Raw genomic sequence first — 288358 nt, forward strand, 5'->3', positions numbered from 1 at the left:
TCCCGCCTCTAAAGTTAAATTTTTATATTTATACATTGGCAATATTTGGTTGGCACCTGGATGCGCAGACGACTTAGCAGTCTTGCGATTGAAGCGCCACCAGTCGTCTCTCTCTCCAAGTATATTAAAAAAGTAATTCTCAAAAAGTAGTTCTTTGCAAGTTCTTCTCCGCAAAAGTATACATTGTTTTTAAGAAAATTTAATCTAAGTGAATGCTTTGAAACAAGCAGAATCCAGTCAAGTTCTCCAGAGGAAATCAGGGATCCCTGCGACACTCACATCCAGAAATTCCATAGGTAAGGTGCCATTCATCATTTTTATTGCCAAAGTATACCCTTTTCGCGTCGAATCTCAACAAAAAATTTGTCTTTTAATAGGAACCACCTTTTCGCGACAACTTGGAAAATGGAAAAATGACAATGTAATATCGGAAATATCGGAAACACCTAAAATGAAATATATGGTGTTATATATTTTTGAAAAGAAAGAGAAAAAATTTTTTTGGAACATCAACTTTATGAAACAACCTGTATAAAAATATTTATCATTAAATAGTACTTTGAGAAAGTGTTTACAAAAGTCAATTATCTTTAATAGCAAAAAAGTTATGGCTAATTACCAAAATTGACCAAATTCAAGAAACGCCCCCTAGCGGCCAAACAGTTTGACGTAGTAAAATTTTGATAACTTTCAATTTTTTTTTACTAAATTTGAGCTCATGACATATAAGTCAATTTTTTTCTATCTTTTCGGAAAATACGAGTTTCCTGTTAAAACAGTCGAAATCGCACCACCCTCTACGTATATTCTATAGTTTAATAAATATACCTTGACGATATACGGTTGATAAATATACCATTAATTTTAATTTAAAAACTCTTGTCTAGAACCAAAAGAAAACCGCGGTTATTTCACATTTTACTCATATAGGTTACTTTTAGGTTAACCTACCCTTAGCCCCCCACCCACCCCACACATTTTTTACCTAGTAAGAAATTCTTCTGAAAAATCACTGTTTTTCGTCCATATTATTTAATCTAATAAGGCTGTTTTTATTCTAAATATTTATATATAAAATTATATCAAGATTAAATAAACAAAGTTAATAAATGAAATAATGAATATATATTTTCTGCAAAAACCTTGTTTTTCATTAACTCTACCCTTACCCCCCCACCCACCCCACACAACTTACCAGTAAGAAATTGTTTGTCAAAAAATGTGTTTCGTCATTTATATGCAATCTAATAACACAATTTGTTTATTTAAATTTGATACAATTATACATATGTACATTCATAAATATTTAATACAAAAACAGTGCTATTAGATGGGATATTATGGAAAACAGTGATTTTTCATAAGAATTTCTTACTGCGCAAATGTTTGGGGTGGGTGGGGGGTTTATTTGATAAAATACAATGTTTTTGCAGAAAATATATATTCAATATTTAATTTAATAACACTATTTATTCAAATTTAATATAATTTTATATATAAATATTTAGTATCAAAACAGCGTTATTGGGTTAGATAATACGACCAAAAAACGGTGATTTTTCAAAGGAATTTCATCAAATATTAAAGGTGTAATCCAAACTAGATAATCCAGTGTCAATTTTTTAAAATGCTGAAATTTTCTCCCCTTTGTAAACGGAATCGTATATTATATACGTATAATCCACAGTTTAATAAATACACCTTGACCATAATACGGTTGATAAATATACCAAAACCAAAAATTTACTAAAAAATTGTTCAACTTCCTTAAACTTGGACATACACTAGTCAAGAGATTATTGAGTGACTATTGTTTGATCCTAAATATCCCTGAAAAACATACAAAATAATTCTAGTAACATTTGAAATGACTTAAAGGACATTTGAAATAAAAAACAACATTCCGTGTCTTTGTATGTATATTATTTACCTCAATTACTTTCATATTTATTTCAATTTATTTATTTTTTTTTAGTATCTCGAAGGACCACTTTTCTGTTCCAGACGTCAGGATCCAGCTCATATTGGACCCAGCTGTCTATTTTTGTATTTTGTATAAATTATTTTGTATGATATGTAAACATGTTATTTATATGTAAATAATGTAATTTATTAAACGAAATGTTTGCCTTTACCACAGAATTTATTTATACCTTATTATGCATGCACACAAACCATAAAATATGATGACTTATCCCTCAAAAGTACATATTGCGAAGTAACAAAACTAAACTATTCTTATCTTTTTGTTTGGTAAACAATGACTTCCGACACTCGCCCAGTAGGCATCAAAATGCAATTTTTTATCCTCTTAGTTCTACTTACTGTCATTATAAAACCCGTTAAACGTAAGTAAAAATTAGTAGTTCCCAAACAACGGAGCATCTTTTCAATTCTACTTTTGCAGCTTCAGCTATCACTTGCTATAGCTGCGATGGTTCCGAAGCTGACGGCTGTGTCTCCCCGAACTTTATCTGGTACACTTACTTTTTAGGCCTCACGAAGAGCTGTGACACCAAGTGTTTTTCTTATCGTAAAAAAGGTAAATATCTTTATTATTAAGATGAAATATGGATAAATAAGGTCAGTGGGTCAACTATCCAAAAGCCTGGAACATATTAAAAAAAACTACCTGAAAGAAACCAGAAGGTTTGCGTATTTAGAAGAAATAAATGATGATTCTTTCGATTACGTTTCAGGCAACGAAAGTTGTTACTCCAGGCATTCTTTTCGTATTTTTAAATCATGTATATCTGGTTAACTCAATCCTACTAAATGGGATAGTCTTTTCCAGAGTAATTTAATTTCACTTGGACTAATTCCATTAGTCTATTATTCTTCTAAGTTATAAGACAATAAAATTAATTAAAATTTAATAAAATTAATAATTTCTTATTTAACCGATAGGCAGCAATATGTTGAAGTCAGGGGTGCAAAGTCTAATATCTATACTAGTACCTCTGGGGTTCCCCAAGGGATGATCCTCTGGGATCCAATTTGGGGCCTTATGTTTTGCTGATGACTTTAAAATGTATATAGAAATTAGTACACTAGAGGATTGTCATGTTTTGCAAAGAAATTTACAAAGTGTTGTTCTATGTCTCTAACTCTTAATAAAAATGTGTTTAAATATGAGTATAGCATTAATATTAGACCAGTAAACTTAAGGGTATTATTGTCGACTTTAATTTGACTTTTACAGACAACATTGTTGAGTTTGTAAATAAAGCACATTGAACAATGGGATTTATCGTCAGGTCTACCAAGGGTTTTAGTGTTGAGTGTTGTCTAAAAAGTGTTTGACAGTCTGGTGTTGCCTGCTGTCACTTATACACTAATTTTTTATTATTTTAGATAAGGTGATACGAGGCTGTACCAAAACAACCGCCGAACCGTCGGTGATGAGTTTTGCCTTTAGATTATCAAACGATAAACTGGTGCACGAATGTGGTGATCTTGAATATGAGAAAGTTTGTCAGATGTGCGACGAGGACTATTGTAACCATTCTGAGTCACTTTTCTTTAATAATAAGAGTTGGTGTTTGATTTTGTTAGTTTGTTTTGGATATTTTGTGTAATTTATTTTATAATTGTTCTTTTTTTTAAAATAAAAATAGCTGTTTTGTATTATATTTTTTTGTTTAAAATTAGCCAGTATTTCTCTTTAATCTGGTTGGTTCCTATACTTTATAATAGAAGACTAACATTTTAATAAACCAAATTTTAAGGACATAATTTATTTTATTCTAATATTTAGGGAATCCTGTTGAAGCACCCAATTCCAATTAAAAATGTATAATCATGCTAATATCGATCAGTACTCTCTATTATCACTAGATTAAGGATTTTTATTTCATATTTATTGTCATGAATGAGTAAATAGAAGTAATTGTCAACAATAACAAAAGAATATCACAAGCTCATAATAAAAATAAATTATCCCATTATGACCAAATCACGTGAACAAATACATTAAATAAAATGATCATTATACCCGCATAAACTCCCAGACGAGGGTTATATATATACCCTCATTGTTAAGCAATTGACAAAAAAACTTCTAATAAAAAGCCGATTATTGATTTTTAAAATTATTTATTGTTTTCTTATTAAGTTAGATTACCTTGAGGCGAAAAAAATTACATTTTTAGTGGTTCATTGCCAAAAGCACAGTTCACGCATGATCACGCACAACAGCAATAAATAACGAGAAAATATTATGTACAGTAGCATTGTGCGTTCATATAAGAATATCTCTGCTATATACAAAGTGATGTCGGGAATTATAAATATTTATTAATGCATCTTTGGTCACCCAATTTGGACCGCAACTTTATACAATATTATTTACATTTCTTAGTACAGTTATATAATTCTGGAAGCCGTTTTCAGTCATTAAGTAAACAGTAGAATCACTTCCGAAGAATCAATAGTAAGAAAGTGGGCATGAGGGCCCCGAGTAGTGCTCCGGTGGCAGTTGGAGCGGAGTTGCAGCCGTCATGTTCGCAACTCCCGCAGAATTCCATGTTCCTTGCAGGGGAGTTGAGCAACTCGTCAGGACACGCTCCCACTTTCATTTGCTGATGCACCATGCGACATTCTCTGATTACTTCGTTTGGTCCATGTGGAACTAAGGAAAAAAGAACCTAAGTTGAGATTACTCTTATTTTTACTAGTTGCAATGTTGTTTTCAGTGCAAAATTTAGTTGGTTTTGTAACGAGGTTTATTTTCGACCAAACTACACCTGTATCGCAACTGTTGTAAAACTGTACTATTTTTACAATGTATTTTTTTACTATAGATGGTAGCAGTAGTAATTTACCCTTAAAACAACGACGTGTAGACGTGTACAATTTTTCAAATCAAAAACGCAGTAACAAGAACAACGTTAGCGAAAGGGTATTACGTTGCCTGATCGTCTGTTTTAACCATTTTTCGCAGTAAAGGGAGCTTTTTGACATGTGAAGAGTTTTAGGAAGAAGATGAAAAACAAAGGTAGAGACAATAAGAGGAAGAATAAATATTCAATTTAACATAACCTACTTAATGTATTTTTTTATTTTTATAATTCATTTTTTGCTTGGAATTATTGGGATTTATTATTTAAAAAAAAATGAAGAAATATAAAGACTTCTGCAACTTACTACAGACGCAAAAAAATACTTGCAATGTAAGCAAAAATACCTACAACTAGTTCACCTGAAGTTGATATGGATTGTGTAGAATCAATAGAAGTGGCGGAATATAGCAGTGAAAAGGTTTGTATTAAAATTTACATATTTAAAGTTACTTTTTGTAAATGGTTTCCTTCATGGTTCCTATATCCTACTTTATAGCCTTTCTGTACACAAGTGATTAACCAGTTTGAAAACAATGGTATAATATTTGCATTATTTTCGATTGTTTTGATAAAATACTGATTAAAATCAAATATATTGACTGCTATTTAGTAAATCAACAAATATACGTACAAAAAATGTAACGTCGCTGTACAGAGTGGTCGGCTTTTAATTTTGTGCAGTATTTTGGACGTCGGGACTGTATTTGGTTCAAGTTTTTACTTTTTACCCAAACATTTTATTGTTGTTATTTTTTCGTCTTTTTTTTTAAAGTGGTATGCAACCACTGACGGATAAAGATCTTGAAGAGATTCTAAATGACAGTGACTTCTTCTTGAGCGATGATGATGAGGAAATCACCGCCGAAAACAGTGAATCAATTGAGGCAAATGATAATGAAGACGACGAGCCGTCGCCGGCAGACGCAGATTCGGTTTCTGATACCATTGAAGAGGAGTCTGATGACGATAATGTTCCCTTATCTAGAATAAGAGAGCAGGTTCTCCAGGAGCAAACAAAAAATAAAACCGCAGAAGTAAAATGGAAAAGAAATGTTTTTGAAAGTCGAGAAGATGTCTACCTTGATCCGGAATGGCAGTTACAAGATGATAATGAGTATTGGACACGCCTGAACTATTTTTATGAATACTTTCCAGATTATTTTTGGAAAAATTTATCAGAACAAAGTAATATTCGTGCCATGCAAGCAAATGAAAACAAATCACTTAAGTTAACAGACAAAGAATATCGAATATTGACTGGAATACATATTTTAATGGGCATTTTTGGACTTCCACGGCTGCGGTTGTATTTTATGAAGGGAATTGAAATATCTTGCATTACTCAGCTACCTAGAGACCGTATTTTTAAATTAAGAAATTTTCTACAAGAATCTTAGTGTTTCAAATGAGGTAAATCAGTCAAATCGGCTATGGAAAGTTCAACCTATCATCGATGCGATTCGTAAAAAGTGTATTACTTTACCAAGGAGTAAAGAATTGAGCATCGACACAGGCACTACTGCTCTCCGACAGTACGTTTAAAACAAGCCAAATCCAGTAGGACTCAAAAATTTTGTTTTAGCTACACCTTCCGGACTGGTTTTAGATTTTATGATTTATCAAGGTGCGAAAACTTGGCCAGATGGTTCTCCCGATCAAAATTTGGGAATAGGTGGATCGGTTGTAAAGAAGCTTTCAGAAGATTTGTCGCCAGGGCACATAATTTATTTTGATCGTTACTTTATTTCAGTCAAGTTACTGGATCATTTACTAACAAAAGGAATTTTGGGAACAGGGACAATTATGAACTCCGCGAGATCTTAGGAGCAAAATAAAAAATGATAAAGAGCTCCTCTCGAATGGTCGTGGTTCCTTTGATGAGTTTGTGCGAGAAGACAAAAAAATGACCATTCTGAAATAGATGGACAATAGATCAGTAACAATGGCATCAACATCTTCAAGCTCTGCGCCAGTAACAGAAGTACGCCGATGGGACAAGAAAAATAATAAGTACCTTCAACTCAAACTCTGTCACTAGTTACAACCATTCTATGGGAGGAGTGGACATGTGTGAAAATTAACTATAATTTATATTATTTTATATTATCCTTTATTTCTAATCACTTATACACAGCATGGAAAGTTTTGTACAGTTTTTATTAGATCAATCTTTTTAAATGGTATTTTTTTGAATTTCCTTACTATAAATCACAAAGTTTTTTCTCTAAGTCAATTATTTTTTGCAAAAAAAACGTTTTTTAATAATCCTACCCTTACCCACACAACTTATCAGTAAGAAATTGTTTTAAAAAATCATCGTTTTCCAAAATAATACTCATGAATAATAGCTGGTTTCGTCATTAATATCTAATCTAATAACACAATTTGTTCATTTAAATTTAATATTATTATATATATGTATATTAATAAATATTTAATACAAAAACTGTTATTTGATTGGATAATATGGACGAAAAAAAGTGATTTTACAAAAGAATTTCTTACTAGGAAAATGTTTGGGGTGGGTGGGGGGTAAGGGTTGCGTTGATAAATAACAATGTATTTGCAGAAAATATATATTCAATATTTAATTTAATAACACGGTTTATTTAAATTTAATATAATTTTATATACAAATATTTAGTTTCAAAACAGCGTTATTAGATTGAATAATTTGGACCAAAAACAGTGATTTTTCAGTAGAATTTAATCAAATATTTGAGGTGTAGCAATCAAGTTTAAAAACTGGATTTGTAAATTATAATTTCACAGTTTAGTAATTTAAATTCTAATAACCAAGAAAAAAATTTAATAATATATGATGTGTTACTTGGAAATAAAAGACAAATTATTTTGTTTCTTACAGGCACTCCTGGACTAAGAATTTCATTATCTTGACCTTTTATGAATGGATTTTAGTGATTTTTTCAAGAAAAACTTTAAACGGGTCTAGTTTTATTTTCATTAATAATATACAGGGATCAAAATGTTTCTATAGACTTATTTTAAGGAGGTTATCTACCTATTAAAATTTAAAACGTTCAGTCAAATTTACATTAAAATTTATTGTATGAAACAAATATACTGTATAACATAAAACAAGAACTTCTCTGGTCCATGTGTATCATGTTAAAAAACAGGGTTTTTGCAGATGAATTTTTTACTGGTAAGTTGTTTGGGGTGGGTGGGGGGTGTACGGGTAGTGTTGATGAAAAACGTTGTTATTGCATAAAATTATTGCCTTAAAAGAAAAAAATTAATTTAATAAATAATTTAGTGTCTCAGGTTACAGAAAATTAACTATAATTTATATTATTCTACAAGGTGGTCCAGTTTAAGCGTCATTATTATAATTTTTTTTTCAGAAATGTTTAATAACAATGATACAGGGTATTAAAGTTAAGAATAATTATTTGTTTATTTTTCGTAACTTTTAAACTATCAACTCAATTTTAATTAAATTTTGCATGCGGGTTATTGTAGTAAATTGTCAATTACTGATGAAGCCAATTTTTAAAAAAATTGCCAGTGACGTAACATACGGAGGGACTTGGTCCTTCTTTGTCTCAAATTCGTGATACGATAAAATATTTTTTTATAAGAAGTCAAGCAAATAATTATTCTTAACTTTAACACCCTGTATCTTTGTTATTAAACATTTCTGAGAAAAATGTTATAATGAAAGTCTATTTCTTTTTAAATTCTCTACCACATATTAGAATTAATGACATTTAAACCGGACCACCCTGTATATTATTCTTTATTTCTAATCGCTTATACACAGCATGGAAGGCATTGAATAGTTTTTATTAAATCAATCTTTCTAAATGGTATTTTTTTGAATTTCCTTAGTAAATTACAAAGTTTTTTCTTTAAGGCAATAATTATTTGTTGCAAAAAACACGTTTTTCATTAATCCTACCCTTACCCCCCTCACCCACCCCACACAACTTACCAGTAAGAAATTGATTTCAAAAATCAATGTTTTCCAAAACAATACGCATGCTGGTTTCGTCGTTAATATCTAATCTAATAACACAATTTGTTTATTTAAATTTCATATATGTATATTAATGAATATTTAAGACTAATATCTTAATATCGCATTTGTATGCGAACAAAAAAATGGCGGGGTAAAAGTTTTCTGGCATTGTGTGGACTTGGCAATTACAAATTCGTGGGTTGAATACCGCCAAGACTGCTTCGCTCGTGGAGATAGAAAAAACTCTATTATGGATTTACTTGAATTTAAACTGTATATCGGAAAATCTATTGCCCTTGGAGCACAAGCAAAAGGTTTTCAAGATCCAACTTCTTTATTAGATGAAGAAACAAGTCAACCTGCTAAAAAATGCAAGAAGTCGGAGATGCCACTGGTAATGAACATCTACCAATATGCAGTGTTAATAACAAAAATTCCTATATGCGCTGCCGTAATCAAGGCTGTACAAAGAAAACAAGATTTTTTTGTGTGAAATGTAAGCTTTATTTATGCATTTCTCCAGGGAGGCAATGTTTTTTTGAGTTATATATAATTAGAGACTTAAGTCCAATTGTCCAAAATACTGGACATGTCATATTTTTTTCTGTAGTAATTTTTTTTTTGTAAATTTTTTGTTTTTTTTACTTTTTTTAAATCCTAATAAACCTATTTTATTAAAAGTTTCACAAAAAAAAGTAAAACAATTCCTTGGGACTGAAGAGGATAAAGTTTTATTTTTTAAGATTTATATAGCAGCAACAGCAGTAATGAGAACTCAGAATGTAATGTTAACGTTGTATTCTGAGTTTATATTTTTCGAAGAGCTTATGATTTTTTTTTGTAAAAGTTAAAGTTTGTAAAAAAACGTGCTGCATACGGGCAACAAACTGCAAACACTCATTGAAATATTAAAATTTTAGGTTAGGCCATCCGTTCTTCCTCTTGCTTCAGGCCAAGCAGGGACAACGGCAGCGGATTTCTTATGTAACCAATAAAAAAAATTACTTATTATTTTTTTTTTCGAAATCCGCTATAAGTTTAAGGCGCGCATGTTATTTAGGGCTAAAATAACATCTTTTCCCAGTAAACTATGATCCGTTTATAAATTAAGTGCTTGGAATACGGGAATTTTACCCGTATAATTCACTACAGGGTGTTCGAAAAATAGACAGAAATATTTCAATGGGTAAGAAAATATGAGAAAAAGTTCCTATAAACATGGGACCGGAAATGCACAGTTTTCAAGATACAGGATGATACATTTTTTTTTTTATTATTATTAAAAAAAATATTTACTCGATTATTAGACTTAAATTATAAGATCCAGTGGCGTCCCGGGGGACATCTTAGCAAATATGATTGGCAAAAAAATGTACGCCACTGCCATTTTTTTAACTTTTATATTTGTTGTTTGATTAAGCATTTTTTGCCTCCTGTATGTTTTTTGTATCTCACTTCGTTTTCGCCGAAAAAAAATACTGTTTTATTACATGCCACTGGACATAACTGGTTTATTAATTTTTAGTAAAAAAATCACCGGTGTCTTGGAAAACAAAAAATCATTTCTGCATGGAGGTTTGACATTGACAAGTGTCAGTTCTCCTAAAAAAATAATTATTATTAATAAACAATTAATATTTTTTTAAAAATGTATCACCCTGAATCTTGAAAACTGTGCCTTTCCGGACCGTAGGGGGGGGCTTTATAGAAACTTTTTCTCATATTGTTTTACAAGGAATTGCCCATTCCGTCCATTTTTGCGAACACCCTGTATATTAAACTACATAGGGTAGAGTGCTCTAAGAGTGCGCGGTCAATAAGAGTACGCACTCGTCGATTTTTGGAGCACGTCGTCGACAACAAGGTGTTAGCGATAATAACGTTATTAGGTAAGTTTAAGGATTTTTTTCTGTTTTGTTATTATATTTTGACATTTTGGATATTGTACACAACTGTAGTTTTCAAGAATTTCGCGGTCATGTTTACAATACACCTTGAAGAATCGTATAAATCATACCGTTGTTTACAATTTCGAACCAAGATGGAGACAGCACTGGCGCTTTTTAAAACATGCTCATTTTGTAAGAGTGCGCAATCATTAATATTGTAAGAGTACGCGCGCACTCTTCCAAACCAGGTTTTTTGTTTTAAAGGATTAAACGTATTTTTTCTTGTGTTTCAGCATGTTTGGCAGAAAACGAAGTTCTCAACGTGGTTATGGAGGCGGCAAGACAGAGGATTGAAAATGGAGAAAGTAAAAGAAGCGTGGCAAAATCCTTGGAATGGCGGAAAGCACGTTAAGAAACAGGCTAAGAAGGACAACTGTAGCTACAAAACTGGGAAGACTCGACATTACCTTAACGGCAGAAATGGAAGAAGAGTTGTGTAATTATAATAAAACAATAGACAACATGTTTTACGGGTTAACTTCTAAAGCTCTAAGAAGTCTAACATTTGAGTTCGCTGAAAAAAACACATTAAAACATCGTTTTAATATAACTTCAAAAATGGCAGGCAAGGGCTGGCTGCGTGGATTTTTAAAACGGCACAAAGATGTTACATTAAGGCAACCCACCGCTACAAGTGTCGTCAGGGCTGGGATCGGCATCGGGATTTTCAACTGTCCCAAACATGCCCCCTAAAGTTTTCTCTACAAAAGGAAAAAGGTATGTCAATAAAATATTAAGCGCAGAACGGGGAACCAATGCTACTGTTGTATGTGCAATGAGTGCTAGTGGACAATTTATTCCTCCCGCATTTATATATCCACGTAAAAGAATGAAGACAGAACTTTTGGACGGAGCTCCGCCATCTTCAATTGGAATGGTATCTGATAGTAGTTTCATCAATCAGGATTTGTGTGTTGATAATGCCACACATTTTCGAGATCATGCTAAGCCAACAAAGGAACAACCAGTACTAATGATAATGGATAACCACACTTCCCATTGTTCTATTGCAGCAATTGATTTTTTTCGACAATATAACATTATCGCATTAACACTTCCTCCTCATAGTAGCCACCGTATGCAGCCACTTGACCGATGTTTTTTTAGCCCGTTAAAAAAGTTTTAATCCAACGAGTATGAAAAATGGTCGAGGAACCATCCAAGGCGGGTAATTACGGTCTACCAAATTGCTTCAATATTTGCACCTGCATATTTTAAAGCTGATAATTTAATGAATGCGATTGAAGGTTTTAAAGTGACAGGGATATGTCCCTTTAATGATGATATATTTACTGAAGCTGACTTCATGGCCACTTTAGTCACAGAACGAGAAAATTCTGCAGTTAGAAGTCGCTGATAACTCAACATCTAAAATCAATATTCAACCTCATCAAATCTCTGAATTAGCCTCTGAAAATGCTTCCAAAGTTCTTGACAGTCCAACTGTTGTTCTTGAGAGTTCCACTACTAAGAAAAATTCACCTCAGCCTACAGAGCTGGTTTCCAACACATCTGCAATCATTTCAACTTTGGAACAAATAGTTGCTGTAGCGCCAAAACATTTGATTTATCGAACACTCCTGGAACATCTTCAACTTATATTAAATTAACAACAATTTCTCCATTACCCAAATCAATTACGATCAGGTCAACAAGTCACATAAGCAAAGCCAGCTCCCCATATAAGGACCAACTAATTGAAGAAAAAGAGAAAAAAAACCGAAACCCATAGTCAAACTAGATATGGGCAATAACCTACCACCACCACAAGAGCTTTCGGAAGAGAGTTTGAAAAAAATACGCGCTGTGAACCTCAGACACCGAAAAATGGAAAAGCTGTTTTGAAGAAGCCAAAATCACCGCCTTATAAGAAAATGTGGAGCTGTTCAGGGTGCAACGAAACATTTAAAGAACCTGTTACAGAAGACTGGACTGAGTGCATATTGTGTGCTGAATGGTGGCATGAAAAATGCAGTGCCTACGAGGATTCTGGATCTTATATATGTGACCTATGTTCATAAAATTGCGCGCGTACTCTTAAAAAGCGGGTTTATAAGAGTGCGCAAAATCACTTTTTTTTAAGTTTAATTTTTTCTGTTGAAACACTGATGTTTAGTTTGCGAATTATACCTTATTTTGTTGTTTAAGTATCAACTGTCATAAATTAAAAAAAATATATTTTCAACGCAATTCGTTTGGATTTTTTACCTGATTAAACCTTAAGTGCGCACTCTTGAAGCACTCTACCCTACAAAACAAAATATTAATAAGGGCTGTTCAAAAGATGGATTAAAAAAGGTTGTATTTGTTGAGTAGCTGCTTGATCTATTAGCTTATTGTTAAAAAAGTAATTAATTTTTCTGTCGTTATGGCGTCCATCCGTCCGAAAATCAGTAACTCTAAAAACGTTGCAAAAGCGTTTAGAAAGTTAACGGATAGTCACTGCGTAACGTTGAGACAACCAAAAAAAATCTCTTTCAAATGGGTGTGAAACGGGATCGTCTCTACGGTTAAGACAACGTAACAATGCAACGTTGCGTTGCAATTTGAAAAATTGCTAATTGGGTGCTTACGTCGAATACGTATTTTTATTTCATTTGATTTTCCCGATAGTCAATTACAGCGTACAACCTTAGAACAATGTTCTAAGAGCAAATACAGTATCATTCTTCCCAGAAAATCATTTTCTATCGAATTACGTAATAATAGGTATACCAAGTGTCCCAATTACAATAAGAAAGTTAGTGCCACTTCTGGTTAAGCTGAAAGTGACGAAAAACGTCTGAATATGCCAAAAAATGTTCTCATAACTATTCTAACAATATACCAAATTTCATTTGTTTATCTTGAAAATTACAAAAGTTATTAAGTGTTTCCCTTTTTCCTGTGTCTCCTGGTAGATTAATTATATTAGCATCAAAATCATTGGAAATCATCCATAAGGTTCTGTAAGACGTTACCAGGCTTAGATTGCGGCTTCAATCAGCTTTATGTACAAGTTTCAACAATCTTTTAAAAATGTTCAGAGAATCATACATTAAATCACTGTTTGGCAAAATTGCTCCAAACGTCGACGATCATGGGAATTGGAACTGGGCATTTTGTGGAAATGTTCAAGTTGCCACGGCAGCGGTGATCCTGTAAGTCAAAGTCCAATCGATGCCCCAACTGGGATGGGTCATTCTACTGCTGATATTGGATTTAAGGCTGAAATGATCGATTTTATGAGAGATATTAAGGCTCAAATTCGCGATTTTCGCACTGAGCAAGATGAACTTTTACAGTCTGTGGATTTTTGTTCTCATAAGGCGTCGGAGTTTGAGGAATCTCTAAAGAAGTTAAGTGAAGGTAATTCAAATATTAGAAACGGAAAACGAGACCTTAAAAAAGACTTAGACTTAAAGAGCTTTCCGGGAGGGTCAACGATATTGACCAGATGTCTAGAAATACCAATATAGAAATACAAGGACTCCCTGAAGGGAGAAATGAGGTTCTTATTAACATAGTCAAAAAAATTCGCACCTTGAACGGAGTTGAAGTTGAAGAAGATGCTATAGAGCATGCGCACAGGGCTCAATCTCTAAATTACGTTCACGTAATTTGGACGTGAGATCTGGGACCAAAACTCTTTTAGACCTATTGGTTCCTAATATCCAAACATTTGGTTCCTATAGGATATATTTTAAACCGTACCTGTCAAAACCCTCTTGAGACACACGTTCTTCATTTGTCCCATGGTCGAAGTGTGCATGCCCTCGCACTCTGTTACGTGAGGATCCGTCCTGGCCGGCTGTAGATTTCCAAAAGTGTAAGGGTCCATCTGCCGATTGTTCAGCAGAATCCTGCTGGTGTTGAAGTAATCGCGACAGGTGGCATCGTACTGGGACGAACACTTCCAACATCTCAACGTCAAACCTGTATAGCAATTAATAATCAGTTACTAGGTAATAACATTGTTTATATCGCGTGAACAGTGAAATTACTCATTCATTAATTTGTCGGTGACTTATTGTTAATGTGGGCGGGTCACGTCGTCAATTTACGGTAATTAACTTCGTTCGGGGACCTGAAGATGCCTTAATTGACGTAACGAGGGGCAAATAGGAAAATTAGTCGGGTTCAATAGGTACCTATACGTCTGGCACATTATTATGTTGAATGGATTAGTAATTATTTATTTAAGTCTAAGAGAGTAAAAAAAAAATGTTTTGTTAGATAAATTTAGACTCTTTAAAATAAGGTTAATTGAACATCCTCCTATGCGAAAATGTAGCATTTATGAAGTATAGGAGCGAATATATTTATGATACAGGATGATTTTATTTTAAATGGTTTCTTTGATATAACATTTAAATTAAAGCAAGGGTAATTAACGGGTAGTCCTCTCCCTAATCAATTCATAAAAGGTTTATTTATATTACATATTATTTTCTTACAAATTCGACTTTTTTAAATTAAAATAGACCAATTAACTAGTGACCGTCTCTATGCAATTCATCAATAACAAACTTATTCAAAAAACATATTGTTATATAAGACCGGCCACTTAACTGGTAGTCAACCTTTCTAACAAAATTTATAAAAAATAAATAATATTTTACTGTAAATTTCACTTGACTAAATGTTTTGAAAATGTCCTTTTAAATTGTCAAACTGAAAATGTCCAATTAGCAGACGGCCTTCTCCATTAAAACGGTTGCCTTCTATATCCGAATTATCTTAATGTAAATTCAACTTGATTTTTTCGTATGAATTCTCAAATTTAAATGAAACTATTGAAAATTAATGGTCGTCTTAAGTACTACAAAATATGATTTTTTTTAATTATAAATCCGACTTGATTAATTTTTTTTCTAAGTTCTTAAAATGGTTGTTCTCGCCATTAAAAAGTTGGTCTTTATTACAAATTATTTTGATGTAAATTCAACTTCATTTTTAAATTTAAACTCTCTCTCAAATAAGAATGAATGAAATGTTCTTCTCTAGTGGTAAATCATCAAAAGTGGTAATAGTCGAACCCACTAATCCAAATATGACTCTAGGGATACAAAATCGATACAGATATAGATTTCGAGAAATTGCTAACACCAACGAGAAATATACGGTAATCGATCAAGTTACAAAACTTAAGACTGATCAAGGACAAGACACAACTAGGCAAAAAATAATTAAACTATCCCAAATTTCGAGCGAAGAAGATCTATGGAACTCGCTAAAAACTGTTGGAGAAGAAACATCAAACGACGGGCAGATTGCACTCCACCATGTTAACAGTATGACCCTGGACAAGTTTAGAAAACTGGTAGAGTGTTTATTTTTTGAATCGGGAACGGAAGTGTTTATCTACACGACTAGGAGAAAACAAGAAATGGAAAATATCCAAGAAATAACCACCAAACGTGAGCCAACACCATACGCCCTAATCATCAGCAAACCAAATAATGGCTACCTGGAAGCGGTGAAAACCATAAAGGACCTAGTTCAAAATACAAAAGATGTCGAAAGTATTAGACATATTAGAGAAACCAAGGACGGAAAGGTCCTTATAACTATGGATAAGAATCAAGAAGCGATGAAATCTGTAAAAGCAGCCGTAGAGTCAACAAAAATGAAAGTAACTACAAGAGGCACCCACGGGGCTAAAAAAAAGCATACCATATTCGGGGGATAGATGCAACAGTGACGGTACAGGACGTGGCTGAGGCAATAGACCGAAGGATCGGTTGGCAGGATAGAGAAAATTGTATTATTGGAAATCTTAGGCCAAATTCTGGACATACCCTGACTGTCACTATTTCAATACCAGAAGACAAGGTTCACGTATTCACCCAAAATCCATATATTCGTATAGGCTTATCAAATTGTAAAATGGAACCAAGAGTGATCGATGTAAAAGGTGCTGGTTATATGATCACCAGATCGAAGAGCGTAAGGGGCCAGATCGCAGAAGTTGTTATTTTAATTGCGGAAAAGAAGGTCATCAGTCCAAAGAATGCAAAGAAGAACCATTCTGTCCAGTATGCAGGGAAACGCACAAATCTAATACCGGAATGTGCACAACACTCAGAATTTAATGACTTGAATTTTGAGTGGTCTTTCAAACTTAATAAATAATAATGTGTAAGAAACAATCACATCTCTTAAGAGGACTGACCAATTAACCGGTGGTCCTCTTTATTCTTTAAATTTTCAAGCGTTAACTTAAATTGTTTAAAAAGAAAAAGTAATTTCTCAAATTAAAAATAACCAATTAATTGCTGGTCTTCTTCATATAATATAAACCTAATATATGGTACATACCATACTGTTTTAAAGACAATTCGACTGGATTTAATTTTTTTGTAATTCGACCAATTTTTATTAAGCAATTTATTTTAAAAAAACAACAAAAAAGACAAATTAACTGATGGTAGTAAAATTCAAATTTTGTAGGAATTTTCGTGAGACAAAGTGAAAAAATAAATGACTAACTAAATTAACTATAATAGTAAAATATTATTTTAATGTAAATTTTAACTTGATTTATATTTTTAAATATGAATTTTTATTTTTTTATATAACAAATTCAAACAAATATGACCAATTAATTAATGGTTTTCTTCTAAGAAGTTTCCGTATTTAACGAAAGGTATATTTGTGTGTAAATTCCACTTGAGTTACATTTTGTGTGAATTTTTAAATTTAGCTTCAACCAAAAATACGATTAAATGACTAGTGCCTCGTGTGTAATAAACCGTGCAGTTATATGTTAATTCAACTTGATATAAATTTTATATGAATTTTCAAATTTAAATAAATTTTTTTTTAAACAAATTTCACGAAATTTATTATAGACAATATATATTTTGTATGACTTTAAATTTAAATTATTATTTAAATATTTTGAAGCAAATATCACCAATTAATTATTGGTTTTCTTTTGAGAAAGCTCTTCATAATAAAACGTGCGATTTCATATTAATTCAACTTAATTTAAATTTCTCTCGAGTTTCACAGCAACTATCAAATTTGTTCTCTAATCTCAAAATTAAATTGACCAATTAATTTACTGTAACTTTTTCACCAATTAATATTTAATTGCCTAATTTGTATTTAATTTATAAAAAAAATTATCTAAAATTCACCTATGAATTCGACTTGATTTAAATAATTTAGGCATTTTCTAACTTGACTAAGAAGCGAATTTACCCCAGAAGGTTGAGGCTCTTATAGTAAATGAGTAAACTATGACTTACCTTCTTGTATAACTAGGGCAAAAACCACAAAAACACTCGTCTTAAAAACCATTTTAGAGCCTCTATAAACCGTTCAACTCTAAAACAAGATAATGACTACGGCACGCTCAATATACCCGGTTGTTTTGTTATGTGTACGTCTTTCCCATCTCTCCTCCCACCATTTTATATACATCGAGCGGTTTAATCGAAGATCCTTGAATACTTTTCTGAATAATAACAATTTATAATTAATTTGTGATGTGAGCTTTTTTAGGTGTGAGTTATTTGTTGTTCATTCATTGGACTGAATCATAATTATTTTCAAGAAAAAACGTGTTTTTTGTAGCGAGATGTTGATGGTCAACTTTACAAAAGTGTTTAATTTAAAAAACCAGTTAAAATTTCATAGATAATTAATATACACTCAAGATATTCGTTATTTCACGGTCTTATTTAAAACCGATCGAAATTTGGGAAAAAATTATGCCGTGAACTTTAACATTAGGGTTCATGTTGACAGTTACAAAAAAGTTATAATTTAAGACCATATTAAATGAGATTTCACTCATTATAAGTCGTGTTATTATGGCAGATTTTTCCTAAAAAGAGGGATTGAGGATTTCGTCAAAAATGCATAAAAAAACTGGTTGAAATTGGAAAGAAAATTATGCCAAATATTTATTAAATTCTTAAGCTTTCCGTCCATGTAAATGTTAAAAACAAAAAACCATCTTTTGTGCTTTAAAATATCGTTGAAAAATGGGTAATTTTGACGTTTAATCATCATAATTTGACCATATTGAACTAGGCCGTCTCGCTCTGGCTCATACAAAAAAATCGTTTTTTTTTTCCAAAAATTAACAAGTTTATTAACAAGTCTATCCGCCCTTTCAAATGCCACTGGGAAAAATAGAAACTCAACAAACACACCCTGACCCCATTTTGTTTAACGTGACTCTCCCTCATGAGCAATAAGTCTTTTTTAAGTTTATGGCATTTGAAATAATCTAGGGGTGAATGCACGGTTTCTCATAAGGGTAATTCGTTAATAAAAGGTCCTAAAATGATCATTTTTAGTTTGGGAAATTATTATCTTTTTATATTGTAAAGTAAAAAAATATTATTTTATTGAAACGCACTAGAATTAAAGTGAACTTTAAACGCTGCTTGTACTTTCAGCTTTAATACACAACGAAAACAACGAAATAAACTAGCATCTAGATGAACTAAAAGTGATATAAAAACGACTTTACAAATCGTCTGTTTTTTGTTCGAAAATTCTTACGTGTCAAACGGCTTTAATCACTATTTAAAAATAATTTAAAATAGATAGAATACAAACGGGTAACCTAAACTAATAATCCAATCCATTCATGTCCAATAAATATGCATTCTTTGAACTTGGACATATTCAGATAATAACTGGACTAATTTTGGATGTCCATTGGACAAACGGTGCTCTGGGTAATATTATGTTCTTTAGACTAGAATTTTAAAGGAGAATCTAGCGCTCTTATTATATTTATATTAATACAAAATACAATGCAGTCGTTAAAGGTCCGACGAAGGAATTTTGATTTAATATTTATGTACAAGATTGTAAACAATATCATTGATTCTTCGTCTGTTCTAGAAAAACCCAATTTTAACATCATTCGAAATAGACAAACGTTTGTAGTATCTAGGTATTTTTCCAATTAATTATCGAATTCTCCAATTATTAGATGTACCAATATGTATATTTTTTTTCAGCTTTGATGCCTTTAAATGACACCTAAGACGCCTTCCTGATTAAACTACATGTGTATTATTTTTCTAGATTGTGATGTAATTTTTAGAATTAATTCTCCGTAGTTGTAAATACTATTATGTAGAACTTGTTTACTGTGTTACTTAATTTGTATTTGTGACATAACGTGCCTTCCTATTATTGGGCAGCTACACGTCTGTCTGTAAGAAAGTCTTGACTGCAAATAAATAAATAAATAAATACATATTCTCACTTCTACGTAATTAAATATCTGAATCTCTTGTATATTATTCAATTTATTCAATTTATTTAAGCTTGAAAATATTATTTCCTTTCTGAGAATTTCCCTTACAAGCAAAAAAAAGAAATGGCTCGCGATGGTATAGAAAACTGGCGTCGGGGCGGCGCCCCCTTTTCTTCATTAAAGCGTCGATGTCCTTTTATTGGCATTTAATGGGGTTTACTGAGGGTGGTCTATTTTTATATATGGGGTGAATAAAGACAGTCAATTCCTTAATATCTTCAAAGATTATATAAAACTCCAATCAACAAGCCTTATATAATTCAATAGGTATAAAAACAGAAAAGATTATCCAATTTTTACTTACATTAAAAAGATACATAGTAAATCAATAAAAATGAAATTCGCCTAAAATCAGATCCATAAATAATCACAACTACTTACATACAATATCTACAAAGTCCTAGTTAAAAAAATCATCATTTTAGAATCTCACTGTATAATAAACACAGTTTTATTCAAAAACAAAACTGAAAAAAACAAAAACCATAATCAACGTGTACGAACTGTGTGAGAGATAACCCGAATTACACTCGTCCTTATCGTTACAAGTGCCGCAAAAAACACTTTTTGGATTAGTCAAACTTCCACAGTCAAAGGTGAAATTCGGTGATTGGCCAGGGAGAGATTTGGCGGCGACGCATCCCTTTCTTATCACCTTAACGCCATCTAGTAGCACTATAAAAAGAAAATATAAGTTCAAATTAAATTTTTCCACTTCACACCTATAGAACGTCGTATTGCCTTGTCATGTGTCAACTGTCAAAATTTGATTGACGTTTTTGACACTTGCCGAATTAATGAACATAGGTAGGGTGCAGAATTTGTTTGTTTATTAAATCCGTAAATTTTACGTACAAACTTTTTTGAAGCACACTCCCGTGTCCTCTCCGTAATCTTTCTCACAGTCGGGAATTCGTTTCCATAAACTCGTATTATGGCATGTGGTTTCGTGACACGCGATACATACTAACGCTTGCCCTAAAAATTTCAAATTAAACATACTTGTATTATCAATTATAAATAGTTTGCGGTTAAAATAATAATTGTGAAAAAATTCTGAATTTTAAATGGGAAAATGGGATATTACATTTTTGAAAATTTTGCAGATGACATACTTCCATAAAACGGTTTTCCAGATATAAGCAGTTGAAACTTCTGATTATACCTTGAGAACTATGTAATCAAATCATGGCGTGTGATCCCTCAAATTTCTTAGAATTTCATGTAAAATTAAAAAATGAAAAAATATGTAAAATTTTCCATAAAAAAACATGCTAACTTCCCTATTTTGAATAGAACACGTTTATCGTTTAAACGTCCCACAATCTGTCAACGTTATAAATATTATTAACACAAGTTGGCAACATTGTGAGTGACAGTTTGTTGTCACTCACAAAATATTGAGCCTATTACATTTTTTATAATATTATAGTAGTTTTTGTTTGTTTATACAATCCGTTTTCGAATTTTTTTATTCGTCAGCTGTCAACCGCCATAACTTTCCTCCTAAGCACGGTTAATGGCGGTTAAATCAGTGATGTCATTTGACGTTTCTCGGTAAATACCAAATATTGTATGAAGCACTTGATTGTATTGGCTTGTATGAAGCGGTATTTACTTTCGGTTTTAACCACCCTTCACATGGACCGGTTATATCAGCTAGCAAGTGACAGGTGACATTGACAGCTGTCAGATTTTAAGACAAAACTTTAAGTTTAACGAGATTGATATAATAGTGTTTTTTTTTTTTTTTTTTTTTGGGGTCGGTGGAGAAATTCTTTAACAACACTGGTTACGCGACGCCGCCCCTAGTAGTGTGGGACTCAGTGTCGAGTCTGTTTCGTCCTATACCCACTAAAACTCCACCGCTGGGTGGTGCCTTGTGGCTCCCTACACTGCGGTCTGCTAAGAAGCAGTCCTATTGTGTCCCATATGTTTAGTCCCACAGGTTCAATTCTGTAGCTTCAAGAAAGTCCAGGATTGTGCCCAGTGGTAGATTTCTTATACCCTCTGGTGAGGGTTTCTCTTCCCCCAGGAATGTTGCCCTGGTTTGATTAAATGCTTCACAGAAGCACAGTATGTGAAGAGTTGTTTCGTCCTCCTCATTGCATCCCCTACATAGCGAGATAACTGATTTCCCTAGCGTATGCAGGTGTTTCCTGCTGGGCGCATGGCCTGTAAATAGCCCCGCGACCCTTCGCAGTTGTTGTCTGGAGAGGCCCAGTAGGTTCTCACTCTTCTTGAAGGGTGGGCTGCCTATAAGTTGTTTGGATTGTTCCATCTTTGGCAGCTGTTCCCAGTAGGATTTGTTCTGGTTTGTTAGCCAGTTGCCGATTTCCCTCTTCCAGGTCTTATCGTTGACACAACATGTTGGTTCAGGGCCTACCAGGCTGCTGCTGGCTCCCTGAGTTGCAAGTTGGATAGCCCTTCTTGCAGCCTTATTCTCTGCTAGGATTATCTCTGGCCTATTTTGCGCTTCCTGAGATCCTCCCAGCAGCTTTGCACAGTCCTTGACTTAGTCTCGAACTGTTGTAGTGCAAGTGTTGCAGCCTGGTCTCCTGTGAAAATTGCGAAGGTTTTGCCTCTTGGCAGCCCTTCTCTCATCAGTTGGACACAGGTTTGTATTCCTATTATGCTTGCCTGTAAATTTGTTGTTTCCAAGCCCGGGTTTAGCATGAGTTGTCTGCCCTGTTGTTCGTCCTCCACCATGCCCACAGCTACCCCGATCTTGGATCGTTTGGTTGCCGTGTGCCATACTGAGTAACCTCTTTGCCTGAGCCTGTTCGCTTCTGCGTCCAGTGGTCCCCTTTTCTCTTTGATGACAAAAGGTTTGTCTAGGTATGTGACCTTGGTTCTGTCTGTTCTTAAGGCCAGGCGCCCAAGGTCTTGTATCTTGTCAAATAAGGCATTGTGCCCATCTGCGCCATTTGACAGCAGTCTTTTCGCCCCCGATATAGCTTCAGCCCGTACCACTAAGTGTAGCAAGCTTAGTCCTATCAGGTTCTCTAGGGCAGCAGTCGGCGTTGTTGTCATCGCTCCTGTTATGCCCAGACATGCTATTCGTTGTGTTTTGTTGAGTATCTCTATTACAGTCCTCTTTTCTGCCGCATGCCACCATATAGGTGCTGCGTATGTAATGATGGGTCTAACCATTGTCGTGTACATCCAATGTACCATTTTTGGTGACAGTCCTTATGATCTACCGAACATTCTCTTACAGTACATAAGAGTTTTCGTGGCTTTATTTGTAGCCTGGATTACATGCTTCTTGAAGCTGAGTTTTTTATCCAGGGTTATATTTGACCTCGTCTTCAAGTCGCAGATTTTCTCCATAAAATTTTATGTTTCTGATGGGCTCTAGTTTCCTTCTTTTGGTAAAGGAAACCAGAGTAGTTTTTGTGGGATTTACCCTTAGTTGTTCTTCCTCACACCAGTGCTCGACAGTAGTCAGGGCTCTTTGCATTTTTTCGAAATAATAGTGTTACCTACATATTTGTTTTGTGGTTACCAGTGTAAAGTGTGCGTGAGTGAGTGGAACTCCCATCTTTCGTTACTTAGGGTTATATATAATAAAATAAAAATTCACCAGAAACCGGAATAATAGTGGCAACATTGTGCAACACCTTTTTAGTTCGCCGATAATGCGATGGCGCTATATGGTTGTGTTTTATTTTATATTCGTTTGTGATTTGCCAGAGTGATAAGATTAAATGGAATCAAATTGAAATTACATGGTTCGCTTTAATTAGTAGCATATTAATACCAAGCCAGTAATAATTATTGAAATTAATTAAACTAACCTGCATGAATAAATAGCAGCAAAACGAACAGTCCGGCGAATAATAAACTAGCACTAGCATTTGTACTGCGTACAGCAGTCATTTTCCATGGATAAAACATTAAATAATAATCTAATTCGTAAACGGAAAACACGCGTGTCAATAATGTTAGTGTGGTATAATTTAACCCGATGAAGCCAGGCGTCGCGTCGTTGCCAAATTTAATAAGGATTTATGCACACTAAAGATAAAGTGAATATTAAATTTTCAAGCGAGGGAAAACCGAGTTTCGCGGATACTATTCCCACAAACTATTACCAACAATGTCATAAAAACGAATGGGAAAGTACGAAAACATTGCCGGGTAAACCACGGGAAATTATTCATGCTGGCTCATCTTTATATGAAACTTTTTTAAAGAATTGTCCGGAAAAATCAGGCCTCTTCGGGTACTTATTACAGATCGCAAACTTCGGCCTACCATCATCAAAATTTCAATTTCAGTTAAACGCGCCATACTTTTAAACTTTGCGACTGCACTTGACACTTACTGACATTTACGTAAAGTAATACATAGGGCGCGTTTTTAAATTCAACAGTCGATCCACCGCTTATAAGCAAAAGTTGTTATTTCTAAATTATCTGCTTTCCATCACATCACGTTTCTTTATTATATGATGGGTCCATCAATGATCGGCTGATGGCAATCACTGGTCCATCGCATTTTCGGTTTGGTGGAATGGTGCGATGGAAATGTTGACGTTGACTTTGACATTTTATAATTTTTTTTAATAATTTTTGATTTGACCAAAACAAACAAGATAATTAACTTTTAACTGCACTCATTTAATTTAAGATTTTTCTTACTAAGGGCAAGATGCGAGGGCATAAGGGTAATATTTTTTCGCACTCTGGCACGTTACGTGCTAAGTCCTATTAAAACATAACAACAAAGTGGATATCTAAAGACGCGTACAGACTTACACACGCATGCGATGAGCAGTGTGGACGGCGCTTTCGTAGCTTCTCGCCACATGCGTTGCTTCTCGCGAATGACTTGAGCACACATGCCGTCACTGTTACCAGGTCTGGTGAAATTTCACCAGATCTGGTGATTTTATGATGAACCTGGTGATTGGTGAAAAACTTTTTGTAAAATGGCAATTTTTGGTGATTTTAAAAATTTCATCAACTTTGAATATTTTCAACAATTTTTCAGTTACCAGATCTCCAATAATGACTACATTCCCGAACTTATACCACATTTTGCGGTTCGCGTATTTTGGGATCTGAGATTTACGCGCGATTTATATACCAGAAAATTTGTCGTACGCATGTTTTGGTTTCCGTCATTTCATTTTTATTCTATTAAAATTACATATATATACTTCGATTGTGCATTTTGAAATTTGTAAAATAAAAGGAAAGTAATGAATATGATAGATAACAGATTTACTTATGTATGGCTTTTTATGTTTTTTTAGATTACCAATTTTATTAAAATATTTAATATCATGAAACGGTTTTTTAAACCTGTCGAAAAGCAAATAGATTCAAACATAATAAAGCCTGGCAGTAGTTCCTCTGCCGGTTCCATCTACTGCCGCTTTGGACTCATCTGATTCTAATTTATCAGACACCAATGATGCAGAAGAAACTCCATAGAAAAAAAAATGCTATGCTCACAAATATAGTTCAACTTGGGAGCAACATATGATTTTAAGCATTGGATTCAGAGAAGTACTCTAGGTAACACTTATTTTAAATGCAAAGTTTGTAACAAGAATTTTATTGGGGCAGTAAAAAAACACAACGTTTCAAAAAAACAAAAAAAACCTTCTTAGTTTAAAAAACCAGTCCGATTTGCATAAGAACTTGCGTTTCAAACTAATGAAAAAATTGTTAAATAAAATGAAATAAGAATAGCGGGCTTTATTACAGAACACAATATTCCTATCAATGTAGCGGATCATTTGTCTGATATATGTAATTCTGGAATGAACTCTTCCCAAGTATCAAGACTATCATGTAGCAGAACCAAGTGTACTGCAATAATTAATAATGTAATAGGTAAAGTAAGCTTTGAAACTTTAGTAGACACACTGAAAAAAGAAAAATTCTCGTTGCTTGTTGATGAATCTACTGATAATTCCGCGGTAAAAAATTTAGCAATGGTGGTACGCTTTAATAGTAAAGATGCATTTTTTGCGTTAATTCCCGTGACCGATGCAAGTGTCGAAGGTCCATATAACACTATTATATATTTTTTTAATAATTACGAAATACCTCTAAAGTTTTAAAATACATGCTTCTATTCAATAAAATTACTGATAACTCGAAAAATTGGAAATCTTCAACAAAAATAGTCGATTTATAAATTAAAAAAAAAATTCCAGGCAGCTAAAGTATTTTTTTTCTAATTCCAACTGCCTGGACAAAATAAAACATCACTAGAATATTAAAAAATCAAATATCGACAAAAAAAACTAAATAAAAAATGTGTGTATCGTATTTATTTAAGATATGCCAACTTTCTGGAAAATTTTGTTTTTTGTAATAGTCTTGATATTTATTATAGTAGTCTTAATAGTTTTTGAATATTTTCTTCAGGTAGTTGAAAGATGTTTTTCTGATTCTGGAAGAAATAAAAATTTAACTGTCTATAAAAAAATAAAAAATGGTGAAAAATAAAACACGGTGCTAATACCATGATGAGGCGAAAAAATTCTCTGAAAACTCATTTATCGAAAGACATTCCCCATTTATTCATTATGAAATGTATTTGCCATTCATTAGCACCATGGTCTATGTGCTTCTTATGCGTGTGAGAAGTTAACCAATTCAGTAGAAAAGTTTGTTAGAAATACTTACTCTTATTTTCAGCATAGTTTTAAGACAGTCAGAATTTAAAAAATTTCAAACCTTTCTAAACATAAAGCCCCATAAACTTTTACACCCGGCACAGACGAGATGATTGTCCTTAAATGCAGCAATATTGAGAGTACAATACTTTTCAGAAATATTCATCACATTGGAAAATGAAAATTTGTTTTGTTAAAAATTTTGTTTTCTCAAACAATTTAATAATTACTAAGTTGTACACAGACATTTGAGCATGCATTTTCTTTGTTTAAATCTAGTAATACAGCTTTAAAAATTAATTTTTAAAATTTTTGGTGATTTTTTTTAAATCTGGTGATTTTTTCATGTTTTTTCTGGTGAATTTTATTTTTTTGACCTGGCAACACTGCATGCCGTGAGCCAGAGTGGTGTCGGTTTTTTGGCGCGCATCAAAGAAACATACGTGTGCGTTCGCGCTCAGTTTAGACGGATAGCGTTGGGTTTTGCTGCACTCGCGAGACAAGTTCAGATTTATTGAGTTTTATTGATTTATGTGAAAAATGAGTGGTCAAATGAGCAGTGTTTGCAATTAATAGATTTGTATGAAGAAAACCCTATATTACGGGATCCAAAAAATACGTTTTACTATTCAAAAACAAAAACAGATGCATGGGAGTTGATTTCAAAAAATCTTAATATGGAAGACTGTGTCTTTTTTCTTTATTGCTATATAATTTAGAAGGCGTTCAAAGTCTTCTACTAACATATGTGTAAAATTTTGAAATTGTCCAGTATTGGGTTCTAATGCCAAATCTACTAATGAATCGGACTTCAATTGTAGGGTTCTTCTTTTACATAAATGCGTCGTCCACCATCGCCTATTTTTTCCTTGTTTTTTCTTTTTTAATGAACTAATAACCACAAACGCGGCACTAACCATAAGCAGCTCCTCAAACATTTTTTCACGTATGGATGGAGCGCCTTGAGCACGCATGCATATGCGGTGAATTTTATTTTCAACGAATGCTTCGAGCGCGAATGGTTTGAGTACGCACGTATATGCGTGGCTTCTCACCGCATGCGTGTGCTAGTGTGTACGCGCCTTAAGGGGGAAAAATAAATTTTGAAATCAACTTCGTCAAAACAAAACACACAACAATACAAAAAACGTTTCGTTTTTCATCCGTAAAGGGCCCCATAGACTTTAATTCGCGCGAATCGGGCCGTACGGGCATGCACGAACGTACCAAGTAGGCAGTGTGTGGAAAGAAAAACGGCGCGGTTTAATGTTCGTGTAAAATCTGTTTCAGTTGATTTTCTGTACGTACCGACAAGAGTGTAAGTTCCTCAAACACAGTGTGTGGGCTGCTCCGTCCTCCTTTCAGGCACGCAGTTCATAGTACATAGCCGCACTAAATAGATAGCAACTATTGCGATGACTTCCAAGGAATTTTTAAGTGATTTTATTAATATGTATAGGGACTTTCCATGCCTGTGGAAAATTAAATCCAAAGATTACCACAACCGTCAATTGAAAAATAAAGCATATGAAGAGTTAGTAAATAAATTAAAAGAAGTGGACGAAAATGCGTCAAGAGAAACTGTTATAAAAAAAATAGACTCTCTGCGAGGCAATTTCCGTAGGGAGCTAAAAAAGATGAAATTATCTCAAAGAAGCGGCGCGGGTGCAGAAGAGGTTTACAAACCCCATCTATGGTATTTTAATATGATGCTATTTTTAATGGACCAAGAAATGCCTCGAGACAGCATATGGAACATGGATGATAGTTGTAGCGAGAACGGCAAGGTAAGAAAATAAACCTTCAACACCTATAACGACCGGATTTATATGTAGTATAAAACTGCAAAATATAATATATTATGTTTTTTGTTTTTCACGCTGCAAAATAGGCGCAATATGGATTTTATATGCATGTATTTCCTTACAAGATCTAAGTGCTGTAGAATCACAAGATACTTTCGGCAGTCGGCACGGTGATTAAACCCGAGCAAGGACTATACTTGACGTGCCGAAAAGATTCACTAATCAAGTAAATTAAAAATGCTATAAATACATAAAAATAATCTACTATTATTTTTTTTAGACAAGCAGATTTAGCCCGAGCCTTTCCATCTTCATAATTATTATAAGTGATAAACGTACAAATTGTATTTACCTATACGGTTTGGGCTTTGGGGAATTACCGATATGCTTTGTAATTTTTATAATTTGTCAACCGTTGTCAAATTTCCATAAAAATAATAAAATAAATGTGGTAATCAAAATTAAAGAGAGACCATTTTTTTATGTTTGAAAGTATATACATACCTGTATATGGATTATAATGTAGGAAAACCTATATAGTAGGTATATGTTATAGAAAACACTTAAATTATGTTATATGTATTTTGTAAATACATATAAATCCGGTTTTTACCCCTAATTATTAATAATATAAGGAGATAAAATCTGTTTAAATATAAACAGAAAAAATATCTATAATAATTATTAGAACATAATATATTTTAAACATACATTATAAATGGCATATTTTTTTAAATTACTTAAGTGTTTAGTAAACATTATTTTTAAATCTAAATAAATTTATTTTGCCATTGTATAGCCCCTTCATTATTAAAGTAACGCATGAAAGACTCTCGTACATCTTTTGCATTTTCCGATGCATGACGCGAAAAACTTTTTTGAAGGTCTGTTAAGGTATTTGGCCCTGGTCTTAGGCCTAACTGGGTTGTACCATTCTCAATATCATCTACATCTAGGCTACTTGCTGGCGTATAATGATCGCCTATTTTCCGTCTTAAAAAGTTGTGTAAAATACAACATGCCATTACAATCTTCTCTATGTTTTCCAATTTAAGATTAATTGCTTTGTGAAAAATTTGAAAACGTGCAGCCATAATACCGAAGACATTTTCGATTATTCTTCGAGACCTGGATAATCTATAATTAAACACTCTGCGATGTGGCGTTAATTCTCGTTGAGCATAGGGTTTCATAAAATCTGGTCTCAAGGTAAAGGCTTCATCTGCAACAAACACAAAAGGTAGTTTCATTTCAGAATTTGTGGGGCTCGAAGGCGGTGGAATTTTCAAGGTGTTTTCAATTAGCTTTTGATAAAAAACTGTGTTCTCAATAACTCCGCCGTCAGAAAGTCTTCCATTGGTGCCAAAATCAACAAAAATAAACTCGTAATTCGCATTAGCAATTGCTAACAGCACCAGGCTATGGAAACCCTTATAATTATAAAAATACGATCCGCTGTCTTGTGGTGCCGTGATCTGCACATGCTTTCCATCGACAGCTCCTAAGCAGTTCGGAAAATTCCATCTAGTCTCAAATTGCCTTGCTATTGATGTCCATTCTCTTTCATTTGACGAAAACTGAAAAAAAAAAATTGGTATCATATTTTCATCATATAATAAAATGTTTGTAATATTTAAAAAAAATATATTCAGTGTTTATTTATTTATTTATTTATTATTACAGGATCATGGTAGCGATGAGTCCCCACTTCTATCGCCTGTATCATTAGAGACACAAGCCACCGATGATTCGCTTGATGAAAGCAGAGATAGTTCATCTAAAGCATATACCCCTAATACAAAGACAAAGAAATCTTTGCGATAGCGTTTTGCTTCGAGTGCAGCAGAAGTTGGACTCAAAGAAAGAAAAAGATGAATACGATATTGTTGGGAAAAATGTCGCAAACAAGCTTAGAGGCTTGCCTAAAGAAGTTAGCCTAGTAGCAGAAAAATTAATTACCGACATTCTGTTTGAGGCACAACTTGGTAATATAAATCGCAATACTCGTCTAAATTTGAATAATGCATCTTCTGTAGATCCATCAACATCTACAAACGTTCCTACGAGTAACTATTTCGAAATGTTGCCAGTTACGTTATTCAATTCTCAACAACAATCACAGCTACAAAATACTAGCGCCAGCACGTATTATAGTCAGTTCAACGAATTCTAATGTGTTTTTATTATACCTATTATGTTTGATAAAAAATGTTATATTTTATTTTATTGAAGAATTATTACTTTTGTTGTAGTTATTTTGTGATTTAATAAAAAATATTACTTACCCTGAAATAGTCCTTTTTTAGTACTGAATATATTGCTGCACAAGTCTCCGGAATAATTTGTCCCAGTGATTGAGGCGAAATTATAACTGAGAACTTTAGACCTTCATAACTTCTACCAGTAGCGATAAATCGCAAAGTAGCTGTAAGCCTTTCGTGAGGACTTATTGCTTATGTGTATTTTGTTTGGCTATTAAAGGCGTTACAAGTTGCAACAGTTCCAAATAGGTTGCCTCGTCCATACGCAAATAGTTATGCCAATCTCCAGGTTCTAATAATAACTCGTTTAATAGATTGTTATGAGAAAAGGTCTTCCTTTTTAAAAGCCAATTCTTGCACCACTTTGTACGATTTTTCTTCTTTTTTTTTACTGCCAGTACTGCCGCCACTGCTAGGACACACTTTCGAGATATCATTATTCGCGCGTTTTAATTCCACTGACTGAACCGTGCTGATTGTTCGTAGTGTGTGTGAGCTTTAAACTGTTCCACCCTAGTTTGCGCGATTTTGTAGGTACGCGCCGATTCGCGCGAATTGAACGAAGTCTATGGGGCCCTTTAATCTTCCATCACAAATCAGCTGTTTTACGTCATCCCCATCAGTCAAGCAGCTGTCAATCTGTCAACCATTTGATGGAATTCATCAAAATATCCTGCTGAATTTAAAAACGCCCCCTCACAGGTATATATTTGTTATTTGCCTTAATATTTGACAGATGGAAACGGAGAGTCGAATTAGCTCTATTAGTTGCAGGGTTTAAGAAAGCTTCTTGATAAACAACATATGAAAACGATAAACAATCGATGAAACAAATATGTGTAAAAAAGGATGCTGCGTATTAAATAAGGAAGTAGATATATCGTCTGGTGCATACGATATACCCAAGCGTGTCGTCGACAAATCTAGGCAATCCGCAAGATATTCACGATTGAAAATTTTATTTAGAATCAGTCATATCGAGTAATCTTAGAATATTGAAAGGCCTTTCAATGTTCTAAGCGAGTAATCGTGTCGAATCGTAATTTTAGAATCTCAGTACTGTTTCCATGCGATTAAATGGTGACAAGTATACAAATATGACAAGTAATCAAATATACCTGTTAAAAAAACTATAAAAAACATGTTTGAATATTGTTAAAAAACATGTTCTCAAATGACCCAAACAGTTGCAAATTTATCAATAATGTTAGTATTAGGTATAAGACATGGTACACAAAATATACTTAAAATTCTATGCAGAGTTGATGGTCGTTGCTTTTTTCTTGGTTCACCCTGTATACATGAATTTATCATCAAAAAAATCGCATGAATTTGTGCCAACCTGCGCGTCCTCACTGTCTGTAAACTACTAAATCGTGGGGGGTAATGAATTTTTCCAGAGCATTCGCCATGATTTTTTTTTTAAGCATTAATTATCGAACGAGGCTTAACCTATGAAAAAGAATCAAAGTCAAATTTTCAAACAAAAAAAAATGCATGAAGAAGAAAAACCCGGTCTGGAAAAAGTGCCGTCGGAAAATGCGAAGAAGAAACCGAAAGCGAAAAAGAAAAAAAATCCAAAATGGACCACAGCGACGATGGCGGCGGGTATCGGGAGGCGACAGTTACTCGCCGCCACATTTAAAGAAATCATTTTCCATTTGATGTCGTTGGTGTTTTTGAGCGTTTACATCTTCGGGCAGGCGAACGATAACGAATTTTACTTAACGGAGGCGATGAATAACGTCTTCGAAACCGACAAGATATTCCCGAACATCGATGCCGCCGACAAATTCTGGGCTTATATGGAAAACGAGATCATGGACGCGTTTTATGGGTCAGATCCCACTGGGGATGGTCGGTTAACCATTTCGAATGAAAATGTTCTTTTGGGTGTTCCGAGGCTCAGGCAAGTGAACTTCTTCACGTTTTACCTTAAGGTGTTTTCGTGTACCTTCTTATTGTGGTAAAGTCACAATAAGCATGTTATTGGGATATACATTAAGGATATTAAAAAAAACATCAAATCAAAATCATTTATGGGTCCGGTAAAGTTGAAGCGACGTCTAAAAACCGATTTTTTTTTTAACATTTTTACATAGAATGCTGAGTTTAAACATTTTATTGATAAAAAAGTGAGGATGAAGTAAAAAAATTCAAAATTTTAAAAATTATAAAGGATTTTCTACTTACGTATAATTCACAATTACACCTGGCTTAATTACACTCTATTTGCGACTAGCCATCACGTTGATCATAATATATGCTATTAATCTAAATTTAAAGCCAAATTCTGTAAATTAGAAGGATTTATATCACTTCTTTAAGTCATAAAACACAAATTTCCACACGCAAATCAAATATGTAAATACGTCATAAATAAAAAAGACTGCAAAGGTCAGTTACGTCAACAATTATTATTTTATTATTTATTGGGAGTGGCTTCTGTACTAGTACGATTATCGTAATCTTCTGTCGTGTCTCATTAAAGGTAGTATTAAAGGTAGTAAAGGAAGTATTTGTTTATTTATATAATCATTATATACGCACACGGGCGGCACCATGGAGTTGGGATTCCAAAAAGGGATTGGAACCTTGGGTTGGCGCTAAATAGTGGGTTAGGTAGTCGTCTCGCAAACACCAGAAAATTCTACTGGCGACATACTGAAGTATTTCATAATACACTTCCATTTCTGTCAATAAGGTTGTTTTATTTTTCGTGTGTGTAAATTAGAAAATAGTGGTAATTATAGGGCTACAAAGCGATAAAAAAGCCCCGATAAATTAGCCCCCAAAAAGTTCCAAAATCGCCCCAATGCACATATTTTTTAATTATAGCAAAATCAAGAGCTAAAAAATCTTGTGCAAGCCGGTAATAATTATGTATTTAACATATGTAGAAAAATCTTCATTTGTATTTTTTCGAATCATGCTCACTTTTTTTCAATATTTTGATCACACTCGACATTCTACGTAAAAATTTTCAAAAAAAAAATCGGTTTTTAGACGTCCCTTTAATTTTACCGGATCCTCATTTATTATCAAAAAAATAAAAATACATAAAATGTGTAAGATTAGTGAATAATACGGCTACAATTTAAAAACGAACAGCATTTAATATTTCCTCGACCAAAGATAGTATGAAATTTAAAGGCGAAACGCGTCAATTTACATATCAAGGGGGAAAATTTTTAAATATATGCCTGCTATCAAATGATAAGTGAAATCAGTGAAAAAATCTGTGAAAGTTAATTTAATAAACAATTTCAATAGTTTTCAATTATTAGTGTCGTTTCTTAAAATGGTTTACACTATTGCTGAACGCGTAGAAATGATTTTCATTTATGGAGCTTTGCAAGAACTGCGGCCATATTCAACGAAAGACACCATGAAAGAAATGTTAAACACAAGTACAAGGCGTTCGAAAAATAGACGGAATGGGTGATTCCTTAATATGAGAATAAGTTTTTATAAACATGGGTCCGGAAATGCACAGTTTTCAAGATACAGGGTGATACATTTTTAAAAAAATATTAACTGTTTTGTTTTATATATATTATATGTTTATTATGTAGAAATCCTTACCTGAAAAACAGTTTGTGTGAGATGATGTTTTTTTATTCCATAAATAAATCTTAGGCATGACTTTTGAATTTTTTAAATCCTAGCCTCATCACTTTGGATCAGACACGGGCCATATACTACATCACAGTAATTGAAGAAGCTAAGAACCAAAATGTCTGTTAACAGTGTTAACTCAATTTTTTGTTTCACTGTTAGTATGTGTCGGTGTAGATAGAGAAGTTTTAATGAAAAATAAGCTCTCTTAATGGAAAGATCAACGTGCTTGCTAAATCTTAGTTCCTTATCGAGCGTTACATTCATTTTCTTAATAAGCTCCGACTAAATACCGAGGACATAAATTTTCTAAAAAAAAATATAAATCTTTAATTTCTGGCTAAACTATTCTTAAAAAAGTTATCCTAATTTCTCCGAAGGAACCTAAACATATACAGTGTGTTTTATTTAAAATTCTGGTATTAAAGTCGCGGACGCACTTTGAACTGTATTCTGATAAAAAGTATAAGTTCTTAATAAAATGGCCACCCTGTACGTAGTTTAACAAAGTACAATTTACAAAACTATTTTTTAGGCCAAGAAGAAGATCCAAACCCTCCTCTGGATTCGTCGCTGTTTTTGTTTGTCCTTTGTACAGGGTGTCCCAAATTCGAGCCTCACCATTGGGATCTCGTAAGCTACAAGAGATACGAGGTCAGTTAAATTGAGGCAAAGTTGCGCAATTTGGTGCTCAGTAAAACGCCCTTTTGAAATTTCAAAAATTCCGAATACTCTCGAAGATATTTGAAAATCATTTTTATTTTTTTACGACTCTATTTCAATAGATATAACAAAATAAATTACTCATTCTCATTGCTACTTTCTCTATTTTACAAAATGGCGTCGTCAGATTTTCAAACCGACGTTTCGTATTTGAGCTGTCATCATCAAGTTTATTTTTTTTAATGCGGCCCTGGATTTTTTATTACAGATTTTAATTATAAAAAAAAGGTGTTTGTTTTTAATCTTATTAAAAATATAGTTTTTGTTTTTTTCTCCAACACCAGTCCTTATGGAAATATCCATTAATATATAATTTTTGAATAAGTGCGATACATCGTTGGTTTAGGAACATAGGGGGCTCTTTCCAGGGCTGTATTTAAAAAAACAAATTTGATGATGACAGCTCAAATACGAAACGTCCATTTGAAAATTTGACGACACCCAACTAGAGAGAGTACCAATGAGAATGAGTAATTTATTTTGTTATATTTATTCAAATAGAGTCGTAAAAAAATAAAAATTAAATGGCCCGAATGTTCGGTTTTTTCCAAATATCTATGGAAGTACTCGTAATATTTGAAATTTTAAAAGGGCGTTTTAATGAGCACTAAATTGCACAACTTTGCTTCAATTTAACCGACCTCGTATCTCTTCTATTAGGCTCGAATTTGGGACACCCTGTAATCTGAGATAAGTCTTGTTTATTGGCTAGATGTAGACTTCTTTAGAAAACTTAACTTTCTTATGCCCGCTTTAGTTAATGAAATTCCTCAGGTAGGTACTAAATAACAAAGTAATGAAATCATGAGGCGAAATGGATCTTGTTTGATGAATTTTGTGTAATTCTTAAAGAAATTTGAAAATTGGATTAAAGTAAAATTCTCAATGCTGATAACCGACCCAGCGATAAGAAAATAGAACTTTCATTTAATAAAATTATTGCTACATATCTTTAAAAAAATTCCAAGTTTCTTCAATTTTTCAGCCCTATAATAGATTAAGGAGCAATACTGGTCAAAGATACAGCTCATTTTATATATAGGAGAAGTCTTGTAAAGATTTGTTCTAGGCAATTTTGGATAAAACATTCTTGGAGCTCTAGAACTGCTTCTAGTTATCGTAAAAGGAAACTGGCAGAGAATATCAGGACAGTCTATATCACCCTTGAGTAACTTAAAAATAGTGCAGAGAAGTACTTTTTTCAAGTGATAGTCTATGGAAAACACCTAACAAATAGTTATGATTGTACTACCCATTGTATGTTGTGGGTAAACACCAATTTTCTGAAATAGAGACACTTCAAGAATTTTCTTTGCACTCTTTCGATCGCAGAAATCCAAATGTCGTACTGAGAAGACCAGATGACTGATGCATATTCCAATATTGGCACCACCAAACTGTCAAAGAGATGCAGAGTCAATTTTGTGTCACGATATAAAAAAACCCGATTTTCCTTTCGTGACTGGGTTCGAATAATAAAACACAGTTTATTATTAAGACGACGGTAATTTTATTAAACTTTTTAAAAATACACCCGACAAAATAAAACCAATGTGTCCTCGACTAAATATGCTCTAAAACTAAAAAACTGTTTACATTAAGAAAACCGGTGAATCCCACTTAGCCAGGCTAGAATTTTGAGAAAACCTTAAAGTTTAAAAATAGCACAGTTTCTTGTGACCTCGCAGGTAAAAAACAACCTAAGTAGACTATTAATATTACTATATATTATTTAGTCAATTCAACAGATTCGACTCATTGGCGTTCATTTATTTAAGTGCATTCCCAACAGTCAGTCTCTTGTATTTCTTGCGACAAAACCTGCAATCCTTCAATTTTAGCTAGAATGTGACTGTCAAAGGATAGATTCTTATAAAAAATCACACTCAAATCCCTTTGTTCCTCAACCCTCTTTATTTTGTTGTTGTTTTATAAGTGTAGTCATATTGAAATGGTTCTTATTCAGAATGAAAGACATACAGGTACATTTGCTTAAATTTAAATTAAAAGAATTTGCCTCACACCAGGTCGATACGTTACAAAAATTATTCTAAAGGGTCTTGGCAGTCTTCCGTTGGATCCGCTGATTGAACCGAAAATTTGCTAATTTTGCAATTACATTTAATTGAATAATTCAAGATTCGCTTATTAAAATTTTTTGAAACATTGCACGAGGGTTTGCCAGATTGATCTCTCCAAAAAGTTATCTTACATTGTTTCTGTAAAATGCACAGGGAAGCCAATAATTGACCCCCTTAAAATTTACATGGGTTTTCCTATGTTCCGCTCGGCGACGCACCACCCGGTATATTTAGAACATCGAAAGGCTTTTCAATATTCTAAGATCATATACCTCTCCTCTTAATAAACATTCTTTTTGCAAATGTTATTTTATTTTCTTCAGTCTATTTTGTTAGTTTTGTCATTACTGAGTCAAATAAACTATTTAAAACAACTTCCGAATTGTGTGACAAAAATTCAATTCTCATAATTTTTTTCTAGACAAGTGAAAGTGTCCAACACCTCCTGCGAGATCCACGGTTACTTCAGAAGAATGTTCATTGAGTGCTACGACGCCTTCGGATATTGGGCTGAAGATAAAGAATCGTTCGGTCTAAGGAAACCGACTGCCTGGACGTTTAGCGATATCTCGAAGACGAACAGCGTTAGACATTGGGGCATCCTCACCTCTTACTCGGGAGGTGGATTTTACGTGGATATGGCACCGGACCAGAACAAAACCGCCGAGATTTTCAAAGAACTAAAAGACAACTTCTGGATTACGCGTGGTACTCGGGCAATTTTCCTCGATTTCAGCGTATATAACGCCAACTTGAACCTGTTTTGCATTTGTAAGTTAACTTTCGAGTTTTTACCGCCAGGAGGCATAACTACGAGCTCTCGATTCACCACTGCCACGTTGACTCCGTTTACCCACGGGTGGTATTGGACCCTCAGGATTCTACTTTACCTATTTTGCGTCTACGCGTTATATTGTTCACTAGAGGAGCTTCGCGAGATGTGTTACTTTAAAGGAATGTACTTTTTACAGTTTTGGAATTACGTCGATAACATCGTAATATTGCTGACGTGTTTCTTAGTGGCGAGCACCGAATACCTAAGGGTCAAAGCGAAGACGTACATAGAAGAAGCGAACGAGCATCCCAGCCAATATGGGAACCTGGAAGAGATCCGACTCATTTATCAAGCGGTCCAGATAAGCGGGGCGGTTCTCTTATTCTTCGTGTATTTGCGTACTTTTAAGTTTTTAAACTTCAACAGGCGAATGGCCCAACTGAATAACACGATCAAGAGATGCGCCATGGACATATTGGGGTTCTGCGTGATGTTCTTCGTCGCATATTTCGCCTACGCGGAACTCGGCTATTTGGTGTTCGGTAGTGAAGTCGACGACTTCCGTAGTTTCGGGGAGGCGATGTTCACCTTACTCCGGACCATTTTAGGGGATTTCGACTACGGAGCTATCCGGCAATCCAACTGGATCATTGCCCCCATATATTTCCTCTCGTTTATCATTTTGGTGTTTTTTGTCTTGTTGAACATGTTCCTGGCGATCATCAATGACACTTATGTGGACGTGAAAACGGACATAGCGATCGCCCCCAAGGAAATCGAGATGAGCGACTACATTTCCTCGAGTTTTCGATCCTGTTTACGGCGAATCGGATGTAAAATCAAACAGGCCGAAGAAGAGAGATTGATCGATACTTCTTTGAGTGAAATCCGCGACGCTTTGAAGCGATGCGGTTTCGAAGATAGAGAAATCGAAATGTATTTCGAGAAGTACGACATCGATCCGCTGAAGGACTTGAAAAAGCAGGATATCGAGAAGTTTTATGAACTGTTCGCGGCGGAAGATGTGGCACGGCAAAAGGGCGAAGAGAACGTGGTTACGTGGAAGGATTTCAAGAAGCAGGACGATAAACTGATCGAGTTGGAAAATAGTATCGTTTTATTAGCGCAAGGGGTTCAGGATTTACTGCATACCATCGAGAGTCTGCAAGGGAATCAACTTAGACCTATGCAAATTTAGTTATGTGTTAAAATCAATTTAATTTTTTGACTATTAAAAAAATTAGTTAAAAATGATGAGTATTATTTCAATATTTGCACTGAATGAATATTGGAATATAAGGATAGTTCTAAAAAAAAATTTCCCAGGTGACCAAATGTTTGTAACTAAACGTTGTATGTATGCCACTAACTTGACACAAAAATTCGTCCTTATCAAGTCAAATAAGTGTATCTCAAAATACTTAGTTCTCAGGGAAGTGAGTTTTAAAAAAAATAATAAGTTTTAAAATTATGGTAAAAGTTAAAGATGCGTATTAGTTTATTTTATTAGCCATTGCCGAACGGGAAGCGTATTTACATACTATACTACAGCACAGAGCACTATAGAACTCAGCGGCTCTGCACCGCAGTATAATATCGACGCCGTCACGACAAAAAGGCGTAAGTGCCAACCAGCAAATTTTACAGGAGATCCGAAAAATTAATACTGCTTGTCCTAAATGCTTGGATAAGTTTTATTGTTTACAAACTGATAAAGTGGTGTTTAAAATGAAGAATTTTATTTAAAAAAATGTAAAAAACATTTTAGTTTTCTATTATAATTGTTGTTTTGTCGTTTACGCCTTTTCTAATAAAATCTTTTCTATCATTACGGTCTTTACGCCTTTCTAATTGGACTTACGCCTTCTCTAAAAAATGTGTATAGTTTAAAAATGGTAGTTAGACTGTAGATACGCCCTTGCCCATTTTATTAAAAAAAGTTTTTGGCGCTTAGATGAAAATTTAAAAAAATAAAAAACAATAAATAATCGTTTTTATTAAAAATATTTAAAAAAAATTACAAATAAGTAACATAAACATTTATAAAACAAAAATAAAATCAAATTCTTTCTAAAAGGAAGTAAAATATCTAAATAGAAAATAGCAAAACATTAAAAAATTATTATTTTTTCTTAAAAAAATATTTTATAAAAAAAAAACAAAACATTCTTTGGAAACTAAACTTAAAAAAAGCGAAATAGAAAAAGTATGTAAATCTGAATAAGCTATTAATCTTTGCTGTTATCTTCCATATCGGTTTCAGGTAGCACATCAGGTACTGTTATTATCTACAAGTAAGGGAAAAGTATTTGGAATGATAATGCTTTTTAATAGACAATTTTTTAAATAAATTTGTCAGATCTTGATATTTTGATTTATTATTTGGTAATTCATTTGTATACGCACGGCAAGGTAATTTTCGACAACTCCAATCAACTTTATAAAATTGTGATTCTAAATCATAATTTGTGGAAATCTCAATGCAAGTTAAATCTAATTTGGAAAGCTTTGCCTTTTTTATATCTGTTATTTTAATTTCGGTTGCCTTAATCTTTTTTAAAGAAGTTACTGCTTTCCAATCCAAAAATTCATTTGAACTACCTCATATGGCTTAGGCCGCTTTCTAGCATTCCTAATGACAGTAGGCCATTCTGAGGGTGCTTGAATGTTCATGGATGCAGTATATTTTTCAATAACGGCGTGAACACTATCTACTGGCATATAGGTATGCCCCGCTACTAAATAAGTTATTGAAATATCGGTTACATGCAGTGAATTTTGTAAAAAGTATGACAACATATTTAGCATGAATTTGTTTTTGTGTTGCCCTGGGCAATTATCGCAAAATAAGGACAGTGATTGAAACTTACCACCTCAATCAACTTGAAGTAAGTAGGTGTATAAATTAGTGCAAATCTCATTAACACCACGCTTTCCGTTCCTTTTCGCCCCATAGGTAACATATTCCGTCTTTTGATTTACTTTCATAAACTGTAAAATTGTAAACAGCATACTTCCTTGAAAAATCGAAAATCATACTTGGGCCATGTGGTGTAGAAAGAACTTTTTGTAGGTCAAACGACACGACAAGAAACCCGATATTATACCGATTCGTACATTCTAAACAGATTTTGTACATTTCTAATTTCGCTTGAAAGATACAACCTATTACTTGAGGCACGGCAATAATGTGAGGGTACTCTCGGCAGACTTTTTATAAAATTGTCGAACTCATTTATTTGATCTTCATTCATTTTGTGCTTGGGCGTATGTTTTCCTCTATGGTCCCTATTTTCTTTTAGTTTTCCTTGAATGGAGTTTCTAATTATTTTTTGTGTAATGTTTAAAGTGTTAATTACAAACTCTTGACAAACTCGAACTTGCATCCCTTCCTTCATGAAATAATATTGGATTTAATATTCCTCCTTGACGATTCCTTTTTAGTCCTATTGGTACTACATTAACACATCCATTCAAAAAACTTTTTTTTTCCACTGAACTCTCCATACTCCAATAAAGAGAGAAAAGTTCTAATCTCACCTCCTCCGTTTACACATAGTTGTTTACACATTTTTTATTCAAACAGGGATTTGGAAAAAATAGGACTGCTGTTTTCGGTTGATGGTCCTGCTGCATCCTTTTTTTTTTCTTGATTATTTTCATCTTCCGGTATTTTGTCACTAAATTGCTCTGGATACAACGCATCCTCATCGTTTGAGTCTGAATAGTCTACCAAACGTGATCTTACACTACTACAAGTTTTAGTCACAGTTTCGTCAGTTTCAAGTAAAACATGTCTCACATTTTTCAGTCTTATCGGAAATACATTGTAACGAAGTAAAAGAAATATCTTGGTCACCTAAGATATAGTTAACAACATTTACAGGACCTTCTCCTTGTTCCCCAAAGAGAATGTCATGTTGCAAAGCTTCATTAAATATGATAATATTGGTTCTTGTATCATCTAAAGCCTTATTTGGTGATTCTGGTGCAATTACTACTTGTTCTTGCGCCATTTTAACCATTTTTCGACTTCGAGACATCTGAAAAAAAAAAAACTTATTATTATAACATAGGGGGGTTATTATTATTATTTTTTTTTTGTTAAATTACACAAAAAACTATACTGTATAAAACTCTTTTAAAAAATCTTTTATGACACAAGTGTAATTAAATAAAAATTATTTATTTTTTATAGCTACTTTGTTTTTAAAACAATCATAACAGTTTATTATTTAAATTAGGTATATTTTTTTAATACTTTAAAATATAACTAATAATAATTATTATACACAATAGTAGATACTATTATTAATTTTTTATTACTAAATTTAATGATTTTACATTTTGGTTTCTTAAGGCGTAAGCGACACATCTTCACTTAATTTTAAAGTTAAATTATGTACCTATTTTTGCACGCATTATGTAATTACTAAAATTAATATTGCATTAATTAAAATAAGCAATAATTTACAACGAAAGTTTAACTTTTGTAGCAGATAGACTAATCTAAACTTTGTGTTACTTGCTTATGGGAGAATGGCGGTTAAGCCTTTTAAAAATTGTAGTTTCAAAAGGCGTAACCGCCAAAAACACAATTAAGGGCTTTTTTACCTATATTAAAAACAAATGTTCATTTCAATATGACAATTCACCTTATAAAGTTAAATCCAGTCAAAATAACCCATAAATACTAATTATTTATACTTACCATGGTAAAAAATTTGCACCGGGCGTAAGAGCACCTTTCACCGTGGGAGTTAAACCATCACTAATGGAAAATCGGCATAAAGTGGCGCTTACAAATCTTTAGGGTCAAATTAGAGCAAATATAATTTTTTGTCACTTGCGTTCAATACACCAAAAGATGAGTCGTTTAAAAAGGAATTCGTTTCAATTAAAATCTCAATTTTGATTTTTTGGCACTTACGCCTTTTTGTCGTGACGGCGTCGATATGTAGTTGAGAAATGCGCTTATTTATCACTATATACTATACTACGCTTCAGAGCATTAGAAAGAAAAATGTTTTTATGTGATTTTTTGGTGCTGTAGTAACAGTGAATAAATGTGTAATTATTTACGTTATTATTATTATTGGTTTTTGTTGCATTTTTGTTGGTGATTCTAATTTAGAAGATGAGGCGTATTCAAATATTTAATGAATATATTAATGCTACTTTAAAATTTAAAAACAATGTTGTGAAGGTGTATTGTATTTTGGGTTTTAGAATTTCGATCGTGCTTTATTTCTAAATTAGGTTTTTTATTTTTATGTATATGAATACAAAGTATGTATCTAAATGAGTTCATATAAATTGTTAGATTCTAATAAGGTGCTACCTATTTAGTTTAGATTTGAAATTTAAAAGGCCTAATGAATAAAAAGAAAGAAATTACTTTTGCTTAAAATATGAAAGCAAAACCTGAAGACTTTACGGATTAGAAATGGTAGAATTAGAAGCATATTCTTGTGTGTTAATGAAACAGAATGTATAGGAATATACAGGTTATTATTTATTTTACTCATCTACCTAATATTGTCTACCATATATTGGACATATTACCTATTTATAGACAATATTACTAAGCTTAAAGAGTTTATAATAATAGCGAATACCACTGTTAATCAGTAAGAAATCATTCAATATTTTATTAGATCTATTTTATAAAAAAAATAAAAGAGATAATATCTAGAATTCATAATAAGAAGATTCAATTCAATAGTGCCTATCTCAAAAAAAAATTAAATATTTAGTGATATATTGCGTTTTGACAATTGTAGGGCACAAGTTAATTTAGTGACTTTGGAGCCTTAACGGATGGATATTTCTAACATAGAAGTGATATTAGAAATATCCATCACACACAAATGAAAATAAAAGTTGCGGTAGAACAATTAAGTCAAAATTTTTCAAATCTCGTACATATGGTTAAAAGAGACTCGACTCTTGAAGCAACAAATATGTGAAACTGAACAACACATTAGAAAAAATAAAAACTTCATCGAAGCTGTTAAATCTATTTAGTAGAATGAAGAATATTCGTCATGGAAAAATAATTAAAGTACAGCCTACGTCCACAAGTAGAAGATCGCAAAGACCTGGAATGACATCTGGATCAAAAAGAATTCAGGCAGTAAGGCCAGCAAAAAATGAAAAAATCATCCGAAGACGTAAGGTTCTAAGGTCACTTAACCAAGCTGTGGACTGCAATCGCCAAAACACAAAATTTCATTAAAAAGTTTCTTTTAGGCTAACTAACTATAATAAAATTACTAATTTAGATACTAATACAACTAATTAGATAATAAGATTAACATAAAGTTTGGTAGACTGATAAATCTGTCTTATTTTTCTATTAAAATTAATCTAATAAAATAATCTCTTACAGTCGTATCCTTACTTGTTACACCTAATTCTAAAGAGCTTGCAAACTATTCTAAAATTCCAAAAACATTAAAAGCAAACTTTAGAACAATACTTAACGTAGTCAAGCTTAACCACTGAAGGAGTCTTTAATTTAGTTCTTAATTCATATGAATTGCAGAATAATATAAATCAACTTTTGCGCTATTACTATTTTGTGGTTCAACGTGTGGCTACGTTGAACATTTTTACCAACATAAGGGCATTTTTTCGCTATTTCAGAAAAGTTTATTCCCTTGTATTATCCATGCAAGCAGATTCTGAAGCAAAAGCTATATTTTAAAACTAAACCAAATTTAGGAATGGACTAAAAAAATTACGTTTTACGCGTACGTATTTACGTACCTTTAAAAGCCCAGAAGCCACTATTAAAATTCTTAAAATACAACACACTCTCATAACATTAGGTATTTATTTTCAAATTTTCCAGTCGCATCATATTCATTAAATATTTAAACATATTTTATCTTGTATATCGAAATCGCCAGCAAAAAAAACAAAATTCAATAATAATAACAACATAAATAATTACACAATAATTAAATGTGTTACTACCAATTTTACAGCACCAAAGACATCACAAAAACATTTTTCTTTCTAATGCTCTGGAGCGTAGTATAGTATGTAGTGATAAATAAGCGCATTTCTCAACTACATATTATACTGCAGTGCAGAGCCGCCGAGTTCTATGGTGCTCTGTGCTGTAGTATAGTATGTAATTACGCGAACGGGAAGAACATGGTGAGGAGAAGCGCCATATTGCTGGAAATATATTTTAGACGAGTTTCCAGATAAATGGATAGGGCGAAGAGGGCCTATACAATGGCCTGCTAGTTCTCCTGATATAACGCCGTTAGACTTTTTTCTATGGGGTCATTTGAAATCTATTGTGTTTACTCCCCAACCTGAAAGTTTTGATGAACTTCGTCAACGCATCATCGACAGCTGCAATGATATCCTACAACATGTTTTTGAAAATTTTTAATGGGATGACTCTGGTGGGCAGAGGCTGAAAGGGGGTGAAGTAATTTTAGGTTAGAAAGTTATCCCCTTTGACAAACCTTTTGACGTATTTCGACGTTTTTTTTATACAGTCGTTTTCGATAAATCCGTGGTGGGAAGTTTTCAAATGAACACCCTGTATATACATTTTGCTAATATTCTGATTCATACTTTCACTGTATAGTATAGTAGTTAAATTAAAATAACTTTAGTTTCATTATCTCCTTAAGTGTGTGACTATTTAAAATAATTTATTTATTTATTTTAAAAACAATGTAAATTGGGTCACAGGTTAGTGATACTCTCATAATTTGAAATTAATAAAACGATTTATTGAAAAACAGTAAATACAAATCAAATTAAATATAAAAACAGAACAACTCTTGAAAAGAACAATAAAACCCTTAATAATTTAACTTAAAAAAAATAATAATCTCTTTATAACTGAATAAATCTACATTCTATATTCACACGAAAGCTTAACATCTACTACCTATAGATAATATTAACCTGCATTAAGAAATCACTATACAGAGACCTGACCTTAATATTCAACACCAAAACCCTCATTTCTTCTCTTACAAGAAATACTTGGGAACAAAATATGCAGCAACAACACCCAAGAAAGTGACGAAACTAACACTGACAGCCGGGGCGGAATTGCACCAATCGGTGTTGCACACTTCGCACACAGACACTTTGCCTTCGGTGTCTTTGCACGCGAAACTGACTTTTCCGTCGGCCATTTTGTCCGCCAATATGCACTTTCTGACGGTCACCTCCTTGTTGGTGAGTTTATCTGGGGGAAAAAAATTGAAATTTTTATGCACAAGAAATAACGTCTCCATGCTCACCCATATATTTGGTTTTTAAGCATGCTCCGGTCTGTTTATCGGGGAAGGCAACCTGACTGCCACAGTTCGCCACTTTGGTCCATTTGGACATTTCGTTTTCGCACGATTTGGGGTCGCAGGTGTAGCATTGCAGAGCAGTAGCTAAAAAAAAAAGGTTTTTTTATTATCATTATTATTTATTTAATTATATTGTATAAACATTTACAAAACATATAACATTAAAGAAGAACCTCATTGAATTCGTTTTGGGAGTCACAGGGATTAAAAAAAAATCAATTTTATGAACCCCTTGAATGTTAGTCAAACAATGCTGAAGTAGGACTAATAATTTCTTCTAATCATCCTGTATGTACATTTTTAAGTATCTTACTGTTCTCGTTTTGGTTTAAGAAAAATCTCTTAATCTCCTTTATATTTATTTATTTATTAACAGGTCAAGCCCAATACAAAATTATAGAAGTAACTTAATACAAGCTTAAGTAACAACAGTCAAAATTAAACAACAAAAAAGAAAAAAAAATCATTAACTTTAAAAAACTTCAAAGGTTGAAAGAAATCAAGCCCATGTACCTCATTGATTAATTTGTGGTATATCTTATCCTGTACAAATTTACATGGAGAGTTTCAATAGAACTTGCATAGAGAGATCGTACATGTGAAGTGAACTAACCTATAGATAATTTTTAATATATTCTGTTTCAAAATCAGGTATTGAGCAGAGAGTCTCATAATGAAATAATTGTTAAACCTGTAGTGAATGTACCTGCAAAGTTTACGCTGAACTCTTTACAGTACGTGAATATGTATTGTTTAAGCTCCAGATAGAGAAAACATCTCCAAGTGAATTCTGATAAATGCAAAGTATGTACAATGTATTATTGGAGGTACTGTGATTAAAATCCTGGTACTTCGACATTTAAATTTTTAACTTAACAAAGGTTATAGAATAATGTTCTACTGTAAATTTTATTTATCTACACCTGGTGGTTGCTGAGAAATTTTAATTTTGAAGACGCCTGAACTTGTAAATCAATTTAATCAAAGGAGAAGTCAATAAATATTAATAATTTCAAATGTTCTCTTAAGATGTCAATAAAGATCAATAGCTTGTGTCTAATAATTTTATTCAAAGAATTAGTGTTCAAATTTTCAAGTCTCTATCACGCTTAATTACTGAGATATAGACAATTGGTTCCTTAAAAATAACTTTTTTTTTTAAATTCATCATTAGAACCCAATTTCTCCATTTAAAATTTTTTTTTGAAAAAAACCCTGAAATAGGTGTCTAATAATTTTATTCAAAGAATTAGTGTTCAAATTTTCAAGTCTCTATCTGGCTTAATTACTGAAATATAGACAATTGGTTCCTTAAAAATAACTTTTTTTTTTAATTCATCATTAGAACCCAATTTCTCCATTTAAAATTTTTTTTGAAAAAAACCCTGAAATAGGTGTCTAATAATTTTATTCAAAGAATTAGTGTTCAAATTTTCAAGTCTCTATCTCGCTTAATTACTGAAATATAGACAATTGGTTCCTTAAAAATAACTTTTTTTTTTAATTCATCATTAGAACCCAATTTCTCCATTTAAAATTTTTTTTGAAAAAAACCCTGAAATAGGTGTCTAATAATTTTATTCAAAGAATTAGTGTTCAAATTTTTAAGTCTCTATCTCGCTTAATTACTGAGATATAGACAATTGGTTCCTTAAAAATAACTTTTTTTTAAATTCATCATTAGAACCCAATTTCTCCTTCTGTTCTAATTAATTAAAGCCCTTAACAAAGTTTGTAAGACAATGTTTTCTTAATACTCTACTGTAGATTTTATTTCATCTATACCTGGTGGTTGCTAAGAAATTTGAATTTTTGAAACGCCTAGGCTTGAAAATCAATTTATTCGAAGTATGGTTCAATAAAGGTCAATAGCTTCATCGCTTTTGTTCTAATTAATTAAAGCCATTAACAAAGTTTATAAAACAAAGTTTTCTTAATATTCTACTATAAATTTCATTCATCTATACCTGGTAGTTGCTAAGAAATTTTAATGTTTAAAACGCCTAGGCTTGAAAATTAATTTATTCGAAGTAGGAATCAATAAAAGTCAATAATTTCAAAGGTTCTCTTCCAAGTACTTGAAACCTTTAATGATGTTTGTAAAACAACTTTTTCTTAATATTCTACTATGGATTTGATTCACCGATACTTGGTAGTTGATGAGAAATTTGAATTTTTGAGACGCCTATGCTTGAAAATCAATTTATTCAAAGTAGGGATCAAGAAAAGTTAATAGCTTCAAGGCTTCTGTTCTAATTAATTAAAGCCATTAACAAAGTTTATAATACAAGGTTTTCTTAACATTCTACTGTAAATTTCATTCATCTATACCTGGTACTTGATGAGAAATTTGACTGTTTGAAACGCCTAGGCTTGAAAATCAATTTATTCGAAGTAGGAGTCAATAAAGGTCAATAATTTCAAAGTTCTCTTCTAATTTCTTAAAACCCTTAAAAAAGTTTTTAAAGCAAGGTTTTCTTAATATTCTATTGTAGATTTTATTCATCTATACCTGGTGGTTGTTGAGAAATTTAAATTTTTAAGACGCCTATAGGCTTGAAAATCAATTTATTCGAAGTAGGGATCAAGAAAGGTCGATAGCTTCAAGGCTTCTTTTTTAATGTCTATTTGATTTCTATTTTTGCGAAGAAAGTACTGTATCGAAAGCTCACTGTTGAGAAAAGTGGACTGTATTTATTGTTTTTTGACAATTAATGGTTGTGAGACGTTACCTGGTTTTCTCTCGATTACAGTTTTTCACTCGCGTTAGCTTTTTCTCAGTACGAAATGAGGTTTATCCCACAAACACGGGATGGTATCGGGTGGTACTAGATGCGTGAGCGATGCGGTTTAGCGAATTTACTACTTCTTCTGATAATGGGTTTCAACGAACTGGTCCAGTATGTTGGACGCGCACCTTTTTATAAGGCCTCAAAACATTCTTTTGGATGCATTTGAATAGAAATACTTTAACTAACCGTTTCTACACAGTGAGCCAAGCGAAATTGAGTTAAAGTTTAAAGTTTAATGAAAATTTGAAATCGAATGAAGAATGAACTATTTGATTCAAAGTGTTGTAAAATTTAAGAAAACTGAACATCTAATTAATTACAGGCTTTAACAATGTTTGTTCCTTAACAATGTAGTTATCACTCATCTAAACCTATTAATTGCTGAGAAAGTTTAATTTTTAAGACGCCTAGGCTTGAAAATCAATTTATTCGGAGTAGGAATTAATAAAGGTCAATAATTTTAAAGGTTCTCTTCCAATCACTTGAAACTCTTAAGAAAGTTTTTAAAACAAAGTTTTCTTAATATTCTACTGTAAATTTCATTCATCTATACCTGGTACTTAATGAAAAGTTTGAATTTTTGAGAAGTGTAGGCTTAAAAATTAATTTATTCGAAGTAGGAGTCAATAAAGATCAATAGCTTCAAGGCTTCTGTTCTAATTAATTAAAGCCCTTAACAAAGTTTGTAAAACAATATTTTCTTAATACTCTACTGTAAATTTTATTCATCTAAACCTGGTGGTTGCTGAGAAATTTTAATTTTTAAGACGCCCGTGCTTAAAAATCAATTTATTCAAAGTAGGGATCAATACAGACAGAGTTCGTCCTCCGTTGAGTGCAGATCACCTGCAGTTAAGGCCGAAGTGTTCTCTGAACCAGTTCCGCTGTACCGAGTGCACCAGTGCGACCGACCCCGCTGTACTTCTACCCGACGACCGAGTCTGCTATGGCTCACAAACTAGACGAAAATTCTTCCTTCCTGTTGGAGGACGACGAGGACTTCTCGGAGTTCTGTAACACGAACGAGGAAGAGGAAACGCCACAAGACGAGGCCGAACTGAAAGCGGATTTGGCCGTTTTACAGACCACCCCGTCAAACCAGGAGGAGTTAACATACTTCTACGAAGTCCTGATGAGAAGCGTGAAGAGAAAACACGAGCAGGAGATGAACGCCCTCCGCCAGATCTTCCACAAGACAACCAAGGCACTCAAGAGCCGGATAAAGGCTCTCGAATCCGCCTTGCCGTCCGCTTCCGCTGCGGTACAGGCCAGTCCCGCAGTCGAAGCACCCCCTAACGCCCGGGAAACACTCCATACACGAGTTCATCGAGATGGCCGAACTCCCAGCACAGGAGCCTAGCTCCTACACTGCGACTCCAGCAGGTCTCCAGGACGAAGACGAGGGGTTCCAACCTGTCGTCAGTAGGAGGAAGAGAAGGAAGACCTCGGACCCGGAGACGGTCCCGAGGAAGACGCCATCCATCGCGCCACCCGACCAAGCTCCCGCTGCCACCACCTCCACCTCTAGGGCTGGGTTCAGGAACACTCCGCCAGAGCCCAAACCCGAGCCAGCTCCAACAAACCGTAGGACCAAGATCCCTCCGATCGTCATAAGGGAGAAGACAAAATTCGAGGAAGTCGCCGCCGTCCTGAAGTCCAAAGGAGTACAACCGGCCATGTTGTAAACACTCGCGACGGAATAAAAATCCACCCTCAGTCCATCACGGACTACAGAGTCACCCAGGAAATCCTCAAAAGTGCCATTCCTTCTCCCTGCCAGAGGAGAGAAGGCTATACATCGTCCTCCGAGCATTGGTCGGCCGAAAGTATGACCTGAGGATGCTAGGCTTCCACCCTCACTCAGCGGCACGGTACTTTAACAGGAACAGGCAGCCCACACCACTGGTCCTGGTGCAACTCCCCAGAGAAGAGAAGGCAAACTTCTCGCTTACGGAGCTACGCGGCGTGAAGATAAGGGTAGAAGCCAAGTCCAGGAGAATACAGTATATACACAGGTGCCAGCTCCATGGACACGCCCAGGACAGGTGCACGGCGGCACACAAGTGCGTGAAGTGTGGCCAACTTCACGCCTCCGCCGAGTGCACCAAACAGCGCGACCAGCCAGCCACATGTGCCAACTGTGGGTGCCCACATACTGCCAACTACCTGGGATGCACCAGGAATCCGAAGCAGATCCTAAAGGCAAAAGCTGACAAACGGGATCGCCCGTTTACCTGGGGCACCCAGGACAACAGCCGCCTTGCCGCACCACACACACCACCGCAAGAAGTCGCAGCTGCCGTCCCCCCTCCGCTAGGTACAGAACCAAACGCAATGCTACAAGCGTTCTTCGCCTCAATGCAGCAGCAGTTCCAAATGCTGCTGCAGAGCATACATCCCGTGGGAGCCTGAGTAAACCCACCACACTCCACGCAAAAGCCACCTGCTCTTTGCATAAAGTAGCCATTAAATTTTAAGAAATACTCAAGTTAGGCAAATAGGCATGAATCTTTTAGATTAACGTGTAACTTATGTTAAACAAAAGTCAGTTTCAAAGTAGGGATCAATAAAAGTCAATAATTTCAAAGGTTCTCTTCCAGTTTCTTAAAACCCTAGGAAAGTTTTTGAAACAAGGCTTTTTTAATATTCTATTGTAGATTTCATTCATCTATACTTTCTAGTTGATGAGAAATTTGAATTTTTGAGACGCGTAGGCTTGAAAATCAATTTATTCGAAGTAGGGATCAATAAAGGTCAATAGGTTTAAGGCTTCTGTTCAATTTAATTAAAGCCCTTAACAATGTTTGTAAAACAATGTTTTCTTAATACTTTACTGTAGATTTTATTTCATCTATACCTGGTGGTTGCTGAGAAATTTGAATTTTTAAGACTCCTGGGCTTGAAAATTAATTTATTCGAAGTAGGGTTCAATAAAGGTCAATAGCTTCAAGGCTTCTGTTCTAATTAATTAAAGTAATTAACAACATTTGTAAAACAATGTTTTCTTAATACTCTACTATATATTTTGTTCATCTATACCTGGTAGTTAATGAAAAATTTGAATTTTTGAAAAGCCTAGGCTTGAAAATCAATTTATTTGAAGTAGGAGTCAATAAAGGTCAATAATTTCAAAGGTTCTCCTCCAATTTCTTGAAAACCTTAACAAAGTTTTTAAAACAACATTTTCTTAATATTCTATTGTAGATTTCATTCATCTAAACCTAGTGGTTGCTGAAAAATTTTAATTGTGCCTGGAATTGAAAATTAATTTATTCAAAATTAGAATCAATTAAGGTCTAAGGTCCTGGCATCTAAGGTTTTAGACACACTGGTAATGATAAGAATGAGGCCCTTGCACTTAACATTATGCCAACCTAAAAAACAAATTGTTGGAGGACTAACAAACATAATAGGCAATTTTTTCCGCTCCTCGTTTATAAACGTTAAAATAAAGAAATGAATTTCTAATGAAATTTTCCAAAGCATTTTCTCAAAAAATGATTAGTTCTAGCGAGGTGCAACTAGAGTACTTTATTTGCTTCAAAAAGTTCGGATTTTGAAATTCTGTTGCTGAAATTATAAAAAATTGACAAACAACAAATTTGCGAGCAATTTTTCCCACACCCACCCTGTGTTACCCATTCCTAAAGACAATTCAATATTACGTTTTAATTCGTTTTAGAGCATAAAAAGTACCAAGTTTTAATTAAAAATCTATACGTGTCTTCATCAAGCGTCTCACTGCCCTGATTCTGAAACTGCAGGAATTTTTATTATAAATAAAACTATCATGCCCTCTGTATATTTACGAAAAAGTACTAAATTAGGCATCTATTCATTTATTTGGATCATTCTGTATAGACATTTTCAATCTCCTGCTTTATAGGTTAAGGGCGTTTAAGGTCAATTATCATTGAAAATTGCATTGGTATTTTCAAAGTTTTCCACGGAATTTCCTTGAATATGCCGCGGTGCGATGCGTTCGAGCTATTTTTTAAATAGCACCTACATGTAAATAATTTTTTTTTTGTTGAAAATTGACGCATTAACCTTGACCATAAACCCACGCCGGTACCACCAGTTTGTTATAACTATTAGTACGTGGTACCGATAATTTTTTTAACATTTTATGACGTATGATACGTATACAAGTAATAGATAAAAATAAAACAGTAGAGTCCACCCTAAAGCACTTCTCTCCTGATGCAGAGCTAGAGAATGCGTTTCCCTATACACATTGGGCTTAATGTCATAAATAGAGTGAATCCGGTCCTGTTAAACTCTAGTTTTGTTCCTTCCTACATATATAAAGAAAAATAGGGCAAACCAATAAATCCTGGACAAAACACTCCCCTAGGCCCCACCCTCCCTCTGGCCTAAATAACAAACAAACAACCCCATAAAACCAACCAGTGGCGTAAAAAGGTCTGAAAAGGGGGGAAGGTTTAATCACTCATATGTTATAAATAACACATTAAAATTTTTATTTTTAACAATGACCTAATCGTATCGGCCTCGCCGTTTACAGGCTGACCTTAACCGAATCTAATTTAGGTATACAATATATCAGAAATAAGTAAATATTGTACGAGTTGTTTTAAAATTATCGTAATATGCCTTAAAAAATTCGCGAATTAAAAACATCAACAGAGTGTAACCCAGTTCGGTTAATTAAGTGTCAATTTAGTCGGTTAATTGGACTCGCGAGATGAATGCATGCAGTCTTTGAACACATTTTTAATTAATTAGGCCTCAAGGTTGCACTTAATGTATAGTAAAGTACAGTGAGTAGAGGAATATTGTCTTGTTAAACTCACTGTTTGATGCGATTCCAAAGTGAGTCTATGTAGTCAGGAAACTTGAGAGTAGCATGACTTTTCTAATAATTTTGTGAATTATTCAATTGATATACGGCTTTACTGGTATTTTGTATAAAGTTTACCATGAGAGTGAAACCTTTTATGAAAGGGTTTCAAGGGGTTATTATAATTGTTCTATAATAGTAAGTGCCTTGGTAAATGGAACTTGGTGAAAGAAATATTTTATCATTACGTACTTTTGAATACAAAATGGTGAAAACCCGAAAAAAGAGTCGACATAGAATCAAAGTTAGAAGCAATATTGTGTCAGATGAGGTTCGAAAATCCAACTAGAAAAATAGATCCATTAATAACAATTTTTAGGGTAAACTACTAGAGTTATATGCCTTTAAAGCGAAAATCAGTATTTTGAACAATGGTAGTACCTACTTGTAGATCTAGTTAGAAATATGACCAATTAACTTGATATCTTCCCTATTTCTTATGTAAGATATTCATGTGCAACACGCACTATTAACATATGAATTCGACTTGATTTATACGGATGCTCGCACTTTTTTGGATAGTAAGTACGTCACTTAAAGTGAAATTTAAAAGTATAATAATTCAAAAACCACCTTATATATCTCCAAGAAATAAAGTGCAAAATATTAAGAAAACAGTTCTATAAGGACCTAAGAAGTTTTTTAGAGTCTCCTATTGAGATATTGATTCGGTTCCCCCTACTCTTTTGGAATATCAATTTGGACCTTCAGACATTTGGGCTCCACTCAAAGTGAAATAATTCAACCCCATTTTACCCCCAAATAAACTATAGAAAAAATTTCTTAAGATTAATTTAAGTGTAAATCCACGGATCGCTGACCATTTGGTCCTCATCACTGTAAAGTGGAACATTTAACGATTTTTTTAGAAAGTAATGAAACCACTTAATACATAAGCGAATGTTTATTTACAAATAAAACCTAGAATTTTCTCGAACCGAACCCATATAGGTACGTAGCTGCGTAATAGGAATTTTAATGAATTAAAAAAAAATTATGATGATGTCATCGCCCATGGGCTTTCTCGTTTGATTATTCACGATAGTTTGTTGAAACTGCGCTAAACAACGTTTAAAAATAACGTTCAATTTATTTTTAGCAGAAGGAGTGAACAGAATTTTTATTAGTACGTTTGTAAGACGTGAAAAACAAACCGGAGAACGTCAACAACAACTTACCCGTCTGCAGGAATGCGACAAAAGCAAACAAACAAACGATTTTAAACATTTTGGAAATTCTTTTAAGAAATATTCGAGCGGTTGGTCGAAGGAACGCGTTCGTAGCACGTCTGTTCTGTTGTTATTTGGTGGCCTCTCCGTTGGATCGTAGCCAGAAAATAAACGGGGAGGAATGGGGGGAATAGAAGTGGGGAAATCACTGAAAGATGATGGATACCTTGTTTGTTTGTTTAATTGTTTTGTATGCAGGACCGTAATACACAAGGAAATCGTGCAAAATGTGTCGCGATATGGAGTCGGTTTATTAATTGATTGATTATTAATTTTAAGTCTACCGTTGCGATTGCTTTTGAACATGTGAATTGCATATTAATTGATTGATTGATTCATCGCTTTATTGTCAAACTATTTTACCTTTTAGTTTGATTTCGAAAAAAATCAATTTTTGATGAATAAATTCGATACGGGGGGGTATACCCGAAAAATGAAAATATCCAAACTTTGAAGATCGATATCTCGGTTTCTATGGGAGCTATCGGAAAAATTCCAACGGTTTTGTCTTAGTTTCGTCGTTCTGAATCCAACGAGACCAACCGCAAGGTCGTAGCTCTTCTAATAGCTGAGATATGGCATTTTTGATGCCCATTTTTGGCCTCAAAAACGGACGTCGAAAACGACTTTTTCAGGATTTTCAAAGTGCTCTCATTCCCTTAGTTCTGCTCGGATCCTGTTATAACCCGGTGTTTTCGTAATCTAGGTGACCCAAATAAGACGCTGGTATACTTAGTTTGATTTCGAAAAAAATCAATTTTTGGTGAAAAAATTCGATACGGGGGGGTATACCCGAAAAATGAAAATATCCAAACTTTGAAGGTCGATATCTCGGCTTCTATGGGAGCTATCGGGAAAATTCCAACGGTTTTGTCTTAGTTTCGTCGTTCTGAATCCAACGAGACCAACCGCAAGGTCGTAGCTCTTCTAATAGCTGAGATATGGCATTTTTGATGCCCATTTTTGGCCTCAAAAACGGACGTCGAAAACGACTTTTTCAGGATTTTCAAAGTGCTCTCATTCCCTTAGTTCTGCTTGGATCCTGTTATAACCCGGTGTTTTCGTAATCTAGGTGACCCAAATAAGACGCTGGTATACTTAGTTTGATTTCGAAAAAAATCAATTTTTGGTGAAAAAATTTGATACGGGGGGGTATACCTGAAAAGTGAAAAAACCCAAACTTTGAAGGTCGATATCTCGGCTTCTATGGGAGCTATCGGGAAAATTCCAACGGTTTTGTCTTAGTTTCGTCGTTCTGAATCCAACGAGACCATCCGCAAGGTCGTAGCTCTTCTAATAGCTGAGATATGGCATTTTTGATGCCCATTTTTGGCCTCAAAAACGGACGTCGAAAACGACTTTTTCAGGATTTTCAAAGTGCTCTCATTCCCTTAGTTCTGCTCGGATCCTGTTATAACCCGGTGTTTTCGTAATCTAGGTGACCCAAATAAGACGCTGGTATACTTAGTTTGATTTCGAAAAAAATCAATTTTTGGTGAAAAAATTTGATACGGGGGGGTATACCTGAAAAGTGAAAAAACCCAAACTTTGAAGGTCGATATCTCGGCTTCTGTGGGAGCTATCGGGAAAATTCCAACGGTTTTGTCTTAGTTTCGTCGTTCTGAATCCAACGAGACCATCCGCAAGGTCGTAGCTCTTCTAATAGCTGAGATATGGCATTTTTGATGCCCATTTTTGGCCTCAAAAACGGACGTCGAAAACGACTTTTTCAGGATTTTCAAAGTGCTCTCATTCCCTTAGTTCTGCTCGGATCCTGTTATAACCCGGTGTTTTCGTAATCTAGGTGACCCAAATAAGACGCTGGTATACTTAGTTTGATTTCGAAAAAAATCAATTTTTGGTGAAAAAATTTGATACGGGGGGGTATACCTGAAAAGTGAAAAAACCCAAACTTTGAAGGTCGATATCTCGGCTTCTATGGGAGCTATCGGGAAAATTCCAACGGTTTTGTCTTAGTTTCGTCGTTCTGAATCCAACGAGACCATCCGCAAGGTCGTAGCTCTTCTAATAGCTGAGATATGGCATTTTTGATGCCCATTTTTGGCCTCAAAAACGGACGTCGAAAACGACTTTTTCAGGATTTTCAAAGTGCTCTCATTCCCTTAGTTCTGCTCGGATCCTGTTATAACCCGGTGTTTTCGTAATCTAGGTGATCAGAATAAGACGCTGGTATACTTAGTTTGATTTCGAAAAAAATCAATTTTTGGTGAAAAAATTCGATACGGGGGGGTATACCCGAAAAATGAAAATATCCAAACTTTGAAGGTCGATATCTCGGCTTCTATGGGAGCTATCGGGAAAATTCCAACGGTTTTGTCTTAGTTTCGTCGTTCTGAATCCAACGAGACCATCCGCAAGATCGTAGCTCTTCTAATAGCTGAGATATGGCATTTTTGATGCCCATTTTTGGCCTCAAAAACGGACGTCGAAAACGACTTTTTCAGGATTTTCAAAGTGCTCTCATTCCCTTAGTTCTGCTCGGATCCTGTTATAACCCGGTGTTTTCGTAATCTAGGTGACCCAAATAAGACGCTGGTATACTTAGTTTGATTTCGAAAAAAATCAATTTTTGGTGAAAAAATTTGATACGGGGGGGTATACCTGAAAAGTGAAAAAACCCAAACTTTGAAGGTCGATATCTCGGCTTCTGTGGGAGCTATCGGGAAAATTCCAACGGTTTTGTCTTAGTTTCGTCGTTCTGAATCCAACGAGACCATCCGCAAGGTCGTAGCTCTTCTAATAGCTGAGATATGGCATTTTTGATGCCCATTTTTGGCCTCAAAAACGGACGTCGAAAACGACTTTTTCAGGATTTTCAAAGTGCTCTCATTCCCTTAGTTCTGCTCGGATCCTGTTATAACCCGGTGTTTTCGTAATCTAGGTGATCAGAATAAGACGCTGGTATACTTAGTTTGATTTCGAAAAAAATCAATTTTTGGTGAAAAAATTCGATACGGGGGGGTATACCCGAAAAATGAAAATATCCAAACTTTGAAGGTCGATATCTCGGCTTCTATGGGAGCTATCGGGAAAATTCCAACGGTTTTGTCTTAGTTTCGTCGTTCTGAATCCAACGAGACCAACCGCAAGGTCGTAGCTCTTCTAATAGCTGAGATATGGCATTTTTGATGCCCATTTTTGGCCTCAAAAACGGACGTCGAAAACGACTTTTTCAGGATTTTCAAAGTGCTCTCATTCCCTTAGTTCTGCTCGGATCCTGTTATAACCCGGTGTTTTCGTAATCTAGGTGACCCAAATAAGACGCTGGTATACTTAGTTTGATTTCGAAAAAAATCAATTTTTGGTGAAAAAATTCGATACGGGGGGGTATACCCGAAAAATGAAAATATCCAAACTTTGAAGGTCGATATCTCGGCTTCTATGGGAGCTATCGGGAAAATTCCAACGGTTTTGTCTTAGTTTCGTCGTTCTGAATCCAACGAGACCAACCGCAAGGTCGTAGCTCTTCTAATAGCTGAGATATGGCATTTTTGATGCCCATTTTTGCCCTCAAAAACGGACGTCGAAAACGACTTTTTCAGGATTTTCAAAGTGCTCTCATTCCCTTAGTTCTGCTCGGATCCTGTTATAACCCGGTGTTTTCGTAATCTAGGTGACCCAAATAAGACGCTGGTATACTTAGTTTGATTTCGAAAAAAATCAATTTTTGGTGAAAAAATTTGATACGGGGGGGTATACCTGAAAAGTGAAAAAACCCAAACTTTGAAGGTCGATATCTCGGCTTCTATGGGAGCTATCGGGAAAATTCCAACGGTTTTGTCTTAGTTTCGTCGTTCTGAATCCAACGAGACCATCCGCAAGGTCGTAGCTCTTCTAATAGCTGAGATATGGCATTTTTGATGCCCATTTTTGGCCTCAAAAACGGACGTCGAAAACGACTTTTTCAGGATTTTCAAAGTGCTCTCATTCCCTTAGTTCTGCTCGGATCCTGTTATAACCCGGTGTTTTCGTAATCTAGGTGATCAGAATAAGACGCTGGTATACTTAGTTTGATTTCGAAAAAAATCAATTTTTGGTGAAAAAATTCGATACGGGGGGGTATACCCGAAAAATGAAAATATCCAAACTTTGAAGGTCGATATCTCGGCTTCTATGGGAGCTATCGGGAAAATTCCAACGGTTTTGTCTTAGTTTCGTCGTTCTGAATCCAACGAGACCATCCGCAAGGTCGTAGCTCTTCTAATAGCTGAGATATGGCATTTTTGATGCCCATTTTTGGCCTCAAAAACGGACGTCGAAAACGACTTTTTCAGGATTTTCAAAGTGCTCTCATTCCCTTAGTTCTGCTCGGATCCTGTTATAACCCGGTGTTTTCGTAATCTAGGTGATCAGAATAAGACGCTGGTATACTTAGTTTGATTTCGAAAAAAATCAATTTTTGGTGAAAAAATTCGATACGGGGGGGTATACCCGAAAAATGAAAATATCCAAACTTTGAAGGTCGATATCTCGGCTTCTATGGGAGCTATCGGGAAAATTCCAACGGTTTTGTCTTAGTTTCGTCGTTCTGAATCCAACGAGACCATCCGCAAGGTCGTAGCTCTTCTAATAGCTGAGATATGGCATTTTTGATGCCCATTTTTGGCCTCAAAAACGGACGTCGAAAACGACTTTTTCAGGATTTTCAAAGTGCTCTCATTCCCTTAGTTCTGCTCGGATCCTGTTATAACCCGGTGTTTTCGTAATCTAGGTGATCAGAATAAGACGCTGGTATACTTAGTTTGATTTCGAAAAAAATCAATTTTTGGTGAAAAAATTCGATACGGGGGGGTATACCCGAAAAATGAAAATATCCAAACTTTGAAGGTCGATATCTCGGCTTCTATGGGAGCTATCGGGAAAATTCCAACGGTTTTGTCTTAGTTTCGTCGTTCTGAATCCAACGAGACCAACCGCAAGGTCGTAGCTCTTCTAATAGCTGAGATATGGCATTTTTGATGCCCATTTTTGGCCTCAAAAACGGACGTCGAAAACGACTTTTTCAGGATTTTCAAAGTGCTCTCATTCCCTTAGTTCTGCTCGGATCCTGTTATAACCCGGTGTTTTCGTAATCTAGGTGACCCAAATAAGACGCTGGTATACTTAGTTTGATTTCGAAAAAAATCAATTTTTGGTGAAAAAATTTGATACGGGGGGGTATACCTGAAAAGTGAAAAAACCCAAACTTTGAAGGTCGATATCTCGGCTTCTATGGGAGCTATCGGGAAAATTCCAACGGTTTTGTCTTAGTTTCGTCGTTCTGAATCCAACGAGACCATCCGCAAGGTCGTAGCTCTTCTAATAGCTGAGATATGGCATTTTTGATGCCCATTTTTGCCCTCAAAAACGGACGTCGAATACGACTTTTTCAGGATTTTCAAAGTGCTCTCATTCCCTTAGTTCTGCTCGGATCCTGTTATAACCCGGTGTTTTCGTAATCTAGGTGACCCAAATAAGACGCTGGTATACTTAGTTTGATTTCGAAAAAAATCAATTTTTGGTGAAAAAATTCGATACGGGGGGGTATACCCGAAAAATGAAAATATCCAAACTTTGAAGGTCGATATCTCGGCTTCTATGGGAGCTATCGGGAAAATTCCAACGGTTTTGTCTTAGTTTCGTCGTTCTGAATCCAACGAGACCAACCGCAAGGTCGTAGCTCTTCTAATAGCTGAGATATGGCATTTTTGATGCCCATTTTTGCCCTCAAAAACGGACGTCGAAAACGACTTTTTCAGGATTTTCAAAGTGCTCTCATTCCCTTAGTTCTGCTCGGATCCTGTTATAACCCGGTGTTTTCGTAATCTAGGTGACCCAAATAAGACGCTGGTATACTTAGTTTGATTTCGAAAAAAATCAATTTTTGGTGAAAAAATTTGATACGGGGGGGTATACCTGAAAAGTGAAAAAACCCAAACTTTGAAGGTCGATATCTCGGCTTCTGTGGGAGCTATCGGGAAAATTCCAACGGTTTTGTATTAGTTTCGTCGTTCTGAATCCAACGAGACCATCCGCAAGGTCGTAGCTCTTCTAATAGCTGGATATGGCATTTTTGATGCCCATTTTTTACACGCAAACTTACACACAAAGGACAAAGAAGGATTTTATAAAATTAAAATGTTTAAAATTGTCATCAAATTTAATGGAAATATGTATTTGTTTCTAAAACGCGATTACTTAAGTATATAAATATGTTATATTAAATTAAAGTTATTAGCATAATTAAAGAAATGCACTTTTCGCCATTTTAGTAAATGAAACATATTAAGTTAATTTTCGACGACCCGGTATAATGCTGAGTAAATCAGCCTATGGAAGGTTGATTAAGATGGTTTTTTAAAGTGATATTTAAAATTTGAGTTTTTAGGGACTCTACCTTGGTTTTTAAGCAAAAACACGCAAAATAATTTTTTTCTTGAAAACCGCTAGAGATACGTATAAGGAGGTATGATTAAAAAAAACTTAAAATGAAGTAGGAACTCAAAATATCTAAAAATATATAGGGTGTTCCATTTAAAAAATCAAAAGTGTTGCCATTTTTCTATATAAGTGCTGACTATATTTTATACAGAAGAGCGTTGTCTGTTACCATGGATTCCAAATTTTCAGAAAAATGCTACGTTCCGTTTTCCATATACAGGTAACGTACCGTCGGTCGTCAATCATCCTGTATAGTGTATAATAAACTCTCATACACACCATTAAGCGCCGGAATGCAATGTTGCCGCATCACACACTCATTAAATATAAGATTATTAAAAACACACTAGAAATACCGTGAAAAATAATTGAATTATTGAAGAATGCGGTTCTATTGGCAACGTTATCGCCGGTTTCTCGGTTTGAAGCAAATAATTCTCGGCAAATCCTTAAACGGGGTTCCGAGCCAATTTGAAATAATTGAAATATTTAAAATATGCCCGGCACTTTCGCCAACTCGTTTACGATTATTTTAAATAGCATCTTAAATGCGGTTTTGTCGTGTTGAAATAATTATACGCCTTCGCCAATCTATTAGCATTATTGTTTCAGAGATAATTTTATGTAGGTTTAAGGTTTTTGCTTGATGATGGTGAGTCACTCGTCTGGAATGAATATGCGATATGTGATTTTATTTAGTTATTTAATGTAAATAGTAACTTTATGGGTGTTTAGTGCGTTTTTGGACGGGTGGTTTTGTTTGTCTTATTCGCGGGGAATTTTGCGTTATAGTAAGATGGGTATGCCCTTCTACAAATGCATGAGGATTTTCATTGCTCCAATATTTACAGTTATGCTTATTAAAAAATCCATTTAGATAAAATGTGCATTAATCGCTGAAGCAGATATTCTTTACATGAATAGTATTATCATTAATCGCTTCAGTTATTTTTTCACAAAACTCAACTCGCTTATCGAAATCGTCTTCGGTTAACTCTTGCAATATTTTCATTTTGAATGGATGAAGTTTGTGTGAACAGAGCCTAATGAAATACCAGTGGCAGCAACAATTTTGCGTAATGAAGGATTAGGATTTATTCCAAAATGACCCATAACTTCAACTTGAGCGGCTTCATCCAAAATTCGCCGATGATCACGTTTTTGATTTGCAACAGATCCAGTTTCAGTAAAAAGTGGAATAGAAAATAAGAGGTCAAACATTTTGTAATATGTATTTATAATAATCAAGTTAAAAATTAAATACTTGAAAAGTGAAATTGATTTTATTAAAGACTAAAGATTGACAATACAAAAACATAATAGAAATAAATAAAATCAGATTTTCTTGCCGGAAACCTGGAATTACTTGCTGCAAATTAATTAAAACATTACTCCCGATATCGAAAGGGTACTTTTTAGAAAAAAAAGTCACGAATTTAAAATAACATCCTTAAAACAAATATAGCAAACTCAACACACGCTTGCATTTCATTGAAATGAAAAACAAACTCAAATGGTTTGACAATGACAAATGATTTTCTATCGGTCAATGTCAACAACTCTCTGTCAGCTCCCTGTCAATTTTGCCAAGCAAGATGGCCGACATACGATTCTGATTTTCACCATACAAGCTTCATACATGTGGCCATGACGTCTATATTAAGCCGACTGAAAGAAGGGCGCATAGAGTAATTAAAAGTATAATTAATATTCATTTCTCTATGGAAGGGCGTTCGTTTTCGCATCTGTCACTTGTCTTAAAACGCTGTCAACAGTGTCATTTCTCCAATGTTGCCAATCACTTATTTGACAGTCAGTGGGGACATCAAAAACACTAGGTGGCTTTTGAATCACTTGTGCTCAATCAAATGTTCATTTTGGAAAAATGTCATATCGATCATGCTGGTGCTAAAAAAAATTTAACGCTTATATTATTTTCCTTGTACTCGTCCAGGCCCGATTCTCTTATTTCCATTAGTTTACAAAAAAAACACATCTATATAACAATACTGAATATTAATTTATAATTAATACACATTATTATTAGCTTCGAGGTATAAAACCGCCATTTCCTTTTCAATTTTACATGAGCCTACATTAATATCAAACTGCGATCTTATAAATACTCGTATAGGTTCCCTAAACAGGCGATTTATTTTCATACATCGCTAAAATGAAAGTGACAATTTTCGTATTCTTGACTATTCTTCATTCAGGTAAGGGAGGCTGTCGTTTTGAAATAAAACCAGTGTGGTACCATTTGACCCTTTTTAGGTTTACCCTTGTCGTGTTATCAATGTGACAAAGAGTTGTGCAAGAACAATGCAACATGGTCGGTGTTGAACGCCTGCGGTACGGCGATTCTACCAAACAAAACCGCAATACTCGATCCAAACCCGGGAACCGCCATTGACTTTCAGCAAGACGTATTAGAGAATTTTAGATTGGGCGTTTGTGTGTCCGCCCAATATACAGGTAAGAGTTTTTTGTTCTAAAATATAAAAAAAATATAAATATAATATAAAAAATTGGAAGATTTTAGGCACAAAATGCTTATATCTCTGAAAGTAATAAAGTTAGAGAGTTGAAAATTGGAACAGCACTTCCTCTAATAAAGTCATTGGACACCTATTTCAGCGATTTTTCCAAAAAAATTGAAGATTTTAGACACAAAATGCTCATATTTCTGAAAGTAATAAAGTTAGAGAGTTGAAAATTGAAACAGCACTTCCTCTAATAAAGTCATTGGACACCTATTTCAGCGATTTTTCCAAAAAAATTTTGCAATGAAGATATTTGCCTTGGAAGTTGGAAAAAAAAATTATTCAAAAAAAATTGAAGATCTTAGGCACAAAATGCTCATATCTCTGAAAGTAATAAAGTTAGAGAGTTGAAAATTGAAACAGCACTTCCTCTAATAAAGTCATTGGACACCTATTTCAGCGTTTTTGCCAAAAAAATTTTGCAATGAAGATATTTGCCTTGGAAGTTGGAAAAAAATTAATTTCCAAAAAAAATGAAGATTTTAGGCACAAAATGCTCATATCTCTGAAAGTAATAAAGTTAGAGAGTTGAAAATTGAAACAGCACTTCCTCTAATAAAGTCATTGGACACCTATTTCAGCGATTTTTCCAAAAAAATTTTGCAATGGAGATATTTGCCTTGGAAGTTGGAAAAAATTTATTTCCAAAAAAATTGAAGATTTTAGGCACAAAATGCTCATATCTTTGAAAGTAATAAAGTTAGAGAGTTGAAAATTGAAACAGCACTTCCTCTAATAAAGTCATTGGACACCTATTTCAGCGTTTTTGCCAAAAAAATTTTGCAATGAAGATATTTGCCTTGGAAGTTGGAAAAAAATTAATTTCCAAAAAAAATGAAGATTTTAGGCACAAAATGCTCATATCTCTGAAAGTAATAAAGTTAGAGAGTTGAAAATTGAAACAGCACTTCCTCTAATAAAGTCATTGGACACCTATTTCAGCGTTTTTTCCAAAAAAATTTTGCAATGAAGATATTTGCCTTGGAAGTTGGAAAAAAAATTATTCCAAAAAAATTGAAGATTTTAGACACAAAATGCTCATATCTTTGAAAGTAATAAAGTTAGAGAGTTGAAAATTGAAACAGCACTTCCTCTAATAAAGTCATTGGACACCTATTTCAGCGTTTTTGCCAAAAAAATTTTGCAATGAAGATATTTGCCTTGGAAGTTGGAAAAAAATTAATTTCCAAAAAAAATGAAGATTTTAGGCACAAAATGCTCATATCTCTGAAAGTAATAAAGTTAGAGAGTTGAAAATTGAAACAGCACTTCCTCTAATAAAGTCATTGGACACCTATTTCAGCGATTTTTCCAAAAAAATTTTGCAATGGAGATATTTGCCTTGGAAGTTGGAAAAAATTTATTTCCAAAAAAATTGAAGATTTTAGGCACAAAATGCTCATATCTCTGAAAGTAATAAAGTTAGAGAGTTGAAAATTGAAACAGCACTTCCTCTAATAAAGTCATTGGACACCTATTTCAGCGTTTTTTCCAAAAAAATTTTGCAATGAAGATATTTGCCTTGGAAGTTGGAAAAAAAATTATTCCAAAAAAATTGAAGATTTTAGACACAAAATGCTCATATCTTTGAAAGTAATAAAGTTAGAGAGTTGAAAATTGAAACAGCACTTCCTCTAATAAAGTCATTGGACACCTATTTCAGCGTTTTTGCCAAAAAAATTTTGCAATGAAGATATTTGCCTTGGAAGTTGGAAAAAAATTAATTTCCAAAAAAAATGAAGATTTTAGGCACAAAATGCTCATATCTCTGAAAGTAATAAAGTTAGAGAGTTGAAAATTGAAACAGCACTTCCTCTAATAAAGTCATTGGACACCTATTTCAGCGATTTTTCCAAAAAAATTTTGCAATGGAGATATTTGCCTTGGAAGTTGGAAAAAATTTATTTCCAAAAAAATTGAAGATTTTAGGCACAAAATGCTCATATCTCTGAAAGTAATAAAGTTAGAGAGTTGAAAATTGAAACAGCACTTCCTCTAATAAAGTCATTGGACACCTATTTCAGCGTTTTTTCCAAAAAAATTTTGCAATGAAGATATTTGCCTTGGAAGTTGGAAAAAAAATTATTCAAAAAAAATTGAAGATTTTAGACACAAAATGCTCATATCTCTAAAAGTAATAAAGTTAGAGAGTTGAAAATTGGAACAGCACTTCCTCTAATAAAGTCATTGGACACCTATTTCAGCGTTTTTTCCAAAAAAATTTTGCAATGGAGATATTTGCCTTGGAAGTTGGAAAAAATTTATTTCCAAAAAAATTGAAGATTTTAGGCACAAAATGCTCATATCTCTGAAAGTAATAAAGTTAGAGAGTTGAAAATTGAAACAGCACTTCCTCTAATAAAGTCATTGGACACCTATTTCAGCGTTTTTTCCAAAAAAATTTTGCAATGAAGATATTTGCCTTGGAAGTTGGAAAAAAAATTATTCAAAAAAAATTGAAGATTTTAGGCACAAAATGCTCATATCTTTGAAAGTAATAAAGTTAGAGAGTTGAAAATTGAAACAGCACTTCCTCTAATAAAGTCATTGGACACCTATTTCAGCGTTTTTGCCAAAAAAATTTTGCAATGAAGATATTTGCCTTGGAAGTTGGAAAAAAATTAATTTCCAAAAAAAATGAAGATTTTAGGCACAAAATGCTCATATCTCTGAAAGTAATAAAGTTAGAGAGTTGAAAATTGAAACAGCACTTCCTCTAATAAAGTCATTGGACACCTATTTCAGCGTTTTTTCCAAAAAAATTTTGCAATGAAGATATTTGCCTTGGAAGTTGGAAAAAAATTAATTTCCAAAAAAAATGAAGATTTTAGGCACAAAATGCTCATATCTCTGAAAGTAATAAAGTTAGAGAGTTGAAAATTGAAACAGCACTTCCTCTAATAAAGTCATTGGACACCTATTTCAGCGATTTTTCCAAAAAAATTTTGCAATGGAGATATTTGCCTTGGAAGTTGGAAAAAATTTATTTCCAAAAAAATTGAAGATTTTAGGCACAAAATGCTCATATCTCTGAAAGTAATAAAGTTAGAGAGTTGAAAATTGAAACAGCACAAAAAAAGGAGAAAATCCCTGTGAGAGTACCGCGCAGTTTCATCTTCAACCGTTGTTCTCCACAGGTTATGGTGCTAAGTTACTTTTCGATTTAACGCTCACCCTTATTTACTTCATAAGTAATGAAAAACTTAATACGCTAAAAAAATCAAATGCTAATTGTTTTACAAAAAAACAAAAACTTACGTCGTGACAGTAATGCGGTACACGCGGCCTACTAATCTAGCTCTTATAGCCCGAGTATAGAGCCGAGTAACTATATTTTTTTTCTCTTCTAGAAATCGATGGAAAGACGTACACGGTGAAATCTTGCATAATCGTCAACACAACCGATCCAAAACCGGAGAACCATTGCGAGACTTACCTGAACCAACCTACCCACGGACAAGTGAAGCCTTTATACCGAAATGTCCGTCACTGTCACATTTGTCGCGATAAGGACATGTGCAACTCGGGAAATTTAAGAGATTTTATGCTTTTCTTGCCCGTAACGTTTTTATTCAATGTCTTCTTATTTATTTAGATAACTAATGATTAATTTCTACTTATGAACTTAACTTGAAATTTTACACTATGTTAGTTCAATAAAAGTTTATAGCTCAGATTGTAGACAAACTGATCATGACCTGGAACGCTCCGGTTCGAATCCTGTTTCCGTCACTCCTTTTTTTTTATTTCAATGAGTTTAATAGTCGTTAAACGCCATCTCTTAGAAAAGACAAATTTTTATTTAAATAATATGAAGAATTCTCTAATAGTAAGAAAAACTTTTTATACAGCACCAGCAAATGGCGGAGTTTTAAATGCTGCTTAGTTAATTGAAGGAACCTGTAATTTTAACAGGGTTCTTTATTAGATGGCGCTAACTATGCTTTGCAATCAATTGAGTTTTAACAAATATTTATGAGAGAAAACTTATGATCTATCAAACATCGGGTTATAACGTGATTCAAGCAGAACTAAGGAAATGAGAGCACTTTAAAAATTCATATTTCGACCTCGATCACAATCTATAGAAAACTAACACAATCGGACATCTGTTAATTAAATGAAGGAATCTGTAATAGAATATTTTCAGTTGAACCGCCAACAATTGACGCAGTTCCATATGGAACTTACCGAAAGAATTTGTAATTATAAGATTCTTTGAATAGAGGCGCTATATTTTTGATCGGGTTGACCATGGGCTGTTGGTGAATAAGTTGGGTAAATTTGGTTTCTCGCTGAAAGCATAGCTAGGTTTATGGTATCTTATCTTACCGGAAGGCCTCAGCAAGTTAAAGTTGGTAAAAAAACTATCAAAAATATATATAGTAACATCTGGGGTGCCTCAGGGCAGTAACCTTGGGCCTCTCTTATTTCTAATTTTTCTGAACGATTTGCCAAACTGTATAAAGCATGCTAGATGTCTCGTGTTTGGTGATTTTGATGCACATAACATCTCTTATTGATTGTCTTGAGCTGCAAATTGATTTGAACTTGGTGGCCCAGTGGTTCAGAGAAAATAAAATGTCATTAAACATAGATAAATGTCAAATTCTAACCTTCACAAGAAAAATGCAATTTATACATTTTGATTACAAAATTGATAATTTATCGTTAACTAGGAAAAGTAAATTTAGGGATCTTGGAGTCTGTTTTCAAACAAATCTCAAATTTAAGCAAACTATTGTAAACAAACAAGCATATAAGCTTCTTGGTTTTGTAATAAGAAATACAAAATATTTTAAAGAAATAAAATCAATAATAATTCTGTACAACTCACTGGTCAGACCGATCTTGGAGTATGCCTCAGTTATCTGGGCACCTAAAGCAATGCGGTGCATATTAATATGATTGAAAGGGTCCAAAAAAGATTTTTAAGATACCTGTACTTAAGAACACATAATGCATATCCTTATATGATCTCCTATAATAGTATGCTAATTGAATTTAAAATGGTACGATTGAGTGTTAGGCGTAATATGAATGATGTCTTATTTACTTACTACATAACTAACAACTTAAAATATAAGAACTGTTCTTTAATTAATCATCTATCATTTGCTGTTCCTAAAATCAATTTGAAAATAAGAAATAACAATCTTTTCCAGTGTTCACCCTAGAGTGTAATAATTATATACAAAAATATGATATACAGGGTGTCATTGAAATGGTGTAAAAAAATTCGGGGGGTGATAGTACTCCTAAAAATTTTAAAAAAAGTTCCTATAACTATAGGGCGGAAAATGCATATTAAGGGAGTAAGGGGCACTGAAAGGGTAAATTTAAAAAACGGTTTTTTGAAATTGTAGGCTTAAAAAACGAGATAAAATTTCGAAAAAAAATCCTCTGCCATAAATTTTGACCCAAAATCAAATGGTGATACTGAAAAATAATTTGGAAAATCGGAAAGGGTAGTTTTTGCAAGGGTAGGGGGTTAATTCGTGAATAACTTTTTTTAGGTTATTTTTTCGCAACGTGGGTTCATTTTTTAAAAACTACATACTTTTTCCTACAAAAAAGGTACTCTTGTTGCACATCGCCCAGAACGATGGTTTTCGAGAAAATTGAAGGCAAAAAGTTTGCTCTGATGGGTTGCTAACTGGTTAAACAACATAAACCTATGAAAGTTATGGGGTTTCAAAAGTAAACACGTAGTTATTAAATAATTAATTGAAAAATCTAAATTTTATGATTTTTAAAACATCTTATTGCTTTAAAAAACGAAATAAACCAATTACCAAAATTCCTTATTAAATGCATACTTATTTGATTCATTAGCCTAGTTTACACCGCGAGTACCAAATATTCAATACGCGATATTCTATTCACGAATTAACCCCCTACCCTTGCAAAAACTACCCTTTCCGATTTTCCAAATTATTTTTCAGTATCACCATTTGATTTTGGGTCAAAATTTATGGCAGAGGATTTTTTTTCGAAATTTTATCTCGTTTTTTAAGCATACAATTTCAAAAAACCGTTTTTTAAATTTACCCTTTCAGTGCCCCTAACTCCCTTAATATGCATTTTCCACCCTATAGTTATAGGAACTTTTTTTTAAATTTTTAGGAGTACTATCACCCCCCGAATTTTTTTACACCATTTCAATGACACCCTGTAGATCTCTTTAATATTAGTATTCGCCAAATTAAGACTGATTTTGTATCCTTATCTGATTAATCATTTACTTGTTAATCTGTTCTTTTTGTTTTTGATTTTTAATTGTAAGTAGGTGTATTTTATTAAATGTTATTAGTTTTAGTGTACGTTTAGTTTCATCATTATTATTGGTTTTCCTTTTTCTTTCTGCAAGCCAGTAAGCACTCCCACATATAATTACATTTCAAATGTGTTTGTAAGAGTATAAATAAATAAATAAATAAATATTCTATAGGGGAGACCGAGGATACATGGGACAAATTTGATTAAATGATCTCTAACTTTTTTTCGAAGAAATCTCTATCCATAAGGTTTTATTAATGTAATAAACAAACTTTTGTCATAATCTATTACTACATAGCATTATCCAAATAAATTTAAAAATATTTTTAATCCGGGATCAAAAATTTTTGGTAATTTGTCCGATGTATCCCCTGCTCTGGGGTAATAATGGACATGATATGGGGATATTTTGGACATTCATTTACTAATAAAGACAAAAAGTCTTAGAGTAAATATTTATTTAGGAAGCAACAAATTTTCAACTTTTATTTAAGTTAAACTAAATTCTGTCAAATCTGCGTTGAAATAAATCGAATCTCTGAAACGAGGACGCCTGTCTTCAATACCTTTTGGAAATACAGCTATTACTTCTCCGAATGTTACAAGAGAAGATTCTTCTTCTGTAATTTTGAAGCGATTTGATGGAATCATTCTTTTAAAAAATCGAACCTGAAATCCGTCGAAAAGTTTTCGTTCTACCCGAGCAACATAATTTCTTCCAGAAAATGGTGTTTTTCCCGGAACTTTGACAACAATGAAACCGCCTTTTTCTACATCGTGGGTATCCTGAACTGTCTCTTCTTCTTCCTCCCACCCTGAGGAGGAATCTTTTGTTAGTTCTTCATTTATCTCTTCATCGCTAGAGTCATTTTCTACTAGAACTTTTCTCTTAACCTCCTTAACCTTTTATGGAGGAGGCTTCTTTCTTGCCAATAATTCTTCTTTTTCTGGAGTGTCAGTAACTATCATACATTTTCCTCGTTTTCTTCCTTTTCTCATAGGTTTTCGGGGTTCCGCCTTTGGATAAGGACTAATTTTGTCTGGTGTAATAAAATTAGATATATTTAAAGGACTTTTAGCAGTCCCAGTAACGCTAGTGCTAGGAATTGAGGTTTCATTGGCAGCGCGATTTCCGTCAGTGGCTAGGTTTTCATCTAGGTTTTCTGTTTCGGCGAAAATACAGCTTCCACCAGATTGATTGGTAATGACATCTGGAGCAGGTCGATCTGAAACTGACGAACACAAAAACTTGTGTTCTTGAAATATGTCCCGATCAAAAGGAAAAATTCCACTTTTACGAAAGCCAGACTTTATATTTTCTGGTGTAGCAGCACGATCCCAGGCCTTTGAGTATAGCTCCGCAAGTGAGTAAATAGAAAGAGTTTCATTTGGATGAGTCATCATCCAAGAATTGGCAGCTTCGGAAAAATATCACTTGAAGGCGAGTGAGGGATTCATGGTTATCCAATATCAGTAACACGGGGTTATTTTTACTACATCTGATATTTCGTTGGAAAAACTGAAGAACTTTAATAAAATTATTTGTTGTCATCCAGCCAGATTTATTCACAAGACCCATAGATCCTTGCATAGCTCCGGACATCATGCGGTGCTCGTCAAAACGTATTCTGGAAAAAATCCATACTGGTGGTAATGCATTTCCATTTGCACAAATTATTCCAACTTGGATTACTAGCTCACCGCGTTCTCTAGATGTTACTTGCCCTATTTACTTTTTTTCCTACAATTTTTTCAACAGACGGTACTGTAGTAACCCCTGTTTCGTCTAAATTAAAATTTTGGCTTGCCTCATAGTTATGCCGGCTGTAAACAGTTTTGAGCTTGCCAAAGAATTCCCCAACAACTGTTTTATTAAACGCTGTCATACGAGCAAGAGATGTTGCTTCCGGCTTTCGAATTGAGACTTCTGGATTTCTCCTCAAAAAACCGGCAAACCACTCCTCGCCAGCCATTGCTTGTGTTGCCCAAGAATCCGGGATTAAAAGCTTATTTCGAGACGCAAATTGAAATGCTAGTTGTCTAGTTTTTTTTGGAGTTAATCCATAGAACATTTGAGTAAATATTCAGCTAATGCTTGTTCCATTTCTGGAGAAAAAATTTGACGATGGTTTTAAAGATATATTTTCTATCCCCTGTTCTCTAGCCCTTTTCACATAAATAGCTAAACGAGACTTAGTAACATTATACCTCTCCGAAACTTTTCGCAAGCTACCAATATTATTTAAGACATCCTCTACAGCTCTTCTTAGATCTCCTTCAGGGAATTCCCTGTCGGTTTTCTTTTTATACTCTCTCACCATCTGAAATAAAAAAATAAAAACATTCTGGGGATACAATGGACAATAGGGGATACTATCGACATCCGTCCATTGTATCCCCCATTGACCCTATAGTAAAATTATTCTTTTTCCTAGAAAACTAAACAAGCAATTTCAATTATTTGTTTCTTATAACCATATTCTATAATGCACATCACCACTAAAATAATTAGATATTAAAAAGTGTTGCATAGAAAATAATAAATGGTTACATTACTTACCGTAAAAGTTACAAACAGACTGGCTGAAACAGGAAAATATCGATAAAAATAACCACACTCAATGCTTGCTACCTTGTGAATGCCAAACGCTTGTTCGGTAGTTATTGCATTAATTTACCATATGAGGGTGCTTAAAATACATATTAAGCGGGAGTTTTAAACATGTCCATTCTATCCTGGTGTCCATTGTATCCTCGGTCTCCCCTATTAAAACTCGACTTGGCAATCCTGCAAAAAAGTACATCATATGATTTTGACATTTATGACACTTCCACTTCATATAAACGTTAAATTACAATTAGGTTATGTAAACTAATGTAGTTAATAAATTTTATTGAATCTCTTAAAATTAAAAAGAAAAAAACTTAAACAGAAAAAAAACGATGGCGTTCCGAAGAATTCTGAACCCTAGGCCGCTGAACCAAATACGTCAATATTGCGTTAAAAAACAGTAAGGTCCCGAAACCATCTATTATTCTCGTTTGCGAATTTATTTGAATTTTAGAGGGGAAAATAAAGCAACAACAGATAACCCGGTAAAAATGGATATTGCTCCGATTTTCAGCAGGGACGGGGATACCGGGACTTCCAAAACCATTATGGGGGAATCACTGCCAAAAGACAGTCCCGTTTTTAATGCCATAGGGGCCACAGAGGAACTGCTAAGTTATTTAGGGTATGTACAGAATAAAACACCTTGCTGTATTATAATGAGTCAATAAAAACTTATTGTCTTATTAGACTGTCTCTGAGCACAATGAATTTGTTTGTTGGGTTTTCAGTTTGGCCAGAGAACACGCCAATGAATCTGAACATGAATACACTGACAAATTGAAAAGAATTCAAACCATTATTATTGATATCAGTACAGCCATTTCACGCAATAATAAAATGGCCATCACACCTGTATATACCAAAGAATTAGAAGATTGGATATCTGATTATGCTAAGCAGTTACCACCTGCAGAACAGTATATTATACCGGTAAGTACAATCTATTAACATTTTTAATAAAAGAAGGAGCTGAAATATCAAAAGAAAAGGTTCAGGACCGGATATACTTTTTCTAAAAGATTGCAGTTTCCTGCAACTATCTTAACCCATCTAGACTTTTCATTATTGACTCTCTTCTTGGTCAACTTAGCTTTGGAAGTGTAATATGGAACCCAAGATATGATGTCTTGGGACTCTGTTCTTGAAAATAACAATTCCAACTCTTGTACGGAAAAATTCATGAATCTGTTGCAGCAGTATGTGGAGATGTGTTCGACTGGTCATGAGATAAATAACAAACAGTTAAGATTGAAACCATGGATCACAGGTGGACTCTTAACATCTATTCGTAGAAGAGACAAACTAAAAAAAATATGTACATTAAATCCAAATAACGCTGAAGCATTAAATACCTACTGACAGTACAGAAATAGTTTATGCAAATTAATTAAAAAAATCTAAGTATAATTATTACAAAACAAAAATGTAAAAGACTCAAAAAAAATCTGGAAAATAATAAAAGAAGCCACAAATGATTTCATTATTATATCTGATATAAAAGCAATTTTCAACGATGATGGCATTGAAATTACTGAAAAGAATTTGATGGCAAATGAATTTAATATATACTTCAACAATGTTGGTAAAAAGTTAGCAGAAAAAATTAATCCTCCATCCTGTGAACCAGGGTTTCAACAAAAAGTAAATAACAGTGAATCGTTTTTTTCTATCTCCAATTGAAGAGCATGAAATTGTAGAGCAAATAAAAAATCTTAAGAATGGTGTCTCTTGTGGAGAAGATGGCATTACATCAGAAGTAATAAAAGATAATCATATTTTTTTACTTAAACCTCTGAAACACATTATTAACATTTTTAGTTCGGGAGTATATCCAACTGTTCTTAAAAAAGCTGAAATTATTCCTCTTTATAAGCAGGGTGATAGAAGGTTAATGAATGATTATAGACCAATTGCAATAATAAGTACTGTTAGTAAAATAATAGAAAAATGTGTTAAACATAAATTAATAATATTCTTGAATAAACATAAATTATTATCCGAAAGTCAGTTTGCTTTTAAAGATAATGTTAATACAGAAAATGCATTGTGCAAAGTGACAGAACAAATTATAAAATCTTTAGGTAGCAAAGAGAAAGTAGTGGCAATATTCCTGGACTTGGCCAAAGCCTTTGACACTGTGGCACATCACATTTTATTAAACAGATTATATGATATGGGGATATGAGGAATAGCAAATAATCTATTACAAAACTCAGAAAGTAAAATTAACAGAGGAGAAAAGTGATCCTGTAAAAGTGGGAGTTAGTGTGCCACAGGGTACAGTGCTGGGGCCAGTCTTGTTTAACATCTATATGAATGGGATTTTTCTGTGTTGAATGTGGGAAGGGTTCTCCGTTTTGCGGATGACAGTGTCATTATAGTAAATGGCAATACATGGCAATCAGCTATTAGAAAAGCAGAATTAGCAATAACATACATAAAGAGACGGTTGGATTTTAGTTTGTTATCACTTAATATTGATAAGACCCATTTTATGATGTTTGCATTGACTCAGGCAACCCTTCCTAAAGTTCAAGAGCTCAAGGTACATGATTATCTTTGCGATATACAATCTTTGCACTGCAAATGTCAATCTACTGTTAAAAGAAAATGTAATATTAAGTATCTAGGTGTATTCATGGATTTAACTTGGAAATCACACATAGAATTTGTAACTGCTAAAATAAGGAAGTTGATTTATAAGTTTTATGAGCTACATAACATCCTACCAATTAAAATTCTTAAAACTATATATTTATCTCTAATTGAATCAATTCTAAACTATGGTATTATTGTCTGGGGAAATGCTCGAAAAACTTTTATGTCAGCTTTAAATGTAGCACAAAAGTATATGTATTTTAAAAACAGAGAATACCCATCTGAATTGCTATTTCATGAATGCAAATTATTGACATTAGAACAACTCTACATAGTGGCAGCACTTAGATTTATGTTAAAAACAAATTGTTATAAACAGGAAATATCTCATCAATTAAATACTAGAAATTCATCTCAGCAAAATGTTAATATACCTTTAGTAAATAGTTCAGCCATACAGAGACATATCTATTTTCTTGGTTCCAAACTGTACAATTTCCTGCCTCTTTCACTAAGAACAGGAAACTATCGTCAAATTAAACATAGATTTAAAAAATGGCTCATTGATAGTGAGGTAGATATTAATAATTTTGGCTAGATTAACTTGTTAATTCCTTCTCACTAGATTTCTTTTTCCACTATGTTCCTCAAATTAATTCAGATTAAATGAAGCTTTTTTTTATTCCAGTTAGGAAATTTTCATTTGTTCATAGAATTCTTTTGCTGAATAACAGAATATCAATGAATTGAAATAAACACTATAAGCACTTTGATATATTTACCATTAGTAGATCTATATAGGTTTATTTAACTTAGTAGTAGATCTGTATAACTTTAGTTCATAAGAAAATTTTGGAATAAGTACTTCATTTAATCTGTAAAATGTTCCAAACATTGAAATAATAATAAATAACCCCTTTAAAAAATTCTTTATAGTAGGTTGTCAGTTTCTGAATTACTTGAAAAAATAGATTTACATGTTCCATCAAGTTTTTTCTGTCAAATTGACCTTACTAATTAAGGCTTCAATGCATTTATGTCTAGAACCACCCGACTGGGTAATCAACATTCTGAAATTGCCTTCTTTGGTCAGCATCCTGACATCAATTTTGTTGCAATTGGTTTATTTTATTAATAATTTAAGTGACAATAAATTTTTTTTCAGGGCGGTGGTGTGGCAAGTGCCTCGCTACATGTAGCAAGAGCGATTTGTCGAAAAACAGAAAGAGTCATATGCCCCCTGGTGAGAGAAAAGAAACTCGACAAGGAGGCTCTTGTATATCTAAATAGACTCTCGGACTTTTTACTAACAGTTTCCAGGATAGCCGCTAAACACGATCAAAGGGTGGAAAGCATCTACATTCCTAAACCCGATGAAAAAGTGCAGGCACAGTAGTTAATTGATTTGTTAATAATTTTGTTAAATTGTGCCAAAAGTTTTGCTTTGCTTCTTCTATGGGTTCAGTTCGCATTTATTTATGTAATAAATTTTACTGTTGCTACTGCAGTTTTGGGATGAGCTAGCTACTAAGCTAACTTTGGCCCAAGTAATTTTTTCGTATTTTTCTTTTAGGGAGTTGCATGTTAGAAGATGGTAGGGATATATGCCATATTTTGTCAATTGTGTATATTATATACAGACTCTGTACACTTTTATACCAGTAAGAGTAGCTCAACTTTTTGGAGAGGATGTTTTTTAATTAACACATATTACATTATTAAATGTTTGTTACAGTTAAATGTGTATTTTTTTTAATCACAACTACTAAGCAAGTACTATTCTTGCATTTCCCCAATTAAAATTAGGAAAATTGGAATATACCTAACCATTTTGATTTTGTCTAATAAACAAAATATTTTTTTTTTGTACCTATAGGTATACTGTTGTTTTCCTTTATTGCTGTCACGACTATGTCAAAGTTATATTAAAATGTATGTATACTTACTTAAGTAGTAAGTGAGCACATCCTAACCTGACTCTTTGGAATACTCAAACTCAAAAATGCTTTATTGTCAATATAAACATAGAAGTTGTGGATAAAGCCAATAGACTGTACATTAAATGAATAAAAAACGAGAAATTAATTTAAAATAAAATAAAATTATATAAAACTTAAACTAGAAAAATACTTAAATGCTAATCAGTACGCTTTACTAGCAAGGAATATTTTCGTCCTTGTACGTAGGCTTTTTTCAGTCTTAAGTTGTCTTATTTCTAGTGGAAGTTTATTAAACAGCTTTTTACCTCTATATATGATAGAGCTACGGACAAGTTCAAAATGAGGAATGGGTAGCCTCAACGAATAATTTTGTCGCGTATTATAGTGGCTTCCTAAGTGGAGTTCCTGTTTATATTTTTTTAAAACTAAGCAAACTGTTTCCAAAATAAAAATACAACACAGGGTTAAAATATTATGACTTACAAAAAGAGGGCGACATGAGTCACGAGGCTTGGCCCCACATAGATATCTAATGGCCCTTTTCTGGAGTACAAACACTGAACTAAAAAGTGAATTTCAACATGAACCCCAAAAGGAAATTCCATATCGAAGGTGCGACTCGATAATCGCGAAGTATGCAGATCTGGCGATGGAGAAATTAAGACTGGTGACAATAACCCTTAGGGCGTAGCAGCCTGATGAGACTTTTCTACATACATTCATAATAGGGTCTTCAAATTTGAGGAACTTGTCTATGGAAAGACCCAAAAACTTACTGGACGGTGGCATGGTGATGGCTTCATTATTTAAACGTATATGATTTGTATTACATTTAAAATTAAGGATATTTGTTTTGGAAACATTAAATGTCAAAAAATTTGCATCACACCAGTTTTTTATTTTTAACAAATCTCCACGTATATTGGCCTCCATTTGGGAAACATCAGAGTCGTGCCAGAGGATGGTGGTATCATCGGCAAACAATGTAAATTTGCCAGTTACCTGCAGTTGAGGCAGATCGTTCACATAAATGAGAAAAAGTAAAGGACCTGAAGTACTGATCCTTGCGGAACACCCACATTTATATTAAGTTCCTTAGAGATACCACCATTAAATTTGACGGCCTGGACACGATTTGATAAGTAGGAACGAAACCACTCAAGGGCAGTTCCTCTGAAACCATAGAGCTCCAGTTTCATCAGCAGCACTCTGTGACTCACGCAGTCAAATGCCTTGGACAAGTCACCGAATACCGCTGCTGCAACTTCACAATGCAAAATCTAAAAGGTTGGTTATTTTTTTTCTTTAAATTAGCGATATATAAATTTAATATGTATTAATTTAAATCAGGCATTATTATTTTAATGTTTAAAATTTACAGGTAATTCATACACTCTAAACATTAACGTTTAAAAAAGAATTGATTAATTTTATATAGGTTTTTAAAATTTGTTTTTTATTATTTCAGATACGATCCTCCAGGGCCACCAGAATATCCTCGTTGCGACCATTTGAACAAGTCTTATAAATGCAAGAGGCTAACAATGAGGGACATCAAAGAATTTCATGCAAATTTTCAAAGGTGAAAGTCATTATTCTCGAGGTAAGTCTGCAAACCGACGATATTTGCCTGGAAATTTTAGTATTAATAAATTATATCGAATGTACAATAATGAACAGCCTGACGAATTATTAAAATTAAAAAAAAAAACATTTTTTCAAAAGATTTTTACCACTGAATATAACATTGGCTTTGGCACGCCGACCACAGATGCCTGCTCTAAATGTATTGAACTTAAAGGTAAAGTTAAAAATAAAACCAATGCCCAAACGAAAAATAAATTCATGACTGACATGGCATTTCATAAAATGCGATATAAAGCTTTTTTTAGAAAACTGCAAGAAAAGAGAGAGGATCTTTTAACACTCAGTTTTTATTGTCAAAAAAATTTAGTTTTACCCAAAGTTCAAGATCAGACGGCATACTATAGTCGACAAATTTACATTTACAATAATTTTTCCATTGTGAAGGGAAGCTCAAAAGACGGTTTGTCTCCTGAAAATGTATTTTGTTATACTTGGATGGAGCACGAGCATAAAAAGGGTGCTAATGAAATTGCTTCCGCGGTATTTCATCAATTGTCGATCCTCGAATTATTGGCATCTGTTTCTACAATAAGGTTGTGTGCTGATGGATGCGGTGGGCAAAATCGTAACTCGATTATAATCGGAATGCTGCACTATTTTTTAGCAAAAGTTGCACCTCCAAACATTAAGGAAATACAAGTTATTTTTCCTATTACTGGACACTCGTTCTTACCTGACCGCGTGTTTGCTTCTATAGAAAAGAAATTGCGTAAGTTACCAGTGATAATTAATCCAAAAGAATATGACACAGTTTTTTCAGAGCATTCTACTATTTTTAGGCCTGGAACTGACTTAAATATTTATGATTGGAAGACTTTTGCAGAAACTTACTTTAAAAAAACTGGATCCTGGCACTTTAAATTTAATGAAGCGAAACGTTTTATCCTTACCAAATCTGCACAGCAAAATGTGTTGCTCCGTGGAGAAACATCTTATAATAGCGATATATCCACTGGAAAATTAATTGTAAAAAAAGGGATAAAAATTAAATCTGCTACATTGCCAGGTCAGATACCTATGGGAGTGGCACTTAAAGCAGTAAAGATTCAAGATGTTAAGAATCTTCTGAAAAAACACTTTGGCGAAACCTGGACCACAATGGAGGAATGCTCTTTCTACCAAAATGTGTTGGAAACCATGACAGCAATTCATGAAGCAGAAGATCTTGAACAAGATGAGTTTTGTGAAGGACATGAAAATGAGCAACTTGCTGATCGAGTGTAAATTTGTCAAAATATTATTATGTTTCTTAATAATTTAGTTTTGTTTTTATTTTTTGACAGAGTTTTGTTTTTAATTTTTGTAAACACCTTTAAATAATAAAAATAAAAGGGGTTTTGGTTATTCATTAAAACTGCATTATTATATCAAAACAGCCTATATCCTTATGTGGCTGTGGCAGTTTCCTATATCCATTTGGTTACAGCAAATGGCCCTATATCCAAATTTTAAAGCTAAATAGCATTCTTTTCATGAATTTTCAGATTATTTTCACTGCTTATTTTAGTATTATGAGTTGCTATGAATTATTTATAATAATGATATATGTTTCGCTACCTATACTTTAGTTGCTACAGTTTTTTGTATCTCCTGAGAAATTAGCAGAAGTGGATATAGCCCCTTTTGCAGTGAGATGCCTCACTTACTTAAGTAGTAAGCAGTAAGTGAGCACATCCTAACCTGACTCTTTGGAATAATCATAGCAAAGTGGACAACACTTCAGTACTATCTAATTTAATAAAAACCTTAGAAATAACATGAAATTTATCATTCTAAAATAACTTATATCACACCTAATCACTGTCACACTCCTCCTCAATTGATGGATTCACTAACTGACCTAAGGACAAATCCATGTCGAGCTCATTCACTGCTAAATCATCCATTTGTTGCAAAGGCTAAAAATTGGTAAAATCCCTTTTCATAGCAAAGTTCCTATAAATAAATATACGCACCTTCAATGAGGTGAAATTTCTCTGTTCTGGTTGTTGATGTTTGCCTTCAGGCTCTTGAGTAGGCTTTTTTTCAAGGGTTTCTTTGGATTGCAAAATAAGACTTTTAAGGTTCAACCACTCTACGTCCGTCTGATTAATGTCCAGGTCCAATTTTTGAATTATTTTATTTAAACTGCGCTCTAAATCTTTGAGTTTTTGCTGTTTTAATACTAAGAGCTGATTTTGCCTTGGAGGGGCCATATTTTGGGGTTATGTGAGGTCTTTAAAATGTAAGGTTATAGTTTCTATAATAGTTGCTATGCATATACTGATTTTGGTCATTTTTACAATATGACAATAGTATGATTTTTTTACCTTTTTTTTATATAATTATTTCACTTTCCTATTGAAATTCGTTAAAAAAAATTTGAAATTCCCAACATCTTCTAAAGTACTACAGGTTGCCTACCTATAAACCTCAAGTTCAATCATAAAATCTTGACCCGAAAATCACGTCTCTTTTTATGCTTCATCGTTCATCTTTTTCACCCGAACTACATTAATTAGAAAAAGAACGAGCTAATGTTCGTACGTCCAGCATCCCTATGGTAACCGCTAATCAACGCAATACTTTTGTATTTGTCCTTCTCACATTCGAATGTACTAAACAAAGATGGACTGACAAACGGTGTGTCGTAACTTACAGCGCATTCCGACCCCAAGCCAAAACAAGAAGATTTTTATTGTTGACATTTTGATGATGATATAAAAGTCTCGTTTGGTGTTTGCTCTCGATTTCGATTATTTTGTAAATAAAATCCATTTAAAAGTGATAAACGGTGTTATCGCGTATTTCGGACTTGGTAATCTTATCTTATCGGTGAACGTGTGCACCAGTTAAGGGCTTCCCGGAGTAATCGAACAGGTGAGTCCCCTCAATTAGGATTTCAGATTTTGGATCCAATAAAGATGATTTTCACTTTGTGTTATTTTATTGTTAGTCATACCTGAAGCAGATGTTAATTTAGTTTGAGGTCATATTATGTGAGTAAGAATTACGGTTTATGGTAGAACATTATTGTGATTTACCTACATACAACCTGGGAGTAGGCATTACCATACTAACCTTACTATAAATTATATATTATTGAAATATACTTACAAGGTCCTACAGACACGCACTTATTGATTAATTTACAACGTTTTGTATGATTGTACTTACAAGTTAAAGGCACTAAAAGACTTAGTGCTTATTGCTAGATAACATTTGAGACATAAAAAAAATAATAAGCACTAAGGAACTTAATGTGTTTCACAGGGATTCGATTTGTACCAAATTCAAATTAGTGTGTTTCGATAATGGGCAATTCTCTTTATAGCCCATTTAGGACTTGTGTGATTTAGCTGTACATAAATAATCAATTTGCTAAGTTCGGTGCAGTAAAAACCAATTTTCTTAAAAAAATGACCTTCCAAAAGTGCCTTTTGCTTGTAAGCCCATGATATGCCCATGTGAGTCTTATCACACTCACTCCACTTAATAATATTTTTCAAAATCAAGAATATAATTTTGTGCTATTAGCAAATCATTGATACATTTGTAAATAGTTGTATACATCCTGAAATTGTGGATTTCTTGCTTAGTCAATATCTGTGAGATATAATAATAAACTTAATAAATTTCATTCATTCCAATAATTATGTTTTTCAAAATTGTATAAATGTAAATTATTATCATTTTAGTTTAATTGATATAATAGATGGAATAAATTCAATGCCATTTAAACTAAGTATTGGGCCAGATGGAATACCATGTTACTTTTTAAAGAAATGCGTTTACACTTTGGCTATTCCTCTAGCAATGATTTTTAACAAATCAATGGAATCAGGAATTTTTCCAGATTTCTGGAAGGTGAGCAATATAAAACCCATATTTAAATCAGGGAATAGATCGGCTGTTGATAATTATAGGGGAGTCTGCATTCAGAGTGAAATACCTAAACTGTTTGACTCCCTTGTTGCTAGAAAACTGTACAGTGATTGTCGTGGTATACTTAATAGTAAGCAACATGGTTTCATAAAAAATAGATCTACCAATACAAATCTTTTAATGTACATAAATTTTATTTTAAGCAATATGGAGCAAGGGTGTCAAGTCGACTCTGTTTATACTGACTTTTCCAAGGCCTTTGATAGAGTGGACCATAATTTCTTGGTTGCAAAGTTAAGGGCCTTGGGAATTAGCTGATTGGTTAAATAGTTTTTTAACTAATAGAATGCAGAGAGTCAATTATGGTAGTTCAGTGTCTAGACCTATAATTGTTTCATCAGGGGTACCTCAAGGGTCACACTGCGGTCCCCTTCTGTTCAATTTGTTCCTATTAGATTTACCTCAAAATATAAAAAATAGCTTGGTACTAATGTTTGCAGATGATGTAAAGATATTTCGGCCTATTAGAACAATGACTGATGTTAAGCTTCTTCAGGAAGATATTGATAATTTTTATGACTGGTGTCAAGCAAATTATATGGACCTTAACGTAAAAAAATGCTATCAAATATCATTTTCAAGAGTAAAAAGTCCTATTTCTTACAATTATTCCATCAACCGATGAAATGAAGGATCTTGGTGTTGTATTGGACAGCAAATTATCATTTGATATTCATATATTGGGTATTATCTCTCGGGCTCATAGAATGTTAGGTTTCATCATACGGTCTAGTAAGGACTTTTCAATTTTTATGATAAAGAAACTATATTGCTCACTAGTTAGAAGTGTTCTGGAGTATTGCTCACCTATCTGGAACCCTTGTTATGTAACTGCAATTGAGCGAGTGCAGAATAAGTTTCTTCATTATATTGGTTACAGATGTGGTTATATCAGAGATGATTATTCTTATAGTGAATTAAGATCGCTACTTAATATTGATACTTTGGAAGGGAGGAGACTAAATCTTGAAATTCGTTTACTTCACAAGATTATTAATGGTGTGATTGATTGTCCTGATCTTTTAAATCTAGTATGTCTGAATGTACCTATAAGAAGGAATCGGCATACTAACGTTTTTTATGTTCCTTACCATTCTACAAATTATGGCAAAAATAACCCTATTACAAGAATGTTAAATAATGCAAACTCTATGCAACAATCTGTAGATTTTTTTGGAACTTCAGAGGCAAGATTTAGAGGATCTTTAAGGCCTATATTGTGATATATACTTTTTTTTTGTATAGCAATGTATATCTATACTGTATTTAGTAATTAGTTCTATTTATTGTAAAATGGCAAGGCCGTAAATAAATAAATAAATAAATAAATAAATTTTCTTGCAGAATTACTGCAATGGCACATCCTACTACAACTATCGAGACTGTTAGTATTAAACGTCCATTAAAGGTAAGTCGTCACATCAATAGTTATTATTGCTGTAATTATGATGAAGATGTTTGGCTGAACATTTATGAGTCAAAAATCATTGAAAACATCCAAAAAAAGAGTAGATTAAGAAAGTTAGGGCGCTTTTAGCACATTATCAACCCCTTTATAAACCTGTCAAAGACGATTACCAGCATTATTTGCTAAACCGTAAAGTTACTAAAAGGGATGATTGATCGTCGTCGTTCGCTTTTCAGGACCTAATAATGTAGAATGGGAGCAGGATGATTTACAGAATATTTTCTGCATAATTTTATTCTGTCCAAGATACTTTATTATTGTGAGGTAAGTGCTGGGTTAACTTCCTTTAAAGATTATGTTAACCAACCAATAAGGAGTAATTGGAGGTGGGGGATAACCTGACTATAAAGAATCATTGTGCCAAAAAAATTTTTTTTCCAACTTATCATCTTTTGCATCTAAATGAAGACATATTTTAGTGTCTTAATTTAAATGCAAAAGTTGTGATAACTGGCGGAATTTCTTGGTATAGTACATAACCCCAACAGTGTAACATTCTATTAATATTTTGATAGAGGCGGTTTTCATGTTAAGATTGTACTAAGAAGAGATTGTTTTAACCTAAAAGAAAACGTTCTTAGTATCTTTCCCTTCTAGGACTTAAATCCTCCCATAAAGGTTTTTTGAAATGATTTTAGCGGAGCAAAAAGAAATCGTTTGTAGGGTATAGAAAAAGGAAACTGCCGCATCAAAGAACGTAATCGCGCCCGGCTTTTATTGGTGCATTTGCTCGCTTTTCTACTTTTCTTGTTTACACGGAACGTTTTTCTAAAAATAAAAGACATCGGGGCCATTATAGTTATTTTTCACAAACAAAAAAAAAAGAAATAGACGGCCGGGCTTTGAATGGACTTTAATGTGGCGATTTTTCCATATGTTTTTGCAGTTCTGCCTGCGTTCGTACCTAATTGTTTATAAATGAAAAATCGTTAGCTGGGATATCGCATTTTTGGCTTTAAAAACGAGGTCGAAAAAATACACGATTTCTTAGTTCTGTTCGAATTACAAATGGGCGGAATAGCAGTACCGAACTTAACAGTTTACGAACAAGTATGCATAAAAATGTAACAATAAACGCTAAAAGTAATCGCGAGAAGTACAAACAATATTTTATAGTCTTTTGACCTGACACTTGTGACTTGTCTAATTTACGGCATGGTGGTTCTCAATTATAAGTTCTTTTATTTGAATTGATAAATTTACACCCCGAGGTATTTTGGTGAACAAATCGTCGTTAATCTTCCAAACTGACGTATCTCATAAAAATGCGAATTTGTGATTTTTACAGCAACTTGCTTCTAAATAAGTAGATTTTCATCTCACAAAGTAGCGTAACCAATTCGCATGGGTTCGTTGGTAAAATGAAAGACATTTTGTGGTATATCAAAATATTTTACATTTTAGTTCTCACAAACAGACGTAAGTCGAGATACGTCAGTTTGTGAGATATTTATTTTTTTAAACAAATCCAACCACTTCAGGCGAAATACAAACGTTGAACGACACGGAGACTTTTTAAAAATAATTTTATTTCTAAAAGTACAAACTGACAGTATAACGTGCAGCAACAGAAACAATGAGATAAAGCGACTTAAAATCTAAGGTTTATATAATGCAAAAAGTACTGATGTAGCCAACCACGCAAGTGGGTAGATTTACACTGGAGAGTCAGCTCTTCTTAGGCATATAACTCCTCCCTCCTTAAGAGGCAAACATAATGGAGTGTGTTTGCTCTTCTGGCTCTTCAGGGTTGGAAGTGGCAGGTCCAGGTTTTGGCTTCTGGCATCTTGGAAGCAGCTTCTTCTGGGCAACCACTAGTAAAGTTATTATTATAATCATGTATTATATATACAATTCGGGAAATATTTTTCTGCAATATACGGTTTTAGTATTGATCTACTACTACCAGTGTCGATCAACAATTTTGTTTTCGGGGAACTAACTACAAGATAGGGTAGCGAGTTATAAGAAGAAATATTTATTTCTACTGTGTTATGGATAGGTCTTGAAAATTTAGATAGTCAGTATCATAGATTTCATTTGAATGTTGGGGATTTTTTTCTTGTTTTTTTAATTCGACATTTTGATCAATTTCATCAAAATAGTCTTGAGCATATTCTGTTTCCCAATTATCAGCATAATTGGTGCAATATGCGCCTTCATAATTATTAGAATATTCTCCAGAGGGTTCATCAGGATATTCCTGGTGATTTAATTCCTGGAATGTGAAGTTGGGTTTTACATTTGGATTTGTTTGGAAATAGTTGCGATTTCCATACTGTATAGGGGTGGTCTGAAACTTCTCATAGAAGGATTTCTAGAAGTGGTGGACATTGGTTCCGGTTTTGGTAAGTCCCGCGGATTTATTTGACCAGGTTTGAAAATATTCTTTGGTTTTCCAAAAACTTGACTGTTTGTGAAGTATTTTTGGGGTGGTAACTGTCTTGGGGGTGGCATGTTAACAGGGCCAGTTGGAAATTGGGAAGTTTGCATTTGTGGTGTGGAAGAGTTATGTTGATTAGCGAACTGTGGTGTTTGATAGTACTGTTGTTGATTGGGTTGTGAATTAAAGGAGTTATTGTAATTTTGCCTATTATATGACTCGGGGGATTACTATTCCTAAAGTTATTATATACATTATTATTAGCATTGTGACTAGATTTTTGAAACTTATTTGTTTCGAAACTGCCATAAAGCCTTTCGAAATTTTCGAACTCTTTAATATAGGCCATTGCGTCTTCAAGGCTGGCGGGTCTTTTTAGATGCATATTATTTTTTTGAATGCCTGTACAGCCTGCAATAAAAGTGTTTAGGGCAGTTTTTTCATAATGTTTAATGTGGCAAAGTTTTTCATTAGTACTATAGCTAGAATCATTACCTATTTTTTGAGCAATATCGCTTCTTAAAAGTTGAAGCCTATTACCAAAACTTAATAAATGTTCATTTTTGTAAGGTCTGGTTCTAATTAACTCTTGAGTTAGACAATCCAGATCTCTACGGTCTGAAAAGCATTGTATTAAAGCATCACGTAAAATAAACCAATCAGTTATTTCGGCGCGGTTACCGACTAAACTTTCAGCTTTATTAATTAATTTTTCTTGGATACATTCGAATATATGTTTATTTAATTCCTCGTCGTTAAGGTTCCTATAACTATCAATAAAGCTTTCGCACCTATTAATAAATTTATTAAGCTTATTGCAATCCCAATCGTAAGGCTTAATATTGCTTAATTTAGATCTGAAAAGATCCCAATTTACTTTGGGGGTAGTGGATGGTGGAGTCATTTCTATAAGTTTTTCTATTAAAGATAAATCACTGAGTGAAGTACTTAGTTCTTCTATATCGTTCATAAAAATGATAGAATATTCTAAAACTAAATGCGATCCATGCGCTTGAGATTAAAATTAAATACGATCAATTCGCTGAAACTATCAACTAAAATTGCATTCAATATGCTGGAAATAAAATCTATATGCGTTTAATTCGCGAAAATTCCTAAATATCCCTATAAATTTCTTAAACAGAGGGTTTATAGAGATGAAATGAAAAGGCACTTACTGCGTGACTTCTTCTTCGCGTGATCTCTTGAATCTGCCTACAGAGGTGTCAGGTGTCGCTGGTTCTTCTGGATTGCACTATTAGTGTTGGAAAACACTCCTAGAAGTCTTTGTTTTTCGGCACGATTTTCGTACGGTACGAAAATTTTGTAGACCGACTTTCCCGACGACTAGGGCACAATCCTACCGACTGCGCCAAATACGAACGTTGAACGACACGGAGACTTTTTAAAAACAATTTTATTTCTAAACAGTATAACGTGCAGCAACAGAAACAATGAGATAAAGCGACTTAAAATCTAAGGTTTATATAATGCAAAGAGTACTGATGTAGCCAACCACGCAAGTGGGTAGATTTACACTGGAGAGTCAGCTCTTCTTAGGCATATAACTGGCGTAACTCAGTTTACAGAGTTCTGACAGGAATAATAATCCAAGTGCGTAATCATTGCAGACTGGATAAAATGCGGTGTTAGTCAGTACTGTTTTTATGATGGATGTGCTTGTGTTGTGGAAAGACGGGACAAAAAATGTCGTCTTTTCTAAAGAACTGTTGTTTAGTGGACAATTAAAAATAGGCACTAAGGTTAAAATGTATTATTCCAATAAGTGGTATATTAGTGAAAAAATAATAGATACTGACGCCGACTTTCCTGTAAAAATTAAAAAATGTTCAGGTAAGACAGTGTGTAATATTTTGGTATTGTGGAACTTCACTTTAAATTTTATTTACAGTAATGCCTGACAGATATAGAATAATTTTTTTTCAGAAACACTACAAGGCAAGTCGGTAGACACCTCGGATACACTGATAAAAACGATTCATAAAATTCAGTATTTAGTTTAGGTAATTTTGTGACCAATCCTTATTCCATATAATTACAAAGCAATTGTGAATATGAAAATATAGAATATTTTAAGTAATCTTCATTAGTAATAGGTAATGTAAATTTACCAATTAAAATTTGTAAATTTTCCGTTCAAATACTGTAAAAATGAATAATAATTTAAAGAAAAAAACGATGTTACCAATTTTATTAGTAAGAATTACAAAATATATATTGTACTATTTATTAATACAATTATTAAAATTTTAAAATATGTTATGAATAATTAATTGTTAGGCAAGTAAATTGTCCATTTAAATATTTTGAAATTAATTTGTTTATTGGTAAAAATTACAAAATATATATTGTATTATTTAATATTTAAATGAATAAAATTTTAAAATCTATAATTAGCTTATTTTTGCACATTTTAATACCCAGCGCCATTAAGTTAAATATTTGAAAAATGCGGTAAATGGAATAAACTTTTTTTGATCTTAATCTTTTGTTAAAAGATCAAAAAATCGACTTTAAAATCACACTGTCTAACAAAAACCTATTATTCTAATAATAATAAAATAAAATATAGGAAATATGTACCTTCTTCTTCAATAAAATTATTGTCGTAGGTACTTATACGTAAACAAAATAAATAACATTACATGGCATGTAAGATGTTAACAAAAAAAATATTTTTCTACATAAAAAAATATACATAGTATGCATAATAATATAACAAAGATATATTATAGGTACTTATTATGTTTTTTTATTTTTTATTGAATTCATCATTAGAGAAAATACCTTCTTTCGGCTATTAGATACCTGCCTGGCTTTACTTCCCTGATCGGGGTGAAGTTTTAGAAAATATCTTTGGAGAAATTACAGGGTAGTTTCTAGTTTTTTTGGGTAAACCAAGTTTAGTGCAAAATACAACGCAAGAAGAACTTTTAGGGCCTCCAGAAAAGTGGTGTAGCCATCTGCCTGTATTATTTGACATTCAACCAAAACATAAAAGCAATTTTTGTTTTCTAAAATAATAAGATAAGTATATGTTATTGTTTGATACTTCTAAGGCATAAATTATTTACCTTGCTTTAAAATTATAGGCGTTAGTGGCAAATTGTCGGGATAAACATCGTTGTCGTTTAAATTTATTTGGACCTGGAATAAAAAAAATATATTTAAAATAAAAAATAATATTACAGTTGTAATTAAGGTTTTAGTTTTTTTTTATTTATAAAAAATGTCGCTTGCCTCTGTTTGAGATATCAACAATTCAATATCTTCCTTGAAGTGCTGTATTAAATTTTTAATTAGTTGCTGTTCTATTGATACATTTTCATTTAAATCAGCGTCTTTGGGGAGTTTAAGGCACTTTGTGATTTTGTCAGGTTTCTCATTTATTTCATTCAGTAGGAATATCAGCACCTGTTAATTCTTGAAAATGCCAAAAGAGAGATGGTGATGTATATAGGAATGGCCATTCTTCTTTAGTTTCCCTGATTGGAGGAATATTATTAGGAAATTTCCTTATCTCGGAATAATCAATTAAGATTTCGGTGTATATACAAATGCTTATTATATTTTTGAATATTAACGAATTTAATCTTAATCGAGCAAATACTACATAAAAACATGATTATAATATTTACTTACCTGTATTATCACGAAACCTCAAACAAGATTCACTTAACCAATGCACTATAATACATCAATAATAATAATAATTATATATAATAATATTTATAATAATAATTAATTATTATCTGCAAAGGAAGCATAGCAATATTTGTTTTAGTCCTATCAAGAATATATGAGAGTTTGACTTCACGTCAGTAAAGACCATGGTGGTTACAACTTCATAACTTTACGTTAATAAGTTTTAATTCACCAAGGCCAAAATTATAAAATAAACTTTATTTGATTAATAATGATCTACTCAAAAAATTTCAATTTAATTTTTCTCGCTCGAAAAACAATGAAAAATGAAGCTGAGAGAGTATAGCAAGAAACTGAAACCGATGCGAGAATTAATGATAAAAAAATTCAAAACCTTCGTACGCTTCAGCCAGTCAGTTGTTATAAATCAAATTCCTTTCGTAATGTATGAAATATAGCGATCGAATAGAATTTCGTCTATATACGCTGATATAGAGAGAAGAGAAAAGAACCCGATTTGAATATCGGCGAATGGTTTAGGAATAGGAATCAATGGCTTATAAAACGCGATTTACATACTATAGGAATTCGTTCGGTTAAATACCGACAAATTGATGCGCCATAAACGGTTTATTTGAGAGAGTTATATAGTGTTGAAGTTTATAATAATTACTTTGTCTTAAACTTATAAACCGAAAACGCCATTTTTAACTTGTACTCACATAACACATAAGAATGTGGGTTAGAGAAATTGGTGAGTTGAGGGAGGATACACGTTAACCAGGAGGAAACTTTTGAGGCGGGAGAATCGATATAGGAAACTACGGGTCTCACAGGATAGTTTTGTTTATGTATTTTAGGTAGACAATAAAGAAGTGGAGTAACCGCATTCATTGGGAGGAGTTTGTAGGGTGAAATAGAAAAATGATCGAAGGTAGCTGTACAGCTTTTAAATAATTGTTTGAGGCGAAGAATAAATCTAGAAGTGGAATTGTAAGGCAGAATCTCAAAATCATCACTGTTACTGACTTTTTTGTAATATCCAGTTCTGGGCATAATTACGAATTATTTATTAATCTCTTTATATTAATCTCATATTGTTCAATTTTATTATAATTTTAACTGTTCACTAGATGCCATGCAATGTACTATTCAAGTATTGTTTGTTATTGTTTAGAATTTGTGTATGTGTTAAGTAACCCAGTAAGTATTTTACAATTTTCATAATTTTATCTGTATTTTTGTGTATGTCACCTGTCAAGGAAAAAGAATGTTCGTATATGTTTTTGAACTGTTCGAAATATATTTTAGAGTCTGATGATGGTAGGAACACTTGCCGAAATGCATCCCTCCTGAAATCAGAGGATTAGCACTTTATTTGGGGAGAAAAGACTTTCCCTTAACTTTTCAATATTATATTGACTCCACTTCAGAATGGACTTCTTCCTCTCTTAATTCTTTGTTCTTAGTTACAACTTAACTGAAAGGAAGTTAATATAGTAACTGGCTGTATAAGGTTTAAATATTTAATAAACCCTTAAGTAACGGGATAGAAAAACGAGCATCGTTAAACGAAACAAAATAAAGTTTAAAAGGGGTAAATTATTGGTGTAACCCTTTTAACACCCCGAAGGCTCTAATTGAATCACGAGTCGGAAATTGAGTCGCCTGGTTCATTGTTCATTAAACGGGATGCGAGGTTGTTACCGGATATAAAATACAATTTTCGTGTCACATGACAGAGGGACAATTGACAAAAAAGTGACCTTCTATATACTATACAATAAAAGTTTATTAATGGTTTGAAAATTCGTATTAGAAAACGCGCTTTCCACGTTATTTTTCCTCCTAATAACAGGACTCGCTTTCCCCCAAAAAACAGATTTGAAGAAAGAAAATGCGTGGGAAAGTACACGTTCGCGTCGTCAAGTTCCCTTATCAATGTCTCCCTCCCATTTTGTTTTGTATATAAACAGGGAAGCGGGGGGATGAATGATGCTTTGAAGAAAAAAAAAGCAATTTTTCATAAGGAACAAAGGAATATAATAAGGGCGAATTCAATCAAAAGACTATTAAGGTGTGTATACCGGGTAGTTCTGAAACAATACTGTTTAATAAATTAGATATAGAACTTGAATAAATAATTATTGATGTGCGTCATTTGGGGAAAAATATACAGAGTGTTCCATTAGGGAAACCTATGGTATAAGTGCAAATATTAACCCCGTATTTCATGTATAAGGTATCTCAGGACCTTTGCCTTATTAGAGCTGACCCTTGAGAGAAGTTTAACTTTTAATAATATTTTGTAATTTTTTAAAAGACATGCTATATATTGAAAGCTCTTAATATTCAAAAAAAAATTATATATACAGGATGTCCAGGAAAAAGAAGCATAAGGGTAAAAGTTATTGAGAAAACGACACCTAAATATTATGCGGTTTTTGGAAGATTACCCACATAGCTTGGAACATTCTGTATATAAATATCTCAAAAATGTTTACATTAATAATAGTAATAATAATAATAATACTATGGCAAATAAGTGTGTGGAAATAAAAAGGGTAAATCGAATATAAATAAGAGAAAAGTGGGCAAAATCCTGTAGGAATATAAAACACGCCGATAAGGATAAAAGCGTCGACGCGCAGCTACGGTTTCCCTGATCGATTTCACAATAGCCCCGAGGCCTACGCTACGTTTAAAGACCGGAAACTCTTATTACGTTAAATAAAATTGCTCTTTGGATTTTTCATTGCTCATTAAGCTTTACAAAGGATTTGTAATTGAGGAGGAAAAGAGTATACAGTGTGTTGGAAAAAAAATTTAAAAAGATTAATTTTTTTTCCACAAAATGCCCATAACTCAAAAACTAGTCCAAATACAAATTTCAAAATTTGCATACATATTCTCTGAATTATTTCATTAGACACCTATTTCAGCGTTTTCTTGAAAATTTACATGAGGGTGAGAAAAAAAATAATATTTAAAAAAAATATTTTTTTTTTCAAAAAATTCCATAAAATGCCCATAACTCAAAAACTAGTCCAAATACAAATTTGAAAATTTGCACACATATTCTTTGAATTATTTCATTAGACACCTATTTGAGCGTTTTCTTGAAAATTTACATGGGGGTGAGAAAAAAAATAATATTTAAAAAAAATATTTTTTTTTTCAAAAAATTCCACAAAATGCCCATAACTCAAAAACTAGTCCAAATACAAATTTGAAAATGTGCACACATATTCTTTGAATTATTTCATTAGACACCTATTTCAGCGTTTTCTTGAAAATTCACATGGGGGTGAGAAAAAAAATAATATTTAAAAAAAATATTTTTTTTTTCAAAAAATTCCACAAAATGCCCATAACTCAAAAACTAGTCCAAATACAAATTTGAAAATTTGCACACATATTCTTTGAATTATTTCATTAGACATCTATTTGAGCGTTTTCTTGAAAATTTACATGGGGGTGAGAAAAAAAATAATATTTAAAAAAAATATTTTTTTTTTCAAAAAATTCCACAAAATGCCCATAACTCAAAAACTAGTCCAAATACAAATTTGAAAATTTGCACACATATTCTTTGAATTATTTCATTAGACATCTATTTGAGCGTTTTCTTGAAAATTTACATGGGGGTGAGAAAAAAAATAATATTTAAAAAAAATATTTTTTTTTTCAAAAAATTCCACAAAATGCCCATAACTCAAAAACTAGTCCAAATACAAATTTGAAAATTTGCATACATATTCTTTGAATTATTTCATTAGACACCTATTTCAGCGTTTTCTTGAAAATTCACATGGGGGTGAGAAAAAAAATAATATTTAAAATAAATAATTTTTTTTTTCAAAAAATTCCACAAAATGCCCATAACTCAAAAACTAGTCCAAATACAAATTTGAAAATTTGCACACATATTCTTTGAATTATTTCATTAGACACCTATTTCAGCGTTTTCTTGAAAATTCACATGGGGGTGAGAAAAAAAATAATATTTAAAATAAATAATTTTTTTTTTCAAAAAATTCCACAAAATGCCCATAACTCAAAAACTAGTCCAAATACAAATTTGAAAATTTGCACACATATTCTTTGAATTATTTCATTAGACATCTATTTGAGCGTTTTCTTGAAAATTTACATGGGGGTGAGAAAAAAAATAATATTTAAAAAAAATATTTTTTTTTTCAAAAAATTCCACAAAATGCCCATAACTCAAAAACTAGTCCAAATACAAATTTGAAAATTTGCACACATATTCTTTGAATTATTTCATTAGACATCTATTTGAGCGTTTTCTTGAAAATTTACATGGGGGTGAGAAAAAAAATAATATTTAAAAAAAATATTTTTTTTTTCAAAAAATTCCACAAAATGCCCATAACTCAAAAACTAGTCCAAATACAAATTTGAAAATGTGCACACATATTCTTTGAATTATTTCATTAGACACCTATTTCAGCGTTTTCTTGAAAATTCACATGGGGGTGAGAAAAAAAATAATATTTAAAATAAATAATTTTTTTTTTCAAAAAATTCCACAAAATGCCCATAACTCAAAAACTAGTCCAAATACAAATTTGAAAATTTGCACACATATTCTTTGAATTATTTCATTAGACACCTATTTCAGCGTTTTCTTGAAAATTCACATGGGGGTGAGAAAAAAAATAATATTTAAAATAAATAATTTTTTTTTTCAAAAAATTCCACAAAATGCCCATAACTCAAAAACTGGTATAAATACAAATTTGAAAATTTGCATACATATTCTTTGAATTATTTCATTAGACACCTATTTGAGCGTTTTCTTGAAAATTCACATGGGGGTGAGAAAAAAAATAATATTTAAAATAAATAATTTTTTTTTTCAAAAAATTCCACAAAATGCCCATAACTCAAAAACTAGTCCAAATACAAATTTGAAAATTTGCACACATATTCTTTGAATTATTTCATTAGACACCTATTTGAGCGTTTTCTTGAAAATTTACATGGGGGTGAGAAAAAAAATAATATTTAAAAAAAATATTTTTTTTTTCAAAAAATTCCACAAAATGCCCATAACTCAAAAACTAGTCCAAATACAAATTTGAAAATTTGCACACATATTCTTTGAATTATTTCATTAGACACCTATTTGAGCGTTTTCTTGAAAATTTACATGGGGGTGAGAAAAAAAATAATATTTAAAAAAAATATTTTTTTTTTCAAAAAATTCCACAAAATGCCCATAACTCAAAAACTAGTCCAAATACAAATTTGAAAATTTGCATACATATTCTTTGAATTATTTCATTAGACACCTATTTCAGCGTTTTCTTGAAAATTCACATGGGGGTGAGAAAAAAAATAATATTTAAAATAAATAATTTTTTTTTTCAAAAAATTCCACAAAATGCCCATAACTCAAAAACTGGTATAAATACAAATTTGAAAATTTGCATACATATTCTTTGAATTATTTCATTAGACACCTATTTCAGCGTTTTCTTGAAAATTCACATGGGGGTGAGAAAAAAAATAATATTTAAAATAAATAATTTTTTTTTTCAAAAAATTCCACAAAATGCCCATAACTCAAAAACTAGTCCAAATACAAATTTGAAAATTTGCACACATATTCTTTGAATTATTTCATTAGACACCTATTTCAGCGTTTTCTTGAAAATTCACATGGGGGTGAGAAAAAAAATAATATTTAAAAAAAATATTTTTTTTTTCAAAAAATTCCACAAAATGCCCATAACTCAAAAACTAGTCCAAATACAAATTTGAAAATTTGCATACATATTCTTTGAATTATTTCATTAGACACCTATTTCAGCGTTTTCTTGAAAATTCACATGGGGGTGAGAAAAAAAATAATATTTAAAATAAATAATTTTTTTTTCAAAAAATTCCACAAAATGCCCATAACTCAAAAACTAGTCCAAATACAAATTTGAAAATTTGCATACATATTCTTTGAATTATTTCATTAGACACCTATTTCAGCGTTTTCTTGAAAATTCACATGGGGGTGAGAAAAAAAATAATATTTAAAAAAAATATTTTTTTTTTCAAAAAATTCCACAAAATGCCCATAACTCAAAAACTAGTCCAAATACAAATTTGAAAATTTGCACACATATTCTTTGAATTATTTCATTAGACACCTATTTGAGCGTTTTCTTGAAAATTTACATGGGGGTGAGAAAAAAAATAATATTTAAAAAAAATATTTTTTTTTTCAAAAAATTCCACAAAATGCCCATAACTCAAAAACTAGTCCAAATACAAATTTGAAAATGTGCACACATATTCTTTGAATTATTTCATTAGACACCTATTTCAGCGTTTTCTTGAAAATTCACATGGGGGTGAGAAAAAAAATAATATTTAAAATAAATAATTTTTTTTTTCAAAAAATTCCACAAAATGCCCATAACTCAAAAACTGGTATAAATACAAATTTGAAAATTTGCATACATATTCTTTGAATTATTTCATTAGACACCTATTTGAGCGTTTTCTTGAAAATTCACATGGGGGTGAGAAAAAAAATAATATTTAAAATAAATAATTTTTTTTTTCAAAAAATTCCACAAAATGCCCATAACTCAAAAACTAGTCCAAATACAAATTTGAAAATGTGCACACATATTCTTTGAATTATTTCATTAGACACCTATTTCAGCGTTTTCTTGAAAATTCACATGGGGGTGAGAAAAAAAATAATATTTAAAAAAAATATTTTTTTTTTCAAAAAATTCCACAAAATGCCCATAACTCAAAAACTAGTCCAAATACAAATTTGAAAATTTGCACACATATTCTTTGAATTATTTCATTAGACACCTATTTGAGCGTTTTCTTGAAAATTTACATGGGGGTGAGAAAAAAAATAATATTTAAAAAAAATATTTTTTTTTTCAAAAAATTCCACAAAATGCCCATAACTCAAAAACTAGTCCAAATACAAATTTGAAAATGTGCACACATATTCTTTGAATTATTTCATTAGACACCTATTTCAGCGTTTTCTTGAAAATTCACATGGGGGTGAGAAAAAAAATAATATTTAAAATAAATAATTTTTTTTTTCAAAAAATTCCACAAAATGCCCATAACTCAAAAACTGGTATAAATACAAATTTGAAAATTTGCATACATATTCTTTGAATTATTTCATTAGACACCTATTTGAGCGTTTTCTTGAAAATTCACATGGGGGTGAGAAAAAAAATAATATTTAAAATAAATAATTTTTTTTTTCAAAAAATTCCACAAAATGCCCATAACTCAAAAACTAGTCCAAATACAAATTTGAAAATGTGCACACATATTCTTTGAATTATTTCATTAGACACCTATTTCAGCGTTTTCTTGAAAATTCACATGGGGGTGAGAAAAAAAATAATATTTAAAATAAATAATTTTTTTTTTCAAAAAATTCCACAAAATGCCCATTACTCAAAAACTAGTCCAAATACAAATTTGAAAATTTGCACACATATTCTCTAAATTATTTCATTAGACACCTATTTCAGCGTTTTTTTGAAAATTTACATGGGGGTGAGAAAAAAAAAATATTTAAAATAAATAATTTTTTTTTTCAAAAAATTCCACAAAATGCCCATAACTCAAAAACTAGTGCAAATACAAATTTGAAAATTTGCATACATATTCTCTAAATTATTTCATTAGACACCTATTTCAGGGTTTTCTTAAAAATTTACATGGGGGTGAGAAAAAAAATTATATTTAAAAAAAAATAATTTTTTTTTCAAAAAATTCCACAAAATGCCCATAACTCAAAAACTAGTCCAAATACAAATTTGAAAATTTGCATACATATTCTCTGAACTATTTCATTAGATACCTATTTGAGCGTTTTCTTGAAAATTTACATGGGGGTGAGAAAAAAAATTATATTGAAAATAAATATTTTTTTTTCAAAAAAATTCCATAAAATGCCCATAACTCAAAAACTAGTCCAAATACAAATTTGAAAATTTGCATACATATTCTATGAATTATTTCATTAGACTCCTATTTCAGCGTTTTCTTGAAAACTTACATGGGGGTGAGAAAAAAATAATATTTAAAAAAAATAATTTTTTTTTCAAAAAATTCCACAAAATGCCCATAACTCAAAAACTAGTCCAAATACAAATTTGAAAATTTGCATACATATTCTCTGAACTATTTCATTAGATACCTATTTGAGCGTTTTCTTGAAAATTTACATGGGGGTGAGAAAAAAAATTATATTGAAAATAAATATTTTTTTTTCAAAAAAATTCCATAAAATGCCCATAACTCAAAAACTAGTCCAAATACAAATTTGAAAATTTGCACACATATTCTCCGAATTATTTCATTAGACACCTATTTCAGCGTTTTCTTAAAAATTCACATGGGGGTGAGAAAAAAAATAATATTTAAAAAAAAAATATTTTTTTTTCAAAAAAATCCACAAAATGCCCATAACTCAAAAACTAGTCCAAATACAAATTTGAAAATTTGCACACATATTCTCTGAATTATTTCATTAGACACCTATTTCAGCGTTTTCTTGAAAATTCACATGGGGGTGAGAAAAAAAATAATATTTAAAAAAAATATTTTTTTTTTCAAAAAAATCCACAAAATGCCCATAACTCAAAAACTAGTCCAAATACAAATTTGAAAATTTGCACACATATTCTCTGAATTATTTCATTAGATACCTATTTGAGCGTTTTCTTGAAAATTTACATGGGGGTGAGAAAAAAAATTATATTGAAAATAAATATTTTTTTTTCAAAAAAATTCCATAAAATGCCCATAACTCAAAAACTAGTCCAAATACAAATTTGAAAATTTGCACACATATTCTCCGAATTATTTCATTAGACACCTATTTCAGCGTTTTCTTAAAAATTCACATGGGGGTGAGAAAAAAAATAATATTTAAAAAAAAAATATTTTTTTTTTCAAAAAAATCCACAAAATGCCCATAACTCAAAAACTAGTCCAAATACAAATTTGAAAATTTGCACACATATTCTCTGAATTATTTCATTAGACACCTATTTCAGCGTTTTCTTGAAAATTCACATGGGGGTGAGAAAAAAAATAATATTTTAAAAAAATATTTTTTTTTTCAAAAAATTCCACAAAATGCCCATAACTCAAAAACTAGTCCAAATACAAATTTGAAAATTTGCATAGATATTCTCTGAATTATTTCATTAGACACCTATTTCAACGTTTTCTTGAAAATTCACATGGGGGTGAGAAAAAAAATAATATTTAAAAAAAATATTTTTTTTTTCAAAAAATTCCACAAAATGCCCATAACTCAAAAACTAGTCCAAATACAAATTTGAAAATTTGCATACATATTCTCTGAATTATTTCATTAGACACCTATTTGAGCGTTTTCTTGAAAATTCACATGGGGGTGAGAAAAAAAATAATATTTAAAATAAATAATTTTTTTTTCAAAAAATTCCACAAAATGCCCATAACTCAGAAACTGGACCAAACATTCTACAAAATATTATAGAGTTTGTTCCATCATGCCAAGTGTGACTTGTCCTTAGATACTACTACTAAAAAAAAATCAACATCTCGATTTTTTGAAATTTTTTTATGTGAACTTGATAACCCATAACAATATTTTTCGGGACTATTCTTCTTAATATAATGGCTTAGTTTTCTTAGGCTAATCTAAACAAGCTAATTCAGATGTTCGCCCCTAAGACACTCTCACGATGTTCCTTTAACGAGTTTTCGTCTTAAGCTAGCATAACATCCTAAGATGATTTAAGGTATTAATGCGTTTAAGGTGAACCGCATTTGATGGAAACTGTTTGCGGATTTCCCGGAGAAATTCGCGGTCGTTGATGTCGTGGGCACCCTTTAGAATAGAATAACTTATTACCGTCCTGCCAGATATGCATATATACATACAGTCGGGATAAACGCTCTCTATTGTATTTAATTAAAATTGCTCAGCATTGTTCCTAAAGGGTCAAGGATTTTACATTTGCATAACATGGAAATTTACTTTTATCGTATAATCCTGAATTTTCACGGCCCACACGTGGTATGGAGTGTCAATGGAACAAGCGGTCTGGGTTCGAATTTCCTCGATGACACACTTTTTTGTTTCAACAATTAGATCGAGATTATTTTAATACATTAGTTTTTGACCAAGTTGTCATGTATTATACTGTAACTGTTACCTTATGTTCACTAACGCTCCATTGACACTTCATTAATTACATTAATAATTGCAGTCAACTTCTTGTATTCATATTTCTTTAAATTCACACAGTCAAAGACACATTACTACTGTAACGCATCACTCTCCTGGTTTAATTATCTTTTTTTTTTTGATTGGCTGATATTGACAGCTCAGGCGACAGGTGGGTCGTGATTGATTGAGTCGGTACCGCGTCCATTTTTCGACGACTTGTTCCCGTATTGCAGGTAGGAGCGCACGTAAAAGGCCAGTTTTTTTATTTCCGAAATTTGTGAAGTGGCCAATATGGTCTGTAATTTATAGTCCTTAATTTTGTTCCTTTAGGGAACCGTTTAATTCATAATTCTGGTGCAGGATGCCCAAGATTTTGACGGATAGATAATGAAACTTAGCAAGGTAAATTCGTATTATTATAATAAATAAAGTATTTGTATTACCAATTTTATTAAGCTAGATACACCCGGTCAATGGCAATATTAGAGTGATGCGATGCCACCCTATAACCGAGTTCGTTGACGAGATGCTTACTTAGCAATAATAAAAAATATATAGAATAATACATATGTAGTATATAGAAGAATCTGTAAACTTTACCATTGAAATATATAGACTTTACTCAAATAATCCAAGCTCAGGTAATGACAATATTTTTTTTTTGTTAATTCCTTATCAGCTCGTAAGGATCAACTTATAAGGAAGTAAACTAGTAAATTTTCTCGACTTATTGAAATTGGCATTATTACCTTAAAAGCCTTCTTGTCCTTCACACGAAGCTCAAACGAGGGTAGCATAGTCCTCGCTCAAAGTGAATTTCCGATTCGCTTTTCGTATTTTTAAGGTGAACCGGGAGAGCGAATAAGAAAGAAACCCCGAGTGAAAATGTCGAGAAATAAAAATCAAAGTTTAGAGACGTGGAAATTCAATCGGCCGCCGGCACCTCCGAGAAGTTGAAAAATTTAAAACGAACGCGAGACTCTCTCCAAGAGCTAAATTTCGGAATTTAATTTGCGAAACGACGATGTTTTCGTGAATTATTATTATGCGGACGGAGCATTTTTTTTTCTCTGTAATTTTGTCGTTTAGAATATTTTATGAATTTTAAAATTAGAGGTGCGAGGTTGATTTGTTCGTTTATTTTTTATTTAAAAAGTCCCATTGATTGTTGAAATTTTTAGTTACTGGAATTAATCTGCGATAACTGTAACCCAGAGGAAAGGGGGAAGAATGCCATATATACTGTAAAAAGAAACCCATCTTCTATTTGAGATAGGGATATATAAATGAGAATTGGATTTTTCCACCTATTTTCTACATCATTGTTTCATTTTCTAAATAGTGTTTGGATCTCTACATATACCTGAAAAACATCATTTTATTCCGATCGAATTCGATTTAAGATTTACTGTTGTTTTTCCATTGTTGATGTTAAAAAGTTACTCAAGATGTATTTGGCTACTTGTTTATTGAGAAATAAAGGTAGAGATCAGCGGTACTCCCCGAACAAATAAAAATAACTATCTGTTAAATATATGCCAGGTATGTGGTTTTTGCCTATACGATATTTGACACAGTAGTGGGATATTCCAGGCATGTTACAATATATTTCGTCAAATGAGATATACCATCCAGGATGTTAGTGAAAGATCACTGTAGAAAGTGACAAAGTGGACTTTTGACCCTTAAATTCGCATTTATGTCAATCTGAGGTTCAGAAGTGATGGACGATCACTATGAAATTATGCCTTTCGTCTGTATTTGGATTAAATACGTTGGAAAAATAACATTTCCAGACGATCCAGGATGTTAGTGGAAGGTGAGATGCGGTAGAAAGTGACAAAGTGGACTTTTGACCCTTAAATTCGCATTTATGTCAATCTGAGGTTCAGAAGTGATGGACGATCACTATGAAATTATGCCTTTCGTCTGTATTTGGATTAAATACGTTGGAAAAATAACATTTCCAGACGATCCAGGATGTTAGTGGAAGGTGAGATGCAGTAGAAAGTGAAAAAGTGGACTTTTGACCCTTAAATTCGCATTTATGTCAATCTGAGGTCCAGACGTCATGGACGATCACTATGAAATTATGCCTTTCGTCTGTATTTGGATTAATTACGTTGGCAAAGTAACATTTCCAGACGATCCAGGATGTTAGTGGAAGGTGAGATGCGGTAGAAAGTGAAAAAGTGGACTTTTGACCCTTAAATTCGCATTTATGTCAATCTGAGGTCCAGACGTCATGGACGATCACTATGAAATTATGTCTCTCGTCTGTAGTTGGATTAAATACGTTGGAAAAGTAACATTTCCAGACGATCCAGGATGTTAGTGGAAGGTGAGATGCGGTAGAAAGTGAAAAAGTGGACTTTTGACCCTTAAATTCGCACTTATGTCAATCTGAGGTCCAGACGTCATGGACGATCACTATGAAATTATGCCTTTCGTCTGTATTTGGATTAATTACGTTGGCAAAGTAACATTTCCAGACGATCCAGGATGTTAGTGGAAGGTGAGATGCGGTAGAAAGTGACAAAGTGGACTTTTGACCCTTAAATTCGCATTTATGTCAATCTGAGGTTCAGAAGTGATGGACGATCACTATGAAATTATGCCTTTCGTCTGTATTTGGATTAAATACGTTGGAAAAATAACATTTCCAGACGATCCAGGATGTTAGTGGAAGGTGAGATGCAGTAGAAAGTGAAAAAGTGGACTTTTGACCCTTAAATTCGCATTTATGTCAATCTGAGGTCCAGAAGTGATGGACGATCACTATGAAATTATGTCTCTCGTCTGTATTTGAATTAAATACGTTGGAAAAGTAACATTTCCAGACGATCCAGGATGTTAGTGGAAGATGAGATGCGGTAGAAAGTGAAAAAGTGGACTTTTGACCCTTAAATCGGCATTTATGTCAATCTGAGGTCCAGAAGTGATGGACGATCACTATGAAATTATGTCTCTCGTCTGTATTTGAATTAAATACGTTGGAAAAGTAACATTTCCAGACGATCCAGGATGTTAGTGGAAGGTGAGATGCGGTAGAAAGTGAAAAAGTGGACTTTTGACCCTTAAATTCGCATTTATGTCAATCTGAGGTCCAGACGTCATGGACGATCACTATGAAATTATGCCTTTCGTCTGTATTTGGATTAATTACGTTGGCAAAGTAACATTTCCAGACGATCCAGGATGTTAGTGGAAGGTGAGATGCGGTAGAAAGTGAAAAAGTGGACTTTTGACCCTTAAATTCGCATTTATGTCAATCTGAGGTCCAGACGTCATGGACGATCACTATGAAATTATGTCTCTCGTCTGTAGTTGGATTAAATACGTTGGAAAAGTAACATTTCCAGACGATCCAGGATGTTAGTGGAAGGTGAGATGCGGTAGAAAGTGAAAAAGTGGACTTTTGACCCTTAAATCGGCATTTATGTCAATCTGAGGTCCAGAAGTAATGGACGATCACTATGAAATTATGTCTCTCGTCTGTATTTGAATTAAATACGTTGGAAAAGTAACATTTCCAGACGATCCAGGATGTTAGTGGAAGGTGAGATGCGGTAGAAAGTGAAAAAGTGGACTTTTGACCCTTAAATTCGCATTTATGTCAATCTGAGGTCCAGACGTCATGGACGATCACTATGAAATTATGTCTCTCGTCTGTAGTTGGATTAAATACGTTGGAAAAGTAACATTTCCAGACGATCCAGGATGTTAGTGGAAGGTGAGATGCGGTAGAAAGTGAAAAAGTGGACTTTTGACCCTTAAATTCGCATTTATGTCAATCTGAGGTCCAGACGTCATGGACGATCACTATGAAATTATGCCTTTCGTCTGTATTTGGATTAATTACGTTGGCAAAGTAACATTTCCAGACGATCCAGGATGTTAGTGGAAGGTGAGATGCGGTAGAAAGTGAAAAAGTGGACTTTTGACCCTTAAATTCGCATTTATGTCAATCTGAGGTCCAGACGTCATGGACGATCACTATGAAATTATGTCTCTCGTCTGTAGTTGGATTAAATACGTTGGAAAAGTAACATTTCCAGACGATCCAGGATGTTAGTGGAAGGTGAGATGCGGTAGAAAGTGAAAAAGTGGACTTTTGACCCTTAAATCGGCATTTATGTCAATCTGAGGTCCAGAAGTAATGGACGATCACTATGAAATTATGTCTCTCGTCTGTATTTGAATTAAATACGTTGGAAAAGTAACATTTCCAGACGATCCAGGATGTTAGTGGAAGGTGAGATGCGGTAGAAAGTGAAAAAGTGGACTTTTGACCCTTAAATTCGCATTTATGTCAATCTGAGGTCCAGACGTCATGGACGATCACTATGAAATTATGCCTTTCGTCTGTATTTGGATTAATTACGTTGGCAAAGTAACATTTCCAGACGATCCAGGATGTTAGTGGAAGGTGAGATGCGGTAGAAAGTGAAAAAGTGGACTTTTGACCCTTAAATTTGCATTTATGTCAATCTGAGGTCCAGACGTCATGGACGATCACTATGAAATTATGCCTTTCGTCTGTATTTGGATTAAATACGTTGGCAAAGTAACATTTCCAGACGATCCAGGATGTTAGTGGAAGGTGAGATGCGGTAGAAAGTGAAAAAGTGGACTTTTGACCCTTAAATTTGCATTTATGTCAATCTGAGGTCCAGACGTCATGGACGATCACTATGAAATTATGCCTTTCGTCTGTATTTGGATTAATTACGTTGGCAAAGTAACATTTCCAGACGATCCAGGATGTTAGTGGAAGGTGAGATGCGGTAGAAAGTGAAAAAGTGGACTTTTGACCCTTAAATTTGCATTTATGTCAATCTGAGGTCCAGACGTCATGGACGATCACTATGAAATTATGCCTTTCGTCTGTATTTGGATTAAATACGTTGGCAAAGTAACATTTCCAGACGATCCAGGATGTTAGTGGAAGGTGAGATGCGGTAGAAAGTGAAAAAGTGGACTTTTGACCCTTAAATTCGCATTTATGTCAATCTGAGGTCCAGACGTCATGGACGATCACTATGAAATTATGCCTTTCGTCTGTATTTGGATTAAATACGTTGGCAAAGTAACATTTCCAGACGATCCAGGATGTTAGTGGAAGGTGAGATGCGGTAGAAAGTGAAAAAGTGGACTTTTGACCCTTAAATTTGCATTTATGTCAATCTGAGGTCCAGACGTCATGGACGATCACTATGAAATTATGCCTTTCGTCTGTATTTGGATTAATTACGTTGGCAAAGTAACATTTCCAGACGATCCAGGATGTTAGTGGAAGGTGAGATGCGGTAGAAAGTGAAAAAGTGGACTTTTGACCCTTAAATTTGCATTTATGTCAATCTGAGGTCCAGACGTCATGGACGATCACTATGAAATTATGCCTTTCGTCTGTATTTGGATTAAATACGTTGGCAAAGTAACATTTCCAGACGATCCAGGATGTTAGTGGAAGGTGAGATGCGGTAGAAAGTGAAAAAGTGGACTTTTGACCCTTAAATTTGCATTTATGTCAATCTGAGGTCCAGACGTCATGGACGATCACTATGAAATTATGCCTTTCGTCTGTATTTGGATTAAATACGTTGGCAAAGTAACATTTCCAGACGATCCAGGATGTTAGTGGAAGGTGAGATGCGGTAGAAAGTGAAAAAGTGGACTTTTGACCCTTAAATTTGCATTTATGTCAATCTGAGGTCCAGACGTCATGGACGATCACTATGAAATTATGCCTTTCGTCTGTATTTGGATTAAATACGTTGGCAAAGTAACATTTCCAGACGATCCAGGATGTTAGTGGAAGGTGAGATGCGGTAGAAAGTGAAAAAGTGGACTTTTGACCCTTAAATTCGCATTTATGTCAATCTGAGGTCCAGACGTCATGGACGATCACTATGAAATTATGCCTTTCGTCTGTATTTGGATTAAATACGTTGGCAAAGTAACATTTCCAGACGATCCAGGATGTTAGTGGAAGGTGAGATGCGGTAGAAAGTGAAAAAGTGGACTTTTGACCCTTAAATTTGCATTTATGTCAATCTGAGGTCCAGACGTCATGGACGATCACTATGAAATTATGCCTTTCGTCTGTATTTGGATTAATTACGTTGGCAAAGTAACATTTCCAGACGATCCAGGATGTTAGTGGAAGGTGAGATGCGGTAGAAAGTGAAAAAGTGGACTTTTGACCCTTAAATTTGCATTTATGTCAATCTGAGGTCCAGACGTCATGGACGATCACTATGAAATTATGCCTTTCGTCTGTATTTGGATTAAATACGTTGGCAAAGTAACATTTCCAGACGATCCAGGATGTTAGTGGAAGGTGAGATGCGGTAGAAAGTGAAAAAGTGGACTTTTGACCCTTAAATTTGCATTTATGTCAATCTGAGGTCCAGACGTCATGGACGATCACTATGAAATTATGCCTTTCGTCTGTATTTGGATTAATTACGTTGGCAAAGTAACATTTCCAGACGATCCAGGATGTTAGTGGAAGGTGAGATGCGGTAGAAAGTGAAAAAGTGGACTTTTGACCCTTAAATTTGCATTTATGTCAATCTGAGGTCCAGACGTCATGGACGATCACTATGAAATTATGCCTTTCGTCTGTATTTGGATTAAATACGTTGGCAAAGTAACATTTCCAGACGATCCAGGATGTTAGTGGAAGGTGAGATGCGGTAGAAAGTGAAAAAGTGGACTTTTGACCCTTAAATTTGCATTTATGTCAATCTGAGGTCCAGACGTCATGGACGATCACTATGAAATTATGCCTTTCGTCTGTATTTGGATTAAATACGTTGGCAAAGTAACATTTCCAGACGATCCAGGATGTTAGTGGAAGGTGAGATGCGGTAGAAAGTGAAAAAGTGGACTTTTGACCCTTAAATTTGCATTTATGTCAATCTGAGGTCCAGACGTCATGGACGATCACTATGAAATTATGCCTTTCGTCTGTATTTGGATTAAATACGTTGGCAAAGTAACATTTCCAGACGATCCAGGATGTTAGTGGAAGGTGAGATGCGGTAGAAAGTGAAAAAGTGGACTTTTGACCCTTAAATTTGCATTTATGTCAATCTGAGGTCCAGACGTCATGGACGATCACTATGAAATTATGCCTTTCGTCTGTATTTGGATTAAATACGTTGGCAAAGTAACATTTCCAGACGATCCAGGATGTTAGTGGAAGGTGAGATGCGGTAGAAAGTGAAAAAGTGGACTTTTGACCCTTAAATTCGCATTTATGTCAATCTGAGGTCCAGACGTCATGGACGATCACTATGAAATTATGCCTTTCGTCTGTATTTGGATTAAATACGTTGGCAAAGTAACATTTCCAGACGATCCAGGATGTTAGTGGAAGGTGAGATGCGGTAGAAAGTGAAAAAGTGGACTTTTGACCCTTAAATTTGCATTTATGTCAATCTGAGGTCCAGACGTCATGGACGATCACTATGAAATTATGCCTTTCGTCTGTATTTGGATTAAATACGTTGGCAAAGTAACATTTCCAGACGATCCAGGATGTTAGTGGAAGGTGAGATGCGGTAGAAAGTGAAAAAGTGGACTTTTGACCCTTAAATTCGCATTTATGTCAATCTGAGGTCCAGACGTCATGGACGATCACTATGAAATTATGCCTTTCGTCTGTATTTGGATTAAATACGTTGGCAAAGTAACATTTCCAGACGATCCAGGATGTTAGTGGAAGGTGAGATGCGGTAGAAAGTGAAAAAGTGGACTTTTGACCCTTAAATTTGCATTTATGTCAATCTGAGGTCCAGACGTCATGGACGATCACTATGAAATTATGCCTTTCGTCTGTATTTGGATTAATTACGTTGGCAAAGTAACATTTCCAGACGATCCAGGATGTTAGTGGAAGGTGAGATGCGGTAGAAAGTGAAAAAGTGGACTTTTGACCCTTAAATTTGCATTTATGTCAATCTGAGGTCCAGACGTCATGGACGATCACTATGAAATTATGCCTTTCGTCTGTATTTGGATTAAATACGTTGGCAAAGTAACATTTCCAGACGATCCAGGATGTTAGTGGAAGGTGAGATGCGGTAGAAAGTGAAAAAGTGGACTTTTGACCCTTAAATTTGCATTTATGTCAATCTGAGGTCCAGACGTCATGGACGATCACTATGAAATTATGCCTTTCGTCTGTATTTGGATTAATTACGTTGGCAAAGTAACATTTCCAGACGATCCAGGATGTTAGTGGAAGGTGAGATGCGGTAGAAAGTGAAAAAGTGGACTTTTGACCCTTAAATTTGCATTTATGTCAATCTGAGGTCCAGACGTCATGGACGATCACTATGAAATTATGCCTTTCGTCTGTATTTGGATTAAATACGTTGGCAAAGTAACATTTCCAGACGATCCAGGATGTTAGTGGAAGGTGAGATGCGGTAGAAAGTGAAAAAGTGGACTTTTGACCCTTAAATTTGCATTTATGTCAATCTGAGGTCCAGACGTCATGGACGATCACTATGAAATTATGCCTTTCGTCTGTATTTGGATTAAATACGTTGGCAAAGTAACATTTCCAGACGATCCAGGATGTTAGTGGAAGGTGAGATGCGGTAGAAAGTGAAAAAGTGGACTTTTGACCCTTAAATTTGCATTTATGTCAATCTGAGGTCCAGACGTCATGGACGATCACTATGAAATTATGCCTTTCGTCTGTATTTGGATTAAATACGTTGGCAAAGTAACATTTCCAGACGATCCAGGATGTTAGTGGAAGGTGAGATGCGGTAGAAAGTGAAAAAGTGGACTTTTGACCCTTAAATTCGCATTTATGTCAATCTGAGGTCCAGACGTCATGGACGATCACTATGAAATTATGCCTTTCGTCTGTATTTGGATTAAATACGTTGGCAAAGTAACATTTCCAGACGATCCAGGATGTTAGTGGAAGGTGAGATGCGGTAGAAAGTGAAAAAGTGGACTTTTGACCCTTAAATTTGCATTTATGTCAATCTGAGGTCCAGACGTCATGGACGATCACTATGAAATTATGCCTTTCGTCTGTATTTGGATTAAATACGTTGGCAAAGTAACATTTCCAGACGATCCAGGATGTTAGTGGAAGGTGAGATGCGGTAGAAAGTGAAAAAGTGGACTTTTGACCCTTAAATTTGCATTTATGTCAATCTGAGGTCCAGACGTCATGGACGATCACTATGAAATTATGCCTTTCGTCTGTATTTGGATTAAATACGTTGGCAAAGTAACATTTCCAGACGATCCAGGATGTTAGTGGAAGGTGAGATGCGGTAGAAAGTGAAAAAGTGGACTTTTGACCCTTAAATTTGCATTTATGTCAATCTGAGGTCCAGACGTCATGGACGATCACTATGAAATTATGCCTTTCGTCTGTATTTGGATTAAATACGTTGGCAAAGTAACATTTCCAGACGATCCAGGATGTTAGTGGAAGGTGAGATGCGGTAGAAAGTGAAAAAGTGGACTTTTGACCCTTAAATTCGCATTTATGTCAATCTGAGGTCCAGACGTCATGGACGATCACTATGAAATTATGCCTTTCGTCTGTATTTGGATTAAATACGTTGGCAAAGTAACATTTCCAGACGATCCAGGATGTTAGTGGAAGGTGAGATGCGGTAGAAAGTGAAAAAGTGGACTTTTGACCCTTAAATTTGCATTTATGTCAATCTGAGGTCCAGACGTCATGGACGATCACTATGAAATTATGCCTTTCGTCTGTATTTGGATTAAATACGTTGGCAAAGTAACATTTCCAGACGATCCAGGATGTTAGTGGAAGGTGAGATGCGGTAGAAAGTGAAAAAGTGGACTTTTGACCCTTAAATTTGCATTTATGTCAATCTGAGGTCCAGACGTCATGGACGATCACTATGAAATTATGCCTTTCGTCTGTATTTGGATTAAATACGTTGGCAAAGTAACATTTCCAGACGATCCAGGATGTTAGTGGAAGGTGAGATGCGGTAGAAAGTGAAAAAGTGGACTTTTGACCCTTAAATTCGCATTTATGTCAATCTGAGGTCCAGACGTCATGGACGATCACTATGAAATTATGCCTTTCGTCTGTATTTGGATTAAATACGTTGGCAAAGTAACATTTCCAGACGATCCAGGATGTTAGTGGAAGGTGAGATGCGGTAGAAAGTGAAAAAGTGGACTTTTGACCCTTAAATTTGCATTTATGTCAATCTGAGGTCCAGACGTCATGGACGATCACTATGAAATTATGCCTTTCGTCTGTATTTGGATTAATTACGTTGGCAAAGTAACATTTCCAGACGATCCAGGATGTTAGTGGAAGGTGAGATGCGGTAGAAAGTGAAAAAGTGGACTTTTGACCCTTAAATTTGCATTTATGTCAATCTGAGGTCCAGACGTCATGGACGATCACTATGAAATTATGCCTTTCGTCTGTATTTGGATTAAATACGTTGGCAAAGTAACATTTCCAGACGATCCAGGATGTTAGTGGAAGGTGAGATGCGGTAGAAAGTGAAAAAGTGGACTTTTGACCCTTAAATTTGCATTTATGTCAATCTGAGGTCCAGACGTCATGGACGATCACTATGAAATTATGCCTTTCGTCTGTATTTGGATTAATTACGTTGGCAAAGTAACATTTCCAGACGATCCAGGATGTTAGTGGAAGGTGAGATGCGGTAGAAAGTGAAAAAGTGGACTTTTGACCCTTAAATTTGCATTTATGTCAATCTGAGGTCCAGACGTCATGGACGATCACTATGAAATTATGCCTTTCGTCTGTATTTGGATTAAATACGTTGGCAAAGTAACATTTCCAGACGATCCAGGATGTTAGTGGAAGGTGAGATGCGGTAGAAAGTGAAAAAGTGGACTTTTGACCCTTAAATTTGCATTTATGTCAATCTGAGGTCCAGACGTCATGGACGATCACTATGAAATTATGCCTTTCGTCTGTATTTGGATTAATTACGTTGGCAAAGTAACATTTCCAGACGATCCAGGATGTTAGTGGAAGGTGAGATGCGGTAGAAAGTGAAAAAGTGGACTTTTGACCCTTAAATTTGCATTTATGTCAATCTGAGGTCCAGACGTCATGGACGATCACTATGAAATTATGCCTTTCGTCTGTATTTGGATTAATTACGTTGGCAAAGTAACATTTCCAGACGATCCAGGATGTTAGTGGAAGGTGAGATGCGGTAGAAAGTGAAAAAGTGGACTTTTGACCCTTAAATTCGCATTTATGTCAATCTGAGGTCCAGACGTCATGGACGATCACTATGAAATTATGTCTCTCGTCTGTAGTTGGATTAAATACGTTGGAAAAGTAACATTTCCAGACGATCCAGGATGTTAGTGGAAGGTGAGATGCGGTAGAAAGTGAAAAAGTGGACTTTTGACCCTTAAATTCGCATTTATGTCAATCTGAGGTCCAGACGTCATGGACGATCACTATGAAATTATGTCTCTCGTCTGTAGTTGGATTAAATACGTTTGAAAAGTAACATTTCCAGACGATCCAGGATGTTAGCGAAAGGTGAGATGCGGTAGAAAGTGAAAAAGTGGACTTTTGACCCTTAAATTCGCATTTATGTCAATCTGAGGTCCAGACGTCATGGACGATCACTATGAAATTATGCCTTTCGTCTGTATTTGGTTTAAATACGTTGGAAAAGTAACATTTCCAGACGATCCAGGATGTTAGTGGAAGGTGAGATGCGGTAGAAAGTGAAAAAGTGGACTTTTGACTCTTAAATTCGCATTTATGTCAATCTGAGGTCCAGACGTCATGGACGATCACTATGAAATTATGCCTTTCGTCTGTATTTGGATTAAATACGTTTGAAAAGTAACATTTCCAGACGATCCAGGATGTTAGCGAAAGGTGAGATGCGGTAGAAAGTGAAAAAGTGGACTTTTGACCCTTAAATTCGCATTTATGTCAATCTGAGGTCCAGAAGTGATGGACGATCACTATGAAATTATGCCTTTCGTCTGTATTTGGATTAAATACGTTGGAAAAGTATTATTTCCAGACGATCGAAGTGTCATAATCCACGAATATTGGGCGCCGTCTGGGTTTTGACCTTATCCTAATCTAAGAAAAAAAAATCAATAAACCCAACCTCTTGGCCCTTACGGCTCCTGACGGCCCTATTCCCAAAAATTGAAACTTTCATCCCTTTTTTTTATATCCAGTCGTCAACCGACGATAAAAAAGCAAATAAGGAAAGTAACGTCGCGACGCTACAACACCGAGAACAGAAGAAACATAAGGACGTCGCGACGGCCTGTAGTTGTCCATCGAATGCCTCCTTTTCCTTCCCTCCGGAGACTCTCCCGTCGCTCAGTCCCGATTTCAGTTGGTGGGGAGGAGGATCACGTAGCGCTACCGCAGCTGCACTCCAGCTACGCTTCGCTTTATAGATAGAAGAAGTTCCCGAGGGTGGCCAGCACGTGTTAAAATGTCGAAAATCGGTCGGTTCGATCGCGTTTCGGGGAGATGCACGTTTCCGGTTTAGGGCGAAACTATTGCCATTTGATTTTTGGGAGATGGGTATGCATGTGCGATGTGATTTTAAAAGTTGACTGACTGACTTAGTGAGAACTATCCTCGTTTTGGTTGAGGTTTTGGTTTAAGGTTGTCGGGGTTAATGGCGGAAAATCAAATATCACAGGTACTTACTAGATATTTATTTGTAAATGTCTGATTGTGAAGTAGGATTTTTGTGTCTAAATGATTATCTGAATATTAACTTTTTAGCAATTTTTTTTTGTAAATTATCCTATGAATTTCTCCGCTAAATAATTGAATGAATTATTTTGTTATTTGATATCAATCTGGATGTTGAATAATTTTTCTAATGTAGTTTTTCCTCCTAATGTATTTCTTTTATAATAATAAGTTAGCGTTCCTATTAGAACCTAATGCATTCACCTCTCCCCCTTTTTTTAATTTTTAGTCCTAGACCGGATGATGCGATAATTGTCGTAATCGCGAAACCGGCGTTACAAAATAAAAATAGGAATTTTCTGGAGAAAGAATACCGTTTTTTACCTTCACTACATAATTATCATTTTATTTCGAATACTTATACTATTTTCTAAAGCCTCTGGGAAAACTTTAATTGTTCAAATAACTGTACTAGACAGATCTTAAAATCACAGTCTAACAGTTGAATATCTATGAACTGTTAGATAATTGATACAACTAATAAAAAAAAAATCATATCACAGTTAAATCACAGTCTAACAGTTGAATATCTATCAACTGTTAGATATTGATACAACAGTTGATAGTTGAAATCTATATACATACTTTGTTAAAATCTTGCTAAACTATAATTTTTACAAGTCGAATTCTGTAGTATTTGTCTTAAAATATTTGTTGGTTTTATAGTATTTTAAAATAAATTATTTATTTATAATTACAAATTAAATAGAAACGTGTCATCCATTTTTCTCCAAGAGACCAAACAAAAACAAAACAAAGGTACGAACACAAAGTCACGGTCTCATCAAATTCATGTATTTTTTTTTTTAAGCTACACGCGTTTCGCTTCTATCGGAGCATCATCAGGTCTAAAAAATACATTAGAATATTTTTCACAAAAAGAACGCTTATAAATTATGATAAAACTCATTAATAAAAAATAGTATATAATATAATTTAGAAAAATATCTTAATGTATTTTTTAGGCCTGATGATGCTCCCATGGGAGCGAAACACGTGTAGCCTTAAAAAAAAAAATTACATGGATTTGATGAGACCGTGACTTTCTGTTCGTACCTTTGTTTTGATTACAAATTAAACTGGCAAAGAATAACGTATATTTATTTTTTTATAACTGATGGCATACGTTGTACAAATATGAAATCGTTATTGTTTTTTTTCTCTATGTAGCACAGTATATTATTCGGAATATTTAAATAAAATCAGGCACACTTATTTTTTTGACGATCACTGTAAGTTTCATCCTTAGTTTAAGTTTTATCCATTTTATTCTTGTTTGCTTGCAACATTTCTGATGCCATGATGCCAAATGCTTATGTAGAAATGGCAAAAAAACACCCTTTATAATATCATAAACATTTTTCAGTTATTTTGACAGGCTCAAAATAGTACTATTTTTCTTTAATAAAATATGAAGCATTTTCGTTTCATAAAATTGTAAGATGTAGTTTTTTTTTTCCTTTAAAAAATATTAAACTAGACTAAACACCTCGTCCCATTTCTTTTAACGCCGCAATAACTATTAAGATTAAGAAAGAATTTATGGACAAGCCATACAAGAGTAATTCGATACTTGAGGTTCGATCTCATAAACATCCAGTCTAAGAGCCCTGAGATCCAAACTTTGCTTAAAAGATCTTTTTAAAACATATGCGACTTTTGAAGTGAAAGTAGCGTGCGTGAATATTATTTGTTTTAAGTGCTTGTGCCTTATTTTGGATTATTTTTATACTGGTGAGTTTTCTCACGGAGCATATCCAATTTCCATTATTTTTTATTTCTTATTTTTATTGTTGTTGCTATTTACATTTTATTTTAAATGTATGTGTTTTTCAAGATAATAATAATATTTTACATAAAACATTTAAGACCTGTTTAAACTACATAAAATATTTACAGATAATTCATTTAATAAAAGCAGAGTGCTAGAGCTGCATATTATCTTTTTCCTTTTACCTAAAATGGCCATATAACTTAGATTTATTTACCAACAAGTTGCTTATTGTGGAGTGATTGAGCCACAGAGCAATCTTTCTGTATTGTGGAGTGTTTGAGCCACTTACAGATTTGAATGATGCAAACTACGTTTTCCTGTACTATTTATAGTATGAAACTCTACCTTTCCAAATATCCTATTTTACTTTCTGTTTAAGCAGTTAATAGCACATTTATATTGCCCTAGTGGGTGACAGACACAATGCGTAATAATATTTCAAATATAATAAATAGCTATTAAATAATAATTTAACTAGTTATAAATGTTTAAATCTTTTAATAATCAAAATATCTAAATACTAAATAAAATAACATAATTAGGAAATTGGTTGCTCAACACATTTATTTTTTCCAGGTACGTACGTTATGTCATCTTACACTTGACTACATGTATCAACATATTTATCAACATAATCAACAAGTAATTTAAGTACCGTGGTTTTTAAATATATAATATAAGTAATTATCACTAAGACTAGTATTTGATTTATTTGAATCATATTGTTTTGATAATAAAAATTGGCAAACGCCCCATATATTAAAATTAAAATATTTATTTACCGCCACCGGATTTGAATTTAACATTTTTGGCATGACAAAATATGATACGATACTCTATAAAGAAGTCAACGTTCAAAGTTAAACGAATGTAGATAACGTCCCTATATTAGAGAAAAAGGCAACAATATTGCAACGCCGCTCGATCGCATTGTTGATTCCACCGACAAAGGTAATCTTCACCAGTGACGGTGTCAAGAAATATTTATTTAAATTATAAATTATAAACAAAGTTACCGTTTATGAACTCTTTGTGCGTTTTTTTTTAACGTACTTCATTAGAGTAAAGGTACTTATCCAATAAAAAGCATTTATTTTTTTTTAATTCTACTGCAGGCAATTTTTTTCTTCAATGCCCACCACGGCAAATAATAATGGAAAAAGTTTTAATTAGATGTCTGACTCGGACTGACGGCCATAAAAAACATTCTAGACGGCAAGAACAGCAACTTTCTGCACGGAAACTTGTTTAACACACGAATCCCATTTAAGCATTTCACTGAAAATGTCGTTTTTATTTAAAAAAAAAATATATATATATATATATTAGAGAAAGTCACACACCCCAGTTATCTTCATTTCATAACTAATAAAAGCACGGAGGGCCTCGTATTATTCCCTGTATGCCAATTAGAGGTGTAGCGAAGCAAGTATGGAGGCTCTTTCGAAAATCTCATTTTACTGGAAAATATCGAATAGGGAAAAGCGAGGAGGGAAAACGCCGAATTGAAACGGTAAAGGGGCGTAATGCAGTGTGTGACGGTGCATCGTTGCACCAAGCTGATGATGATCGCAGTCTGATTGCGAATGTCAATTTCATATTAGGGATCCACCAGTATAGAAAATTGTATTGTTTTAGAGAATTTTTATCGATGCAGTCAAATTGAGAAAAGTTGGGGAATAGTCTCAAAAATGGATTGTAATCAAAGTTCATCTTTTTTATCTCTCTCCCTTCTATGTAAAAATGACAACCTTGTATATTTCCCAATATCGTTTACAGAATAACTGACTTAATAATTTCGACAAATTTCTATTTTCATAAAACACTTGTGCGGCCTCTGAGACCACATCTACAGAGTGTCTCAGGATGAGCGAATTTATACGTAAAAATGATAAAAAATGTTGTAGTTGAAATTTGACTGTTTGGCATCCAGCCCTGCTTGACTAAAAAAAAAATTTAGCATATATTTATTTTTAAAAACTTCAAGGCATGCCTTAATACGAGCATTTTTTAAATTTTATGAGTAGGTAAAATAGGTAGTATTTCTAGGCAAAATATAAAAAGAGTTTTTTTAAGAAAAAGTTGTTTATAATGCAAAATTATGTTTGAATACCAACTTTCATAACCATAGGCCCACTTTGATTTTTACATTTTGTGTACCAATTAATTTTTTTATTCATATTTAATTATCAGAGAAAAAGTAATTTGTTTATCTAATAATTAAATCACTGATCTAAGAGACTGGTATGTTTCCTGTCACCTTAATAACGTTTTAAAAACTTTTATTTTGACAAGCCGCGATACAGTGTACTCTAAGCATGAACGAAGATTACCTTAACTTAATATAGCAAGTGATTATATAGACTAAATAATGCAAATGAAGCATGAAATACAATATAACTAAGTAAGCATATACATAAGCAAAATTTGATATATAGAGTGGCATAATTGTGTATATAACTAGTTACAAAGCAAGTTTTTTTGCTTTGTGTTTAAATTCGGCATTTGTAAATGTGTGTGTTTTTTCTTTAGTTTTTGGTTGAAAAAGGAAAAAATTTGAGTCATTTCAGAGTTTTTGTGAATTGTTTAGTAAAAACTTGTGCCGCACCATGCAAAAAATGTGATTTAAGCCGATCTTTTCACAAGTAAATACCGATATTGCATAACATTTACATTAAGGTACAATCGTTGTTATAAACGTAGAATAATAAAAACTTATTAAGAAATCTATAATAATTATAAAACAGTAGTACGTTAAAAAACGCATAAAAAGTTCATAAACGATAATATTGTTTATAATTTAAAGCATAATCTAGTAATATTAAATATTTATCATGTAAATATTTTTTAGCGCCGTCACTGGTAAAAAGTCATATTTACTGGTTAACCCTTTCGGCCCCAATGGGACAAATAAATCCCAACATACATTTCATAACATCTGCTGGGCGCTATCTGTCCCGTTCTTAATGGAAATTGTCATTAGCGGGTATTTTAAGGTTTTAACAATTTTTCGACAGGCAGCGACACACTTTTTGAAGGTCATTCTGATTGTAAATGCCGAAAAGCGAACACGTTGTTGGTTTTTGACACTGTTTTTTTACAAATTTGATAGTTTTTTTGTGGTTTTTGAAACAATCTGTTTAGGTAAGTTCAGCATATATAATAGCAAAGTATTTTGATGGTTTTTGAATTTTGGGTGTAATATTTGGCTATGGGATATACGTGTTCCAGTGGGTTTTCTGATAGGGTGATTTATATCCCAATGGTATTTTACAGTATGTCAAGAAAGAAGTTAACTAGGGCAGAGCTTCAAGATCTTGCTAACAATTTAGAAGAGTTGTCATCCGGAGAAGAGGTGCAATCCCCATATGAAGACTCTTCCTCAGAAGAAGACCCATTCCCCATAATAGTGAAGAGTCGACGAGTTGTATCAGCCCTCGGATACTTCGGACGAAGATAGTGGAGACATTGAAAGTGATGCAAACGAGAACCTAACCCAACAATCCTGTTACAACTGGTAATATAATTTGGTCATTACTTACAAATACCTATGTCCCAAGACTTAGCATTCCAAATGAAAGTTAATGTATCATACATCCTTCAATTGCTGCAAATGCCTCCCCGCTGGACATATTCACTAAAATGTGTCCTCGAAGTATTTGGTGTTTTTAAAAATAAAAATATGTGGTATGTATGACTTGGCAGAAAATCATGCAAATGGTGGAAAAAAGTATTTTATCGACTTTTGATGATAACTTACGTCGTACCCAAAAAAAGATACCCTTACTGGAATTTTTATTTACGTTATCAGGGGACCTAATCGAAGAAGGACAGCAGCAAACTTCAAAGAAACAGCTGTGGAAGGCCATCAAAGAGATCAAAAGTAATGAAAAATGTGGGTGATCACCTTCCAATAGAAACATCGAAACGGCGAAGATGTGCTCGTTGCGCTCTTCAGAAAAAAGAACGTAGAACCACTTCTATTTGTGCAATGTGCTATGTAGGGTTGTGCAAGCAGTGTTTTGCGCTTTATCATTCGTCCTAAAATACTTACCTTTGAGGGTTGTTTTTTTGTGAATAAAAAAAATAAAAATTTTGAAATACAAAATTGTGTTTGTTTGGCCCCTAGGGATATTTATAACCCATCTAAAAGTCCCGCTGGTATATATTTGTCCCACATTTTTTTGCTCTCCCTGTATATATTTTTTTAATTTTAACTAGTACATATTGTCAAATGATTTCTTAAAATACCATAACTCGCAAAAACATACTTAAAATCAGTAAAATTAAAATTGAGTCCCAAAGGGTTAAAGCCATATTTACCAGGCAATTGAAACCTACTCATAGTCAAAGTACTAGTAATTTCTTTTAATGTACTTTATCTGTCTACAAGTGAGAAATATTGACTTTAAAGGTCCATAAGTGACTTCAACTACTTGGAAAAATTGCTTAACTTTACTAGAGTAATTTTGAATTTCTTCCAGGCAGTTGAAATAATATTCCAAACCTTTTGAAGGCAAATTTTAATGTGTTTTTAGGTCTGAAAGGAAAAGAAAAAACAATTATTTTCTTATAAGGATGATTTGGAAAAAATCACCTTTTAACAACGTCACATTTCCAGACATTTGAACAAGACATATTGGCATTTTTCATTTGAAAACTAATATAAAAGTCCTAAATCCCGTTTACCTGTAAATAAGAACAAACTCCTTAGCCTTATTAGCGGGCATCTTCTTCTTCACACACACAAGCATTTGAAACGGTTCCGATATTTTATTCTCCCATAATACCAACGTACCATTTAGTTGAGCTTCTCTTAATGTATGCGTGGATAAGTACATTAATAATTTAAATAAATATTTTTTAACGCCGTCACTGGTAAAGATTCCTTGTGTCGCGTCGGTGGAATCGACAATGCGATCGAGCGGCGTTGCAATGTTGTTTCCTTTTTCTCTAATATACCTTATCTACATTCTTTTAACTTTGAATGTTGACTTCTTTATAGAGTGTCTTATTATACTTTATGAAAAAAAAATGGTTCATATTTTATTAAAAAGGGATAGTATTATTTTGCGCCTGTCAAAATAAGTGACAAATTTTTATGATGTTATAAATTATGTTCTTATTGGCAATTTCTTGGCATCATTGCATCAGAGATGTTGCAAGCAAACAAACTGCCCATTGTTCCACGGCAATGTTCTAAGAATAAAATAGAAAAAAAAAATCCAATACTGATCTCATATGATAGTATGCTGATCTTTAGCTCAGTGTTCTCTGTTTCTATAAAAAAAAATAATTTCATTTAAATTGACAGATTGTTAATGACGAACCATACAATTTATTACCAATTAACTATTGCTATATTACAATTAATTATCTGGAATAATAAAAATTAAAAATATATTTGCAATTTCTTCTGGTTCACGCTCTAATTTAACAATATTGTCTCCCATACTGTTATTTATTTCCTTGCAAATAGACCACATACATTTTGATTTGTTGTCGGAGTTCTTAATTCGGGTTTCATATTGCTTGGCACGTGCGTTAACTAATAAGCTGTCATATTTAAGTTTTTCGACTCTATACGCTTGTTTAAAAGTATCATTCTGGGTTTTTAACACTAATAAAATTTCTAGTTTACGCTTACATTCTTAAAATATCTTTATCTTTATATATCTCTTTTTTCTTTCGACCACTTAGTTGCTTAAGAGGAAATCTTTTGTTAAATAGGCTCTTGAAATTATTCATAAATGTGTTCCATTGAATATTTACCTCCTGCACATTACAACAGTATACCTGTGCCCAATCCTGCTCCTTTAAACTAGTCAAAAAATCAGCCTTGTTTTCTTTTGAAAAGATACGTTTATATTGTAAAGGGTTTGTATTTAAACAATCTATTTCAAAGCTTATTTTCTGAGCTGTATGATCCGACACAAAATTTTCAAATACCAATGTTTCAATATATTCTGCATTGGAGAAAATATTGTCTATACAACTTGCACATGTTCTTGTTGTTTTGGTATTTTTGTATATGGTTTGAACTAAATTGAATGACTTTAACTATGACAATAAATTCCTTCCATTTTCGTTATCAATTAACAATTCAATGTTAAAATCTCCTAGAATGTAAATTTGTTTATTTTTTTTAAATATTTTTACCAGCAGACTTTCAAGTTGTAGCATAAATACATTTAAATCGCCAAATGGTGGCCTATATATATGTACAAATAATAATTATTTTGTTTTTTGGAAAAATACATTCCACTGCATACATAAATTGTTAATTTTAATTCTAGGCGTACATTTATTTTTTTTTTGCAGAAAATTGCTGTTCCTCCATGTCTTTCCTCTTCCCTGCAAAACAGACACTAAATGAAAATTATTTATCGCTATCCTTTTTAACTGGTCTTCGAATTTCCAATGTTTGCTAAGGCACAGAATTTCACATTCCTTGTGTAACATCAATGTAGCATTTAGGAGGTCAACAGCATTTCCTAGGGATTGAACATTTTGGTGGATTATACTTTTCAGACGTGCGTGCAGAAAAGGTTCTCCACAGATTACTTACACAGGAATTTATTGTTATATCGTCGGATTTAAGTAAATTGCTTGGTAATAAAATTGCAGGAATAAAAACTTGTTGTTGTTGTTGCTTCCGGTAATTCCCCGCGAATCATCTACCAGGGTGCACGGATTTCAACGCTACGCGAGATGTTGCAACGATAATTGCGATAAACGTAGAGAAGAATAATACACTGATAAATTATACTTTTTTAATTAATATTTTATTTTTATTATAAATTTTATGTTAAAACAGAGTACTGAAGTACCACCAATTCTTATTGAATTACAGTAGCACCTACTGCAATTCAATAAGAAAAAAAAAACAGAGTTACAAGTTAACACGAGGGCAGTTTTCCAAAGGATCAAATAGAGGCGTATATACGGTTGTAGACCATAAAATCAATTGTTTCAAAATTCCGATGGTTCAACAAGTGGCACATAAACACTTTTTAAAAACTCCTGTACGTGCACAAAAGCGATAAGAAACGCGATAACAAAACGCTTCGTATGTTCCGGTGAGAATACTCTCGGCTCCCGTTTATACCGTCGTAAATATAAACCGAAAAGGAATTTCGGTAATAGAAGACGTTTTGTCGAGTGGATTTCCTGCCTGCCTCGTGTTGTTCGCTTTGGCCTTTTGTGTTTTGTTCGTTTTCAATAAAACAACAGTTCGGTTTGGACAATGGTAATCATTAATTAATAGAAAAAGTACCGTGCACGTGTTTCAGTACGTTTCCCTCACTTTGTCATTAGAAATATTATTCATAAAGAAAAACATATAATTTCCAGAAAAACTTCCCGCAAGCGGCATTACATTAACCGCGTGCCAGATTCCGCAATAACCTGGAAAAAAAAAAGAGAAAAGTGAACATTATGACGGTTTTCGTTTAAGGGTGGCTTTTCGAATATCCACGTGAAAATCCGCCCTGTGCGGTTATTAATATGCGCCCTCGCCGAATTTATGGGTCACCTTGTCGGTGACATTTATGCCGCGTTAACATGAAAACTGGGGGAACGTAAATATTATTAGAAAAGAATTTTTATTAAAGTGATTAAAACGGTTTTGAGGTGAAAAAAAAAGCTGAAATGACGCAGTTTTTGTAGGTCTAAAACTGAAATTACTGTTATTAGGAGCACTATTGTTTTTGGTATATTTGTTTGAAAATAAAATATAAAAAAAATAAATAAATATCATTTACTTTGGTTATGATATAAAAATTAACAAAATATTCTAATTTTACATAAATAATATCAATAATCTTTAAGGTATTCATTTTATTTTATTTAGGATTGCATTGCTAAAAATCTAGTAAATTTAAGTCATTCACATATTATGAAAATCTATAACACCGAAAACTGTATACAAAATTTATTTTTTTTTTTAAAATGAATCCTGTTTTAAACTTCATATCAGTATATCATATTGGTTTAGGACCTATGAGAAAAAAAAACGATAAATCAAAAAGTACTTTGACACCCTGTATTTCACTTACTAATAAAGTTAGGATAAGGCAAGTTGACCTCAATCACATTATTTTGACGTAAGGAATCTACTGCTGTTCTATCTCCTATTACTTTCGAGACACCCTGTATAATTTGTATCTAAATTGTATCTGCCTTGGTTTTAAGCTAAGGATTTTTTTTAAATAAAAATGACAAACTGTCTCTAACTCAAAAATTAAAACAGATTGAACACTTTTGAAAATTTGTATAGAAATTACACCTATTTCAGTGTTTTTTACTATATGTATGAGAAAAAATAAATTATATGTGGGAAATATTGATTTTCTAAAAAATGATAAATTATACGAATAAATTTATTGGGCACTTATTGTCATGTTTTTTTTTACATATATGCAAGGTGTCGAAAAAATTAAACTATATATAACTTCGAAACTAGAACAGAGTCGTGCTTGAATATTTGTATATAAATTATATAAATAAATTCATTGGACCCCTATTTCAGTATTTTTTGCTACATTCTGAAAATTTGTACACATGATCCATGGACAATTTCGTTGGACACCTATTTCAGCGTTTTTCCAAATTGGTACGAGAATTTGAGAAAAAAAATATTTTTACAAAAAATTTTGATTTTTTTTTTCTATTAATTCGACACAAAGTTCATAACTCAAAAAATTGACCAGATGTCATTCTGAAAATTTGTACACATGATCCATGGACAATTTCGTTGGACACCTATTTCAACGTTTTTCCAAATTCGTATGAAAATTTAAGAAAAAAAATATTTTTAGAAAATATTGATTTTTTTTTCTATTAATTCGACACAAAGTTCATAACTCAAAAAATTGAGCAGATGTCATCCTGAAAATTTGTACACATGATCCATGGACAATTTCGTTGGACACCTATTTCAGCGTTTTTCCAAATTCATACGAGAATTTGATAAAAAAAATTTTTTTAGAAAATATTGATTTTTTTTCTATTAATTCGACACAAATGACAAACTGTCCATAACTCAGAAATTAGAGCAGATGCACTTTTATAAATTTGTATATAAATTAACTTTCATTCTTATAAATAATCGAAAAATAGATCTACAACCAATATTGCATCAGCAAAATACTAGGTTTAAGAAAAACTGTATGGTAGTTCCCTTAACAAAAAAAAAGGAGAAAAATCCAAAAACTATTTGGCGTTATGACTTAAAAGCTTAATTATGCTATGCGTTATGCTCTGTTAAATGAACAGAGCATTGCTTTAATCAGCTTAAATCAGTTTTTCACAAATTGGGACTTGTGTTTAGGGTCGTTGTCTTGCTGAAACAACCATCTCAATGGCATTTCCTCCTCAGCATAAGGCAACATGTTGTTCTCCAATATGTCTTTGTATAGAAAACGATCCATTATTCCATCAGTTACGCTTCCATCACCATGTTTTACCGTAGGTATTTGGTATTTGTGGCTGTACCTTGTACCTTTTGGTCGCCGGACATAACGTCTCCTGTCACTCCCAAATAATTGAAACTTACTTTCGTCACTAAACAATACAGTATTCCAATTTTGGTGAGACCAGGTTAGAAGATCTTGTGCAAATTTTAAGCGTTCCTTTCTATTTTTCCTAGTTTCTTTACAGCAACTCCTCCAAAAAGCCCCACTTCATTTAGCCTTCTTCTCACCGTGCGAGCAGACACAGAAATCCCCATTTCACTCATTTTTTCAGAAATATCTATAGACATTTTCTTTGGGTCGTTCATCGATATTCTTTTCATTACCTTCATAGCCCTTTTGGACAACTTTCTTAGTCTTCCTTGCTTTTGGGCTACCGAAACATTTCCTCTCTCTTCACATTTTTTAATTATTTTTGAAATAGTGCCTTTTAAAATGTTTAAATTTTTACTTATTTCAATTTGTTTATAACCCTTCTGGTATAGTTCAACTATTTTACTTTTTAACTCACTAGATAAGTATTTACACTTAGGCATGATGCCTGTCTTCACTCAAACAAAATCGTACCGTTAAACAGCTTGTAGTAAACAATTATTATGATTTTATTTCAGGTTTCCATACATTTGGCCACCACTGTAGCTTATTTAGGTAATAAAAAAAAATGTTTTGTGTAAAGAAATCGATTAGTGACTTAATTCTGATTGTGTCGTGAACCTGGAATTGACTTTATAACCCTAGACTCTTATAACTGGATACGACTATCAAAACACTAACAAGCGACGTCTATGTTGCCTCAATGTCTTATCTGCTTATTCCATTCCTATTTAATTGTTACTTTGTAATATCTTTAATTTTTTTGAAATAAACTTTTTTATTTAGTTATTTATTTATTAAACCGAAGATGTAAAAAATGGCGTCAAAAGTCAGGAAGAAGTGAATTCAACTGCCTGGAATAAATTTAAAATTACTGGTATTTCTGGACTAAAATCAGAAATTACTAAAAAGCCTGGAATAAAAATTAAAATATTCATTATTTAATTGCCAAAAATGTGTAAAGGATTGTAAATCTATTAAAGACCAGAGAAACTGCTGGAATACTGGAAAGTAATAAATTAATTTTTTCCAGGCAAATGAAGTGTGAAATTAGAGTATATGTTCAATTAAGCTAAACGGAATAAAAAAAAAATTAAATAACTCTTCCAGGCAGTTGAGGCTTGGACTTAAAGATGAAAAAGGGAAAAACTGCCTGAAATTTATTAAAACAATAAATTTATTTTTCCAGGCTGTTGAAGTCTGCGCAATTTTCATTATGGTCGAAAATTTGGAAGATTTGTCTGGAATAACAGGAAAGAATTGCCAATTTTTAAAATATGAGAGAAAACTCCCGGGAATAGTTAAAAATGTTTAAATTACTTACTAAGGCATAAAAAGTTCCCCAACTATGTGGAAATTAAAAAAAAAATAACAAGACACTCATAACATAACAGACTCACCCACTAGTTTGGACTAGTGTGTGACTAGAAGTTAGTTAGTGAGTGAGAAGTCCAGAATTCAATTCTTGGATGATTTCAAGCCACACCAGAAGAATCCTATTAATACTAATATACCAACATTCTAATTGCATTGATCTTTCATTCTCACCTGTCAAATCTGATTAATATGTCAGTTCTTTGACGTAAAATGCTATGGTTCGTTATTAAATATTTCTCAATTTCAGTGAAGTTCGATTTTCTTTGTCAAACAGAGAAGGTACACACATACGGCGAGAAAATGAGGAATGCGTTATTGAAAAAAAAACACAGTATTAATATCTGACAAATTAATGCATGAATATTTTAGAAGATTGGTAAATAAATTATGTAAATAAATTTTTTTTTGATAATAAGTTTGGTTTTTTTAAAAAAAAATACGAACTCGAAATCCGTAACTGTATATATATAAACATCTATTTTAACATTTTTTTCCTAAATATACAGGGCATTGAAAAAAAAATAATTAAATATAAACAATCTATTTAAAGGTTTTTTATCAATACTCTGGACATTCATTCACATAAATCTCAAAAAAACCTTCATTCTCTCAACTATTTTCCCTCAATCTTTAAACATTAATAAACATACAACATTACTCAAAAAAAATAAAAAAAACACTAAAAGCTCCCCCTCGAACTATTTAAATACGCCTGTAAGTTCACACGGAGAAACTTCTGACTCTGGAAGAAACTTCACCGGAACGGTGCATAAAGGAAACTTGAAACACGTCCGAGGGAAACTTTTATAATAATGTTCCCGCAATATGGAAGCACTAGCAGACACTGGCCCTATTAAAGTTCTCAATAAGGACGATGGTTTTCTCTTTATATATATGAAATAAAGTTTTCATTGGTAGTGGTTCCATTATTCCTTATTTACTGTTTCTTGAAAGTCCAGGGAGACAAGAAACTCAAATGTCTGGAACAAATCAAAATTAGTGAAGGAAAATTGTTATCTGCTAGATATATTAGTATTATATATTATTAACAAGTAAGATAGGAATAATCGCTCTCCTTTTATCTAAAGACTATAAAAGAGTCAAACAATAACTGATAAAATGTATTAGTCATTGCAGAGTAAATTCTTTAAAAAAATAGTTGCATGACGTCACGGACCTAAACGAGTCATTTTTCGTGTTTTAAATCAGTGCGCGTTGATCGGTCGTTGGCGCGGTACCGTATCGATGGTACCAGTTTCACGCGCGTAAAAATCGTTTATTTATTTGGGTGTAAAAAAAAAACGAAAACATCGGAATGGGTGATAAATTTTACATAAGGGTAACTGCGCTAAAACAGCGATCTATAAAGGTAGGATGATGAATAAGAAAATTATTTGTTAAGTTCATATTTTGGATTTATTAAGAATTAAAATAAAAAAATTATTTAATTGTTATCTTAGCTCGTATCCAGAGTGGGTCAATGGAAACCATGTCGACCTATACACTGAAAATTTTTTGGTACCTTGAAAGCAACAATATATCACGCTTTCAGTAAAATGACCTAAAATCATTTCCAGATATATTATTCTTTGTCTTACGCATTAGTATTGCCATAAATTCCTCCTTCGTAGTACTAGATCAGATTAGACAATTAGAGTTGATTTTATAATGCTACCGCAGCCTGTAGGTATTTACTGTATTACCTCCGAAGTCTGTTGGAGCTCTAGAATTAATTTCTAGTTTAGATTATTCCAATAAGATCCTTTAAGGTTAAGGGATAGTAGGGATCTCTTTCCTCCTCTCTTTTTTGACTCTAGATCAGAAAGATCATTGACGATATAAGAGAAAGAAATTCCTCTGATTTAAGTTGATTTTTTGCCAAGTACCTTTAACATCCTCCAAATCAATAATTCTTCTTCTAAAACTGCCCTAGTAATTAATCCCTTCACAAGGTAGGTGATCTCGATAGTCTTTCCAATTTCTCTTTTATCGACAATTTCAAAGGTTATTGAAAAAGTGGTAAAATCAAGAATTTTTAAATCAATATGTTTTATCAAAGCGCCACCTTGAGTTTCTATTAAACAAGAATATTACTGGTGCTACATATTCTTTTTTGGAGGACTTCTGCTGCGGTATTTTGTGACTTAACTAAAGCATTCGATTGTGTTAGTCATGAGGTACTGCCGAGGAACCTGGAGTTAATTTGTTAATTTGTCAGAAGCTTCCAATATGAAGAGGTTAGTCTTCAGTACTCTGCTATTTCTCCTGTACATAAATCATATGACCAAACTGAGTATCTGGGTTAAATTCACGATTTTTGGCGAGAATACCACAGTGATATGGCATGCAAGCAATGATTTGAAGCTTTCGAAAGTGGTTTGTGAAGATGTGTTAAGAGTTTTATTGCTCCCTATATAATATTTCACTAGACAGTGATCTGATGAAAGTATACAATTAGTCAGTTGCGTCAACAAAGATTAAGGGCCTTTTTAAAACTTTTTGCCACCCTAACAATTACCTAATGTAAGGTTTATTTTCTTGTTAATTTGCCTGGAATAAATAAAAAAAAATTCTTTTACTTACTGGGCTCCTCCGTCAAAGGTGAAATGTGGTTTTTTATTTGAGGTCACTGAAACTTCCCTAGTTCTGTGAATTCTTAAATTTTCTCTTAATACAAAATTTAAAATTGAAAATGAAAAAAAAAATAGTCATATTTACTGTTAAACATGGCAAATTTTATTTATAAGAATGTTTTTGCAATCACTTCCGCTCGATTTCTTGGTACTTTATTGTTTAGTAATATATTACCTGTTTATTTTTGTACATCATGAGCCAATGTCTTTTCCTAAAAACATGCTCTCATTACTGTTTTATTTATTTTGCGATAACAACAAACAGATTCGTTTTCATTGACACCTCTCGATAGTTCAAGGGTTTGTATATATAAAAATTGTAAGTATCGCAAATTACTAGAAAAACAAAAAAATATGCAATCAAAACAGTTCATGCGGGCTGAATGAACTTCAAGGCTTATTATATGGACAAACTTAAGTAATTTTTACTTAATAAGACATTAATTAAATTAACAGCTAACATTTGATGAATATGAATTCAAATTTCCCGCGGTTAATCGAATTCAAATTTAGTGCCAGATTTGATCACGTTTTTTTCAAATCTGATTGGTTGAACGGTTTCTATAAATGTCGAAATTAGTTCGAATTATGGCACCTTCAGTAGAGGGCTGGAGAATTCCTTCCCGTTAAGAAGACAACCCGCATTTCTTTATATATTTGTGTTTCCACTCATTTTTTTATAATCCATAGAAAAATATTTTTATCACAAAACCTTAAAAAAAATTGACAACTCACCCACCTATAACAGACAAGACAAGAGTCTACAGTATTGCCAGCTAATTAAACATTGGCGCGAAATTAAAAATTTCGTTTTCTTGTTTCAGGTTATCGCCTTCATATGCGGCTTAATCGTCATCATTTTAATGATAATGGGGCTGGTATCGACTGATTGGCTGATGGCCGCTGGATGGCGCCAGGGTCTGTTTATGCACTGCATAGAGGAGCATGCGCCGAAACCGCTTCCGTTCAACATCGAGGGTACCACCGGTTGTTATACTGCCCGGGACGTCGGTAGGTACTGGTTTTAACATTTTTTTTTTCTTGATGACATTATGATTAATGAGGATGAAAATGTGAGATTCTTGGAAAGTATTGCTTATTTGGTTGAGAAATGATGCTAAATGTTGTTTTGAACAATCGTCCTTAGTCATATAAGAATGATAATTGTTTTTCTATTTCACCGTTCTATTTATGTTTCATAGTTTATTTAATTAGGATCAGAAAATAAAATCATATAGAAGGTTTTCCATTTAAAATAACAAAGTTGCTACTACTTTTTGGTTAAACGGCAACGCTGAAATATTTTTAATCGTTAGATCACTAGCTAAAACCGATGATGCCAAATTTTCAAAAAAATTCTATTTTCCGTTCTCCGTAAACGTCTAAGGTACTAACAACCATCAATCACCCTGTATGTATATTTTTTTCTACTATAAGAGTCTACACTGCCCTGCTTAACGTAAAGGGCGTATCTGACATTTTATCGAAAATTGGGTTAAAGGCTTGTTGGATAGCCCATAATATATATCACCTTATTTGTAATGCTAAAAAGCGTCCAACTAACTTAAAAATCCTAATAAAATATTAGCTATCTGCAATACATACACATACTACTATGCCAAATGGTCGTATCCAACAATTTTTACGCTAAAAGGGTATATCTACATGCATTTTGTCACATTCGCCCTTTTAGCGTAGCATTTAGCAACCCTTTTGTAGTTACGAAAATGCAAATACTTTAAATGTGGCATAAATGCTCCGTCTCTGATACTATAAAGTATTAAATGTGTTACTATTAACGGCTGTCAGTAAGGCTCTTGTATACGTCTGTCACAGTCAAATAATTTTGGTGGCGTTAATTGAGTTGGTTCTTCCAAGATATGAATCCATGAAGGAAGTAATATTTACGGGGAGAATCATAGCATTCAATGAATCTTTTGTACCAGTGGGGAGTAAACAACAGAACAGGAAGCCCATAGCAGTTATTTGGCATGAAGGTGTGGCCGGACGCTCAAAGAGTGATATCATTAGCACATTTTATTCATTTTTTTTTACGACATAGGGATGACAAACATAATAATTCTGTGGCTTGATAATTGCTCAGCACAAAATAAAAATTGGGCACTTTTATCATTTTTTGTCAGCATAGTAAATTCAGATGAAATTAGCCTTGAAAAACTGGAAATTAAATATTTTGAGTCCGGCCACACTTTCATGTCGGCGGATTCATTCCACCACCAGGTTGAGATGTCCCTTAAAAAAAAAGGAAAAGTTTATGATTTTCCTGATTTTGAAGACTGTGTACAAAATGCAAACAGTGGTACAGTTTTGGTAAATATAATAAATATGCAACATAATAATTTCTACAATTGGTTAGACCACAGCTCTCAATATAAAATTAAAAATATTAAACCAAGTCGACCATACCTAAATAAAATGGTGCACATCCAGTTTTCACGAGGGGAGTTTACTTTGACTTACAAATATAGCTTTTGTGACGATTTTGTCGAGTTACATTTTCTAAACGCCAAAGTGCAGAAAAAAGGATTTCCAGAGAAATAGGCTTGCGTCTTGGGAAAAGTTATCCGTTCTTTCTGAAGAATCTGAAATGGTAGAAGACGAAAAAGACATATGAGTTTTTTTGTTGAATCATTTGGAATCTTGTAAGATTTTTTTGAATTTGAGGCAATAAAACAGTATTTTAACGAATGTATTTTTATTACTTAATCACTTTTTATAAGTATTATTCTATATGTATTAAATTTCGTAGTTCAGACATCTTTTAATTTAATCAGCAAATGGTAAAACGATACTAAGGAAAATAGGCGTATCTGCCATAACTCAAAATCTAAAAACAAGTTGCAATTTTTATTAATGCCACTGATTTTTTAAGAAAAAATTACTATAAACTCCATATCTTTCATTTTAGTGAAGTTTATCGTAATAGGTGGCACGTTAAAAAATACAAAACCTTCATTATCTCAAAACACTGTTTTTGCAGATACGCCCATTAGCTTATGGAGGGCAGTACAACAGAAATATAGTCAATATACCTGTGCTCCTTGTTCCTACTCTCCTGTTTACTATTTACTAAACTAGGGTAATTTAGATTTTTTTTTCTTTTCAGTTAGTTGTGCATGCCATTTGTACAGTTTATAATACCTACGGTTTGCAATTTTTTTTTTAATTTTAAGTGAAATATCCAAGGTCCTAGCAGCTCTTTCTTCTGAGGGTAGCTGAAACATGACCTTTATTTCCTCTTTACTGTTACATACTGATGGATTTTTTTTTCTTTATATTTATCAGTGAGCATATGTAATATCTTATGCGGAAATATAAACTGTCAATTATTATTATATATTTTTTATTTAGACATATCGATAGAACTTTTTCTCCCGATTTCCTACCCAATAGCTATCACCCATAGTTTAAGAGGTTTTTAAAAAAAAACTTTAGAAAGCAGACACTTTAGATATAGCACTTGGCATAAGACTAAGGCACACATAAATGAGCTCTTTGCCTTCCTCACCTGACGGCATTTCCACCATTGGCGCTGAACGAGCCCCTATTTCTTACTTAATCTAACGAATGTACCGAGGACAATAAAGAAAATTACCATTTAACGAAGGCACCTCCGTAATTTAAAATAGCGCTCTCTAGTTACACAACAATGAACCTTATTAAGAGTCACACTTAAAAGTAGCAAAATCGGGCATTCGCGCGGGGTATAAAGTTCCCCAGGGGTGGCGTTTATGACTCGTTTTAGCCCCTAAATACAATTAAATTTCATTTTCATTGCTGAAAATCTTGTTGGCCTTTGAAACTTTTATCGGGGGTTTTTAATGATTTTCGACGGAGCCCGGGATTTTAATCGAATTAACTCAACGCCCGTTAACTATTTGAATTTACTTTTTCATCCGTTTACTTTGTTAGTAGGCTTTTATGGCCATAATAAACATTAGGCTCCATTAAACTATGAAATAACAATTACTAACCTAAAATTCATTGTTCATGCCTCAAAAGGTGTAAATAATAAACTCTCTTAAGTGGAACTTTGACTCGCACATTAAAACATTCCTAATAATTTATTTATTTTAGCATATATCAAGGCTTCTGCGGCACTGTGTGTGATAACACTATTGACTGACTTAGTAGCAACCGTTTTGACTGGATTAGGACTACGAACGAAGGACCACCACACCAAATTCAAATACTACCGATTCGCTGTTATAGTCATGGGCATTGCATGTAAGTTTTTCATGATGCTTTAATTCATTTTTGACAATTTTTTTTTTTAGTTGCAGCCATATTAATAGCCCTAATAATATATCCAGTATGTTTTGCTGCCGAACTAGATGCCGGCAAGCAAGGTGAGTATAATGGTCACACATTCCCTTCAGACCTATAAAGTTCATTTAAAGCATGTAACCTCTCCATACACCATAATATTGTTGATTTATAGACTAAAAAATACACTTCACAAGGACAATCTATTAAATCCCTACACTTTTGTACAAATCTATACCAAGATCTCATCTTCATGTCTTCAGTCCACTCTATATAGGAGGACAACGCGACCCACTGTACATACTTATATAGAGTATGAGGCATGTCTGGGGTTTAACGAAATGAATATTTAAATTGATCAATTCGGCTTTATTACCAATGATTTTTGTATTTTGGCAAAAAAATTGTACAAGTGTAAATAGAATATCAGAACACCAGCTGTTATTTTTACACTACTTAAAACAGAGTCACCGATTGAAACTCTTTGAAACCTATCTGTTAAATATGATTTAATTATGCCATGTCAGACAACCCAATATACTGCAATACTGCCAACAACATTTCATCGTTTAAAGTGTTAAATGCTCTAGAGTAGTCCAGCATAATAAGAACAGATGCGTTTTTCAAATCTAATGATTTAAATATTGAATCAGTGTAGTTATTTCAACCTGTAGTTCCTCTAAACGTCTTATTATCGTCGCTTTTTTAAAATTTTGTATACAACCACCTTTCGGGCTTGACGTTTGGAAAGTAGCAAAGCCAGGGCCGAATTCAGCCAATTCACAAAAAAAAGCCCTTTAATTCTGAGGTACCTTTTGCATAGAAATTGAGTTTTTTTAAAAACTTTTCGTAAAAACTACATACACTTCAGAAGAAAAATATGCAACTATGTTGAGTGGCACACCAAAAGTTTTGTATAAAAAAACAACAGTGAGTTTGGGTGAATTTGTTGTGTCGTCAGAACGTATGAGGTTTAAAAAATACTTAGAACACTCTTCCAGGCAGTCAAAGTGACATTAGTACGTAACGGGTAAACTGTGTCGATGGACACGAAAGTGGAAAATCGTTCATGTAAAGGGTTCTAGCTTTGCTTTGAATCAACACGTGCCCTTTGGTGAAAAAAACCTTGAGTCTGTAAAATTATAATTAGTTAATTTAGGAATCAGAATTTTATGCAACGGCTTTAATCCAGCCAAAACTTACAAGATAACAATTAGCCGAGTCAAATGCCAAACATCACAACTAAACTGGGGTTCAATAATGAGCATGAAGACACCCAGGAGTTTTCCAGGACAGTAGGGAAATGAGTCTGTAATTCCATGTTTTTTTTCCATATAGAAATAATATTGGGATTTTTTAATGCACTAGAAAAAGAGGCATAAAAGACCGCAAATTAATTCATTAATTGTATTATAAGTCGAATTTACTATCAGTTAAGGATAAACTTCTTATAAATAAAATACAGAAGACCGTCAATGAATTTCAGAGACAGTTTCAGGAGACAATCAAAAAAAAAAAATTTAACTTTAAATCAGGTCGAATTTATTTATTCAACTATTATAGATGCATTTTTTATAAATAAAATATTTTTTATAGGAATTAAGTTTTTTTACTCAAGGAATAGTCCATCTTGTCTCAAAGAGCCCGGCTTACATTAAATAGTAATAAAACAAACTCTAAGTCACAGGTCTCAAATTTATTAAAATAAAAGTCAAAGGATTACCCGTGTTTCGCCCATACTAGACAAAATCAGATCCACTGTAAAAAGAAACAGAAACAATAAGCTTTATAAAAACTTACCAACTAAACCTAATTTACACTAAAATTACAAGCTAGTAACTTCCTACCTTGTTTATTCACTAATAAAAAGAAAGAAAAAAGAAGCAGAGAACAACACTAAATGATACAAGTCAAGGGTAGAAATTAAGTTCAAATTGGTAAAATCGGACTAGTTACTACATATTAAAATAAATTTGACCCCTGTGTCCGAGTTTATTTCATTACTATTTAGTGATTGCTATAGATGATTTTCTTATAAATAGAATACAGAAGGGCGCAAGTTAATTGGTTACAATTTTTTACAGGATGTAACTCCTTGGCGGAACAATGTTTCTGTTTTTTCTAAGATAATATGATAACTCTTTATGATGGATGCAAAGAGTGAAAAATAACTGCCTAGTATAACTGTTATATTACGAGAACCTGCATGAGATAGAATCTCCTTGCCAGAACAATGTTTATGATTCTTCCAGGATAATAAAGACGTTTTTGTTGACTAGAAGTAGAAAGCCTCGTTCTAATTGCCTGAAATAAATTGTAAATTCGATAGACCTGGAAGATCAGAAATCTTCTTGGTAGAAGTATATTTCGTGCTTGTTAGAGAGTAGTGCAATAACCGTTTATGACCCAACGACTAAAGAACAAATTCTTTAAAAAAATGTTATAATTTGAAAACTTGTAAAAGAGAGAACTTCTTTGCCAGAACAATATGTTTGGTGCTTCCAGGAAAATGGAGATTTAGGCAAGAAGTAAAAAACTGGTATATTACGAAAACTTGAAGAAAAAATGAATTTCTTCGGAAAAACAACGTTTTTGGTTCTTCTAGGGTATCAAAGACATTTTTGCTGCGTGGAAGAATTAAAAAACTCTGTTTTAGCTACCTGGAATAAATTCTATATTTCTTAGATAACTTGTCATGATGCTAGGAGTTAAAAAACTGCCTGAAAAGAAAACCTAGATTAAAAAAAACATCTCCTTAGCAGATCGATGTTTCTGACTCTTTCAGGATCATGAAGATGAAAAACTACTTAAGTGCCTGGAATAAATTGAATATTTCCTAGAAAAATAAAAATCTGCTTGGTCGAAGAATATTTCTTGTTTTTTTCTACAGTAATGCATTACGTTTGCACCATCTTTCATGATGCAAAAGGTGAAATACATTTGCTTGAAAGAAACCATTTTATTAACTTTGAAACATTTTCGGAAAAAATGCTAAAATACGTATCCAATAATTTAATTGGAATATTTTGTGTTTCAAATTTTAAGTCTGCAGTTTTTGATTTCACAGTATTTTCTTCCTAGAAATTATAACTATTTTTGAGAGTTTTTGGAAGAAATGCTGAAATACGTGTTCAGTGATTTTAATTGAAGAATTTATGGTCCAAATTTCAAATCTCTAAAGTTTCTTCGTTTTAGAGACATGAGCATTTTGTTTTTTTATGATTTTTTCCAAACTTTCAAGGATAATGCTATTCACTCTTAAAGGTTTTTTTTTAGGAAAAATTGGCAAAATACGCGTCCAATGATTTTATTAGAAGATCTTGTGATCTTGCATTTTCTTCCGAGAATATATTTTGTTAACTAAGTTTTTAAGCTTAATTTTTCAATGTTTTTGGAAAAGTCAATTATTTTATTAGAAGAATTTGTATGTCAATTTTCAAACCTGTAGTTTTTTTGGTTTCAGAGATATGAGCAGTTTATCTTAGAAATTTAAAGTTTTCTACGATTTTTTCTAACTTTTAAGGTTAGTTTTATTCCCTTTTTGTCCAAAACTTTTCAAGTACAAGCAACGAATCTTCTTGGGAGAAGAATAATTTTATCTTTTCGAAAGTAATAAAAAAACCTTTCACCGTGCAAAGAGTAAAAAGCCTGGAAGAAGTGTTGTAGGTCAAAAACGTGGAAAACAAGTAATTTCCTTGTCTGTTTTTTCCAGGATATTAAAGTGCTTCTAGCAAAAGTGCCTGGAAGAAACAGAATAAGTGGATTTAGGATAGATCCTTCCTTTATTTATTTTGTAGCAAGGAAATCACATATTTTACTCAAAAAAAGGTCAATTTGTGGGTAATTTTGACGTCAAACTTTCCCCGGAAATAGGAATAGTCTGATTTCTTCCTCTTTTCAATCCCCAAAAGAAAATTACCAATTGGGGCATTTCTCCTAACCATCCAGTCGTTGGATAAGATTTTTTTTTTGGTTTGAACCATTACAATTAGCCTGGACCAAAGTGAAATTTCCAGATATATACAGTGCTTTCATTTCAATACGATCCACCCTTAATAACTTTCTTAAAAAAAAAAAAAAAAAAAAAACTGCTGAAAATGTATATTATTTTCATTCAATAATATAGCACCATGTTGATCTACTTGATTTTCCATAGATTGGATGATGGAAGGGTATATTGCATTTTCTAAAAGGTTTAAATAAATTTCGCCAGTCAAATTTTCTTCCAAAAAAAAATGGCCCGATTATTTCATTCCCATAAATTCCTGCCCAAACATTAATTTTTTGGGGATATTGGGTATGGCCTTCCCGAAAAACATGCGGACTTTCATTATCCCAGTATCTACAATTATGTCTGTTCACCAGGCCGTTTAAAAAAAAGGTCGATTCGTCACTGAAGCAAATGTTCTTCAATAAATGGGGATCGTCGTCAATTTGCTGGCACATCACTTCACAAAATTGAATTCTCCTATCAAAATCATTCTCCGAGTTCATGAAGAATATGAATTTTATAAGGAAAGAACTTATTTTTTTTTTTTAACTTTATGTACGGAACCAGTGGAAATATTTGTTAGTTTTGCGGCCTTTGGTATAGACACAGTTGGATCCATAGCAAATTGTCCTAGTACTTGCTTGTATTTTTTTTTTTGATGATCTATTATAAAAAATGTAAGAATTTTAAAATGATGTAGGTACCACACTAAAAGTATTCATTTAAAATACCAAAGTTTGGCATAAATAAAATATTCATTATTTCTAGACATTTTCGCTAACTATTTGCTTACACATTTACCGATTTCATTTTTTTTGGTATCGTTGAATAGAGAATTTTACGCTCCTTACTATGATGTATCACACGATGCGGGTTCCCATTTGACATATTAAAGTGAGGTTAGCTGGAGGTGAGGAGGTGATTGACGGAACTTCAGTAAATGCCTAATTAAACGCCCCCCTGTGTATCTAATTTGACGTGTTTTTTTTTTTTAAGAAAGTTATTAAGGGTGGATCGTTTTGAAATGAAAGCACTATATACATAAGTGTTGTCCAGATAATGTGAGAATTAGCAAAACTAAACTGAACGAACTTATTAGACGGTATTTATCAATTTCCCTTTTCCAGGTAATCGGTCAATATGGGAATTCGGTTGGGCGTACGGCGTCGGTTGGGGCGTCGCCATTTTCCTCTTTAGCGGTGTCGTGCTACTGATGTGCGATAAGGAGAGCGAGGAAATTTACTACAAAGAGCGAAAAATCGTGCACGAAAACGACTCGCGGGCCTAGTGGCCGCACAGTCTGCCCGACGTTGTCCTCTGATCATCTGCGGAGTCTCGCCGAGTCTCCGACAGCTGATCACGGTGTCCGTGTGAATGAGCGGTTCCTTTGATCTCTCAATTCGAGACCATAAAACTTGACTTTTACACCTTCGAGAGGAAGGAACCACTGAGTGTGCGTGAGTTGCTTGCCTGTAAAAGTGAACGTTGTTTACCTGGTCAGTTTGATATGGATAACTGTTTCAGTTTCATTCCGGGATTTAATGTACAAAATAGGTTGTATAAGACGTTTATTTATTTATTTTTTTTTTGTTAGTTGTTAGTTATTTTCGGCTTAAAAGTGACATTTTAAGCGGTAACCTCGATACATATATATAATATTATGTAGCTCTCTTATTTAGTTTGAAAAATTGGGGTCAAACTGATTAGATTTTTTGTTTTAATGCTCGTGAGCCGCACGATAATACGAGAAAAATTGAAATATGCTTACTATTATTAAATCATATAAAAAAAAATTAATTCAAATATATAGAGGACATAAATAAATATTTAAATTGCCTGAAATAATATAAAGTTTATACCAAGAAAAAATTTAAATAACTGAATCCTTTATAGGCCTAAAAGAAAATGACTTCCATGTTTGGAATATATAAGAGATTACAAGTGTCCCAATAATCCAGAAGAAATATAAAGAACTTACATTTTCACTTATACTGGCAGTAAATGTCAACTTCCTCAACTGGAATGGTAATTTAGTTTTAACATTTTAAGGTATGTAGAAAATCTAAAACAATTGCACCTGCACAATTTACTAAATATACAAGATTATATACTATATTTTTTTTAATTAGATCTTTAGAAAAAATATAAAAATGAATGAAAACAGAACATATAACATATTAATATGAATACACACTATTTTTTTCAACATTTTTATGAAAATTCACAAAATAAAAAACATTATTCTTCGACGTTACAAGCCCCATCTCCGATGTTTTAAGGACATAATTTACAATCTACAAAAAAAATTTAATAAAATTATTTTTTACATAAAATTGTTCTCAAAAAACCATTTGACTTGATTATAGGAAATAATACATACATACATAAATTTAGTTAAGAATATCACGTTGACTTATACTCTCGGTATAACCGGAAATGCCAAAAGAATCAAAATATTTTGGTTAGACCCTTTTACGTTGCTGAATTTCCAAATTTTAAGCCTAAAAGCAACTACCAGAGATTTAAAAACTTATAAATGTAAGAATCGACACATAAATTTAAACTTTTAATCATTAATAAAAAAAATTACTCTCTGGAGGTACAAAAAAACCTACTTTGCCTTAAAGTTAAATGAGCCTCCTGTATTTCAAACCGTTTAGTAGCATATTTCATTTTTTTTTCACATTTAGAGCAGGCGTGCAAATTTTTTTTAGGAGAAAATGCCTTACAGGCGAAAGTAAACTTAACACTGTGGTTGGGAAGGTCAGCCTGTAATATTGGGACAACAAACAATTTGAGAGCTTAATGTTTGTAGAGGTGGAAAGGTGAAGGGTGGAATACTGTTTACCGGCAATTTGAGGCCAAAATAATTGTTTTAGATTACTAAAAATCGTTTTCTTCAGTCCATTGAATCTCAATATAATTGAAAATCGTCTTCAGTTAAATACTCTTTTGTGCCTATCGCCGATTCAATAATTTTCTCCTGATCTATAATGATAGATATAATCTTTCTTATTTATTGGAAAAAGTCTTTTTTGCAGTACTGATTTTCTGATTTCTTCATCCGATTAATCTGTATCTGAAGTAGCTCTCTTTTGTCCAATGTTTTTCTTTTGAGATATAGGTTTCCAAGCTATATCTAGATCAATAAGTTAATTTTTTTAACCTCAAATTTAAAAAACCGTACCGTAAAACAGGATTACTTTGACGTGGTTTTAGAAAATTTTCTGGTGTAATTTTTAAAATATTTAATAATCAGGCATTTGCTGTATCTGATAGGAACAATTGATCCTTTGGCTACAAATTTACCAAATATTAAATTTTTAAAACATGTAATTATACAAAAAAAAAATTGTAACCCCGCATGTGGGGCTTCTTTGAGATGTCGTTATTTTTCGTTTGAAATAAAAGTAGTCCCCGCGAGGGGTTAATTTGACATCGCAATATGATTTTTTTTAATTTGAATAGTTTGAGGGTTAAAAAAACGAATTATATATGTTTTCAAACATAAATATATTTTGATAAACTTCAAACAAAACCCTCTTTATTTTTGAAAAAACAAAAACAGATTTAAGACATACAGGAAAACAAATTCTTAATGTTTATCTTCACAACATGGGTATTCGTAGCTTCTAAGTTTAGACCCTTTGTTACACAATCCACACACCCAACCTTGACAAGTGACGCATTTACAAATCGTGCACAAATTTTCGTCTCTTATTGTGGAGGCAAGTTTCGCAAGTGGGATATCATCGGATGACTCATTTCTAGTCGTGGAGGTGGTCGCAATATTTTGCAGTGAAATTTCATCATCTTCAAATGTCACATGTTTATTTATATGGTGGACGTTCAGGAGTTTTAAGAATTTCAGACTGAATTAATCCAAAATCTAATAAAACCTGCGTTTCCGCTCTGGATTCCTTTAGAAACTCCCAACAAACTGCATCTAAAACTGTTCCAGAATCATTTAGTTCTGATGGCAGTTTGTTTATAACTACTCACAGTCGCTCTGAACGCACTTTGAAGGTTGGTTTTTATGGTTGGACTAATAGCATCCTATAATCTGGTCAAAAGTAATGGAAATTGCTCTTTAGGGATAACTCCTTTACGCCTTGCGTTTCCTGTCTATATGTCTAACACTTTTCGCCACTTCTTCTTTACTGGACCAAAAACCCCAACATCCAGAGGCTGTAAAAGATGGAAACCCCGCAAAATAAATGTGGCTCTCTTTGGCAACCCTAATGACTTCCGGTGAAAAGTGAGATCCAAGATTATCTCCTAATACCACAACAGCTTCGTGGTCTTCGTTGGCTACTGGCCAAGAGAACTTTAGTAGCCCCGTTTTACGGTATATTATGCATTTTCTTGAATTTATCATGCCATGTCTTTACTTTTACCCGTTACGCTAAAGTTATAGATTTTCTCTAAAACAATTATTATGGCAGTTTTTCAACCCCCATTCTTCACCTGTGTAAGAAAAAATCAGTTTTTCAAGATAGTACGCTTGTAACTAATTATCGTGCGGTACATCATCCACTCAACCGTTTTTTTATTTAATCGTTACCATTTATTCTTAATCACGATGCCCTTAAGGGGTAACTTTTAAATGATTCGTCAATTTTCTTTTGAACCAATATAAAAGGTATGAGTGAGTGAGCGCGTGTGAGAGGCAACCTGGGCAGGCTAGGTGCATGGAGTTAAGAAATAAAGACTAATTTATTTAGTAAGTAGGTTTGACTACCGTATTTGTACATCTAAGCTAAGGGAAACATATATCACAACCTAATAATTTTTTTTTTAAGTTGCTAATATCAAAATTACACCGTAAGGGTTTATGTTATCGAGCATAGTTGCTGGACAATTATTTATCATGTAAACTTTTTTGTGGTAACACAAGTGGTCCAACTATTCATTCATTTTACAAGTAATATTATAAAAGTTGTGATAAAATGATTTGATGATATTCTAACTATGAAATTACATATCTATTCTGGCATGTTTTTTTTAATTAAAAACTATTTTAAGCCACTTTAAGGTTCATAGGACACGGTACTTTATACTAGCCAAGAAAAGTTTTTTTTGTTAACTGGCTTAAAGTAATATTTAAATGGGTAGAAACCACAAAACAGTAAGTTATTTTTATGTTCAGACTTTTACTTGTAATTGACATTGGGTTACACAAGGTGAATTAACCTAAAGTTGGTATCTAAGGTAATCGAACCCTATGCTGGAACAACGTTGTAACCGCCAAATATTGTTTTGTTGGGAAATCGAAAAATAACCGATTGCTTGATCAAATGAATTTACTATATGGCTAATATCAATAACACTAAAGAACTTAACCATAGGAGGCATTGCAGACTTAACCACATACAGAATTCGGATTTACGAGAATATTTTCCTTATTTCAATAAAACAACGTTGTATATCCACGTCGGTTACAACATTGTTTTAGGATTAAAAATAAAGTTAAAGTGAAAAAATAATTTTTATTTTTCATGTCAATCAAAAATAAAACGAAACTACATATTTTTAGGCACCGCTTTTAATATTATGATAGAAATTGATATATTTTAATGGAATATAATCACACATATGTAATAAGTTGGCAAGTTTCTCTTTTTTGATCGGAAGAGGTTCATTATAGGCCTCCCGTAGGTCATTCAGAGATACTTCAACCATCGTTTTCTTGGGTGATTTTAGCGAATACGATATCCATGGTTGAATTGTGTTATGGGATTTTCTTATCCGGATACTGTTCAGGTCATCCGACGTTATTTGAATCCACACTCCCTGTGTTATTTTGCATTTAGGATCCTTCCAAATTGAATTTTCTGCATCAGTAAAATCTTTAAAAAATGTCTGATGCATGTAAATAACTGTGAAGAGATTGTTTACTTTTGATTTGGCAATCACATCTGCCCACTGGAATGGAACATAAACCGAGGAAAGTTTTTTGACCCTTTCAATCTGAGCAAAGTCTCTATCACAGGGTAAAAAGCAATGTCCACTAATCAAAAACTTTTGCTCCACCTGAGTAAAATATGTTTCTTTCAGTAATAGTCGAAGCAATGTTATCATCTTCATCTCATCCAATTGTTATTTTGTCCTACGCATCGGTCCGACCAAACCACAAGTTTTCTTTCCTGCCCTCGACCAAGACGATTGAAATTTTGGGTGACATAAAATAGTAATGCCGATGCAATCTCAGTAGAACCTCGATGTGCCATTACTTCATGCTATAACATCATTGTAGCTCTACTATTTTCCATGTTATGAACACAATAGTTATAGGTAGAAAATTGCCTCTGATAGAAAGCGGATGAATGAGTTAGGTTTGGGCAAAAAAGTACTTGCTGCAAATCTGTGCATAAAACCACATAATTAGGATTTATCTTAGCCATTTCGGTATCTTGTCTTAATGCCTGGTAGCCTGCTTCTGCTCGCATGTGATGGATTTTACTTTCATTTTCGATTTCCCTTATTTCGTGTTCATCGTTCGTTAAGCAAAGTTTCATGAACAGCTTGTCACAGTATGATCTGGGAAGTCCAAAACGTAGGTTAAATTTACTTTTAAGTATATCATGATAAGTCCTTAATGAGACTTTACTTTGTGGGTATTTTTCCAAGAACAGTCTATACATTTTTGAGATACTCAATCAGCTGGGAGGCAGTTCTTTGTGGATGCATTTCTGCTATAATGATTTTCTTGCTGTGAAAATGAATTAATATGTTCACATATTTTCTCTGCATCTGTTAGCTTTAGTTTTTTTGGGCGATTCATATGCTTTCCACGTTGGTCAGTTATATTTGCACCAGATTTTATTTTATCCACAAGGCACTGAAGTCGTCTCTGGGTGATTGAGAATATATAACAAACTGTTGATTTGCATACGGGTATATTATTTATGGCGTATTTCACAGTGGTTTGGCGGCGGGATATTGCCTCCTCAACCCTCCTTCTCTTCGGCTCTTGAATAGAAATAATTTGTGATAGGTATTGTGATTGACTATCATAACTTAGCTGTCTGAAATTTTGGAATAATATTTGGTGCTTTCCCACCAATAATTCAGCAGAGCACCCATTAAGCGACTGAGAACACTTGCATACACGTCTCTAAAAATTAACACTGTTACTGAATTTTAAATGGTAGGTACTTTAAATTAACTTACTTCATCTGGGCGTTTTAAAGCATCTTTAGGAGACATTTATATTAGGACATTTCTAGATGAAGCGTAAGCGTCTCCACTGTCTCTGCGCCGTTTTCTGGCATTCTGCTTCCAATTGTCAATCTGCATCTTTCGCCTTTTTTCCCTATTAATCTGTGTCATCACATCCATTTCGGCTTATAACAATGAACAGCGCACCTAACACACGTATTAATAAAACACGTGTCTGAAACTTTAATACATACAACGTTGTTCCACAGAACGAATGAATTGAAGACTAATTAAAATGGCGCCTAAAAACCACCAGAAAATTGTCCTATGTCCCCACTACTTTGTCGGCGGATTATTTAGGTCGCATACAACGTTGTTCCACGGAAATACCGTATTTACACATATTGGCGGTTACAACGTTGTTCCAGCATAGGGTTCAATTACTAAACAGGACCAAAATCCAACTCCAATTAATTTTTTTTTGTATATGAATCTCCTTTTATATTTCGTACTATGGTGTTTTGTACACGCGACCCTATTAACCAGCTTTCAAAAATAACCGTAGCGATGTGATATGATTAAAATTATGTAAATACGATAATTGTAATTAGGTGTTAACGTTAGTGATAAAATATGCTACTAGATTCCGTAATTAAGTTAAATTCGCGTCGCTTATGTTGTTTATAAGGTATACTAATACTCGCCAGATACCAAAACATGGATATTGTTTATTTATACGAGGCTTTGTGTTTTTAGGCGATTTTTTTGTGAATAAAGTATTGTTTGTATTAAGGTGTTATTATTCATTGCAATAGAAAAAAAAAACACTACTATGTTAATTCTTTTAATATGAAGGGTAGCGGAAACATAAACCCATTAATTAAGACTATCGCTCTATATACATTAATTTGTAACTAAAATAATTACAAACAAAACATAAATGTATCAAAAGCATCATCGTAGGTAGCATTCGGCAAATGATAAAATACGAAATATTTACAAACAATAAAATTACATAATAAAATAAAAATCTTACAATTACTTTTTTTTTACCAATAAATCGAATAATATAGAATACTTATAGTAAAATAACTGTTTGGAGCCTTCTTATATGGTCCTTTTACGACGAATCTGCAAGAAAAAATGGTCGCATTATGAACATTTATTTATAACAAAAATAAGAAAAAAATTTAATGACAAAAATTCCCATTAAGTTACATTGTATTGTAAATAAAAAAATTGTAGTAAGATTGTTTAAATATATGCAAAATTGATTTTTTTAATTTGTAAAAGTTAAATTTGTATTTGTTATCATTTAAATTCACGGGAATGGTAGTCTGATGGACTACCACTACATACAAATTCCAATGTTTCAGAAACTAATGCTGTACCTATAGAATTCTTTGTAAATCATAGTGTAATCATCTTGAAGACTCATTCCTTGGACACCACTACATATGTACATATACGAAATATTTCAAACATTATTAGTTTAGTTACCCTTAAGCATTATTGCTAAAACATACCTGCCATGATATCATACTTTTTTGTTTCATAAGAATACTTCGACTAGTTTTTAAAAATTTTAAGTTTGAAGCAAGTGATCACCTTGAATTAAAAAAAAAACACTAAGAAAGCATTTTTACATAAGGAAGAAGTATTATTTACATTGTGAAATTGTAATAAAATAGAGAAATTTAATTCAATAAGCTGGGTCATTTAATTAAAAAAAAAACCACAAATGGTAAGTTTACAAAATTAAATTAATATATGGTTATTGAATCTTGCTATGAAAGGAATTCGAACCAAGACGCAAAATTATTTTTACACTTACTGTCGACAGCGATTTAAGATGCTGAAAAAGTATTTGATATTGCATATTTAGAAACGCTATATATCACACTTTTACATCATGCAGCAAGAAAAAAGTGGCAATGCAAAAGTGCAAATTATTTTAAAATCGGATAAGAAATAGGCTCAGAAAAAAATAAAATCGATTTCTCAAAACTTCGGATTTTTTCGAATATATTTGGAATTTTTAATTTTTTTAAATTGCATATTATTAAACTCAAAAATTCCCAACTTTGCCGCAATTTAACCATCTTATTTAAAACACCCTATGTATAGTATTAGTTCTGAAATCAAAAAACGGGCTAAAGGATACATTAATATTCAGGTATTCAATGGCGAATGGGTGCTTCTGTTTCGTGCAGTCTTTTTAGTATTTTATAACCACGATTTGAAAAAGTTTTAGCAATGAAATCAGTCATTATTTATTTACAACTGCGTTCCCCTTATCTTAAATTGCCGGACAATATTAATTACTTACACTTTATATGAAATGGAGATAATTGAGGTATCTATGTGACTAAGACCTTCATCACTTTTAAAATGTATGTATCTTACCAGATTGATCAGATATGAATGGGAACGTGGACCAACAACTGTCCCCTATCCGTGAAAACTTCGTCGCACATCTCGCACTTGTACAAATTCGTCGAATTCTTCGCGTGTCGCATCGAAATTTCCGCGAGCTCGTGGAGGGCGCTCGGATCCATGATCTCCTGTTTCACGTTGATCACGCTCCCCACCGATTGGGCCAACTTTTCCGCCTTCAGTCGCTCGAGTAGACCTTCTTTGGCCTCGCCCTCCTCCGCCTCCTCCTCCTCCATTTCCTCCTGCGCCTGCTGCTGTTGATGTTCGATATGTTGCTCTTCGTTAACGTTATGCTCAACGGTTTCTTCGACCTGACCTGGTGAATAAAAACGACATTAATAACGCAACCAACACTGGGGCGAGGGCATATTTGTTGCTCGATTAGTCACAAAAGTTAGATGGATTATGAGAAACAGTGAAGCAGCATGGAAGTGATAAAAAGGGAAATTTACTGAAAAATTATTAAATAAATGGCTACTGCCTTAAATGAACAAAAACAGGCCCTGGTGGTAAATTGTATTTTTTCAGGTAAGTTAAGTCTTTTATTTTGTTTTTACCAAAGGTTTTTTTATTTTGTTCAAAGCCTTATTAAAAATATTCAAACCTCCTACGCATTTGACGTAATCTTTCATGTTTTTCATTAAATGAAAACAATTTTTCTTTTCCAGACTCGTGGTGTAATTTTTTACGTCTTCCAGGCATTAAAAGTGAAAAATTCCAGATATAAGAACTGAAAATTTGAAATTTTGTTTATGGTCATCCTTGTTGGAATATTCTTGTATAATATGGTGTTAAAACACTACGTTTTTTCACGTCAAAGTCAGACTTTGAACACCTGGAATGAATTAGAATTCGTGGAAGTAAACAATGAATTTGACTGCTTGGAAAAGTAAAAGAATTCAATAATTTTTCAGACACTCTAAGAACCGTTTTCGTTTCTTCCAGGCAGTTCAAGCTATTGCGGGATTTCCTTCAGGCATGTGAACTCATATTTTATTTCTCCAAGTTGGTTAGTTGAAGTCATTTTTTTGTTTTTAAATCGGGAAATCGATTTATTTTTCCAAAAAAACTTTAAATATTAAATAAAACTACTTGAGTGACCAACAAAATTACCTCGACTTCCACAAAGTAACAAAAAATGAATTTAACTGTTTGGAAAAAGTAGAGTAAATGGGAAATAAAATTAACTGCCTCGAATAAACAAAAAAACAGTCGATGATATATTGTGTTTTTTCAAAGTATTTCATGTTTTCCACGAATTTAGAATATATTTAAAATTATAAGTGTAAATGTCCCTATCCAGAAATCAAGTTTTAAAAATTATTAGGAAAAAAATCATTAATTCACCAAATTCGTAAATTTACTGTATTGGGTCCATAATCATATTTGACTTTATTCTTTTTCTGTATTTTGTACCATTTAATACAAAATTTAACCCATAACTAGTGTGTATCTTTTAAATAGGTGACACAACAAACCCCGATTGTAATGTCCCTTTTGTTCCATTACTTCTCTTGATACTATGAATTAAATAAACGAAATGTAATGAAAAAGTGTCCCTCGAGCCGCTACTATAAAGCATCAATAACGATCGCAATACGACAAACTACTTACTATGGACATATTCCTCTTTGATAACAATCTCCGAATGTTGCACGTCTGGCAAAATACATTCGGGCTCCTGTTGGCTCTCACTGTTTCTTTTCAGTTTGGAGACAATCATGCCTTCTTTTACTAACCTAACTTTACTACCTAAAACATTCCATCACGAAAGTTAGAACAACAAAACTAATATGTCGCACATCCCCAGTTTATAATTTTTTTTTTATTAGTCCTTTGGATGAAATTAAGCAAAAAAGTTCCTATAAACGTAAGACCGAACCGTTTGATAGATTTTGAGCTACAGGGTGGTAAAGTTTTAACAAAAAAATAATTTCTTTTTTGATAACTCTAATTCTTCTGTATATATTTGTCTAAAAATTGATACGCAGTTTCTATGTAAGTAAGTACTGAAAAGTAAGGCTTTATGAACATTTAAAGCACTACAATATTTTGAGTACTAAAAACAGTTTGGGTTGCTGTCTAACTCAGACGCTATGTTTAAACTATCCAGTCAAATTAAAGGCTTCCTAAAAAACAATAAATACTAAAGATGAAGAATATATTTAGTGACACATTTACTATCGAATTAGGAGTTCCAAAAGTACAGTCTTGGGCCTATTGTTATTTATACTTTACATAAACTCGCTACTAAAAATTACCGAAATAGATGAAGAAATAATTTCACACAGTATGTCTGTTTAGTGAAGACACTTGAAAAGCTGTGAAAAAAAAGCAGAGAGAGGAGTAGCAAAAATCAGAATTTGGCTGAATCAATATAAATTATCTTGAAACACTGATAAAACCACCTTTATTGGTTTTTAGTAAATAATTCAAATAGGCCAGATTTAAATAAATTAAGTATTAAACATAGTATTTGATATAAATCAGGGAGATAAAATAAAGTACTTAGGAGTACAAATTGGCAAGAATCTTAAGTGGCATTAACTCAATAAAGTCCTTAGAATGTTTTAATCCTTTGCAAGATGCCGAGGATTATTTGATTTTTTTTCGTTTATGTCAGACATTGATTTGATGACTTTATTTTATATTTAATAAGATAAATTTTGAGTCAATTCCAGGTATCTATTGATTTTAATTTGATCAACAATTTAATAATTGCAAAGAATATTTAGAGTTATATTAACATATTTTCCACTTGTCAATGATACACAACTTATTATTGTATTGATTATTTAATCAATTCCAGCCTTTATGGATTTATCTCAATTATTTTTGAGTAAAAAAAAATCAAAAATTGTAGGACTATTAGTAAAAAGCTTGGATGCTTTATTCATAAATTTTATGACCTGAGAAAATGTCTAAATAATAAACAACTTACTATGATCTACAAAACATTGGCTGAATCAATAATGAGGTGTATTCTTATTTGGGGTGCTTAACGCACTAAGTGTATTGCAAAATTACATATTAAGGACCATATTTAAGAAGGATAGATTATTTTCTACTAAACCTTAATTTCATGCTACTATTTTGTTTTACTATAAAAATTCTCAGCTTAAAATAGTTTCGAATCATGATTACAACACAAGACAAAGCAGAAATCTGAATGTACCACTTCAATATACGAGAGCAAATCAAAGATTTGCAACTCATATAAGGTCAAAAGTAATAAATATGCTTTCAACTTTAAATAAAAATATCAAAAACGATAAAATGTTTACAATTAAGAGATTAAATAGTTTTTTATGCAAAAATGTATCATATTAGTGTCAATGTTTTAAATACAACTCTCGTATCCTATAATATGGATATAATTAATTATGTTTTTCCTAGAAGTATTATAAAGGTAATTTTTGTTAATAAGTTACTGCTTATACATGCATGTTATATTTATATAGATATATAGAGCAATTTTCACAGACACAACAGGATTTCGTTTTTGTAGGCTTTGTGTACATATGTACATAAATTGATATTGACAGAATTTTGAATAAATAAATAAATTTTCAAGCAAATTTCATTCTTAGTACCGTTTTTGCGTGAAAAAATATATGAAATAAGAAAAAGTTGAAACATGGGTCAAGTAAGTATAGCTACTAGGAGGCTTAGTTAGAAGAAATAAACTGCTAACTAATTATTTCAACAAATTATTTGCCTAGAAAACTACGATTATTGCTACATTAGTTTTAAAATAAACGTAATTTTATTTTACTTCTATAAGACTTTTCTTGGGGATGTGCGATGCGTAGTTTAGTAAACAAAAAAAAAACAACACATCTACACTAAAACAAATCATCCTACCTGGCCCAATAACGTTCTTAGAATTTTTTCCGCTGTTTCTTCGAGTTCTTACGGCAATAATACCCACAGGAACCGGTACTTCCTCGCTGATGGTTTGACTCTCGACTATTTGCTCTGCGGCGACATCCGGCGCCTGATCAATCACCTAAACATTATTATGAATATACTGTCAAATTAAAAAAAAAAAACAGAAAAAACGGTTTTAACCTCTTCGGTGTACAAATGCCCATTGGCGTCCTCTTGCGGGGTGGCTTCTAGTAAAGCGGTCGCGTTCAACAGACTGTTGACCGCCTCCTGAGTCTGTTGGTCAGACGAGGTGGGAAATGTAGCGAGCGGAAATTTTTCCGGATTTAAAATGTGATAATTCACGTTTTTGGTTCTCGGTCTGATTCTTTCGCCTAAAATCGGAGAAAATGTGGCATTGGGTAACTGTGAGTAAGTAATTCACTATTAAAATTTAAGATAAAATTTAAGAGAGTGTCTTTCCCATGTCTTGTTCAGAATATTCATAGTAGAATCGTAGAAAATATTAATGATAAATTCTTGTTATTTACAATTTGCTACCAAGTACAGTAAACAGATAACTCGACTTTTCACTGTTTTTAAATACCTTGGCCAATTTTTCATCACATAAAAGTAGGTAACTAAATAAAATCAATAGTCCTATGGTTAAAATCTTTGGTGTGACACTCAAATTATGAGACAGTTTTACCACAAACCAAAACTTTTCATTTTTACTCTCGACACGTTTTTCGCTAGCGATATTAGCATTTTCGGGAGAAGATTAAAATTAAACTAAAACTACTTACAAATCTCCTTATACCAGGTGGTGCGTCGCCGAGCGGAACATAGGAAATCCCATGTAAATTTTAAGGGGGTCAATTATTGGCTTCCTGTACTGTTTATAGAAAAAATGTAAGATAACTTTTTGAAGAAACCTGTGCAAAGTTTCAAAAAATTTTAATAAGCAAACGGGCACCAGTAAAATGAATATTGTCACTGACGTGAGGAAAAGTGTCAATAAATCACTGACAGTCGATATTTGAAAACAAGTATGAATTATTCAATCGACGAAAAAATAGCCATAATTAAGTGGCATAAATGTTTTCAGTTTATTTCCCCACCAAACCCATTCCTTAAAAAAAAAAACCTTTCTTGTATTCGGCTGTACGTCAGATTTGACAAAGCCTTATAACAAATTGTTTGCTGGTGGCTGGTTTTACCTGAACCGAAAATTTGGAAATTTTGCAATTACATTTAATTGAATAATTCAAGATTCGCTTATTAAAATTTTTTGAAACTTTGCACGAGGGTTTGCCAGATTGGTCTCTTCAAAAAGTTATCTTACATTGTTTCTGTAAAATGTACAGGGAAGCCAATAATTGACCCCCTTAAAATTTATATGGGATTTCTTTCCTATGTTCCGCTATACTATACCCGGTATACTATAATGATGTACCTAATAAGAGTGGAAAAAGTTTTCCAATGCCGTAGCTAACCAAAAGATCATCGTGAGAACTGCTGAATCTCCACAAAGTGGTGGGCTACATCAGCATATATCTATATAAACCCTTAGTTTTAAGATTATAAAAGATTATTGTGAACTATTAAATTATTGTATTGTACTAGATTTATAACCTGTCACTCTGTCGGTTGTACTTTTTAAAAAGTCTAAGTGTCGCATAACGTTCATAATTAGCGTTCTAATTCTTTAATATTCACCAGCGAAATGAAACGCGTCCTTATCAAACCAGGAATTTCTTATTATTAAAATTCTATTGATACTAATTCAGAGTTTCTTTGTATGTCAATGAACTGTTTGTATATTTTTTCAAGCTGCAGTTTTTAATTGAGAACACTCAGGAAATAACTAATTTATTCACTGCACAGATTAGTTCATGACAAAGAAGCACACAACAAAAATCAAAAGGTATGTTAACTTTACACAACTAAAAACCTTAAGAAATTGCATTTAATAATACACTTAACTTAGCCTCTCACAATAATGTTTTGAATTTTTAGAGGTACATGGAATTAAACACAAATGGATTCAATCATATTAGGTTTGTTCTCACAGCAGTAAAAAATAAGTTTTCGACAAATAAACGTGCGCAATAGAGAAATGCGTTCGCACAGAATTTTCTGATCGTCATTTGATTTTGACTTGTTTTCGGATTTATTTCAAGCAAAGTGTCAGAGAATTCGTGCAGCCTATCAACGCCGATCTTCTGAATATTAACATAACCTCTAAATTTTTGTTTATATTTTGTCGTTTTGTATAATCCCTAAAATATTCGTTTTGAAATTGTTGGAATAGTCTAAAAATATACATTAAGAAAATGAGTGATTTTGAATCGTCAAAAGAATGAATTATTAGAGTTTTCAGATTCCGACACAGATTTTTTGAAGATTCAGCTGAAGAACGGGTAAGGCCCAAAAATCAAACTATTTAGATGAAATTGTGTCCTAATTTAATAGGTAGCAAACAATCACATAATTTTAAACTCTATTAATAATATACACCTATTTTAAGATTGTATTTTAAATTCGTTTTTGTTTATGTTTTACTTATTTTTCCGTTGGCATAAAAAAGTGAGGTTATTTCTGTTGTTTTTCTTATAAAATGGACTCCAAGCCGTGTTTGATGTTCGCACAGACGGTTTCAAATTGATCAGAAGTTGTAATATTTTACGCATGCCCATCGAGAATGGTTTGGAAATAGTTTGACACTTGTTCGAAATTTACAGTGAGAACAAACCTATTAACGCCATTTTACACCTACAACAATTAATTAGTTAACAAGATTGACTTACAATCTTCTTCATGAGAAAGACGACAAAAAGTCCTTTAGATCTTTGTCCTTTTTCGGCTCAATTTCAATAAATTTAGCTAATTTTTTTAAGACCTCTAATATCAAAATCGCTTTCAAAACCGCGAATAATTAAAAAAAAACAGTTAGTGAGCGTGATAGACGAGGCAAATGTCTTTTCGAAATCAGGGGTTTACTCTTTGAAATGTGGGGATTGTGACGCTATTGTATATAGTGGCCAATCTGGAAGAAAAATTTCTACACGCGTAAAAGAACATGTAGCGTTGTTTGAGAAATTTAAAAATACAGACGTCCGTGATACAAAGTCAGCGTTTGCGAATCACCTGTTAGCTTCCACACATCACTTTTCTCCAGAGGTCGGAGCTGAAATACTTCATGAATGCCCTAAAGGGAAAAAGCTTGACCTTCTGGAGAGGATGGAAATTACTAAAGCCAAGAAGAGTCCTGTTCTTGTCTGTGTTAACGACGTATTTAATTTTGAACCCAACCTTATTTTTAATAATCTTATTTAATCAATTTTATATTTACATAATTTCTTCCAACTGAAATAAGTTTAATATTGTGTTAAAATGCCTTGGCTTAACGACAAATGTTTTGAACTTCTTCTCAGTGTTCCGGTAGCCCATAGGTTATAGTCTCTGGCTTGTAAGCTTGTTGTCGCGGGTTCGATTCCCAATAGGTGTGATATTTTACAATTTTTTATTTTTTGGTTCTAAATAACTGTATAGTCATCCTAACCTTAAATGTATGTTTATTTACTGTTTTGCCAACGTTAGTGGCTTTTTAAGGTTTTAGTCTTTTTAATGTCCTCTTTTTTCTTTCAATACTAATTATTATTGTTTTAGACCTGATGATGCTCTGAATAGAGCGAAACACGTGTAGATTTAAGTAAATGTTGTGAGACCGTGACTCTGTGTTTTTCATTGTTTTTCGTCTGTTGTATGACGTCGGTCTCTTTGTGAAAAATGGATGAGATTTTCTTATAAGATTTAAGGTGACAAAAAAAAAGAAAAATAAATTTTACCTGTCGAAGACTTAATTTCGGTCGGTTGCGTTCTGGTGACAAAAGTTTTCGTTTTGTGCCTGACCCGGCCGTCGTCAACCGCGACTCGCGTCTTTTGCGTGTGAATCATCTTCGGCCGCGAGGGTACAACGATCGCGGCATTCACGTCACTTTTTCCCTTCTTTTGCAGTTTGATTTTCGTCGTCGTCGTCGTGGGCGATTTGCCCAAATGGGTCAAAGATGAGGACGACGACTCGACGTTACCCTCCATCGTCGTCAGGCCGCTGTACATTTCCGACACTGATTCGCTAAAACTAAAACGATCCGAATGAATCTTAGAGTTAAATCATAATCCACATTAAACTCGACCCATCATCCAGATCATCCAGATGTTTCATTACTTAAGATAAGTGTATGATTGAGTAAAGTTTAGATATACCAGTGGCGAAGCCTCCGTGTAACCATTATGCCGGTTTTACAAAACACAAACTTGTGTCGAAAAAACCAAATTGCAACTGTTCGCAAACTTTTTGAAGACTCGAAGTTTTTGCGACAGTTGCTGTTTTGTTTTTCGGGTCCCATTCGAAAGCGGTAAACTTCAAAGGGTTTCACGTGTTTAAGAACTGGAGTTTGTATAGTGGAAACAGCACCTAGTTGCTTTTCAGCTGTTTGTGTGTAGGGGTGTATTTAATAAAATAGCGTGGTATAAAACAATAAAAATAAACAACAGGTAAGTTGATACGAAACGTTTATCAATAGATATACAATGCAGTATAAATATAGGTATACTACTGTATTAATTCGAAAGGAATCTGCCAAAATAATACACAGGGTTATTCACGTAAAACGCATCTTAATATTATAGCTAAACTATTTAAAGAAAAATTGAAAAAAAAAACAACTGAAATTAGTAGGGACTTTCCAAAGGTTAAAAGGGAAAAAAATAGGTTTTTTTAAATAGAAAAAACCTATTTCTCCTCTGTTTCAGTAACTCTACTTACTTTTGCTTCATAGAACGCAATACAAACCAAGCGCCAACCATGATAAAAAAATCAACTTTATTATTAAACATTTCCATAAATCTTGTAGCACAAAACAAGCAACACACTAGTTCGTTTGGTGGAAAAGCACTAAAAACTAAAACGAAACTCCGACTATCATTTGTCTGCTTAGTGGAAACAGAGTTTCAAATTTGTCAGAGTTTTGTTTTTTGTTTTATGTGTTTCAAAAAACAAGAACAAAATATTATAACAAAATATTTTTCTTTTATTTTCAAATTCCACGCGAGCATTCAGCTAGTACCCAATAAAATAAGTAATAAAATTCTTTAGAGATAAATATTCATTACCTCGTTTTCGGAGACGATACAGACGTCCGAGCAGAAGTACTCCTCATCCGCCTCCTGGTCTCCTTATCCTCCTCGCACATGATCGTTTCCTCATACTCTTGCTCCACCACCTCCTCCTCCTCCTCCTCTTCCTCCTCCTCCTCCTCCCCCTCTTGGTTCATCTGTCCTCCGTAACCCGACTCGTCCATGACCCCCGCGTGATGCGTGATGATCTCCAACTCGTGCGGCTTCAACTTCCTGCGTCTCTTGTACTTCCGCGGCCCCACCTGCGGCTGCCTCTTCATCGCCGTGTTCATGTCGCAGTGATGGATCAGGTGCAGGATGAGATCCTGCGAGGTGGCGAACATGTCGGAACAGACCGCGCAACAATAGGGCGTCATGCTCTGCGAGTATTTCGGGTCCGGACCGGAATGGTGGGACCGGATGTGCTCCCGCAGTACCACTCTTTGGTTGAAGGCGCGGGGACAGACGGCGCACGCGTACGGTTTCTCGCCGGTGTGGATCCGTTCGTGTTTACGTAAGGTGCCGCCGTCCGCGAACGCTTTCCAACAGAAACGACATCCGTACGGTCTTTCACCTAAAACAACAAAAAAAAAAAAAGAAAACTCTTAAGTAACAAAATTTGAAACAACAATTTTTTTTTTTTTAATTAACCGAACGTAATTATAACAAGAGCAGACAAGGGAACTACCATTGTGGCAATAATCAAAGAGTATTTCCTTCTAAAAATGCTAATTCACTATTATTCGATATAAATACTTACATTTACCTTTTTTACTTTTTTTTTAAAATGTTTATTTCAACAAATTTATTGGTACTCAGTTTGTTTACATTCTCTTTGTTTTCTTTATTAGATTAACAGATTTATAAATTATATAAGTCCATATTTCTTTAATATGTATCAAAATATGTACAAAGGTGGTAACTTTGTACATATTTCGGTGAATCATGCCTTATCGCTACGCCGCTTGATGACTAATATTTATTTTACCCTTAGAACCTTAGATGAGATAAAAAGAGAGGACCCGTAAGAGCTGTTAACGGACCAAGCGCAGTCGTGTTACGCAAATCGATAGGACGCCATTATTGTGGTGCCAAAATTGGATCTTGCTCCATCGCCTTTTTACTCAGTTTTTTGTTTTGTTTTAATTTGTTTGTGACATTTACTTGTGACTTTTAATAATCGTGGGTCGTGCTGCACATTATATGTTTTAACACGTTAACGACCAGCCCTAGTATTTGAAACTTTACTCCTGGATCAGGGTATTTTTTTCCTAAATCTTGGTAAAAGACAGTTTCATAATATACTTTTTTGAGAAATAAGTTGATGGAAAGGAGTTTTTTGTAAAAAAAAACATGCGCACTAATTTGGTACACGCGGTCTGAGCAGAAGACAAAATAAGTTAAGTTTACCACAGACCATGTATACCATATTGGGCCACACCCAGAAATGTTTCTTTTGCATTTTATTTTAACAAAATAAACTCACAATTCTCATTATAAACATAACATAATATTCTAATCATACAAAAAATATAATTACTAACCATTATTGCTTTTAATGGAAGCAGTATGGATTTCAAAAAAACATTTTACACACATATATGAAATATTTTCAGAGCATGCAGGGCAAAATGAATGTATTTTTTTCGCATTTTTCATAGCTGATTGGCGCCCTTCTCTTTCTGCAAACTGTTTATAACAAGTTGAACACCTTCCTCGAGTCTGCTTCTCCTCTAAAATATGTTGCACTTGTATGTTATTTTTGGATTCGTTGTCCAACAAAGCACAAACGATATTCTCGCGAAATTCTGTCACACTCATGTTCTTTCCAGTTACTTCCTTGAACACGACCAAGGCATTGACTAGAACAGTGTTTGTCAATAGTTCGACGACAATTTTTCTATATCATTTGACTCCGCGCCGTACTGGAGAACTATAAGCAGCTTTTTGATCTGAAATATCAACAAAGCCTTTTGCTGTATTGTAATCCACTATTGTTGATGGTTTTAAAATATTACCTCTTCTTGTTGGAACCTCAACCATTTCTGGGATAGCTTGCGTTGTCAGAAATAAAACATCGCGCTTGTCTTTCCACTTTCCAACTACGACTTTCGTGTTGCTTTTTTGCATCTTCATTTCAATTTGGCACTTGCAACTGCCTTTGGATTGAGTTTTCGATTTTGACGCAGAGTGCCAACTAAATGTGTCTGGTTTTGATTTAGCTCATGTGCTAGACCAAAACTTGTATAAAAGTTATCGGTAAATAGGGTTCTATCCGTATTCAGAAGAGGTTCCAATAGTTCCATGACAACCCTTGTAGCTAATTGCTTATCAAAAGTTTGCCCTCCACCACCACCGCCATATATTTTAATCGCAAAAGTGTAGCCCCCATCAACACAAAGTTTGAATAGTTTGACGCCGTATTTGTGCCTCTTCCCTGGAATGTACTGCAGGAAGCTTAACCGTACCCTAAATGGAACCATTGTTTCATCAATGCATACTTTTTCCTTCGGACTGCAAATGTTTTGAAATTTTTTATTTAACATTTTTACAAGTGGAGAAATAATCTGTCACCTGGTGGGCAATTTTCATTATCAGAAATATGCAGACAATGTAGCAATGCCTAAAACCGATTTCTACTTATGTGGCTTAACTTTGGAACACCACTTTTATCAAGAATCTTTTTACTGAAATAATCTCTAATCGTAGGTTTTTGGTCAAGTCTCATCAAGATTATACGACCAAAAAAATGCAAAAATTCATTTTCATTTGTGTCATACCACTTAGCCAAAATGGAGTGTTCAGTGATTGACTCTTCACATATACCCTTTATTGTTTGTTCTGTAGCGTATTTGTTTATTTCCGTAACCAGTATTTTTTGAACTTCCTCGTCAAAAAATAATAGGAAAAAATCAATAGGTTTATGGCCTTTAAGGCGATCTATTTCTTCTTGTCGCAATCCTGGTCTTGCAGAAAACATAAATTCGTTTAATTTATCAGATATAAAAACATCACTCCATACGAAATTACTATTACGTGGAGCAAAAACAGGAGAACCAGATTCGTTTTCCGGTTCGTCGTCACTAGAATCTTGGCCAGGTAAATCCGGTCTATTACTGGACCCAGGTGTAGGTCCCACTTTTCTTTTTTTACTTGGCAAAATAACCTCATCACTACATGTATTGGACTCACCATCTGCCTCATATGTGGGATCCGCATCTGAATCGTCAAAGGTGCTTTCGATCTCACTACATTCAAAATCGCTATCTTCCAAGATTTGTTGAAGTTGTTCATCATTTAGATATTTACGAGACATATTTTTTTATATATAAACCCAAATAAATTATTAAAAAATATTAAATATGTATAACCTTAAAATCAAAACAAAAAATTCCGTGGCTGATGATCCGTCGCCGTATTTTTTTAGAACATTTTGTTGCCACGTTTGCAATTTTAAACTTAAAAATGTAGTAATAAACTGTTATATGGTATAATGGTACAAATTTCGCTGATAAAGTTAAAAATTCACAATTTTTTGAATTACTATAAAAAAATTTAAAAAACATTACAAAAATCTCAACCCAATGCAATTTTTTATTTCCCAGGGACCAGACCAACCAAACAATACATATAAAAAGCACGTAGCTGCGTCCCTATTAGACCCACACGACTTGGAACATTACAATCCACTGTGCCCAAATAGGGTCACATGGTCTGTGTAGAAACCAGGGTGTGCACCAATATGGTGCACATGGTCGTTAACGTGTTAATATAATGTGCCTGACTTCATATATTATATAATTATTGCAAATTGCCAGCTTTAAATGAAAGTTTTCAACTTTAAATTGCTAATAAAAAACACAACAATCACTATGTAATAAATCATACTTCCAGTGGCGTCCCATCTTTTTTACATTTTTTTATGAAAATGCAAAAAAAACATTAAGTATATATATATATATATATAAAATGACACAGAATACTAAAAACAATGTTTCTTATACATAAAATTCATGATAAATATAGATAAAGACAACCCAAATTAATGTTGCATTTAGTAGATTTATAATATGTCTTATAAACTGCTCCTAGCATATGGAAACAAGTAGATTGATAGTTAATTATAATATCTCCACTTTTTATCTCAGTCTAATAATTATTGATATACTGTACTTATTATATTGTAAGCACTAGAAATAATTGTTTTTGGTCACCTGTCAAAAAACCTGCTTTGCACCAGTCAAAGAAAGTTCTTCTCTGTCCACTGACCTAACTTTAAACACATAGACTTCTGTAATGTTTTATGTGGCTCAATTTGATATTTTATTTGATTTTAGATTTCCTATTGATGAGGAGAGGAGGAATCTTTGGTTAAAAGAGATGAGAATTGTGGATTGGACTCCTACAAGAAATGAAAGAATATGCTCGAAACATTTTGAGCAACACTTCTTTCACCAATCCGAGAATCGAGCGGTAACCAGTAAAAAATCAAAAGTAATAGAAACCCATAGTACCTTAAATGTATTTGTTAGTGATAGCAAATATTATTATTATCACAAAAGTCAATTTATTTTTGTGTGGTTTTGCTTTGTTTATTTTATTGTTCAGATACACTAGTTAAGTTAGTTTAAGGTTGTACTTATGTCATATTTGGTAATAATTGCTTTACAATGATCAGGGCATGACGTTTCAGATTGTAATGGGACCCCTGGGCTTGAAAAATTATTTTTGAATAGTCTCTAGATTCAATGGAAAAATAGATTTACATATATGTGTAGAAGACTGTTTGAAAACTTTTAATATATCTTATTATATTTACCCCAAGAAAAGTGCATTATTTATCGAAACTTGAAATGCATTAATATCTATATTATTACGGTAAAACAGCGCGTAATACGTTAGCTATGTCTAAAAAAAGGTTCCTTATTAATATTTTTACTTGTTGCTTTTAGTAGTAATTTGTTATTTATTTAAACTCTCCCTATAATTTAAAGCTAAAGCAAATTAAACATAGTTTAATCAAACATCTTAACACTATATCTTTTACTGTGTATGTTTGGAATTGAAATACATGCTTTCTCTCCTTTTTTTTTTTGTAAATTATAATATTTAAAATTTCCTGTTTTACAGTGCTTTTTACTTATTACGTTTTAATTTATTTATTTCTATATTAATTTTAAACTGTATCATGTCATTTCCAGCCCTGAAGATTCTGAGTCTGAATAAAGACCGAAACGTCGGCAATTCTGAAATAAAATCAGTTTTATTTGAATTTCTAAACCTGCAACACATTATTTCCATTTCACACTAAAAACGTTAAACTTTATTAATTGTTTAATAATAATAAGTGGTGCTATCAGCAGGACAATTAATTAGGCATTCATTTGAATCTCTTCACAAATAAGACCTACACGGTTCAAACTAGAAGGAAAGAGCATAGCGACTATATTTGTTACTTGATTGTCTACGCTGTGGTAACTAATTTTTACATAAAATAATCACAAAATATACAAGCTATCCTTTGACTTAGAGAAAATTGAAAAATACAATGTTTATTCGAGGTATGGTTATAGTGCTGCCAAATTTTAAATTGAAACGGCTAGAATGCAGACTAGAAAGCGCGAAACATTATAGAAAACTTATTTTTTATCCAGTTTCGTTCCAGTTAATTTCCCATAAATCGCGATTCAATTCACTACACAGGAAGCATTTTTTACCTGTATGAATTCGAACGTGAATCTGTTGCGAACTCCTCGATCCAAACGTTTTTCCGCACTCCTTACACGGAAACTGTCTGCCGGAGACGCTGCTGTGACTGTGCCTGTGATTCATCAGACTGCGACCGTCTGGAAAATCCTCCCCGCATACGTCGCACTGAACCACCTTATTTCTAAATGAGAACAAACACATCATTATTAAAACAATGTATTAGTAAAGTAAAACACACCTGTGTGACAACATGTGACGTTTCAATCGGGCCTTATTATGAAACGTCTTGGAGCATTTCGTGCAACCAAACGATTTCACTTTCGAGTGGTCCCACGAGTGTTTTAGCAGCGCCCGACTGTCTTTACAGGTGCGGCCGCAGAGGGCGCAGGTGTGCGGCGGTAAACTCTTGTGGACACCTAAATAAACGAGCGTATAAAAGGATTTATTGTTTAATTAGACAAGAATTAATTTAAAGAGAAACTCGTGTACCTTGAACATGATTAGCCAAAGACGTTTCGTCGGGACACTGTTCGCCGCAAATCATGCATCTGTATTCGGTACCGCGAGCGTGAATTTCAGCGTGAGCCAATAGGTCCAAAGCTTCCTAAAATAGTTCATATTTTCTATTATATTATTGATTTTAATGAGAGTGATAAATTCAAAAAACAACATGAAAACTTGAGGTATTCGTAATCAATCAATCAATTTTCTTATTGAATTTGTTAAATTTTCTGAGTATAAGTAATACAGGAGTCTGTTATCTCTTAATGTTAAGCATATACTTTGACAATCTAAACATGGTTATGAACAATCAAATGAAATAAAATATTTAGGAATTTTGTTGGACTGCAATTAAAAATTTTATGAACACGTCGAATATATAACAAGAAAATTTTGAAAAAAAAAATTTCATTAATAGAGTGAGTCAAGTGGCAAGTTAGTCGGCTTTGTGTTAAACATCGTATATCATTGAAAAAAGTATTAACTAGAGATGTTTTTAAAACTACCTGAACATCTTGATAGATTTTAGTTTTTTTTGCGTCAAGTTAAAGTTACCTTTCATAACTCCTTTTGCTACTTGTATTAACTTTTTGAGCTCAAAACGAATTATTTCGGTAATATTTGTACTTGATATTGATTTTTTTACATTCAGAATACATTACAGACTAAATACAAATGTAAAAAAAACGTGAAAAATATGCTGAGAAAATTTAAAGATGTCAAAAGGTATAATTTTTTGAAAATCCTGAAAATAACACAAAATCAATGATATAAAAAAACCCGAGAGACACAAGTTTATAAATATCTTATAAAATATCTTCTATCTGAACCTATCTATATGTCCACCAAGTTTGGCTAACCCTCCGCCAAACACCCTGTATACTAGCCTAGCAGCTCATCTAGAATTCTGTACCACCGTAATGTACAATCTACCTAATTTTAAGATCAAACAATTACAATTAGTTAAAAACGAGCTATTTTAAAATGTAGTAGTTACACGCCCATCGAATTAATGCTTAATACTTTAAATATCGTGTTTATCGTCTTCGTGAAATTCCGGACTACTAATAAAGTAAACCAATGTAGGAACTTAATTCTTTTTAAACCATAAAACAAAAATTAATATCTTGAAGAATATCGCTAATAGCATTCCGGCAGTTGTTGGTATCACTAGTGCATAGCTTGGTGAATTTCAGAAAACAGCCGTCCATGAATGTGTTTACGAGGTGTTTTGTTTTGTTTCTTAAATTGTGTTTTAAAAGAAAAATAAATTTTATAAAGTACATGTACAGTGCAACACTTCATAATGTTTGAATATTTCATCACTGGACACAGGCTGATTTTTTAAACAGAAATAGGTATCTTAATACTATGTTTTACTGTACATATTCGGGATTCAAATACACGCTTTCTCCTCCTTTTCTTTTTTTTTTGTAAATTACATTTTTTAAATTTGGTGTAAACCTAAGTGAAAAAGACTGTCTGTTTTACAATGCTTTTTATTTAATTTATTTATTTAATTGTAAAGTGTAACATATCATTTTCAGCCCAGAAGATTAAGGAAATGTGAAGTCCTAAATTTGCGGCACTTTCTTTCCATGTCACAATAACAGTGATTGAGCAATTTAAGACCCAACGATTTTTTTTTTGGTTGTTTAGGAAGCTTACCTTAAATCCATTAAATTAAAACAAAAAAATGTTTGGATGAGCCATTAAAAAAAAAAAAACGAAAATTTATGTTGTATATGGACCACAATTTTCCTATGCTTCTATTTACTTATGGACACAAATATTAAAAGCATGCTAGAGTATTATCGCAGACTAATCACTTTTATATTGATCTAAAATATTTTTACTTTATTCCTATATTAATAAAAATATATATAACGATTAAAAACACAACACTTTACTTAGGAACGTTGACGTTTATAAATAACGGTCAAATTATTGACATTTGACACACAACCTATTCAGGAGAATCAAAGTAAGCACTACAACGTTGCCGGATTGTGAAATGTGCTATTTTCTTAGCCTGCATTCCTTATATATTATTTTATTACATAAAGGTGTCAGGCCAGTTGGTCTGCTTTGTTTAAAGTTTTATTTCCATGTCGATTTTTTTATACAAGGACTTTATCTAATCTTACATTTTTATACAGGTTGGGTTGTTTTGGTTGAGTTGAGTTAAACACATACCAGCCCTTACACTCTTAAATTTTATATATCAAATATCAAAATATAAAAAATAAACCTTTTTAATTAATATGAACAGATGTTGCATGTTAAAATACAAACATTAAACAATAGGAAATTCAATTGCAACTTTCGTTCGAAATTACTGCTAAAATGAGTCAATATTTTTGAAATTTTTACCTGAAGTGTCTTGAACTTTGAATAGAAAAAAATTTTTTAGAATTTGTAAAGAATATTCTGCTCAATATAATTCTTCCTAGTTCACAAGAATATTGCTACTAGATTTTAAGATATTGACTATTGAAGACCATATTACTGCAAAAAAGAGTGAATATTTTTTTTAAATTTTTACTGACTTAAACCTTAAACTATATTTGTATAGAATATTATTTTGAATATGATGCTATTTATTTCACAAAAATTATCCTGTTAGTTTTTAATATAATGGACTTTGAAGTGAGGGGTCATTTTATAGTTCATATATTATTGTCTTCGAACATTACTGCTAATATGAGTCAATATTTTTGATATTTTTGTTTGCATTGGTTTTAACCTTAAATAATATATCTAAAGAGTATTATACTTTTTAGTGAGTAATCACTTTAAAGTTGAGACATTGCCATTAAATACCACTGCTAAAAATGGCCGATATTTTCTTGAAATTTTTATTTGGACACATTTGACCCCCAAACAATATTTCTTGTGAGTATTATGCTTTTGGTTTCATAAGAATGTTCCTGTTAGTTTTTAAGGTATGGGACTTTGAAGTTGGGTCACACTTTGAAGTTCAGACGACACTGGCATCGGACATTACTGCTAATATGATCTAATATTTTGACATTTTTGCTTATTCCTAGTATTTTTATGATCTACGAAATGAGAACTTGTTTTAATACAGATAATTAAATTAAAAAAAAAAAACAATTTTTTTTGAGAAAAAACTTTATACTTGAAAATGACCAAACTTAGAATGACGATTGTGAGAAAACTAGGGGTTTGTTCTCTATAACTTCAACAGTTCTTCCATATTCTCGTCCTACTAAGTCCAATAAGACTATCTAGAAATTTTAATTATGATTAAAAAAAATAGAAAAAAAAGGCAATTTAAATGTGATGTAATTCTTACAAATTTGTTTGTTCAGGTAAGCTTCCTAAACATACCAAAAAGAAAATCATTGCGTCGTATATCAATCACCATTTTTAAATCGTTTAAGCACCTTTAAAATCAATTCAAACATTTTGTTTCGATGTTGACTCTTAAATAAGTAAATGATTATATACCTGAAACGATTCTCCGCACACGTTACAAATATGTCCGAACTGCTCGTTTACAAATTCCTCTTTGATATGGATCCGCTGGTGTCTGCGTAGGTTGTCCTGTCGGTGAAAGGACAAACCGCAGGTGGGACAATAAAACGTCCCGAATCGGGTGTCACCGGAGTCCGAATAGTCGCCGTCTTCGTCCTCGTCATATTCCGGTTCCGGGCCGTGTTTCGATCTCGTATGTTCCTATCGAGTGTGAACCGTTATTCATTAATGTTTTTTATGAAAAATCGCACTAATTTAGGTTGATCAAACTTAAAAGAAGTATTTTCGAAAGACTCACGTCGTTTGGCTGAATCTGCTCCATTTTCGACAAAATATAACCAAAATCACAGAAATTGGTTAAATTTAAAAAGGGTTAAGTGCACGGATCTTTTTTATCTGATATTGAAGTTTGTTTATTGACGAAATGTCAAAAATAATATGGTAATTGTCATGGGAGTGATAGGTTATTGTCTCTTTAAAGGCCAACTTTGGGAAATTATTATCAATGAAGGTAAAAGTCGGGCCAGGTAAAAATACGGAAAAATTTCCTAAAGATGAGCTGAAAAAATTTAATTAAAATTCACTGAAATTATACGAAGTGTTCATAAAATTTACGGAAACATTTTATAGTTTTTAAGGTACAAGTGTGTTTTTCTCAAGTTTGCCCAATTATAAGTAAAAAACATCATTTAATGGCCGTTTTTTAATTTCTAGACCGAGCGGTTGATATATATATAAAGATTTGCCTTTACCACGCTTTAAGGCAAAAATGATACATGATGTAAATCCAAAAAAAAAATTATGTTAGAAACACAAAGAAGAAAAAGAAGACAGATTGAAGTGTTAACAGCAATGGACAGTTACAGAGGATAATTACAAAAATATGAAAAACAAGTATCCCATCATCAATGAACTGAAGACTGATATTTTAATGAAGCGATGAAATAAACCAAATTAAGCAACAAAAGCAACTTATTAACAATGATGTTAATAAGGCAATCTCTGATTTACCGGGGGCGAGAAAATATTGATGATTAAATCCAAATAGTTAAGTTCTCAGGTTAAGCCATAAAATTCTTATTATTATTATTTTGACCATCACCGAGAATTCGACACAAAGTTCATAACTCAAAAAATTAAGCAGATATCATTCTGAAAATTAGTACACATAATCCATGGACAATTTCGTGGGACACCTATATCAGCGTTTTTTCAAATTCATACAAGAATTTGAGAAAAAAATATTTTTCGAAAATACTGATTTTTTTTCCTATTTATTCGACACAAAGTTCATAACTCAACAAATAGAGCAGATATCATTTTGAATATTTGTACACATAATCCATGGACAATTTCGTTGGACACCTATTTCAGCGTTTTTCCAAATTCGTACAAGAATTTGAGAAAAAAAATATTTTTCGAAAATATTGATTTTTTTTCCTAATTATTCGACACAAAGTTCATAACTCAAAAAACTGAGCAGATATCATTCTGAAAATTTGTACACATAATGCATGGACAATTTCGTTGGACACCTATTTCAGCGTTTTTCCAAATTCGAACAAGAATTTGAGAAAAAAAATATTTTTCGAAAATATTGATTTTTTTTCCTATTTATTCGACACAAAGTTCATAACTCAACAAATTGAGCAGATATCATTTTGAATATTTGTACACATAATCTATAGACAATTTCGTGGGACACCTAAATCAGCGTTTTTCTAAATTCGTACAAGAATTTGAGAAAAAAATATTTTTCGAAAATACTGATTTTTTTTTCCTATTTATTCGACACAAAGTTCAGAACTCAACAAATAGAGCAGATATCATTTTGAATATTTGTACACATAATCCATAGACAATTTCGTGGGACACCTATATCAGCGTTTTTCCAAATTCGTACAAGAATTTGAGAAAAAAATATTTTTCGAAAATACTGATTTTTTTTCCTATTTATTCGACACAAAGTTCATAACTCAACAAACAGAGCAGATATCATTTTGAATATTTGTACACATAATCCATAGACAATTTCGTGGGACACCTATTTCAGCGTTTTTCCAAATTCGAACAAGAATTTGAGAAAAAAAATATTTTTCGAAAATACTGATTTTTTTTTCCTATTTATTCGACACAAAGTTCAGAACTCAACAAATAGAGCAGATATCATTTTGAATATTTGTACACATAATCCATAGACAATTTCGTGGGACACCTATTTCAGCGTTTTTCCAAATTCGAACAAGAATTTGAGAAAAAAAATATTTTTCGAAAATACTGATTTTTTTTTCCTATTTATTCGACACAAAGTTCATAACTCAACAAACAGAGCAGATATCATTTTGAATATTTGTACACATAATCCATAGACAATTTCGTGGGACACCTATTTCAGCGTTTTTCCAAATTCGAACAAGAATTTGAGAAAAAAAATATTTTTCGAAAATACTGATTTTTTTTTCCTATTTATTCGACACAAAGTTCATAACTCAACAAACAGAGCAGATATCATTTTGAATATTTGTACACATAATCCATAGACAATTTCGTGGGACACCTATTTCAGCGTTTTTCCAAATTCGAACAAGAATTTGAGAAAAAAAATATTTTTCGAAAATACTGATTTTTTTTTCCTATTTATTCGACACAAAGTTCAGAACTCAACAAATAGAGCAGATATCATTTTGAATATTTGTACACATAATCCATAGACAATTTCGTGGGACACCTATTTCAGCGTTTTTCCAAATTCGAACAAGAATTTGAGAAAAAAAATATTTTTCGAAAATACTGATTTTTTTTTCCTATTTATTCGACACAAAGTTCATAACTCAACAAACAGAGCAGATATCATTTTGAATATTTGTACACATAATCCATAGACAATTTCGTGGGACACCTATTTCAGCGTTTTTCCAAATTCGAACAAGAATTTGAGAAAAAAAATATTTTTCGAAAATACTGATTTTTTTTTCCTATTTATTCGACACAAAGTTCATAACTCAACAAACAGAGCAGATATCATTTTGAATATTTGTACACATAATCCATAGACAATTTCGTGGGACACCTATTTCAGCGTTTTTCCAAATTCGAACAAGAATTTGAGAAAAAAAATATTTTTCGAAAATACTGATTTTTTTTTCCTATTTATTCGACACAAAGTTCAGAACTCAACAAATAGAGCAGATATCATTTTGAATATTTGTACACATAATCCATAGACAATTTCGTGGGACACCTATATCAGCGTTTTTCCAAATTCGTACAAGAATTTGAGAAAAAAATATTTTTCGAAAATACTGATTTTTTTTTCCTATTTATTCGACACAAAGTTCAGAACTCAACAAATAGAGCAGATATCATTTTGAATATTTGTACACATAATCCATAGACAATTTCGTGGGACACCTATATCAGCGTTTTTCCAAATTCGTACAAGAATTTGAGAAAAAAATATTTTTCGAAAATACTGATTTTTTTTTCCTATTTATTCGACACAAAGTTCAGAACTCAACAAATAGAGCAGATATCATTTTGAATATTTGTACACATAATCCATAGACAATTTCGTGGGACACCTATATCAGCGTTTTTCCAAATTCGTACAAGAATTTGAGAAAAAAATATTTTTCGAAAATACTGATTTTTTTTTCCTATTTATTCGACACAAAGTTCAGAACTCAACAAATAGAGCAGATATCATTTTGAATATTTGTACACATAATCCATAGACAATTTCGTGGGACACCTATATCAGCGTTTTTCCAAATTCGTACAAGAATTTGAGAAAAAAATATTTTTCGAAAATACTGATTTTTTTTTCCTATTTATTCGACACAAAGTTCATAACTCAACAAATAGAGCAGATATCATTTTGAATATTTGTACACATAATCCATAGACAATTTCGTGGGACACCTATATCAGCGTTTTTCCAAATTCGTACAAGAATTTGAGAAAAAAATATTTTTCGAAAATACTGATTTTTTTTTCCTATTTATTCGACACAAAGTTCAGAACTCAACAAATAGAGCAGATATCATTTTGAATATTTGTACACATAATCCATAGACAATTTCGTGGGACACCTAAATCAGCGTTTTTCCAAATTCGTACAAGAATTTAAGAAAAAAATATTTTTCGAAAATACTGATTTTTTTTTCCTATTTATTCGACACAAAGTTCAGAACTCAACAAATAGAGCAGATATCATTTTGAATATTTGTACACATAATCCATAGACAATTTCGTGGGACACCTATATCAGCGTTTTTCCAAATTCGTACAAGAATTTGAGAAAAAAATATTTTTCGAAAATACTGATTTTTTTTTCCTATTTATTCGACACAAAGTTCAGAACTCAACAAATAGAGCAGATATCATTTTGAATATTTGTACACATAATCCATAGACAATTTCGTGGGACACCTAAATCAGCGTTTTTCCAAATTCGTACAAGAATTTAAGAAAAAAATATTTTTCGAAAATACTGATTTTTTTTTCCTATTTATTCGACACAAAGTTCAGAACTCAACAAATAGAGCAGATATCATTTTGAATATTTGTACACATAATCCATAGACAATTTCGTGGGACACCTATATCAGCGTTTTTCCAAATTCGTACAAGAATTTGAGAAAAAAATATTTTTCGAAAATACTGATTTTTTTTCCTATTTATTCGACACAAAGTTCATAACTCAACAAACAGAGCAGATATCATTTTGAATATTTGTACACATAATCCATAGACAATTTCGTGGGACACCTATTTCAGCGTTTTTCCAAATTCGAACAAGAATTTGAGAAAAAAAATATTTTTTCGAAAATACTGATTTTTTTTTCCTATTTATTCGACACAAAGTTCAGAACTCAACAAATAGAGCAGATATCATTTTGAATATTTGTACACATAATCCATAGACAATTTCGTGGGACACCTATTTCAGCGTTTTTCCAAATTCGAACAAGAATTTGAGAAAAAAAATATTTTTCGAAAATACTGATTTTTTTTTCCTATTTATTCGACACAAAGTTCAGAACTCAACAAATAGAGCAGATATCATTTTGAATATTTGTACACATAATCCATAGACAATTTCGTGGGACACCTATATCAGCGTTTTTCCAAATTCGTACAAGAATTTGAGAAAAAAATATTTTTCGAAAATACTGATTTTTTTTTCCTATTTATTCGACACAAAGTTCATAACTCAACAAATAGAGCAGATATCATTTTGAATATTTGTACACATAATCCATAGACAATTTCGTGGGACACCTATATCAGCGTTTTTCCAAATTCGTACAAGAATTTGAGAAAAAAATATTTTTCGAAAATACTGATTTTTTTTTCCTATTTATTCGACACAAAGTTCAGAACTCAACAAATAGAGCAGATATCATTTTGAATATTTGTACACATAATCCATAGACAATTTCGTGGGACACCTATATCAGCGTTTTTCCAAATTCGTACAAGAATTTGAGAAAAAAATATTTTTCGAAAATACTGATTTTTTTTCCTATTTATTCGACACAAAGTTCATAACTCAACAAACAGAGCAGATATCATTTTTGAATATTTGTACACATAATCCATAGACAATTTCGTGGGACACCTATATCAGCGTTTTTCCAAATTCGTACAAGAATTTGAGAAAAAAATATTTTCGAAAATACTGATTTTTTTTCCTATTTATTCGACACAAAGTTCATAACTCAACAAATAGAGCAGATATCATTTTGAATATTTGTACACATAATCCATAGACAATTTCGTGGGACACCTATATCAGCGTTTTTCCAAATTCGTACAAGAATTTGAGAAAAAAATATTTTTCGAAAATACTGATTTTTTTTTCCTATTTATTCGACACAAAGTTCAGAACTCAACAAATAGAGCAGATATCATTTTGAATATTTGTACACATAATCCATAGACAATTTCGTGGGACACCTAAATCAGCGTTTTTCCAAATTCGTACAAGAATTGAGAAAAAAATATTTTTCGAAAATACTGATTTTTTTTTCCTATTTATTCGACACAAAGTTTAGAACTCAACAAATAGAGCAGATATCATTTTGAATATTTGTACACATAATCCATAGACAATTTCGTGGGACACCTATATCAGCGTTTTTCCAAATTCGTACAAGAATTTGAGAAAAAAATATTTTTCGAAAATACTGATTTTTTTTTCCTATTTATTCGACACAAAGTTTAGAACTCAACAAATAGAGCAGATATCATTTTGAATATTTGTACACATAATCCATAGACAATTTCGTGGGACACCTATATCAGCGTTTTTCCAAATTCGTACAAGAATTTGAGAAAAAAATATTTTTCGAAAATACTGATTTTTTTTTCCTATTTATTCGACACAAAGTTCAGAACTCAACAAATAGAGCAGATATCATTTTGAATATTTGTACACATAATCCATAGACAATTTCGTGGGACACCTATATCAGCGTTTTTCCAAATTCGTACAAGAATTTGAGAAAAAAATATTTTTCGAAAATACTGATTTTTTTTCCTATTTATTCGACACAAAGTTCATAACTCAACAAACAGAGCAGATATCATTTTGAATATTTGTACACATAATCCATAGACAATTTCGACTCTCACGAGATGTGTCGTTTTTCCAAATTCGAACAAGAATTTGAGAAAAAAAATATTTTTCGAAAATACTGATTTTTTTTTCCTATTTATTCGACACAAGGTTCATAACTCAAAAAATTGAGCAGATATCATTTTGAAAATTTGTACACATAATCCAGGGACATTTTAAGGATAAATTGTCTTCCTATTAAGAATTTCCTGTTAGACAATGTGCAAATAATGCATTTCCGCACGCTTATTTATAATTTTTTCCATATTTATTCCGTTTTAAACCCACACACATAAATTTCAGTATAGTTTTACCTGCATAAGAGAAATATCCCAAAACATCTCTCCACACTTCTGACACTCGAAGGGACTGTCTCCCCCGTGAATTCTGGAATGCGAGGCGAGCGCCTTTTCCCTCGCGAAACCGACGCCGCAATGCTGACAAACGAACGGCTTCTTAGGGTCGATCACCGGGTATTTTATGTCTTCTTGGGCGGATAAGTACTCCTGGTTATCCAGGTCGTTTTCCATATATTCCTGCGTTTCGTCTTGATAGTCGAAGTTAGCGCTGGTGGTGGCTATTTGGAAAAAAGTTTTGGCAAATTGACATTTTTGACTGAAAACTATACAATTCACCTGTTTCCGATGTGGTAAACATGCTCTCGTACTCCTCCTTAATGGCCGGTTTTTTCTTACGCCCTTTTCCGAAGCCCTTCATTTTCCTTTTCGGTTTTTCAAAGGTGCGCTCCAGCAATAAACTATCATCTAAAAATTGTATTTATTTAACATGACTACTTATTCTCTGGTGCTTAATAAAAACGTCGTAAATCAACAATTTTGTAATGTGGAAACCATTATGAACATTTAGTTAAATGGTTTTGCATTCTACCAAAGTTTTTATTAAAATACCTTTATCAAATCCAAAAATCTCATCCATTATTCTCTAAGAGACCAACATACAAAATTGACGAAAAACAAAGAAAAAGACGAAGTCACGGTCTCACAACATGTAATAAAAGGGCTACACGTGTTTCGCTCTAGTTAGAGCATCATCAGGCCTTTAGAAGCCATCCACACACTTCACAGTACATACTGTACAGTACATATATGCCTACATAACATAAACATTACCTTATTTTTCCAAGACATTTATTGTTCCTAAAAGACTTTAGTTTTGCATTTCTTTTTAATGTGCTCAAAAAGATTTGAAAACTCGTTTTGCTCTATATGCACATATTTTCTCTAAATATAACCTCTTTCTTATCTCTAATAATTTGCGACATATATTTTAGTCATTAATGAGTAGTACCTGCATGCCTTAAATTTAAATCTTCCACCTTATACTCAATTCGAATATTCCGCATTTTTCTTGATATGACTCAGTCGGTTGATTGATGTTTCAAATTTATTTTTCGAATAGTTCCAATGGCTGCGAAGGGAGAGCTGTAGTTGCGTTGTAAACGTTATGCCACCATTCTGGGACACATGTGATTAACTCCTCTTCTTATTTTACGTTTTCAATTATTTAGAATCATTATTTTAGAAAATGTCAGTGATTGTTTGGAAAATTTGGAGTATACTTTGGTTAGTTCCCTACAAACTTGCAGTTATTTTTTTCCCTTTGGTATAATAAGTAGCTCAGATGATATAAACGGAATGACGTCTTTTTAAATTGAGTTAATGAAATTAATACAGAAGGCCCTTATTAAATATAAAAACTGATGCAGCATTTAGGAATTATAAATTTCAGAACATGAGCAATGAGGAATAAAGGAACTTTATTTCTTCAACAAAAATCTTTCTGGAAAACATTAAAAGCACTCCTGATTCTAGTCAAAGTATAAAGAGAGAGCCTTGGAGTTTAATCATTTTTTTTACGGCGGTTATCTTAAAGCTATATTCAAACAATGTTTATTTAGATGTAGAAGTTTAGATGTGATGAGCACACCAATCGCAATTGACGCACAGTAAGGGTACTCCCAAAAGTATCCAAAATTTTTAATAAACTAATTAACGTTCAACTTAATAAATTTTGCTACGAACAACACAGTTAGGGTTTCTTACAAATTACAGTAGCAATGCAGGTACATAAATGCCATAGCTTACAAGACTAAAGTACCTCCAGCAGAGAAACTTAAAGAGCAATTTGGAATATTAAAAGAAAGAAAACATTCCGAGTAAACGTCAGTACTAGTATACGACGCAATTTTTCTTACCATTTAATGGGTCTGCCTCGGATACATAAGCGTGACTCTTAAGATGAATCATTAAATCGGACTTTTTCATATAGCGGAGGCCGCAAAGGTTACAACCGTGGGGCCGGTCGGTCTGGTGGGCCACCATGTGGTTCATGAGGTTCGCTTTTTTTCTAAATCTATAAAAAATATCGTTTTAGCAAAAATTTGACAATTTGAAATCGAATCGAAATTGAACCTCCTACTGCAAAAATCGCATGGATACGGCCTGGCAGCCGTATATTCATCTTGGGCAGTAGGTAACGGAATATCTTCTTCGGCCATACATTGAATACCTCCGTCTGCAACCGCTTCTTCTGATCCTATTATGATTTCTTCCGGACAACTTTCACCTGTTGTAAAAAATTGTAAGGTTATGTGTCTTTGGGAAATGTTATTAGAAAACAAACCCCATTGATCAGTAATAATTTCCTCAGTGACCTCCATAAGTTGTTCTTGAGTGTAGCTTGCCTCGTTGTTTCCATCGTGCATAACCAAAACGTTGCCATCTAAAAGGTAAGAATCTAAATTAAAGAGCAAAAATTGAGATTTAATTTTTGGTACCTTGTAAATACATTACTCCAGGATCATTTTGTTCTGTTAACGAAGTATTTTGACTTGAAGAGGGTTCTTGAATAACCTGGGAAGAAAATGGTGTGTAAAAGGTAATAAAGCCCATTTTAGTGGTTGACTACAATGCTATAGCATACTTTTTCTGTTTACAATTACAACTTTCTTACAATTACATAAAACAGAAAAAGAAAAAAAGGCAAAAGCCATTCTAGAAATGTCCTGAAAGGTGTATTAAATAATTCAATATCCTTACAATGGTCATTCTAGACATGGGTTATGTACATCATAATTTGTTAACTGTGATACTAAACCAAAAACAATTTTGCATCACATTTAAAACCAGAAAATGTCTAATAATTGATGATTATATACAGTGCATTCACGATGAAAGGAACAAACTCATTTAAAATTCAGGTATTTTTTTCTCCTTTTATTTTTCGGACAGGACGATTGTCATTGTCACTTGCACATTTTTTGTAATAAAATATTTCTATACATGACATCAACATGAATTCTAGTGTCGAACGTGCAATAGACAAGATTTTTGAGAATAGCTTGCCACCATACAGCAATTAGTTTTGACCTTTGTTGTGCAGAAAATTCTAATGATATGATATATGAGGAGTATTTTTATGATTTGGTAAGGGAGATTACATAGCATTTAACGACTGTCTTGCTGGGATAGACTGGAATCAATTGTTTTTGGAAGAGACATCTATTATTGATGTCATAGTTTTAATTTTCTATAATGTGATCTACTCCTCAATGGAAAGGTTTATTCCTCTAAAGAGGTACAAAAGTTCTTCTTTTCCATGTTGGTTTTCTTCAGAGCTTCGCAGTTTGATCATAAGAAAGAAACAAATTCACAAAAAGTTTAAAATTAGTGGTCAACAGCAGGATTATGATGAATTTGTATTTTTGAGACATCAATGTGAGTACTTAAGAGAGTTGTGCTATCAACAATATATTTATTAATAAGGTGGAAATGAATCTCGCTGACAATCCGAGGTACTTCTGGTCATATATTCAAAATAAAAAAACTGGTTTTAGCCTTCCCTTCAGAATGACCTAAAATGACAAGATTAGTATGAATATCTCGGATACTGGGGATATGTTTGCAGAATACTTTTCATTCGTCTATTCGGATGATCAAGTCAATGACATACCATCTTTTGATTCTGATAAATCAATTTGTCTGAGCAATTTAACTCTGTCAACGCAGGATGTTTATGAGGTTATTACTTCCTCTAAGAATAAGCTCTGCGCTGGACCAGATGGGATTCTGGCATTCTTCCTAAAGAAATGTGTTGGTGTTCTTACGAAACCAATACTGTTCATTTTTAACAAATCTCTAGGTACTGGTTCTTACCCTACTCTCTGGAAGAGAAGTTTTCTAAAACCCATTTTTAAATCTGGTAGTAGAAATGAAATTTCCAATTATCGGGCTGTGTGTAACCAATCTGAGTTGCCACAGCTGCTTGACTGCCTGGTCAGTCATAGGATTGCCTGGAGTTTTAAATCTTTATTTAATCCTGAGCAATTTGGATTTATAAAAGGCAGATCTACTGATGCTAATTTGGTGCTGTATGTCAACTACCTCTACCGCTGCTTGGAGAAGGGACTTCAGGTTGACTCAATATATACAGATTTTTCCAAGGCTTTTGATTAATTGGTTAGGGTTAACCATGAGGTACTCTTGAAGAAGCTTAGGGCTTTAGGTATTGTGGGGCCTCTTCTTCAGTGGATCTCGGGATTCATCAGAGGTAGAACCCAGATTGTTAATCTTGGAGGTACATGTTCCTCTGAAATTTTGGTGCCATCTGGGGTGCCACAGGGCTGTTTTGTTTTGCTTTTTTTTTTATTGATTTAGTTTGGAAACTTAAAAATTGTCGTGTGCTAATGTTTGCTGATGATGTGAAGCTATTTAGGCCTATCACATCCCTTTCTGATGCTGTGCTCTTGCAAAAAAGACCTTAATTTGTTCTTTGATTGGTGCCACTTGAATAGAATGTCCCTTAATATCAATAAGTGCCATAAGATTACTTTTTCTAAGCAAAGAAACCCTATTGCTTTTCTTTATAAAATAAATGCGATGTAGCAATTGGTGTCAAAACAGAGGTTTCTGACTTAGGAATATTTATTGACTGAGGTTGTCTTTTAAAAGTCACATCAATCAGGTGACTGGTAGAGCAATGAAAATGCTGGGTTTTATCCAACGGTCTACAACTGATTTGTCTTTGTTTACTTTTAGATTACTTTATTGCTCTCTTGTTAGGCCCATCTTGGAGTATGGCTCAATTGTGTGGTCTCCGTCATATAACTGCTACATTGAGCAGCTTGAAAAAACTCAAAATAAATTTTTAAGGGTGGCTGCTTTTAGATGTGGTTACAGGAGACAGGAGTATTACTATCAGTGGGTCAGGGATAACCTGAACTTACCCACATCAGAGTCATGAAGAACATTACTCGACTTATGTTTTATGCATAAGGTTTTAAATGCTACTATAGATTGTCCCGAGGTATTATCTCTTTTTAAACTTAGGGTGCCTTCCAGATTGAATAAACAATCAGAAATATTTTCAGTCCCATTCCACCGTGCTAATGGTCTGTCAGGACAGATAAGCTTTTTTGACTCTAGGATTACATCTTTTAAGGGGCAGTTAAAGAATATTATTTCATAGGGACTTTAATTAATTAACTCACCTACACCTTTCCTTGATTTATAGATGGTTTTGTATCTGAATATATATGTTTGTATGGGTATGCTATGTAACACATTTGAGGTCGGTAAATAGCTTCCAATTGCACATTTTCAATCTTTGCTTTAAATCATCAACACTGTTTGGTCTATGCACATAAACGTTGGACTTCAAATAGCCCCATAAGAAAAAATCTAATGGGGTTGTATCTGGTGGGTTATACCTTGGTGGCCACTCAATTGGCCCTCTTCATGCAATTCCAGATGAATTACGAAAAGTTGCATCAAAAACTATTTGTAAATAATAAGGTCTACTTACATTCTAAGAAATGACATGAATTGGACAACAAATTAAACATAAGTTGCAATAAATATTCATATCTTAAATTCATACATTTCATTAGTCTGTTTCATTAGACTTTAGGCATGTAGTTTGCTAAACAAAAAGTATTCAGAATACGTCATAGAATTGTAACTTTATAATATACAGGGTGTTCTATTTAAAAAAATGAATGCTGACGCCATAGTTTCTACTTGAGGCACCCTATATAGAAATTTGTGTGTCCAAAAAATAAAAGAAGAAAAAAATACCTGAATTTTAAATGAATTTGTTACTTTCACCATGTTTGTAATGTATAATGTGAATATTTCTTTTATTTATTAACAGCCAGTGCCAATTAGGTACAAAGTGTGTAAATTTAACGATCCAATATCTTTAAAATAAATGTATCAAAACAGTACAATTTTAATTACTTATACCTTAAATTCTTATTATCCAGGCTTGACAATATCAAAATCAATGGATGCCGTCAAGTACCTGCCAATCATGATTGTAAAGAGCCAAAAAAACTTAATTTCAGAATGTTGATTATCCAATGAAAGTAGCAGTAACAGTAGAATAAACTATATTGTTGTTCATTAAATTGCATATATTTGTAAGGGTGTAGAAGAGTTAGAGCTATAAAGATAAAATAACTACAATTGTACATATTAGGATTTTCTACTTGGATAAATAAATAAGGCAGACAATAATTTTATTAATTATAACAGCTTACAGTTGAAAAGGGAAAGCTGATGGACAAACCCTTAAAAAAGAGCAATTGCATTATGATATGTTAAAAATGATAACTTTCTTTGCATTCCAACTAGGCACATAGGGATGTGAGCAAATTTTGCTGACACGGTCATATTGAAAATGACGATCACGTCATTTATTTTTATGACACCATCGTCATTTATTTTTTATCAATTAAAATCTTACTGTCGCAAAAATAAACGACCGTCATTAAAAAAAATGACAGTCACAAAAAATAAATTACTGTCACAAAAATATCAGCTGATTTTCAATGTTTACTGCTTAAGACAAGCTGCAACCTGCTTATTACATTGGCTTGGCTGGCTTGCTTGCTTCTTCTCGCGATCAGCGCGTCAATTCAGTTGTTCGGCGGCATTAGTACCTTTACAATAAGAGCTATTTTATATTTTTTCCTGTGCCTATTTATTTTTTGTTGTGTTTTGTTTTTTAAACATCAAGAAAATGGGTAGAACTAAAAGTATTGTATATAAATACTTTAATACTCTAAATAAGCCAGGACAGAAATTGAAATGTTGAATGAATCAGCAGAACAGTAAGCAGAGTTAGAAGAGGTAAGGAATAGTTCATTGGCATCGGGGCCTTCGACATCTAAAGTCCAAAGAATGGGTAGTCGTAGTCAATGTAGCTCAATTAGTACCCTACGCACTCTAAGCAGTTTTATTGACAACATTAAACCCGACGATCAAGATGAAATTTGGTTGATGCTAGCAAAGGCAATTTATGCTACAGGTCTGCCCTTAAATATAACAGAAAATATATATTGGATAGACCTTTTTAAAAAAATCAGACCGTCCTTGACGTTGCCGTCACGTTATTTTTTAATAATACAACATTGTTTTATTTATAAATATTTTTTATTATGAGAACTTAATGTTTTGTTTTATGTTGTAAATGACCATAAATGACAAAAATGACTGTCATTTTACATCCCTATAGGCACACTATACTTACTCTCAAACCAATTGTTAAAATTAATAAAATTATCTTCAAAGCCACTTACCTCCTCTTCTACAACCTCTTCGACTAATTCCCCAGGCTCGACAACCTCCTGGTTGAAGTCCCCGGGTACACCCCCAAGAAATTCTTCAGATTGTGTGGGAATTATTTCATTTTCTATTGCAGAGATAACTTCCTCTTCGGTTTGGACTTCTTCAGTGTCATCCTCCCAGGTAAGGGTAAATGATGACGATGGATCATCATCCATTTTAATTAGATTAATTGGTTATCATAACATACTGAAATATTAATAATATGTTAACGATTTATAAGTGTAGGTAGTTGAAAGTTACATGATGTCGATTTATGTTGTTTCAAGGCAGTTCAAGAAATGTTTTAATTCTTCTAGGCAGTTCAACTCTTAAGGAGTAATAAATATTTTTTAAATACCATCAGATAGTTGCATTAAACTCTGCTCAATACAACAACAAGAGGTAAAAAAAGTGAAATACTCTCCATGCATATGTTCTTACAATAAATATATGAAAAAACACTCATAAGAACCATAATATAGAGAAAAATCATAATTCAAAGCTGCCCTATAAACATAAACCCTTGTACAAATGATATTAGCTGCCTAGGAATACTGGGAGTGTTATCCTTGTATATCTAACTTTGTGTCCTTAGCACTTCTATGAGAGTCATCCAGGACTTTTAACAGTCTTAGATAAGTCTTTTTAAGATTTATTTTTATTTTAAAGAAATTTAGGTTATACTTCTTAGAACTAAGCAATCTATAGATAAACTAAGAAAATACCTTTTTTTTTAGTTTTTATTGATTGAGGTGCAAAATAAAGGTATGAAGGTATAAAAAGAATAAAAGGTTTATTTCTTTAATTAATTTATGAGGGACAGAAAATGTATAATCACTTGCCATCAAGACTTAGACCTGTTAATTCTTTGAAGACTTCATTTATGCTTTTATGTTCTTACTAATGTCATAGGTTAACTTCTTTTGTTAGAATTAATATGTATTAAAGAAAGGGTGTAATTGGCTGTTGATACTAGTAAATAAATAAATACCTATTTACATAAAATAAATAAATAGAATTAAAAAAAAGTTTACATGGTACCTGCTTGTTGACATTAATAAATAGATTCTTGAACCTCTAGAAAGCCTGTAAGAGAATTTCAATTTTTCCCTGGAATTGATACTAGCAACAAAACTGGATAAGTGTTTTTTTCTAGGATTATAAACAGAATGAAACAAAGAGTGAAACTCCTACTTAATGAGATGAAGTATGCTCAGGAGTTCTGAGCAAATTTATTGATTTTATCCCTCTAAAATTCAGATGTTTGAAATAGTGGTAAATAGCAAATAACTTATGGACATCCCACACAATATATGAAAAAATAAACTGGTTTTCCGTATAAAAAAGTTTAAGGTTACTAGCAAGAACAACTTTTGACAGGAAAGGGAGAGGTTATGCAAAAGTTGAGGTTAAAGTCATTAGTTTTCATAAAAACGTAAACAAATAACAATTTAATTCTTGGGTGAACTATGAAGAGCTGTTTCGAGATATATCTCGTTGAGAACGAACCGAGTCGACGTCCATTTTATTAAATGATTAAAGGAATATCGGCGAAAAGAAAAAAGGAAATATTGAATTACATCACACATCCTTACAGACGAATTTAAGTGCATAAATAAATACATTACAAATAACCAAAAAAGATTATACATGAGAAACCAAGTACTTACAAACGAAATAGTTGATAAAATCATCCGAAAAAAAGAAAAAACCCAGAACGCAGCGTCGATCTCCGCTATTGCTCGAGTGTGGGCAAATGGCTGCTCCTCTCCTCCTGTTTGACGTCCTAAATTACGGAATTTGACTTCCGCGACGGCGAAACCGCCTTATGGTAAGTTCCCTTAAGGGCCCCGGCTCGCGACCGCACGGATTTTCCAGCCGATTAAGTGTGTCGGGGCATCCCGGGCCCCAAACGGCCCGAAAATTTAGGTTATAGCGAAAATTAACCTAAAATTCACGAACGACGACGACCGCCAAAACATCGGCCATTTTTACGACTCCGCCTTCTCGTTTCCGGTCATGGCGACGTCGTCGACCGCGAAATTTGAATTTTTCCCTTCGGGTATTTTAACTATGCGCATTATTTTCATGTTTTTTTCCCTTATATTACTTAATTACGGAGTGAGGAATATTGAGAATATTTTTCATAATTGAAATGAAGTTGATGTGCTCGCGATTTTAGTTGGAAGTTGTCGCTTTTAGTTGGGAAAGTTGATTTGACATATATGGTTTTATATATAATGACGTCATTGATATATATCAGGGACGTAGCATGTGAAAATAATTACGCTTTTTTTACTTTTTTCTGTTTTCTGAATATCCATTAGAGGTCTTTTCTGCAAATTTTTTATTGGTTTTTTTATATCGGGAAAAGTCGAATTAAAACAAATGTTGTAATGCGTGTAAAAAAAAGAGTCGTCAACGGAATTTTGTCCTCAATGCGAACCTGTTTGTGTTAACCTATTTGAATTTTACCGCCAAATTTTAAAAAATGTTTTTTTTTTTGTTGGGTGTCCAGTAATTGCAAAGATATTATAACGACTTTGATTACCAATTAACTGATTTTGTAAAATTGGAAAATTATATTAACAGAAGTCAATTAGAAACTATTTTAATATCAATTTTAGGGCATTTGTTAATTCAAATCAAATAATAATAATAATAATAATAATTCCAGAAAATTACTTTTTATAAATTACCAATACAAACTTTTGCTGCAGCTTTTCTCGACGAGGAAATTCTCGAGCCTCCTCTTAAAAATAAACATATTTGGGGCATTTGTTATATTATGGTGCAAGTGATTAAAAATCTTACAAGCATAGTAAATAATATTTTTTTGATAAAATGCTGTTTGGTGAACATATGGCAATAAAAGCAAAGTATATAGATTTCAACTGTCAGACTGTGATAAGAGGTCCCGTTTACGGATAAAACTATTTGCTGGGATATTTGCTTTATTTTTATATACATAGATACTTAAGTATCTATATATATCTATCATTCTTATTTCAAGAATGTAAACTCCAATCAAAGTAAAGATTTTATTCTCTTTAAAGTGAGCCCTGCCTGAGTCTCTAAATTTAAGGTTACTAATGATCCTGACGGCATACCTCTGAATAAGAAATACCCTTGAAGGTCTTTATTTGTATGAACCCTTAGTAGGATTCTAAACCTTAGGTATATAAAGGAAATTACAACAAATGATGTACATAAAATTCTCGACATGTTTCGGACACAATGGTATATAATAATTATATATTAATATATCATAAGATTTTTTTTTTAAATAATAAAATTAAGTCAAAGTCAAAAATAGCTTTATTGTTACAGAACATCATCTGCTGTTAACAAAGCATTATATAAAATCTTAAAGATAGTTGACAACATAATCTTTTACAAAAATATAAAAATTTTAACAATTCTTACATACATAGAATATAGAACACACCCAAAGAAAGGGTAGTAAGAATTCACATTACGCTGTGCAAAATTCTTCACTGTCAAAAGATTGTATTTAACAACTCGTCTACAGAATAAAATGCTTTAGCAAGCAAGAGTTTCTTTATATTTTTCCTAAAACGTTTTTCACAATTTATTAGCCTTATATAAAGGGGTAGGTGGTTAAAAAGCCTTCTGCCCCCATATACAAAAGAGGACTTAATCTGCTCACTTTTTGGGATAGGTAGAGGTAAAGAGAAGGTTGTTCGGAGATTGTAACCCGAGGAGGGGGGGCCAAGTTGATGGCGATATTTTTTGTGGATAAGACAAACAGTCTCTAAAATAAAAAGGCATGGCAATGTCAGGACAGAGTGTTTTAAAAACAATGGCCTACAGGGGCTACGAAAGGGAGCTGCACACATATAGCGTATGGCTCTTTTTTGCAAAATAAATAGAGAACTGAACAAATACTGAGAGCACACACCCCAAAACACAATACCGTATCTCAGATAAGACTCTATAAGAGCATGGTAGGCAATTTTGGCCACATCACGTCCCAGAGAATGTGTTATTACTCTAATAGCATAACAGTTGGATGATAACTTCCCTAATAAAGAGGAGATATGATTTTCAAATTTTAATTGCTTATCAATCGTCAGGCCCAAAAATTTGCATGTTTCAGAAGGACTTATTGTTTCATTTTGCAAAGTGACAGTTCCAAGGTTACATTTAAAAGTTAAAATATTAGTTTTAGAAATATTAAAGGTTAATCTATTAGATTCACACCATGACTTTACAAGAATTAAATCTTCATCAACAATATTCCTTAATCTCTTGGTGTCAGTGTCATGCCAAAGTAATGTTGTATCATCCGCAAAGATAGTAAATTTGCCCCTAATTGGAATTTGAGAGATATCATTGACATATAGCAGGAACAATATTGGTCCAAGAACAGAACCCTGGGGTACACCAGCGTCCATATTCAGACGGGATGACATATCATTGTCAAAGAATACCCTTTGTGTTCTTCCAGATAGGTAAGAACGAAACCAGTCGAGAGCAACTCCTCTGAATCCATAGGTTTCTAGCTTCTGTAGCAGTATTCTGTGACTTACACAGTCAAACGCCTTAGATAAGTCACAGAACACCGCCGCCGCACTCTCCCCAGCGTTCAACCCCATGTACAGACTCTCTAAAAAATTGAAAATAGCATCAGATGTACCCAGTTTCGTCCGGAATCCAAATTGCTGATGGTTAAGAACATTATGCCGTTTCAGAAATTCCATCATCCTAGTTTTTACCAATCTTTCTACAAGCTTGCCAAGCGTGGGAAGCAGGGCTATGGGTCTGAAATTTGATGGGTCATCATAGTTTCCACCCTTAAATAATGGTATAATCAAGGCATCCTTGAGTAAATGTGGAAAGGACCCACTTGAAAGTGAAACATTTAACACCTCAGCCAAAGAATCAAGGGTTGGTAGCGGTAGCGCTGTTAGGACCTTTAGTGACAGCCCATCCCATCCAGAGGAGTTCTTATTTTTCATTGAGGATAGAGCTTCCATTATTTCACTAGAATCTGTTGGTCTAAAGAAAAATGTTTTAGGCACCTTAATGTTGTGTAAGTATGAGCGCGGATCTCCAACAGACTGAGGAAATAATATTGATAGACCTAAAGCAACACCCTGGAAAAAATTATTGAGTGTTTCGGCCGACACCGTGCTATTAGAAACAGAAGGGTTCCCATGTTCGCCACGTAAGTCATTAACAATTTTCCAAGACTCTCTAGACTTATTTCTTGATTGGTTTATTTTACTTGAGTAGTATAAGTTTTTTGCCAATTTCACTGTATCACGGTAAATTTTGCGATATCTATTAAAGTAGGATATGAATTTGGAGTTGTCCAAGGCAAACTTTCTTATGGAGTGCAAACACCGAAGATTTTTACCAGAAACTAATAGACCCCTGCTATACCAGGGTCTTCTCCTTTTTTCCCTAATTGTCACCATGGGAAAAGTTGCCTCAAAAACATCTACTAAAGTTGAATGGAAACTCTCAAAAGGATCACCGTTGTTAAGTATGATACCATTCAAGTCTATTGAATTACAACATTCTTTAAACTTACAGAAATTTTTTCTAGTGAACAACCTTCCGCACTTTTTTTTTCTTGAGGTACACTTTTTTTCACTTAGAAGAAAGGAACATAATACGGCCTCATGATCAGACAACCCGGCATTTACAATTCTACATGCAACCTGCGTTTCACAGAGAGTAGAGCAAACATAATCTAAAAGTGATGCTGAATTAGCAGTGATGCGAGTAGGTTGGTCAACATGCAAACTTAAATTAAAAGATTTCAGCACTCTATGTATCGACAAATGATTGTTAGAGTTTTTGCAGTCTAAAAAATTTACATTAATGTCACCTGTCAATATTAGTGATGCATTTACCGATATTTGGCTTAAAATGTTATATAATTTATCAATAAAACTACTAAAATTACTCGAGGGTGACCTGTAAAGGCCTAAAATGTACAAATTTAATTCTTTAGAATAAACAATGCAAAATTCAAAAGTTTTTTCTTCCAGGAGATACTCAAACTTGGTTATATCAACAAAGTTATATCTTTCTAAAAACTTATTCTCTATTAATATCAAAGTTCCACCATGATTATACTGAGTACGGGAATAGATGGATGATGAATTAAAAAATAATAATAATAAATAGAGGGTTTTTCGACAGGGAATCAAACCTTGGCTTGTAGGTATAGAACTGATTTTAAACCCTGATGATGGACACAGCTTTGACCGACATGTCGGGAATTTAAAAAAACTGAATCATATTTAATAAATAAGCGTGGTGGGAGACTGCAGGATTTTCATTGTACATACATTAAAATAATTGCATTTATAATGTATAATAACCTCCTCCTCTCTCGGTAAAATAAACAAGGTAAATGTGTTTTAAGAACTCTGTTTTAAGAGTTGCTTGATAGTGTGTTACGTAAGACGTAAAATTTTTAGTACTTAAAAAATTATTCAAGAAAAACCGATTTTCACTGGCGTCTTTAAGGGGTCGTATTATATCTTCGTAGGTCGAGGATCTATGGGAATGTTCCATATTAATCTTTCTATCTGAATCCGAGAGGTTTCCCACAATTTCCGGGACACCCTGATGAATAAATATTCAACCAAAACTTTATTAAAATATTCACAGGAATAAAGGACGTTGTCCAAACAGAACTGCTATTATGCATATATAACTATATTTAACTCTTTTTATTTCCATCAAGAATAATGTTTTCACCCTCAATTGATTAAATGAGCTTAAACGCCAGTTTGGATTCTCCGATCGCTTAATAAAGCTCCTTAACTCCTATTTAGTTAACCGCTCTCAGTTTGTAGTGGTCGAAGGCTTTAGATCTGCTTGTTTTTCACCCACCTCTGGAGTTCCTTAGGGCTCTAACTTGGGCCCCCTTCTCTTTAACGTTTTCGCTAATGACTTGATCTCCACCCTCAATTGCTCTCTGATGACCTAAAGCTTTTCCATAGGATTGACTCTATAGCAGATTGTGGTCAACTGCAAGAGAACATCAATACTGTACACCATTGGTGCACTTTGAACCGGCTTAACCTTAATGTTTCCAAATGTAATGTGGCCAGCTACTTTCGAATCAAAAGTCCAGTTGTCTTTAATTACTCAGTTAATGGAGAGTCTCTGGCAAGGTCTACCTGTTTTAAGGCTCTTGGAGTCACCTTTGACCAAAAATTTTCTTTTATCCCTCACATCGAAGATACTGTTTCTAGAGCTACTCGCATGCTGGACTTTATTTTTAGAAATTGCAAACTTTTTTCGAACGCTGCCACTGCCAAAACTCTCTACTATGCATTTGTTAGATCCAGGCTGGACTACAGATTCCTCATTTGGTCTCCCGTTTACACCCAGCACATTCACCTATTAGAATCAGTCCAACGGCGATTCCGTAAATGTTTGGCATTTAAGGATGAAGGAGTCTATCCTCCAAGGGGTTTTGACCATAACCTTCTGCTCTCTAGATATACTAAACCGTCACTTGCGAAGAGCAGAGAAGTGTATTCGGTGAAATTCTTGTTTAATATACTTAACCATAAAATTGACTGCCCATCCCTTTTGCAAAGGATTTGCTTTCATATACCATGCCCAGGATCTAGACAGTGTCCAGCTTTTAACTTGGACATAGCTAAGTCCAACATTCTGTACCAGAGTCCTATTCACTTTATGTGTCAAAACTTTAACACTATTGCTGATTCTTGTGACATTCACCATGACAATTTGGCACTTATTTTGAGTCTGAAAAAAACTCAATTTATAATTAAATTAAAACCTAAAAATCATGTATATGGTTAATAAAATTAAAAGTTTAAACGCATATGTATGAGAAATGTATACACAATATAAATTTAAATTTTACTTCATAAAAAATTAGAAATTTAAGAAAAAATTTAAGTAAAATAAATTTTCCAATATATTATATAATATTATATTATAAGGTTTTTTCAGGTCGGCCATTAACTCTTTTTTTATTAGAAAATAAAATTGTATTTAGTAAAACTAAATGTCTGTCTATAAATTAGTTGGACACCATCGATAGTTTTCTCTCTTAATCACTAAAAAATTTAAAAAAATAATGCATAACTTTTGCATTAATGATCGTCATTTCCTTACAATTCATTATAAATAACTCGACATAGATTTAAATAATTATTTTCCTTTTTAGGGGAAATTGAGTAGTTTTTATACTTTATTCCAGGCATTTATAGCCAATTTAAATTTTTTTGCGGTAGCTTTTTGATCAAGTAGTTTAAGTCATTCAGGACATTTTTTACATCCATGATCTAGGAATTAAGCTTTTATTAAATTCTAGGCATGTGAATTGTGATTTGTAATTTTTATACTTTAGAGTAAGTTTATTATTTTTTGTGATTTTCTTTAGGGTACTTTCTGTAAGTGAAGGTTTCAAGAAATATCTAAATTTTTAACTAGATGTATCAAAGTTGGCAAAATAACAAAATATAGATGATTTTTAATAAAAATGCATGTCATAGAACTAAAAAATTAAAAATAAATAAAAAAACACAAGCACAACAAAATTGAATTGATTCTTCTAGATTTTCCTTAAAGGAAATCTGTTTATAATGAACATCAGTTTTTCCACTTCCACAAAAAGTAAATTAGCTTGTCTTTGTCTATTTTCGTTTAATAATTTCAAAACCAATAATTAAAATACTGTTTAAAAAGAGATGAGTATATTTTTGTTAATGTGCATAAAATAATAATTTATCCATCTAGTCTTGGTAGAATGCAAAGTACGACGAAAAAATAGAAAATCAATGATGCAGGTCGACATTTCCAATTTATGTTGTTCCAAGTAATAACAATTCTTAATTTAAAATCTCTAATAAATCTTTTTATAACCCTTCAAACTGCCAAAAAGACACCCTTTCCTCTGAACCCTATATTTATATAGATAATGAGCCAGGTAGCACCTGTTAATACCATGTTTTTATTGTCTTAAGCCGATCAATAATACCTACCTAAAAATACGTTTTATGAATTGTTTTATTTATGATAAGAGCACAATTTTGTAAACAATTTATTCAAGTTCAGGATTCAGATTATTTTATTACCTCAGGTATACAGGTGGGACTTTCCAGTTAGTTCTTTGTATCAAATATTAATTAAGCTTACAATAAAGCCATACAGATTTATCTGCATTTAATGTTAATATAAATTATGTTTAAAAAAAAACAACATAGAAGTAATAAACTGTATTTATATAAATTTACTATGTGGTACGATAAATTCACTTTTCACATTCCGCCAGACATGGTCTGCAATTCTAATTATTCGTTAATTGCTCGCCTGCTGAAATAATATTAATTAGGAAATTAATTATTATATTCAGCGTGATTGGGCTTTCGTTTACCAATCAGATTTTTAACGCGTCCGTAATTATCATAATTAACGTATTTACGCAGGTGGAACAGGCGATTTTTCGGTCTCCTTTTCGGGGTAGAACATTCTTATTAGGTTGTTATTAATAAATAATAAATATTCAAGAAAAAGCCATTTATGTATTTGTTGTGGCCAATTTTCTGCTTATCATTAGAAACCAATGAAAATGTACCTGTTACACTATTATTTTTGCAAAGGAGAATGATGCAAAATTTAAAAAAATCGCTAAAATATTTCTGCTTGGCTGAATAGGTTAAACCTTAGCCTTTTCATGCACAAAACCTGCGTATGGTCGGTGGGGGAGGCTAGGTTATTTAGTTTTTAGTTTGAATACATTTATTTACTCATTTTTTTCTGCTCTTTTGATTTAAATTCATTCTTGATTCTTATCCTAATTTAGTGTTGATTTTTTATTATTTATTTTCTCAAACTCACTACTTTTTTTTATTATATAGCAATTTTTTTATAGTTTAGTTGCATGGATTTAATACAGTTTATGCATTCTTACTTGTACATTTATATATTTAATTAATTCTCCTGGGTATATGTAACCTGTTGGAAATAAATCTTATTATTATTATAAATGCTTTTTAAGCTATACTCAAAAATATCACAATAAGTACTAATACACCTTTTTTTATTTCCAGATAAATAAATAAGCTCTGTTTATATCAACTGATAATCTACTACTAAACCCATAAGAATGAGTACCTTCGAGGGGATTATCAAAGAAATCCCCGGGATCAGCGTAGACCGCTTCGATGGCAAAAACCTCAATTCTACTGCTTTCTTCCTCTCACACTGTCACAGTGACCACATGAGTGGCCTCAATACGGTTTCCTTTCAAAATAAATTAATAACTGATAACTTAACGTTGTATGTCAGCAGTGTTTCCGCTGAAATACTGAAACGTTTGTACCCGGAGATACAAAAAAACGTACAAACTTTACCGGTAGAACAATGTTCTGTTGTAAAAGTCCATAACGAATGGCACGTGTCTGTGACGTGTATTCCCGCTGGTCACTGTCCAGGCTCAGTGATGTTTTTATTTGAAACAAATCACGGTTCCAGGATTTTATATACCGGAGACTTTAGGATCAATACTGAAGACATTACAAAGTTCAAATGTTTTTATGATAAATTTAATGAAGTGAAACCTGTGGACAAGATTTATTTAGACACCACGTTTTTCTCGCCATTATATTCGTCTCTGCCGAAGAGGCAAGACAGTCTGGACGAGCTGTGCAAGTTAATTCTAAATTGGACCACACTGGATCCCGCGAATTGCGTCAAATTGGACCTGAGGGCCAAATACGGGTACGAGTACGCGTTCAAAGAAATTTTCGCGAAATGTAAAATGCCCGTTCACGTGGACCAAGAGAAATTCAATTTTTATTCCCTTATACCCGAGATGGATGAATGCGTTACCACTAACGGCAACGAAACTCAGATACACAACTGTAAATTTATTCAAAAAGATGTTTGCGTATTTTGCAATAAAGATAAGCTAAGAATTATTAGACTTTCAGCTTTCCGTTGGCACGGAGACGATTTTACCAGAGGCATTTCCGAAGTTGATTCGGAAGGTGTTTTTTATGTTTGCTATTCTACACACGCTTCATACCAAGAGGGACGGGCTTTAATAAACTTTTTACGCCCCAAAGATATACATGTTTGCGTGAAGGAACCTAACAATCCTGACGGTAATGTAGCTATGGAAATACTGATCAAAAAAGAGCTGGATAGGGTTAATCGAATTGAGAAAAAAAAGGTTGAAAGTACTAATAAGCTGTTTAGTATTGAACAAATTGGTTGGGGAGAACCCAGAAAGAGATCAAGAAAAAATGAGGATAGTGGTGGGGTTTTGGATTCACCACCAAGATAGCCTCTGGAAAGAACTAATTATTGTTATTATTATAATGTTAGATTTCAGAAGTTACGTGGAAATAAGTTTTACATTCGTATTTTTATACTATACTTGAGAATTCTTGAATAAAATTATATAATAAGGCTTTTTCTTGTATGATCTTTTTGTCAGTGTCAAATAAATAAAGCAAACTTTTTCATTCAGGTGTCCTAACTGTTAATCTCCTACTAAATATTACCCACGTAATTGTTGAAGCCGTGAAGTAAATTTTATTTAAAAAATGTGACCTAAAACACTGAAAGTTTTAAACTCAAATCAAAAAATTAAAAAGACCAAATGCTCCAACCTATGCACTGACGAAAGGTACAGTCTTGAAATTCGGAACATAAAATCTTCTTATACAATCATTGGACACCTATTTCAGCGTTTTTCCAAAAAATTTAGAAAACATGAAAAAACAGTTCTGGAAGTTGAGAGTTTAAAAAAATTAATGATAATCAAAGGGACAAAATGCGCATATCTCTGAATCCAATAATGTTAGAGTCTTGAAATTTGGAACATAAAATCTTCTAATAAAATCATTGGACACCTATTTCAGCGTTTTTTCCAAAAAAATTTTGCAATAAAGATATTTGCCTGGAAAGTTGGAAAAAATTTATTTCCAAAAAAATTGAACATTTTAGACACAAAATGCTCATATCTCTGAAAGTAATAAAGTTAGAGAGTTGAAAATTGGAACAGCGCTTCCTCTAATAAAATCATTGGACACCTATTTCAGCGTTTTTTCCAAAAAAATTTTGCAATGAAGATATTTGCCTTGGAAGTTGGAAAAAATTTATTTCCAAAAAAAATTGAAGATTTTAGGCACAAAATGCTCATATCCCTGAAAGTAATGAAGTTAGAGAGTTGAAAATTGGAACAGCGCTTCCTCTAATAAAATCATTGGACACCTATTTCAGCGTTTTTTCCAAAAAAATTTTGCAATGAAGATATTTGCCTTGGAAGTTGGAAAAAATTTATTTCCAAAAAAAATTGAAGATTTTAGGCACAAAATGCTCATATCCCTGAAAGTAATGAAGTTAGAGAGTTGAAAATTGGAACAGCGCTTCCTCTAATAAAATCATTGGACACCTATTTCAGCATTTTTTCCAAAAAAATTTTGCAATGAAGATATTTGCCTCTGAAGTTGGTAAAAATTTCTTTCCAAAAAAATTGAAGATTTTAGACACAAAATGCTCATATCTCTGAAAGTAATAAAGTTAGAGAGTTCAAAATTAGAACAGCACTTCCTCTAATAAAATCATTGGAAACGTATTTTAGCGTTTTTTCTAAAAAAATTTTGCAATGAAGATATTTGCCTTGAAAGTTGGAAAAAATTTATTTTCAAAAAAATTTAATATTTTAGGCACAAAATGCTCATATCTCTGAAAGTAATAAAGTTAGAGAGTTGAAAATTGGAACAGCGCTTCCTCTAATAAAATCATTGGACACCTATTTCAGCGTTTTTTCCAAAAAAATTTTGCAATGAAGATATTTGCCTTGAAAGTTGGAAAAAATTTATTTTCAAAAAAATTTAATATTTTAGGCACAAAATGCTCATATCTCTGAAAGTAATAAAGTTAGAGAGTTGAAAATTGGAACAACGCTTCCTCTAATAAAATCATTGGACACCTATTTCAGCGTTTTATCCAAAAAAATTTTGCAATGAAGATATTTGCCTTGAAAGTTGGAAAAAATTTATTTTCAAAAAAATTTAATATTTTAGGCACAAAATGCTCATATCTCTGAAAGTAATAAAGTTAGAGAGTTGAAAATTGGAACAGCGCTTCCTCTAATAAAATCATTGGACACCTATTTCAGCGTTTTTTCCAAAAAAATTTTGCAATGAAGATATTTGCCTCTGAAGTTGGTAAAAATTTCTTTCCAAAAAAATTGAAGATTTTAGACACAAAATGCTCATATCTCTGAAAGTAATAAAGTTAGAGAGTTCAAAATTAGAACAGCACTTCCTCTAATAAAATCATTGGAAACGTATTTTAGCGTTTTTTCTAAAAAAATTTTGCAATGAAGATATTTGCCTTGAAAGTTGGAAAAAATTTATTTTCAAAAAAATTTAATATTTTAGGCACAAAATGCTCATATCTCTGAAAGTAATAAAGTTAGAGAGTTGAAAATTGGAACAGCGCTTCCTCTAATAAAATCATTGGACACCTATTTCAGCGTTTTTTCCAAAAAAATTTTGCAATGAAGATATTTGCCTTGAAAGTTGGAAAAAATTTATTTTCAAAAAAATTTAATATTTTAGGCACAAAATGCTCATATCTCTGAAAGTAATAAAGTTAGAGAGTTGAAAATTGGAACAACGCTTCCTCTAATAAAATCATTGGACACCTATTTCAGCGTTTTATCCAAAAAAATTTTGCAATGAAGATATTTGCCTTGAAAGTTGGAAAAAATTTATTTTCAAAAAAATTTAATATTTTAGGCACAAAATGCTCATATCTCTGAAAGTAATAAAGTTAGAGAGTTGAAAATTGGAACAGCGCTTCCTCTAATAAAATCATTGGACACCTATTTCAGCGTTTTTTCCAAAAAAATTTTGCAATGAAGATATTTGCCTTGAAAGTTGGAAAAAATTTATTTTCAAAAAAATTTAATATTTTAGGCACAAAATGCTCATATCTCTGAAAGTAATAAAGTTAGAGAGTTGAAAATTGGAACAGCACTTCCTCTAATAAAATCATTGGACACCTATTTCAGCGTTTTTTCCAAAAAAATTTTGCAATGAAGATATTTGCCTTGGAAGTTGGAAAAAAATTTATTCAAAAAAAATTGAAGATTTTAGACACAAAATGCTCATATCTCTGAAAGTAATAAAGTTAGAGAGTTGAAAATTGGAACAGCGCTTCCTCTAATAAAATCATTGGACACCTATTTCAGCGTTTTTTCCAAAAAAATTTTGCAATGAAGATATTTGCCTTGAAAGTTGGAAAAAATTTATTTTCAAAAAAATTTAATATTTTAGGCACAAAATGCTCATATCTCTGAAAGTAATAAAGTTAGAGAGTTGAAAATTGGAACAACGCTTCCTCTAATAAAATCATTGGACACCTATTTCAGCGTTTTTCTAAAAAATTAAAAAAAATGAAAAAACAGTTCTGGAAGTTGAGAATTTAAAAAATAAATAATAATCAAAGAGACAAAATGCTCATATCTCTGAGTCTAAGAAAGTTAGAGACTTGAAATTTGGAATATAAAATCTTCTAATAAAATCATTGGACACCTATTTCAGCGTTTTTTCCAAAAAAATTTTGCAATGAAGATATTTGCCTTGGAAGTTGGAAAAAATTTATTTCCAAAAAAATTGAAGATTTTAGACACAAAATGCTCATATCTCTGAATCCAAGAAAGTTAGAGACTTGAAATTTGGAACTTAAATTCTTCCAGTAAAGTAGACACCTGTTTTAACTTTTTGTTGCATGATTTTTTTTTTTAGTGTAAAGTCAATAAACTTGCTGGACACCGCAAACTCTTTCATTCACATCATTTAAATAATATGCCATTATTTTGTTAAAACTTAAATATTCTTTATTTAAAAACACATAAAATAAAATACAAAAATACCTCTTAACTTAGAGACAAACAACAGAAATTAACATAATTTTCGCTTACACCTAAGAACAACACAGAACACTTTTAAGTGGTTTTAATTTTTTTCGAGTTAGACACTAATTCCCTTTCATATTCCTCTGGATGTTTGGCCCTCATATGTCCCGTCAAGCCGCTGCTGCTAGCGTATCGATGACCACAAACTGTGCATAAAAATGACCATTTCCAGCTGTCCTCTCGCTCTTCTATTGTTGGCTTCGTCGGAGTGATATGATGTATTTTTTTCAGGTGAGTGTTTAATATACTTGATTGCCTGAAGTCCCTATCGCAATATTTACAGTTATAAGGTTTTTCACCGGTGTGAACTCTTAGGTGACGCTCTTTACCCTCTAGCCTACAAAAAAAAAAACGAAACATTAAATACTAAGTTTATGTGTTGAGTGATCCAATTACGTGGTGAATCTTTTTAGGCAAATGTGGCACTGCAGTTTCTTAAAGTCGCCATGTATTTTCAAGTGTCTGTTTAGTAAGGATTTATTGCTGCAGATTTTTGAACATGTTTTACATTTATAAGTAGGTCTAGGTTGGCCTGTTGGATCATTATTATCGCTGTTAACAGGGTTGGTGTTATTAATTTCCTCATTGTTTTCACAGCTGGATAAGGATTCTTCTTCTGTGGGAAGATTTTCAACCTCAAATTCCTTGAGCAGTTCATCATTAAAGATGCAAATTACTTTATCATCATTATCAGTCTCAGCCCTTTGGGTTTCTTTAATTTTTTGAAGCTTCAATTGGGTTTCATGGACGGTGATTTGGAATAGGTGGCATGATAAAAGCCTTTTTAAACAAGTTTGGCAGATTTTTTGAGGCAACCCATCCGAAGGTTCGACCTAACAAACACATTAAAAAAAATATTTTAAATTTATGGAAGTTTATTGCTTACCTGTAAAGATGTAGACTCAAAAAGTAGGGAAGCTATTGAGTCTTTTTTGGTCACCTTACCCGATATGTTTACTATCGCAAATAAAGATGTTAAATTCGCGTCAGACGTCATGCATGTCCTACAAAAATCCGACATGCTTCTTAATAATACTGAAGAATCCATTGTTTATTTAATTTTAAATTTCAAATAGAAAACTTATTTGCAATTTGTATATAAAAAAAAGTTACAGCACCCGGCAGGGGTTAAGTATACATAACCTCATAAATGTTATTATTTCAGCGTTGCCACTATTACAGTATTTCTCTAGGGCAGGGTAAAAATTCAAGCAAAAGGGAATTCATAGTTATTATTATTATTAACATAGAAGTAAACCAGTTGGTTAAGTTTGATTTAAGGGCAAGAATATTAATTAAAAAATTACATAGGTGAGGATTATTTGGAGAATTAAATTATTAAGTGTGGCAATACTGTCACAAAAAATGTTAGGTTAGGTTTTTATTTCTTTTTTATACTTTATTATAAATAATAAACATTTTTTTAAAATATTGATACATTAACGAAGCCATTTTTTAACAATTAAAGAATGACCTCAAGTGAGTTAAATGTAAATGACTTGTCAGAAAGATGTAGAACATGTATGGCTGCCAAAGGAATAACTTCCCTGTTTTCCTTACTAAGCATATCGGGAAAAGAAGAACCCTTGGACTCTATATTGTTTAAGTGCACTTCTTTACAGGTAAAGAACAACAAATAGACAATTTTTATTTCTATCATAAACCTTAATTCTAGGTTAAATCAACAGATCAGCTACCACACAATATATGCAACAGTTGCCTAGAAAAGTTAATATATTGCCACCTTTTTCGAGACCTATGTTTGGAGACACATTCAAAATTTCTACTGGTTCTAAAAAATCAAACTGAAACTATTAATAATCTAATTCCTAGTGATTTTGCCACAGGAGATCCTGAAAAGGATGTCAAGAGTGACTTGCTATTAACTTCAGTATTAGAGGCAGATACTGAAACTTTGGACTGTGATAATAATGTCAAGGAAGAAACTAACAAAAGTGATTTTATATGCAAAATTTGCCTTAAGGAATGTAGTTCAAAATATACTTTAAACAGGCATATGAAAGTGCATGGAGATTGTAAGGAACTGGAATGTTATATTTGCCACCGAAAATTTTCAAGGTAGAGTTTATGATTAATAAATCTTTTTTTTAAGATTTCATTTTAGGCAAGCCGATGTACGACGTCATTTGGTCGTACATACAAAAGAAAAGCCCTACTTTTGTGATAGTTGTGGAAAATGTTTTACACAAATAGGAACCTTGGCTATCCATAAGCGGAAAATTCATAATATTTCTATAACCACAGATAAAAAAAAGGGAAAAAAGACATTTTTATGTTCAATTTGTGGCCAATTTTTTGGATTTAGTTCGACATTAAAATTACATATGAGAAGGCATATTGGTCACAAGCCTTTTCAATGCAATTATTGTAATCTTAGGTGAGTGTGATATTCATTCATCTATTGCAATTTCATTTATAATAATCTAATTCACAATAAGGTTTGTCTCAAATGCTCGACTCACCGCGCACAAGAGAAGTCACTCTGGGGAACGACCGTTTTGTTGTGAACTGTGTAATGCTAATTTTTCCCATGCAACTGCATTAACCAGACATCTGAAATCACATAGAAATGAAAGACCACACCAATGTCAGTACTGTGAAAAATGCTTCTGTTTACCGTCTGAATTGAACATACATTTGAGGTAAATACATATGAAGAGTACAGGGAAAAAACGTGCAAAGTCAGTATTTTATAAAAATTAAGATAATACATTTATGTGTTTCCTTTTAAAGAATGTTTTCATATAAGCAATTAATACCGGCAAGAAACACACTGTGTCACTGGATATGTGCAGTTTTTAAATAACTATGCAGGGAAAGAACGTGCAATGTCATCGCGATACTAGATAAAAACGTGGTAAGTCAGGAAAAAACGTGTTGGGTTGAGAAAATTATATTGTTTTTTTAAGCTCGTAGGTCAGTCTGCCGATTATTTTAACTGAGTGAACATGGCGAGTGACACTAGTGGTGACGAATTAGATAAAAAAATATGTGGACTATCTAAAAAACGTAAAATAACTCGTCGTATGTCTGATGTTTCAAAAAAAATACGCTTACAGAGCCATGAAGTAGGGCCAGACTGTCATTGTACGCGATTTCAGTGCTTTGAAAAAGTTTTACCTAATGAACGGGCTAAAATTATTATTATTATTTGTTTTTATTATTATTTGGAGGGATCAGTACACCCTGACTCCCTGCCACATTTATTTACAGTAATTTTATAAAAAGAAAAATTATGTACGAACAAAAAAAAATATATATATTATTACACTGTATCTATCTTAAATTAACGCCTAGGTGTTCATAACACACCTGTGTGCGCTGTTGTTTCAAAAAAAAGTTGGTTCTATTTTCCGAATTATAATAAACTTGCTTAACTAACCTTAAAACTATTGTGATAAATCCTGCTCTCGATTTGATTTTTTTTGTCCTAGTTTTAAATGAAATATTTTTGTCCTTTTAGTCCTAAACACCTACGTCTCTCAACAATTGCTATATTGCAATTATATACAAGTATAAAAACTAACTATCCTACATTAGAAAACAGTGGCAAAATCTTGGTAATGGTTATGAACATACTTATTGCATTCCTTGCTAAATTTTGATTTATTTTTTAATTTTTTTAATGTGCAAGGCAGAAGATTATAGGTTTTTGGTGCTAAGTATACAAAGAATTTTAAATTTATATTTTTTAAACTGCTAGGAATGTATAAATTATCTCTAGCCCTTGATCTTGTATTATGGATATGATTTATATGGTTTCTTATGTGAGTTTTAAAATGAATATATGTACATATTGTTGTAATGTATAATGTCCTTATATTAGTTGCTTGTTCTGTAAAAAGTTGATTTGTAGGGAAAAGCCTTGATTTGTTAAAAATAGTCTTCAAGATATATTTATGGACAATAGTTAATTTATATAAAGCATTGTTATATAATCCTCCCCATACTAAAATACCATATCTTAAAATTGACTCAGTGAGTGATTTATATATTATAATAAGTTCCTTAATATTTAGAAACGTTCTAAGTATATAAAATGTATAAATCAATTTTTTTAGTTTATTTGCCAGATAATCTGCATGTACATGCCATTTGAGATTCTGATCCACATATATCCCGAGATACTTAGTATGAGCTGTTTCCTTGATCTGATTATATCTATCAATAGAAAACTGAGAAAATTGGGTCTATTTGCTGCAGTTAGTGAAAAGGCAATGTAGTTGGTTTTGGTGACATTTAGACTTAGCTTAAATGTTTCCAGCCAATTTTTTACTTGATTAAGGCCTTCTATGGCATACTGCTTTGTTTGATCCCAGTCTGTACCATTAAAAAGTAATGCTGTGTCGTCTGCGTATGAAATAATTTCTCCATTATTAAGTTTTGTTTTAAGGAGAGAGTTTAAGTAAATTATAAACAGAACCGGGCCTAACACTGTGCCTTGCGGGACTCCTATCTGTATTACCTCTTCTTTGCTTAAAGTATTATTTATTTTAACAACTTGTCGTCTATTTTTTAAGTAATTCTTCATTAGAGTTATTGCAGTTCCTCTTACCCCATAACGTTCCAAAACTTCAAACAGTTTGTTATGTGGAACAGTATCAAATGCCTTAGCGAGATCTATGAAAACACCAAGGCACTTTCTGCTCTGGTTAAGATGATTAGTGACTGCTGAAGTGAGTTTGTGTAATGCATCGGAAGTACTACAACCTGGTAAAAACCCATATTGATTTTCAGCCAAAATGTTATTAGTGACAAAGAAGCTCAATAATCTGTCTTTCAGACTTTTTTCAAATATTTTTGCGAAGCAAGTTATTAAGCTTATCGGCCGGTAATTAGTGACAACATTTTTGGGACCTGATTTATGAATCGGAGTGACAACTGTTAATTTAAAGCTTGAAGGTATATGTCCAGTCTTATAGATTTGATTTATGATGTGAATAAGTGGCTCTAGAATTTCTATGTGTGTTTGTTTAATCAGATTAGCCGATATACCATCAAAACCTGGGGAACTTTTATTTTTAAGGTTGTTAATGTGTTTTATTAATTAATCATTTTAATGAGTTAGGTTCTTGGGACGAACAAAGTGCCTATCTGTGTGGCCTTATTCTTCTAAGTCCTGTTTTGCAACGAAGAAATCGTCGCCCAGAAGAAGAAAGTCACTTCCGGCAGGCTAGTTACTTTTGTAAGGTAAGAGTGCTACGTAATGAAGGAACAGTCGACATTCCAGTATGCCTTAAAGCATTTTGTTCACTTCATGGAATTACACGAAGAAGAGTTCAGACTATTCACACTTCACTTCTAGTCAAAGGAGTTGCTCCTAAGGACAACAGGGGGAAACAATCCTATAAACATCATGCACTTAAAGAAGATATAAAAAACCGTGTTATTTCTCATATTCGTTCGTTTAAGGGTAGGTCTAGTCATTATAGCAATAAAAAGTCAAAGAAAATTTACTTACCTGAAGATTTGAACATTCGCAAAATGCACTCAATGTATAAATTAAAACATCCAGATAAATCTGTGTCTTACGAAACTTACAAACTATTTTTTCGACGGATTTTAATATCAGTTTTGGATATCCCCGCTCTGACACCTGTTCCAAGTGCGATGAATTCAATGCTAGATTAAAGTCGCTAAATTTAAGGCTTACCCAAAACATCACTTTGGAAATAAAAGAGTTCCTAAATCGCAAAATAAGAAAGCTTACATTAGAGAAAGAACTTCATAAGAAAAAAACAGAAGCCTTTTATGTTAGGAGGAGACAAGCTCGACTTCAAAGTAGGAAATCAATAAAGATAGAAGCGGTGGCCATGGACTACCAAAAAAACTTTTTCAACAGTCCCGAACATAACGACTAATGACGTCTATTATAAGCGTCAATTATCTTTTTATTCTTTTAACATCCATAGACTTTCGGATGCTGATTCAGTTATTTTATACCTATTCAGAAGAAGTAGCTAAGAAGGGTTCTAATGAGGTATGTTCTTTTTTAGAAGATTATGTTACTCATCATCTTCCTAGTAGCGTTAAGATTTTAATAATTTTTTGCGACTCTTGTGGAGGACAAAATAAGAACTTTACAGTGTTTCGCTATTTGCACTACCTGGTCCACCAAAAAAAGAGGTTTCAAACTATCAAAGTTGTATTTCCGATTAGGGGCCACTCATTTATGGAGTGTGACAAAAATATGGGTATAATTAACTGCAAATCCAAGATCGAACTACCTTCAGACTGGGTTCGGGTTTTCAAGGAAGCTAGAGTTAAACCAACACCTTATAAAATAGAAGAAGTTAACGACTGGAGTGCATTTTTGTCTCCTTTGTATGCAAAGAAGTGTCCGTTTTTGAGTCGACCAATAAGAGAGTTGGAAGTCACTGTGAATCATCCAAGAATGATTCTTCATCGTGAAACCTATAATGGATCTTGGACTACTTCCATCGTAACTAAACCAGTCTCCAAACTCATACGAGGCCCATCTTTATCTGAAAAGGAGTTTCACTATCCATCACGAGCTTATAATGGTAAGTTTGTTTTGTAATTCCTTTAAATAATAGTGTTTTTGTTAATAAAATATTTTTTTAGGTAAAATTCCTATTTCAAAAGAAAAGTACAAAGATCTACAGCAACTGAAAAAATTTTGTGACGAGAGCACGTTTTCCTTTTACGACAATCTTCCTGTACTACCCGCAAAGAAAATCCCTAAAATGAACAGAAGAGAAAAGCCCGTTAAAACAACAAAAAATAAGCGCTAAACACCAATATAGTAAATACGGTAACATTTAAAACAAAGTGACTTTGCTTGCTTTTTTTTTTTTTTGTACTTTGGTTGATTTTGTAATAAAATTTAAAAAACTAATTGATATTTTTTAATTTCATTACATAATTTAAAAAGCTAGTATACGGTATAATACTTGTTTCCAAAATCAAAATTTTAAAAAATTTATAGCGTTTTCAAATTTAAAATTTTATTTTCTCAAATTCAATTAATAGTGACTTTGCACGTTTTTTCCCTGTAGTCTTCATATTATATATTTGAGGTGTTAGGACTCTCAGCTACAGCAGTTCAAACAAAGAATTAAAATATTCTTATTAAAATAAATATTTGAAGACACTGTTATTAAGGACACTGGCATAACATCTTTTACCTGCTTAGTTAATATGTTTTAAATGATCATTTAAAAAAAATTAATAGTGTTTTATAAGTGTAGTGCCCAATTTCAAGTTTTTTCTTGATATGACTTTGATTTTTAACAAGTAAAAAATGCTTTGCCTATTTCCTATAAATAAACATTTGGTGGCCTAAGACTCAAGCTAGTTCTGACTCTTAGATCAAAAAACATAATAAAACTATTTATAAAATACTTAATAATTCGCAAAAATGTAATGCAAATTTTCTGCTTAATATTAATACAAGAATTTTTTTTTGTATAATTCCAGGCAACATACAGGAGAACGACCGTTATCTTGTGAGATATGTGATAAAAAATTCGCTTGTCCCAGGATTTTAAGGCAACACATTAAAATTCATACAGAGGAGAAGCCACATGTGTGTAAAATATGTGGAAAAAGTTTTAGAAGGGGCCATCATTTAAAGTACCACACCCAAACCCATATAAAAGTTAATTAAAATGCTGAAATACCCAAAATGGTTGTTTCATTGTCCATGGGAGTAGGATTAAGGGAATCTTAAATTTCAGAACAAAATCAACTATTTGTTAATTAATCTTTAATCTTATCTGTACATAATATACTGCTATTATAATAATACAACCTAAAAAAATACCAAAATAAAGTATACCAGACCTGTCCCATTACAACAGCCCTCTCAAGGTAATTGAAGGCGAATATACATATTTTCTCAAACACTAATCAAATAATTGAACTAAATAATCAACTATTTACTCCATACAATAAAAATCACTTAAACAGACATTAAAAAACAATATTTTGCCATTTTATAACAAGATACAACCTATAAAAGTGTTCTTATTTAGTCACTATACATATATCACAAACCTTTTAAATGATTCTCTTTTTTTTGTAGGTTCTATAATACATTTGGCATAGACCAAGTGTGAATTAGTTTCTACCCACATTCAAGCTGAATCAAGTTTATTTAATTACATGCCTTGGATATCACACAATTCACACTTGCATGGAAGATATTTTTTTAATATAAAGTTCAATGCCGTTCTCAATATGAGAATCTAAACCTGGATCTGAAATGTGTTGTGATTTAACGTTTACTTACATTTAATGTGTTACCCTATTTGGATAATATTTTTTTTACAAGACAATAACGTAATTATTTAGGTCAATTTTGGCAGTTTAAATGATATGAAAGAGATGTCATTTTTTCTTCAAACGATTTGCTATCCATTCTAGACCTTGGTATAACCTGAAACAAAAATTCAGACCATTATAAATTTTCTATTACTCAATTACATGTAAAAATTAAAACATTTATATGACATATCAAAACATAATTTAAGAGTTAATACTAGAAGTGAATAATACTATACATCAATGACATATGCATTGACAAATTCCGTGAATTCATAGAAAGAAGTTGAAATATTTGAAAAAGATTTAGATAGCCAAAACAATGCTCCTGCTCTCATAGAACTCAAAACTATCAATAAATTACAAAAGTATGTTTTTCAACTGTGTTCCTAACTTATTTATTTTGCTCTTAAATGAGTAGAAACTGGATAGATTATCAGGAAAAAAAAAGACTTGTAATAAAAGATTCCAGTTTGGTTAGTTTCATTCCTATACACCCATTACAGAATAAAATTCAACATAGATCAAACTTAAAGTGAAAATCATTCGTACCCATATAAGTGGAAGAGATCTGGCACAAAAAAAAAATTATTACATTAATGCAAAGTTTAGTAATGAAGAATTTAGTTTTTTGGATGACATCACTTTACATATGCAAAGCAAACTTTCCACTCATGTATAATTTGTTGTTTAATATAGACTGGTTCTCCGTCTTGCAGTCTTCTGACGTTGACAGCGCTTGCAAGGAACTTTACAAAAGACTTGATTCAGCTTTCGCTGCTTCAGCACCTTTAAAACAACGAAGACGACGGCGATTTCCAGTGTGGTTTTCGAAACAAATTATTTCTAATATCTTTAAGAAGGAAAAACCATATCGTGATTATAGATCCTCTCCAACTGAATTTAATTTTTCCAGATACAACAGGCTTCGTCAGACAGTAAAATCTCAAGCCCGTGAGGCCTATAACTCATTTGTGAGGAGAACATTGTCACTGATCCCTCATCGTTTTGGTCTTTTGTTAGAGCTAAGAAAAGTCACTCTTCACTTCCGTCTATCATGTGCGATGCCAATGGTAATTCTTTTCAAGGAACAGAAAATATTGTGCCAGCTTTTTCAGAATGCCTATAAAGATCCAATCAACCTCGTAGAAACCTAGCCTCCTTCTAATTCCTCAGACCTCATTGACATTCTTCCATCAATTACCACTGAGGAAATTATTGCTGCTAGTCGGAGGCTAAAAAACAAGTTGACAGCCGGTCCAGACGGTGTTCCAAGTTTTGTGGCTAAAGACTGCATGTTTGTCAGCCTTTATGTCATATTTTTAACCTTATTTTTAAAACTGGCAAATTTCCAGCCGTCTGGAAATGTGCTAAAGTAATACCAATTGACAAAAAAGACGATATAAACAGAATCGACAACTACCGACCTATCTCCATACTTTGCAATTTTTCCAAAACTTTTGAAACTATTCTTTATAACAGAATTCTTCCCCAAGTTCAATCACTACTCTCTATAGATCAGCACGGTTTTATTCCTAAAAGGTCGTGCATCACTAACCTCTGTAATGTGACTTATTTTATTTCTTCAGCCCTCGATAGAAAAAGTCAGGTTGATATGATGTATACTGATTTCAGTAAGGCTTTCGATCAGATAAATCATAGCATTCTGCTGGAAAAATTGAACAAGCAATTCAACTTCTCAGAAAGGCTAATTTCGTTGCTTTCGTCATACCTTATTGACCGTCTACAGTTTGTTGAGGTAGTTGCAGATCTAATACCTTTGTTTCAACTTCTGGAGTCCCACAGGGATCCAATCTTGGCCCACTTCTTTTTATCTTTTATATTAATGATCTTATAGAATTGATTTCCTGCCTTAGACTAGCTTATGCTGATGATCTGAAAATATTCTGGTGTATCAATAGTATCTTGGACTGCTTGTTCTTACAGAGTAACTTGGATCTAATCAGGGGGTGGTGCAGTCGAAATCAGTTATGTCTTAACATCTCGAAATGCTGTGTGATCTCCTTTCACCGAACCAAGGATCCTGTTTTGTTTAATTACAATATAGACAATCAAATCCTCTGTAGAAGTACTTCTATTAAAGATCTAGGAGTTGTATTCGACGATAGGCTCACATTTGTGCCACATATTGAACAGACGGTGACCTCCTCGTTGAAACTTCTGGGTTTTGTCATTCGAAATAGCCGACACTTTAACAACTCAAACTCAATAAAACTATTGTACTTTTCCTTTGTTAGATCAAGACTGGAATACGGTTCCTTGGTGTGGTGTCCTTTCTATGAATGCCATGTTGGCTACAAATGTAAAGTTTCTTATGTTTCCTTAGGAGACATGATCATGATCTGATGTTAGGTAGATTTAATCTGCAATCTCTGGCCATGAGGAGAACAATTCATTTTGTAACATTCTTATGGAAGTTGCGGTCAATAATCAAATAAATTCTCCTCCTCTCTTGAACGATATTCTAATTCATGTCCCACGATTTGCTTCTATACAGTTTTATAGTAGTTATAGTAGTACAGTTTTATAGTAGTTATACTTTGCTTGACATACAGTGGTGGCCAACTAATTAGAAACAGTGTGAATAAATTAATAAAAATCATAAATCTTATTTCTCGCCCATTGTCGTAACTAACATTTACCTTTAATATTACCATAAATTTAGTGGATTTTTCTTCACATATATACTTTTAAAAAAAAGTTAATTTTTTATACAAATATTGAATTGGACAACTAATTAGAAACCAAAGAATTATCAATTTAAAAAATAAAAATAGGAACTCTCAACTCTAAATAAATCAATATTTTGTAGCAAATCCCTTATTTTCAATGACAGCTCTACATCTCCTGGACATTAACTCCACCAGATGTTGACATCTCGCTAGTGGTATCGATTTCCACGCCTGCTCTGCTTCTTCCGCCAGATCTTTAAGGTTTTTAATATTTTTATGTTCTAAAAGTTTTTTCAGGTCTCTCCAGAGAGTCTCAATGGGATTGCGATCCGGACTACATAAGGGCCAATCAAGTACATCAACATGGTTATCGTCAAACCATTTTTTTACAGACTTGGCCGTGTGCTTGGGATCATTGTCTTGTTGCAAAACCCAAGACACCGGCATAGTTTCATCAGCAAACGGCAACATGCGGTTCTCCATAATATCTTTATATTTTTCTTGGTCAAGAATACCGTCAATTTTCACTAATGGACCACGCCACGAAAAACATCTCCAAAATTTTATATTTCCACCTCCATGTTTGACTGTGCTGGTTGTATACTTCGGATTATTTTCCGCACCCCTTGGTCTTCTCACAAATATTCTACCATCACTACCAATGCGATTTATTTTTGTCTCATCAGACCATAATAATTTTTTCCACTCTTTTATGGTCCAATTAATATGGTCCTTAGCGAATTTTAATCTAGCCTGGCGATTTTTCTTCTTTAGCAGTGGTTTCTTGCGGGATACTCGTCCTAAATAGGTTGGCCTCATTAAGTCGTCGTCTTATGGTTCGTGATGATATCGCGATAGCTGGAGAAAGTTCTTCTTTAATCTGGTTGGAGGTTAAAAATGGATTCATTTTAGGCATTTGAACAATAGTTTCATCAGTTCGTTGGCTGGTTAGATCTTCTCTTGCGTGGAATATTTTCGTACGTTTTATGTTCTTTTATGTGTTTCAGAGCATAGAAAACCATTTTTTTTGAACATTTTAGGTGGTCAGCTATTTTACTGTATTATTCGTAAGTCGCAAAAATTATTTTACGCATTGACGGATCACAATTTTTTTTTACTCCCATTTTAAACTGTGGAAGACACAAAGACAAGGCTTGTAGATACAAAAAACACAAATTGTTACATTGGTAACAATTTCAATTACATATCAACAATTTCAATTATAACAAACCTTTGTCAATTCAATAACAATTGTATTGACAAAGGTTTGAAATAAACTATACGCGCGTTTATTTTCGTCGTTTCTAAGTAGATGTCCAACTGTGTTATATTAAACTATAAATTTTGTTTATATTCTGCATTCCCTATAAATTTCTTAGTGGAATGTCTATAAATAAATTATATATTGCTGTTGTGATGAACAATCAAAATTTTACAATAAGTTGGTTTTAATTTATTTTAAAGAACTGAATGAAACATTGAATAAGGTATTTTTTTTAAATTGTTTCTAATTAGTTAGCCACTACTGTATTTGTCTGCTCCATAAAGGATCTAGTTTTGCCTCTGACAAACCAACAGTTACTATAATTCCTTTTCTCTTCCTTTTTTCCCTTGTCCCATGAATCCCTTTCTTTGTTCATTCTAATGTTAATTTACATCTCCTTTAATTTTGATATATACATGATGTTACTATAGTAATTTAAGTTTTCCTTATTTTTCTTTCTTTTGGTTATTTAATTTATAGTAATTTAATACTTGTGTACACTTTCAAAACATTAATTGTAGATTTTCCTGTTGGAAAAAAAACTGCTAAATAAATATGTGGAATCTAACTATCAAATTTGCTTGGAAGTAGAACAGTTACAATTCACTATTAGACAAAAAGATTGGAAAACCAACAGTCAAGAAAGGAATGATTTTTCTTGAATGAAGCTTAGACGAAATATAATTGCATAATTTTTCTTGATGTAAATCATGAGAAATAATTTTGCTTGTAAATCCACCAAATTCTAATTATAAATAAATCCTTACCCTTCTCCTGTGAGTGCACAACAGCTCTGTATATGCCACTGATGTTTTTTAATCGATGTCAAATCTAACTCTTTGGAAATTTCCGAGGCGGTCATTGATCCTTTGACATCTTGTTTGTTGGCATAAACCAAAACTCCTGCTTTCGATAACTCTTCATGGGATAACATTTTGTAAAGTTCTTCTCTTATCACTGTTAGTCTTTCTCGATCTGTTGAATCTACTACTACTATCACAAACTCGGTATTTGTGTAATATGTACTCCATGCAGCCCTGAGAGATTGCTGGCCCCCCAAATCCCACATAATAAAATGAATATTTCTCCACACGACTTCCTCTACATTGGATCCTATTGTGGGACTTGTATGGACCACTTCGTTCATAAGGAATTGATATAAAATTGTGGTTTTGCCTGCATTATCCAGGCCAACAATTACTATTTTGTGTTCTGGAACAGAAACATGAAAATTACATTTTAAAGTGCCTATTACTTAGAGAGATGTTTAAGTGTTACATGTATACAAAAACCATATTGCAAGCCATTAAAAACAAATAAAACATTGATATATTTATACAGTCAAGGTCTGTGATATACATTCTAAGCTTACCAGACAATGTTAAGCTTCCTTATGTAATTTTTAAGGCTGTTTAATATGATTTATGCTGAGTTTGTGTGCTTACCATCATTTCCAAATAAACTCCACAATTTGGCAAATAAAAGTCCCATAATGCTTAAAAACGTCCGTCTTTGTCCAGAAATATGTTACTAATTGCAAAATAATCAAATAATATCCTCACTATACTAACAAAAACATTGTCCTCGGGCTACGATATCACAGCGATTTCACTATGTTTTTAATAGGAACGTATTAATTAATCAAGCCAACGAAAGTATAATTCCGTACAATTAAATCGACTTCCTTAATATTTCACATTCCAGATTGGGTTCTATGCCATTGATAAAAGTTAATTGAAGGTTTTTTTCTTTTGTAGAGAGATTCTTTTGTGAAAGTGAAATTGGAGCTGTCAAAATCATATGGGTACAAACGTCAAATCTGTCAAAAATTACAAAGATTGACAATCTATTATCTACTGATTAGCTGCTAAATGTACTTAAAAAATCCAGTGTTGCAGTGATATGTTTTAGGTTAATAAAGTTATAGTTGATTATATTTTTTTAAATAGAAGACCCTGCATATTTGTACTATTTTGTGTTAGAAATTAAAATTTTGTCAACTGATAACACCGGAGTTATTATGTAAATTTAATGGTTGGTGTGCAATATATATTTATACTTGCCGTGTTACAATGTAAAATGATTTAGCCGAAAAGGCAACGCCGCGCCTGTCACTTGTCAAGCAGCGTCGCTGGTCTTTATTGACATTTTTTTTTTTTTAAAGAAATATCAAAAATCTGGAAACGTATTTCCACACATTTTAAAAGGTTTTGTTTAATTTTTAATTATACGTCAATAATTATGGACCACAGAAGAGGGCATCACTCCACAGAGGATCCTCCTATGTCCAGATTGTTCATAGTGGGCCCCAAAGACCTTACCGAGCAAGACTTTAGGAGGGCCTTCCAACAGTTTGGCAATGTTGAGGAGATTTGGATGGTAAATGATAAAAATACCGGCGATTATAAAGGTAAATATCGTATACAAATCTGTTAAGTTTTATTTAAATGTGGTGCCAAATAGAAAAGAACTTGCTTTGGTTGGTGCTTATGGTTGGCTTATTCTACTGAGTTCCGATAACAATTGTGATACTTTAGTCAATGAGGTAAATAGTCAGAGTCATATTTATTGTGCAAAGTACAAAATATTATACAAAACACAAAGGGTGTTATTCACATGTAGCAGTCTTTGATAACAGCAACACCAAATAAAAGTACACGGAAAGATACCTATGCAAATTTGTGCTACTGCTAGCTTAATAAATCATTGTGCATAGCATGTCTTGATCTAATATTTTATTTTAAAGGGGTATTGACTTGAATTAATTATAAGTTATAATTATAATTATTTTATACTTATTAATTATAATATATAATTATATTATAATTAATAAGTATTAAGGTTCTTAACTTTTTAGGAATAACTTATGTGAAATTTTCAAAAACATCCGAGGCTGCTATAGCACTTGAACAGATGAATGGCACCCAAATCAATGGAACAAAAAATATCAAGGTTATGATCGCTTCTAGGTAAGCCAATTTTCAGAAATTTTATTTGTAAAATACATAGGACCATAGTAAATTAATTAAAGTCTATTTGCATGCATTGTTACCTCAAAAAATACTCCTAGATCTTTAAAATATGGTCAAATTATTATTATGGTTTATTTGAGCAATATGATCTGTAAATTCCATTACTATTATTATTATTACCTTAGTCGAGATCAAGGTTCAAAACGAGACCATGTAGATGAAGAAAGATCACAAAGACTATTCATCATATGCCCGAAATTGATGAAGGAAGCCGAACTTTCTGAATATTTCAAACAATTCGGAGATGTCGAATATGTGAGCATTGTAAGAGACAGAAACACCGGGAACAGTAAAGGGGTCGCTTTTGTTAAATTTTATAAGTAAGTAATGTGTATTACAGCTTAACGACTTGACGTTCACCAATTTCCTTTCCAAAGATTCTCCCATGCAGCTAAAGCTTACGAGCAATGCGACCGTAAATACAAACCGGTATTCGCCGAACCGAAAAGTACCAGGGAAACGGACATGTCGAAAAGGGGCTCATTGGGTGGTGGTGGTGGTCACCCTTGGGGATCCCTCCATCAAGGCATGGGACCCCTATCGACTGGTAGCGGTGGCAGTTTTGACTCGAGAATTGGGTACAACAACCAGATGCCGTCTGGAATTCCAGGACCGAGCGGCGGAGGAGGCGAAAAGTTTACTAAGTTGACTGTTATTGCCAGCCCGGATATAAATCAGGACCAGATGTGGAAGTTGTTTGATATTGTACCAGGTAAGGATTTTTGTTGATATGACGGTTTAAATTTAATCACAATCTCAATTTATTCATGTCATTATATATATATATGAATGAATGAATGAAGACATCTTTATTGTTTCACTAAAACTAAAAAAAAAACAGCTTAAAAGGCACAAAAAGATTTAAAAAAATATATAATAAAATATTAAAAATTTAAGTCAAAGCTCAAAATTATCCTCTAAATACTCTAACAATCTGTAGTAAGCCTTCCCCAGCACCAAGGACTTTAATTTTGCTTCAAATTTATTCTTATAGAGTGATGGTTAAAAAATTTTAAACTGGAATAAATTGAGGAATTCTTTGTTAATGTTGAGTGAGGTTTAGGCAAGGGTACAATATGAGAACACTTATTTGCACTTATCAATAAAAGCATATGTTGTCTTACTAAATAATCAAAGATATCTAAACCATGTATCAATCTTAAAGTATCACAATAGAAGAATTTCAGAACTTTTCCCAGCAGAATGCCTGGAAAAACTGAAGAAATTCCATGCAATTTCCGTTAAATGCCTGTACGAAATTTGAAAGTTTTATAGTTATTCCAGAAAATCGAGACTTTGTTTTTCCAGACAGTTTTTCAATCGCCCAGAGAAGACTCAATTTCTAAGGAAACATCATCAAATTTTCCAGGAATTTGAGTTAATTCTTGAACTATTTTAAAGGAAATTTCCATTTACTACGTGAAAAAAAAAGTTATGCTTCTAAAGAAATTCTAGGTAATTTTCACCAACTGTTTGCACCAAAACTTGAAATTTTAATAGTAATCCTGGAAACTGGGATTTTTCGATTGTTTTTACGGGCTTTTCCAGACAACAGCTTTCTGTAAGAAACACTAAATTCGCAAAGAAATTTTATTAAATGGAAATTTAATTCCAACTGCCTGGAAGAATTTCATAATTTTTGCAGAAATTTCATTAGGAAACTGATAGAATTTTATAGTTTTTCAACCGTTTTATGTGAATATTTCAAGTGTCTGCAAGAGATATAAAATTTTCTTAATTGCGTGAATTTCCTTGAGAGAAACACACTATTCCCATCAACAGCCTGGGTCAAAATTTGAAATTGTACCAATTATTTCAGAAAACTGGGATTTTCAATTATTTTTCTGGATTAATCCAGACAGTTTTTTCACTGCCTGGAAGTAACACTCAAGTTCTAATAAAATTTTCCATGAAATTTTCCTGGTTTGTCAACGGTTTAAAAAAAAATACTTTAACTGCCTGGAAGAAATATGAAATTTCTTTAATTGCCTGAGTTCCTTCAAACCCGATTTCCATCAACGGCCAGGAAAAAACAGTCAATAAATTCCAGACAAACTCCGTCAAAAGCCTGGACGGAAATTAAAAGTTTGTGGTAGCTATTTTAGAAAACCAGGGACCTTAGAACATTGAAAGGCTAGAAGTAGCATGCCGTGGAACTATGGGCAGGTTTGTTTGCTTGCAACATCTCTGATGCAATGATGCCAAGTGCTTATAGAGAAATGGCAAAAATCACTTTATAATATCATAAAAATTTTCAGTTGTTTCCAAAGGCACAAAACAATACTACTGCTCCCCTTTAATAAAATATCAAGCATTTTTTAAAAATAAATTTGATAAGATACTCTATATCGAAGTTAGTTGAGAAGATACTCAATATAAGTTAAGTAAATGAAAATAAAGTACGAAGAAACATAGAATAATATACATAAAAATATAGTATTACCAAAATTAAAAAGAAAAAATTAAAAAAATGTATTATGATAATCCAATTGATCAATAAAATGTATGTTATTATAGAGAATCTTTGTAATGTCATACATTTGATTAATTGCATTTAATTAAACAAATATAATACAATAAAATACCATATCACTTTTAAATAAGATATATAGAATAGGATGATACATGGCATAAAACTAGTAGTCTATTTTGAGTGTATTTTTACCTTTTCCTTGGCAGAGTCAGGGAATGTGTAGCAGTTAAACAAAAACGGCTTGGATGAGAAATAGTAATTGTTGACCTAGACTCCACGGTTACTGTAGAACTATAATTCTCAGATGCAGTTATTGTTGATGATGAATGATCAGATCTGTAATTATACAAAATTTGGTGTATCAAGAATATTAATCTATTTTAATTATCCATACGTGTCTATATTAGCTTCACTGTTTGTACTATATACCATTTTGAAAGCTAAAGAAGTTTTTGCACTCTTCAGGAAAGCTACCCCTGTAGCTTTGAAGGGTAAATCACTTGGTAAATTAACTGAATTATTGGCTGCTGTGTTTCTAACCAGTGCATCAGAAATCCTAGTAAAAAAATAGTTTTACACACATACCTAATAAGTATTAGGTATAAATAAATCTTATATGAGTAACACTAATACTTTTTGTGAAGAAGCTGTATGTTTTACAACATAGCCCAAGCGCAAGTTTTAAAAGGTTGTTTTTTTAGCTTACATAATGTAGTAAATAAAAGCATGCAAACCTTTATCAATAATTCTAAGGTAAAATATACTCATACTCTATAAATATACTAGAAAAATATATTAAAAAAAATTACCTCTGAGGTAGAGCTGTGTAGAGAAATAAAGTCTGGCTACTGATAATATTATCTCCCTTATATCACTTCTAAGGATGTGATCTAAACAAACAAATATGTTCTTTTTAAATGTATTGATTTCCATTAATGAAACCCATTGTTCCCTTTGGGCATAATCATTAGGCAATCTATAATAAGTATTTGATATTTAATCAAAAAGCAGAAAAAAATTACAGTAATAAATTAATATGTGGTGCCAATTACTATATATATTATTGTAAGTTGCAATAAGGTAAAACAAAAAAAAATTATGGAACAAATTTTAAAGAAAGACAAAATTAACTTTATACATAGATATCAAACTATATATAGATAGGTACATAGGTATTATGCGGTTTTTCTGCCAAAACAACAAAAAAAAACATAAAATCCTGTAATAAAACCAGGGACAAAATTCTAGTTTTATATCTTTTATAACCTATTAATAGATGAATATGTTCAAAAAAATATTTAGAATTAAAAATATAAATATGTTGGTATTTTACTCACACTTTCACATTCAAATTTTTATTAGGTTTATATCTATAAGATCCCCTATTCTACGTTTATGATGATGGTTACCCCATGATGTGATGTTATGAAAGTATCGGTACTTACTTGTGAAAAGATCGGCTTGAATCACCTTTTTATCATGATGAGGCACAAACGACATAAGTTTTTGCCATCCTAGCAATTTAAAAAAACACTAAAATGTGGCCTTTTTTCCTTTTTAAGCCGAAAATGAAAGAAAATACACGAATCCCGAATATAAACAAAAAGCCGTTTGACAAATGACACAACGCGTATGGTTTAGGCGCTTAAGCTCCGGTGTTGTCGCTTCAAATTTTTTAGAAGCAGTTTTAGGGATAACAATGTTAATAATTTTGTTTTTTTTTGCTTAAGGATATTATATTTATTCTTAAAATAGGTTAATTGTAGTATTTATACTTTTTATTTTAAATTTTCCTATAAAATATAACAGAAATAAGTTAAATTAACGTTATAATGTTTGTTAAAATATAGCTAAAAATTTCCTCCGTTGGAAATTTGTGTCGACTTGACAACAGAGAATCGGCACATATGTTTGTAAATAAAACACCCCTCTTGCCCCTGTGCACATGTTGGACTCAAACAAAGTTGTTGTTTACTAATTCTAGCCTTTCAATGTTCTAAGCCAGGGACTTATCAATGATTTTTCCGAAGAATACTAAGCCGCTGTTATATTAAGTGCTTTGAAAGAATTAATTTAAAAGTAAAAATATTTACAAATAAAACTTAAAACTGTCACTATCTTAATCTGGTTTTGTTATGTTTTGTATAGTCAAAGGTTTAATAAATTGTTAGGTGTCGATTATTTGGAACATTAACTACATTTATATGTTGAATATTTTGGAAATTTGCAAGTCCTAATTTTTTTTGGGTCCTCTTGCTATTTTTGCACCCAAAAGTAGTGTAAACCCAATTTTAGGACAGGATTCAGGGAGGTTTACCCTTGTGTTGGCCTATATGTTATACAGGGTGCGCCAGAAAAACTTACTTATTTGAAAGGTCAATAAAAACAAAAGTACTTCAATTATTGCGCATACACTGATAAAGTCGATTTTTGAAATTCGTAGCCACTCTTTGCAGCATATCAATCGGTATGTTGGCAATTGCGTCGCGAATGTTGATCTTGAGGTTCGTGTTCGATCGACATAAACCAGAGATTTCAAATAACCCCATAAAAAGAAATCGCATGGGATCAAATCTGGAGAGCGTGCCGGCCATTGGAGATCGCCTCTGAGAGAGATGAGGCGGTCGGGGAAATGTTGTCGCAACAAATTCATTGAGTCTCGTGCTGTGTGTGTGCTGTGGCTCCATCTTGCTGAAACCACACGTTTCTAACGTTCATTTCTTCGAGTCTTGAAAGAAAAAATTCCTCGATCATGTTTCTGTAACGAGCTCCATTCACGGTAACTGCGCGTTCGTTTTCTTCAAAAAAAAAAGGCCCAATTATTCCCATTACCGACATCGCACACCAGACAGTAACTCGCTCACAATTAAATGGCTTCTGGTGAAGCTCACGTGGATTTGCACCGAACTAATAACGCATGTTTTGCTTGTTGACGCAGCCGGATATGTGGAAGTGAGGCTCGCGCGGGAAATTTTTCAAATAAGTAAGTTTCTCTGGCGCACCCTGTAGTTTCCAATAAGAGATTTAAAAATCTAGCAATACCATCTAATTAGCCATGAAAAAAATTTTCATTTTTGGATAAAATTAACTTGATTTCACAAAAAATAGAACAGTCACAGCCCACTTCGTTTTTTTCTAATTTAATAGATTAACCGGGTTTAATAATACCCCCTTTAGTTTATCAGCGATTTTCTCGAAAACGCTTAATTACAAAAGACAAATATTTTTTCGTGGTTAACTAGATGGTGTTGCTAGATTTTTAAATTTCTTATAGGAAACATAAAAATTTAGGTCATTAGAAAGCTGAGCCCTCGTAAATCCTCACCTAAAATTGGACTTACACCATTTTGGGGAACGAAAATAAAAGGAGCACCCAAAAAACGGGAATTTGGTATTAACACCCTAAATTATATAATTACATATTTAAAAAAAAAAACAGTTATTGTAGATGCTATTATAAAATTAAATTGGCACTTTTAGGCCTGGATTTCTGTCAAGTGCGTTACCAAGGTGGCGCGATGGGTTCGTCCAGGGCTGTGGGTGAAGTGGTGTACACCTCGTACCAATGGGCCGCCCACGCTTTGGAAAAACTCCACGGGTTCGAGTACCCACCGGGTTTCCGTCTTATCGTGAAACCGATTTACGATATGGCTCCTAACAGAAGGGGCGGACCCTTCGAAAGGGACGGCCTAGGGAGAAACAACAAGATGGACGACAGGAGAGGAGATTCCGCCGATTTGTTAAATATTGCCGAAAGTATTGCTCAGGCTACGAGTATTATACAGAAAGCCGGATTGGATCCAGGTATGTTGTGATTGTACAGTGGCGAACAAAAGTATGGAAACATTTTAGTTTTATATTATTTCTCACAATCACCTTATGTACGGCCAATTTAATAGAATTTTGGTATTTTGTTATTTACAAAAGTATGGAAACATTTTACATACTCTCTTATCAAGTTTACTTGGCCTTAATCACTTGTGTTTGATTAAAGTATTACCAGGAACGATGCCAAAGTGCAAGTATTACGACGCTGACTTTAAACAGAAAATAGTTGTATTATATTGGCGATTCGATTTTTATATATTTTAAGGAAACTTACAGATTCCCAATAGTACTACTAACCTAAACCTTTGGACATTTCACTACGTTAGTGTAAAAATATACAACATTTTGCAGTAAGGATGACAGGTAACAGAAAAGCTTTTAAAAAGAAATGTATCACTTTTATAGCTCATAATATCGAAAAGTTTTCAACGTTAATCTGAATCGTTTTTCTTGATTCAAAGTAATAAAACTTCTTTTTTTTTTAGTTCAATTTAATTTTAAACTCTTAGTATTATAGTTATTATGGTACATACAGAAATTAGGTTTTCTAGGTACCTAATATAATGACAATAGTAAACATAAAATTTTTTGTATAATATAAACATGTATGTAACAATTTAATTTTGACAATATATGAGTATGAGAGTATACCAAAAAGGTGTGATGCAAATGGACATTTCTAAACGTCTTGACATAAGAAGGGGTAAATAATAAATAAATAAATATGTCTTTATTTGGTATCAAATTCGCATTACATACATTTGCCCAAAAAGGCGAAGATTAGACAAAGCTACTTTTATCTCTTAACCCTAATGATAATAATTATAAATGTTTTGACAAAAAAGCAGTAATAGTAGTATAAAAATTAACTAAAAAACAAATTGAGAGAACAAAAAACTAATTGTGCAATTGTTCATCCAAGAACAAAGTTTTATAATCGTTTCTAAAGCGAAATATTGGAATTGAAAAATTGGGTCTAAATCGATTATATATTGTTACGGCAATGTAAGTATAACTACGTGAGAAAAGAGCTGTGCTATGGTGTGGCAATGTCTCAGATCTCTATCATGAATCGCATTTCTCTAACAGATATTTTTTATATCATATAACAGATAGTTATTTTTTTAGCCACTGCAATCGATAGATATACATGGACACATGATCAAATTTTCTTAAATTACACACAAATCGACAATACGTATTATACGTGTACATGTTGCAGTTTCTGCTGGGTTATTTTATCAAGACAAGGATAGTAACCGATAAAACACTAATTTAAAATGGATAACGGGTACTGTAAATAAAATTGTTAAGAGCTATTTAAAACGAGGAACTGTAGAACATGTACTTAAAAGTGGGTCAAAAATAGACGAGCGATTTTAATGAAATCCAGAAGTGACCTCAAAAATTGCCATTGATATTAATAAGGGACTTAAGGAGGAATTCCCAAACGTTAAGCTTTCTGACATGATTGTTAGACGTCGCCTTATAATGCGAAATTATAGACTAATGTTAGAGAGTATAAAACCTGGACACAAAATCAGTGAGATTTAGTACCTTTCAGTGATGAAAGCGAGTTTAATTTATTTGGGACTGACTCTACAGGTGATATACAGGGTGATTTTTAAGTTGATCTTTTTTTTTAGAACTCGGTAAAATATACAAAAATTCAAATAACTTTTTTCGATACACTCAAAAACTCAGGAACATACAGAATAAAAAAAGTGAATATTGGTTTGTTTTTCATAGTCTGTTTATGTTTAGTTTTTGCTCGAATTTTTGTATTATCGATCACGCATTGTGCCGATCAAATCAAAAATCAAAACTTTTATTGTCCAAAAAAATAGACACAAAGTGTATGGATTTCGTCACAGTTTTACATGTTATAATCTTGGCCCAAAAAAAAAAAAAATATATTACTAACTACCTAGTTAACTAAAATTCAAAAATATCCACCTATACTATATATTACAAAAAAAGTTAAAAGAGTCAAAAGTAAAGTGACCTTACATCGTTAAAAAAGTTATAATACTCTATACACTGCCTAATCAGCTAGATAGCTATCTACATCATAAAAACATTTATTGGTTAGGAAAATTCCTTTAACTTTCTTTTAAATATCGAAACGGTTTTGCTAATTTTTATATCATTCGGTAATTTGTTGTATAGTTTTGGACCTATTCTTAATACAAAATTTTTTACAAATAAGTAGCCTGCTATGAGACATGGACAAGTCATTTCTAGAACGAGTTGAGTAATTATGAAACCGATCAGTTAGTCATGGACACTGTTTGTTTAAAATTTACAAATCCTAAAAATGGCACATCGTTATGAAAACAATGAACTTGTGGATATGTTGCTTATTTATGGAGAGTGTCTTCAAAGTGCTGCTGCTGCTTTCCTTTGCGGAATCATCCTACACCCAGAAGTTTCATAAATCTTATTCAACGGGCTAGGGATACTGGCGAGTTACGGGAACATCATGGACAGCATGCAGGAAGAGGAAGGAAACCTGAAAATGTTCATATGGAAGAACAAATTTTAAATCTCATCGAAGAAGATCCAACAACAAGTACTCGAGTTGTTGCAGGGCAGGTCGGATTAAGTCAAACAAAAGTATGGACAACATTGCGCGAGAATCAATTTAATCCCTTTCACGTTCAACGTGTTCAAGCGCTACTGCCTGAAGACTTCCCCCGCAGAGTTCAGTTTTGTGAATGGTTTCTACAACAACATGAAAATGATCAACATTTTTCATGAACATTCACCCGAAACGGAATTAACAATTCTCGAAATACGTATGTTTGGTCTGTTGATAATCCCCATGCAATTCGCAGAACCAATTTTCAACACCGCTTTTCTGCTAATGTGTGGGCAGGAATTGTGAATGGGATACTTGTTGGACCATTTATCTTACCAGACCGTTTGACGGGCGATGTTTATTTGGACTTTTTGCAAAATAATCTGCCTGTTCTGTTAGAAGACTAAGAAGCTATGTGGCTCCTGCAGGATGGAGCACCTGCCCATTTTAGACGAGAAGTGAGCGAATTTTTGGATATAAGTTACCCAAATCGGTGGATTGGCCGAAATGGACCAGTTGCATGGCCACCAAGGTCGCCAGACCTAAATCCATGTGACTTTTTTTTGTGGGGGTATATGAAAAGTTTAGTTTTCAAGACGCCTATCGACACACAAGAAGAACTAATAGCACGTATTGAGCAGGCTGCGGCAACAGTTGGACAAAAACCGATTTCTCTATTGCGTGCCCTTACGGAACAGTGGTTACGTCGAGCAAATCGTTGTGTTGAAGTTAATGGTGACAACTTTGAACAACTTATTTAAATTAGAGAGGGCCGTATTGGACTCATTTTATTTAACATTTTGGCAATGCAATTTTTTTATTCTTCGGTTTTTTGAATAAACTTATTTGAAATTTTTTTTTATTTTACCGACTTCTATACACAGTTAAAAAAAAGTATCAACTTAAAAATCACCCTGTATACGAAGGCCTCCTGGTCAAAAGTTCGATTATTCGAAGTATTTGATTCCAACTGTCAAAGATGATGGAGGAAATCTCATGGTGTGGGGATGTTTTAGTGGACTAGTCCCATATTGTCTCATGGATGTATAAATGCTCAAAAGTATGCTATACATATTGGAAAAGAGTAACTTGTTGCCATATGAAGAGGATCTGCCATTGTCATGGATTTTCCAACAAGATAATGATCCTAAACACACCTCCAGGGTAGTACAGAATTGGCTTTTAAAGGAAAATATTCGATTATTGGATTGGCCTTCCCAATAACCCGATTTGAAGCCAATAGAGAATCTTTGGCAGCACTTGGAAAATCTTATTAGAAAAAGAAATATTAAAAGCCGAGAAGATCTTTGGATATTTTTACCATTGCAGGAAGAATGAAGTAAAATTGCATTCGATTATAGTAAGAACTTAATGGACTAAACGGGAAGGCAATACCAAGCAGTCATTAAGGTTTAGGTTAGTAGCTATTTATTTTTTACTGTATGCTATACTATACGTTTTGTTCTTTAATACAAAACTGTAATTTAATTTAAAAAAAATCGTAATGGTATGAAAAATATTCAAACATCTATAAATGTTTCTGTACTTTTTGTTCTCCACTGTGCATTCGAGGGAGATGGAGTAGTTTGAATTATACGTTTTCAGCGGCAATATTGAACCTTAAGGCGCTAAACTCTGGCAGCGGTTACCAGGACACCGTAAGATGTAACGTGGACCTTCCCGATCAAAAACCACTTGCAAATATTGACGACGAGTGTGTAGCAAGGTAAAATTGAAATATGTACAGGGTTTGTAGAGTAAACTTGGGGATTTGCTACTTATTAAACATTAAAAAAAAATCCAGTTATTTACCCAGAGATCCTAAAGAACCTTATTAAAACTAATAATTAACATTTTACCTGAAAGGGTGGTCCTTAATTCGACCTAAGAATGTTAATAATTTTTTTTTGCTTGGAAGATGTTATTTTTACGCTTAGAATAAGATATATGGATTTCTACTTTTAATCCAAAATCCAATACCTATAAGTTAAATTAACATTATTATAAGAAGATCCCGCGGGAAAAACGATGAATGTCCAAAAATAAGAAATGTCCAAAAAAGCGTTTTTTAATTAAATTTCGCATTATTAGCAAGTGGGTTATGTATTTTTGTCAAATAATAAACATATTAACTTAACTTTATATTTTATTATTCATGTAAACATAGTTTTTAAGCCTTAGGATCTGCCGAACTTAAGATATTCCTTAAAATGCAATATATTTACCTGTTTTTAATGGGAAAAATTAAAGTCCGGTTTTTTTGCATTAAATTTAATGGCAATAAAATTCTTATTACAACATAGATACATTTTTGGGATAACTTATTCTAATTTATAATGTTTTTATTCAAGCAGCTTGTACTTATATAACTTGGTAATATTTCAACGTAATTTAGCCAAGGTACTTGCTGAACTTAAAAATAATGCAACATTAAATTTTATTTTAATCTTTTTTTTTCTTAATCTAGGACCCTAAATTTGCCTCCTATGCAAGTCCAAAATAAATTATTTATGGGGTCAATTTAACAGGAATTCCTGTGCCTTTTCGCCACAGTATGTCGATAACTTTGTAATATCTGCTTATTTTTCTTTAGACAAACGGCAACAAACAATAAATCTAAAAGAGGATTTTATAATATTGGTTTATCTTTAAACATTCCCTACCTTAATATAGGTGATACGGGAGTCTAAATTCACCACTTTGGTTTGAGTTGAAAATCTTTCCAATAATATCAGCTGATTCCCATAACCCATTGTATGAAACGTGATAATTTGCTAGTCTTGGAGGGTCAATAGAAAATTTAATTTTCTTTATAGGCCTGCAAGGAAAGGGACATTTTTTTTCTATAAAGCGGTCCTAGGTGTTTCCCCCAACAGCGAAAATATTCTTGATTTGTGTCTTCTATATCGAACGGAGCTGGTTTTAGCCTAAATAATCATAGTACATCAATCCAATCGGAAGGAATGTCTGTTTTTGATTAACCAAAGCAAAATCTTTGTCATACTTCATGTATGAGTGACCACGTATTGAAAACGTCATCTGAACCTCTTCCAACCTTCTTTCATATGATGCAAAAACCGAAAAACAGAGTAATTTTTATTCTGCCCTCCGCAAGAATCACAAAAAATCTGAAGGCGTCTTAACGTTAGCAGGTAAGTAGTTGTAAGTATCATGATGTAGTAGGGAACAGACGTTGTCACTTCCTTTTTTTTCCTATTACTGCACTGTATGCATAGAATACGCTTTGCTGATTTGAAAGTACATGCAAGTTAAACAAGTAAAGTGACAGTTGCCGGCTACAATAAACATCATTTATTTAAATGTTAGGGATTGGCAAATTTTTTGAGTAATCCATACAAATTGATTCCAGGTCTGCTTGTTGTCTTGCGGATTTTTTAGATCTCCTTTTTCTATCATAAAATGTGGTTTTTTCAGTTCGCTTAAAACAAATTTCTTGTCATTTTCGTTTGCCTTAGACAATTTTGATTCTAGATTTTTTATTTTCACAGTTATTTCTTTACACTGAGAGCAAGTGTCCGATCGTACCCACGCCGGACCGAAGCTAATATTAAAATTTTCATTAAAAATTTCTTTAGCGATTGTATGATATTTTGACCTCTGGATACATAGAAACATTCAGTTTTTCAGAAAGATAGGTCTTTTTGGTTTTAGCTATGCTGTAGTGGCTAGATCTGCCTTTAAATGATGAAATATGCTCACATACCTTAGTAATCGAAGCTTCTGACAGTTTATGTGGTCTGTTTTCGTGACTTTCCCTGGCATCCTTGGGGACTACCCCTCCGTGTTTTAAATTAGTCTGTATTATTTTTATTCTGCGGGGAGTGATTCCGTGCAATGACATAAATACCTTGTAACATACCTGAATGTCACTCATATTCTTATTCTCCTCTAAATTATATCTTACTCTGTAAGTATCTGAAGCGTCATTAAACTTGGGTACTTTAGCTTCAGCAAGACTGGATCTTCGCCTTTGGATAGGCACGTTATTAGACTAGCTAGATAAGAGTTCTGTTCGTCGAAAGTTTCTAAACATTTTAAGAATTTCTTTACTATTACAATTACTGAAAACATGTACAATCAGGTCCAGTTTTATGGCTATGCACCCTTAATTTCTTCGTAACATCCACCGTTCTTCCATGTCGTTTACGTTTTTTCGTTTGTTTATCCATAGCATAGGAATACTTGCTTGCTCTGCTACTAGGCAATCTGCCAGCACGATTTGGAGATTCTGGAAAACCGTCGGGTATGTACCCTGTTTCCCGAATCGATAACTTTCACAAAATTTAATACCTTAATGCACTTTATAGAAAACGGCAAGGGGTAGGAAAGGGTTTAGGAAAGGAATCTGAAGGATAGGAAAGGAAACTGAACGACCACGTGTTGACTGGGTAAAGGATGACGCGGAAGTGTGCACAGGAATACTTATTAATTATTATTTAGCACACCTAACCACACTCTCATACTAATTATTCATACAAGAAACAACACGTCTATGTAACAGCTGATTCTGAACTGACGAAAGTTCGTTGTTTCTAACGGCTGATAAGTTGACTCTCATTATAATTCCAAATTACCCATGGACTTTCATCGATATTCCCGTTTATTTAGTTACCAAAAGTGCAGCACTTTAAAAGGAAAAATTTGATGTATAAAAATCAATTTGTCAAAAAATGGACTTTTATCGCTTTTTTCGTGTGCTCTTCATATGTGTTAATATATTCCTGAAAACTTTATTAAGTCCAGTATTTCAATGTTCTAAGGTGCAGGATAGGCTGGTAGATAGATACATTTACTACTGGATAATTGTAGTTGGTTTGTTTTTCAGATGTTTCGTGGTTTGCAGCGTCCCATTGCCAAACTCGGTGCTACGAGACGTATTTTGTCGTTTTGGGAATTTAATCGACGCGTATTTGCTGGCGAATCGGAACTGTGGATACGCCAGGTACGCGGACAAACATTCCTGTCAAAGGGCGATAGAAGTAAGTCTTCAATATTTCAGGTTTTATATATTTTTTACTGTTGAAAAGAATCAATCAAGACCTAAACTCGATCTAAACCTGGTGTGTGTAACTTGTGCCAATTTTAAACTTTTTATTCCCTGATGGGAAAAAAAAATATGTATATATTATACCTGTTGGACTTTTAAAATCAATAATAAATTTAGTGTTTAAAAAAATCGAAAATAAGGTTTCTTACATTAAGAAGTGTACGTCAATACGTACTATATGTTTTTTTTTAACTAATTATTTATAGACTCTACACGGTAACGAGATAAACGGGGTCAGACTGAAAGTAATTGTGGCAGAAGAGCCTCGAAAGCGGCCTAGGACGGACGACGAAGATTTGTGTAAGTAACCACCAACTAATTAAATCGAGGATTTTAATATATAACAGGTGATTCAGAAATCAATTTAATAAACTTTAATTTTATTTCTAAATCACTCTGTATTATATTTTTAAGAGTAATGGTTCGTTTTCATTCACTGGGTAAGTAATATTTAAGATTTAAACCATTTGACAATAATTGGTAGTTGACAATAATAACTAATACAAACGAAGTGCGTCTTAAATGAAAAAAAAAATTTTAATTGTAAAATAATTTATATTTGACCTCCGTTTTTGTTTTTTTCCATTGTAGAAAACAAGAGACTGGGACAAACAAAAAATTACACCCACCCGTCTATTTTACTTACTGAAGAATTCTTACCGTAGACTTACCTACTCAGTACTGTTTACTGCTACTGTTTTACCGACTGGTCTTTTTATTTGTGAATTATCGCACGTTTTTATAGTCGAACTTACGTTTACCTTTTTACTTAAACACACTGGACTTTTTTGGGTAATGTTTAATTTAAAAAAAAAATGCTTACCATAATGTATCTTTATAGTGTCTATAATTTTAGTTGGTATGTAAACGGTTTCAAATAAAACAAACCACAATTAGTCAGTAAAACTGCGTTTTATTTTTTATCCTACCGCTGCGCCAATATGATTTTCATCTAATTTACAATATAGCGAAGCTCTCCCGAAAGGTTTTTAAATTAAATGCAAATAGCCGATTACACTAAACATGCTTCTTGCCTTTCAACTTGACCTCACGTATCCCTGGTGTCCGTAATAAACGCCAATGACACAATGCAGGAACGGACTAATGGCGGCGAAAATTAAACTGAGAGCAATCACCGGCCTGTACATCACCCAGGCCAGAGCAATAATAAAAAGGGCCACCGAACCCGCTACTAAAAAGTTTTTCGCGTCCGTAGCCTCCCCGGATAATAAGTTGTTCATGTATGGAATCTGGTTAACTGAAACAAAAATTATACTTTAAAGTTTCTTACATTAATAAGTGTACGTCAATACGTACTATATGTTTTTTTAACTAATTATTTAGACTCTACACGGTAACGAGATAAACGGGGTCAGACTGAAAGTAATTGTGGCAGAAGAGCCTCGAAAACGGCCTAGGACGGACGACGAAGATTTGTGTAAGTAACCACTAACTAATTAAATCGAGGATTTTAATATATTAATTTAATTTTAATTATTACTTTTAATTTAATAACGGAGAAAAACATTAGTAATTCATATACCAAGTTAAAATATAATAATGCCAATTACGACACTATCAATGAAAATATTATTTCTACTCATTGGGACAAATTATTTTTATCTAAAGGTGTAAATATTAACATTGCATGTTTTTATACAGTTTTAGATAACATTGTTATTAACCACATCTCTAGAATTAAGATCAATAAGGGACAATACCCTCTATGGTTTTCCAAACACACAATTAATCTAATTAAAAATAAACAAAAAGCACATAAAATGTGGAACCTGTACCGAAGACAATCTGATTACGACAACTTTTCAAATTTACGCAAAACAGTAAAGATTAATATACGCAATGATTACAAAGATTATATTTATAAAACAGAAATAAACATTGTCAAAGACGTTAAATATTTCTGGTCATTTTTTCACAACAAAAAAAACACTAAAAGCTTACCAATAAAAATGAAATTTAATGATCAGGAAGCTTCGAATTGTGTTGACATTAGTGAACTCTTTTCTAAGTATTTTAGTGGAGTATTTGAACCTTCTGATACACCAACTTTAATTGAGCCTAGTCAATGTCAAGAATGTTTTGCAGTTAACAATATTGATATAAATGACATTAAATCCGCACTTATATCTATGGATCCTAAAAAGGGACCTGGCCCAGACGGTTTTCCTTCATTTTGTTTGAAGTCTTGTCCTAGCTTGTGCGAGCCTTTGCATATTTTGTATAATCAATCTTTATCCAGCGGCATCTTTCCTAATATTTGGAAAACAGCTCAAATTGTGCCAGTATTTAAATCTGGAGAAAAAACTTATGTACGGAATTACAGGCCTATTTCCCTACTTAGTCACTTTGGTAAACTTTTTGAATCTTTGCTGTTAAAACAATTATTCTTTAAGGTCAAAGAAGCTATTGATGTTAACCAACATGGCTTTTTCCAAAAAAGATCGGTAATAACCAACTTAATACCATTTATTCAGAGTATAAACGAAAGTATAGGATAGTGGTCTGGAAACTTGTGCCGTGTACACTGACTTTTCCAAAGCTTTTGATAAGGTACATCATCCTACACTTTTCGTGAAGTTGGAGAATTTCGGTGTGCACGGGGCCCTGCTCAAACTCATTAAAAGTTATCTAACAAATCGCTCTCAGTACGTTGTCGTAAATGGAGTAAAGTCTTCTTGTACAACCGTAACTTCAGGAGTACCGCAAGGTTCTCATTTGGGACCGATTTTGTTCTCAATTTTTTTAAATGACATTGGTCAATGTTTCTCTACCTGTAGATATCTTGCATATGCAGATGACCTAAAAATCTTTACAACAATTAAGAAGGTATCAGATTTTCGTGCCCTGCAATCTGATCTTGCAAATTTTGAAAGGTACTGTACCTTAAATAAATTATTTATTAATCCAGAAAAATGTCATTCTATACTTTTTAGCAGAAAACTATCTCAGACACAAAACAAATGTGATGTCTATCTCGGGGGCACTATCCTGAAGTATGTGGAGTTAGATTTAGGTGTGACGTTGGATTCCAGACTGCTCTTCGACGTTCATATAGAAAGCATTGTTCAGAAAGCTCTAAAAAATCTAGGTTTTATAACTCGAATTACAAAGGGTTTTAGTAATCAATCATCATTAATATTATTATATAATGCGTTCGTTAAACCTACTATAGAATATGCGACAGTGGCTTGGAATCCGATGTATCACAAATATATTGACCAAATTGAAAGAGTTCAACGAAATTTTGTAAATATAGTAAATTTTCGCTTTAATAGACAGAGACATTTTTTTACTTACTATGATAACTTAAAATTTTATGGTATGAAGCCCTTAGAGAGTCGTAGAAACAATTTTGATTTATAAAATTATTAATAATTTAATAGACTGCCCTTTCTGTCTGGAAAATTTACATATCAACGTTAATCCTTATATTTAGCGTAATAGATCGACCTTTAGCATCTCAAGATATTCTTCAAACTATTTGTCTAACTCTCCATTGTTCAGATGCGCCCGTAGTTTTAATAATTTTCAAGAAACTAATTTGAATGATGATTTATTTTTCTCCAGTATGGCTTCATTTAAGCGATACTTAAAAAATTCTACCTAATTTCGTAAAGAACGATAAATATTGTCCTTTTTTTCCCTATTGTCATTATTCATATGTATATATGCTTCTTTATTGTTTATAAGAGATACTATTAAATAAGTTAGTTAGGTTTATATTGCTTGGTGTATTTGTTAGGTTTGGTGAAAATGTAATGTTTGGCAAAGCGCTTACTTGTATTTAAATTCATAAGATACTTTGTGCTTTCCTGTTATTGGATTGCTTAGTCTATCTGTAGGAGAGCCTTGTACTTAAATAAATAAATAAATAAAAGCTGCATAACAAAGCAGAGCTTATACGTACACATGATCTGCAACAGTCGGGCCCAGCAAATAACGAAAAAATAAATAAAAAAAGCGCCGAAAATCCGTAATTTCCATGTGGCGATTTTCGTGTCCCAATGTTCCGCACTAAACATTTGCCCCAAATCGAGTTTTCCGTACCGTAACAGGGCCACTTCTTTACCCTTTGAGGTTAGGTAGGGTACCAGGTGCCCTTTTTCTTGTTTTCCAACGGCGGTAACCGGTTCGCCCGCCATTCCCGCATAGTAGAATTGGATACGGATGTCGCCCACTTCTGGATTCCATACATCCTGAAAATTTATGGCAGATTTATCAAATTGACTCCAGCAGTCTGGACAACATGAATAGTTATTTGAATGACATTTAATTTCTGAAGGAGTAACTTGGTATTTTGATAATTTCATCTTTATTTATGTGTGTTAAATGAATATCTAAAATCAGTTTCATTCGCTTAAATATCATATAATTTTTTTTTTTAACATTTAACTTATTAGTTCTAACAAAATATAGAATTAAAGTATCTAATTACAAAGAAATATTATAAAATATATTTGTTTTAGTATTGATACAATTACGCACCTAGATGTAAAACATCTGTGTGTGTGGTATCAAATACTTACTTTTAGACATAAGCAAACAATATTTTCTATTATAAATATTATCACAAAAATAAGAAAGTGTAAGAGAGTAGGCAAATAAGAGAAAAAATAATTAATAAATTTGAGTAATTTTGTTTTTAAAGGTATTTATAGTGCCACTAAAGAGGTCATTATTGTTGTGTAAAAAAAAATATTAAACTGAGAACAAGCTTGATAATAAAGGCGCAATTCTTACTAAGTTGGGTGTATTTTTAAAACAAAAACAAAGGTGTTTTTTAGTGTGTTTAGGGGGAACAAAAAAGTTTTAAATCTCTAAAAAGATGAGCTCACAATGCCTTAACCTGCACTGCATATAATCGAGTCTGTCTATATCTGTTTCGCGTAGTGACGTGCCTTTTGTCTCGGAGGATTTGCATCACCCTGCACTGGAAATTGATTTTACCGTCTCAGGCCAACGTGTCCATAATTTTCAGCTTAATAAAAACTTATCTCATTCTTTTAATTTTAGAAAGGCCAACTTCCGTCTCCTTTATGACTCGATCCTTGAAGCTGACTGGTCTACTGTGTATTTATCCTCTAACGTTAATGATGCATGTGGACCCCTATATGATTATGATATATTGAATGGCATATTTGCCGCACACATTCCTCTTAAGCAGCAACGTAAAAGAAGATTTCCGAATTATTATTCTCGAGAATTGATTAGGAACATTCATAGGAAAAAAAGGCTTTCAAGGCCTTTAAAATGTACAATTCTCCATTCTTTCAAAATAAATTCCATTCTCTTAGACGCCTTATCAAACTACAAATACGCAATGAATATAAGTTGTATATATCAAACACCGAAAGGAATATTTCTTTGGACCCATCTAGCTTTTGGAATTTTATTGGTTCTAAGAAGGCTGGCACCAGGATTCCTGGTATGATGAGGCTACCCGATGACGTGGTAATTAAAGACCCACAAGATATAGTTGATGCTTTTGCACTGTTCTTTGGTGAGGCATTTATACAATCAAATTTCATTAACCATTCGTCGACGTCTGATAATGTGCCCCACTTTGACATTTCCAACGTTAATGCTACCCAGATTATTTTGGCCAGTAAAAAACTCAAAAATAAGTTAACATCTGGTGTAGACGGTGTGCCTAGCTTCTTGGTTAAAGATTGCATTGGTGTCTTGGCTGATCCGCTGACCTACATTTTCAACTTAATACTGTCAACAGAACAAATCCCTGAAATTTGGAAGACTGCTAAAATAATACCTATTTTAAAAGCTGGGGACTCTGATTAAATCGTGAACTACAGGCCAATCTCATTACTTCTGTAACTTCTCAAAAGTTTTCGAAATTATCCTGAATCGGTCGCTATTTAGTCACGCAAAAGAACTCATCTCTGTAGACCAGCATGGATTTTTTTAGCGGGCGATCTTGTGTTACTAACTTATCCTGTCTGTCTAGCCACATCTGTGAATCACTTGATGTTAATACTCAAGTCGATGTTATTTATACCGAGTTCCAAAAAGCCTTTGATCGGATAGATCACTATATTTTGCTGCATAAATTAACTCAGTATGGTTTTTCAGGGAGAATATTTAATTTATTTCATTCCTACTTGATTGGTAGATCTCAATATGTTGAATATGGGGGCTTTAAATCGAAACTTTTTAACGTAACGTCGGGTGTGCCACAGGGCTCGAACCTGGGTCCGCTCCTGTTTAGTTTTTTCATAAATGACTTAATTGAGTCACTCACTTGTCATAGGCTGGCTTTTGCCGATGATTTGAAGCTATATTTAAATGTATACGGTTTGGAGGATTGTGTTTTTCTTCAGAACTGTCTAAATACATTGGAAGTATGGTGCGCTGTTAACAGGTTAGGCTTGAATGCGGCTAAGTGTAGTGTGGTCAGTTACTCTAGATCAAAAACCCCCTTAAATTTTAATTACTTTATTAATGATACTATTTTGAGTAGATTAGAGCAAATTACTGATCTTGGTATCACCTTTGACTCTGAATTTACATTCGTTCCACACTTCAATAACATAGTCAAGTCAGCCCTGAGAAGGCTTGGGTTCATAATTAGAAGTTCTCAGAGTTTTACTTTGGAATCTACATTCAAACTGCCTTTCTGTTGCTTTGTGAGATCAAAACTGGAGTTTGGCTGCATTATATGGAACCCGCTCTATCAGAATCATATTGGTCTCCTTGAATCTGTTCAGCATAGATTTGCTAAGTTTTTGGCCTTCAGGCAGGATGGCATATATCCGGTAAGAGGGTTTGATCATCGGCAACTATTGGAACGCTTCAATCTACATCTCAGAAGAATGATCTTCTCTGTAAAATTCCCGCATGGGTTACTGAATGGTTTCATTGATAGTCCTGTACTTCTTTCTGGTGTACGTTTCATGGTGCCTAGGCTTAATGCTAGACATCCCCTAACATTCTTTCTGCCAAGGCCTCATACTAACATTCTGTTGAAATCGCCACTATATACAATATGCGCTATATTTAATCGGATCTGTTACATGTGCGATATAAATTTCTCTCCGGTTCATGTGATTATCGATATCTTGGTGGATCATTACTCTTGGGGTTAGGGCCCATGTGTTTAAGTTATAGTTAGTAGGTATATTGCAGTTAATTTAATTTTGTTGAATATGTGATTATCTTGTTAAACTTTTATAATTGGGTTTTTATATCATATTAATAGTTATTTTTTTGGATAACTTTTGAGAATGTGACTTTACTTTACTCTTTTTCTTTTCTTTTCATTCTTTTAGGTTTGTTTGTGTGTTTTTTTTTTAACTATATTTTTCATTGTTTTGCAACTGTTTCCTGTTATTGGGCAAGTTGCCTGTTGGAAATAAAGGCTTATTATTATTATTATTATTATAAAAAACATGCACAATGCCTTAACCTGCACTGCACATAATCGAGTCTGTCTATATGGACATTTTAGGTGAGGAACCACTTCATACTTGCATAAGATAATTTAGATTTAATTATGTAAGATAATAAGGTTCACAAATGTCTGATTTTGAAAAAAAAATTACTGCAAAAGTCTGATAAACCAGGAAATTTAAATGTAGATTTCCTAGAAGACAAAGGCATGATGTAAATTCCTGGCATAGAATTAAAGACTTTTGCAAAAGTCTAAGAAACCTGAAAAATATATCAAATGTCTTGCGTTAAAAGAAAAACTGGTTCAAATGCTAAAAAAAATACTCTAGAAGCTTAGTAAATATGGAAAATGATTTTAGATGGCTGGAGAATATTGAAAATTAATCAAATAGAGTTAGATTAAGCATTTTGATAGTGGTAACTCCAGAAATACTAGGTTTGTTAAAGTAATTTTTTATCTATTCAGCAAAATAAAATGGTAAATTATTTATCATAGTATTACTCGAAATTGTTAAAACTGAAACTTAAATAAATTCCTATACTTTTTACCGACTCTGTATAGGTATATATACATTATATTATATTTCCTTATATCAATATTTTTACTTACTTACCTTGCAATGATAATAAATCCCCATATGCAATTTTATATCTTTGTTATCAGGCCTCTCATCACCAGTTATCTCTTCATAATCTGTAAATTTATCTTTAAGTTCCCTACTAAGGGATAAGGGGCCCACTTTTACAAATGGAGCAGTGTACACAACTGTCTTCAATGGAATACTCCTTAAAAAAATATTGAGTAAACAATGGATGGATCTTCATGGACTAAAATGATTACCTACTTGGGATTCTCATGACCATAACGGATATAAAAACTATCACTATCGACAAGTTTGTCCCTCCACTCGGTCACATAATAATAATCCCTAATACTTTCATGCTGTTGTGTTAGGTCTTCATTTATTTGATCTTCTCTAGGCCTAAAATCCATTTTCTCCCACAAATACTGACTATCAGAAGCTTGAAAAAACTCACGTGTGTTCTTCCACCCACTGGTACATCTGTACCCTCCTTTTCAGTTTAACTGCTTGCACAGAAATACCATAATCGGGTTCCGTTAATGGTTCTTCCACATTTAAGACCCCTGTCAAGTGAACTACCCTCCCATCATATTCTGGTTGTAATTTATCAAATGGGTTAAGGGTGATGGCATTGTTGTATGTTTCTTCAAGAGAATGGTGGTGGTGAACTGCTCGGCCCTAGGACAGTTTGAATATTTGCTTAATATATTATAGTGTACAAAAAATTAAGGTATCATTGTGAAAATCTAATATTTATGTAATTTACCTCATTCCAAGTTAGTAGATAGACCCCTCCACAAAACGCTAAAAAACCTAAAAGAGCTGTGAGCCAACTATTTTCGAATTCCTCCCTGAACGTTGTTTCCATTAATGGATACTTATTTACAATTTGTTAAATAAAAGTCTTATTATTAAAAGAATTTATTTTGGAAATCCTAAAAATAGTAAATTACACTACTAAAAAATGAAAATAAATTGTTTATTTCCAATTTAGTTGAGTTCACGTCTGCTAAGTCTGCTCGTTTTTTTTTTAAAGAGATAAACAGAACAACGACGTAAAGCAAAAAACCATGACTACTTTACTATTTGGCCAAGGGGGCCCTTATTAGCCCTTTTACTCATAAGTACTGCTCGAAAAATTTAGGTATTTAATATTTATTACCCTTATAAATATTAAGTTAATATATAAATTATAAAGGTTAAGCCTTAACCCTAACCTAATTGTAGAACACACTTCTTTTCTGCCATACTTGTCACTTTCACAATGACAGTTGACATTGACACTGTTGACAGTTGACAGCGTCGGTTATCTTCCCGCTTTGCGCGTTCATTTTCGTTCTTTTCCTAAAAAATGAAAAAAAATGTTGCAATATACAAAGAGTTTTGTGGCGTTTATTAAGTTAATATGAAATAAGTTTGTGTACGAGGTGCGTTCGCGACGATATTATTAATTTTTATTGAGATCTTAAATTAATCGTCATAAATGGTCACACCGGCCACAATGGGGGACAAAACAAAGCCCGAGGTCTATCATAGAACCTTGCTAAAGGCTCTAAACACAAATGGGGAACTAAAAGAATCTCTTAACCTGGACCTCTATCAATCCCAATTCAAATTGATAGAGCAAAATCTCCTCTCTGCAGTTAAAAGTGATCGGGTAAGAGCTTTGCAAATGTTACAAATACTCATCGACAACAGGGCTCACACTATTATGAGAGACGTATTAACGATTCTAAAAGACACTAGTATAGAGGAAAACTTGAAGAGCGGCATATTGGATAGTGTTAACCACTCAATGTTCAGCACAGTTCGAGAATTGTTGGTAAATAAAGATGTGATAGAGTTGGCCTCCCTTTATGCACTTTGGCAAAATGATCAATCAGAAATGGTGAGTACGGTTTGAAAATCTTCTCTATTCCTTGTAACATTAGTCTTTCTAAGTTCTGTTTTCTTTATTTTAGTTCCTTAATATTATAAAATCCCTCTATGCTTACCCAGGAAACAGGGAGCACATGAAAACTATTTTGTTCGACTTCCTAATACCGATCATGTTAGACACCAAGAATCAGGAAGACTCTATGAAAGTTGTTTGTATTGATTTGGCTTTGGTAATATCCAAAGTAATAACTATTACCATTATGGATAATGAAGAATATAAGGTTTATTTTGGAAAGATTAATGAGTAAGTAATACATCTTAGCAATATAATATAATAAGGTTAGGTATATCATAACGGAGATTCCTTTTTAAGGTATGTTACTACAATCGCTACTCTAAGAGATATTGGATTTCCTCACTGGCATAAACTGTGGATGTTTTTAATTAGATTACTAGGAACAAAGCTGCATCATTCAATGAGTTTAATGAATAAGCTACTTAGGATAGTAGAGCAGTCTTTTAAGAGCCCTTGTGTGGAACAGAGATTGAACAGTTATGAGTGTTGGAAGGTAAATAATAAATGAATATTTAATTGTATAATTGCCCTCGAAACTGCTGTATCAATGTTTTATTGTAGGAACTAATAGATAATGTAAGCCTGGACAAGAATTACTTGTGTACAGAAAAACAGATTAAACTCCTCCTGACCCCCCTAAAAGCAAAATTCGCTTATCAGACTGAATTACTAGTGAAACGTTTCGATCATTTTATTTATTTGATGGAGAAGTTGGAAGAGAAGGCTGTGTTAGTTGTAAAAGAATTTTTAGAGTTTTGTTTCGGAGAGGTCGGGAAGCAGTTGGCAGCTCCTAAAGCTAAACAGGGTAAAACTGTGCCCGAGTTATGGTTGAAGATTGTCCAGGCTTTGGTGGGTTTAATGGGTAAGTTGGACTTTTAACTTATTTTTTTATTAATATATAACAACAACAACAACAACATAATTTATTGAACATAATAAATACACACTTAATACAGGATAGATATAAACAACACTAATTTATAGTACCAATTTTACCATATAGATTTTTTATAAATATAATAAAGTGTTTTCTGTTGGAAATTAAGACTGCAACTTTCTTTTTAAAGTAATTGATTGAGTACCTAAAATGGATCCAGAGAGAAACATTCTTTCATAAAATTCAATGTTAAAAAATAAAACATTTACTTGCATTAAGTAAAGGTTCAAATAATGGACCCGTATTCAAAAATTGAAAAAACCAAACTATCAAATAGATGAGGACTCACTTTAACATCTTTCAAATTGTCCATAATTTAAAAATTATGGGATTACAATTTAGGATGAATGACATATGAGCACACTTACCGATATTTAATCTGAACCTGTTTTATTTGCACCAGCACCATCGCAAAATTAATCTTGCAACACCCGACGGTCATTCTCTGATTGATTCTAAAAAAAATATTTCAAGTCTCTGGTAAATAATAATCCCTTGCATTTTTAATGTTGATAGAAGCCGAAAACAAGAATGGTCCAAGATTGGAGCCCTGTGGAACACCAGGAGTTGAAATTAATTACATTAATTATTACTAAATTTAATTTTATTTAATGAAAATTAAATTAATTACTAAATCAGACCTGGCACCTTTGACCTCAACATATTGGTGTCTGTTTGACAGATAAGTAGCAATTCAATTGATGAAATTATCACGCATGTTATTTTGGTAAAGTGACATTACAATGAAACTATGCTTAACCCTATCATCAACCTGTTCCAAGTCAGTGAAAATTACATCAATTTGTTTTTTTTTTCAATTAAAGCCTTATGAAATTGAAAAAAGTTAGGATTTATTATTGTGGACCTATTTGATAAAAATCCATGTTGCTGGGCAGTTATAGAAATAAAAAATGACAACAGCATAAATTTTACTTTATGCCAGAGGCATTTTCCAATTTCTTCCTCAACTACCTGGAAGAAATAGAAAATTGAATATTTTAGGCACAAAATGCTCATATCTCTAAAAGTAATAAAGTTAGAGAGTTGAAAATTGGAACAGCACTTCATCTAATAAAATCATTGGACACCTATTTCAGCGTTTTTTCCAAAAAAATTTTGCAATGAAGATATTTGCCTTGGAAGTTGGAACAAATTTATTTCTAAAAAAATTGAAGATTTTAGGCACAAAATGCTCATATCTCTGAAAGTAATAAAGTTAGAGAGTTGAAAATTGGAACAGCACTTCCTCTAATAAAATCATTGGACACCTATTTCAGCGTTTTTTCTAAAAAAATTTTGCAATGAAGATATTTGCCTTGGAAGTTGGAAAAAATTTATTTCCAAAAAAATTGAAGATTTTAGGCACAAAATGCTCATATCTCTGAAAGTAATAAAGTTAGAGAGTTGAAAATTGGAATAGCACTTCATCTAATAAAATCATTGGACACCTATTTCAGCGTTTTTTCCAAAAAAATTTTGCAATGAAGATATTTGCCTTGGAAGTTGGAAAAAATTTATTTCCAAAAAAATTGAATATTTTAGGCACAAAATGCTCATATCTCTAAAAGTAATAAAGTTAGAGAGTTGAAAATTGGAATAGCACTTCATCTAATAAAATCATTCGACACCTATTTCAGCGTTTTTTCCAAAAAAATTTTGCAATGAAGATATTTGCCTTGGAAGTTGGAAAAAATGTATTTCCAAAAAAATTGAAGATTTTTGGCACAAAATGCTCATATCTCTGAAAGTAATAAAGTTAGAGAGTTGAAAATTGGAACAGCACTTCCTCTAATAAAATCATTGGACACCTATTTCAGCGTTTTTTCCAAAAAAATTTTGCAATGAAGATATTTGCCTTGGAAGTTGGAAAAAATTTATTTCCAAAAAAATTGAATATTTTAGGCACAAAATGCTCATATCTCTAAAAGTAATAAAGTTAGAGAGTTGAAAATTGGAATAGCACTTCATCTAATAAAATCATTCGACACCTATTTCAGCGTTTTTTCCAAAAAAATTTTGCAATGAAGATATTTGCCTTGGAAGTTGGAAAAAATGTATTTCCAAAAAAATTGAAGATTTTTGGCACAAAATGCTCATATCTCTGAAAGTAATAAAGTTAGAGAGTTGAAAATTGGAACAGCACTTCCTCTAATAAAGTCATTGGACACCTATTTCAGTGTTTTTTCCAAAAAAATTTTGCAATGAAGATATTTGCCTTGGAAGTTGTAAAAAAAATTTATTCAAAAAAAATTGAAGATTTTAGGCACAAAATGCTCATATCTTTGAAAGTAATAAAGTTAGAGAGTTGAAAATTGGAACAACACTTCCTCTAATAAAGTCATTGGACACCTATTTCAGCGTTTTTTCCAAAAAAATTTTGCAATGAAGATATTTGCCTTGGAAGTTGGAAAAAATGTATTTCCAAAAAAATTGAAGATTTTTGGCACAAAATGCTCATATCTCTGAAAGTAATAAAGTTAGAGAGTTGAAAATTGGAACAGCACTTCCTCTAATAAAATCATTGGACACCTATTTCAGCGTTTTTTCCAAAAAAATTTTGCAATGAAGATATTTGCCTTGGAAGTTGAAAAAAATTTATTTCCAAAAAAATTGAATATTTTAGGCACAAAATGCTCATATCTCTAAAAGTAATAAAGTTAGAGAGTTGAAAATTGGAATAGCACTTCATCTAATAAAATCATTCGACACCTATTTCAGCGTTTTTTCCAAAAAAATTTTGCAATGAAGATATTTGCCTTGGAAGTTGGAAAAAATGTATTTCCAAAAAAATTGAAGATTTTTGGCACAAAATGCTCATATCTCTGAAAGTAATAAAGTTAGAGAGTTGAAAATTGGAACAGCACTTCCTCTAATAAAGTCATTGGACACCTATTTCAGTGTTTTTTCCAAAAAAATTTTGCAATGAAGATATTTGCCTTGGAAGTTGGAAAAAATGTATTTCCAAAAAAATTGAAGATTTTTGGCACAAAATGCTCATATCTCTGAAAGTAATAAAGTTAGAGAGTTGAAAATTGGAACAGCACTTCCTCTAATAAAATCATTGGACACCTATTTCAGTGTTTTTTCCAAAAAAATTTTGCAATGAAGATATTTGCCTTGGAAGTTGTAAAAAAAATTTATTCAAAAAAAATTGAATATTTTAGGCACAAAATGCTCATATCTCTAAAAGTAATAAAGTTAGAGAGTTGAAAATTGGAATAGCACTTCATCTAATAAAATCATTCGACACCTATTTCAGCGTTTTTTCCAAAAAAATTTTGCAATGAAGATATTTGCCTTGGAAGTTGAAAAAAATTTATTTCCAAAAAAATTGAATATTTTAGGCACAAAATGCTCATATCTCTAAAAGTAATAAAGTTAGAGAGTTGAAAATTGGAACAGCACTTCCTCTAATAAAGTCATTGGACACCTATTTCAGTGTTTTTTCCAAAAAAATTTTGCAATGAAGATATTTGCCTTGGAAGTTGTAAAAAAAATTTATTCAAAAAAAATTGAAGATTTTTGGCACAAAATGCTCATATCTCTGAAAGTAATAAAGTTAGAGAGTTGAAAATTGGAACAACACTTCCTCTAATAAAGTCATTGGACACCTATTTCAGTGTTTTTTCCAAAAAAATTTTGCAATGAAGATATTTGCCTTGGAAGTTGGAAAAAATGTATTTCCAAAAAAATTGAAGATTTTTGGCACAAAATGCTCATATCTCTGAAAGTAATAAAGTTAGAGAGTTGAAAATTGGAACAGCACTTCCTCTAATAAAATCATTGGACACCTATTTCAGCGTTTTTTCCAAAAAAATTTTGCAATGAAGATATTTGCCTTGGAAGTTGTAAAAAAAATTTATTCAAAAAAAATTGAAGATTTTAGGCACAAAATGCTCATATCTTTGAAAGTAATAAAGTTAGAGAGTTGAAAATTGGAACAACACTTCCTCTAATAAAGTCATTGGACACCTATTTCAGCGTTTTTTCCAAAAAAATTTTGCAATGAAGATATTTGCCTTGGAAGTTGGAAAAAATTTATTTCCAAAAAAATTGAAGATTTTTGGCACAAAATGATCATATCTCTAAAAGTAATAAAGTTAGAGAGTTGAAAATTGGAACAGCACTTCCTCTAATAAAATCATTGGACACCTATTTCAGCGTTTTTTCCAAAAAAATTTTGCAATCAAGATATTTGCCTTGAAAGTTGGTAAAGATTTATTTCCAAAAAAATTGAAGATTTTTGGCACAAAATGCTCATATCTCTAAAAGTAATAAAGTTAGAGAGCTGAAAATTGGAACAGCACTTCCTCTAATAAAATCATTGGACACCTATTTCAGCGTTTTTTCCAAAAAAATTTTGCAATCAAGATATTTGCCTTGGAAGTTGGAAAAAATTTATTTCCAAAAAAATTGAAGATTTTAGACACAAAATGCTCATATCTCTAAAAGTAATAAAGTTAGAGAGTTGAAAATTGGTACAGCACTTCCTCTAATAAAATCATTGGACACCTATTTCAGCGTTTTTTCCAAAAAAATTTTGCAATCAAGATATTTGCCTTGAAAGTTGGTAAAGATTTATTTCCAAAAAAATTGAAGATTTTTGGCACAAAATGCTCATATCTCTAAAAGTAATAAAGTTAGAGAGCTGAAAATTGGAACAGCACTTCCTCTAATAAAATCATTGGACACCTATTTCAACGTTTTTTTCAAAAAAAATTTTAAATGAAGATATTTGCCTTGGAAGTTGGAAAAAATTTATTTCCAAAAAAATTGAAGATTTTAGGCACAAAATGCTCATATCTCTAAAAGTAATAAAGTTAGAGAGCTGAAAATTGGAACAGCACTTCCTCTAATAAAATCATTGGACACCTATTTCAACGTTTTTTTCAAAAAAATTTTTAAATGAAGATATTTGCCTTGGAAGTTGGAAAAAATTTATTTCCAAAAAAATTGAAGATTTTAGGCACAAAATGATCATATCTCTAAAAGTAATAAAGTTAGAGAGTTGAAAATTGGAACAGCACTTCCTCTAATAAAATCATTGGACACCTATTTCAACGTTTTTTTCAAAAAAATTTTTAAATGAAGATATTTGCCTTGGAAGTTGGAAAAAATTTATTTCCAAAAAAATTGAAGATTTTAGGCACAAAATGATCATATCTCTAAAAGTAATAAAGTTAGAGAGTTGAAAATTGGAACAGCACTTCCTCTAATAAAATCATTGGACACCTATTTCAGCGTTTTTTCCAAAAAAATTTTGCAATCAAGATATTTGCCTTGAAAGTTGGTAAAGATTTATTTCCAAAAAAATTGAAGATTTTTGGCACAAAATGCTCATATCTCTAAAAGTAATAAAGTTAGAGAGCTGAAAATTGGAACAGCACTTCCTCTAATAAAATCATTGGACACCTATTTCAACGTTTTTTTCAAAAAAATTTTTAAATGAAGATATTTGCCTTGGAAGTTGGAAAAAATTTATTTCCAAAAAAATTGAAGATTTTTGGCACAAAATGCTCATATCTCTGAAAGTAATAAAGTTAGAGAGTTGAAAATTGGAACAGCACTTCTTCTAATGAAATCATTGGACACTTATTTCAGCGTTTTTTCCAAAAAAATTTTGCAATGAAGATATTTGCCTTGAAAGTTGGTAAAGATTTATTTCCAAAAAAATTGAAGATTTTTGGCACAAAATGCTCATATCTCTGAAAGTAATAAAGTTAGAGAGTTGAAAATTGGTACAGCACTTCCTCTAATAAAATCATTGGACACCTATTTCAGCGTTTTTTCCAAAAAAATTTTGCAATCAAGATATTTGCCTTGGAAGTTGGAAAAAATTTATTTCCAAAAAAATTGAAGATTTTAGGCACAAAATGCTCATATCTCTAAAAGTAATAAAGTTAGAGAGCTGAAAATTGGAACAGCACTTCCTCTAATAAAATCATTGGACACCTATTTCAACGTTTTTTTCAAAAAAATTTTTAAATGAAGATATTTGCCTTGGAAGTTGGAAAAAATTTATTTCCAAAAAAATTCAAGATTTTTGGCACAAAATGCTCATATCTCTGAAAGTAATAAAGTTAGAGAGTTGAAAATTGGAACAGCACTTCTTCTAATGAAATCATTGGACACTTATTTCAGCGTTTTTTCCAAAAAAATTTTGCAATGAAGATATTTGCCTTGAAAGTTGGTAAAGATTTATTTCCAAAAAAATTGAAGATTTTTGGCACAAAATGCTCATATCTCTGAAAGTAATAAAGTTAGAGAGTTGAAAATTGGAACAGCACTTCCTCTAATAAAGTCATTGGACACCTATTTCAGTGTTTTTTCCAAAAAAATTTTGCAATGAAGATATTTGCCTTGGAAGTTGGAAAAAATGTATTTCCAAAAAAATTGAAGATTTTTGGCACAAAATGCTCATATCTCTGAAAGTAATAAAGTTAGAGAGTTGAAAATTGGAACAGCACTTCCTCTAATAAAATCATTGGACACCTATTTCAGTGTTTTTTCCAAAAAAATTTTGCAATGAAGATATTTGCCTTGGAAGTTGTAAAAAAAATTTATTCAAAAAAAATTGAATATTTTAGGCACAAAATGCTCATATCTCTAAAAGTAATAAAGTTAGAGAGTTGAAAATTGGAATAGCACTTCATCTAATAAAATCATTCGACACCTATTTCAGCGTTTTTTCCAAAAAAATTTTGCAATGAAGATATTTGCCTTGGAAGTTGAAAAAAATTTATTTCCAAAAAAATTGAATATTTTAGGCACAAAATGCTCATATCTCTAAAAGTAATAAAGTTAGAGAGTTGAAAATTGGAACAGCACTTCCTCTAATAAAGTCATTGGACACCTATTTCAGTGTTTTTTCCAAAAAAATTTTGCAATGAAGATATTTGCCTTGGAAGTTGTAAAAAAAATTTATTCAAAAAAAATTGAAGATTTTTGGCACAAAATGCTCATATCTCTGAAAGTAATAAAGTTAGAGAGTTGAAAATTGGAACAACACTTCCTCTAATAAAGTCATTGGACACCTATTTCAGTGTTTTTTCCAAAAAAATTTTGCAATGAAGATATTTGCCTTGGAAGTTGGAAAAAATGTATTTCCAAAAAAATTGAAGATTTTTGGCACAAAATGCTCATATCTCTGAAAGTAATAAAGTTAGAGAGTTGAAAATTGGAACAGCACTTCCTCTAATAAAATCATTGGACACCTATTTCAGCGTTTTTTCCAAAAAAATTTTGCAATGAAGATATTTGCCTTGGAAGTTGTAAAAAAAATTTATTCAAAAAAAATTGAAGATTTTAGGCACAAAATGCTCATATCTTTGAAAGTAATAAAGTTAGAGAGTTGAAAATTGGAACAACACTTCCTCTAATAAAGTCATTGGACACCTATTTCAGCGTTTTTTCCAAAAAAATTTTGCAATGAAGATATTTGCCTTGGAAGTTGGAAAAAATTTATTTCCAAAAAAATTGAAGATTTTTGGCACAAAATGATCATATCTCTAAAAGTAATAAAGTTAGAGAGTTGAAAATTGGAACAGCACTTCCTCTAATAAAATCATTGGACACCTATTTCAGCGTTTTTTCCAAAAAAATTTTGCAATCAAGATATTTGCCTTGAAAGTTGGTAAAGATTTATTTCCAAAAAAATTGAAGATTTTTGGCACAAAATGCTCATATCTCTAAAAGTAATAAAGTTAGAGAGCTGAAAATTGGAACAGCACTTCCTCTAATAAAATCATTGGACACCTATTTCAGCGTTTTTTCCAAAAAAATTTTGCAATCAAGATATTTGCCTTGGAAGTTGGAAAAAATTTATTTCCAAAAAAATTGAAGATTTTAGACACAAAATGCTCATATCTCTAAAAGTAATAAAGTTAGAGAGTTGAAAATTGGTACAGCACTTCCTCTAATAAAATCATTGGACACCTATTTCAGCGTTTTTTCCAAAAAAATTTTGCAATCAAGATATTTGCCTTGAAAGTTGGTAAAGATTTATTTCCAAAAAAATTGAAGATTTTTGGCACAAAATGCTCATATCTCTAAAAGTAATAAAGTTAGAGAGCTGAAAATTGGAACAGCACTTCCTCTAATAAAATCATTGGACACCTATTTCAACGTTTTTTTTCAAAAAAAATTTTAAATGAAGATATTTGCCTTGGAAGTTGGAAAAAATTTATTTCCAAAAAAATTGAAGATTTTAGGCACAAAATGCTCATATCTCTAAAAGTAATAAAGTTAGAGAGCTGAAAATTGGAACAGCACTTCCTCTAATAAAATCATTGGACACCTATTTCAACGTTTTTTTCAAAAAAATTTTTAAATGAAGATATTTGCCTTGGAAGTTGGAAAAAATTTATTTCCAAAAAAATTGAAGATTTTAGGCACAAAATGATCATATCTCTAAAAGTAATAAAGTTAGAGAGTTGAAAATTGGAACAGCACTTCCTCTAATAAAATCATTGGACACCTATTTCAACGTTTTTTTCAAAAAAATTTTTAAATGAAGATATTTGCCTTGGAAGTTGGAAAAAATTTATTTCCAAAAAAATTGAAGATTTTAGGCACAAAATGATCATATCTCTAAAAGTAATAAAGTTAGAGAGTTGAAAATTGGAACAGCACTTCCTCTAATAAAATCATTGGACACCTATTTCAGCGTTTTTTCCAAAAAAATTTTGCAATCAAGATATTTGCCTTGAAAGTTGGTAAAGATTTATTTCCAAAAAAATTGAAGATTTTTGGCACAAAATGCTCATATCTCTAAAAGTAATAAAGTTAGAGAGCTGAAAATTGGAACAGCACTTCCTCTAATAAAATCATTGGACACCTATTTCAACGTTTTTTTCAAAAAAATTTTTAAATGAAGATATTTGCCTTGGAAGTTGGAAAAAATTTATTTCCAAAAAAATTGAAGATTTTTGGCACAAAATGCTCATATCTCTGAAAGTAATAAAGTTAGAGAGTTGAAAATTGGAACAGCACTTCTTCTAATGAAATCATTGGACACTTATTTCAGCGTTTTTTCCAAAAAAATTTTGCAATGAAGATATTTGCCTTGAAAGTTGGTAAAGATTTATTTCCAAAAAAATTGAAGATTTTTGGCACAAAATGCTCATATCTCTGAAAGTAATAAAGTTAGAGAGTTGAAAATTGGTACAGCACTTCCTCTAATAAAATCATTGGACACCTATTTCAGCGTTTTTTCCAAAAAAATTTTGCAATCAAGATATTTGCCTTGGAAGTTGGAAAAAATTTATTTCCAAAAAAATTGAAGATTTTAGGCACAAAATGCTCATATCTCTAAAAGTAATAAAGTTAGAGAGCTGAAAATTGGAACAGCACTTCCTCTAATAAAATCATTGGACACCTATTTCAACGTTTTTTTCAAAAAAATTTTTAAATGAAGATATTTGCCTTGGAAGTTGGAAAAAATTTATTTCCAAAAAAATTCAAGATTTTTGGCACAAAATGCTCATATCTCTGAAAGTAATAAAGTTAGAGAGTTGAAAATTGGAACAGCACTTCTTCTAATGAAATCATTGGACACTTATTTCAGCGTTTTTTCCAAAAAAATTTTGCAATGAAGATATTTGCCTTGAAAGTTGGAAAAAATTTATTTTCAAAAAAATTGAATATTTTAGGCACAAAATGCTCATATCTCTGAAAGTAATAAAGTTAGAGAGTTGAAAATTGGAACAGCGCTTCCTCTAATAAAATCATTGGACACCTATTTCAGCGTTTTTGCCAAAAAAATTTTGCAATGAAGATATTTGCCTTGAAAGTTGGAAAAAATTTATTTTCAAAAAAATTGAATATTTTAGGCACAAAATGCTCATATCTCTGAAAGTAATAAAGTTAGAGAGTTGAAAATTGGAACAGCGCTTCCTCTAATAAAATCATTGGACACCTATTTCAGCGTTTTTGCCAAAAACATTTTGCAATGAAGATATTTGCCTTGAAAGTTGGAAAAAATTTATTTTCAAAAAAATTGAATATTTTAGGCACAAAATGCTCATATCTCTGAAAGTAATAAAGTTAGAGAGTTGAAAATTGGAACAGCACTTCCTCTAATAAAATCATTGGACACCTATTTCAGCGTTTTTTCCAAAAAAATTTTGCAATGAAGATATTTGCCTTGGAAGTTGGAAAAAATTTATTTCCAAAAAAATTGAAGATTTTAGGCACAAAATGCTCATATCTCTGAAAGTAATAAAGTTAGAGAGTTGAAAATTGGAACAGCACTTCCTCTAATAAAATCATTGGACACCTATTTCAGCGTTTTTTCCTAAAAAATTTTGCAATGAAGATGTTTGCCTTGGAAGTAGGAAAAAATTTATTTCCAAAAAAATTGAAGATTTTAGGCACAAAATGCTCATATCTCTGAAAGTAATAAAGTTAGAGAGTTGAAAATTGGAACAGCACTTCCTCTAATAAAATCATTGGACACCTATTTCAGCGTTTTTTCCTAAAAAATTTTGCAATGAAGATATTTGCCTTGGAAGTTGGAAAAAAATTGAACATTTTAGGCACAAAATGCTCATATCTCTAATGAAGTAACTTCACAATATAGTAATTGGATAAACGAAGACAATTAATATGGATATTCGTGTATAAACATAATATACAAAACAATAATTACCTTATCAATTGGAGATTGAAAATCAATCAAACTTTCTTGCATACTCCTTCATATTGTTTATATTGTTCTGTTTCATATTTTAATAAATAAAACTCTATTTTTTAGGGCATTCACACAAAGACATTGACCACTGTTTGAACATAGAACCACAAATGCACATAAAACCTGTTCTGTGCAATACCAGTAATATTTCACACATTTACCCTCATCTAATTAATGCGGTGTTTGAATGCTCCAAACTGTTAAAAGAACTCGAATTAAACCAGAAGAGACATACTGTAAGTGCCATCCTAAAATTTAATTAGGTATTTTATTTTGAATTTATAATGATTGTTTTAGCTGCTGAGGTGCTTGTGGAGGTCTTTATTTAATATCGTACTGAATAGTTCAGCTGACAATCGACAGACCTGCATTGATTCTTTATCAGAAGTCCTGGAGAACTTATTAAAAGTATAAATTTTAATTTTTTTAAAGCTGCTTTACTCTATTATCATTATTTTATAGGAAATTGACCCTTACTATCATGGCATTGCAATAGTAATCTTCAAAGAATCGGTCAGCGTGGACAAATTGGACGTCACAGACTTTGTTTTGAATAATTTGGAGAGATTTTTAAAAATAATTTTCTCAGTGCCATTAAGTAAAGAAAGGTAAGTTCCAATTCACTTCCAATAATTAAACATTAAACCTTTATGTCTTATTTTAGTTGTATAGAGGTCAAAAAGTTCATCGCCCTGTTATGTCACGTATCGAATTTAAGCGGCAAAGTGGAGGACAGACAAAAAATACTCGGAAGGATTTTTAATTGTTTCAAAACATTTCAAACTATCGAGAGCAACGTCAATTTTGTAGCCGACGTGTGGATTTATGTGGTAAACGAGGCTGAGCATTACGACAAAGGGAATTCATTGGAATTTTTGGTTTGGCCTCTTACCAACGCAGATAAGTTAACGGAACAGGTATATATTTTAATTTATTTTATAGTAAGTAAAAAAAGCTTAAATAGGCCTAATATATAAGGGAAATAAGTACAGAAGCAGCAATATTTTATTTAACACCAAGGTAAATTAATTGTAATTATGTTGCCTCAAACTTACTATTTGTCCATAAAAATAGACACGATTATAATACCAGGTCCAAACATAAATTAGTTCTCACTTACCAATGTTTGGTGAGGTGTCAAAAGTGGTCCAGAATATTGAGGTATTCAGTTTTTCAATAGAATACCTTTAGAGACGCATTAACTGCATCATTTTGAAAATATGGTTAGATAACAATAAACTAACTTTAAATGTGGATAAAACTAAATATATTTTATTTCAATCCTACAAGTCAAATTTACCATTACCGGAAAATATAAAATTGGGCGATAGCAAAATTCATAAAACTGATTCAGTAAGGTTCACATAGATTAAATGTTAAAATCAGTTAAAATGAGATGTTTATACTAAAGCTGTTACAAGTAGAGTTGTAACTAAAAGAGGACTTATAACTAAATTTAAGTACCTTAAAGATTTTTTGGCTACTAGGCAATTACACTCTATTTATTTATTATTACAGCATCAACAGCCAAATAGCCAATTACAGATACCAAAATTACCTATAACTAATAAATTCAAAATAATCAGAAGCACTACTAGCACAACACAGTAACTGACGTTATAAATCATTTAAATCCTGTATCTGAGAAGCATACAACCTATCATTTATAATTCTAGTAAAACTTTCTAAGCCTATCAAATCTATGTCCAAGTCACTAGCATGAATATTAAAAGAATTGCACATTTTATATATTGGTGAGCTGTTAAAAATATTTGTTCTTGGAAAATCTAAATTGAAAGTCTTTTTTTGTCTACTGTTCCCAGGATTGACAAAAAATGGAAACATTGAAAGTATTTCTGGAGAGAGAATTTTATTTGTTAAGATTTTATACATATACACAAGACAAATTTTTTGGTGTCTATTTTCCAGGGAGAGCCTATTAAATTCCTGCAATAACAATATATGGTTATAGCCCTGACTTGACAAAAACAATGAAAAAAAAACATGTATTTCAGAAATTTACGTTCACCAAACTGTCAAACAATTTTACAACACTCAACACTAAAACCCTTGGTAGACCTGACGATAAATCCCATTGTTCAATGTGCTTTATTTACAAACTCAACAATGTTGTCTGTAAAAGTCAAATTAAAGTCCACAATAATACCCTTAAGTTTACTGGTCTACCATTAATGCTATACTCATATTTAAACACATTTTTATTAAGAGTTAGAGACATAGAACAACACTTTGTAAATTTCTTTGCAAAACATGACATTTCTCTAGTGTACTAATTTCCATATACATTTTAAAGTCATCAGCAAAACATAAGGCTCTTGAATTACCTATAGCATACAATGCGGCATTAGACTTTGCACCCAACAAATTATTAATTTTAATAAAATATTTGTAACATTACTTTTATAGAGAGATTTTACTATGTGACTATGTTTCACTCTATCAAAAGCCTTCTCCATATCAGTATAAATTACAGCAACTTGCTTTTTCTTATTAAAGGCATTATGGCAAAATGTTATCAGGTTAGTCAATGTCGAGTTTTTTGGTAAAAAACCATGTTGATTTTCCGATATACTATATTTTACTTCATCATATAGTCTATCAAACATTTTAGATAGGGTCAAGTGGGGTAATTGTAAATGAAATATGCAATTTCTATAAATGTCAATATTTTTAAATATATTTGTAAATAATTTGAAAATCATAGGATATATTATAGCCTTCCATAGAGTCTTTACTTTTGATCTAAGATGGTTTCCATCAAATTTTTTGCAGTTTTATGGAATTATGGTTCATTTACAATTACCCGGTGCTATTTACAATTTCCCCTGATATTTGGGGTAAATGTAAATTAATTTTAGTCTAAACATGGGTGATAATGTTTTAAAACAAAGGGTAATTGGAAACAAATGGGCCGATAATAATTTTTCCTTGACAACATTATGGTAGTTTTATATGAAAAATCTGTCATTTACAATTACCCCATGTGCAACGTTTACAAATACACTATTAAATAATACTAAACATTTGAAAGTAGTTTTTATTAAAGAAAAGATGCCTACAAAGCCACTTCTTAAAAAAACATAAAGAAAAATTAAAAAAATTAACTCTATTTAACGCAGTTTTTGCCCAATTATGGTCTATTTTTCAAATACACTAACATAGCCAGGAAAAATATACAGCAATTTTCTTTTTTCCGACTTAATTTTGAGGTCTGGTAAAATTGCTACTATTGAGCTGAACTCAATCTCTGTAGTTGGTTCTTCTCGAGCAGTAGAATATTTATCTTCTCTTCCAAAACAATTGACATAGATTTCCCCCTCATCTATAGATACTTATTCAACTACATATTGATAATGGTTTGTTTTCCTTGGGCCCCCCAAAAAGTCTACCACTAAGAACATGCCGGGTTTAAGTTTGTTCCATTCTGGCTGATCATAATCTACTTCTTTCAAATTTTCTTTTATGCAAGATTCCAAAAAATCAGAATCATCTGATCCATTATCTGAGCTATAATTTGTATTGTTTTCATCGAGGTCTTCATTGTCTGAATCAGTTTCAATTGGATTTTTCTTTTTCCCTGTCTTTTTTTGTTTCTTCTGTTTCTTTTTTAAATCTTTATTTTCTTTATTCTTATTTTTCTTGACTTCTTTGAGCTTCAATAATTTACATTTTTTCCACGACTTTTTAATTGGTAAGTATTTCACCGTATTTTACAGATTTTAATCTTGGTACTGGATTAATTCTTCTTTTAACAACCTCTAATTTTTCGTAGCTGGTATTCATTGCTTGATAGAAAATATCTATTATTTTACTTGGGGTTTTAATTGGAGTTTTATGGGTAGAGGTCGAAGGAATAGCAAGTTCAGGACCAGAGATTTTAGAAACGTTTTTTTCCAAATTTATATCAAGTGTGCTGTTTTCTAAGGTAGTATTGGCTTGATTATTTACACTTAATATTTTAAGATTTTCAATAGGAGATTGCCTCGGAGATTGCTCTTCAATATTTTCTGTAAATTGTGTAGGGCTACTGCATGGTGTGGATGAGCTTTTAGAATTTAGCTGATTTTCTTTATACCTTCTTAACAAAACATGATTGAAATCTGCCTCAGGAAATGTTGTTGAATCAACTGGAAATGTGCCAGTAGAAATAAAACCTTTAACGATGTTATCATGTTTCATAGAATCTCTCCAAACCTCTCCTAATAACTCAGCAAATTGCGATTTTGATAACCTTATGTTACCTTTACCACTTTGTTTTTTCGTGAAGGTTATTAATTTTTTTGTCCAAGCCGTTTTCACTAAACCGAAGACACATTTATCCAATAATTGGATCTTATCAGTCAAATGACTCGGAAATTTGTAAACTTGAATATTGTTATCAAGTGCCGCATTTACAATACGACAGCTTATGTGAGAACTATGCCCATCATACATTAAAAAAGCTGTTTAATTTGGTGTTCCCCATGTCCTTCTTTTATTCTGAACCTCTTGCACAAAAGCTGTAGAAAACCATTCAAAAAACTGGGGTTCCTCCATCCAACCATTGGATGAAGTAGTGTATAGGGTCCCTGGGTAAGCTTTTTCTGAAATCCATCTTGGTTGAACTGCTGCTCCTTTAAATAGTATATAGGGGGGCAAATACGAACCATCTGCACAAATTGTTGCCAACACTGAAATGGATTCTCTGCCTGATCCTTCTGTGACACGTACTAAAGCTAAAACCAAAAAGGAAGGTAATACAATGTTAGTTAAAAATTAAGGAAACTTACATTTTCCTTTTTCTCCTAATGCCTTTAGTTTGTGTGGATCAGTACCAAATCCACTTTCATCTGTGTTAAAAATAAATGATGGTTTTTCTTCCAAATTATAATCCTTAAGCTGCGAAAGTTCATTATAAAAATCGTAAACAACTTCAAGGTCTCTGGCGTCTTTTCTTGATTTTTCTAGTAGTTCGGGTTTTTTAAATGAAATTGAGGAATTCCGTTTTAAAAACCCGTAGTACCAATCGTCTCCGGGTATACCATGTTTAAAGGGATTTTTTGAGAAATCTCGACATATTGAGCCACAATATTTTTAATTTCTTCTTTCTCACAGGGATAACCCATCCTAGCACGAGCTTTAATACACTGTACCAACTTTTCTTCTTCTTCTTTTGACAACACTGATGGACGCCCAGCACTTATTTTATCTACAGAGATATTGCGTCCTTTAATTCGATGAAAAATGCAGGATTTGGGAACACCGTAAAAGTTTTCAGCTTGTTGATATGTCTTGTTTTTATTGAGAACATCTTCCATAGCTTTTCTTAGATCTTCTCTGCTATATTGAGGTCCCTGGCGCTTCTTCGTATATTTGCGAGGCATTTCTGAAAAAAAAAACAGTTATTTACAATTACCCTGAATCTATTTTTACAATTTCCCCATAACACAATTTTTTTTGGGGTAATTGTAAATTATCAAAAATATACAAAAACCCTTTAGTCAAAAAGACACAATTGTTGCTAGTCAGATACTAAGATGGCTAACTTATCTTTTAAAAATATTTAGAATAAGTATTAATCAATAGACACTCAAAATTTTTACAAAAACATTCAACGTTTATAAAACGATTTTTAGTTTATTCGACACATTTCAAAAACACGTGCATTAAAACCTCATCCCACGAAATACAAATGCAACCTGATCATGTACATTATAGCCCAAGGTTAAAACATTGCTGCAGAAGCACCATCTACATTTTAAAGCCCGCGGCTATTTGACAAACACGCCTTTTACATTTACCCCGTTTTTACAATTACCCCACTTGACCCTACAGAGTTTAGTATAGTAACTGGTCGATAATTTATTACTTCATCACTGGCACCTTTTTTTAAATATTGGAATGACTTTACTTATAAGCCAGGCTTTAGGATGGGTTGAAGTTTGTAACAGAGGTTAAAAATATGCAAAAATTAATTGTTTTACTACTAACAACAAGGGAATATGGTGTTGTAGAGTCAATTTTGCTAGTTATCACTGAATGATTTTTATTCTGTTCTTCTAATTCATGTAATCATCTGTCTGGGCATACTTTTACATTTAATTCAGCCACCTCCTGCAATTTAGTTTTCTCCTCGGCATACACCACACTTTCCTTTTCAAGTACATTTATTGCGTTTACTAGATTTTTATTCAGAAGAGTCAATTCATTCATTTTAGACTCAAGTTCTACATGAACTAATTTCTGTTAATAGTTGTTGTTCCCTGGCTTTTTACTCTTGCAAAATAGCACTTAAAAGGTCATTTTGTTTATTTAAGTTTTCAATATGCAAAGAAAACTTCATTTCAGCATCGGAAACTTCATTTTCAAATATCTGACTATTACGCTTTAATCTTTCAATTACTCTACTCTTTCCGTTATTATTCTTGATTAACTGTTCTATTTGTTTTTTACATGTTTTTCTCTCGTTCTCTTTCTCATTATAATCATGCTGGCATTTTTCTGAACACAATACTTTTATCCATGCAGTCTTACTACATCATGCAGCCTTTCCAAACAACTGGGATAAAAAACGGAGTTTAAGAGATTTAAAATTTTTATTCATTTTACTCTTTATTTACTGGACTATAGGTCAACAGAAAACAAGCGGTTTTGGGAAAAAATTAAACAGTGCATTCCACGCTCAGGTATTTATCTTAATTTTTTTGCTTAAAACGCAATTATCAAACAAAAACACTAATGCACAATGATTACAAAATTACTACAAAACACACAGACTTTAACTTTAAAAAAAAAAAATTACGCGATTATTATCGGAGCTGTATTCAATATGTGTCAATGCAAGTGCGTTCTAGGAGATCTTCATAGAGTATCTTATCATATTTTATTAAAGAGTAGTATTTTTTTGTGCCTGTCAAAATAAGTTACTAATTTTTATGATGTTATCAAGTGTTTTTTTGCCATGTCTAAATAAGCTTTTGGCATCATTGCATCAGAGATGTTGCAAGCAAACAAACTGCCCATAATTCCATGGCAATGGTAATTCTCGCCTAAATTATGAAGAATTTGTGTTTATTATTTTTAAAGCATAGATTCAAAAGTGTGCTATTTAAACTATGTAGACAGATTAATATGTAAACAGACTATTAAAAAACGATGTATTATTATATATTTTATTGGTAATTAAAAACATTTAAAAGGTATAAAATATATTGCTAAGGGAAATGATATATTAAACGTTGACGTTATAAGTATATAGTTGCCTAAGAACTTTTTATTTTTGGCCCGGATGTAACAAACATTAGTCGTAAATAATGGTTTATATATTAATTTTTTCCAGGTTACTCGAGTGACAGTATATGAATACTACGAACGTTTGATTATAAAAAAGGTGGAAAAACTGCCCGAGCTACATTTCGCTCTTTTAAAACATTTCGAAAGAAGCTTAAGAAACGATCCCATGCTCTTGAAAAACGTTCTTAACTTAATCACTTTGTTTAATCCGAACTATACTGCCAAGGAAATTTGTAAGTTCTTAATTATTTTATTAATATTTCAATTTAAAACATACTTGTTTTTTAGGTGAAGTTACTCTGGACATTTTTTCGTTCGCGCTTCTGATCCCTACAGACAGCGACACTAACAGAAAAACAGCCGAAGTTTACCTAAAAAAAATCCTAGAAACAAACTCTATATTCCTAAAAGAAGAGAGTACTATTAAAAAGTTGTGCTCCTGCATAGAAAACTTACTCAAACACCGACTCTTTGACACCCTAACCCCACTAGAAACCGCCTTGGAACGTTTCTCAGATAACATCAAAAACATTTACAAAAAGTTCCTCACCCTAGACTTTTTGGTGGATATATTCGTTACGGAAACAGACATTTCAATAACCGAGAAGGTGCACGCGATCATTAAACAGCTACGCGAGGCGAAAACCACAGAAATCAAAAGAGAAAAATCCCTCCTCGTAATGGGGGGCAGAGCCTCCAAGATCGCCAATCTAGTGAAACAGATGCCCGTCAGTCCGAAAAAAGAGCAAAAACCGAATACGCCGTTCAAAGTGTTCGGGAGTCAACTGAAAAACGCCAAAACGGCGGCGAAACTGGAAGCGGCGGTGTCGTCTCCGGCGGACAAAAGGAAGTCCGCGATCAGTTTAGACGACGAGAGCAACAGTAAATTCGTCCTGATCAATTCCGAAGTGAAACTGGACAAGGAGAAACTGACCGAACACCAAAAGGAGACTTTGAAGAAGAGACGCGAAGACATTCCGGCGCTGTATCAGGATTTGTCGCAGAGCGTTTCGCAGACGGAGTTTGTGCAGCCGGTGGTGGCGACCGAAGGGAATGACTCGCCGTTTTTCAAGAAACCCGAAGTTCCTCCCGAGGTCGTCAAGTTGCCGCCCGATGAAACCGAACTCGTGCAGGAGTTGCCATCGTTGCCAAGTAAGTTTAATTTTTTTTTGTATGTTAAATATTAATGATAATAATAAACAATTTTTATTTACCAGCATATAATAAAAAACATATATATCACAATAATCCTAAAACAATATCTGGTAAATAAAGGAGTATTGGTAGGCAACTAAGTGCCAATTCTTTCCCAATATCCTATTAAACTAGAAAAAAAATCGAGACAAAATGGAATAACTATTGTAAGTAGCACGCCAAAATAATACATATATACAGGGTGTCTACTATAAAAACCGCCTAACTTTAATACAAGTCATTTGCAACAAAAAAGTTGTATAAGATTTTTTCGAAAAGTTGTTAATTCTTTTGGTATTTAACTTTTTTTGACTTTATCAAATTTCTTTGTTTTTTTCCATATAAACAAGAATATCTCTGTTATTCTTACCACCACATAAAATTTAGATATACCATCTGAAAGAGAATTAAATTTGCTATAAAATGGGTATATTTAAGTTTTTGAGTAATTTTTTATACCGGGTGTTATCAGAAGTTAAATGTAACATTTGGGAAATGTGCAAAATTAGTGGTATCTTCTTCGTTGTCGTTTTTCTAAAATTTGGTACAAATAAACTACTGCATTTAATATGCTTTCCAATGATATTCTTACTTTTGTGATAGCTATTTATTTTCACAGCAATATCATGGACAAAAGAAAGAAAACCATAAAAATTGAAAATTTTCAAATTTTATATTTCTTGATTGACCAAAAAAAAAAAACAAAATTTCATTAACAAAACCTAAAATTATAACAATTGTTCAAAATGTCTTCCCTCTTGTTCAATACATTTGATGCATCTTCTTCTTGCAACACACACTAATTCGATTAATTAGTTCGTCTCGAATATTAATGTTAATACTATAAACATTAGATTTTAAGGTGCCCCAGACATAAAAGTCAAGGGGCGTAAGGTCAGGGCTTCTGGGCGGCCATCTTACCGGACCGTATCTTCCGATCCATTTCTCCCCAAAGCATCCGTGAAAGTGTTGTTCCTCTAAGAAAAACTGGCCGACCAAAGAAGACCACTAGTCGTGTTGACAAATTAATTTTGAAAAAAGCAAAACTTGTACCATTCGCAACTTCAAAAGAAATCAAGCTGCATTTGGAAGAAGAAGGTGTAGGTTCAGTTAGTTTTCGTACCATTAGAAGGAGACTTCAATATAGTGATTTAAAAACAAGACGCCCTGCAAAGAAACCACTGCTAAGTTTAAAAAACGTACGGGCGCGATTGAGCTTTGCTCGAGAACATAGTCACTGGACGGTCTCCGAATGGAAAAAGGTTATTTTTAGTGATGAATCAAAGTTCAATTTGATTAATTCGGATGGCAAAAGATATGTTAGGCGTCCCGTGAACCAAAGGTATGATCCCAAATATACGGTGTCCACAGTCAAGCATGGAGGTGGTTCCGTGATGGTGTGGGGGTGTTTTTCGGGCTATGGGATGGGTCCACTACACTTGATAGAAGGCACCATGGATCGTTTCATGTATAAAGATATACTGCAGGATGTTATGGTACCTTACGCTGATGAAGTTATGCCACTCAACCACTACTTTCAACATGATAACGATCCGAAACACGCATCCAAGGTCGTTAAGCAATGGTTAACCCAAGAAAAAATTAATGTTATCAAATGGCCGTCACAGTCACCGGACCTAAATTTGGGATTACATTGATCGTCACATCCGATGTAAAAATTTCAAAAATAAAAAAGAACTTTTTGAAGCTTTGAAGGCATGCTGGATATCCATTGACACGTCCTATATTGACAATTTAATTAGGTCAATGCCCAAAAGGTTGGTGGAAGTGAAAAGAAATAGAGGCTATGCAACGCATTATTAAATAAAACCCTTTAAATTTTCTATACTTATTTTTATTTTAGTAAGCTTTGAATTTGTCAATTTAATTTTGGCCACTTGAAAATTGTTTAGTTTTTTAACTTTTTTTTTATAAAATTGGGTATTACGAATAAATAGTTTAAATACAATTAAACATTACAAATAGGCTCCGTTGTTTTTTAATCAGGTACTGTCCCACCTAATTTATCATTGTCTAAACCGTGATATAAACAAATTTGAAAAATAAGTAGTTGTCAATCTACTTTTGGCCATCAGTGTATCTACAATAATACAGGTAACATAATCGTGTTCTATCAAAAAACCTTATCGAGATAAGTTTTACTTTTTAAATATGTTATGTAATAATGAAGATCCAATTACATATAATAACAAATAGACGCTTTGCGTCTAGTTTGGTCCGTGGGGACCAAGAGAAATTTTTAAAATTTTTGTCAGTACTAAAAAAAAAAATCTCCACAATTATCCCAGGAGTGCCCTAAATACGCAGTGGGGAAGAGACCTGCCGTATCCTCATAAGGCTCTGAGTTCAAACCTTAGCCTCGGTATTAGAACTCGGGCCGTTTCTTACGAACTCGTTCTCGCAGTGTTGCCAAAACTGACAAATAATAAGTCTGGTTGACAGTCTGACCCTCTGGAACCCATTCAGTCATCACGATACCGTAAATGTCGAAAAAAACGATCAACATTGCCTAGAATTTTGATTTGGACATTTTTGCTTTTTTTTATTCTGGGCGATTCAGGAGTCTCGTTTTTTTTCCACACCCGTCTAGGACGCCCTCTAAGCACGCAGTCTCGTTATTTAATAGCCAGTATTGATAGTATAAGACTATGAAACTAACAATAATATCTAAATATTTTTAGCGAAATTAGCCCTATTCGAACGAAATTTTAAGACATTTTTAATACAAAAATTGATAAATATTAGATAACGAAATTCATAAATAAAGTCGAGCAAATGCCACAGATTTTTGTTTTCTGCATTCTTTAAATTCTTTTCGTCCAAGTCTATTCGCTGGGCGAACTATAAACTAGCATTAAAGTACATTTAACATTGAATATATACATTAACATCTTCTTTTATTCAAAGCACACAACCGATGCAGTTTGTGTGCTTTGTGAGCAAATAACAGACCATTTGGATGGTGGCAGAAAGTGTCTTACGGTCTTCCTAGACCTAGCCAAGGCATTTGACACGGTCCCTCATAACAAATTGCTCCAAGTCCTAGAATCCTATGGGATAAGGGGAACCGTGTTAGACGTTTTTGCTGATTATTTGATGGATCGAGAGCAATCCGTCAAAGTTGAAAATACTATAAGTGAACCCCTTCAAATTAAAATGGGCATCCCTCAGGGGACTGTTCTGGGTCCAATTTTATTTGTAGCATATGTAAATTCCTTAACCAATATGTCAATACAAAACGGTAGTACTATCTCTTATGCTGACGACACAGCAGTAACTTTCTATGGGGAAACATGGGATTTGGTGAAGGAACATGCTATAAACGGTATAAAGAAAATAAAACACTGGCTATACTCATTTAAATTATCATTAAATATCACTAAAACTATTTATATAGCATTTTCCCTCACAGCTGCAAACCGTCCATCATTTAATAGTATTTACATAGATAGTCTTATGGATAAACTTCATGAAGTTCACTCTACAAAATATCTTGGAATCTATATTGACAAACACTTAAAGTGGGACCACCACATCCTTAGACTATCAAAAAATATTCGAAAACTAATATACAAGTTTTATGTGCTCAGGGAAATATTAAATAAACAACTTTTGATTACGATTTATAAAGCAATTATGGAATCACTACTAAGGTATGGTCTAATTCTTTGGGGTGGGATATACCAAAACACATTGACTTCTTTAAATGTAACCCAAAACTACATTTTAAAAGTTATTTTCAAAAAAAACAAAAGATTTTCTACTGCATTACTTTATTCCAGAAATATTTTTGATGTACGCACATTATACTGTTGGTCGCTCTGTATATATATTCACAAGTCGAATAAATTTAAGAACTTTGTTAATCATCAGTATCAGACTAGATTAAATGTAAATAGACACTTATCAATTCCAACTGTTGCCACTACTATGAAATTAAAATCAATTTTTTACCACGCACCCAAACTGTACAACTTATTACCACCATATATTAGACATACAAAAGTTGTCAAAAAATTTTGTAAAATATCTGGGGATTACATTTATGATCATTTACATGTATTTAAAAAACTACTTACTGTTAATTAATTTTCATATTTCATAGCTTTAGGCATTCATACGTGATCGTGAAAGATTTTTGTTTTCTAATGTTTAATTATTTATTGGGTGTTAAATGGAAACTTTGCAATAGTTAGTGGATGGGACATATTTTGTTTAAATATTTATTTTTATAAAATTGTTTTTGATTTTTTTGCACATACAGGTATTTGGTTACCTAGGTGCACCTTAAAATGTACTGAGATAGATTATAATTATTGGATTTTATTACACATACTTTGTAAAGGCTTATATGTAATATATCCGATTGATTGATTGATTGAATATCCGATTTTATTGTTTTAGGTTCTACAGATTCAAGCTTTGACGACAAATCCAAAGAAGAACGTCCAAAAAGCGCAGAACCACAATCTCCAAGTAAACTTAAAGCCGAGGAACCTTCACTTACAGACAGTTCGGGAAGAAAACTAAGAAAAAGGGCTTGTAATGAAAAAAATACTGCGGTAGCAGAAGGAGGAGCGACCAGTCCGAAAACGACGAAAAAAGAAAGCAGCTCCCCGAAGGAGGAAAAACCGGCAAAAAAACGAGGAAGAAAACCAAAAGCTCTGCTGGATGAAATGAAGAGAATTGCAAATCAACTGGCCGAAACCAAGAACGAGGTAGCGACGAATGAAGCTCTAGAGGCAAACAAAGAGAGTGCACCTGACCCAAAGGGCGAACCGGAAACTTATGTTAAAACCAAAGTGAAACGTAGAAATAGAGCGAAACCCCATTTCAAAGGCAATATCGAGGTACCGGGAGAGACATCATTAAAAGACGAATCCGAACAAGTAACTTTTAAAATCAAACGGCGTAGGGGCCGAAAGTCCCTTGGCGATATACAAACCGACGAGCTACGAAAGTCTAAAAGAAAAAGTTTACCCTCCAGTAAAATGAGTGACATCTTACAATTCTTGAAACCGAAATCCTTAACCCCCTCCACAAACGCGAAGAGAAGCGAACCCGACAATAACACCCAATCGGAACTTTTCCCACCCGAAGAACCGAGTAATCAGCTAGAAAACCCGGAAACGGAACCCCAGAAAACTCGTAAAAGTACCAGCGACGAAGACGAGGATATTATCGAGAGTTCACAAGAATCCGGCGTTGCCAATGCGAGTTTATCCAAGCTGAGACTGTCGATGAACAAAAGTGGTGCCGTTAAACCGGAGGAAATGCCCCAGAACGAGTCGGTTCAAGAGACCATAATCGCAGAGCAGGTCGACGTGCCAACATCAGCGGAGAAAAAACCACGAAAACGTAAAACAGCCACTCGCAGTAAACCGATCAAATCTATCGTCGCTTCTAATCGAGTGTCGGCCGCCACTGCCGCCCTCGAGGATCTCATTAATGAGCTGGATAAGTGCGAGAGTGAAACGGTTGCTCCTGCCGTTCTGATGGGACAAAGTGAGAAGGAGGAAACCGTTGAGGTCGCTGTTGCAGATGAGAGGTACGGAAAAAATCATTGTTTTTCTGATTAGTTTATAATAATTGTTCAGGTGTTAGGAATAACAGTCGCGGCTATCAATCAATCAAATATGCTTTATTTTAAAAAAAATTTCTAGACAAATCTATACATAAAAAGCAAAACACACAAATATAGAAACCAAAATACAAGTACTAAATAAATATATACAAAACTGGGTACAAAAGACATAAATGTACCTGGTCAAATTTCTTATACTAAATGTAAAAAGTAAGAAAATAGGAAAGTAAATAAAAAAAGTAACAAAAACAGTCAAAAACATTAATACAATGTTTAAAAAGTCATAAAAAATTTTATAGAAATTTAGCAATACAAAATATTGCTATTCTACATCCTAAGAATATTAATAATTAGATACTCAAAAATTAATATTAAAAAAAAATCATCTACTGCATATAAAGCTCTCTCCAGTAAATATGATTTCAAAGCATTGCGAAATCGAGGAAAAGTTGTCAATGATTTAATTTCCAAAGGCAGATGATTGTGCATTTTTTTAGCTCCGTAAAGAATAGAGCTTTTTATTAATTCTAACCTTGGGATTGGCACATAAAGATTCGAAGTAGATAATTGCGAGATGGTTTTTTAGAAATTTCTGATATATGCTTGCGAACCAAGCAAATAGTTTCAAGAATGAATAAAGATGGAAGAGTTAATATTTTAAATCTTTTAAACATTTCTTGGCAGTGAGCTCGACTATCGAGTTTTAGTAAATAGCAAACCGCTCTCTTTTGTAGTTTAAAAATGCGCTCAAACTGAGTCACACTCACAATAAGTCCCAAAAATTTCCCAGATTCAACAACGTCCAAGCTGGTGTTGGTAAGTACAAAGGGTTGGTATAGACTATAAAGAGTTTTTGATATGTTTAAGCAGAGGTCTTTAGCAATAGTTGCATGAAGTGCCGCAACATCCGGATTGCTCCATGTAAAGCTAGTTTCATCGGCAAAGAGACTGAACTGAACTGAACCTTGGGGTACCCCACATTCTATTGGTTTACACAATCAATAGCCTTGGAGAAATTACAGAAAATAGTTGCTGCTACGTTGAATGATGATTGCTTATGCTGGAGTTAACACTGTTAAAAAGGGAGAACATAGCATCATTAGTGCATTTATTACTCAAGAAGCCAAATTGATGGGGAGTTAGTATTTTATATTTAAATAGGAATGATAATAGCCTTTTTTTAACCAATCTTTCTATGATCTTCGATAATATTGAAAGGAGAGCGATTGGACGATAATTTAAAGCTTGCTCTTTATCTCCTCCTTTATGTAAGGGAATAATTATTGCAGTCTTAAGGCAGTTAAAAAAGACCCCCATTTTGAAATGATTTGTTAATTAGGTTTCTCAGATGGTTTAAGGTGTTATCAGGCAGATTTGAGAACATTTTTAGAGTAAGACCATCTGTACCAGATGATAATTTGTTTCTTATTTCATTTATTGTACTTTGAAGCTCTGTTATCAGTACAGGGGTAAAAAAGAAACTATGTAAGTTTTCATTAGAGAGATATGAGAAGGTGTTATAGTAGTCATTAGGTTTTTAGCCACGTTTACAAAGTAATCGTTAAGACCCTCATTCTTAAGTGAAGAATGGGGATAGCGCTAGTCGAAGAAGGCTTATTTCTTAATTCGTTAACAATAGGTCATGTTTCTTTAGCAACGTTACCAGAATTAGCCAGCCTGTTATTATAATAAATATCTTTTGCGGCTTTTATTGCTTTTCGATACAATTTCCTGTATAGCCTTACATAATTATGAAAAAATATGCTGTCCGAAAATTTTTTTAGGTATGATAAAGAGCGCATGTTCCTTGCAGATACACGTAAGCCTTTAGTGGACCAGGGTGAATGATGCTTAATTTTGATGGGTCTATAAGGAAAGGACTTATTCGCAATACTTGACAAGGTCTTTACAAATCTAGAAAACTCACCATTGATATCATCAGAGATAAGACCCCAGTCAGCTGTTTGGCATAGATTCTTGAACTTCAAAAAAATTTTTTAACCAAAAATACGAAAATTATTTTTGCTTAAAGTGTCAATAGTAAATCTGGCAAAAACAGCTTCATGGTCAGAAAAAGCTGAATTGAGAACAGTATCAACGAAGTTCAGAGTACAAGATGACACGATATAGTCAATGGTGCTGGAACTATTTTTAGTTATTCTGGTTGGTGAATTTACATTAAAATTAAAAAACCCATTGAATCAACACACACACTGGAGTAGTCAATATTAAGGTCGCCACACAAAATTTATGTACTTTTTAGAAGCATGGATTCTAGCTAGCTTAGAAGTTTTAGACAGAACGTCTGTACATCAGCGTCAGGTGTTCTATAAACACAAACAATATAGAAGTCATATAACTTATGGTGAACGATGGAAAATTTAAAAACTTCTTCAGATAATAAGTTATCAAACTTAGTTACTGGTGAAAAATCGGTGATTGTAGACATTATCATAGTACCTCCATGGGATAAATTACTTCTGTTAAATAAGTAGTGTAATTTTTAATAAAGACAGGTTCATGTATGTTTAACCAATGTTCAGTTATAGCAACAATTTCGTTTTTCGTTTTAGTCCAAAATAATCACAAATGGTTAATGCACAGAAACATAGGCCAGCATATATTGTACTGAGCAAAAGTGGAGAAACAACTTGTTTATTAAATAAAAAGCCAGACTGGTTGACTATTGCCCGTTAATAAATTCTAACATTTTTTAATGAGGTTCAGATGAATGCAAAAATATCTTTATGTATTTTAAAATTCTTGCCACAAAAAAGTATTTGCTTATCTTTATTTTATAAGAAGCAAAAGTAGAGAGACATTACACAGAAGACATATTACAGAATAAGATGCTTAAGGGTGTTATTCCTTAGGTGATTTTAAGAAAAAAAAGTTTTAATAAAGCTACAGTCGGGAGAAAAATTATTTGGCCCCCTTAATTTCTTTTGTAAAAGTTGAAATAAAAAAATTATGCAATAAAAGATTGTTATATATTTTTAACACATACACAGTTGGTTGTATGCCTAAATTGGTAACACAGGGTTTAATATTAATAACTACTTAAATTACAAATTCTGAGAAAGCAAGGGAGAAAATATCTTCGTCTAATTAAATGTATTTTTGAAAATTCAACAAATATTTAAAAACTAATAACAGGTGGAATATCCTTTTGATTTTAAAATTTCTGCCAACCTATTAGGCATCGATTCTACGAGTTTCTTCGTAAAATCTATTTCAATACTGGACCACTCTTCTTGTCATTTTACTTTTAATTCCTCTTTGTTCGATATTTTACGTTTTTTTCTCTTTTCTTCAGTTCGGACCACAGATGTTCAATGGGGTTGACGTCTGGTGATTAGGGTGGAGTTTCCAATACTTTTGGTACATTATACAATATCCATACTTTAACGTCGTTGTTTTGCTGAAATATTTAATCGTTGTTAATTCCCATTTTGTCCGCACTTTGCTTTAAATTATTCTTTAATATATCCATAAAAAAAACCGATCCATAATTCCGTCAATAAAATGGACCTGACCCACTCCATGCCGTGACATACATCCCCATAGGAGAACAGAACCACCTTCGTGTTTTACCGTAGGGATTAAGTTTTTGGTTTTCTTTGATTTACCAAACTCGAGGCGTTTATTTCTATTTTTCTTATTTATGAATGGCTTCTTTCTTGCTACCCTGGCTTTTTAAAAATGTTCTTGTGGTTTTCCTTCACTTTTCTAAGCATTTCTCTTTTTTCTCGTATGGTCAATTTACTTTTACTTTCTCTCCCTGGCAATGTTTTTGTTGTATGAGTGGTTTTAGATTTTTTTTTATAGAATAGATAATATAAAAAAAATAGAATAGATAATACACTCGCCGGCACAAAATTCCGCCACCCTGAAATATTGGCGAAGTTTGATGTTTTATAAATTTTTTATTTTTTTTCAGATTCTCACGATTTTGCCTTTTGATCAGTTTTTAGATACATTTGTTGTGATTTTTTAAAATCATTTTGTAAAGTAGCATTTTTCGATTAGGCTATAATATTATACAGGAGTAAAACAAACTGTTGTTTTTTTCTCGTAATTTCAAAAGACCCTGTAGGAAAATTAAGGTGGATAATTCTGTTTACATACTGTTCCTTGTAATCTTTGATGTATTCTAAACATTTCGATTTTTGATTCCATTCCATTATCTCATTTCTGCTGCGAGCTGCAAATTTTTTATTAAAACGCTAATTTGAAGCTTATTTTTAGATAATTAATGTCAAGTTTTCGGTTAAAAATTATCGACGTTGGCTAAGGACGCAATTTATGTGACATAAAGTTTGACAGGGTCACTATTATAATTTGTTGTGTGTCAATATGGTATTAACTCTAGCAGACGTGGGTAGAATTGTTGCGTTAATAGAAGATGGCCGTAGCAAAAGTTATGTCGCCCGTACTCTGAGATTTCCGCGGTCTTCAGTTCGAGATGCCTGGAATAGGTATTTACAGACGGGAATTTTTACTAGACGACAAGGCTCTGGCAGAAGGAGAATGACCACTAGAATGTAGTACCTTATTGAAATCATTTTATTATGAATGCATATGTTTCCCCCAGACTTAACACTTCTCTTTTTACATGAGCTAATGATTCCTAAAAGGTGTTTCTTGTATTCCTGGCCAACAAATTCTGGGTGAAACTTCTTAAGAGGTCTGTTTCTCATCGATGTGCTTGAAAATTCCTTCTCACATACTTTGCAGATTGCATTTTGTTGACTAGAAAATACATAATAATTCAGATTAGAACTAAAAAAATTATACCTTACCTTAGTGTTGCCATAATTATCGTAAACAGATACTACAGCAGCTAAAAAAGAAATTATACAGTAAAAAAATCACTGGAAAATTCACTAGAAATTGAAGGTCAAACACTAAAATGTTTTTGAACTCAAAATTAGCGTAAAACCGAATATTATAGACAACGGAGTCAACACTAAACACTATGATTGTTATGAGCACTCAAATAGTCGCAAAATCGATATAAATAATAATTATCCAGGATAATTAAATCATTCAGGAAGCAAAGCAAATAAAATCTGCAATCTAGGTTAGGGAAAAGAAAACAAAAGTATTATACCATTCGCACGCGAAATTTAACGGACGTAAATGGAGGGATCAATCGGTTTTCGGTCCCGTCTTCGATTCTCATTTGCTGGGCATATTCGTCTTTTAACGTATGCAGTACGAAGCATGTTTATCAACAAAATATCTCCTCAACCCCCTGTGTAAATGTTGCACTCAATCTAAAGCAGTCAATGTTTATTCTAGCTTATTCAATGTTCTAAGGGTAGTCCAGGAAAGTAGAACGTTCATAGAGAACATTTTTCACACAACTACTTTCCTCGTGCTTTCACCAAAAAATTTTTAGGAACACCCCATTAGGTACCATGGCACTTTTAGGACTTTTTAACATACATGTCACCTAGGTTTGAGTTTAGTATACTTAGCATACTATTCGGGCCTTGTCAACTACAGAATCTAAACAAATAAAATTTAAAATAATAATAATAAATAGAGGGCTTTTTGACATGAAATCAAACCCTGGGGAATATAACTGACACCGAGTTTTTAAACTTTTGTAAGTGTGCCTTATATTAATTTGAAGTTTTTTTTCTTTGTCTTTTTGTTTCCTTGTTCAGAACTATTTCCTTTTAGTATCCCCTGATGATGGACACCGCTGTGTCCGAAACATGTCGGCAATTTTAAAAAACTGAATCATGTTTAATAAATAAGTGGTGGGAAACTGCAGGATTTTCATTTTACCTTAACCTACGACTCCATTGCAAGTATCCTAAACCTACCTTAGGACCCTTAGTGTCCTAAACCTCTTAACTTTTCTTCTTAAAAAAAATCGTTTTTCGTAAAATACTGTTAGAGTAAGTTTCTATAAATTGTTCTTTATATTTTTTATTATCAGAAATAAGAGAAGATATAAGGATGCTTATTCATGGTATTAAGCATCCAGGTGTAGGTGTCGCAGCTTTGATGCCGTCACTACATTTTTTAAATGTAATATTTATTTGAGTTGGGACATAATACCCAATAAACTAGATAACCAAGAAAAATTATCTGTATTTTCAGGAACGAAATGGAAATGTCCACCGAGGAACTGCAGCAAAAAAGCACCCAAAGCCAAGACACCGAATCGATGCATTTGGACCCCGATAGCGAAAAAGTACAGGTGTTCCTCGACCTCCCCGTCAAACCGGTTTTAACTGACGCGGATAAGGAAATAGCGACGATGGACACCGCGACCCTAAGCCTAGTCGAACTCGAGGAACTGCGATCCTTAAACAATTCAGCAGCCTCCGATAAAACCGTAATCGAGGATACGACTCTGACCAATGTGAAGAAAGAAGTCGAAGAGAGTCAAAGTCAGGCGGAAACCGAGGTGATTCCTGCGACCGAACCCGTTGCTGTCGAGGAGACCAGGGTAGAACTAAGCGTTGCTATTAAAACTGAAGTGGACGAAAGTGCCAGTGTGGTGCCTGAAACTGAATTGTTGAACACTGAGATGGTGGATGATGAGAGTTCACCTGTGAAGAGTGGAGTCAGTCCAACATGTGCTGGTAAGGAAATATGACTAATTAGCAGTGATTCGGAATATGAGAATGACCAATGTTCAATTGATCTCTTGTATAATTTTATGTGTCTTTTGCAGGGTGTTTGACTATTAGGAATCAAAAAATTCATTACCCTAGGGAGGAACTATTTGGTTTCTTACAAACACTCCTAATAAAATAATAAATATATAAATAAATATACATTGATTTGCCAAAGATATCTAGAGATTACATTAATATAAAGAGGGCAATAAACGAGTCACGAATCACGTAAGCTGCACTAATTTGCCACTTATTTGCGAAATTCTTGACAAGTCCGAAAGTCACATTTGGGAATAGGACACTTTTCGGTATTGTACTGACATTTGAAAATAATCAAATAAATAAGCCTAAATTTTTATTCAAAACTTCATAATTATAACTTTAACTTCCCGAAATAAAAAGTCCAATATCTTGACTTTTAATAGCGGGATTTAAGTAATTTCTTCAACAAATGCTTGAATAGTCTTCAAAGCAGTCAATAAATCAATAGTTGCAAAGTTATTCATATGCCATTAAGAGACAAATAATTTATTTCTTACAGGCACTCCTGGAATAAAAATGCCATTATATTGACTTTAGTCAATTCTGCAACAAAGACTAAAATAGTCTTCACAGTAGTCTATAAATCAATAATTGTTAAATGTTGACTACTAAAACTTAAGATATTCACTTTAAAGGCGTTCCTGGACTGAACATTCCAATTTATTGACTTTTAGTGAATGAATTTTAGTAATTTCTTCAACAAAGGCTAAAATAGTCTTCGGACTATTCCATTTATACTACATATAACTCAAATCATTGAAAGTGCCATTAAGAGGCAAATTATTTTGTTACTTACTGGCACTCCTGAATTAAAAATACCAATTTCTGGACTTCTAGTGAATGGGTTTTAGGAATTTCTTCAAACTTCTGAATAGTCTATAAATCAATAATTGCAACATTTTGACCACTAGAACCCAAGATATTCGCTTGCTAAGAAGAGACAAATTATTTTGTTTTTACGGGCATTCCTAGACTAAAAATTTAAATTTCTTGACTTGTAGTGAATGGATTTTAGTTATTTTTTCAAAAAAGTAAGAGAGTCTTCAGACTAGTCCATAAATTAATAATTGCAAAGTTTTGACTACTAGAATCCAAGATATTCATTTGCCAGTAAGAGACAAATTAATTCGTTTCTTACAGTTACTTCTGGAATCAAAAATTCAATTTCTTGACTTCTAGTGAATGGATCTTAGGAATTCCTATTACAAAGACTAAAATAGGCCTCAAAGTAGTCCATGAATTAATAGTTGCCAATAAGAGTAAATATTTTTCTTTCTGACAGGCAGGCACTTCTCTGATTAAAAAATCCAAGATTTTGCCTCTCACTTTCTTGGTAAATCATGAAAACTATTTAAATTTGTTGGCGTTTTTTACCTAGACATCATAAACTCAGGTATCAATATGCCATGTCTGTTGAATTAAAAAAAAAAAATAATATTGAAATTTGAAAAAAATAAATAAATTGAAATACAAATTTATGCCTCAATCTGGGAGAGTAGGGTGGATATTGAGCATCACTGACCTAATGCAGAATGAGCCAGAGTTCCTTAGGTGGGGTCACAACCGCCTATACTATCGATGAACCCACAAAATAAAATGAAAAAGAACACTATTAATTTAAGGTTATTGAGGTGGATGGAGTCAATAATACAAACTTAATGTCATAACTTTATTATTATTAAAAAAACTAATGCTACTATACCACCAGTGGTACAGTTGCAGCTTTTGTTAAAAAAATAGTACGATAAATGAAATAGAATACAAAATAAATTAATTTAGAGTCGACTAACCCCCCCTACGCTGTAAGAAATATAAACTAATGAAATAATTAAATTAAATAACGTAATACTTCGTATTTATTAACAGTAATTGTATAATTTTTTAAGGGTTTAGTTGGATAAATGATCAAAAAAAATCCAAGCTTTTCAAATTGTTTCTTTAATTTAATTGACATTTGTTGTAATTGACATTTAGTAAACAAAAGCCAAATATAAACAGTAAAACTTTTCTTGAAATATTAAGGGCATCCTTTGATAAAAGTAACTAAAAAGAGTTTATTGAGTACTGGGCTAGCCCCACAAATAAAGTTCAGTCCATATTGTTGTAATAAATGTATTATTTTACAAAATAAATTTTTGTGAGGTTATGTCGTCAAACAATCCAGTGTTGGCCGACTCCCACGAAGAAAATACCTGTAAGCACTGCAAAAAAGGTGTAAAAACTTCTTGGAGCTGTATATCCTGTTCATCTGCATTCCATCCTAGTTGCGCTAAACAGGCGAAAGTGGTAAAACAGGACGTAAACGGAAAGGAGATTGTTAGTTGTTGTCAGAAAACCGGAACTAGCCAAAAAATTGGTGAAATGGACGAAAGGAGGATGAAGGCCATTTTTGCTGACCTGTTTAAAGAATATTTAGCTCCTTTTAAAAAATCCATAGACAGAGAATTTAGCGAATTAAAGAAATCTGTTCAATACATATCGGACTCTTTTGATGAGCAAAAGATCATGATTGATAAGCTGGCTTTGGAGACAAAAGTGCTGAATGAAGAAAATGATTCTCTGAAACAGCTTGTGATTAAGCTTGAATCCAAGATAAATGAGATAGAACAGAGGGAAAAAGATAAGAACATTATTATAAATGGCATTCCCTACTAAGAAAACACAAACTTGGCAGATACTGTAAAACGTATTGCGAACACTTTGGATATTCAGCTGGATGAAAACTCAATTTGTGAAACTTACCGTCTAGGAAAAAGAGCCGATGCTCCCCTATTGGTAAAATTAAAAAGCCAAAAACATAAAACTTTACTCTTCAGGAAAATAAAGGAAATGAAGGGACTGACAACTGAGGCATGTGGTATACAAGGTAAAAATAAAATTTACATAAATGATGATTTAACACAAAATAACCAGATCCTATTGAAAAAAACCATGCAGTTTAAACATCTTCACAAATTCCTTTCAGTATTCACTAGAAACGGAAACATATTTCTAAAAAAGACACATTCTGCTGATCCAATTAAAATAAAAAATGAAGAGGACCTAAAAATTTAGAGAGGAGTGTTGTTAAGGATTACTGTTTATCATTTCAAAAAATTACTAATAATAAATGGAAATGGAAGTTTTTGATGAGATCCATATTGAAAAAAAGTCAATTACCATAGAGCCGCAAAACATGTGTAATATTATTGAAGCAGCCACTAAGCAAATAAACATTTTATTGCTTAATATTAGAGGTATTAAAACTAATTTAGATAAGCTTATTGTGTTTCTTGAATCCTATAATGCAAAACATTGTGATATATTGTTGCTAACTGAATGTCATAACCTTACATCCGCTTCCATGTGCCAAATACCTGAATTTGATTGTTATTATGATAATGCAGATTTTAACGCTTTTGATGGTTTATTGATATACACCAAAAAATCCTTAAACCCTATAATATGCACAGGGAAGCAGATTACAAGTAGAATTAGTAATACTAACTTAACTTTTATCTTGGAAAATTTATGTGTTAGCTTGGAGGTTTGCTATCGCTCCCCAAATTCTAATACACTCAACTTTTTAACTGATTTAAGCCATTACCTTGAAAATAAAAAAAAATGTGATGTAGCTTTATTTTTAGGGGACATAAACTTGAATAATTTAAATGATGGTGACAATATGGTCAATCAATATGTATCACTTTTAAATAGCCATGGCTTTTTTTCATTATATGAGGATGTTACTAGACCTGATTCACAAACTTGTATAGATCATGTATTTCTCAAAACTAAAATTAAAGAAAATATACTTAAATTTAATCCATATATAGTAAATCATGATATAACAGATCACTTGCCTATATTAATAAATATTGTTTCAAATAAAAATAAACCAGAAAACTCTAAAATAAATGACATAACAATTAGAAACATAAATTATCAAAAATTAATCGAATTGGCCAAAAACAGAAACTGGAATGAAATATCTACACAAAACGACCCTAACTTAGCCTTGAATCTTTTGGTAAAAAATATATCTGAAATAATAAATCAGTCATACTATGAAAGAGTGTTAAACACAAGAGTTAAAAAAATTAAACCTTGGATATCGCAAGGTATAATTACTTCAATAAAAAATAGAGACAAATTAAAACAAAAATTAAGGAAAAATCCTACACCAGAAAAAATCTTTGAATATAAACAGTACAGAAATAAACTGAATAATCTGATCAAAAATACAAAAAATGATTACTACAAAAATAAAATTCAGGAAAATAGTAATAGCATAAAAAAAATATACAATTTTATAAATGAGGCTGTAAATGGAAATGGGAATGAGGGTAAGGGGGAAATAAAAATGATTAGGTCGCAAAATGGTGATCAAATAATAAATCCTATAGAGATCGCTAATCATTTTAACAAGCATTTCATGAATGTTGGTTTAAACCTATCAAAAAGCATTAATACTCCCCCTCACCCCTTCACAATAAACAGGACATTCTCAAACTCCATGTATTTGAAACCCGTTACTCAGAATGAGATAATTAAATATATAAATTCTTTAAGAAATAATGGCTCACCTGGTAAAGATGGAATTTCTGCAAAAATCTTAAAACTGCTCCATATGCACATTTTACCACCACTTGTAAATATTATAAACTTAATTTTTAAAACTGGTGTAGTGCCAAGTCATTTTAAAGTATCTGTGGTGAGTCCAGTTTTTAAGTCCGGAAGTAAGGAAGTGATGGATAATTATAGACCAATAAGTGTCATCTCTAACCTGGGAAAAGTCTTCGAAAAATGCTTTAAGGATAGACTGTTATGTTATTTTGACCAAAATAATGTACTATCAAAAAATCAATTTGGTTTTACTCGAGGAGTCAGTACAATAGATGCTATATATGAGCTTGTTAGTGATATAACTAAAGGTATGGACAAAAATAAAAAGTGCCTTGCGGTGTTTCTCGACCTAACAAAAGCATTCGATACAGTGTCACACCAAATATTATTACAAACATTAGAAAAATATGGTATCAGAGGCAAAGTATTACAACTTTTACAGAGTTATCTATCAAACAGAATGCAATACACCAAGATAAAAAGTAACCTTAGCGATCCTGATATCATTAAAATTGGAATACCGCAGGGCACTGTACTAGGACCCCTACTTTTCAATGTTTATATAAATGCAGTGAATGATATAAAAACTCCTGGCAAAGTAATATCCTATGCAGATGATACAGGAATTATATTTATTGGAGACACATGGCAAGAGGCAAAAGTTAAGTTTCAAGAAGGTCTATCATTAATCAAAAATTTTTTCGACACCTTTAAATTGTCACTAAATCCAAAAAAATCTAAATATATAGCATTTTCCATAAACAGTTTAAATAGACCAAACTTTCAAAATATTATTGTAAACAATATTAATGAACCAATTGCACAGGTAAACTCTATAAAATATTTGGGAGTCCATATAGACAAACATCTAAAATGGGATGTACACATTGATTATTTAACAAAAAAGATAAAGGCACTCTTACATAAATTTTATTTACTAAGGGAAATTTTGTGCAGAAAACTGATTGTGTTGATCTATAAAGCTCTCGTGGAACCCCTATTAAGGTATGGGATATTGATTTGGGGTGGGGCATATGAAAACAGTCTAAAAAATCTTAAAACAATACAAAACTCAATAGTAAAGATAATGTTAAAGAGACCTAGGTTATTTTCAACAAAGCAATTATATAATTCTGAAATACAAGATTTAAAAACTCTTTTTATTTATAACAACCTGTTGCTCTTATGTTCATAAATTCTATGGTAAACAAAGTATAATAAACCATAGACACCAAACCCGAGCTAATAAACACCAGCAAATTGTACTACCTTATATGATTCGAGATTTTGGTCAACATTCAGCAGTATTTTTAGCTCCAAAATTTTATAACCTTCTCCCAGAAAATGTCAAACAACAGAAATACTACAAAAAGTTTAATGAGCATGCCCTAAGTTATATATTAGGAAACAAAAGAAAATTTTGTTGATTGATCATATGTGCTTGTATCAATATTCTGCTTTTCACCAAACTTTTTATTTTCTTACTCGATAGCAATCACAACATAAATACATAAGGGAAAAAGAGGAAAATCTCAGTATGGACATTTATTCAATTATTTATTTTGTTTCAAATATTATAGGTTTTAGGTACCAAAGACTAGAAAATTCTGTAAAATACTACATAATACCTTTGTAGTTAAAATGTATATGTGTATATAGTATATGAATCTTTTTTTTTTCTCTTTTTCTCATTTTTATTGTTTGGTTTTTGATTTTTGTTATATAGTTTTGGGTAAACTTATTTAAAATGTTAAATATTGTGAACTAATTTATATAACGGCTAGCCTGCTAAGGGTAACAACATTGATATATTAGAATTTTTAAATTGTTTCTACCATAGCACATACAGATACTCTGGTATCTAGGTGCTTTATATTCTTAAAATTGTAATATTTTATATTGAAGTTGAATATTGAAGTTGAATTGCCAACGTTTTTCAGGGCAAACAGAAAAAACAAAGCTTTTCGTTTAATTGTGATAAATAGAACATAGTGATTTCGTATGATTGTATTTGGTTTATTTATTGTTGAGGAATATGTACCTGCTGGTGCGTAAGTAAAAATGTACTTGAAAATAATGATTTATTATATTAATCTATAATAACCTGTTAAATGTCTGCTGATGATTATTGGTTGATTGTCAGTTCTTGCCTCCTTTAAAGTAGAAGCTTTTTCGTGCAATTTTGATCCATATCATCAAAATGGCAAAATATTCAAATGCAGCAATGACCGATATGCATTTTGTTTATGGTCTTGCCGTCAACGAATGGCACCTCATCATACATTATTTGCACGCTTTCATCAAAGACTATGAGAAACTGGAACTTTTCAACCAAGAAAGCCTGTTAAAACGATATTAGATCACCGGAATTGGAAGAAGCATTACTTAATTTAATTGATGAACAACCTGACACCAGTTTTAGAAAAATTGGTCTGCAGCTACATGGCCATCATATCCATATCCAAGTATAGAGTCCAGGCTCTATTATCTATCCTAGGCGTCTTTTCTCGTTGTAAGTCATTGAGCAAAACCCTCAGTTTTTAAGGCAGATTCCCCCTCAGTTGTTTACCAATGAAGCTAATTTTTCCAGAGAGGCAATCATTATCTACCATAATAACCACATTTGGGCAGATGAAAATCCCCATGCCATAGTTGAAGCTCATCACTAACAACAATTTTATTTTAATTTCTTTTAATTAATTAATTCGTTAAACCTGTATGGGTTGGAATCATTGGAGACCGCCTTATTGTCCCATATTTTCTACCACAGAGATTGAATGAGGAAATGTACACTCGTTTTCTCCAAGACATACCTCCAGGACTTCTTGAGACGGTATCCTGTTCATTTTGGTTTATTAGAACGTTGTTATTTAGACGAAACAGATCCAAATCGTTGGATAGGCCGAGGCGGTCCTCGGTTTTGGCCACCTCGGTTACCAGATATGAATCCACTAGATCTTACCACATAGTAAATACTTTGGTGTACAAGATTCCGGTATTGGATATTGATGACTTGAGAAATAGAATCATTAATTGAACCACCAGTTAGAAGAAGGAAATGAAAACTATTTATTCCCTTTCTTTTATTTTTTACTTATGTAATAATGAGATCTACTATAAAGTATAGTTTATTTAGGTTAATTAAGATTATTAAGAAACCATTCATTGATTCTAGTTATCTAGAAATAATGATAAGAAAGTTTTGGATGTATTTCTTTCTTACAACTTATAATTTTTTTTAAGAAATGTATACAAAAAAAAACAAAAATGTATAAAAAAACTTGTTTTTATTCAAGATAACTTATAAAAAATAATCAAATTAAATTCTTGAGTCTTGAGTCAAAAAATTGTTAAACTATCCTTCTTCCGCAATGGTGTCATCTGAGGCAGTAGAGAGCAGTTGGCGATGTAAGGATATTCTTATAAAATTGTTTTTTGTCTTCTGGAATATACTGAATGATTTTCTGAACGTCTTCCATATTTTTCTGGTTAATTGCTATTTTTGCAGTGTACCGTAAAACGAGGCAGTACTTTGTGCAGGTTTTGAGGCATTTTTGATTCTAGGCGCTGCATTTATAATCGAATCAACTTGAAAAAATCAAGAGTAACTATATGGGTCATACTCATAACCTGCCTTAAAATAGGGTTTTTATAATAAACCGTTTTCGAAAAAAAAATTAAAAAGATGGGTGCCAAAGTAGCCCCGTGTTTGGGGTTTAATAATAAAAATTAGTGAGCCTCAGAAAATGCCTTTTGATGCATACCAAATATTACTAAAATATCTACAGGGTTTTTACAGGTATTATAAAAAAAAATACATATTTTTCTTCAATATTTACCATCCGGTATCTTAAAAGTTACGCCTTTTAGGACACGCGTTCATATACATTTTTTTTCTTTAAATTATAATCTATTTCTATAATAATCTTAAAATAAATTTACCCAAGGATCAGCCCCTGAATTTGTTCACAACTCAAAACATAACAGATTTAATCAGACAATATGTAATGATCTAAAATTATCAATTATAAGAAGTATGTCTGTCATTAATATTGACCCAAATTTTGCGACCTTACCCCTAAATGAAAATGAAAATGTCCCTTTATTTAGTATAAATGAATTAAATAAAAAAAATCTCCTCTTCTTCTCCAGGTATGGATGATATATCATATTTTATATTTACATACTTACCAACTAAAGCTAAAATAATTCTGCTAAACATATATAATAAAATTGAAAAGTTAGTAGGGGGAAGTCTTTTCCCCACAAATAAAATGCTAATCCTCTAATTTCCGGAGTGATGCATTTCGGCAAGTGTTCTTGCCATCATCAGACTCTAAAATATATTACAAACAGTTCAAAAACATATACGAAAATTTTTTTCTTGACAGGTGACATAAAAAATACATATAAAATTATGAAATTGTAAAATACTTAACACACACACAAATTCTAAACAATAACAAACAATACTTGAATGGTACATTGCACGACATCTAGTGAACAGTTAAAATTATAACAAAATTGAACAATATGAGATTAGCAGATTTCTACTGAGTACTGGGAGCGAGTGATAGAGAACTATCGGATTGTAGTGTTATAGGGTGCGAATAAATAAACAAATAAATGTGTGTTAATATGTCAGATTAAATCAAATGTCAGTGTTACTGTTAGGTCTCAAGGAATTAAATCAGAGAAAAACAAACCACCGAGAAGCGACAAAACCCGCATTTACCGTTGATTTTTTGGGGTCCAATTTTGGTGCCCTTGAGCGGGCTTAAATGACTGGCGCTACATATAAAGTAACGGAGAAAAATCGTTTTGGCAATTTAATAGTTCCGTACACGGAGAGAAATACGACAATTAATAGATTAAAAATTTTATTGGGAATTTGAAATCAAAACTATTACATTATTTTACTGTTGGTATAGTTAAGTTATAGGTATACCTAAACTATACCGGGTGATACAGGAAAAAGGGAACACGCAACAACTTTTTTATTTTTCAATATAAAACAATTGAATACGTCAAAATATGCCTTTATAACCATTCTATTGACATACCAAATTTCATTAGTTTATCTTGAAAAATAAAAAAGTTATTGCGTGTTCCCTTTTTCCTGTGTCATCCGGTATAGTGCCAACTATAAAAATTACCATTTAGGATAAATAATGGAAAACAAAAAATCTTCTAAACAAACTTTAATTTTTTGAGATAATAATATTGGCTCATTGTATAATGAAACACAAAAATACATTGGCAATAATTAAATTAAACCTAGGTACATTTATACATTCCGCAAAATTTTTAGTTTTCGAACATTTTTATCTTTATTTGTTTTTAAGACCCTATTATTATATTTAATGGTGTAAAATATTTTCAACCTTATAAATAATTTTAAGATAAAGGTTTTTGAAAAATGTGCACAAGGGTGTTCATAATTAATAGTTTTCATTATGTTAAATAAATTGTTAGATATTCCCTGGTTTATGCACATTTTCTCAAAATTACAATTGAATATTTCCTCTAATTTAAATATATATGAAATAAACTCTTCTGGAGGAGATTGTAAGCCACCAAAGTTACATATACTGGAATTATAAGCCTTAAAATGAAGAAATAATCTATTTATATCCATTTCATCACACATTTTACCGAAATTGGTGCAGGTATCACAGTTAATATGAACTTCAAGTGCTCTTTTCATAATATAGCCACAAACATACCGAAAGGCATTTTCTGTGGGAATATGGTCTGTCCTATAACTATAGTTTTGAAGTGCAATACCTTTTGCAACTTCAGATTTTTTTTCATTGAAAGTTTCGGGTATATTGATGGATTTGACGTTCATCAATATACTATCCAAATCATTTTTACAATTCATTCTTTCCGAATGTAAGTAATTCTGACAGAACAGCTTTTTAAACGCTCTTTGGAATTGCAGTGGTGTTGGATTAACATTATTCTCACTTTGCTGCCTTACAGCACCAAAGAAATTTTCGATACAATCTGTATTTAAGGGAGTTTACTACTACTACTCAGCTGAGAAGAAGTCTGAGTAGAAGCTGACGGAGAAAGAAGGCCTGGTGGAGAATTCTCGGACGGTTTATCTATTTCGATAGATAGGAGGTTGCCGAGGGGCTCGCACACTGAATATTGTGAAGTGCTTGGGCCTGCAAATAATAAAAAAATGCTTTAACATTTTAAAACTTTACATCTTTAATATGAATAAAATTAGAAAGTAAAACTGATTTACCATATAGTCTTTGGTAAACTAAAATAAATTTGGAAATTCTGCTCAGGTAAAACTACCTATGTATTTGGTTTTCAAACTTTAAATAAATTATAAATAAGTGATGGTGAGGTTGGTTTTTATAGAAATGGAAACAAAGACAAAGGGTATTATTTTACCCATTTTATATGGGGTCCAGACATTTTGGTACCTAATCCTAATCCTGGTACCTGTCCCAGACAAGTTTTGTATAACCATTTTATAACAAGACCTTGTCTGGGCCTTGTTATAAAATGGTATAAAACTAATTAGAGTTTTCTGAAAAATAATCCATTCTTACTGAAATCTTATTCCAACCTACTAAACTGAAAGAAGAGAGTCTTACCAGAAAAAATATCCAATAATGGGTGTTTTTTAGGCGTCTTAGTTTTGTCATAAGGAGAATTTTTTTCGGCAATACTTTGCTGGGCCAACGTTGCTGGTTTCATAATTGCAGGCTGTATTAAAATATCTAAAAAGAAGAAATATAATAGATACAGAATATATTTTTATGTGCAAAATAAGGTTTCAAGCATAAAATTAATATCAGTTAGTAGGTAAAAATTATAGTTAAGTTAACCCATCAAAAGCTAACAGGATAGAATTTTTATGTCCTTTTCCTTTGAGACTTTTTTTGGCTGTTCATCCTCAAGCTGTTCACCTTCACAAGTCCTTTTTGTGGGATTAGGAAATAATGTTGGTAACGCGTTAGGTAACAAACGCTTTCTTGAGGGCCCTGCACTATAAAACTTCTCATCAAAATGGTACTCACAGAGCTTATAGTTCCTGGTTAGTTGTTCTCTAGGTATCGAAAACAAGTCTGTTCTATAGCAAGCTGCCAGCCATAACTTGACACTGAAAGTCATAAAATTACATGTTTAATTCAAAAGCTAATTTTTTTTTTTTAATTACTGCACAGATAAATCCTCTAATTACTGTAATTACGAATTTAATAAAAAATAAATAATGAATTACTGTAATTACGAAAAACAAAAAAAGAAACAACTTATTTTGAGTGGAAACAATTAAAAGAAAAGTTGAACTTACCGATCTTCTTCCTGCGGAAAAGCAAAGAAAGAAACACCACACCCTGTCTTTGAATGACATCCACGAAAAGCACAGGTATAAGGCATATTATAAAAGTTTTTAATAAAATAAAGAGCACAATGACAACACACACAAAAAATAAACACAGAGAAAAATTCAGGCAACACTTGACTAGACTAAAGTAGGCTTCGAACATTACCGGACTAACCGACGGCTGGCAGGGGACCGGCAATAAGACAGGTATACCAAATAAGCTCGCACATGCGCAAGAAAAATCGGTCCCGGCTTTGTCCCTTCTCGGTGGTTTGTTTTTCTCTGATTAAATCTTGATGATGAAGAGAAAATTCCTTTTGCTTGGAAAAAATTCAATATAGTCTGTTTGTTTACGCCCTATATATAATATAATAAATTTCCCTTTGAAGGTACGCCTACCGCGTCGTCCTCTAGCCTTCCCTCCTCGCCGATAACCGGCGACACCCCGAACCGCACCACCGAACTATTGAGCAACACCAACGACATCTCGCCGATCCGTTCAAAACCGAACAACGGCTCCTCGGACGAAGAAACCGAACAGAGGAAATTCGTTCCGGTCGCCCTGATTTTTGACGAGGAGGTGGACAAGGAAAAGTCGCCGGAACGAGGAGACGACGCTCCGGAGAAAATGATGGAAACGTCACCCGAGAAGGCGGAAAAGGACGGCCATATTACCAGTATTAGTACGATGCCGCCCTCGTCGAGTAGTAGTAGTAGTAGTCCTCCGCCAAAAGTTGAACCAGTTGAAAAGGAAACTGCTATTGTCGGCGAGAAAACCGTTAAGGGTACTGGTAACTGGATTAAACAAGGGACTCCTACGACGAAAAGGTGAGTTAAGGACTTACAGAGTTACAGTTTAAAAATGGTGAAAAATACTTTAGTACAGAGTGTCCCATTTTCATGCGATTTATGGGGTATCTCGCTTATGCATGGAGATAGAAACTTGCGGTTTTCGTGACAGTTTGCTACTTTTTTGTGAAACCTAATATGCCGTTGTCAAAACTTTGACAGCTGTCATAGTTTTTAATCTACAGGGTCTTTTTAAAAATTTTAAATTTTCGAACACTCCTCGTATCTTTGTTACTCTATAACATATTGAAAAAGTAAAAAATGGTTTTGATAGGATTTTTTCCGTAGAATTTGATTCTGGCATCCATTTTATTGTAAGGTTTTTTATTTTTGAGAAAAAAAATAGTTTTCTTAAATGGAACACCCTGTATATTTATAGATCCTTTTCAAAAATATATAACACTATGCACTTTTTTTTTAAAATAAACAAATAAATAACGATTTTAGAAATTTAAATAAAAATTTTGATATACGAGAAGTAGGCCATGAATTTTTAATAAAATTTATAAAAATTAGGTGCTTATAATCGTATATTTGTATCGTATGTATCGTAATATTTCAAAACTTTTAAATATTTTTCTAGTTGACTATTGCGAAGGGCAAAACAAAATACAAGTTTTTAATAATTGGAGATGATTGACACTTTAATCAATAATTTAAACTCTCTGCCGCAAGACTCAAAATTATTTAAAACAGCTGTCAAAGTTTTGACAACGGCATATTAAGTTTCACAAAAAAGTAGCAAACTGTCACGAAAACCGCAAGTTTCGATCTCCACGCATAAGCGAGATACCCCATAAAACGCATGAAAATGGGACACCCTGAACATTGTTCACTTAAAAATCAGTATTGAACAACAATTGAACATGTTCAATGTTGAAAGTTAATTGATTATTGTTAAATCTGCCAAAATATTTTATATACAATTTTTAAGGTGGATAAAATACTTAAGTTTTTAATTAGGCTCTACAAATTCTTTAATTTGCTGGATTTTTGAAAAATAAGTCGCTTAGGCCCCTTTGCTTTCATGTATTTTATGGAAAAAAAATCTAATTAGAAAATTTTATTCTAATGGCAAACAAATGTAGAAAACGTTAATTGTCTTCGTAGTCAGACTAGAGGTTGATATCTTCATTATTTTCTTCTTGGACATTTTCCTCTATCTGGGTTTTCGTCTTTGGATTACTTTCTTTTGCATTTTTCTTCTTTTTTAGTTGATGGGGAGGACCATATTTTGATAAAAGGGCTGATATATTGGTGAAATAAAAGGCAACAGCTGTATAAGATTTTCCCACTTAGCATAAGAAATTTGCAAGACAACTGTGATTTAAATTTTCTACAGATAAATTTGATATACCTGCTTTAAGTAACGGACACTTTTCAAAATGGAAAACAGGGGAATTTGGATTTCTCGTTATATGAATCTGAAACCATAAAAAGTGTTTGTATCTGTACTGAAACTACTCAATCTCTCGCCATTTTATTAGTCGTTTTTCCATGGCTCTTTTTGGATTAAACATGACTCTATGAAGGCAATCAAAGTTCATTTTGTTCCATGTTGTATACTTGAAACTTTTCGGCAGTATTTATTATTAAATCTGTCCAATGTTCTTGAATAAAAATGTTTAATGACAGTTTTTTGCTTTTTCGATTCGAGCAAAATAACGGTCGCATTCCATATGGTCCTTGCTCAAAAAACTTGTGGTGCATAATTTTCAGATTAGTACTTTGAACCAAAAACATAAACAATTTGGCAATATTCTTATTTTTATTTTGGCCACCACATTGCTCACTGTAGCAAATTAGTTCTTCGACAGTCGGTGGCAAATGTTGTACTAAAAAAGCAATGATAAGCAATGACTGATTAAGTAAGATACAACATTACCTTAATAAGACGTGATCTGATCTCTTGGGATCCTCATTGGCCAATGGTCTCATTCCAAGTATACATAAAAGATTCCACTGATAAGATCAAGCAGTTGTCTATAGTTGGGATAGCAGATAATATACTTTATTTGGTAAAAGTAGTGTAGTTAGAAGCATTTTCTGCAAATCAAGGCATACTACTCAACTTTTTCGGGATTTTTTCTTCCATGTTCGAATTTTGTACACTTTCGACCTTCTTTTGATGAATTTTTAATTCGGTGTTACTTTTGGTTTTAATTTCCAAATCGACCGAACTTTTTATTAAAGTATTTAACCGGTCACATGTATGGCAAATATCAGAATTGGGTTTATGAAATTTAAAGTTAAATTCTGTACTGAAAATATTTCTGTAATATGAATCTTATTTCTTTCTTTGCACCATACATCAAATGTATTTTTTTAATATTTAAATCTTCTTAGTCCTTCTTCTTCTTAGTTCTGAGTCCTCAAATAATGGTTCTTATAGCGAGAAAACATATTTATATGGTTGAAGAAGTTCATTTTTGCAGTGGAGTTAATATATCAATGGGTAACTAAAGGTATTTCGGTCATATTCCACTAAATTTATTTAAAAAAATATTAATCCGACATGTTTCGGACAGTTTTCACATATAACAGTTGTATTAATATTAACCTATTGTAATAATCTAGTTTGAAGTTTTTGTAAATCCATGTTTGGTCCCATTTTCATGTATCTTAATATAAGCTTCATGCCTTCAACGTCCAATTATTTGTTAATTAATTAAACATGTTATCATTATTGTAGATGCCATTTTTATCTGAGGCACTAGATCTGTAAGATGTATTAACAGAACTTTTGTAATTTAACAATTTTAATCTATATCTTATAAGTTTCCTTGGTTCTTTTATAGTATCCCTGATGATGGACATGTTATATGTCCGAAACATGTTGGATTAATATTTTTTAAATAAATTTAGTGGAGGATGACTGAAATACCTTTAGTTACCCATTGATTTTTATATGGCTTATTACGTCATTTCGAACATTCGGATTAATTTTATTTAACTGGGTGTGAGATCCTCGTTTGTCAAGTTCGATAATACCTTCAGAAGATTTTGTTTTGGCAAACAATTCGGAGTCTTCTATTGGATATGTCAAATCTTCGAAGAATATACTTCTTGCACACTCTAAAGCTCATAAGACGTAATACTGTGGCAACATTTTTATGTGAAACCGCCCCACTTACATTTGCTTGCAAAAATATAAAAAAAAAACTCTACAAACAACAACACTCATACAAACAAATTAAACCTGAACAGGTGTAGTAAAAAAAAAACAAAAATAAGATTTTGAAAGGTTGCCATTTTGCTATGGTTAGTAATAAAGACTTAATATTCCAGGACCATAAAGCGTTCAGTGCAAGAGCGTTCATCGCATGACCCCTCTTGCTATTTAAAAAGCAATTAAATTTTGTTTTACATGATATACAATGGATTTCTAAGCATTTATTTCAAGGTTTACACTTTAAATAATATATTATATCTTTTTTTTAGTTAGTATGAAACCGTATTTAAATAACCTTTAAAAAACTTTACACTCACTACACCGACACTTAATCTGTTTAATTTCAGTTGAGCTTAACTTCATTGACTATTTTGGAAACTAAGTCGTTAAGTCTGCTTGAAACATTTAATAAATGGTTGGAAACTCTTTTTAGATATGGATTTTCCCTGTGGCGCACTTTACATTTTACCGATTGGACAATTTATACTTTGTTTTACTCATCTGATTTAATTTGAAAATCATAAATTTCAGTGGTGCTTCGTCAACTTTGATATTTTTAGGAAAAGTTTTTATTGATTTACATGTTTTTTGTTTTTTAAATTTTGTCTAATTTTGTCGTAAAACCACTTTTGCCCATTTATTCGTACAGCACAGTTTAGAATATTGGGGCCTAATTAGTCAAACTAAGGCCCAGGTTTCATTTTGCACCATAGCCTAGATTTGTAAAGCACTCTTTTTTTAAACCGGCACAATTTGTTTCTTTAATTTTTATTTAGTAGGTTTTGACTTATTCACATTTTAGTGGGAGGAGGTCGGCGTGGGACAAATGGCTTTTAGACTATCAACTCGGCTTAAACCTGGATTACTTGAAAGGCTTACCTTCTATGATTTTGGGTCCTGAATAAAATTTGTAGTGCATTCTTCCCTTAAACCAGTACAGTTTGTTCCTTTAATTTTTCTTAAGTAGTTTTTGAGTCATTCACAGTTTTGTGGGAGGAGGTTGAGGTAGGACATATGGTCTTCAGACTATCGATTCAGTTTAAACCTGGGGAAGTTGAGAATCTTTAATTTTATAGTTATGAACTTTAAACAACATTTATAAAACTATAATTAACTATTTATAAATTTTTTTTGCATCATATACAAATGATCTCTTTACAAGGGCATTTGTTGGTATGGGTCAAGGTACATGTTGTTTTTGACAAGTATTATATTGCCTGGGCTAACTCCTTCGAAATATGTATATCCCGAGGGAATTAAGTAAAACCCTTGAGTCATAGGTTTCACTGACTCATTATTCGAATTTAACCGGTAATCTAAATCTCTCATCTGCTGATTCGTAAACGTAAAAAGAGAGAGTAACTTTGTAGCGTTTTATTTTTCTACTTTTATTTTCACTAACGCTCCATTGATATTTCATTAATTTCAATAATTATATTAATAATTTCAGTCAACTTCTTTTATCGATATTTCTTTAAATTCACACTGTCAATGACACATTACTACTGTAACGCATCACTCTCCTGGTTTTATTATTCATGCTTTCTGTTGACGGTCCGTCACTCTTCTGGTTGGTCTAAATTAATGTTTTCTCTGATTGGATTGACATTGACAGCTCAGGCGAGAGGTGAGGTCGTAACTTCGGTACTGCATCCATTTTTCGAGGACTTGTTCCTGTGGCGCAGGTAGAAGCGCACGTAAAAGGCCAGTTTTTTATTTCCGAAGTCTGTGAAGCAGGAAGTGGCCAATATGGTTTGTAATTTATAGTCCTTAATCTTGTTCCTCTAGGGAACTGTTTATTTAATAATTCTGGTGCAGGATGCCCGAGATTTTGATGGATAGATAATGAAACTTAGCAAGGTGAGTGTGTCACATTTTGAACGCCATTAATTTTTATCGACAGTGAATACAATGGCAACCGTTGTTTTAGGGTTTTACTTTTCCGTTTTCCTCTTTATTCTTCTTCAATTGTTGATGGCTGCAGGCTTTTGATTTCCCCGGGAAATTACTGAAAGCGGTGGAGCTGGGACCAGAACTAGAGCTAGTATTAGATATTCCTAGTCCAGATAGCTAAGCTACAAATGGCATACATTTACAGCCTCAATTTTTAAGGCCAGCCATTCATTTCTTGGAGGAATATACAGGCCAGTTTATTCCATTTATTTAAATATTATTAACCATAGATTTGTCTCACATATTTAAATTTTTATTAATATACCTTTGATTTCAATTTATTGCTACAAATATTTAATCAATATCATAATTTAATACGCCAATTTCTTATCTATAATTTTAGTTATTTTTTGTTCAGTATTTTTCAGTACCTTTTTTAGGAGTTAAGTAGATATAACTCGGTTAAGGCTAATATGCCTTAGGTAAAAAGGTTCATGAACTTTCCCCTGCGTAATACGAATATATAGTAAAAACTTTAATAATTGCAATTTATTTTTCAAGTGCTGAAATCTACCAAGTAGTGAAATCATAATTTAAATGTTACTTTTGTCAAACTTATTTTAATCACATCAACATCATTCATAATAAATTATTAACATTTAACAGATTAGAACATGAGGTGTATACATATCTTTGATGTAAATATAATTTGGTTGTATTGTTAAGATATTTTTTTTTTGTCTCTTTAAATCTACTTTATCCAGGGTCATTTAGTTGTTAATTGAAACCTATATACCAAGTGTTTTTCTTAGTTTTCTTTCATTTATAAAAAAAAAACTAAGTGGCGCCCTCTTATTTAATAGTTATAATCAAGATTATATTCTCTAATAGCCAGTCATAAGTGAACCTTCGAACAATCCCAAGCCTCCAATAATTCTGAGCTACCGTCTGCAAACTCTTGGCAAAATAGTAACACTGTAAAGTTAACGCCACAACTTATTAAATAAAGTAACTTACCCTGGATATTTTGGGGATGGGTGCAGTAGGTCACGTACCGAAAAATACGCGCGTAAAACAGTGTCGACACTTATCGATCAATCCGGTTTTCGGTCAATGCCAGAAATTGCTGCTACTCAATTCACAGCTTAGCACGACCTTCTGCTTTTCTCCCACTGTTTTCGCATTCGTATTTAATATAAGGAAAGATATGTATAGTTCAGGAATATACAAAAGGTGGGAAAAGGAAAAGATGTAAGGCAAATTATGTAAAGTAAAATAAGTTATTAGCAAAACGCGTATTTTTGAATGCATAAATATTAAATACAAGTAAAGAATTAAATTAAAGTTAATAATTATAATTACTACAAGCATGTGATAACGAAACATTGCCCTTGTATAATAAGATGTCTATATTTTCTATGAACTAAACATACACTGTCAAGAATAAACAGACACGGCAAGGTCATAAGTTGGTTATTTAAAAAGACAGGCCTACATGATTCCCTTAATCGAACATTGTACATAATTCAAACTGCCCTCTTTTGTAATACAAAGACTTAAAGCGCTATATAACCACTGCAGCTACCCCAAAAGGGAAGACCATTATCTCAAATTACTCTCAATTAGGGAAAAAATGCTTATCAGTTTAAAAATGGGCAAAAATACATTAACAAATAAATTGTTCACCGAAAAATCAAAATATATTGAACCCCGTTTAAACCTTCAGCAAAATATGAATAAAATGTAAATTCCTGTTAGTACCGCTCTCTTTTCGACCATTAACAAAGTAACATTTTTAAATAGCTAGAAGTTAATGCAACTACATACACGCACTTCGGTAACAACTCGAGGGATTAAGATTAGCAAAAAACTAATTTAAAATAAATCTAACTTTACATATTTAAAAAGTGAAACCCCAATTAAAGCGAATGACGACTTTTAAGAAGAGCAAGAAAACGCGTGCCTTTTTGATTCCTCTAGGACGACTGAACTCATTTTTTACGATATGTTTATTTTTCACGACGGTCCGTTGATTCCTAGAATTATTTATTTTTTTTGTCGGCTTTTTAAGGGGTCCACATTATTTTTAGTTTATTTTATTAGGAGTAACCCTAACAAGGAGAAAATGAAAGAGAAAGTCTCATAAATGCAGCATCCTATGGTTGGGAACCTTTGGTGTGATGCTCACATTACGAGACAGTTTTACCACTAACCAAAACTCTTTAATTTTAATCTCGTGTTTATTTTGTCTGTTAGTAACACGGTTATTGTTCCGCAGTATGTTCCGTCGTCGTAAGGCGGGTCTCAGTATGTCACCTTCAACCTCTCGAATTAAAAAATTGATGTCGAACGTGAAACCTCCCTCGCAAACCGGCGAATTGGCGGAAGAATTCGCGGAAGCCGACGTGCTCACTTTTAAGCGGGACGTGCCCAGTCCGTTGGCGATTCCTCGCAGTAGCATCCTGAAGAGGAAACATTCCGAATTGAACGAGGAGGGATCGTCTCCTTACGCAAAGGTAATACCCTTTTTTAATTTATTCCAGATTCAGAGAGCACAAATATGTCCTATGGACGTCCAAAGGTTTAGAAATATAAACGTTCAATGGGTATTCGTTAATTTCTTTATAAAATCCAATGGATGTCCATAGGACATTGAATAACATTATTTACGAATTAGACGAATAATTTGTCATTTTTTACAATACAATTCAATACAATATATAATTAATTCAATTTTACAACATATAAATCATTCTATAGCAAATAGACAGCAATACAATAGTCTATATTGGTACAATATCTCATTAACAAAATTACCTTAATATTATTGTAGCGTCTATCACGGAATGGAACATTTCACTAGACCGTTAGCTTGGCCTGTATCGAAATTTCCCATCCCTCGACCTGTGTGGCAGTTTTCTGCTATTAAGTATAAATAATTAAAATGAAACCATATCATAACATTAAAATAATCTATATAATACATGCTAATATGCCCTAAATAGTTAATTCCATCTATATACAAAAGAAATAATTCGAAAAGATATTATAATTATAAAAAATTAAAATTTATAAAGAGAAGCGCAAGAGAGGAGACAAGGAGACAAAACAACCCGGAATGAAGCAGCAGAAACAAGAGAAGCATTGGAAGAAGAGTCTTTCTGTTCTTCTAATATTATTTTTATAGTGTACTACACATTTATCTACTACTTTTCGTTCTTTTTTTTTACATTAATCTTTTAAAGTGTTCGTAATGGTAAATGACGAAGTTTTTTATCTCAAAATTTAAACCTTTTCTATGCTTATTTACTTCGACTTTAGACCTTAGGCCTGCGGGCAGAAGCTTAAGAAATTTGGGAAGTAGAAACAGCATATTTCTTTGCAAGTGTGATTTGCTGAAAAAGTGCGATTGCAAATCCTTGTTTGTTTTAGAACGAGTATAATACTGATGGTCTAGTTCCCTAAAAATATCTTTAACCTTTCTGTAGTAACAAAGACATGCACTCACAAACGATCCTCTTAAATTTAGTACATTTAGTTCCGAATAAAGGTTGAATGTAGGATATTGATTGCTTTTACTTAGGATAATCTTAAGTATTTTATTTTGGCATACTTTTAACATTCGCATGACATTATCATTCAGACCACCCCAAATTACTAAGCAATATCTTAAAATTGATTCTACTAGTGAAGTATATACTATGTTTAGTGTTTTCTTATCTAAAATATTACGAATCTGATAAAATTTATAATAAAGTTTTCTAAGTTTTTTGGACGTTTCAAAAGCATGTTCATTCCAGCGTAGATACTGGTCAATGTATAAACCTAGGTATTTAATTTTACTAATTTTTTGTATGCAAGGACAAGGACAGTTATTATTTAATAAATTACAAGTTGGGTTGTGAATTTTAATATTACTTTTTTTAGGTTGATCACTAGTTGTCAAAGAGAAAGCTATAAATTTAGTCTTTGTTATATTTAGGGTGATTTTGTTTTCATTTATCC

The 288358-nt window shown here is 32.7% G+C and overlaps 18 protein-coding genes and 1 long non-coding RNA gene across 26 annotated transcripts in view; 11 read left to right on the forward strand and 8 right to left on the reverse strand.

The window, feature by feature from the left end:
* Positions 1–2134, forward strand: part of LOC126740355 (uncharacterized) — a 35488-nt gene extending 33354 nt beyond the window's left edge. The window contains exon 18 of the mRNA XM_050446332.1: positions 1976–2134. Coding sequence (XP_050302289.1) covers positions 1976–2073 — 98 coding nt within the window. The 3' untranslated portion in view covers positions 2074–2134. The remainder of the gene's footprint in view (positions 1–1975) is intronic.
* Positions 2135–2186: 52 nt separating this feature from the next.
* Positions 2187–3632, forward strand: LOC126740356 (uncharacterized). The gene is made up of 3 exons (XM_050446334.1): positions 2187–2348; positions 2408–2542; positions 3355–3632. The coding sequence occupies exons 1-3, from the start codon at positions 2261–2263 to the stop codon at positions 3576–3578; spliced, it is 447 nt and encodes a 148-aa protein (XP_050302291.1). The 5' UTR covers positions 2187–2260; the 3' UTR covers positions 3579–3632.
* A 443-nt stretch (positions 3633–4075) lies between these two features.
* LOC126740384 (uncharacterized) lies at positions 4076–24008 on the reverse strand. The gene is made up of 6 exons (XM_050446372.1): positions 23844–24008; positions 20899–21021; positions 20425–20718; positions 18008–18216; positions 14466–14687; positions 4076–4630 (listed from the first exon to the last, which is right to left on the reverse strand). Exons 4-6 carry the CDS (start codon positions 18057–18059, stop codon positions 4413–4415), a joined length of 492 nt encoding a protein of 163 aa, XP_050302329.1. The 5' UTR covers positions 18060–18216; positions 20425–20718; positions 20899–21021; positions 23844–24008; the 3' UTR covers positions 4076–4412.
* An 8193-nt stretch (positions 24009–32201) lies between these two features.
* Positions 32202–39197, forward strand: LOC126740383 (polycystic kidney disease 2-like 2 protein). The gene is made up of 2 exons (XM_050446371.1): positions 32202–32658; positions 37593–39197. Exons 1-2 carry the CDS (start codon positions 32204–32206, stop codon positions 39142–39144), a joined length of 2007 nt encoding a protein of 668 aa, XP_050302328.1. The 5' UTR covers positions 32202–32203; the 3' UTR covers positions 39145–39197.
* A 6487-nt stretch (positions 39198–45684) lies between these two features.
* Positions 45685–55287, reverse strand: LOC126740494 (uncharacterized). The gene is made up of 3 exons (XM_050446526.1): positions 55120–55287; positions 46229–46369; positions 45685–46173 (listed from the first exon to the last, which is right to left on the reverse strand). The coding sequence occupies exons 1-3, from the start codon at positions 55166–55168 to the stop codon at positions 45953–45955; spliced, it is 411 nt and encodes a 136-aa protein (XP_050302483.1). The 5' UTR covers positions 55169–55287; the 3' UTR covers positions 45685–45952.
* Positions 55288–63661: 8374 nt separating this feature from the next.
* On the forward strand, positions 63662–67828 carry LOC126740650 (uncharacterized). Its single transcript, XM_050446765.1, has 3 exons — positions 63662–63827; positions 63886–64086; positions 67505–67828. Exons 1-3 carry the CDS (start codon positions 63785–63787, stop codon positions 67747–67749), a joined length of 489 nt encoding a protein of 162 aa, XP_050302722.1. The 5' UTR covers positions 63662–63784; the 3' UTR covers positions 67750–67828.
* Positions 67829–73271: 5443 nt separating this feature from the next.
* Positions 73272–77385, forward strand: LOC126740525 (corrinoid adenosyltransferase MMAB-like). Of its 2 annotated transcripts, none has more exons than XM_050446598.1 (5): positions 73272–73444; positions 73499–73669; positions 73776–73977; positions 76811–77037; positions 77219–77385. In XM_050446598.1, exons 1-5 carry the CDS (start codon positions 73377–73379, stop codon positions 77241–77243), a joined length of 693 nt encoding a protein of 230 aa, XP_050302555.1. In that variant the 5' UTR covers positions 73272–73376; the 3' UTR covers positions 77244–77385. The 2 variants fall into 2 exon arrangements, with proteins under 2 accessions (XP_050302555.1, XP_050302556.1); XM_050446599.1 differs by having other exon boundaries at positions 73273–73444; positions 76811–77032.
* Positions 77386–79182: 1797 nt separating this feature from the next.
* LOC126740245 (uncharacterized) lies at positions 79183–80561 on the forward strand. The gene is made up of 2 exons (XM_050446181.1): positions 79183–79941; positions 79993–80561. Exons 1-2 carry the CDS (start codon positions 79248–79250, stop codon positions 80454–80456), a joined length of 1158 nt encoding a protein of 385 aa, XP_050302138.1. The 5' UTR covers positions 79183–79247; the 3' UTR covers positions 80457–80561.
* A 389-nt stretch (positions 80562–80950) lies between these two features.
* On the reverse strand, positions 80951–81644 carry LOC126740247 (uncharacterized). Its single transcript, XM_050446185.1, has 2 exons — positions 81188–81644; positions 80951–81130 (listed from the first exon to the last, which is right to left on the reverse strand). Exons 1-2 carry the CDS (start codon positions 81425–81427, stop codon positions 81026–81028), a joined length of 345 nt encoding a protein of 114 aa, XP_050302142.1. The 5' UTR covers positions 81428–81644; the 3' UTR covers positions 80951–81025.
* A 267-nt stretch (positions 81645–81911) lies between these two features.
* On the forward strand, positions 81912–145253 carry LOC126740246 (transmembrane protein 47). 3 transcript variants are annotated; one of them, XM_050446182.1, is made up of 6 exons: positions 81912–82091; positions 84501–84564; positions 129851–130037; positions 133125–133274; positions 133325–133396; positions 138432–145253. In XM_050446182.1, the coding sequence occupies exons 2-6, from the start codon at positions 84511–84513 to the stop codon at positions 138590–138592; spliced, it is 624 nt and encodes a 207-aa protein (XP_050302139.1). In that variant the 5' UTR covers positions 81912–82091; positions 84501–84510; the 3' UTR covers positions 138593–145253. The 3 variants fall into 3 exon arrangements, with proteins under 3 accessions (XP_050302139.1, XP_050302141.1, XP_050302140.1); XM_050446184.1 differs by lacking the exons at positions 81912–82091; positions 84501–84564 and adding an exon at positions 113333–113620; XM_050446183.1 differs by lacking the exons at positions 81912–82091; positions 84501–84564 and adding an exon at positions 127616–127762.
* Positions 145254–145298: 45 nt separating this feature from the next.
* Positions 145299–181723, reverse strand: LOC126740120 (uncharacterized). Of its 2 annotated transcripts, none has more exons than XM_050446034.1 (19): positions 181581–181723; positions 179883–180117; positions 175080–175155; positions 174926–175024; positions 174715–174868; positions 174498–174655; positions 172918–173046; positions 172597–172859; positions 165634–165861; positions 162148–162262; positions 161897–162074; positions 161667–161839; positions 155947–156523; positions 154620–154912; positions 150973–151163; positions 150766–150910; positions 148516–148653; positions 146872–147217; positions 145299–145596 (listed from the first exon to the last, which is right to left on the reverse strand). In XM_050446034.1, the coding sequence occupies exons 2-18, from the start codon at positions 180084–180086 to the stop codon at positions 146880–146882; spliced, it is 3459 nt and encodes a 1152-aa protein (XP_050301991.1). In that variant the 5' UTR covers positions 180087–180117; positions 181581–181723; the 3' UTR covers positions 145299–145596; positions 146872–146879. The 2 variants fall into 2 exon arrangements, with proteins under 2 accessions (XP_050301991.1, XP_050301992.1); XM_050446035.1 differs by lacking the exon at positions 181581–181723 and adding an exon at positions 180952–181098.
* On the reverse strand, positions 168261–172196 carry LOC126740125 (uncharacterized). Its single transcript, XR_007661804.1, has 4 exons — positions 171961–172196; positions 171452–171621; positions 169582–169751; positions 168261–168388 (listed from the first exon to the last, which is right to left on the reverse strand). It is a non-coding gene; the product is annotated as an uncharacterized LOC126740125 (long non-coding RNA).
* Positions 181594–191405, forward strand: LOC126740122 (protein artemis). The gene is made up of 2 exons (XM_050446039.1): positions 181594–181741; positions 189987–191405. The coding sequence occupies exon 2, from the start codon at positions 190043–190045 to the stop codon at positions 191222–191224; it is 1182 nt and encodes a 393-aa protein (XP_050301996.1). The 5' UTR covers positions 181594–181741; positions 189987–190042; the 3' UTR covers positions 191225–191405.
* Positions 191406–194768: 3363 nt separating this feature from the next.
* Positions 194769–196004, reverse strand: LOC126740123 (zinc finger protein 879-like). Its single transcript, XM_050446040.1, has 3 exons — positions 195759–196004; positions 195269–195705; positions 194769–195209 (listed from the first exon to the last, which is right to left on the reverse strand). Exons 1-3 carry the CDS (start codon positions 195918–195920, stop codon positions 194903–194905), a joined length of 906 nt encoding a protein of 301 aa, XP_050301997.1. The 5' UTR covers positions 195921–196004; the 3' UTR covers positions 194769–194902.
* Positions 196005–196060: 56 nt separating this feature from the next.
* LOC126740121 (zinc finger protein 239-like) lies at positions 196061–202542 on the forward strand. 3 transcript variants are annotated; one of them, XM_050446036.1, is made up of 6 exons: positions 196061–196183; positions 196341–196494; positions 196548–196951; positions 196998–197270; positions 197332–197535; positions 202334–202542. In XM_050446036.1, exons 2-6 carry the CDS (start codon positions 196342–196344, stop codon positions 202521–202523), a joined length of 1224 nt encoding a protein of 407 aa, XP_050301993.1. In that variant the 5' UTR covers positions 196061–196183; position 196341; the 3' UTR covers positions 202524–202542. The 3 variants fall into 3 exon arrangements, with proteins under 3 accessions (XP_050301993.1, XP_050301995.1, XP_050301994.1); XM_050446038.1 differs by lacking the exon at positions 196061–196183 and having other exon boundaries at positions 196246–196494; positions 196548–196661; positions 196720–196951; XM_050446037.1 differs by lacking the exon at positions 196061–196183 and having other exon boundaries at positions 196246–196494.
* Positions 202543–202605: 63 nt separating this feature from the next.
* LOC126740124 (ADP-ribosylation factor-like protein 5B) lies at positions 202606–208931 on the reverse strand. Its single transcript, XM_050446041.1, has 3 exons — positions 208582–208931; positions 207904–208348; positions 202606–203294 (listed from the first exon to the last, which is right to left on the reverse strand). The coding sequence occupies exons 1-3, from the start codon at positions 208625–208627 to the stop codon at positions 203246–203248; spliced, it is 540 nt and encodes a 179-aa protein (XP_050301998.1). The 5' UTR covers positions 208628–208931; the 3' UTR covers positions 202606–203245.
* Positions 208932–209273: 342 nt separating this feature from the next.
* On the forward strand, positions 209274–225616 carry LOC126740112 (RNA-binding protein 45). Of its 2 annotated transcripts, XM_050446019.1 has the most exons (9): positions 209275–209546; positions 209994–210105; positions 210294–210488; positions 210546–210880; positions 216122–216445; positions 220656–220776; positions 223897–224050; positions 224325–224418; positions 224710–225024. In XM_050446019.1, coding segments are annotated over exons 1-9 (1506 nt in total). In that variant the 5' UTR covers positions 209275–209377; the 3' UTR covers positions 224712–225024. The 2 variants fall into 2 exon arrangements, with proteins under 2 accessions (XP_050301975.1, XP_050301976.1); XM_050446018.1 differs by lacking the exons at positions 224325–224418; positions 224710–225024 and adding an exon at positions 225463–225616 and having other exon boundaries at positions 209274–209546.
* Positions 225012–233353, reverse strand: LOC126740114 (transmembrane protein 43 homolog). Its single transcript, XM_050446020.1, has 6 exons — positions 232894–233353; positions 232582–232805; positions 232389–232526; positions 232158–232329; positions 228047–228335; positions 225012–225376 (listed from the first exon to the last, which is right to left on the reverse strand). The coding sequence occupies exons 1-6, from the start codon at positions 232993–232995 to the stop codon at positions 225156–225158; spliced, it is 1146 nt and encodes a 381-aa protein (XP_050301977.1). The 5' UTR covers positions 232996–233353; the 3' UTR covers positions 225012–225155.
* A 61-nt stretch (positions 233354–233414) lies between these two features.
* The window catches only part of LOC126740111 (telomere-associated protein RIF1-like), a 59230-nt gene continuing 4286 nt past the window's right edge, over positions 233415–288358 (forward strand). Inside the window, exons 1-14 of the mRNA XM_050446017.1 lie at positions 233415–234015; positions 234089–234309; positions 234379–234574; positions 234643–234943; positions 245772–245944; positions 246006–246116; positions 246171–246316; positions 246373–246625; positions 253048–253234; positions 253290–254153; positions 258621–259764; positions 265918–266405; positions 278829–279267; positions 286632–286869. Of these exons, the coding sequence (XP_050301974.1) occupies positions 233611–234015; positions 234089–234309; positions 234379–234574; positions 234643–234943; positions 245772–245944; positions 246006–246116; positions 246171–246316; positions 246373–246625; positions 253048–253234; positions 253290–254153; positions 258621–259764; positions 265918–266405; positions 278829–279267; positions 286632–286869 (5166 nt within the window). The 5' untranslated portion in view covers positions 233415–233610. The remainder of the gene's footprint in view (positions 234016–234088; positions 234310–234378; positions 234575–234642; positions 234944–245771; positions 245945–246005; positions 246117–246170; positions 246317–246372; positions 246626–253047; positions 253235–253289; positions 254154–258620; positions 259765–265917; positions 266406–278828; positions 279268–286631; positions 286870–288358) is intronic.

Source organism: Anthonomus grandis, chromosome 9, assembly GCF_022605725.1.
Source record: "Anthonomus grandis grandis chromosome 9, icAntGran1.3, whole genome shotgun sequence".
In the NCBI taxonomy this organism is placed as follows: Eukaryota; Metazoa; Arthropoda; class Insecta; order Coleoptera; family Curculionidae; genus Anthonomus; species Anthonomus grandis.

Bases quoted from the DNA above. Each gene is read 5' to 3' on its own strand.
- LOC126740356 (XM_050446334.1), top strand. From the start codon at position 2,261: ATGACTTCCGACACTCGCCCAGTAGGCATCAAAATGCAATTTTTTATC. The intron at 2,349-2,407 runs GTAAGTAAAAAT...CTACTTTTGCAG, and splicing joins CATTATAAAACCCGTTAAAC to CTTCAGCTATCACTTGCTAT. The intron at 2,543-3,354 runs GTAAATATCTTT...TTATTATTTTAG, and splicing joins TTTTTCTTATCGTAAAAAAG to ATAAGGTGATACGAGGCTGT.
- LOC126740384 (XM_050446372.1), bottom strand. From the start codon at position 18,059: ATGGTTTTTAAGACGAGTGTTTTTGTGGTTTTTGCCCTAGTTATACAA. The intron at 14,688-18,007 runs GTAAGTCATAGT...ATTGCTATACAG, and splicing joins TGCCCTAGTTATACAAGAAG to GTTTGACGTTGAGATGTTGG. The intron at 4,631-14,465 runs GTACGGTTTAAA...TTTTTTCCTTAG, and splicing joins TCTCAAGAGGGTTTTGACAG to TTCCACATGGACCAAACGAA.
- LOC126740383 (XM_050446371.1), top strand. From the start codon at position 32,204: ATGAAAAAGAATCAAAGTCAAATTTTCAAACAAAAAAAAATGCATGAA. The intron at 32,659-37,592 runs GCAAGTGAACTT...ATTTTTTTCTAG, and splicing joins TTGGGTGTTCCGAGGCTCAG to ACAAGTGAAAGTGTCCAACA.
- LOC126740494 (XM_050446526.1), bottom strand. From the start codon at position 55,168: ATGTTTAAAATCGTTTGTTTGTTTGCTTTTGTCGCATTCCTGCAGACG. The intron at 46,370-55,119 runs GTAAGTTGTTGT...TTTTTTTTTTAG, and splicing joins TGTCGCATTCCTGCAGACGG to CTACTGCTCTGCAATGCTAC. The intron at 46,174-46,228 runs GTGAGCATGGAG...TTTTTCCCCCAG, and splicing joins CTTAAAAACCAAATATATGG to ATAAACTCACCAACAAGGAG.
- LOC126740650 (XM_050446765.1), top strand. From the start codon at position 63,785: ATGAAAGTGACAATTTTCGTATTCTTGACTATTCTTCATTCAG. The intron at 63,828-63,885 runs GTAAGGGAGGCT...GACCCTTTTTAG, and splicing joins CTTGACTATTCTTCATTCAG to GTTTACCCTTGTCGTGTTAT. The intron at 64,087-67,504 runs GTAAGAGTTTTT...TTTCTCTTCTAG, and splicing joins TGTGTCCGCCCAATATACAG to AAATCGATGGAAAGACGTAC.
- LOC126740525 (XM_050446598.1), top strand. From the start codon at position 73,377: ATGGCGTTCCGAAGAATTCTGAACCCTAGGCCGCTGAACCAAATACGT. The intron at 73,978-76,810 runs GTAAGTACAATC...ATTTTTTTTCAG, and splicing joins CAGAACAGTATATTATACCG to GGCGGTGGTGTGGCAAGTGC. The intron at 77,038-77,218 runs GTAGTTAATTGA...TTTTTCTTTTAG, and splicing joins GATGAAAAAGTGCAGGCACA to GGAGTTGCATGTTAGAAGAT.
- LOC126740245 (XM_050446181.1), top strand. From the start codon at position 79,248: ATGTACAATAATGAACAGCCTGACGAATTATTAAAATTAAAAAAAAAA. The intron at 79,942-79,992 runs GTAAGTTACCAG...CAGTTTTTTCAG, and splicing joins TTCTATAGAAAAGAAATTGC to AGCATTCTACTATTTTTAGG.
- LOC126740247 (XM_050446185.1), bottom strand. From the start codon at position 81,427: ATGGCCCCTCCAAGGCAAAATCAGCTCTTAGTATTAAAACAGCAAAAA. The intron at 81,131-81,187 runs GTGCGTATATTT...ACCAATTTTTAG, and splicing joins GAAATTTCACCTCATTGAAG to CCTTTGCAACAAATGGATGA.
- LOC126740246 (XM_050446182.1), top strand. From the start codon at position 84,511: ATGGCACATCCTACTACAACTATCGAGACTGTTAGTATTAAACGTCCA. The intron at 133,275-133,324 runs GTAAGTTTTTCA...TTTTTTTTTTAG, and splicing joins TATAGTCATGGGCATTGCAT to TTGCAGCCATATTAATAGCC. The intron at 133,397-138,431 runs GTGAGTATAATG...TCCCTTTTCCAG, and splicing joins ACTAGATGCCGGCAAGCAAG to GTAATCGGTCAATATGGGAA.
- LOC126740120 (XM_050446034.1), bottom strand. From the start codon at position 180,086: ATGGATGATGATCCATCGTCATCATTTACCCTTACCTGGGAGGATGAC. The intron at 175,025-175,079 runs GTACCAAAAATT...CTTACCTTTTAG, and splicing joins TGGAGTAATGTATTTACAAG to ATGGCAACGTTTTGGTTATG. The intron at 154,913-155,946 runs GTAATGAATATT...GGATCGTTTTAG, and splicing joins GTATCGTCTCCGAAAACGAG to TTTTAGCGAATCAGTGTCGG.
- LOC126740122 (XM_050446039.1), top strand. From the start codon at position 190,043: ATGAGTACCTTCGAGGGGATTATCAAAGAAATCCCCGGGATCAGCGTA.
- LOC126740123 (XM_050446040.1), bottom strand. From the start codon at position 195,920: ATGGATTCTTCAGTATTATTAAGAAGCATGTCGGATTTTTGTAGGACA. The intron at 195,706-195,758 runs GTAAGCAATAAA...TGTGTTTGTTAG, and splicing joins TTGAGTCTACATCTTTACAG to GTCGAACCTTCGGATGGGTT. The intron at 195,210-195,268 runs GTAATTGGATCA...TTTTTTTTGTAG, and splicing joins TGCCTAAAAAGATTCACCAC to GCTAGAGGGTAAAGAGCGTC.
- LOC126740121 (XM_050446036.1), top strand. From the start codon at position 196,342: ATGACCTCAAGTGAGTTAAATGTAAATGACTTGTCAGAAAGATGTAGA. The intron at 196,495-196,547 runs GTAAAGAACAAC...CCTTAATTCTAG, and splicing joins TTAAGTGCACTTCTTTACAG to GTTAAATCAACAGATCAGCT. The intron at 197,271-197,331 runs GTGAGTGTGATA...ATTCACAATAAG, and splicing joins TGCAATTATTGTAATCTTAG to GTTTGTCTCAAATGCTCGAC.
- LOC126740124 (XM_050446041.1), bottom strand. From the start codon at position 208,627: ATGGGACTTTTATTTGCCAAATTGTGGAGTTTATTTGGAAATGATG. The intron at 208,349-208,581 runs GTAAGCACACAA...TTTCTGTTCCAG, and splicing joins GAGTTTATTTGGAAATGATG to AACACAAAATAGTAATTGTT. The intron at 203,295-207,903 runs GTAAGGATTTAT...TTTTTGTTTCAG, and splicing joins TGTGCACTCACAGGAGAAGG to GTTATACCAAGGTCTAGAAT.
- LOC126740112 (XM_050446018.1), top strand. From the start codon at position 209,378: ATGGACCACAGAAGAGGGCATCACTCCACAGAGGATCCTCCTATGTCC. The intron at 209,547-209,993 runs GTAAATATCGTA...TTAACTTTTTAG, and splicing joins AAATACCGGCGATTATAAAG to GAATAACTTATGTGAAATTT. The intron at 224,051-225,462 runs GTAAGTCTTCAA...CTAATTATTTAG, and splicing joins CCTGTCAAAGGGCGATAGAA to ACTCTACACGGTAACGAGAT.
- LOC126740114 (XM_050446020.1), bottom strand. From the start codon at position 232,995: ATGGAAACAACGTTCAGGGAGGAATTCGAAAATAGTTGGCTCACAGCT. The intron at 232,330-232,388 runs GTAGGTAATCAT...TATTTTTTTAAG, and splicing joins TATGGTCATGAGAATCCCAA to GAGTATTCCATTGAAGACAG. The intron at 228,336-232,157 runs GTAAGTAAGTAA...ATAAATTTTCAG, and splicing joins GGATTTATTATCATTGCAAG to GATGTATGGAATCCAGAAGT.